Source organism: Martes martes (assembly GCF_963455335.1).
Source record: "Martes martes genome assembly, chromosome: 6".
NCBI classification, from domain to species: domain Eukaryota; kingdom Metazoa; phylum Chordata; class Mammalia; order Carnivora; family Mustelidae; genus Martes; species Martes martes.
Window position 1 is genome coordinate 88,973,034 of NC_137893.1, and position 246,211 is coordinate 89,219,244.

At 52.3% G+C, this 246,211-nt stretch overlaps 15 protein-coding genes and 1 long non-coding RNA gene across 33 annotated transcripts; 10 read left to right on the forward strand and 6 right to left on the reverse strand.

The window, feature by feature from the left end:
* Window positions 1–444: 444 nt before the first annotated feature.
* On the forward strand, window positions 445–6,895 carry PTCRA (pre T cell antigen receptor alpha). 4 transcript variants are annotated; one of them, XM_080806011.1, is made up of 6 exons: window positions 575–787; window positions 2,368–2,457; window positions 3,489–3,548; window positions 4,118–4,438; window positions 5,341–5,385; window positions 6,021–6,895. In XM_080806011.1, exons 1-6 carry the CDS (start codon window positions 730–732, stop codon window positions 6,431–6,433), a joined length of 987 nt encoding a protein of 328 aa, XP_080662137.1. In that variant the 5' UTR covers window positions 575–729; the 3' UTR covers window positions 6,434–6,895. The 4 variants fall into 4 exon arrangements, with proteins under 4 accessions (XP_080662139.1, XP_080662138.1, XP_080662140.1 ...); XM_080806013.1 differs by lacking the exon at window positions 2,368–2,457 and having other exon boundaries at window positions 445–787; window positions 3,516–3,548; XM_080806012.1 differs by lacking the exon at window positions 2,368–2,457 and having other exon boundaries at window positions 455–787.
* A 1,106-nt stretch (window positions 6,896–8,001) lies between these two features.
* CNPY3 (canopy FGF signaling regulator 3) lies at window positions 8,002–17,799 on the forward strand. Of its 2 annotated transcripts, XM_080806017.1 has the most exons (7): window positions 8,079–8,810; window positions 13,108–13,231; window positions 13,750–13,807; window positions 13,885–14,007; window positions 16,309–16,431; window positions 16,693–16,810; window positions 17,159–17,799. In XM_080806017.1, the coding sequence occupies exons 1-7, from the start codon at window positions 8,648–8,650 to the stop codon at window positions 17,371–17,373; spliced, it is 924 nt and encodes a 307-aa protein (XP_080662143.1). In that variant the 5' UTR covers window positions 8,079–8,647; the 3' UTR covers window positions 17,374–17,799. The 2 variants fall into 2 exon arrangements, with proteins under 2 accessions (XP_080662142.1, XP_080662143.1); XM_080806016.1 differs by lacking the exon at window positions 13,750–13,807 and having other exon boundaries at window positions 8,002–8,810; window positions 13,911–14,007.
* Window positions 17,800–24,485: 6,686 nt separating this feature from the next.
* Window positions 24,486–26,696, reverse strand: LOC308344471. The gene is made up of 2 exons (XR_013966982.1): window positions 26,562–26,696; window positions 24,486–24,727 (listed from the first exon to the last, which is right to left on the reverse strand). It is a non-coding gene; the product is annotated as an uncharacterized lncRNA (long non-coding RNA).
* A 52-nt stretch (window positions 26,697–26,748) lies between these two features.
* On the forward strand, window positions 26,749–29,766 carry GNMT (glycine N-methyltransferase). The gene is made up of 6 exons (XM_080806018.1): window positions 26,749–27,156; window positions 28,031–28,158; window positions 28,605–28,721; window positions 28,937–29,079; window positions 29,183–29,304; window positions 29,389–29,766. Exons 1-6 carry the CDS (start codon window positions 26,951–26,953, stop codon window positions 29,558–29,560), a joined length of 888 nt encoding a protein of 295 aa, XP_080662144.1. The 5' UTR covers window positions 26,749–26,950; the 3' UTR covers window positions 29,561–29,766.
* Window positions 29,767–29,877: 111 nt separating this feature from the next.
* Window positions 29,878–41,780, reverse strand: PEX6 (peroxisomal biogenesis factor 6). The gene is made up of 17 exons (XM_080806015.1): window positions 40,884–41,780; window positions 39,229–39,392; window positions 38,687–38,770; window positions 34,920–35,022; window positions 34,702–34,835; window positions 33,950–34,061; window positions 33,392–33,600; window positions 32,756–32,951; window positions 32,522–32,598; window positions 32,252–32,384; window positions 31,965–32,170; window positions 31,775–31,836; window positions 31,430–31,538; window positions 31,011–31,127; window positions 30,809–30,886; window positions 30,532–30,671; window positions 29,878–30,350 (listed from the first exon to the last, which is right to left on the reverse strand). Exons 1-17 carry the CDS (start codon window positions 41,763–41,765, stop codon window positions 30,214–30,216), a joined length of 2,943 nt encoding a protein of 980 aa, XP_080662141.1. The 5' UTR covers window positions 41,766–41,780; the 3' UTR covers window positions 29,878–30,213.
* Window positions 41,781–46,809: 5,029 nt separating this feature from the next.
* Window positions 46,810–67,472, forward strand: PPP2R5D (protein phosphatase 2 regulatory subunit B'delta). Its single transcript, XM_080806700.1, has 16 exons — window positions 46,810–46,962; window positions 51,583–51,660; window positions 61,953–62,163; window positions 62,401–62,600; window positions 62,688–62,798; window positions 62,924–63,016; window positions 63,430–63,560; window positions 63,693–63,752; window positions 63,858–63,966; window positions 64,180–64,233; window positions 64,539–64,709; window positions 64,815–64,942; window positions 65,587–65,688; window positions 65,792–65,864; window positions 66,011–66,127; window positions 66,279–67,472. Exons 1-16 carry the CDS (start codon window positions 46,936–46,938, stop codon window positions 66,414–66,416), a joined length of 1,803 nt encoding a protein of 600 aa, XP_080662826.1. The 5' UTR covers window positions 46,810–46,935; the 3' UTR covers window positions 66,417–67,472.
* Window positions 67,351–71,305, reverse strand: MEA1 (male-enhanced antigen 1). 5 transcript variants are annotated; one of them, XM_080806706.1, is made up of 4 exons: window positions 69,006–69,034; window positions 68,249–68,529; window positions 68,061–68,163; window positions 67,351–67,753 (listed from the first exon to the last, which is right to left on the reverse strand). In XM_080806706.1, exons 2-4 carry the CDS (start codon window positions 68,516–68,518, stop codon window positions 67,602–67,604), a joined length of 525 nt encoding a protein of 174 aa, XP_080662832.1. In that variant the 5' UTR covers window positions 68,519–68,529; window positions 69,006–69,034; the 3' UTR covers window positions 67,351–67,601. The 5 variants fall into 5 exon arrangements, with proteins under 5 accessions (XP_080662832.1, XP_080662830.1, XP_080662831.1 ...); XM_080806704.1 differs by lacking the exon at window positions 69,006–69,034 and adding an exon at window positions 71,093–71,305 and having other exon boundaries at window positions 67,360–67,753; XM_080806705.1 differs by lacking the exon at window positions 69,006–69,034 and adding an exon at window positions 69,035–69,085 and having other exon boundaries at window positions 67,360–67,753.
* KLHDC3 (kelch domain containing 3) lies at window positions 69,304–75,754 on the forward strand. Of its 2 annotated transcripts, XM_080806703.1 has the most exons (12): window positions 69,304–69,453; window positions 71,844–72,056; window positions 72,235–72,411; window positions 72,566–72,681; window positions 72,862–72,933; window positions 73,063–73,118; window positions 73,209–73,276; window positions 73,355–73,441; window positions 73,574–73,682; window positions 73,800–73,873; window positions 73,992–74,070; window positions 75,120–75,750. In XM_080806703.1, the coding sequence occupies exons 2-12, from the start codon at window positions 71,903–71,905 to the stop codon at window positions 75,184–75,186; spliced, it is 1,059 nt and encodes a 352-aa protein (XP_080662829.1). In that variant the 5' UTR covers window positions 69,304–69,453; window positions 71,844–71,902; the 3' UTR covers window positions 75,187–75,750. The 2 variants fall into 2 exon arrangements, with proteins under 2 accessions (XP_080662829.1, XP_080662828.1); XM_080806702.1 differs by having other exon boundaries at window positions 73,063–73,276; window positions 75,120–75,754.
* Window positions 75,755–76,020: 266 nt separating this feature from the next.
* RRP36 (ribosomal RNA processing 36) lies at window positions 76,021–81,623 on the forward strand. 2 transcript variants are annotated; one of them, XM_080806340.1, is made up of 7 exons: window positions 76,021–76,165; window positions 77,865–78,012; window positions 78,915–78,981; window positions 79,054–79,158; window positions 79,522–79,596; window positions 79,707–79,824; window positions 80,268–81,623. In XM_080806340.1, the coding sequence occupies exons 1-7, from the start codon at window positions 76,075–76,077 to the stop codon at window positions 80,402–80,404; spliced, it is 741 nt and encodes a 246-aa protein (XP_080662466.1). In that variant the 5' UTR covers window positions 76,021–76,074; the 3' UTR covers window positions 80,405–81,623. The 2 variants fall into 2 exon arrangements, with proteins under 2 accessions (XP_080662466.1, XP_080662467.1); XM_080806341.1 differs by lacking the exon at window positions 76,021–76,165 and adding an exon at window positions 77,594–77,664.
* Window positions 81,624–85,199: 3,576 nt separating this feature from the next.
* Window positions 85,200–100,794, reverse strand: CUL7 (cullin 7). Of its 2 annotated transcripts, none has more exons than XM_080805368.1 (26): window positions 100,443–100,794; window positions 99,031–99,618; window positions 97,924–98,075; window positions 97,281–97,781; window positions 96,616–96,754; window positions 96,320–96,516; window positions 95,796–96,006; window positions 95,059–95,296; window positions 94,863–94,968; window positions 93,455–93,682; window positions 93,078–93,168; window positions 92,803–92,974; window positions 92,530–92,635; window positions 92,140–92,235; window positions 91,775–91,950; window positions 91,319–91,452; window positions 90,821–91,003; window positions 90,446–90,552; window positions 90,180–90,362; window positions 87,939–88,099; window positions 87,610–87,826; window positions 87,253–87,526; window positions 86,355–86,500; window positions 86,084–86,210; window positions 85,801–86,006; window positions 85,200–85,579 (listed from the first exon to the last, which is right to left on the reverse strand). In XM_080805368.1, exons 2-26 carry the CDS (start codon window positions 99,608–99,610, stop codon window positions 85,256–85,258), a joined length of 5,055 nt encoding a protein of 1,684 aa, XP_080661494.1. In that variant the 5' UTR covers window positions 99,611–99,618; window positions 100,443–100,794; the 3' UTR covers window positions 85,200–85,255. The 2 variants fall into 2 exon arrangements, with proteins under 2 accessions (XP_080661494.1, XP_080661493.1); XM_080805367.1 differs by having other exon boundaries at window positions 95,778–96,006.
* Window positions 100,795–101,166: 372 nt separating this feature from the next.
* Window positions 101,167–106,419, reverse strand: MRPL2 (mitochondrial ribosomal protein L2). Its single transcript, XM_080806436.1, has 7 exons — window positions 106,143–106,419; window positions 103,255–103,423; window positions 102,564–102,705; window positions 102,336–102,451; window positions 102,149–102,259; window positions 101,773–101,846; window positions 101,167–101,420 (listed from the first exon to the last, which is right to left on the reverse strand). Exons 1-7 carry the CDS (start codon window positions 106,239–106,241, stop codon window positions 101,208–101,210), a joined length of 924 nt encoding a protein of 307 aa, XP_080662562.1. The 5' UTR covers window positions 106,242–106,419; the 3' UTR covers window positions 101,167–101,207.
* Window positions 106,420–106,513: 94 nt separating this feature from the next.
* On the forward strand, window positions 106,514–120,060 carry KLC4 (kinesin light chain 4). Its single transcript, XM_080806493.1, has 16 exons — window positions 106,514–106,569; window positions 108,191–108,473; window positions 109,656–109,886; window positions 111,344–111,425; window positions 112,024–112,234; window positions 112,712–112,799; window positions 114,015–114,116; window positions 114,319–114,492; window positions 114,784–114,883; window positions 115,218–115,270; window positions 115,470–115,540; window positions 115,703–115,811; window positions 116,821–116,961; window positions 117,844–117,959; window positions 118,315–118,378; window positions 119,480–120,060. Exons 2-16 carry the CDS (start codon window positions 108,216–108,218, stop codon window positions 119,528–119,530), a joined length of 1,851 nt encoding a protein of 616 aa, XP_080662619.1. The 5' UTR covers window positions 106,514–106,569; window positions 108,191–108,215; the 3' UTR covers window positions 119,531–120,060.
* Window positions 120,061–121,394: 1,334 nt separating this feature from the next.
* PTK7 (protein tyrosine kinase 7 (inactive)) lies at window positions 121,395–184,698 on the forward strand (the record flags this gene model as incomplete). 4 transcript variants are annotated; one of them, XM_080806145.1, is made up of 20 exons in its annotated part: window positions 121,395–121,473; window positions 160,293–160,580; window positions 161,054–161,156; window positions 161,575–161,765; window positions 161,859–162,009; window positions 162,951–163,099; window positions 163,332–163,598; window positions 165,343–165,476; window positions 165,619–165,754; window positions 165,897–166,016; window positions 167,701–167,850; window positions 167,950–168,100; window positions 168,200–168,327; window positions 169,573–169,776; window positions 170,509–170,664; window positions 171,258–171,490; window positions 172,472–172,552; window positions 181,822–181,973; window positions 183,028–183,206; window positions 183,707–184,698. In XM_080806145.1, the coding sequence occupies 20 exons, from the start codon at window positions 121,395–121,397 to the stop codon at window positions 183,865–183,867; spliced, it is 3,213 nt and encodes a 1,070-aa protein (XP_080662271.1). In that variant the 3' UTR covers window positions 183,868–184,698. The 4 variants fall into 4 exon arrangements, with proteins under 4 accessions (XP_080662271.1, XP_080662273.1, XP_080662272.1 ...); XM_080806147.1 differs by lacking the exon at window positions 168,200–168,327 and having other exon boundaries at window positions 167,950–168,060; XM_080806146.1 differs by lacking the exon at window positions 165,897–166,016.
* A 5,960-nt stretch (window positions 184,699–190,658) lies between these two features.
* On the forward strand, window positions 190,659–198,923 carry SRF (serum response factor). Of its 2 annotated transcripts, none has more exons than XM_080807214.1 (7): window positions 190,659–191,307; window positions 192,943–193,209; window positions 194,785–195,046; window positions 195,595–195,714; window positions 197,185–197,376; window positions 197,758–197,834; window positions 198,061–198,923. In XM_080807214.1, the coding sequence occupies exons 1-7, from the start codon at window positions 190,795–190,797 to the stop codon at window positions 198,154–198,156; spliced, it is 1,527 nt and encodes a 508-aa protein (XP_080663340.1). In that variant the 5' UTR covers window positions 190,659–190,794; the 3' UTR covers window positions 198,157–198,923. The 2 variants fall into 2 exon arrangements, with proteins under 2 accessions (XP_080663340.1, XP_080663341.1); XM_080807215.1 differs by having other exon boundaries at window positions 193,039–193,209.
* A 3,940-nt stretch (window positions 198,924–202,863) lies between these two features.
* CUL9 (cullin 9) lies at window positions 202,864–239,489 on the forward strand. Of its 2 annotated transcripts, none has more exons than XM_080805141.1 (40): window positions 202,864–203,467; window positions 204,021–204,175; window positions 204,507–205,016; window positions 205,502–205,637; window positions 205,785–205,978; window positions 206,236–206,641; window positions 207,063–207,255; window positions 209,654–209,861; window positions 212,149–212,345; window positions 212,728–212,945; window positions 213,839–214,085; window positions 214,175–214,280; window positions 214,828–215,055; window positions 215,324–215,414; window positions 215,535–215,706; window positions 217,491–217,596; window positions 217,938–218,033; window positions 218,298–218,473; window positions 218,957–219,090; window positions 219,438–219,617; window positions 219,802–219,911; window positions 219,992–220,174; window positions 220,314–220,474; window positions 220,758–220,986; window positions 221,081–221,270; window positions 228,235–228,380; window positions 228,522–228,651; window positions 228,799–228,998; window positions 229,455–229,705; window positions 230,728–231,073; window positions 235,211–235,351; window positions 235,512–235,676; window positions 235,954–236,117; window positions 236,694–236,787; window positions 237,247–237,321; window positions 237,475–237,585; window positions 237,692–237,809; window positions 238,200–238,333; window positions 238,986–239,059; window positions 239,143–239,489. In XM_080805141.1, exons 1-40 carry the CDS (start codon window positions 202,873–202,875, stop codon window positions 239,342–239,344), a joined length of 7,572 nt encoding a protein of 2,523 aa, XP_080661267.1. In that variant the 5' UTR covers window positions 202,864–202,872; the 3' UTR covers window positions 239,345–239,489. The 2 variants fall into 2 exon arrangements, with proteins under 2 accessions (XP_080661267.1, XP_080661268.1); XM_080805142.1 differs by having other exon boundaries at window positions 202,870–203,467; window positions 213,836–214,085.
* A 449-nt stretch (window positions 239,490–239,938) lies between these two features.
* Window positions 239,939–243,149, reverse strand: DNPH1 (2'-deoxynucleoside 5'-phosphate N-hydrolase 1). 2 transcript variants are annotated; one of them, XM_080806670.1, is made up of 4 exons: window positions 242,928–243,137; window positions 240,617–240,685; window positions 240,338–240,448; window positions 239,939–240,176 (listed from the first exon to the last, which is right to left on the reverse strand). In XM_080806670.1, the coding sequence occupies exons 1-4, from the start codon at window positions 243,124–243,126 to the stop codon at window positions 240,061–240,063; spliced, it is 495 nt and encodes a 164-aa protein (XP_080662796.1). In that variant the 5' UTR covers window positions 243,127–243,137; the 3' UTR covers window positions 239,939–240,060. The 2 variants fall into 2 exon arrangements, with proteins under 2 accessions (XP_080662796.1, XP_080662795.1); XM_080806669.1 differs by having other exon boundaries at window positions 239,939–240,448; window positions 242,928–243,149.
* Window positions 243,150–246,211: the final 3,062 nt, after the last annotated feature.

Below are 246,211 nucleotides of genomic sequence, written 5' to 3' on the forward strand. Positions count from 1 at the left end.
AGAGAGAGCATAAGCAGGGGGAGGCACAGACAGAGGGAGAAGGAGGGAGCCTGATGTAGGACCCTGGGATCATGACCTGAGCTGAAGGCAGAGGCTTAACCGACTGAGCCATGCAGGCCTCCCAAGAATTTATTTTTTAAAAGGGGTTCAAGGGAAGGGGCATGGAATATATGGGAGATCTCCAAAACTTCCCCTAAATTTCTATGTGAACCTAAAACTGCTCTGAGAAATAAATTCTGTTTTTAAATGTGTGGGTAGGAATGTGTTGGGCTTTGGGGCTATAGTAAGGCCAGTCTGCCCCCTGCCATCTGTGTGGCCTCGAGCAGGTCACTCCATGTCTCTGAGCCCCAGTTGCCCCATGTGCGACGGAGCTCACAGCAGCTGGGTGGGTGGAGTGACGAGCTGCATGGAAGGCTCGGGGTGCTGCCTGGTGCTCAGTGTCCCATAGGTGGCTGAGCCAGTGACTGGGAAAGGGCTTTGCAGACCATGCTGTGCTCTTCAACCAGGAAGGAGTAGGGTGTGGGAGGGGCACCCTGAGTTGCTGGGCCCCTGAGAGAGGACCTGGTTTGAGGGCCAGGGTGGAGGCAGGAGGGGCTCCTCACTGGGAAACGGCTCTGGCTCGCGGTGGAGCAGCTGGGCCTGCCGCCTGGGAGACAGTCTTGTGGGCGCCTCCTCCCACAGCCCACACCTCAAGTCTGCAGCTGGGTCCTGCCTCTTCTCAGGAGGGCCATGGCTGGGACCTGGCTGCTGCTTCTCCTGGCCCTCGGGTGTCCGGCCCTGCCCACAGGTGAGCTCCCTCCCTGCCTCCCTCTCTGTGCCCCATTAGTTGGCCCAAGCCCCCCCTAGCTCTGGTACTCCCTGGGTAGGGGAGGGTCTCATCATAAGCCCACCATTTCCTTCCCCATCGTCTTCTGCCTTCCAGCTGCCTCACTCTGGGGCCCCGAGTCCGCTCCCTGGAGTCTGCTGTGTTGGAGTCCCTGGTTGGGCAGTCACCTCTTGGAGGTGTAGAGAAATGACAGCAAGCTGGATAGACATCCAGGGAGGGTGGAGATAGGGTAGCCTGGGCTGAGACAGGGCAACATTGTAAGGTCCTCTCCTGTCCTTCCTGTCCTGGGCTCCTGCCCTCAGATTGCCCTATTCCCATAGGGCTCAAAATGTCTCATGTTCACTCCCTGCTCCCCCTTCTCAGTAGGCTCTCAGGGGAGGTCGCAAGGCCCCAGTGACTTCTTAAGGGTATTACCCTCAGTCCCTCAAAGATCGAGGATGGGGTCAAAGGACGTGTGTTTAGAGGAGAGAATTCCAGCTTCACTAGAAGCATTTGCATGTTTGCATGTATGTGGTGGGGGAAGGTCATCTTTGATCTAAAGCTGGCCCCCAGTATTTTCAAAAGCTCTCCCTTGCTAGGGAGATAAACCACATCCATGTGGAGCAGGAAGAGCCCATGGCAAGAGGTCCGAGCTCCGGGAAGGAGGCAGCTAGGGTGAAGAGAAGCAATCCCGGGCAGCTTCGTGGAGGAGGCACATGCTAAACTCAACCTGGGGAGAGTGTCTGTATAAGTGAAGAGGCTCAGGAGCTCGAGGGTCCTGGAGCTCACTCTTAGCTTTCTCTATCCTCTTTGTTTACCATGTCTTATTATATCAGCATTGATTTTTTTTTTAAAGATTTTATTTATTTGACAGACAGAGATCACAGGTAGACAGAGAGGCAGGCAGGAGAGAGGAAGGGAAGCAGGCCTGCCGCCGAGCAGAGAGCCCGATGCGGGACTCGATCCCAGGACCCTGAGATCACGACCCGAGCCGAAGGCAGAGGCTCCAACCCACTGAGCCACCCAGGCGCCCAGCATTGATTTTTTTTTAAAAGAGTTTATCTGGTTGACAGACAGAGATCACAAGCAGGCAGAGAGGCAGGCAGAGAGAGAGAAAGGGAAGCAGGCTCCCTACTGAGCAGAAAGCCCGATGCGGGGCTCGATCCCAGGACCCTGGGATCACGACCGGAGCTGAAGGCAGAAGCTTTAACCCCCTGAGCCACCCAGGCACCCCATCAGCATTGATAATAATACTAATACTTCTTTGCCAAGGTGTTTGACATTCATGATCTTTTTTCTTCCCAACAATTTTACTGGGTTGGTATTATTAACCTCATTATATTGATGCAGCAATTAAATTAAATTAAATTAGTAAATCAGTAAATTAAGCAGACAAGTCGGGAGTCCAACCAACTCTGCTTGAGGCCATGTCCCAGGCTTGATGCACTGTGTCATGTAGCAAAATCTTAGTCATCCTTCCAAGTGGGGTGGTCTATGGGAGTGGGAGTCAGAGACCTGAGTTTGAATCCTGAATAGGCTGCTTACTGTCCACATGCTTCTAGATCTGTTCTTTGACCTTCAAGAAACCTTTCCTGAGCACCCTTCTCTGACCTCCCCACAAGATTCTCCGGTGTCCTTTCCTGCATCCTGGGGTATTTCTTTTTTCTTTTATTCTTTTCTTTTTTAAAAAGATTTTATTTATTTATTTGAGAGAGAGGAACAGAGCTAGCAAGAGAGAGCACAAGCAGAGAAGAGAGGGAGAAGCAGACTCCTTGCCGAGCAGGGAGTCCCATGTGGGGCTCGATCCCAGGACCCTGGGATCATGACCCAAGTCAAAGGCAGACACCTAACGACTGAGCCACCCAGGCACCCCACCCTTTAAAAAAATTTTTTTTAAACTATGAAATAATACAGACATACACTTGAAATGGGTGAATTGTAGGTGCCTGGGTGGCTCAGTTGGTTGGGCATCTGCCATTGGCTCAGGTCATGATCCCAGAGTCCTGGGATAGAGGCCCACATCAGGCTCCCTGCTCAGTGGAGAGCCTGTGTCTGTCTCTCCCTCTGCCTGTCCCCTCCAACTTGTGCTCTCTCTCTCACTCTCACTCTCTATCTCAAATAAATAAATAAAATCTTCAAAAAAAAAAAAGAAATGGGTGAATTGTATAGTACATAAAGTATATCTGAACAAAGGTCTTTAAAAAATACTTTAGGGGCGCCTGGCTGGCTCAGTCAGTATAGCATGGGACTCTTGGTCTCTGGGTTGTGAGTTGGAGCCCCACGCTGAGTGTAGAGATTACATAAAAATAAAATCTTATTTTTTTAAAGATTTTATTTATTTATTTGACAGACAGAGATCACAAGTAGGCAGAGAGGCAGGCAGAGAGGAGGAAGCAGGCTCCCTGCCAAGCAGAGAGCCTGATGCAGGGCTGGATCCCAGGACCCTGGGATCATGACCTGAGCTGAAGGCAGAGGCTTTAACCCACTGAGCCACCCAGGCACCCCAAAAAATAAAATCTTAAAAAAAAAAAACAACCAGACCTACAGAAAAGAACTGACAATGATTAAATAAACACCTATGCGTATTCCACTCAGATTAACAAATGGTTTACATTTTGTCATATTTGAATCAGATAAAAGAAACAAAAAGTTACATTCAAAACCCTCTTTAATCTCATTCCAGATCTTGTTTCCTTCCCTTCCCCCCCAGTGGTAACCACCCTCCTGAGGCTGGCACGATCAGGTATTGTAAGAATTTGTTGCTGCATCTGCTATCTTTCCCCTGGGACTGTGTTCCTCGAGGGCAGGGGCAATGTCTTCATCAGTGTTTCATCCCCAGTTCCGGGCACAGATAGGTTGAGATAGGATAGATGGGTGAGGGATGGATGGATGCCTGGAAGCATGGACAGACACACGGATGGAAGGTAGAAAGAGTAGATGTGGAGCGCCTGGGTGGCTCAGTGGGTTAAGCCTCTTGCCTTCGGCTCAGGTCATGATCCCAGAGTCCTGGGATGGGGGAGCCGACTCTCCCCTTCCCCTCTGCCTGTCTCTCTGCCTACTTGTGATCTCTCTCTGTGTCAAATAAATAAATACAACCTCAAAAAAGAAAAGAAAAGAAATAGTAGATGTAGGAAAGCTGGTTGCTGGGGAAAGGATGGATGAACAGATAGGCAAATGCAAGGAGAGAGGGATGGATGAGTGCATGGAAGGAGAGATGGATGATGGAAGCAAACCCAGATGGAAGAATAGAAGCCCGTAATGGGAGGCTGGCAGGGACAGACCGGCCCCCCACAGGTGCATGCTCTCTTGCAGGTGTGGGGGGCACACCGTTCCCCTCGCTGGCCCCGCCGATCACGCTGCTGGTGGACGGGAAGCAGCAGACACTGGTGGTCTGCCTGGTCCTCGATGTTGCACCCCCAGGCTTTGGGGGCCCCATCTGGTTCTCCGCTGGCAATGGCAGCTCCCTGGACGCTTTCACCTACGGCCCTTCCCCAGAGGCTGATGGCACCTGGACTAGCTTGGCTCAGCTCTCTCTGCCCTCTGAGGAGCTGGAAGCCTGGGAAAACTTGGTCTGCCACACAGGGCCTGAGGCTGGCGATAGCAGCCAGAGCACACGGCCCCTACAGCTGTCAGGTGGGGACGGAGCCGGGGCCCCTGTGGATGCTCCCTGCCCCTCCCACACACGCTGGAAACAGGATATGCTGGGAGACAGGGCAGGATCCCATGGGGGCATGGTGGGTGTCCCTGTGCCAACCCTCGGAATGAGGCAATGCCTGGGTTCAGAGCAGGGTGGCCTCAGGGCCCTGAGTCCTGGGTTTGCAACTCCTTCAAATATCCAGCCCCCAAATATCTCCTTCAAATCCAGGTTCTGAGGCATGACCTCCAAGAGTTAATTACACCGCCTACCTCCTATTACCTCGGGTTGATATCTAGATTTATGTAGCTAAGGTTAATATCTATATCACCCTATCTATGACACCTGACCTAGCAGAACCAAATGACAATCAAATAACACGATGCTACCATCTACTTATTGTCTACACTGTGGCAGGCACTGTTGGAAACACCTCATATTCATGAAGAAAATCACATTATTTTCCCAATTTTACAGGCCAGAGATGTTTAAGGGATGTGTCCAAAGCCAGTTGTTATTATTACTAGATGACTGGCTTCCTGGTTTTGGATTATGGTAGTTTTGACAACTTCCAAATGGGAATGTTTGTTGAATAAATGCCCTGCCTTTCAAAGGAGGCTGCTAAGAATCCAAGTCCTCATCTAAAAGTGCTGAGAGACCTCAGCTTCCCTGGGGAGGGGGTGGGGGAGGGGACACAGAATAATGGACAGTGGGGACAGAGAAAGATCTGAGTCCCTGAGAGACATTGTAGCAAATGGGCTCAGCTTTCCTGGTGCTTGTTCATTTGTCCATTTATGCAACTTGCCATGCGTGGCTGCCCCCTGCCAGGCCTGGGGCACAGAGCTTGGGTGGACGGCAGAGCCCATCCCAAAAGACTTATTCTCTTCCTCTTGGCTGCCAGGAGAGGCTTCCTCAGCCAGGACCTGCCTCTGGGAGCGTCTCAGGGGTGAGTACTGGGGACCAGGATCTTCAGCCTGTTTGGGTCTGGGATGATGGTCCCACTGGTGTTGGGGTGTGGTGGGGGAGGGCTTGGTGGGTGGTTCCTGAAGAGGGTGCCTTGCTGGGTTGGGGCATCGACAAGCCTGGGCTTCAGTCTATCTAAGGTAGATGGGGGTGGATCCTCTGACCCCAGACTAATTCCTGGCCACCAGTTGAAAAGTGTAGGCGACAGCCAACAGGGGGCTCTGTGAAGCTCTCCCCGGGCAGCCCAGATAGATGGTATCAGCGTCAGAGCCCTGGGAGACCAGACCACCCACCAGACAGAGTCCTGAGTCCAGTTCTACTTCCGCACATAGAGAATAGGGGTCCGGTTACTCTCTGCGTCAGATGCTAATCCCTGCTTGGCCTGCATCCCCCTGGTTTTGGGAGAATAAAATAAAATGAAGGCTAGGAAGGAATGTGTTACTATTTCCAATTAGAGCTGAGGCTAGACACCAGGGAGGACTTTCCCAGGCTTTGGGGAACGGCGGGGAGGAGGAATGACAGGGGCGGAGGACAAGGCCCCTGCTCCCCGGAGAACTTTCTCCAGTGGGTGGGGCTGAAGCCGGCCTCTGGCCCTAACCGCTCGTCTCCGTCCCGCAGGGACGCGGGGCCAGGCCCTGAGGCTGGGGGCGCTGCGGCTGCTGCTCTTCAAGCTGCTGCTGTTGGACGTGCTCCTGACCTGCAGCCGCCTCCGCGCCCCGCCTTCCGCACTGGGGGACCCCGGTCTCCCCGCGCCCCCCACCTGCCCGCAGGCGCCGGGCGGTCTCCCGCAGCCTCCGCCCGCGGGCGGGACCTCAGCCCCCGCCGTCTGGATTGGCTGCGGTGCTGGAGGGGCCACCGGCCCAGGGCTCACCGTGCCCGCCCCGCTGGTGCCACAGCCCCGCGGTTCTGGCCAGGAGTCCCCCGGAGCCCAGGCTGGAAGGAAGGGACGCTCTCTACCCACCGAGCTTGGGCCCGGTGCTCATGAGCCTCCCCGAAATTCCTTCCTTAAGGCTTGCAGTATTTGTATGTGACCTGCCTTCTGCAGATGGAAGTTTCCGGGGCAGAGCTCTGTCTCCTGTCCCATACTGAGGCCTTCTCAGGGAGGAGGGTGGTGTGCCACAGGTATTGAGACATTTGAGGGGCAGAGAACTGGGAACAATTAAAGGAGAACGTAAATGACACAAACGAAACATTTGAATTCATGTCTGCTCTGGGAGGAGGGAATCTGGGAAATTTTGAAAAGCCAGAAATCTGGGAAGGCTCCCTTGAGGAAGAGGGCTTCCTGAGGGTGAGACTCTAGAACTGCAGAGTGATGCCGGGGTTTGGGGAGGACGCTGTCCTACCTCTGTCTCCTCCCACAGCCAGGCATGAGAAGAGGCCTCCACTCTGCCTCCTCAACCTGGCCCAGCCTCTGTGAGAGGTCAGGGCGAGGAGCCCAGGAAGCCAGAAAGGTGGGGTGCTGGGCCCCACATGAAGTTTTGTACAGACTTGACAGAAAAGAACAGGGCCAGGATCCCAGGGTAGCAGGATCATGTACAATGCCAAGAGCATGGATGTTAACTCCAAACTTATACCTTATTAATCAATTAAGGGTCATTATTCATTTAACAAATATTCATTGAGCATCAGGCCTGAGTCAGGCACTAAAGAAATTTTTTTGTTTTGTTTCTTTGTTTCTTTTTTTTTTTTTTAAAGATTTTATTTATTTATTTGAGAGAGAGAGCAAGTAAGAGAGCAGGAGAGGGGAGAAGGTCAGAGGGAGAAGCAGACTCCTCGAGGAGCTGGGAGCCTGATATAGGACTCCATCCCAGGACTCAAGGAACATGACCTGACCCAAAGGCAGTTGCTTAACCAACTGAGTCACCCAGGCGCTGTTTCTTTCTTCCTTTTTAAAAAGATTTTGTTTATTTATTTGACAGAGAGATAGAGAGACAGCAAGAGAGGGAACACAAGCAGGGGGAGTGGGAGAGGGACAAGCAAGCTCTCCACTGAGCAGGGAGCCTGATGCAGGGCTCCATCCCAGGATTCCCAGATCATGACCTGAGTGGAAGGCAGATGCTTAAAGACTGAGCCACACAAACGCCCTTGTTTTGTTTCGTGAAAAGGGCTCTTGTGCTGAGAATATATAAGGCCCCCACAGTAGAGTGTGTGGCCTGTTTCTCCAGCACTGGCAGGAGATCCAGGCTTTCCAGGGGTTTCTCTCTCCAGTAATAACCCCCAGGAATCTTGGGAGCGTTCATCTGAACCTAGGTGTCCCCTGGGCAGCACAGGACAGTTGGCTGGACCAGTGGTTCTACCTTAGTCTTCTTTCCCCCAAGGTGGTGATAGCAAACTATGCTCTAACAGCTCAGGGGCAGTCTAAGCAGCCCCAAAGACCCGGAAAGTCCTCCTCTTGATGATACAGCAGATGGGGCCCCACCGAGCATCTCTTCGTGTCAAGCACCCTGTTATTGCTGGGGAAATGGAAGGGAAATACAATCGTTCATTAGCCAAATCCTTGCTTTGCGGAGGAAGGGAGAAAGGCAGGAAGGAGGGAAGAAGAAAAGAAACTGAGGCTCAGAAAGGAGGCGACTTGTTTTAGCTCTCAGGGGACCAATCTAGGATTACTTGGCACTAAGACAGTTTGAAGACTGGGGACTGTTTGCGTAGCCAAGGTCTCACCCGCATCTCCTACTAGTGATTAGCAATTACAACAATAACAACAACGATAATAATAACAAAATTTAAAAGCAGGGCTTAATAAGTATTTGCTGAATACTTATTAAGTATTGTGAAGTGACATGCAAGGAGGCGGAGAAGGCCGAGAAGATGCCTTCTGCACCTCTACCAGGATCCAAGGATCCGACCTCCCATTCAAGGGCCAGACCACTGCTTCCCGCCTCCACGTCCTAGTCCTCCAGGCCCTCCCAGAACATCCGTTAGTGGGTGGGGAAAGATGCTGCCATAGGTCACTGAGGACACCATGAGCTCTCTCATTGGTCGAGACTGAAAAAAGATCGCCCTCCCATTCGCTGTAGGGCAAGCCCCGGAAAGCCCATTGGCTGAGTAGTCCGCGGGCCTTCCTGGGCTCTGGGGGCGGTCCGAGGTGGCCGGAGGCAGCAGCTGGTGGGGGCGGGGGGGGCTCCCTGTTGCCCTGGTTACGCCGAGGCACGTGTGCAGTCCCGGAAGCGGCTGCGGGAAGCTGCCCAGCGCGCGCGGCGGGAGGAAGCGCTGCCGGGTCCGCTGGGGTCTGGTCCGGCTGGACCATGGAGCCGTTGCTTGAGCTCGCGCCCCGGCCCGGGCCCCGCTGTCTTCTGCTTCTCTCCCTGCTACTGTTGCTGCTGCTGCTACTGCCGGCCCCGGAGCTGGGCCCCGGCTCGGCGCACGCCGAGGAGACCGACTGGGTTCGACTTCCCAGCAAATGCGAAGGTGAGGGGGCGGGGCCCGCGGGGAGTGCGGGTTGGGGGATGGAAGGGCCTTGGCTCCCTGAGGAGGAGGATCTTCTTCATTCCCTGAAGCTACTGTGTGCCTGGCACTGTGCTGGACGCGGGGGACGCGGGGGGCGGGGCAAGAGATCAGGTCTCGGGTCACCTGGAGCTCTCAAGCCGGTGCAGAAGAAGCAGTTAAGATCCAGGCATCTAATCTAGCCTAGAGGGCGGGGGCGGGGGGGGAGCGGATAGGCTGTGTGGAGAGGGAAGTCAGGAATTCGTACAGGAGGACCAAACAGTAATTAGGAGTTAGCTGGGCGAAGAGACAGGAAAAGAGGGAGTCTCTCAGGAAACCGCAGATGTAGAGGCCTACAGGCTAAGAAGCAAAGGACAAGTTTGAGGAACTGAAAAGGTCCGTATGACTGTCCTTAGGAAGGGCCCTCACCACAAGCTATCTGTGTAATTGATAGACTCCACCACTAGCGTTAAGCTCCTCGAGGACAGGGACCTTGTCTCAGATATTTATTCACACAGTGCCTGGTGGGCATCCAGGGAATATTTTTGAAATAAAGACAAACAAGTGTGGGCTGTGGGTGGGTGTGGAGGAAGGAGAAGGGTCTGAGGCCTATGGGGAGAAAAATAGGGCCACTTTGGGATAAGAGTAGATCTAGCCTGGGAGAATTTGGTGAGGGAGGAGGATTTTAGGAATCAGGAGAAAGTGTATCCCAAAGATACAGGGATGGAGGCATAGAACTTCAGAGAGAGAAAAAGACCACCAGCACCCAAGCCAGTGATGCAGGACTATGAATGGGCTACCTTCCCCCCCCCCCCGCCCCCACTTCCCCGCACCTCCCCTACCGGCACACCGTTTCTTTTTTCTACCCAAACCTTCACAGTCACTCCTTCCTTGCCATCTCCATAACCCCAGACCCCTCCGAAAGTTGGCTATATATCCGTTTCATCCCAATTCAGAGCGTACAGCAGGCCAGATGTTCCCTAAGCACTGGGAAGTGGGGATGGGGTGGAGTGGGACACATAATCCTTTCATTTGAGAGATGAAAGATGAAATGAACCGACTTCACTGGGAGGGCTCACAGTGTGGGTTCTAGCCTGTACCTTGTCTCTTTCTTCCATAAATAGGAAGGCAGAGAGTTGGGATGCTTTCCTTTCACTCTTGCTCTAGTCCTAACCTATATGGTATGGTTTGGGGGTTTCACTTCCTCTCTTTGTTTTCTATTCTCATAGCCTGAGAACCTCACATTTCTTTCCCTTAGGAGGCATTCACAGACTCAGAAGCATAGAGCTGGCAAACATCTTAGAGATCATTCTAATCCAGCCTCACCTTGTAGGTAATAGATAAAAATAATTTATTTTTTAAAAGATTTTATTTATTTATTTGTCAGAGAGAGAGGTCACAAGCAGGTTGCAGGGGAAAGGGAGAGAGGCAGAGGTAGAAGCAGGCTCCCCGCTGAGCAGGGAGCTGGCTGGGGACTCGATCACAGGATGCTGGGATCATGACCTGAGCTGAAGACAGATGCTTAACTGACTGAGCCACCCAGACATCCCAATAAAGATTAATTTTAAAGGGATTTTCAGTTACAGGATGGCTTGGCAAACTCTTAGGCTCTTCTTAATAGTGTATTTGCTCTTATTTATCATTGTTGCACCTTTATTATTAAATGCTGACTGTGTCTGGTCCACAAAGCCTGCCTTCTGGCTCCAAAACCTAAGTAAAATAAGCCTTGGCATAGAGGAAGGAGGACCTGCCTGGAAAAAGAGTAGGTGGGTATCCATGAGAGTCTGGGGTCTGTGCCATGAGTCTCCTCCAAGTCTAGTTCTGGGTGGGATCCCCAGGGGAGTCTTGAAGAGGTAAGGTTTGGAAGAGTTGAGAAGCAGGGTTGTGGTTGATGGGCACAAGAGAGAAAGGAGGTTCCAGCTCCCCAGGGCCTGGAATCCTACACATTGAGGGCGTGGGAGAAAGGGGCAAAAGCCAGAAAAATGATGAGCTTACCCAGAGTGCAGAACAGAGAGGGGGAGGGGGACAGGTGTTCCTGGCTAGAGAGCCAGGGAGGTGAGCCGCCTCAATTCATGGCAGACTCTGAGATCACATGGAATTTTCATGTGTTCAGGTTCTCCAAGCCATCTATTAAATGTGTATGTTATAAAATTTTACCAAGCAAGCCTTCAGGGGATGGTTTTGTTTTTGTTTTTTGTTTTTTTGGGGGGGTTTTGATGGTAGATTGGTCTTCTGCCAAATTCTGCTGTCAGCATTATAACAATACTAATGGCATTTAGCCTACAGATCATATTTGTTCGGAGGCATCAGAAGCTGCTCCACCACAAACACAGTCTCTCGGCAATATTTAAGTATCCAACACAGAGTCCCAGATTAGAGGAATACAGAAAAAGTCCAATATGTGATACTCACTTTGTGTACCCTTATAGTTGGGGAGACACAAAGTGACCAAGGGCTCTTAGAACATGGATCCTGTAGAGACCCAGATGAAATCAGAGCAGGTGGGGGGGTCCAGAAGAGCTTTGCAGAAGGAAGAGGCTTTATTTATTTTTTTAAAAGATTTTATTTATTTATTTGAGAGAGAGAGCCATTGAGAGAACGAGTAGGGGGAGGGGCAGAGGGAGAACCATGGCCCCAGGAGGAGGTTTTTATTTTATTTATTTATGTTAAAGATTTTATTTATTTATTTGAGAGAATGAGAGAGCATGGGGAGGGAAAAGGTCAGAGGGAGAAGCAGACTCCTGCAGAGCAAGAAGCCTGATGCAGGACTCGATCCTGGGACTTCAGGATCATGACCTGAGCCAAAGGCAGTCACTTAACCAACTGAGCCACCTAGGTGCCCCAGGAGGATGTTTTTTAAAGTGAGGTTGTGGGACGCCTGGGTGGCTCAGTCAGTTGAGTGTCTGCCTTTGGGTCAGGTCCTGATCTTAGGATCCTGGGATTATCCCCTGTGTCAGCCTCCCCACTGAGCGGGGAGTCTGCTTCTCCTCTCTCCCGCCCCCCACCTCGTGCTCTGTTTCTCTCTCTCTCTCAAATAAATAAATAAAATCTTTTTCAAAAAATAAAGTGAGGTTGTAGGGCACTGGGTGGCTCAGTCGGTTAAGCAGCCAGCTCTTGGTTTCAGCTCAGGTCCTGATCTCAGGGTCATGAGATTGAGCCCTGAGCTCCAAGTTTGAGCCCCACATCAGGCTCTGGGCTCAGTCTACTTGAGATTCTCCGCCCCTCCCTCCCTCTCTCCCCCTGCTCATGCTTTTTCTCTCTGTCTTTTGCTCTCTCTCAAATAAATAAAATCTTTAAAAAATATAATAATAAAAGTGAGGCTGGAAGAATGGGTAGAAAAGCCCATAGAAGGCATGAAGCACTCTCCCACGGCCTCGGGCAAATCTCACTTTCAGTGGTAACACTCCTTAACGCACAGCGATCACTCCATTGGACTGTATGTAGCAGGGAGGAACCTGTTTTCAAATGCGAATCCCCAGACAGTGCCTGGCACACAGGGGTTGCTTAGTAACCGAGGAAGAGTAAGAGGAAATGAGAGGATGAATGTAACAGAGCTGGTGGGAACAAGGCCTTTGGAAGGGATGGAGCAGATGACCTTGGTAGGCGTAGAGCGGTGGTGCCAGAACAGCATATGAAATCAAGTCATAAAACAGGCAGACCACACATTTGGGGACAATGAGGGAAATTTGAATACGGACTGAGTATTAGGCGATATTGGAATTATTGTTCATTTTCTGAGGATCAGTATGTTTTTATGGTTGGTAGAAGAAAATCCGTGTTCTCCAGAGATGCGTGAGGACATTTTGAGGGGTGAAAGGTCATGTTGTCTGCAACTTACTTTCAGAATAGTTTAGCAAAAACAGTGCATATGCTGTTGAGCTATATTACTGTATTATCCTCTTATTTTATATCTTATACTGGAGAGAGAGTGTGGCAGATCACGAACAAACTGTTGAAATGAGTGGAAGGTGTATAATTACTCGTACTCATTCAGCTTTTTTATATGTTTGAAAATTTAAAATTACAGGGGGTGGGGGGGCAGGAAGCAGCTGGGAGAAATGGAGTCAGTAGGATAAGGGCCGGGACTGGACAGGGAGCAGTGAATCTTGGAGCCGAGTTTCACCCAGTGACCTCCATGTGGTGGTTTGGGGCTAACTCCTTCCCTGCCCTGTGTTGACCCCGTCTGGAGAGGCACCCATCGTGGCATATCTGGCTGGGAGCTGGCTCCTTCCTGTCAGACTCACATAGGCTCAGTGGGCTGTCCTGTGTCTCCCGCCCCCAGTGTGTAAATATGTCGCCGTGGAGCTGAAGTCCGCTTTTGAGGAGACAGGCAAGACCAAGGAGGTAATCGACACAGGCTATGGCATCCTGGATCGGAAGGCTTCCGGTGTCAAATACACCAAGTCGTAAGTGAAGGGGGTGTACCCACTGGCCTGGACTACTTTGTTCCTAGAGGTTTTGGTGGCGTGGAGTTCCCTCTCCCTCCCAGCCAGGCAAACCCACCAAAGGGAGGCAGTTCTCACCAACACCTGAGTTTGCCCGCTGGTTTTACCCCAACTAATTGTGGGATCTTCATAAATCCCTTCCTTCCACTGAGCCTCAGACTTGTCAAAGACTCCGTCAAAGCAAGATGGTTTGACCTTATCTCATCCCAGACTCTTGGATTTCATGGGCCAATGCAATTAAAAAAAAAAAATTGATAACATAGGATTACCCACTTTTAATTTTACCAGGAATAAATATTAAAAATAAGCCCCCAAAAACCCTTCATCAGCCATGATCGTCCTTTCAAAATAAAATATTTTGACATCAAAATTTAATACATTTTGCCTTAGAAAAACATCTAAATATTGAATCATTTTGCTTTATAAAGGATGCCTTCCCATAGAGCTGTTACATTTTGTCTCTCTGGTCTGTGTTCCAGCATTTCAGAGCCCCCAGACCAGATGACCTATCTTCCTTCCAGCTCTGACTTCCCTTTGGTGAGATGCGCAGGTGTTGGGGTAGCAGGGCTGGAGGGACGGACTGCTAACCCACTGGGGCTGGGAGAGGAGCTCAGTCCCTCTTGTGCTCCTGTCTCTGCAGGGACTTACGCCTAATCGAAGTCACTGAGACCATCTGCAAGAGGCTCTTGGACTACAGCCTGCACAAGGAGAGGACCGGCAGCAACCGGTTTGCCAAGGTTGGATTTGTGCTTGTCCTTCCCCACGGGGCAAGGCCTGCATGTATCTAAGTGGTCTGTTGGTGTGGCTGTGACTTGAAGATCCTTGTTAGGGAGCTTCCATCCTTGGCCTTGTCCCGATCTTTATCGACTGCTGTTTGCATTTCTCGCCTCCTGAGTGCCCTGACTTTCCAGTGGCAATAGGTACCTTTTTTTTTTTTTTTTAAGATTTTATTTATTTATTTGACAGAAACATAGCGAGAGAGGGAACACAAGCAGGGGGGACCAGGAGAGGGAGAAGCAGGCCTCCTGCCAGGCAGAGAGCCCAACGCGGGGCTCGTTCTCAAGGTCCCGGGATCATGACCTGAGCTGAAGGCAGATGCCCAGTGACTGAGCCACCCAGGTGCCAGTGAGCTGGGCCATCCAGGCCCTTCCTCACCCTCCCCATCCGAAATGCCCCTCCCTCCCCCACCCCGTGGAGGCCTGACCACTGACTCAGGGAGAGCTCAGAGTGCAGTGCTATGGGGTTTAGAGGAGATGTCAGAAGACACAGCAGGGTTGGGGGTGGCAGTGATCACCTTATCCCTTTAGGCCCACAGGGCACTCACCTGGACCTCTGTCAGGGTTCCTGTGTGACATTTAATGCACTTACTCTGTGCACAAATGCTTCTGTCCCTGAAGAATGAGCTTCTTACCACAAGGTCCACAGTTCTTTGCTTCAACATTTTCAGTGCCAGGCCCGTATGGTAAGAGACTTGCCTCACATAGTTCTCCACCTAAGTACCCTTCTCCTGGAGTCTTTTAGTTAGAAATCCCTGGGGAACCTAGAGGGATAGTCTTAAGCAGCAGAAATCTTAGACTTTATCTTTAAGATTTAGGGGCACCTGGGTGGCTCAGCTGGTTAAGTGGCTGACTCCTTTTTTTGATTTTTGAATTTTTTTTTTTTAAGATTTATTCATTTGAGAGAGAGAAAGCACAAGTGCATGTGTGCACTGGAAGGAGGGAGAAGGAGAAAGTCTCAAGCAGACTCTGCTGAGTACAGAGCCTGATGCAGGGGTCCATGCCAAGCTCGATCTCACAACCCTGATATGACCCAAGCCAAGACCAAGAGGCGGATGCCAAACTGACTGCCACCTAAGCATCTGACTCTTGATCTCAGCTCAGGTCTTGATCTCAGGGTTGTGAGCTCAAGCCCTGCAGTGGGCTCCATGCTGGGAGTGGAGCCTCTTTAAAAGATAAAAAAATAAAATAAAGGGGCACCTGGGTGGCTCAGTCAGTTAAGTATCTGCCTTAGGCCCAGGTCTTGATCCCAGAGTCCTGGGATTGAGTCCACATCAGGCTTCTTGCTCAGCTGGGAGTGTGCTTCTCCCTCTGCCTCTGCCTGCCACTCCCCTTGCTCATTCTGTCTGTCTCTGACAAGTAAATAAATAAAATATTTTAAAAATAAAATAAAATTTGTACAAATTTTTTACTCTGTTTAGTAATAAATCCGTGTTTTGTTTTGATATAAAAATGTTTAAAACTGTTGTCTATAGCAATAAAGTTAGAAACACCCTACTCATTCACCAGTGGCTAAATAAATTGATATGGCCATTCAGTGGACAAAACAAAGAATGAGGTCGTCTCTTTATGAGTTGAATTCATATTGTCTCCAAGGTCTGTTAGTCAGTAAAAAAGGCAAAGGACAGAATAGTGTGGCTGACACCTACTGCCACTTGTATAAGAGGTGGGGGCAAGAGAGGATGATATATTTGTGGATTTGCTTGTATTTGCATGCATCGCCTCTGGAAAGAAAGAGGAAATGGACAGTGTACAGATGGAGTCTCTGGGGAGAAGACCTAGGTAGCTGGCAGAAATATTTTTGTAGAACCAGGCGTCCTCACTGCCTCACCTGCCCCCTTCTGACCCAGGAAAGACACAAGCCCCAGGAAGAAGCCGGAGTAGGCAGTGGATCTAGACATGAGGGAGTGTTCCTGGGCACAGTGAGGGGAAAGAGCCAGGACACACTTAATTCCTGGAAAAGGAGTATCCATTCAAAGGGCCTGAAGGCAAACAGCAGTCCTTTTTGGAAGGTTGAGGAGTGGGGAGCCATGGTGTGTGTGTGTGTGTGTGTGTGTGTGTGTGTGTGTGTGTGTGTGTGTGTAGGTGTGCAGGGGTTGTGGGGGACAGGCCTGAAAGAGGGGAGAGGAAGGTAAAGTCACGTATGAGAAGCCTTGGAGGGCCCTGACTCAGAGCTGGCTGGTCCGGCTTCCAGCACTACCCAGAGAGGAGGGTGGGGGGTGGAGAACGCTCTAAGCCACTCAGACCTACTGCCTCTTCCAGGGCATGTCTGAGACCTTTGAGACACTGCACAACCTGGTCCACAAAGGGGTCAAGGTGGTGATGGATATCCCCTATGAGCTGTGGAACGAGACCTCTGCAGAGGTGGCTGACCTCAAGAAGCAGGTACGGGCCTCTCAGCCCTCAGAGGCTGCCCTGCCTCACAGGAGAGAGTGGGGACTAAGTCTGTGGCTGAGGAAGGCCACCAAGAGTTGAGGGCGTGGGGTGGGGGGCTTTGGTCAAGTCGTCTCATCTCTCTGGCTTCAGTTTTCTCAGGGGAATCACAGCCACCTGCCTGGCCTGCGGTGGGTTGTGAGACTCAGCTGAGCTCCCCCGGGAGCGAGTCAGTGCTGGGGCTTTGCCAATGCGCCGTGTTGTGATTCGTAGTGCGACGTGCTGGTGGAAGAGTTTGAGGAGGTGATCGAGGACTGGTACAGGAACCACCAGGAGGAAGACCTGACTCAGTTCCTCTGCGCCAATCACGTGCTGAAGGGCAAGGACACCAGTGAGTGTGACGGCGGGAGAGGGCAGGGCGCTGGGCCCTCCATTTTACTGCTCGCTCCCCCTCAGGGGAGGTGGATATGAGGACGGAAGAGAAATAAGAAATAGAAGGTGTCCTTGCAGCTCTGCCCTTGGGGAGCTTGGGGGGACAGGGTGGAGTAAGGTACTGAAAACAGGTGCAGAACCACAGGAAGGGGACGCAGATGCCCCTCCAGGGTCTCAGTGAGGCAGGTGGCAGGGACTCGCCACGGGGTGCCAGTTCCGTGTCCCCACCCCCACCCTCATCCCCCCTGTCCGTCCGTGCTCTGCTCCCAGCAAACCAATCTGTTGCGGGTGTCTCTGTTCACCCCAGGTTGCCTGGCAGAGCAGTGGTCCGGCAAGAAGGGGGACACAGCCGCCCTGGGAGGGAAGAAGTCTAAAAAGAAGAGCAGCAGGGTCAAGGCATCGGGCGGCGGCAGCAAACAGAGGAAGGAGCTAGGTGGCCTGGAGGAAGACCCCAGCCCCGATGAGGATGAGGGCATCCAGAAGGCGTCCCCTCTCACACACAGCCCCCCGGATGAGCTTTGAGCCTAACCCAGTGCCCCCTGAACCGAGACCCCTGACCTGGAACCTGAGGAATCCGGGACCCCGCTCTGGCTGGCAGACAGCTGTCCTGCTCCAGGTCCTCCCTGCCGGGCGGCTTGCCACCAGGAAAGACACGGGGCCAGGGAAGAACTCGCCTCCTCCCTCTGCCAAGCGGCTCTCCTGACCCCAGCTTCGGGCAGGCCCTTTGATTTCCCGCTTGCGGGGGACTCCGGTGTGAACTCAGGAGGGGCAGGTGTGGGGCCCATGGGGAGGGCACCCCGGCCTTCACCTCCCCTTCCTCCTCCCCGATGGGGAAGCACGACTACAGGCCACCCCACCCCTGCTGACCCCTCCTGTGGACACCTGGCACTCTGCCCGGCCCTCCCCAGGGCTCACAGAGTAAAAACCTTTTGGCCTTTTTTGTTCCAATTTTTGAGTCCCCTCCAGCTCCTCAGAGGGGCCTGGAGCCCTTGTTGCTCTTTCTTGCCCCTTACCTTCCAGCCTTGGGGGGCCAAGGACGAAGAGACAGCTTCCATCCTCCCATTACTGAGGCTGGCCTGTCTGCTCTGGGGAACGGCAAGTGCAGGGAGGGCCCGGGTTGTTTTGAGACGTAGCTCAGCGCAGGGCTTTGGACTGCCCCTCAGCTGCCCACTCAGCTGCCTTGGACTCCCTGAGCTCCCCAGGCCAGGAGAGGCCTCACTTGTGCCCTGGGCACCTGGCTGCCTTCCATCCTCTCCTCTCTCCTGGAAGGCCTTCCCATTTGTTGTGTAAACTGTTTACTGATGACCCCACCAGATCCCGCCCTCCTTCCCATCTCCATCTGCTCTACTTGTTGGTCTTGAACCTTGTTCCCTGATGACCACAACTTAGCACTCCGCTCTTTCTAATTGTTGTGCCCGGAGGGGAGGACACTCCAGTCCCCCAATGCAGGTTCCAGCATGTTCTCTAGGAGCAGGGAGGAACAGGAAGGCTGGCCTCAGGGAGAAGTTGCAGTGGGCCAAGGCTCCTCCCCATTCTGCCCCGAGGGCAGGGATCAGGGCACTCGATAACAGTGGTAATGACAACTGTACACGCTCCCAGGCTTTAATGTGAACCCGTACAACTCCTGTGGGGTGGGTGCCATTAGCCTCATTTGGTAGAAGGCAAAACGGAGGCTCAAATGAAGTGACATGCCCGAAGTCCTGCTGTTAAGTGTACCCGGGGCACTCAGACTCAGGATTCAGCCTCTGGGTCAGTTGTGTTTCCACTACCCCATGGCTGCCAGCTCCTTCCCCTAGCACCTGGTACTGGCAATGTGACCCACATTAAACTGGTTTGGCTTCTTAGCCACAACTCCACCCCTACCGGTAAACCTCTTCCGAAAGTAAAGGAGGAAGGAGCTATGGCTTCTTAGAAGGAGACAGTGGCAGGAGGTCCTGCCAGCACCGTGCCCCCACCTGGCCCCCAGGGATCACCCCTGCAGACCCCTTCATGCTTCTGGCCTGGGCCTAGTGGAGCGCCCCAGACCCCGACTCCAGGGAAATGCTCCAGGGTCTGAACTAACTGGGGGCGAGGGGCGCTCTTGTAGCCTGGGCTCAGGCCTTCTTCTCCCATGAGGTGGGACAGCCAGGGCCAGAGAGGGTGGAGCAAACTGGGAGCTGTTTTCCTCTGGTTGGTGAGGCTTCGAAAGGTCCCTGGAGGATGATTCCTCTTGAGTTTAGCCCCCCTGCCCCCACCCATCTGTAGGATGGGTGCTGTCCCTGTTGAAGTCTCTGTGGGCAGTGAGATTCCAGTCAGAGACTCAGGTCCTGCCCTGGACTCTGGGGGCTGGAGCTCAGGGCTGGGGAACTGTTTGCAGCCCCCTGGACTGTAGAATTTCATGGCTAGTCTCTGATACCCCTGTTCTGTCTCTAAAACACCGTACTTGAGTGCCTGGCTTATGTCTCTACCCAGAGCTTCGCTGGTCCCTAAAGTAAGATAGGACAAAGACCTATCCCTTTGCTGGGGTGTAGGCCCAGTGGCCCAATCCAGGCCCAGTCCCAGACCAGAGGGCAGACAGTGCTGTGACTGCTTTGCTCTTTGACCTGTGGCTGCTGTGGATAGCACCTTCCTCTCCCTACCACCCAAAGGGCCGGGCGTATTGCACACACACTAGCTTTCCACCCACCTACCCCAGCAGGCAGCCGCCTCCCTGGCCCAGCCTCGAAGAGCCAGAGGCGAGATCCAGCTCCCCAGGTTTTTCTTTTCCTCTCCCCACCGCACATCCAGACCTTTCCAAACCTGCCTACTGCCTCCCGCTCTCCCACACCCTGTCTCTCCATGAGGTGAGGGAGGGGTCTGGCTGAGCTCAGGTTAACCAGATTTTAGTCCCCTTATTGGAAATCCTGTTAGAACAGGGTTTCTTAAACTCACTTGAACATGAGTGTCACATGGAATAACTGTTAAACAGACAGATGTCTGGGCCCATCTCAGATTTGGTGGCTTAGCGACCTGCTTGTCTAACAAAGCTGTTAAGATGAGGTCAGCTGGAGCCCACTCCAGCAGGAGGAGCACAGGGTGTTGTGCAAAGAGGGGGCAGCAGGACCTCCATGAAGTCAATGTCAGGGTCTTGTTCTCAGAGGCACAGCCGGTCAGAACTCCAGAGAGGATCAGTCTGTGCCAGAAACTTCCATCATCCAGAACCGCAAAGGCTGATGAACCAACTAGAAAGCCAGTTTCTGGGAGTGAAGTCTCAGGGGCAGCTGCCCAGGGACTTTGTGTTCATTTTATTTATTTTTTAGTTTATTTTTAGAGAGGGAAAGAGAGAGTCTTGAGCAGGCTCCTCTCCCGGTGCAGAGCCCAACAAGGGGCTCAATCCTGCAGCCCTGAGATCATGATCTGAGTAGAAAGCTTAACCGACTGAGCCACCTCTGTATTCATTTTAAAGGGCAATTTCTAGAAAGCGGTTTCCTTATTTCCCAGTTTCTGGATGTGATTCCCACGCGGTATCTTTTTTGTGAGTTAGAAGACAGTGCTCTTCACACCTTTGACTTCCATCTGTTAGAAAGTCATGTATTTAATATAAATCTTATGAGGATAAGACACTTGGCCGCCAGAACATAATAATAAATTGGCAAACCCATGCTATTTGCAATAGGAATGGCAGCCCCTCAGATCCAGAATCTTTGTGCAGCACATAGCTGGCCACGTGTCCCCATCGGCCCGGCAGCCCCTGAGTTCACAAGTAAGAGCAAAATGCCTCTTCTATTTTTTTTAAAGATTTTATTTATTTGACAGACAACAAGAGAGGAAACACAAGCAGGGGGAGTGGGAGAGGGAGAGGCAGACTCCCCACCAAGCAGGGAGCCCGATGTCAGGCTTGATCCCAGGACTCGGATCATGACCTCAGCCGAAGGCAGCTGCTTAACCAACTGAGCTACTCAGGTACCCCCCCCCCCTTTTTTGTTGTCTTAAAGCCTATTTTTTGTGACAAATGCACAGTCTTCTAACTGGTTGAGAGGAAGGCTCCGTGGGCTTCGCCTAGCAGCAGAGGCTGCCGAATCCCTCTTGAGCGTCCCCTGATGGCCCATTTTGTTCTAAGGAGTTTTGTGGCAAGAATAGCAGGTGGTTTTTGAGTGTGGACCCTGCGACGAGCCCAGCTCTCTGTGCTTTACATACTGATTTACCACAGCTATGGCCTGAAGCCCGAGGATTCCTAAAAACTACTGAGGTAAAGCACATACAGGAAAATGTACCTAAGTATACAGCTCAGTGGTTTTTTACAAACTGAACGCCCGAGTCACCAGCACCCAGCTCCTGAAAAACATGATTACCAGTGCCCCCTCCCCACAGACATCTCTCCCACCACAGAAAGAACAGGGACTTTTGTCTGTTTTGTTCACTGTTCTATCCCCAGCACTTAGTCTAGTACCTGGCACAGAGTAGCTTCTTAGTAAGTAGCTGCTGAATGAATGAAGCACAGAAAGGTTAAGTAACTTCCCTAAGGTCACATTCTATAAGTGGCCCAAGCAGGTTATGAGCCCCTGGTGGACTGGCTTCGGTGTCCTGGGAGAGAGCCACAGTGCCATAGCACCCTACAGCTATGGGCCGGCTTGGGCACTAAACCCCCTTACATGGCTCTCTTCTAGAAGGCAGGCAGCTACAGTCTTAAGAGTTCAATGTGGAGAATACAATTAGGAGGGAGATAACTTTCTTTTTTTTTCTTTTTTTAAGATTTTATTTATTTGACAGAGAGACATAGTGAGAGAGGGAACACGGCAGGGGGAGTGAGAGGGAAAAGCAAGCTTCCTGCTGAACGGGGAGCCCAAAGTGGGGCTCGATCCCAGAACCCTGGGATCATGACCTGAGCCAAAGGCAGACGCTTAACGACTATACCACCCAGGTGCCCCGAGGAAGGTAACTTTCAAACCTTTCTCCCTTTTCAGAGTTTACAGTTGTGTATAACTGAAAGCCAGCTTGACCCTCATGCTGCTCTCAAGGGCTGGCTTTTTTTTTTTTTTTTTTTTTTTAAGTAATCTCTGCACCCAATGTGGAGCTTGAACTTACAACCCCAAGGTCAAGAGTCACCTGCTCTGCTGACTGAGCCCGCCAGGGACCCCTCAAGGGCTGGCTCCTGTTTACAGTTTTTTGAAGAGAAACCCTAATTTATTCATTCTTTAAGCTTGTATTCTCCATCTACTAAGGTTGTCCCAGCCAACAGAACTTAAACTTCTGTGAAAATGATTGTGATTCTTTATAAGGAGGTGTTGTTGCACATCGAGAAGGGAGAGAAGCAGGCTGAGCCCATTACCAATTCCTGGGATGGCAACATCTATTACCACCACCACCCCTAAATATATATAAATATGTAAAAGGTTCTCTGTTCAAAAAGGAGAAAAACAAAAAAGACAAGGGGCACCCAGGTGGCTCAGTTGGTTAAGCCTCTGACTCTTGATCTCAGCTCAGGTCTTGATCTCGGGGTCATGAGTTCAAGCCCCATGTTGGGCTCCGTGCTGGGCAGGGAGCCAACTTTAAAAACAAATAAACAAAACACTCAAAAAGCCAAATTTTTATTTTGTTATGAATTACTCACCGAAGTGGTCTTGGTGTTTTACCATTCATCACATCAAGACAGGATGGCATGTGCTAAGTCAGCTGTTTCAATAAGCAATGCTTACTTAGCCTGTTACCAGGGCTCAAATAGTGTGTCATTTTTATGTGGAAGAAGAGCTCAGTGAGCAGACTGGTTTACCCTGAAGAGGTTTTATTGGACTTTAGCACACCTTAAAATTGCTTATAACAAAGCATGAAATGGTCAAAGAAAACCTCTCTTAAACATTGGTGGAATCCTTGCAGGTGCACTAAGTTTAATGGTAAAGGAGCGACCTTTCATTAGTGTGGCAATCCACCAATGTAGGGACCAATTTTACACTCATTTAACAGGATTTTATTAAAGTAAATTAGGTCTTATATGGTATATTAAAAAGTCCAAAGAGGAATCCATCGTGATCTATCTGTTAGCAGAGTCCATGTGGGTAGGTGGCTTCCCTCCCCTTCCCCAGCATCCCAGTGTGCAGTCTGGGGAGACATCGCAGACAAGAGGTTCCTTCCAGCAGCTTTGGACTGGAGTTTAGAAACTGGCATCCATTCTCTGAAAAATTTCTACCTCGTCTGAATCTAAACAAAAACAGAATGTCCTTCGCTTGTAGTTACCGTACGTACATACTTCACGATTCTAGGATTTTAATGTGTCCTCAAGTTGGAATAGCCTGGGAGTTGGTCCAGCTCCAGCCATAGTCCCAAGCTAAGGTTTTTTGGAAAACATCACACATTTGGGGATGAAGAATTTACTCTTCTCAACTAATCCAGGGAATCACTGCATTTTAAAAATACCCTCTATTCTTGGGGCACCTGGGTGGCTCAGTGGGTTAAAGCCTCTGCCTTTGGCTCAGGTCATGATCCCAGGGTCCTGGGATCGAGCCCTGCATTGGGCTCTCTGCTCGGTGGGGAGCCTGCTTTCTTCTCTGCCTGCCTCTCTGCTACTTGTGATCTCTGTCTGTCAAATAAATAAATTAATTAATTAATTAAAAAAATACCCTCTATTCTTATTTTCAGTTAAGTCAGACTATAAATTGATTTAGAGTCTGTGATTGGCTCTTCCACAGCCCAATGCCTCACATTTAGTTTCTCTAAAATTCGCTGAACTAATAGGTAGAACAAGAGGCAGTTGCAGTATGCATCAGTGCACAGGGGGCATGACAGTTTAGGGGTGCAGGACTGCAATTATTTGATCTGTTTTGGTGGCAATTAAAGATTACAACACTTAGGGGTGCCTGGGTGGCTCAGTGGGTTAAAGCCTCTGCCTTCGGCTCAGGTCACGATCTCAGGGTCCTGCCGGCTCTCTGCTCAGCAGGGAGCTTGCTTCCCCCTCCCTCTCTCTCTGCCTGCCTCTCTGCCTGCTTGTGATCTCTGTCTGTCAAATAAATAAAATCTTTAAACAACAACAAAAAAATTACAACACTTAGATAAAATTTTCTACCTTGTAAAATATCAAGGAATAACTTCTTCATGCAGAGAAGAGTGGAAACAAACATTTGTTTTGGATAACAGTATCGATTAATAGAAAAATTCCATTTGGAAAATGATTTGATTGTAATTATCCAAGTGTTCACTCTCTTGAAAAATTTTAAATGTTCAGGATTTGGGGAACGATTAAACAAGTCACATCTACTCAATGTAGTCATTGAAAGCATGATTAAGGCCCGATAATTTAAGGTCAGGAGAAGAAAACATGCTTTTGATGGTTAAAAGTTAAGAAAGAAAAAAGGTACATGAAATGTCATGTGTCTTATGATGTTGACATATTTTTTAATGCCTCTGGATGGGAAAGAAAGCAAATAATTATTAACTTTAGAACAAAAATCTTTTCTTTCAAATGGATGGGGTGCCTGCGTGGCTCAGTCATTGTTAAGCGTCTGCCTTCAGCTCAGGTCATGATCCCAGGGTCCTGGGATTGAGCCCCACCCACATCGGGCTCCCTGCTCCATAGGAAGCCTGCTTCTCCCTCTCCCACTCCCCCTGCTTATGTTTTCTGTCTCTGTGTGTCTCTCTGTCAAATAAATAAAATCTTAAAAAAACAAACAAAAAAAGTTGGAAAGTATACTTACAAGCTACTCAAAACCTTTATTTTTTTTTAATCCAAATTTACCATTAGTATTCATATTGTTTTAAAAAATCATACTATAGGGCGCCTGGGTGGCTCAGTCGTTAAGTGCCTGTCTTCAGTTCAGATCATGATCCCAGCGTCCCGGGGTCTACACTGGGCTCTCTGCTCGGTGGGAAGCCTGCTTCTCCCTCTCTCTCACTCCCCCTGCCGTGTTCCCTCTCTCGCTGTGTCTCTCTGTCAAAAAAAAAAAAAAAAATTCTTTATAAAAAATCATATTATGGCTGTATGGGTAAAATTATATGTTTCTTAAAAATTGTAAGCATCAATATTTAAATAAAAGATGACTTTAAATACAATTCCTTATCAGAATGGAGAGTATGGTCTTTAGCCTCTAAAGGCTGCAAACCAATCACAAAAAAATGTTATACAGGGGCGCCTGGGTGGCTCAGTGGGTTGAAGCCTCTGCCTTCAGAACAGGTCATGATCCCAGGGTCCTGGGATGGAGCCTGCATCTGGCTCTCTGCTCAGCAGGGAGCCTGCTTCTCCCCTCTCTCTCTGCCTGCTTCTCTGCCTACTTGTGATCTCTCTCTCTCTCTCTCTCTGTCAAATAAATAAATAAAATCTTTTTTTTTAAAAGAATGATTATATAATCTTTGGGGTTCCTCTAGCTCACAGATTCTAAGGATAATGAAAGGGTGAGCATAGGGGAGCCTCCTTCATTCTAAATTCCATACCTAGCTCTTTCTGAAGCCCAACAAAGATAGTGGGGAAGGCTGTTCTTGCTGTCTTGGGCTTCACTGGGGGGCATCATATTGCTGAATCCACCTGAGTTTAGGGTCTTGTCCTAGAAAGAGATCTGCTTAGGGGAGAAGGGTAGATGTGCACCAACCAAGCCAAATGGCCAATTTATGAAGTGACAGCGAGCACTGTAACAGCAAGGGCACCAAGCTTTTCCACCCCTAACCCTGGACTTGCCACCCTGTGGGTACCTCTATCGAAAGCAGATAGTGTTTACAAAATTAAAACTTCTAGGGGCGCCCGCCTGGCTCAGTTGGTGGCGAACTCTTTTTTTTTTTTTTTTTTAAGATTTTATTTTATTATTTGTCAGAGAGAGAGAGAGCTCGCACAAGCAGGCAGAGGCAGAGAGAAGCAGTCTCCCTGCCTGAGCTGAAGGCAGCAGCTTAACGGACTGAGCCACCCAGGCGTCCCTCAGCAGCCAACTCTTGATCTCAGGGTCAGGACAAGCCAAACCGCAGGTGGGGCTTTGTGCTCAGTGCTCAGCCCTCCGCCTTCTCTTGTTCTCCACCCACCTCCCCCTCCCTGCACTCTGGCAGGCTCTCTCCCTCTAAAATAAGTGAATAGATAAAACCTTAAAACAAACCAAAAAAATCAAAACTTTTAGGGGTGCTTGGGTGGCTCAGTCGGTTAAGTGCCAGACTCATGATTTTGGCTGGGGACATGATCTCAGGGGTTGTAAGATGGAGCCAGTGTCTAGATTTGCACTGGGCATGGAATGTCCTAGAGATTCTCCCTCTCCCTCTGCCCCTCCCCCCATCTAAAATTTTTTAAAAATAACAGACTTGTAGGGGCATCTGGCTGGCTCAGTCACAGTAAAGCATGCTACTCTTGATCTCAGGGTTGTGACTTTCACCCCCATGTTTGGTGCAGAGATTACTTAAAAATAAAATCTTTAAGAAAAAATTAAGATTTTTATTTTTATGTTTATTTATTATTATTTAATTTTTTTTTTTTTTTTTTTGTGGTGATGCTGGGTTTCAAACAGGGGCCTCAAACAGCAAATTGTGCTTAGAAGCGTGCCAGTCAGTGAAGAATTGGGAGGAAAGGGCTGACCCCGCCTTAGCCGCCGACTCAGGGGAAAGCTTAAGCGTTACCTCCACCGCAGAGGAGCACCTGCCTCCAGGTGGGCCATGACCCGCTGGGCCAGAACTGCTCCTGGACCTAGGTGGCCGGACTAGCATTATCTCCAGATAACTCCCTATTCCTCCTCCCCTTCCTGGCTGACCCGGGCCTCCTTCAGCTGACAGTCCTTCTTTAGATATGCTAATACCTTCCTTCGCCGGGGACGGTCCAGTCCGAGGCGCTGAACTCCGTGTGGACTGGCAAGTTTTCTTTCTTCTCTACCCATTTTGGTGGCGGTGGAGCGGGCGATCTCACCGCTGCCCCCTCTGCTGGCCCCTCCCGAGTGCTCCAGAGGCCCGGCTTAAAGCGGGTGGGGCTGGGCGGGCCCTTTCCCGCCAAGGGGTCGCCGGGGGGACGGGATCTTCCCGCAGGCGAGAAGGGCTGGTTCGCCTCGCCGGGTGGTGCCCTCCCCGTGGCTGCAAGCCCAGCAGGGGCGTGTCCCCGCGCTCACCTGCCATTGGGCAGGTGGGGCGGCCGGCCTCGGGCAGGGCCGGACTATATAAACGCGGAGCGGCGCCGGGCCAGGCGCGCGGCAGGATGGTGGACAGCGTGTACCGCACACGGTCCCTGGGGGTGGCGGCCGAAGGGCTCCCGGACCAGTACGCGGACGGAGAGGCGGCGCGCGTGTGGCAGCTCTACATCGGGGACACCCGCAGCCGCACGGCCGAGTACAAGGCCTGGCTGCTCGGGCTGCTGCGCCAGCACGGCTGCCAGCGGGTGCTCGACGTGGCCTGCGGCACCGGGTGAGCCGGGGCGGGGGGCGGCGGGGGGCGGCGGGGGGCGGCGGGGGGACCTCGGTAGGCTCGTCCGGCAGCCTCCTTCGGCGACCCGCAGCCGGCCAGGGACGGGCGGCGGAGTAGAGAGGGCGGGAGGCGGGGCGGAGGGCACCCAGGGTGCGAGGGGGGTGTGGGCGCCGCAGGGTGGGGACTCAGGGTGGGGACTGCCGGGCGCCTCGGGGCGACGCGGCGGCCGGGCTTTGGAGCTAGACCGGCGGAAGCTCTCACGGGTACTGGCTCTGGCATGGCTCCCCAGGGATGGCCTTGGGCAGTGTTAACAGTTAACATTCGTTCAGTATTTGCCCGTGCCACGCGCTGTGCCAGGAGCTGTCCACACGTCCACGTTTAAGGTCCTCACAAAACCTCATGAGCTAGGGAATGCTGTCCCGTTTACAATGGTCAGAAACCTGCCTCAGAGGAGTGAAGGCCCTCTATCCAGTAGAGAAGAGACTCAGACCTGGGTGGGTCGGGGTCTGGCCTATGCTCCAAACCCCCAGGCTATATATACTACCTCCCCAGGCACGGGTCCTCAGTTTGCCCCATCTCTGGAGTGGGGCTAACACCAGCTACCTCACAGGGTTGCCAGGAGGATTAGTGCACACCGATAGGGTGCCTGGCTCTGAATGGGTGCTAAAAAAACAAAACCGGAAAGTTGCTACCTGGTGATAAGGCACGGATGTGAGGAACCTCATTTGAGGTAGGTGGAGAGGGCCTGGAGAGACAAAGAAGAATGGAAGACGAGTGGAGGAGATGGAAGTGTCCAGCATAGGGTCTCCTCCTTGCCTTCCCAGGCCCCCTGACTGCCTGCCCCTCTCTGCCTCTCCCCTCCCGCCCTGCCCAGGGTGGACTCCATCATGCTGGTGGAAGAGGGCTTCAGCGTGACCAGTGTAGACGCCAGTGACAAGATGCTGAAGTACGCGCTTAAAGAACGCTGGAACCGGAGGCATGAGCCAGCCTTTGACAAGTGGGGTACGCAGGTCCAGTCGGGCCCTCCCTGCCCAGCACCCCAGGGTACAGTACTTTCTGCCCTGGGCTCCTTTAGCTCCTGTAGCTGGAGTGCTCTATTTCCTTAAGGGGACAGCAAAATTACTTTTCATTTCCCGGGAAAGGGAGGCTCAGGCACTGGAATGAGGTATCTGGTAACGAGGGGCTAGTTTTAATGATGTTTGTAGGGTCTTCTCCCTTCTCCCAGATAAAAACCGCGAAGCGCAGAGCCATTCTTCCCAATCACAGCTTCCTCCCCCTTTGAATCCTCCCCTTCACCCTCCATTTCCATAATGACCCCCTCCCCCTAACAGGATAGGGAATCCCCGTGTGTCTTGAAGGGGAAACTGAGGCAGGGCTGCACTTGGTGGAGGTGGGTACTGCTGGGGCCATGGGGCCACCCTGATCCCTCTTCCCCTTCCTGGTGCCAGTCATTGAAGAAGCCAACTGGATGACCTTGGACAAAGATGTGCCCCAGCCACCAGGGGGTGGCTTCGATGCAGTCATCTGCCTTGGAAACAGTTTTGCCCACCTGCCAGACTGCAAAGGTGAGACGGGGTGTGGCCTGGATCCTGGCCTCTGCTTTGAGCTCTGCCTCTTTCCACAGACCCTCTGGGTGCCTGCTCTCCTGTCAAAGCAGACTGTTTTCTGCTCCGCTCTGCCTTGGCATCGGTATCCCCAGGGAGGAGGAGGAAGATGGGAGGGAGACTGGACCCCAGGGCTCTCGGCAGACGCAGCCTCTCTGCCCCCGCCCTGAGCTCAGGAGACCAGAGCGAGCACCGGCTGGCACTGAAGAACATCGCAAGCATGGTGCGTTCTGGGGGCCTGCTGGTCATTGACCATCGTAACTACGACCACATCCTCAGCACAGGCTGTGCACCACCAGGAAAGAACATCTACTATAAGGTGGGGGTCCCCGAGGGTGGGAGGCCCAGGAGGGGATGGCATCCCGGGGTCCAGGTCCCCCAGTGGTTGCAGAGGCTAATGTAGCCTGTCCCGCCACCTACAGAGTGACCTGACCAAGGACATCACGACGTCCGTGCTGACTGTGAACAACAAGGCCCACATGGTGACCCTGGACTATACTGTGCAGGTGCCAGGGGCTGGCCAGGATGGTTCCCCTGGCTTGAGGTAGCCCGTGGGCTCGCTAGGGGGTGGAGGTGGGGTGGTGCTGAGGCTGTCAGTCCTCACGGCTGCCTGGGGGCTCTGTTGCAGTAAGTTCCGGCTCTCCTACTACCCACACTGTTTGGCTTCCTTCACGGAGTTGCTCCGAGCAGCCTTCGGGGGCAAGTGCCAGCACAGCGTCCTGGGTGACTTCAAGCCTTACAAGCCGGGCCAGGCCTACATTCCTTGCTATTTCATCCACGTGCTCAAGAGGACGGACTGAGCGCTGAGTGTGGCCTCAGCTCCTACAACCCTCTGCCCGGGCCCTGCCCAATCTGGCTGGGGAGGTGGGGACCAGGGGTCCCATACCGAGGGCAGCCCCCAGCACAGATCCTGGGGTGTGGGGAGGAGCAGACTGCTGCTGTAGTGTAGGGATTTGGGCAAATGGAAGCGTGAGCAATACAGTCTGTGCCTTTTTCGTTTTCTGCACGCCTTGTGTTTGGGTCAGAAGGCTCCAGCTCCCGGAGGTGCCCTCCCTTGGCCTTACTCCTTCCACAAGCTTGCTCTTCCGCGCGCCAGCCGTTCAGAACACAACCAGCAGGGGGCAGCATAGACTTTATTTTCAGCCAAGACTGGGCTCCCTCTGGGGACCAACGCCCAGCGCTCCATCCAGGCCCAAGCTCCTCCTCCTAAGCAGGGGGTCTTTAGTCCTGGAGCTGGAGCTGGCCTGGAAGGACATACCAGTAGGCGGGGGTGATGCCCTTTGAGCGCTTGTGGGGCTGCTCGGCTCCGGCTCCGAGGGCGTCTACCTGGGGGTAGGCAGCCTTTGGGTGCGACAGCAGCAGGCGGAGAAGGAGCCCTTTGCTCTCTCGGGTGTCTGCGGGGTTATCTAGCACCTTCGGCCCTCGCGGGCGGGGGCCGGACGGCAGGAGGCTACTAGCAGGCCGCAAACTTGCGCTGGCTGCGCTTGTACCTGAGCAGTTCCTGCTCGCTGACCGACGGCTGCAGCCGGGTGGCGGCCTGCAGCAGGTCCTCCATGGTGAGGAGCAGTGCCGAGCTCCCGGCCTCCAGCCCTGGTGGGGGGAGGTGAGGGGGAAACAGCCTGTGGTCTGGGTCCGAGGAGGGCAGAGCCTTGGGGTGGGCCCCTTCTTGCCCAGAGCCCCCAGATGTCAGTAGTCCCTCCTCTGAAATCCAGGAGCAGGCCTGGATCCCATTAGCTTTTTGGTCGGCCTCTGGGGCTGGCAAACGGCTCACCTTCTTCCAGGTCCCGGACCCTGCGTTTGAGGGCAGCTGTCATGGCATCAGAGCAGAGGGAGTAGAGGTCTGCCCCCGTCAGCTGGGGAGGGCAGCGATCCAGCACATTCACCAAGCTCACGGAAGGTTCTAGCTTGAATCTGTTGTGCCGACAGAGGAAAGAAATGGTTGAGTCTGTCAGAAGGCATCCCGGACCAGCTTATTCTGCACATTGCCTTTATCCCCTAACCATCCCAAGGCCCAAGACCCCTCAGAGTCTCCCGCTAACGGGGCATACTTGCGTGTGATGGCACTTAGAACACGGAGCTGGGAGGCACGGTCCTCGCTCACTCCCACGAACACCAGCTTGTCAAATCTGTAGGGAAACGGGCAGGCATGGGTGTCAGGGAGCCCAGCGCCAGGGTGGAGGGGGCACAGGCTGGGGCTCAGGGGCCAGGCCCAGGTGGGCGTGGTTGAGGTGAGCGGTTCAGGGTGTGCACCTGCCGGGCCGCAGAAGGGCGGGGTCCAGGAGGTCTGGTCTGTTGGTGGCTCCGATCACAAACACATCCTGAGTGCTGTGAAGCCCATCCAGCTCGGCCAGGAGCTGAGATACCACCCTACAAGTGAGGACATGGAGCCAGAGTGTCCTTGGCCCTTCCCCAGCCTCTGCCCTGCCTGTGGGGCCCCTCCTTGCCAGGCCTTCCCCGAAGGGCCACCGGCATGGCTGGGTCCTGTGTACCCCTCCATGCAGGCCCCCTGTTCTCAGTGTCCCCCACCCGACTCCACGGCCCCCTTTTCTCTGTTACACTATTTCAGAACTGGAATGGCCGGCAAGCTCTGGGCTCTATAAAGACTGCCGCAACCTGTCTCCCGTCCCTCCGCCTTAGACCCCAGACTCCAGTCTGGCTGAGACTCCCACCTGTCCATCACACCTCCAGAGTCTCCACTTCGCCCCCGGCTTGGGGCCAGGGAGTCCAGCTCATCGAAGAAGATAATGCATGGAGCTGCGGCCCTGGCCCTGGCAAACACTGAGGAGAGAAAGGGACCCAAAGGAGGGGAAGCTCAGGGGGGTCTGAAGTCAGGCGATGGAGGAGGGGAGCCAGGAGTGACAATTCGTCACTCCAGGTGCTAGGCCACCCTGGGCAGGTCCTCTTGTAGAAAGGACCATGAGGCGGTGCAAAGACCAGGAGCCGCCGGAGGGTCAGGGGGCACAAGGGCCATTAGGGTTTGGGAAAAGCTAGAAGCCTGGCCCCTCCTCGCTCACCTTCTCGCACATTCTCCTCACTCTGACCCACATACATGTTGATGAGCTCAGGCCCCTTCACGCTGAGGGAGAGGATGAGACTCGTCAGATGCGTAAGCACACAACTGACCTCCCAGCCAGCCCCCCTCTGGCTCCCCAACCTCCGGAAGCTCCCAGTCCACCCACCACCCCTTCCACACCCCCCAGCCACCTGAGGAAGGTAAGGCAGCATTCGGTGGCTACTGCCTTGGCCAGGAGGGTCTTGCCCGTGCCAGGGGGACCATGGAGCAGAAGGCCCGAGCGCCTGAGGCCCAGGCTCAGCAGCTCGGGGTGCTCTAGAGGGAGCTGAATGGTCTCCAGAATCTCCTTTTTCACCTCCTGCAGCCCGCCCACATCATGCCAGGACACTGAGGGGATCTAGGAAATGGAAAATGTGTGGTTGGGGGCAGGGTAGTGGAGAGAACTCCTGTCCTACCTCCGAGGACCTGGAGTCTCTACCTTGGGGGCTCCAATGGCCTGGGAATGAGCTGTCTGCAGCTGCTCCAGTGCCTGCCCGAAATCCTCAGCCAGGAGAGGAAAGCCAGCAGCACACAGCTCCCCCTCATCCTCCTCAGTCAAGCCACCTGCCGAGCTGCAAAGAGAAACCCAGGACCTCTGGAGGAGCTCACCAGAAGCATCCTCCCCAACACAGTCCTCCTCCCCCTTCCCCAACTCCCACCCTCCTCCTCCATATTTCCTCTTGCCTCCTTTCCCTCCCAGTTTCCTCACCCCGAGTTCTTGATCCTGGCGCAGGCTGCCCGGCTGCTGTGGGTCAAAAGGGCATAGAGATCCCCTACCACGAAACCCTGGGGAAGCACAGGAGAGGGCACGTGAGCTGGGCACAGCAGGGAGGAACCCTCAGAAGCCGGCCCCCCAGCAGGAACAGACACTCAGGGCTGAAGTCCGCAGGGGCAGGGCAGCGGGACTGGGGGGCGGGGGTGTGTGCCTCTTCAGGGCACTCACCGCACACCGCCGTGCCAGCTGCGTCAGGTTCACCTCTTGGCCCAGGGGAAGGTGGGCAGTGAGGGCCCGCAGGACACTGAGCCGCTGCCCCTCTGACAACACGGGCACCTCCAGCTCGTGAGGAAACGCCGTCTGCACATCGGCGGGCAGGTCCTGGGCCTGGCTCGTGGTGGCCACGACCAGCAGGGGCGGGCGGCTGCAGACACAGAGCCAGCGCTGAGGGCCAGAGTGTGGCTGGTGGCCCCTGAGAGCTGTCTTGTCGTGAGGCTGGTGCAGTGGGGCAGGGAGGTGGGTGGGTGCTGGGGTGGGAGAGGGAGCTGAGCACCCCAAAGCTTCCTGCAGGGGCTCCATGGGCACACCCTGAGAGGGAGACCTGTGACACCCCCCCCCCCCCCACAGGGAGCTCACTGAGGGGAGACACTGTGCTTTTTCTCTAACATGATGCTCCCCACGAAATACTAGGGACCGCATCATTCCCCTCCCTCTGGATACCCCAAGCCCCTCAGCTCAGGACTGTCAGGAGGACAGCCAAATGGGTGAGAGGTCTGAGAAGCTACTGAGGAAGAGAGGACAACAGGCTGAAGAGAGGTGGGAGGGCTGGGCCCCGCCCTTTACAGACCCAGCTCTGCACAATACCTGGTGAGGGGATCCTCATCGAGGAGGAGGCGACGCAGCGTGGCCACCACACGGGTGTCCTCCCCTAGCCCATCACGGTCCCGGCCCAGGAGTTCCACGGCTGTCAGCAACAGAACCGCAGGCCGGCAGCGCCGGGCCCGGGAGAAGGCAGCTTGCAGCTTCGTCTCCACAGCCCCACTGCTGTCTGCGCAGAGGCTAGAGCAGGGCACCTGGGGACGAGGTGGCCTGTGAGCAAAGGGCAGGCGTGATGGAGGCAGAAAGGGCAGGGACAGGAGCCACAAGAAGAGGCGGAAGGTCTTTTTGTAGAGGGCGGAGACGGGGGAGCAGTAACACTGGCCAAGTGGTACCTCTTCTTTACCCTGACCTCAGTCCCTGGACCTCCCGTCACAATCTTCAAACCCCTTCCTTTTTGAAAGTATCTTTCAGTAGCGGAGAATCATGGGAATATGTCTGACCTGCTCAGGTCCTGGGGTCAGGCTGGTGGCCAGAAGGGGGAGGGGAGAGAGAAACTCCGGGCCGGGAGGTGTACTTGGGGTTCAACTCTCCAGGTATCCTCACCTTCAGCAGGTGGAGCCCGAGGCGGCTACAGGCTGCGGTGACAGCTGTGGTTTTCCCACTGCCCGGGGGGCCCCGGAGAAGGACACTGCTGGTTCCTGTCAACAGAGCACCTCTGCAACCAAAGAACAGACGCTTGTCTTTTCTATTCTGCTCAAACTGAGAACCCTCAGTTACAGAGGGACCCTTGGATCGAGAAAGCTGGCACTCTCTCTCCTTGTAGGCCCCTTCCTCCTCCAGGGCTGCTGCCCCGTGGTGAGGCTGTAGTTCTCATGCCACCTGTGGGGCTCTGGCAGGGGCAGGGAGCGTACCCAGCAGCCAGGACCGTTCCCTTTTGTCATCGCTGCCTTCAGTAAAGCCTTGACTACTATGAGGGTCTGGACTATATTGAGAGGAGGGAGGGCAGGGTCTGTGTCTACACGTAGGCCAGTGGTATGAGGAGCTGTGTCCTTTGGTGAAGGCCAGCGTGGCTAGTGGGCTCCCCGTGGGGAAGGGCGATCTCCAAGACAGCTGTCCCTGGTGGAGATTCTGCTTCCACAGCCAACCCTGGAGGGTGGAGGTTACCCCCAGGAAAGAGCCTAGGAATTTGCCTACAAAAAAAGGACGTGGGCTAGCAGCCTGGGCATACTGGTCTGAGGGAGGACCACCGACCCTATGCTGGCCAGCGCATTAGGGACTGCTTGTCCAGTCCACTGCCCCTCCAGAGATGTCCCGAGCAGGCTTCTCTCATACCCTGGGGCTGCAGCCTCACTCACCCCGGCTGGAGGCGAGGCTTCAGGGCAGCACAGAGCTCAGTCACCAAGGTCTCCAGGCCCGGAGGTGACAGGCTGTTCCAGGGAGTGGATTCTCCTGAAGTGAGACTGGGAACAGGGCTCAGGGTAGAACCCACCTGTGCAAGGTGGAAGGAAGCTTTAGTGTCTGAAAGCTGTTTCTGTCCCTTTTCCCAGGCCTAGTCCCATCCCCAGGGCCTCACCAGGTACAAGGAGGTATGAGCTGTGTCCGCCAAGTAGGCCCCGGTTGGCCCATCTGGAGCTTCGCCAACGGTTTTCTTCACTTTAAAAAACATTTCCCGCCACCTGCAGAAAAGAAGCCTAATGAACCACAGATCCAGAGCCCACATACGTCCCTCCCAAAAGGACAAGGTGGCTGTCTCCAGCACAGAGGTGGACCGCAGGGACAAACTCAAGAGCAGCACAAACAACTGCCCTCAGACACAGCAGGGGGTGGGAGGGGAGGGTAAGGGAGAGCAAGCTGCGGTCCTTCTTATCTCCCCGGCAGGCTCCTGCGCGCAGGAGAAAGAGCTGTCCCCCATATCCCTCATGACAACCATCAGAGAGCCTTGGGGTGTTTCTCCAGGTAAATGGCACACCCTACAGTTCCAGTGGGAGAAGCCACAGCTGCACTGAGCAAATGATCATTTGACCATTTTCAAAGGCTTCAGAACAGTCCCCCCGCTCCCCCCCACCCCGCGCCAATTCATACAAAGCCTTCCAAAATCTCAGCAGGAAGGGGCCCTTGGATCTTATCCAGTAATCCACAAAATCGAATTGCAGATTCCTTATTAAAGACATCTAGGGGGTGCCTGGGTGGCTCAGTGGGTTAAGGCCTCTGCCTTCGGCTCGGGTCATGATCCCAGGGTCCTGGGATCGAGCCCCACATCGGGCTCTCTGCTCAGCAGGGAGCCTGCTTCCTCCCCTCTCTCTGCCTGCCTCTCTGCCTATTTGTGATGGCTCTCTGTCGAATAGATAAATAAAATCTTAAAAAAAAAAAAAAAAGACATCTAATGATTTTCCATTTTGGCTGCACATTAGAATTATCTGTGAAACTTGAGAACATCAACATCTACGTATTGTATGATTCCATTCGACAGACTGGTATTTGCTGGGGCTGCGGGAAGGAGGGAGTAGGTAGGGTCTGCTAATGGGAAGGGGTTTGGGGGGGATGAAAATGTTCTGGAATTAGATACTGGTGTTGGTTGCAAAACCTTACGAATATAGTAAAAGCTACTGAGCGGTACACTTTAAACGAATGAGATCACAATTTTTAAAAAAGTAATCTTTTTTTTTTTTTTAAAGATTTTATTTTATTTATTTGACAGACAGAGATCACAAGTAGTCAGAGAGGTAGGCAGGGAGAGAGGAGGAAGCAGGCTCCCTGCTGAGCAGAGAGCCCGATTCGGGGCTCGATCCCAGGACCCTGAGACCATGACCTGAGCCAAAGGCAGAGGCTTTAACCCACTGAGCCACCCAGGCGCCCCTTAAAAAAGTAATCTTAATGCCCAGTGTGGGGCTTGAACTTATGACCCTGAACTCAAGAGTTGCATGTTCTACTGACTGAGCCAGCCAGACAGGCCCCAGCCTCACCTTGACTTTGCGCCAATAGGTCTGGGGCAGGGCTCAGTCATCTGTAATTTTGAAAGCTCCCCTCAGCCATAACCAGGGCTGTGCATTCACTGGCTAGTCTCAGAGTGAGTTGGGGCCACTCAGCCTAAGAAGGGTGCAGTGGGGAGCAGATAGTAGTTACTAGCCCAATCTGCCAGAAAAGAAACGATGAACGACTCCCCTCTTTAATCCTAGGGGGAAAGGCAATGACTTGGCCCAGACTCTAACTTGGGCCTCTTTAAGCTCCAGTCCGTGCAAATTCTTTTGTTCACATTGTCTCATTCATAAAGCTGCTTACTCTGGCAGCAAAGTGGGGTAGTGTGGGAATAACTCCAGGTGGAGGGGAGAAGCATACTAGATTGGTACTATGAACTCTGGCAGTTATTAGGGTAGGCAGATATCGTGATAAAAAGTGGAACATAGGGAAGCCTGTGTCTTCCTGTTATTCAGTATAAATGAACAGTAGGTAGTTCTAGAACCTGGCATCTCAATCCTGAGTCACAGTGCACATGGTGAGCAGTGGAATCCAAGGAGGAACAACACTGTGGGAGGCTAGGGGGAAGTCTCCCATTCCATGGACAGCAGTAGGACCATCTCGGTAAGTACAAGGATCAGATCTCTTGAACATATCTGGGTATTGGGGAACGCTGGGTTGTGTTCTCAAGAGACAGAGGGGAGACAGTGGAGCTGGATCCTGCTGGCTGGGGAGCTCTGGGGGAGCAGAACCATGGAAGAGCCTGCAGAGGCCACAGATCCCTGGAATTCCAGTCCAGGGATCACAGGACTCCCCAGCAAAGGCTTCCCTTACCAGGTTTGGGGGAGGAGGGCTAAAGCACCCATCTCTGTCTGTCCTTGGACCCACCTGCCCACCCCAATCCTGCTTCCCAGGACTTGCTCAGTGGGAAGAACTGTGGGCTCAGCACCCAGAGGAGGGAGGCAGGTCTCTACAGGGCTGGAACAGCAGAGACCCGGGAACAGAACAGCCTTGCTGGTCTGTCTCAGAAGGGCCCAGTGCCTGCTTTCCTTTGAAGTACAAAGGGTGGGCCTTCTGTAGTTTTCCTACAGAAAGCTAGCTCATAGATATTGGCTATATTTAAGATGGGAGACACAAACGGGAAGTAACTAATACACATCAGTCTGGCATTTTCTACCAGGCTCCAGTTGTAGATTAGATTTGGGAAACCTCAAAGAGGCGCCATGAGCATTAAATGGAGTTACAAAGGGCACTACCAGGCTCTTGAGTGGGTACCACAGCTCTGAATAAGCCGAGCTCTGAATTTTGACCAAGAATGAATCAGGCACTCCACATAAGGCATCTCTTCTGGCAGAGGACCCAGGCTGCTAGGCCAGAGACCTTGGGCATGCCAACTCGTACACCTCGGTTCCTTCTGGCTGGCTGGCACCACCTCATTGAAATCCCCTGTGAACGTTGGATTAGCATGTCTATCAGTTGTGTTCTCCTTCTAGTACATGGCTACAGAAAATCAGTCTTGGGGTATCAGGCTACGCATTCTTCTGCTTCACAGAAAGCCAAAGCAGTCTCTGAATTCTTTGCCTCCCATTTTACATGGAACCTCTGTGATCAGTATCTACAGGGGGAGAAAGGTTGGACTCCTTGTTTTGGGTGCTTGGGTCACTTATACTTAATTTCTCGCTCTTTACTGAGAATAAGGAAAAAGAGGCAGCCTTTCAATGACAGCAGCAATCTGTCTCTCCCTTATTTTGGGAGATGGGATTGAAAAGCTGCACATGCACACATCATTAATTAGGGCAGAAATCAAAGCCCAGGTCTTCTTATGTTGAGTATATGGGAGGTGCGGCCCGAAACCTGGCCCAAATGACCCTGTGGTTGTGAATGAAAAGCAAGGAATCTCATGTTGGTCTAGGCCCTTAAACTTCTTAATGCTTTCCTTTACTTATGACCACCCAATTATTTGAGGCTAAACACCTCCCGAAGGCAGCAGGCAGTGATTCTTAATCTTTTTTCAGTCCCGTGTCTATTTGAGAACCTGAAAAAAGCATGTACCTTTTCTCTAGAAAAATGTACATGACAGGGGCACCTGGGGGTGCTCAGTGAGTTAAGTGTCTGCCTTCAGCTCAGGTCATGATCCCAGAGTCCTGGGGTAGAGCCCCAAATCAGGCTCCTTGCTCAGTGGGGAAGTCTGCTTCTCCCTCTCCCTCGGCTCCTCCCCTGTGCTCGTGCTCTCTCTCTCAAATAAATGAATAAAATCGTTTTAAAAATGTACATGACAACAAAGGCTTCTTATATACAAAATTATTCCACTAGTGGGGAGGTGATCATAGAACTCTTGCACCCAGGTTAGGAATCCCAGCTGTAGGATAAGAGGCAGGTGCGTACCTGGGCAGTTTCTCTGGGCTTCCTTCCAGGATCTCTACTTGCCCAACTGTTGGCACACACAGAACATCCCCTTCCTGGACTGCCCTGCAACACAGCAGTGGCCCTGGTCAGCTCACAGTGAGAGTCAAGAACATGGGCCGACGCATCCGCACATGTCTACTCCCAACCCGCAGACTATAGGGGCCTACCGCCCACCCAGAGATCCCAAGCAGTTGTCTGGACACCAGGTCTGACCTAGAATGAGCTGGGGGGAATGGCAGAGAGGCTAGAAAGGGGGATTCAGCAGTGAGGGGCAGAGCAGGATCCTGGCTCTTTGCAGGCCCTCTCAAATCAAAGAGGTTTCTCAGTTTAGAATGTCCAGATTAACCTTCTGGTACCAATTTCTCTTCTACTGACCACCTGCCACACGAAGAGGCATCTAGCACAGTATTGCCAAAAATGTGGCTTTGTAAAGTCAGGGACTCTGTGGGACCTGATTCTAAGGCATGGGATAAAAGAGCAAGGGTGAGATGCTATCCTCCTGAAAGGGGTAAGCAGCTAACCTGGGTGTCTGAAAGTGCCGGTAAAGAACACGGTCATAATTTCCATTGGTGCTGTAGTGTGGAGAGGACACAATTTCGATGTGTAACTCTTTGGCAAACAGAGGCCCAGGCAGCACTGAACAGCTTCCTTTGTCTTCAGGGGTGCTGGAGCCTTCCAAGTACCTCTATCAGAGAAATAACCACCACCTTACAACCTTCTTCCAAGGAGTGAGGCTCTGCCCCACCTTAACTGTAGCAGCCAATATTTCTCTTTGCATTCCCCAGCCACAGGGCCTGTGGGAGGGGAGGCCTATGGTAGCCAAACTGAATTTCTTTATCTTTCCTAGAAACAGAAACCTCTCCTTCTCATGGGCACCACCAGGAAGAGTTCTGACTCTAGTTCCAAAAAGTTCCCCAGTACGAATAACCTTTCTGCAATACCTTTAAGTTGACCCTGAGCCAGGAAAGTGGTAAAGACATTTAATTTCCACAAGTTCTTTTGAGTGACACCAGGCAGCAAATGGATTTGATATTAATTGGACATTAGTGGGGCCACTGAATTCAGGCTGTGGGAAAAGTATATGATCTCACTGAAGCTGAAAGGATTAGATCAGCTGAATGAGCTGAACCTCAGTGAGCTGTCCTCAGTCTGAGGACTCCAGTTTTTCCACCATTCAAAGGGAAACCCACACCTGACTCCCATTCATGCATATCTTATATCCTTCTTGACATCTTAGAGCACTAATTGGCTATACCAGCATTATCTAACAGAAGTTTCTACAGTGATAGAAATGTTACCTACATGTGCTATTGAGCATTTGACATGTAACTGAAGCAACCGAAGAACCGAGTTTTAAATTTTATTTAGTTTTAATTAATTTAAAAAGCCACACTGTGGCTAGCGGCTTTCATATTGGACAGTATAGGTTTAAACCATACATCTAGGTGCCTAATTAAACAGTAGACTATATTTGTCCCCCCAAATACAATGATCTTCTTGAAGTAATCTCCTTCAATTTCTCTTGGGTATATATACTAAAATATTAAAACCAAATACCAGGCACTAAAGAGAATATCGAGCCCTCCCCTTCGAGGAATTTACAATATATAACTGAGTATTAGACAGAGTACATAATCATAAAGGGACAGAAAATAAATGCCCTAAGAAAGGTACAAAACGCTATAGGAGAAAGAAGTCATGTTAAATATACGGTAAGATCATGTACGGCTTTGAGAAGAAAGTGGTCTTTCAATGGGCTTTGAAGGAAAGGATGGTAGGACTTTAACAGATGAGGCTAGCAGAAAAGGAAGGAATTTGAAGACAAGGATAAGCATGAGCAAAAGAAATGAGGTCTCATCCTCTATATTACTCAGTACAATCCTGGATACACTGTAACCAATTCAACAAACAACTGATTAAGCAGATTAATATACTGTATATACCTGGTAACTTGAGGATGACTCTTTCCTTTCACCTGAATAGATGAAAGCCCTTCCCATGTGTCACTACACCATGGAGGATTATATTTTGATTACAGAGATAAATAAGACTAAGAGACATTAAAATCTAAGAAGTAAGTGATCCAAACTCTACAGCTCTCTTCTTCCAATTCATTTGAGATAAGGAAGAGGGAATAAGGAGTGGAAGCATTCCTGACCTCAGTCCTGTATCCTACCTGAATTCTGAGCTCTCCCACTTCCAGGAGATCACAGCCGAGATTAAAAGCCAGAGTGGCAGGCACGAGGGCCAGTCCGTCTGCGAGGGGCTCTCCCAGCTGTCCAGAGCCGGGTCCCAGCCTTTCAGAGAGGTCCCAGCGAGGCTCTAGGACCTGAACCCTGGCCAAATGTGGCTGGGAAGTGTTCGAAGAGTCTCCCGCCTGGGTCACCCATACCCATTCGCCCTGGAAGAGGCCCAGGCTACGGAGACAGCTCCGGCTTACTCCGAGAGAATCTCCAGTCCCTCCCAGAACTCCCCGGAGTCGCCGGACTGTGCGGTTAACCGCGAAGGAGGACACCACGGGTGGGGGTGGGGGCCGGCTGCTGTCCCCAGCCTCCTGACCCAGTTTGGCTCGCCCACGGAACTCAGTCACAGCTAGCCGCGTCCCTGGGCCCAGCAGCCCTTGCAACGCCGGCCGCGTCTCCAGCACCCGCGGTCCGGGCACTGGCAGGGCCTCTCCGCGCCGCACCAGCAGCGGCCCGACTCGCGGTCCCAGCCCGGGCCCCGGCGAGGTGCCAAGCAGCGCCCAGCCTAGGGCCGGAGGCCGCCGCACAGGCCGCGCCCGCACCCACGCCCCGGAGCCCAGAGCCAGGAGCCGCAGCAGGGCGCGGCTAACCAGTAGCTGCGGGGGCCCTGGACCCTGCTCCTCGCTCTCCGCGCCCGGTCCCTCCAGGGCCGCCACTAACAGCGCCGGCCCTGCGGGGCTCTCCTCTGCGGGCCGCAGGGCTAGCACCAGGCCCAGCCCCGCCTCAGGCCACGGGCCCCCGGGGGGCAGCAGCACCGCCAACGGGGGTGCCTCGGTCGGGAAGGGCTCCAGGACCCGCAAGACCGCCAGCGCCATGGTGACAGGAGACCAACGAGGAAGGGGAAGGAGAGCGGCTTCCGGAGCCAGACCGCCGCCCGCCGTTTCCGCTTCCGTCGAGGGCGGTGCGAGGACAGTGGGCGGGGCGGCGGGTTCCTGGCTGGCTTGCTCTTGGAGGGTGAGCGGCCGCTTGAATTGAAGGGTGGGTTTCTCGGTGGCGGTAACGCGTTTACTGCCGCGGAGTAGTCAACATTTTGAGACGGTGTTTGCAGGGATCTGCCTTCCGCGCCTGCTAAGGGAGTAACGTCCTCCCCACTGCCGTGCCTTGCACTTAACAGTTAATTGAATGATCAACGAACCGTCGGCGTGCCCAGGACCAGCTTGGCCCAGGGCTGGGAGCTACGGGTGGAGTGTTTAGGAAGGAGTCCAGTCCTCCGTGGAACTCCTACAGTTTCCACGGTGGAACTGTAGGCACTGAGGCTTGGGGGTTGTGGGGAAGGTTGCAGGAGGGAGTTTTAGGATGAAACTGCCTCAGCCGTGCTTACGGCTATGTAGTGGCTGCAGGCTGGATTACTACCTGTGATTCATGGAGCCCTGGAGTATTTGGTACTGCCTCACCTGTTCCAGCACATGCTACACAAAACCCACGTCCTGGTGTTTCTTGTCCTGTTTCTTGTCCTGTTCGTTCTACTCCCACCAAGCTTGAAGTGAAGACAAAGCAGCTTCGCATTTTCATCCTCCAAAACCAGTTGCTCTCCCCGCCCCATCAATCCTTGCAGACTGGAGACCCACGTCCTGTTTCTATCCTGCGGGGTGAGGAGCGATGTGGTGGTGGGGGCAGTAGAGCAGGCAGAAGAAAGGGATCCAAGGCTTCAGTCATGAGAGGGAACCAACAGCTTGCTTCCCAGCTTTGCTGTTACTTAGATTCCATCCTTGTCTCCAGTTCCACTGCTCTGGACAAGGCACTTGGACACCGACAGACCACACCTCCAGTAATTAACAATTTTTTTTTTCTCTTCTAATCAGTCCATTGGTTGGTGGTAATCTATTCTTCCTGGACCTTGCATTCTCCAACCACTGCCTAACTTTCTCCTTTCCTTCACAGCTGAACAACTTGAGGCAGTCTTCTACTTTGTACATCATGAATTCCTGAAAATTTCCTGAAAATCTGAGAGTTGAATATTAGATTTACATGTTAGAAGGTATTTCTATTCCTAGTGAGACAAGAAGGTAATTTTATGTATTTTTTTTAAAGGTTGTGTTTATTTGACGGAGGGAGTGAGAGAGCAAGTGAGCACAAGCAGGGGTGTGGCAGAGGTAGAGGGAGAAGCAGGCTCTCTGCTGAGCAGGGAGCACAATATGAGGCTCAATCCCAGGACCCTGGGATCATGACCTGAGCCTAAGGCAGACCTTTAACTGGCTGAGCCACCCAGGTATCCCTATTTTTTATTTATTATTTTTTAAAAAAATATTTTATTTATTTATTTGACAGAGATCACAAGTAGGCAGAGAGGCAGGCAGAGAGAGAAGAGGAAGCAGGCTCCCCGCTGAGCAGAGAGCCCAATGCAGGGTCTGATTCCAGGACCCCGGGATCATGACCTGAGCTGAAGGCAGAGGCTTTAACCCACTGAGCCATCCAGGCGCCCCTATTTTTTATTTGTTAAGTGGGCTTCACACTAGGGCTTGAACTCATGACCCAGAGATCAAGACCTGAGTTGAGATCAAGAGTCAGATGCCGCGACCCAGCCCTCCAAGAAAATATTTTTTAAAAGTCTGATTATAGTTCCTGGAGGTGCTTCTAGTCTTAAACTTGAAATTGCCTAATTCCACTTTTGTCTTATTTTTTTGTTTGTTTTGTTTGAGAGAGAGCAGGCATTCTTGAGGTGGGGACAGAAGCAGAGGGAGACAATCTTACGCAGACTCCATACTGAGCTTGGATCCCAGTGTGTGGCTCCATCTTACAACCCTGAGATTATGACCTGAACTGAGCCAAAATCAAGAGCTGGACATTTAACCAACTGAGCAACCCAGGCAGCCCTCCACTTTTTCTCTTTTTTTAAAGTAATCTCTATGCTCAACATGGGCCTGGAACTCACAACCCAAGATCAAGAGTCACATGTTCCACTGACTGAGTCAGCCACGCTCCTCCTCTAGTTCCACATCTTTAAAAGAGCATGTAAGAATGTACTAGAGACCTGAATTCATATGGATGAAAGTTCCCATTTGGTAGTTCTGAACTGTATAATGTGGCTCTGTCCCTTGCTTCCCACAGGGACCAAGGACTGGGAGGATGGAGGGATGGGTCCAAAAAGGATATGCCTGCTTTACATAGGCAAGCTCTGGGCCTCAGGACTACAGTGCTCCTTAAGGGCTTAGGAATGGATAAATAATTCTGGTCTCCTGTCTGGTTCAGCAGCCATATAGGCACAAATATCCATCCACAAATATCCTTTCTTTCTTCTTCTTCTTTTTTTTTTTTTTTAAGATTTTTTGTTTGTTTGTTTATTTGAGAGAGAGAGTGAAAGAGAGCATGAGAGGGGAGAAGGTCCGAGGGAGAAGCAGACTCCCTGCAGAGCTGCCCCAAGGCGGGATCCGACTCCAGGACTCTGGGATCGTGACCTGAGCTGAAGGCACTGGCTTAAGCAACTGAGCCACCCAGGCGCCCCCACAAATATCCTTTCTTCTCAGGCTTTTCCCCCAGCAAATAATGGTTGGTATGCAGTCTGCTTTGTTACTTTGAAATTGTCATTAATCAGTAGGAACCAAATACTATTTCCATAAGATAGGAACCTACATTTGTTGCCTTTACTTCCTTACCTCTCACTCACTCTTCAACTCATTATAACCTTCCTTCCACTTCTATAAAACTTTCCCTCAAAGATCATCTACAACTACAGAATCAAGGTAGTGTTGTTTGATCATTATCTTACTCAGTCATTCCTTGGAATGTGTCACTATTGACCAATCCTCTTTTACTTCCTTTGCCATTGCAACACCGGTTTTCCACCTACACCTCTGATGGCTCCAGAAGTCATCTTCAGCTCCTCCCTTTCCCTTGCCATCTTCTGCACAGCCCAGTGAATCACCAGATCCTGTTGATTCTACATATTTCCCAATTCTGTCTTGTCTTCTCCCTGCCATGGCCTTTGTCTTATAACACTGCTGTACTGGTCAAGGGCCACAGGCTTTTTCTTGAGCCTTCTCCAGTTTCTTCATATAGTCAGTAGTCTAATGGAGTCGACTTTTTGCATGAGCAGGGGGAGAGGCAAAGGGAGAGGGAGAAGCAGACTCCCTGCTGAGCCGGGAGTCTGATGTGGGACTTGATCCCAGGACCTGGACAGCATGGACTGCAGAGCTGAAGGCAGATGCTTAACCATCTGAGCCACCAAGGTGCCCCTTTATTTTATTTTATTTTATTTATTTTATTTTCTAAAGGATTTTATTTATTTATTTGACACAGAGAGACACAGCGAGAGAGGGGACACAAGCAGGGGGAATGGGACAGAGAGAAGTGGGCTTCCCGCCCAGCAGGGAGCCGGATACGGGCTCAATCTCAGGACCCCAGGATCATGACCTGAGCCGAAGTTAGATGCTCAATGACCAAGCTACCCAGGTGCCCCTGATTTATTTATTTTAGAGAAACAGAATGAGAGAGCAAAAGCGAGAGTGAGAGAGAGAGAGAAAAAAAAAAGAACAGGGGAAGAGGGAGAGATTCTTAAGCAGAGGCCATGCTGAGCATGGACCCCGGCCCGGGACTCCCATCTCCTGACCCTGAGATCATGACCTGAGCTGAAACCAAGTGTCAGACGCTCAACTGAGCCACCCAAATGCTGCCCCACCCACCCCCCCAGCGTTAGATTTTTTTTTTTTTTAAGATTTTATTTATTTGTCAGAGAGAGAGAGTGCAAGCAGGGGGAACAGCAGGCAGAGGGAGAGCCAGGCTCCCCACTGAGCACGGAGCCCAGCTAGGACCCTGGGATCATGACCTGAGCCAAAGGCAGACTGAGCCACCGAGGCACCTCTTGACTTTTTTTTTTTTTTAAGATTTTAATTATTTATTTGACAGCACGTGTTGCCCTTGAGCACCAGTTAGGGGAGGGGCAGAGGCAGAGGGAGAAGCAGGCTCCCCGCTGAGCAGGGAGCCAGCCAGAAGCTGGGCTCCATCCCAGGACACTGGGATCTTGACCTGAACCAAAGGCAGAAGCTTAACTGACTGAACTACCCAGGTGACCCTGGAGTTGACTTTCTGAAACATATTCCTCCAGCCACTTCTAGATTTGTGTAATTTATTACATTGTATCTTAAGCATCTGTTCATACAAGTCTGTGAACTTCACCAGTCAGTAAACCCCCTGAAGGCAGGAAGTACTCATTCATTAGGACACTGGCTTGGGCGACGTGGAAGTAAGGGATGTCTATCCTAAGACACTCAACAACGAGATAGCTTTTCCACTGTATTCCCAAGTGTTCCAATCTAGTTGGTTCCCCAATCACAGGACACTTGGCAATAGGAATGGGAACCCGCTTTCCAAAATTGTAACAAACCCAGAATTTTCATTTAATTTCACCAAGGTCCCCGCGAGCCGGCCTTCTCCTTTCATTCTCTGCAAGTCCCGTCTAGGAAACGGATTCCCTAGGAATCGGACAATCGGGAGCTCACTCCACCAATTTTGTATATGCAATTAGTGCTAAGTAACCCTGATGAAGAAAGGTATCCTTCATTTTACGGCTTCTTTCCTTCCATTCGGACTGAGCGAAGGAGCAGAACAGGGAAAGAGTAAAAGCCACTTTGGAAGGGACCGGGCTGCGAAGAATGGCCGAGGCCGACACACACCAAACGCCAGAGTGCGGCAATAGGTGCTATGCTAGGGCTTCCCTTTATCCCCGCCTCCTTTGTTAAACTCGACCCACTTTAGGGCGGGACCTCCCGCTTCAACCAATTCTGGGAGACGAACCCTGGCGGTTTGTACTCTTCCTTTCCAATGAGAAAAAAAGGAAGCTGCTTGGCCCCAGTAACCAATCCGAGGAGGCGGCGCCTGGTTGTCAGGCAGGTTTGTAAGAGTTCGGGCCAATTGGAGGCGCAATCACCGCTCGACCCGGGCGCAGCGCGCAGGCGGTGGCGAAGAGACGCCGAGCGGGCCGAGTGCGGCCGAGCAAAGCCGGAGCCGGAGCGGGGCCGCAGGAGCCGGGCTGGGTCCGGACGGGCCGAGATGCCCTATAAACTGAAGAAGGAGAAGGTGAGTGTGGCCCTTTTCCTCGTGCCTCCGCCTCGGGGCCTGCGCGGAGCTCTGGGAGAGGCCGAGCCAGGCCCGGGACAGCCCCAGACTGACCCTCCCGTCCGGCCCCCGCAGGACTCCCGGGGCCAGCCCTCCACCCGCGCTGCTGGCCGCACCCCCAGCCTGTGCCGCAGCTGGGAAGCCTCCCTCACCTTGCCTGGGATGGAGTCCCCCGCGTACACCTCCATCCATTCCTCCCTTCCCCTACCCCCGGCCCTGGGTAACCACCTCCCTCCAGATCTGCCCCACTCCCAGGTCACTCCCCTGCTTTTTCTCCACCAGCCCCCCACTTCCTACCCGTTTACCCGTTTGGGACAGCCCCTTATCTGAGACTGCACCTCCCTCCAGCCCACCTCCCCCCGCCCCCCATTGCGCGCAGCCCCTTCTCTCCTTACATGCCTGGGCCTGGGCCTGGGCCGGCCTTCTCCACCGTCCCCTACAGCCCCTTCTCCCTCCCCGCGAAGCTCCTTGACCTAGAACTGCTCTGCTTTCTCTCTCCTCCACCAAATCTGGCCTAGGCCCCTCCCTCTAGTTCTTCCTTCACACATAAACTTGTAAGCCAGGACTGAGCCCTTCCTTCTGTTGATGGAACCTCAGAACGCCAATGCTGGAAGGGACCTCTGAGTGCATTCAGTGCAATCCTTAGTGATACAGATGAGGAGACTGAGGCCCCGATAGGGGAAGGGACTTGGCCAAGGTCACACAGCCTGCTTGGAGGCCCAGCTGCAATACGAGGTCTCTTGATTTAAAGGCCTCCTTTGTACCAAAGCCTCCCTATCAGGCATCAACCGACTTGCAGGTTCATCCTAAATCAGTTACCCTTCCTACTCTGAGCAAGCTCCTCCTTTTATTCCTAATCTTAGGATAACCTTTGCATTTTTCCAATTTTGCACCAGTGGTGGATTCCTGCCTTCCTGGGCTACAGTACCCTCAAATCGGGAATCTGACCTTACTATCGGATTAGTTTTCCTTCTTACCCCAAAGGCCAGACAGCCGCCCCTGGACACCCTTGACTTTCTCATGGTGTCTTGATACAGACTGTTTCTTGATGTTGCCTTCTTTACCTTCCTCTTCTACCTCCATACTGCCTTCCCCTGTTCTTCATCCCTGCCTTTCTCTACCTTCTATTTCCTGCTGTTGCTGAGGTCTGACTCAGAGGTGTGGTTCCTTTGAGGTACAGACTCACACAGAGGATGCTAGGATACCAGTTCCAGCCTCCCCCAGCTTCTCTCCTGGGGTTGGCCCCTCGTAGTGGGGGCTGGCTCTGGTCTGGTGCTCTGCTCAGCCACTTTATGACCCCAGAGGTGTCTTGCTTTCATTTGCCCTCCAGTGGGCTGGGTTGTTGGGTTGCCGTCCCTGACCTTATCAGTTCAACTCTTTATCTTGGGACTTTCAGAGATTTGCAGGCAAGTGTGGTTCTGGGTTGTCTCCATAACCTCACAGGGACAGAGGTTCTGAGTGGAGGGCTGGTGATGGTGTACTAGGCACTGAAGCTTCTGGGGTCCTGGGCTTGGCAAGTTGGTGTGCTGCACCCAGGCCCTGTGTCCTTGGGGAGTGGGCCTGCTAAGGTGGTTTGGGCAGTGGAGCTGTGAATGACACACAGCCGCACCCGAGGCTGAGGGGCTCCGTCAAGGAGTGTAGAGAGGTGTGGAATTCAGAGGAAGCTGGTACTGTCCCATCTACAAAAAGCCTTCTACTAGATGATTGAGAAGATTCTTAGACTTGCTAGGACCATAGATATTTGACCATAGTACTTGGCTGGGAAAGAGTATTGATGGAATTGGGGTGCACAGAGCCAGGCATCTTTGATTCCCTTTAAGGTTTAACTTTCTGCTCTTGATTTCCAGTTGCATTTGGCCTCCTTCAGTGGTTAACAAGTCCGGAGGGGGTGGAGGGACAGTGTGACTGAGGTTTGCCTGCATGGGGTGGAAACAGAGAGGAGGGGTGGGCGGGGGATCTTTAGTTTGGGTCCATCCCCTTTCCTCGTTCTTCATCTCTGCTGGGCCCAGTCTTTGTCATCCTTCACGGCCTCCTCCCTGAAGCCTTTCCTGAGCCCTCAGTTAGGAGGGAGCTCTCCCTCCTCCCCTGGGTTTGCAGAACGCTTGATAGGTCCCTTGTGGTCTTTCTGTGTTCCTGTGGACTGGAATTAATTGTGAACAAATCTTTTCTTCCCCTTGAGATAATAACTAAACTCCATTTTGGCTGGCCATTTTCCTTGCACACAGTAGGCACTCAGTAGGTGGGTACCGAGTCAATCCCTCGAGGCGATTTACTTCCCTCCTCTTCCCTCAGCTTCTGATCTGGGAACATACCTCTTAGGTTCCTAGGCCGTGTGCCCCTGCTCCTTTCTACCTTCTTGCTTTTGATAATAGTCATACCATTGGCTAACATTGGGATATTCAGGTGCTGCATGGACACTGCTACAGGGGATTAGATAATTTGATTGCTGTCACTTAAAAGCTGAGGACTGAGGCTCAGAGAGCCTGGTTCACCTGCCTACGATTATGGAGCTAGTAAGAGTTGGGCCCGAAACAGAGTGTGGGGTCCGAACCACCGTGCGGGCGGCACTTGACGCTGGACTGCTCTAGGGTGCTCTGGGGTGCGCTGGGGTGCTCCGCTGTGTGCACACTCCCCCTGTTCTGCAGGAGCCAGGGAGCAAGGGTGGTGGGCGTGGCTTCCCCATGCCCCCACACTCGCCCACGCAGGCAGGCAGCTGGGATCTCTCTTAGGAGCACTCCCTTATAGGTTTGAGCAGTCGGCTGGTGGAGGGGTGCTAAAAGGAGAAGGAGCTTGCGGTGGAGCAGAGAGATGAAACACATGCAAAGATGGGTCAGCTTTGTCCACGCGGCCCATGTTTGGGGAACATGTGGGCACCTCAGTGACTGGTTCCTGCACCTCCTTGTCCTGTTGCGCCACACCCCATGCTCTGAGCCATATTCCCTGGCCCCTTGGCAAGGGGTCAGTGTGCCCAGCCTGGTCGGTGGGCAGTGGAGAGGGTGCTTAGCCCCAAGGAGGAGCGCCCTGTGACACGTAGAGCTGCTCCACACCTGGGAAGGACTCTCTTCCTCCCTGCCCACTCCTCCAGCCCACACACAGCTCTGTTCTCACAGAAATCCCTGTGCCCCCATAGTCCCTATGACTTAACATTTGTCACCGAAGGGGCTCAGGTGCCTTCGAGTGGCAGAATCTGGGAGCTGGAAGTGACTTCCAAGGTCCTCCGACCGAGTCTTCATTTAGGGCTCCCATCCCTTCTGCCCATGGTTTAGAGGAGTCAGGAATGCTCCTTTGCTGGAGGGCTCTCGGGACCCGGTAGCTTGCATCCCCACGAGGCATTCAGTTTCTGTTCTGCTACTCTAGGAGAAAATTCTTTCTCGTTCGGAACCTCAGCCTGTCTTCCTGCCACTTCATCCCATGGCTCTTGGGCCCCTGGGCCCACATAGAACAAGTCGCAGCTTTAGTTCGCATGCAGCTCTTCATTTATTCGTAAAACCCCCTCTTTGCTCACCCACCACCCGGGACTCCTCCCATTGTTAGCCATCCCAGCCTTGCAGCTGTTGCTCTCAGGACAGGCTTTTGAACCCACTCCCAGTATGGGTTGTATTTCGCCAGAAAAAAACCTAGGATTTGTCGTTGTCCCTCCCAAAGTCTGATGCTCACGAGTGAACCAGATCTTGCCAAACAGTCCCGTGAAGTGCCAAGGACAGGGGCACTTTCCCGCTCTCCCCCTCCCCCATGCCAAGCACTCCACACTCCATCTGTTAATTGGATGGAAGGTCAGAGGGTACAGCCCTGGCACTTGGATGGTTTGTGTTGAGCTTGCAATCAGACCTAAATCCCCAAGTCTTTTTCACATTTTCCCCGTCCTGTCCCTGTGCAGTTGCTTTTTTTGGCCTGAAGCATAGGAAGAGACGCCGGGCAGGCCAGAGCTCTGAGCCAGCGGCCCAGTTCCCGAGGGAGACTTCAGACTAGCGCTCGTCTTTGTGGCAGGTCAGGGTTTTACCCCGGTCCCCGTCTCTGTGCTTGTCCACCGGGGAGTTCTTGGGATGGTTCCTATACCTGATTAGGCCAGTGGCACCCTCTAGTCTGGGTGTGATTTGTAATTTCCCAAAAAAAGGCTTCCAGGTCTTTGCAGATGGCCTTGGGTCGGGGGGAGTGGTGATTCCCTCCCCTCCAGCTTGAGAGCCTAGGCGGCTCCTTCCCGATATAGCCAGAAGCTGGGCTGAGTATCTTGTTCTATGGTGCTTCTCCTTCAAGCCCCTCACCCTGGTTCTTCCTAGATGGAGGCCCTCCCAGGCCCCAACTCCTACACCAGCCATGCAAGGTGACAGAACACTATTTTGCTTAATTATCCTGTCTTCACAGTGTCTTCCTGACCAGATTCCAGACTGTGTGGAGGGACTGACTCTCCCTCTGTGTACCCCCAGCCCTCCTTCCCTGGGCTGGGTACAGGGTACATGCTCCGTGATTCTGATTGATTGATTCGGTTGGGCAGAGGATAATTACAGCACAGACTTAAGGGGTCCAGATGAGGCCACTCTCTCCCCCTTGCACCCGCTGACTACCTCCATCTTCCCCCTTCAGGAGCCCCCCAAGCTTGCCAAAGGCACGGCCAAGCCCAGCAGCTCAAGCAAGGATGGTGGAGGCGAGAGCACGGACGAGGTAATGATCACAGACAGAGCCCTAGTTATGGGGTGGGCACCAGCTCCATGTGCTTGATGCCCAGCGTGTGAGGGATCCCAGGGGGCCGGGAGTTATCCCGGCAGAAGGGACAGGATTTCCGAAGCCTGGGAGGGGCTTGGACAGCCCAGCCAGGTAGCTGCCCTCGGGGAGCCTTCCCCTGTGGCTGGTGTAGAGCAGAGAGAGTCTGCAGGACTTCAGACTCCCCATCAGCTCCCGTGCAAGTCATTTCTCTGTCTACCAACTGTGAGTGATGAGAATTCCTTTCTCCTTAGGCAGCAAGCTAAGGGTATCAGGGGCTGGGGAGAAGGGGAAAAAGTACATGGGTGCTCAGTGGGGGACGAGTGGCTTCAGCAAGGCTCAGGGTAGGGCAGGGGGGTGGGGAGAGGCTGGTGTCCCCACACTGCAGACAGGGCTGGGCCCACTGCCCTTGGTTCTGATTGTAGAGGAGCTGCTAAAGGATTGTCATGAGCAGAGGTCAGCACAGCTTGGCAATCTAGGGCCGTAAAGCTATAAATGGCAGGCCGAAAGAGCACTGCAGGGTGGAGAGACTTAAGTCCAGAGTATGTCCAGGAAAGTTCAGGAGTGTGCTCAGTGAGATGCTCAAGATGGTGGCCAGGCCCGGGGACACGTTGAGCAAGCACCTGTGTTACTCAGAAATTGGTGATCCTTGCTTTCTCTGCTTCTTCTGTCCTGTTCTGAACTGTTCAGAGGGATGGAGGACAACAGGAAATAGCTCTCCAGTTATGGGCACACCTTGTGGGTTTTTTGGGAAGAAGACATCGATTAACAAGTGTTTGGGTTAACCCTGGTTTTAGCTTTTTCTGGGTACTTCTGGTCCCTGTCACCTCTAAAGAGATCCAAGCACTTTTTACGCCTCTGACCGTCGTTTTAGGCCTCACTTAAGTCATCAGAAGAAGCAGGGTAGGTTTTCCCCATTTTACAAACAAGGGAGGTGGGGACCACAAAATATGAACTCGTCCTTCCTCTGCACTTATGCAGTAATCTGAGCGTGTCTCTAGGAAAGGCCTTATCACTTGGTGTTGTAACTGTTTGTTCAACATGTGTTTCTCTCCACCAGACTGTGGACTCTGAGGGGAGGAGCTGGGCGTGCTGGAGCTGGTGCATTGCTTTTTCCACGTACCTCTATGCTCATGCATTGGTTCTTTTTTTGGAGGTTGGGGGTGTTTTTATTTATATTTATTAACTTTTTTTTAAAGTAACCTCTAGAGATGCCTGGGTGGCTCAGTCAGTAAAGCATCTGCCTTTGGCTCATGTCATGATCTCAGGGTCCTGGGATTGAGTCCGACATCGGGCTCCTTGCTCAGCAGGGTGCCTGCTTCTTCCTCTGCCTGCCACTCCCTCTGCATGTGCACGCCCGCCTGCTCTCTCTCTCTCTCTCTGTCAAATAAATAAATAAAATCTTTAAAAAAAAGAAAAAAGAAAAAGAAGAAGTAATCTCTACACCTAATGTGGGGCTTGAACTCACGACCTCGAGATCAGGCATCACATGCTTCTACTGACTGACCCAGCCAGGTGTCCTCATGCACTTGGTTCTTAATAAATAATCAGTCAGCGCTCCTGGGCAACACTCCTCTGGGCTCAGTCTCCCCTTTAGGAATGGTGACATCTGTGGGACCCACAGGGAAGGTGGCTGGGAACTGGCAACCGACATTCAAAGCAGCAAGGGGGACTTAGAGACAGGATTTAAAGGGACAGAAAGGAATAGTTAGAGGGCCGTTCTCATCTCTTGTCTAACTAACTCCCACTTGTTTGGTTACTAGGTAGACTGGATGTCTTGTCCTATCCTCCCTATCCCTCCCCGCCAGGACTTGGTCGGGGCAGCGATGAACCACAGCTGTAGTTAAACAATTTGATGTAAATTCGTTGTTCATCAGTTTGAACCCTTGTGTCAGCAGTGAGCTCTGTGAGGCTCCCCTCCCATGCCGAAGGGCCTGGCACAGCAGAAGTACCAGTATTTGAATGCATTAGTGACCAATAAGCAAACCAGTCAACTTCAGAAAAGTGCTGGAGGTGACCTTAGAGTCTAACCGTCTCCTTTCATAGGTAGGAAAATGAAAGCTCAAACAGGCTAAGAAAGATGCTGAGACCAACTGTGGGGATTTCTCTCCACTGCCTTTCTGGAAACATGGGTTAAAGGCAGTGGGTCGATACGAGCGAGGCCTTTTTGAAAGAGGAGAGTGCTGAGTTCGCCTTGGGCTCTGTTCTGTGAAACGTTGCCCAGGGCTCCCCTTTAGGAGGCAGCGGCGGGAACTGCATGATTTTCCAGGACAACCCCGTGGAGCCCCGGGCAGAGGGATGGTGGAAAAGTTGGGGGCCAGGCTACCAGGCTCAGGTCCTCCAAAGCCGTTTGGCACAGTCCTTCCCTTGCTTTTTCTAGTGCAGAGTTTGGGGCTCTTTTACCCTGGGTCATGCATTTGCTGGAGCCTTTTCAATTGATCCTAATAATGATAGCAGCCACCATTTATTTTATTGAGCAGTTACTTATGTGTCAGGGTCCCAGGGCAGCCATGACACATGCCCATAGACGAGGTGGCTTAAAATAACAGAGACTGGGGTGCCTGGGTGGTTCAGTGGGTTAAGCCTCTGCCTTTGGCTCAGGTTACGATCCCAGGGTTCTGGGATCGAGCCCTGCATCGGGCTCTCCGCTCGGCGGGGAGCCTGCTTCCCCAACTCTCTCTCTGCCTGCCTCTCTGCCTACTTGTGATCTCTGTCTGTTAAATAAATAAATAAAATCTTAAAAAAAAATGACAGAGATTGATCCTCTCATGGTTCTGGAGGCCAGAAATCTGAAATTGACATGTCAGCAGGCCGTGTCCCTCTGAGGTTCCAGGGAAGAGTCTGTCCCATGCCTCTTTCCCTAGCTTCTGGTGGTTTTCAACAATCCTTGGTGTTCCTTGGCTTATGGATAGATCATTCCAGTCTCCTCCTCAGTCTTCACATAGGGTTCTTCCCTGTTTTTCTATGTCTCTCTGTTCACCTTTCCTTCTTCTTCTTCTTCTTTTTTTTTTTTTTTAAGATTTATTTATTCATTTGTGAGGGCGAGAACATGCAGTCAGGGGGAGTGGCAGAGGGAGAGGGAGATGAGCAGACTCGCCTCTGAACGGGAAGTCCAACGCCAGGCTTGATCCCAGGACCCTGAGAGCATGACCTGAGCCGAAATCAAGAGTTGGAGGCTCAACCGATTGAGCCACCCAGGCGCCCCTGCATTGCCCTCTTCTTATGAGGACACTAGCCGTATGGGATTTAAGGCCCACCCCAACTTGATTATGTCTGTGAAGACCCTGTTTCCAAATAAGGTCGTGTTCACAGGTGTTGGGTTGACTTGAATTTGAGGACACACACTGTTCAATTTCCCAGGCTCTGTCCTCAGACCTTTGCTTGCATTTAATCTTTTAATCTCATTTAATCTAGACAACACTCCCCTGAGGTCGTTCCATTATCGTCATCATCCCATTTCACAGATGGAACTGAGGCTTAGTGAGGTTAAATAGTTTCTACTCAGCCAGTAAACAGTTGAGCCAGAATGCACCTAGTGTGGTGTGGCCCAGGCCCAATTCTCCCGGGTTCTTACTGACATGACACGCTGGCTCTGAGGTTACTGAAGAGTCTTAGAGCGGAAAGGAGCTTGAGAGATGGGGTCAGGCTCCCTTTTGACCCAATGCTGCAGGCAGCAGTCCTTCCTGGTCTGTCTATGGAGAGAACAGCTCACTGCCCTGGACCCTTTTATATCCTCTGCCCCGTCCTGAGTTCTGGGAGCGGGGACAGAGGGAGGAAGACACTATCCCAATCTCACCCACTTCAGCCTGTCCTCCCAGTAGCTAGAGTTGTTACCCTAAAAACATTTTTTTGTCTTATCAGTCCTGAATTTAAAAGGCTCTGTTGGGGCGCCTGCGTGGTTCCATCGGTTAAATGTCTGCCTTAGGCTCAGGTCATGGTCCCAGGACCCTGGAGTTGAGTCCTGAATCAGGCTCCCTGCTTAGCAGGGAGCCTGCTTCTCCCTCTCCCTCTGCTGCCGCTCCCCCTGCTTGTGCACATGCACTCTCTGTCAAATAAATAAATAAAATCTTTAAAAAAAAAAAAAAAAGCTCTGTTGGCATCTCACTGCTTGCAGGTTACAGTTCAGACTCACACTCTGGACTCCTGTGAGCTGGCCCCACCCCATTCTTCCAGCTCCCCTCCTGGTTTCTCAGCCCCACTGGACTTCCCATCCTCCAATACAAGCCCCTTTATGACTCTGGGCCCTTACTGATGAGATTCCGCTGGTGTGGACAACTTTATCTTCCTGTGCTGTTTCTTTGCCTGCTGAACTCATGTGTGTCCTTTGAGAGCCAAGTCAGAAGTCACTCCTGCAGGAGTGCCTTCGCTAATTGTTCAGCCAGAGCCTGTGTTCCCAGATCCGTGGTGGCCCTTTCTGCTTTTTCATTCCCCTGAGAGCTGCCGGCGTGTTGGTCTCGCCCACTGGACTGTGAGCTCTCTGAGGACAGGGGCCACCTTTTAATCTCTAAGGCTTAGCATGACTTTAGTCAATAAATGAAGGGAGAAAATAATGAAGCGCAGCTAGATAGAGCTCTGGAGAGGAGAGAATGCCCCTGCGGTCTTGGGGCTTTTACACGAAAATGATCTTTATTTGACTAGTTAATTCATTAAGCAAAAGCAATGATGTTAATCTTTGTGTTTTTCTTTCTTTCTTTCTTTTTTTTTTTGAAGATTTTATTTACTTATTTGACAGAGAGAGGGAGAAGCAGACTTCCTGTGGAGCAGGGAGCCCGAACTGGGGCTTAATCCCAGAACCCTGGGATCATGACCTGAGCAGAAGGCAGACGCTTAACAATGACTGAGCCACCCAGACGCCCCATGCCATAATACTTTCTGTAGTGCTTAATTTGTATTTCTGTCTCCTGCTTCAGGTTTAAATATTTGGGTTTGGTTATTAATGGTAGCTGTGTTAGGATCAGTTTGGACTAGGACTGGTTCAGAGTGGGCAAGTTTAGTTGCAGTCTCTTATTAAAAGTGAGCTTGGTGCCTAAATTTGAAGTCCCACTTGACTGCTGGAGGCCTGAATCTGGGAATGCTTCTTGGAGGTGGGAGGAGAGGGAGCTCAGGCAGAGGAGCTGGCCATGACAGAGTCTCAGAAGTGGGACCAGGCAGAACCAGTAAGGGGTGGGGAGCGGGTTGGCTGGCTTGCCTCTGGTCAGTGTCCCCCCATGCTGGGAGGGTTGCAGAAGGTTCTCCAGGGGACTCACCTGCTTCCCACCTCCAGCCCGGGTCAGTAGAGGAGTCAAAAGCTGAAGCTTTGGGGCACCTGGGTGTCTCAGCCAGTTAGGTGTCTGACTCCTGATTTGGCTCAGGGCGTGATCTCAGGGTCATGGGATCGAGCCCCACCTCAGGCTCTGAGCTCAGCACAGAGTCTGCTTGTCCCTGTCCCTCTGCTTCTCCCCCTCTAGTGTGCGCGCTCTCTCTCTCTCTCTCTCTCTCTCAAATAAATAAAATCTTAAAAAAAACAAACTGAAGCTTTTATTAGGCGCCTGGCTGGCTCCGTCAGCAGAGCCTGCTGCTCTTAATCTTGGGGTTGTAAGTTCAAGCTCCATGGTTGGGTATAGAGATTACTAAAAAATAAAGTCTTTAGAAAACATGTTTTTAAAAAAAGGCTGAAGCTTTTAGGAGAAAGAGTTGAACATGAAGTGGGTCGCTGGCACAGCCCCATACATCCCTTCTGACAAGCATGTTTCCCAGGGAAGAGTGAAGAGACTAGGGAATGCCTCACTGGCGCTTGGCAGCCCGGCGCTGCTGGCTGGACCAGCTGTCTGTCAGATGCTTCTTGTGTCTGGGGCCTGGGAGCCAAGGGTCCTTATAAAACTAGGGTGGCCCGGTGGGATGGGCTATGGAGGGGCAGGCTGAGCTCAGCCGCTCTCCGGCCTCCCCCACCTTCAGTGATGCAATCCTAGTAGGGAAGAGACCTTGGGCATCAACCTGTTTTTTTTAAACTTTGATTTTTAGCCATGGAGCCCTCTGTTCTCTTAACCTTACTTGGAGATTAGTTCATTTCTCTGTTAACAGAGAAAATTGAGGCTTTGCTTCTCCCTTTCTGGGTCCAGAGCCTCCTTTCCCTGGACCTCTCCTCTGTGTGAGGCTTATGGAGGAGCAGGAGGTCTGTCTTAATCTGGGAGGACAGAGAGAGATATGTTCTTCCTTAGAATTTTGTTCTTCTGAGCCCTTGGCCCTGGTATCACTAATGTTCTTCCCTCCTCCTCTGCTCCTGACACCGTGCAGTGTTATGTTCTGATAGGTCCCAACTTGGGACAGGAAAGGCCTGGGCTTGGCCCCCTGTCAGTCAACCGTCCAGACCTTCATGGAATGACTGTTAGGTGCCAGTGCTGAGGGGACCCAGAGGAGTGCAAACCAGGGTCCTGGCTTTCAGGGAACTTACCTAGTTGGACATGTGAACAGACCAAGCAAGAGACATCACCGGGGATGATCCCAGAACCAGTGAAACAGACAAGTAGTGTTAAGAGGTCAAGGGCGGGGACTGAACACTGCAAGGTTGAAGTTGAGAAGGTTTTTTGGAAGAGGGTGGGACTTAAATGTGTCTTGAAAGATGAAATGCTTTCTTGGGTGCCCCCATGGTATTTATTTTTTTTAGAGAGGGAGAGAAAAGGCAGGGAGGGGCAGAGGGAGAGGGAGAGAGAGAATCTTAAGCAGGTTCCAAGCCCAGCATGGAGCCCAACACAGGGCTCAGTCTCACAACCCTGAGATCATGAGCTGAAATCAAGAGTCAGATGCTTAACTGACTGAACCACCCAGGTGCGCTTGATTTCCCCCATTTTAGACCAGGGAAGACAGTGGACCCATAGGAACTTTTGAGGTGTGCTAGTTTGAGGAATTTCCAGGTTGCGTTCCTAAAATCCAGGGATGGGAAATAATTAATTGTGATAATAGTAGAAGACACTTCTTATAAAAACTGTGAGTTGTATAATGTTCCCTTAAATCCTTATTACAACCTTATGAGGTAGGTACTATTGTCATCCCCACTTTACAGACAAGGAGACTGAGGCAGGCAGACTGTATGACTTTCTGGAGGTTACTGGGCTAATAAATGACAGAGCAGGAGTCAAACCCAGGCAGTCTTAGCATGAGTCTGTATTCTCGACCACTAAGCTCCACAGATAATGGTTTGGTTGTTCCTACAACAGGGAAATTAAGGCCAGAAGCAGGGACGGGTCTGACGCACACCAGGCTCTGGTCTCCCACCCTTCTGCCTCTCTCCCCTATCCCTCACCGAGGTATGAACCATCTGCCATATACCAGAAGAGAGACCCCAGATGCCAGGGTGCCTTGCACAATCTGCCCCAAATCACGCTGGCCGCACGCTGGTCTCAGCAGAAGACAAGTATGGCAGCTGCTCTTGCCCCACTTCCTTGCACTCCCCTCGTCAGGTTAGTGTCTGGAGCGGTCGTTTCAGGTGGAGGAGAAGGCCAGATGGCCAAAAAGGTAATGAGCTACCCTGGACCCACAGGCCTGCCCCAGGCTGGATCCAGTGCGTCTCTCTTCTCCTCTGATCCCCAGATAGGTCACGAGCTTGACATAATTGTTTCTATAAAAAAATTCAGAGCCTGCAAAGCATAGCATTTCTGTCCTCCTCCCCTTCCCCCTACCCCAGAGGATTTCGCATTCTCCCATTCCTGTGGTAGGAAGTCAGAGTTTGGGGAGGAGACTGGAGGGCCGGTGGGGATGGCAGGTATGAGGATAGAAGGTCAGCTTCTCCTGTGGGCACCCAGCTGGGCATGGCCTCAGTCCTCTAGTCCTGCTGCAGTCTCTGGGGGCAAGTTGTCCTGTGGCTTCGCCTCTGCCCTCTCCCCGCAGGTGGTTACCTGGCAGGACCTGGGGGCGGACAGCCACACACCTGTGTGGAGCCGTCTGAAGATGGGCTTTGTGGGGCTCCCACACCTGCGTCTGGGAGGAAGTAGAGAGACAGCTTTAAAAAATCAGCAGTTTTTCTCCAATTATATAAAAGGGTCAGCTGGCAGAACATTTAGAAAAGACGAAAAAGTCCTGTATCATTGTGCTACAACAGGAGATAGTCATGAACACCGTGGTGGACTTGCGCTTGTTTTTTCTTTCTGCACTGGGTGTTCGTTTTGTGCATGTGGTACAATGTGGGTGAACTCATTCGGCTTGTACAGTTTTGCATTATCCTTATTTACCTTAGCATAGGAAGCAATTTTCTGTCATTACATAGTTTTCAGCTTCTTTTTATCTTAAAATTTTTATCAACATGACAACGTGTACATTGTCAGGAAAGTCAGGTAGTACCCTCGGCCTTGTAATGAACAGAGCAGTGCCTGCCTAGCCCCCCCCGCTCTCCTGTTGCTCTCTGGAGACCCCTTTCAACTCCCCTTTCCTTGGAAATTGACTTCTGTGCTTCCAAATAAGATTCTTTTACAGCTTTTTGTTCTTTAATTTTTCTTTTCTTTCTTTCTTTCTTTTTTTTTTTTTTAAGATTTTACTTATTTATTTGACAGAGAGAGAGATCACAAGTCAGCAGAGCAGCAGGCAGAGAGAGAGGGGGAAGCAGTCTCCCTGCTGAGCAAGGAGCCTGATACAGGGCTTGATCCCAGGACCCTGAGATCATGACCTGAGCTGAAGGCAGAGGCTTAACCCACCGAGCCACCCAAGTGCCCCTCTTTAATTTTTGAGTGTTAGATATTATCTCTTGACTTTCTACTATGGAAAATTAAGGCCTCAGCATCTTATATCTCCAACACAGACATTTCCCTAGCTCCCAAAATACTTATCACCAATTTTGGGCAAATTACTATGACTATGTAAATGTTTTCCACAGCTGAACCATGTATGATTACATTTAGTACATAGTTTTTATAAACATAATTTTAACTCCATGATTTTCCTTCCATCCATCCATCCATTTATTTATTTGCTTTTATAAAAAGCGCTGTAAAGAAAATACACAAAAGCCTTCTTTTGTATGTAAGATTTTTCTTTTTCTTTTTCTTTTTTTTTTTTTTTTAAAGATTTTATTTATTTATTTGACAGACAGAGATCGCAAGTAGGCAGAGAGGCAGGCAGAGAGAGAGAGAGAGGAGGAAGCAGGCTCTCTGCTGAGCAGAGAGCCCGATGCGGGGCTCGATCCCAGGACCCTGGGATCATGACCCGAGCCGAAGGCAGAGGCTTTAACCCACTGAGCCACCCAGGCGCCCCTCTTTTTTTTTTTTTTTTTTAAAGATTTTGTTATTGTCAGAGAGATAGAGGCTAAGAAGGGGAGCATCAGGCAGAGGGAGAAACAGGCTTCCCACTGAGGAGGGAGCCTGGTGCAGGACTTAATCCCAGGGCCCTGCAATCATGACCTGAACCAAAGACAGATGCTTAACTGACTGAGCCACCCAGGCACCCCTCTTTTTTTTTTTTTTAAGATTTACTTATTTATTTGCGAGAGAGAGTACGCATATGTGCTTGTGGGATGGGGGAGCAGAGGGAGAGAATCTCAAGCAGACTCCCCACTGAGTGCTCCATCCCAGGACCCTGAGACAGTGACCTGAGCCGGAACCAAAAGCCAGACACTCAACCAGCTGAGCCACCCAGGCACCCCTGTAGGATTTTTCTTAAGCTATATTTTTCATAGTTAAAACTACTGAGACATAAGAATAAATTTCTTTGAACTTTTTTATTGGGGGCAGTGTTTCTTTTAACCTTGAACCGAAGAATGTGACTCAGTCAGTGAAGCGATAAAGTACACTAATCTCACATGTGCTGCTTAATGACTTTTCACCTGTGTTTCCGCTAGGACCCACCCCCCAGATCCAGTTAAGAGAGAGAATATTTCCATTATTCAGAATGTTCCTCAGGGCCCTTCTCAGTTAAGCCCACACCCCTGCCAGCCCTCCTCTGGAGAGACAGCCACTTTTCTGCCTTCTGGTACCATCAGTCCATCAATTAGATTTGCCTGTTCGTGAACCAGAATAAGCATTTTGAAGGCTCTTGATGCCCAGGCAGTGGGCATCATTTTGGAAGACATGGCTTCTCGACCCCTCTCTTCTAGGGATAATAGACCTTAGCTATCTCTGATGCTGACTGGAGCTGCTCCAGGGCAGGAGACAGCTGCGTGGCTGCCCAGGCCTGCACAGGCAAAGATGGATGGTGGTGGTGGGGGTGTTGCGGGGGGTGGAATGGGCAGCGGCCCAGGGTGGGAGGCATACCTTGGGAAGCCGACTCCAACCAGCCACTTGTTTGACTAGGCCCAGTCCCAGCCGCAGCCACAGCCGCCGCCCCAGCCCCAGCCCCCATCATCCAACAAGCGTCCCAGCAACAGCACGCCACCCCCGACGCAGCTCAGCAAAATCAAGTACTCTGGAGGGCCCCAGATTGTCAAGAAGGAGCGACGACAAAGCTCATCCCGCTTCAATCTCAGCAAGAACAGGGAGTTGCAGAAGCTTCCTGCCCTGAAAGGTACTTGGAAAAGGTCAAGGGCACTGGTACACCAGGCCTAGGAGGTCCCGGGGGCACTGGCAGATGGAGGCTTTTGGGGTATTTTGGAGGGATGGAAGTTCTAGAGAATATGAGAGGGAGATCCACTGGGACTGGGTTGGGGGGGCAGGTTGGGGTAGGGGAAAACCCTGTAAGGCGAGTAGCACAGGCAGTGAAGGGCTGGGGACGAGAGTGTGACTGTTGCCTCCCCGCCCCCAGATTCGCCCACCCAGGAGCGGGAGGAGCTCTTTATCCAGAAGCTGCGCCAGTGCTGCGTCCTCTTTGACTTTGTGTCAGATCCGCTCAGTGACCTCAAATTCAAGGAGGTGAAGCGGGCAGGACTCAATGAGATGGTGGAGTACATCACCCATAGCCGCGATGTTGTCACTGAGGCCATCTACCCTGAGGCAGTCACCATGGTGGGCACCGGGCAATGGGGCAAGTGGGGAGGGACCGTGGCTGTGGAGAAGCCCGACAGGAGCGCTCACCTGGGTCCTACTGCTCAGTTTTCAGTGAACCTCTTTCGGACGCTGCCACCTTCATCAAATCCCACCGGGGCTGAGTTTGACCCGGAAGAGGATGAGCCCACCCTGGAAGCCGCCTGGCCGCACCTGCAGGTATCGGAGGGAGGGGGCAGTCTGGCCTGGCTACAGGGGATGGGGCTCTCGGGGACCTGCAGCTGGGGGGGATCTCCCAGCCCTTGGGGAACTCCCCCTAAACGGATGCTCATTGCCCCCGACAGCTCGTGTATGAGTTCTTCTTACGTTTCCTTGAGTCTCCTGATTTCCAGCCAAACATAGCAAAGAAGTATATCGACCAGAAGTTTGTCCTTGCTGTGAGTCCCTGAAGTCCCTGTCCTGCCCTCCTTCTAGTCCATGGACTCTAGCCCTGCGCCCCCTCGAGGCAGCCCTGCTCCTTCTCCATCTGTTGAATAGATGGGCTTTCAGCTGGGTCTGGTACAAAGGGACAGGTGGTGGTGGGAGGGATAAACAAACCTCTCTGCTCTCGGGAAGCTTCCAGCATAACTGAAGGAAACAAGGAACACTTACCTCTTCCCTGGCAGTGGGGCACGTAAACGTGCGTATCCAGACATTGCCCTGGGGAGAGCTGTGTCTCTGCTTGCCAGAGACTTGTCCCCACGCCCCCCATCCAGAGAATCTCTAGCTGTCCCCTGGCTAGGACCCCTTGTCACCCTAGCCCTCCCTGGCTCCTGCTCACTCAACTGCCTTTCCCCTTGCCGGCTCCCAGCTCTTGGACCTGTTTGACAGTGAGGATCCTCGAGAGCGGGACTTCCTCAAGACCATCTTGCATCGCATCTATGGCAAGTTTTTGGGGCTCCGGGCTTATATCCGTCGGCAGATCAACCACATCTTCTATAGGTGAGGCCAGAAGCCAGGCTTAGGAGCAGAGCAAGCCCTGCTAAGTGGGGGTGGGAGCAGAGAGGTAGGAGGACTCTGCAGAGTGCTGGAGGGACATCAGATTATCAGGAGAGCCTTTCTTTCTTCCCTCAGGTTCATCTATGAGACAGAACATCACAACGGGATTGCTGAGCTCCTAGAGATTCTTGGCAGGTGAGAGGTGGGGTTGGGGGACGCATGCCTATGGAAGGCTGGAGGGATTGGAGCACTGAACTTGACCCGGTCCTTTGGTCCTAACAAGCCTCCCATAACTCCTAGCATCATCAACGGCTTTGCCTTGCCCCTTAAGGAAGAGCACAAGATGTTCCTCATCCGTGTCCTGCTTCCTCTTCACAAGGTCAAGTCCCTGAGTGTCTACCACCCTCAGGTGAGCTGCTTTCCTCCTGATGATTCCTGACTCTGGCAGCAGAGAGAAGAGAGGGAGGGAAAGATATTCCAGCTGGGATGGGGGTGGCAGAAGGAGTGGGTGGGTAATTCCTCTTTACACCTCTTCTTCCATTCTGGGCTCTTGCTTCTGTCCCTGACCTCTCTGAGACCTGGGCCCTGCACCTCACCTCCTTCCTGCTTCAACCTTTTGCAGCTGGCTTACTGCGTGGTACAGTTCCTGGAGAAGGAAAGCAGTCTCACAGAGCCGGTAATTCCCCTTCCCAGCCCCAGGACACCTCTTCTTGTCAGTTCGACTTGCCAGTCTGCCTATCAAGTAATGCCATAAGCAGGGTCTCAGGAGGGAAGTGACCCAAGAGATGACACGCTTTCCTCTCTGAAGGAAGAGTAGAGCCTATATATATGTAGGAAACAGATACCGGTCAGAGAAACGTGAGCAGTTAAGGGGAGGCCACCCAAGCAGTGCCCACCCGGGTCAGGGGAGGGGGCTGGAAGACTTCTGGCAGAGGCAGGCAGGTGTTGAGGGAGAATTTTATCCCTGTGCCCTCCTCACAGGTGATTGTAGGACTTCTCAAGTTCTGGCCCAAGACCCACAGCCCCAAGGAAGTCATGTTCCTGAATGAGCTAGAGGAGATTCTGGATGTCATTGAACCTTCGGAGTTCAGCAAAGTGATGGAACCACTCTTCCGCCAGCTTGCCAAGTGTGTCTCCAGCCCCCATTTCCAGGTGAGACTCTGACCAGCACATCCCCTTCCCCTGCCTCCCAGAAATTGGGGAGGGTTTTAAGCAGAGCTACCCGTGTCCCTGCTGAGTCCCACCTGTCCCCACCAGGTGGCAGAGCGCGCCCTCTATTACTGGAACAATGAGTACATCATGAGCCTGATAAGTGACAATGCTGCCCGAGTCCTCCCCATCATGTTCCCTGCCCTGTACAGGAACTCCAAGAGCCACTGGAACAAGTACGGGGCTGGGGCAGGGCTGGGTGGTGGGGCTCTGGTTTGGGACCCCGTAAGGGTAGGGAAGAACCAAAGAGCCAGCGGGCCTCATCTGGCCACTGAGCAGGGGGGCTGGTGCCCACCACACGCTGATAGGCCCTTGAGGACCTGTCCAAGGAGGGGACAGCTCTGTGAGAGGGCTGTGATACCATACAGCAGAGCAGGGCTTGTGTCCTTTCTATGGCCAGATAGTGGGCGGCTTTGGAGATCTCATGGCGTGCTCTGAGAAGCCCATGTGATCTTTGTAGCCTGTGCTGAATCCCAGCATTGTAGAGGCTTTCCTGCTGAACACAAGTGCACTGTGGTGCCGATACCGTCCACCCTGCTGCGGGGAGACCATTAGTGTAGGCCAGAGGGTAGGAGCGTTGGGAAGAAGGTAGGTCTTGGAGCATGGGGTGAGGTGAAGGACAGACAGGCGGACCGATAGCTATAAAGACCCTGAAATGCCAGTCCAGTCACATGATTTGGCTAGAGAAAGCAGCTTACGCTGCAGAGGTCTCCAAAAACTCTTAGCAGAGACTCCTCCTGGGAGAGAGCAGACTGGGGTCCTGGCACTGCCCTCAACGTTGGTAAGACCTCCTATACCCCATCCTTCTTCCTGGCGGCAGGACAATCCACGGACTGATCTACAACGCCCTGAAGCTGTTTATGGAGATGAACCAGAAGCTGTTTGATGACTGCACGCAACAGTACAAGGCAGAGAAACAGAAGTGAGTGTCTCTCTACCTGGGGGCTTCCATCTTCACCCCTGGGGTCCCTCTGGTTCTCTCTCAAGCCCACTCCCCTCCTCCAATCCTGTCCTTGCTCCCTTAGGGGCCGGTTCCGAATGAAGGAAAGAGAAGAGATGTGGCAAAAGATTGAGGAGCTGGCCCGACTTAATCCCCAGGTGAGGTTTTGCTGCCACTGCCCTGAACTCCAGGGCCCAGTTTGGCCGAGGGAGGGTTGGTTTGAGGAGGAACACGAAGCAGACAGGTCCACCAACTTCTGCAGTGGCTCTCACCACCTGCCCTTGCCTCTCCTTTCCTTACTCAGTATCCCATGTTTCGAGCACCTCCACCACTGCCTCCTGTGTACTCGATGGAGACAGAGACCCCCACGGCAGAGGACATCCAGCTTCTGAAGAGGACAGTAGAGACAGAGGCCGTGCAGGTGGGAAAGCACAGAGGGAGTGGGGAGCAGAAATAAAGGCTCTGGAAGGGAGAGGAGATGGGAGCAGCAGAGCCCAGGAGTAAGGGGAGGAAACCACAGAATCTGTTGGGAATTGACCAGCATCCCTCACCATCTCGGTACCCACATGCAGATGCTCAAGGACATCAAGAAGGAGAAGGTGCTGCTTCGGCGGAAGTCAGAGCTGCCCCAGGACGTGTACACCATCAAGGCGCTGGAGGCACACAAGCGGGCGGAAGAATTCCTAACTGCCAGCCAGGAGGCTCTCTGACCCCCTCACCATCCTTCCGCAGGGCCACAGCCCACTCAGCCTTGGGACGCTGCCCTAGCCCTTCACCCTCTGCTCCCCACTGGCTGACTTGGGGCAAGGCAGTGCCTCTCTAGCTACTCTAGGGAGGGGATGCAGCACTTGAAGCGGGGATCCTTACACAGTGGTCCCTCTTCTCCCCCAGATGTGTTCATGCCTCCCTGTGGCTAATACAGACAGGCTGAGCACTGAGATCCTCAGCGCTCAGACAACTTGGGGATGCCTGTCCCCCTCCCGCTCCTAACCCCACAGCTACCTGAGGTTGCTCTGAGAAATACACACAGGAATACATAACTCTCCTCTCCCCTTCCCTTCATCCTCTTTTGAACTCCAGGTGTCTTTCCTTCGCTCCCTCCCCTGAAGCACATAGGGAGCAGCAGGAGATTACTCTCACCAAAGTTAGGTCAGGCCCCATTGGCCCCTGGAGTAGCTGGAGGGGAGCCAACCCCCAACAGGCACAAATAGGCCCCCAGTCCCAGCAGTGTGCAGGCTGATGGGGCTGAATTATTTTCTTTAACCCCCTGCCTGACCAAGACCACATGGGAGGTCAAAAGGAGAAAAGCATAGGCTATGGACCACAGGTGATGAATATAGGGCCCAGACGGACCAAGAGAAGGGGGTGAACAAACACCCTACCCTGTGCCCCCTCTTTGATGAGCAGCAGCCCTGGGATCACAGACATGGAAGGGACCACCCTGGGGCTGACTGCTTTCCCTGGCTGTCGGCTCCCAAAGCCAGGAGGCAGCAGGGCACAGTGCCCTGAGCATGGCTCCCTCAGCATCTGTTTATTTCCTGGTTGGTGCTGATGTTGGGCAGGCCCCCACTTGTCCCTGCTGGACACCTTGGAGGGGTGAGGGGCTGAGGAGGGCCAGACCCAGGTCCCAGGGGCACAGGCAGTGCAGCTTTTGGCTGTGTACATAGGGTGCTTTATTCTCCACAGAGTGATACATGCTAAGATGGGTTGGGCTTGGGCCAATGTCCCCATATGTACAGAACTGAATAAAGTGGGTCTCTGAGAAGAAGTCTGATTTGCCTTGATGTGGAAAGGGAGATGGGAAAGATGGAGATGGACGTTACAACCAGGGATGTGTTCAGTCCTGTGCTGGTTCTGGCCTGGAATGCAGGGGGATAAGGCAGCTCTCAGGCTAGTCACTTCCAGGCTGGGGCCCCCTGCCGGGCTTGGAGGGCCTTCTGTACCACATCTTCCCACTGGGCATCTGATATCTCCCGAGCCCAGGCCGGAACCCCTGGCGCAGGCAGGCTTACTCCAGCCATCGTCCTTTTCACCAGCTCCACATGTTCTGAAATCACAGACAGAACAGTCAGGGGATAGAAACTATGGGACCAGCTCTGCTCCCCATTCCTTGAATTAACCCATAACCCTTGGGCTCGGAGGGCAACCAAATCTATCTTGTTATTCCTAGGCGAGCCTGCCCACCACCCAAGTCTAGCACAATAGCGTTTCACCTGGATTCCAAAGTCTGTAAAAATCTTAGATTACAAACTATCATTTCAGCATCAGGGTGTGCCTCTGTGACTTCCCTTTACTGGGTCTGACCAGTCCTTTTCCTCCATCATTATTATAGAATGAAAGAATGTTCTCTTTACCCGGGTCCATGGGAATAGAGCTGTGGTTGCTCAATCCTGTAGCTCCCTCCTCCTCTTCATCCTCGCTTTCTAATGGTGGGTCTGGCAAATGAAGCCCCAGGGCCTGCAGAGCCAGAGAAGACAGCTCAGGGCCAGCTCTTCAGGGATCCCAGCTTCACCTGGCCAGAACAGGGCCTCCTCCACCATACCTGGATCCGATCCTGAATATCAGCAACTACATCTTCTCCATCTCCCACCGGTGCCAGCTCCACCTCCTCTTGTTCAGGATCTTGGTTCAGGGGCTGATAGGAGTAGCCAGCTGGGCCTGCCCCCGTTTCCTCCTGCTCTTCCTCAGGCTCCTCGCTGCTCCAATCCCCAGTGCCTTCCGTTGGGCCCTGATGCGGCCCTAGTTCCTCACTCTGGTTGGGGAAGATACGCTCGGGGCCCATGGTGTCTCCCCCTAGAACTACTGCTGCCATCCGGGCAGGGGCTGCAAGAACAGGGAGGCAGGAGGATAGGGATCGGATGAAATTAGGTCCACATTCGGCCCCTCATCCAGTTCCTTGAGGTCTCCTGGGCCCGCAAAACATTCAAACGCTCCCAAGGTTCCTGCATCCCACCCTCTCCTGGGCCCTCCACCTTCTATATCGACTCGTATCTTGAACCGAGGCCCACCCCACTTGCTCTGCCAATTCTTAAATAACAGCCCGAACACGCCACCTCCCAAAAGACACTCGTCCAGAACCCCGCCCTCCCCTACCCCTTCGACTTGGGAACTCCGGGTCGCCAAACATGCTCCCCTAGACAGGGCGTACCCGCCCCCTTCTCCCCTCTCCAACGGGTTCCCTTCTGTACCGCCTGACAAACGCCCTTCAGGCCCCAGGGGCTCCCCTCAAATGGCCCCAGCTGCGGCGTCCGCCACCCGCCCCCACCGATTCTCGGCGCCGGTGTTTCCGCGCGCCTCACCCGCTCCGAGCCCACGGCTGAACCCGCACCTTCACTTCCGGCGGGGCAGGACGTGCTCGGGCGCTTGGTCCTCCCGCCCCGCCCCGTGCTCATGATTGACGCGATCGAGGACGAGGAGTACGCCCCTTGCTCCGCCTTCGCCATCCCCAGCCCAGACAACAAAGGACTACATTACCCAGTGACCCTCCAATACGTACATCCGCGCAATCTCCTTCGGCTCCGCCCACTCTTCGGCCCCTCACAACCCTCCGGAAACCCGTGGACTACAAGTCCCGGTAGGCTTCAGGCACTTAGCTCTGACTGCACGTGCGCACACGACCGCCCGCCGGAAGGACCGAGCCTGGCTGTGTTTATCTCGTTGGGGACCGAGGTGTCGGTTGGCGCGCAACGGGTTCTAGACTGCAGGCAGCGCGAGGACCCGCGGCCCCGCCCCGGCCCGGCCTGGCAGGTAGCCCGGGATGGGTTAAGGGACAAGGAAAATTGGAGGGGCTGGGGTCGCCCATTTCCTTAAGCTGGAGTCGTGGGGGAGGGGCCTGAGAGTAATGAGGTGGGGGTGGGGAGGGACCTAGGGGGATGATGGGAAAGGAGAGTGTTAATGGGGAAAGAAGGGCTGGGGGAGGATGGTGAGGAAACCGATGGAGGAGACCTGGTGGCTGGCGGAGGCACTGAAGGGAATTGGAAGAAAGACTGGGCTATGAGGAGAAGGGGAAGCTGAGGATAATGGAAGAAAAGTGGGGGGAGGGCCTAGTATTCTGGGGGATGGGAGGTTGGGATGACTGGAAGAAGACAGGGATAGCATCACGTAGAGTGAGGAATATCCCTGGCCGAAAGGGGTCAGTGAATATTAGCTTTTTCTCTCTTGGTGGGTCAGGGAAAATGGAGGGCTGTCGGGGTGGAGCTTGGTGCGGTGAGAGGAAGAAAAAGGAGAAAACTGCAGAGCTCTCAGGAGATTAAGAAGGGCCAGAAACGGGAGTGAACATGGCAAGAGACCAGAGAAGGGGGTATGTACGTGAAGAGAATGGAAGAAGCTGGAGAATGCAGCAGTGATGAAGGATCCAGGAGACCCAGAGATAAGCGGGGCCCCTGAGATAGTGGGGGCTTTTCTCCATGAGTTTGAGTTTTCCTTGTGAAGAAGCTACGATTCTGTCCACCTTTGGATGGAATTGCTTCTCTCTTCTGTGAATTCTTTACTTTACCTTGACGTAGTTGAAGGGGAAGTAGAAGCTATGAGGGAAAATGAAAGACTCGAATTCCTAAAACCTTCAACCTTCTATCTCCCCGAAAGCCCAGATCCAAGATCTGTTGGATTGAGGACAGGAATAATGAAGTGAGAGTGGTTTCCTGCTGGGGCTATTTCAGGTTTGGCAGGCTGGCTATTTAAGGCAAGGGATGGGGGGTTGAGGGAGGTTGAAGGGGGAGGGGGCAGGCAAGCCAGCTGAAAGCTGGGTCTCTTTCAGGGGGCCTCCCTTACTTGCTTTCTCTGTGTCTAAGGTTCTGTCAGGCTCTTTCCTCTGCCAGGGCTTCCTGAACAGGGAGCAGATGATCCACTCAAACACAGCAGGTGCCTGCCAGCGAAGGCAATGCCAGTTGGAGGAGCATTTGTTTGACAGAGCCTTCAAATGTACCCATTATCACTAGGTTGGCAGGTCTTGCCTGGGTCGATTTATTGTCCTGCCCAAGGGCATTTTTTGTTTTATCCTTTCTGTCTCTGTCTCTCTTTTTTAAAGATTTTATTTATTTATGAGAGAGTGTGTGTGAGCATGAGCTGGGAGAGGGGCAGAGGGAGAGGAAGAAGCAGACTCCCTGCTGAGTAGGTATTAGGGAACCGGCTGTGGGACTCTATCTCAGGACTTTGACCTGAGCCAAGACCTGAGCCAAAGGCAGACACTTAACTGACTAAGCCATCCAGGCAACCCTCCTTTCTCTTTTCTAATGCAACCCTACCCCATCCCCATTTCAGGGATCCAAGTGGGAAAAGAGCTGCTAAAATAGCTTGTTTATCCTTACAATAGCAGGGTTGGGGAAGAGCAGGAGAGGAAAACACCTTCTCTTCTCCCCCACCCCCTCAGTCCCCAGCAGACACATACCTTTCTGGCTTAAGTTCCTAGTCTTGGCAGGATACCAGGCACAGCTGTCAAAGGAACTTGGAGTGCCTGTGAGGGGCCCTGGATGACCCTGATGACAACAGCTCAGCTTGGCAGGAGTTCCCTTTGAGGGACTAACCATCCCTGGAGGTCCCTGCCCTGGATCAATCCCACCCTGTCCTGGATAGGGGGACTATTTTCACTCTAAAGGCCTAAAAGCTTTTCTGCTTTGAAGCACCAATGCCAGCTTTCAGTGGACCGTTTGGGGTTGGCTGGGCTATTAATAGTCCTGAGTATTTTGAGATCCCTTTCCCCACCTTAAAGAGCAGAGATTCTTAGAGAGGTGGCAGTAAGCAGAGCAGAGCCAGAGAGACAAGAGAATGCACTGCCTTGGGAAGGAGGGTGGGGGGGTGGGGGAGTTGGGGGGCACTTGGAGCTTGTGCCAGGCCAGGGACGTGATGGGGCCTCCATGAGTAAATGAGGATGACCGTGCCGAGCCCTTGATCAGCAGATTCTGAGCTGTCAGTCAGGTCGGGAGTGGCCCCATCCTTCCCTGTTGGAGAACACAGGGCCAGGGCAAACTCCCTGACCTCTGCCGCTCCCCTGGGCCAGGGCCAGCGACCTGAGCTTCGGACGGGTGGTGTGGGAGGGCCATCAGGGTGACACTTGGAGTGAAGGGCTGGTCCTGGGCAGAGTCACGGTGAGCCAGACAAAGGCCCTGCCTGAGGAACCTGTGGCCCTAACTTGTGTGCAGGTAGCAGAGGCAGCAGGCCGTGCCGGGGGGGCATGTTGCTGTAACCAGTGACCCAGGGGATGTTACGGTGGACAGTGCACCTGGAGGGCGGGCCCCGCAGGGTGAACCATGCTGCAGTGGCTGTTGGGCACCGGGTATACTCCTTCGGGGGTTACTGCTCTGGTGAAGACTATGAAACACTGCGTCAGATTGATGTGCACATTTTCAATGCAGGTAAGCTGATGCTGGGACCATCCCTGGGTACCCACATCAGGGAGGGGAATGGGTCGCTGAATCAGGTTTGGTGGTGGTACCCATGGCCAAAGGGGACAGGGGGATGAATATCTGGTTTGGGAAAAGGTGAACAGCCTGGGAGGGAGCTTTCCAGGGCTGAGCAGAACTGTGCCCACAGTGTCCTTGCGTTGGACAAAGCTGCCCCCAGTGAGGCCTGCCATCCGTGGGCAGGCTCCTGTGGTACCCTACATGCGGTATGGACACTCAACCGTCCTCATCGACGACATGGTCTTCCTTTGGGGCGGGCGGAATGACACCGAAGGAGCCTGCAATGTGCTTTATGCCTTTGATGTCAGTGAGTATAGGTCTCAGAGAGGCTGTGTTTTGCCAAATGATGCCTCAGGGAATTGGGTGGGGACAGGTGTGGGCTGGGGCGGCTGGGAATAGGGCACCCCAGAGTCTAGGAGGAGGTGTCAGGTTGCTTACCTGGCCCTTCTCCTCTCTTTCAGATACTCACAAGTGGTCCACACCCCGAGTGTCGGGAACAGTTCCTGGAGCCCGGGATGGACATTCAGCTTGTGTCCTGGGCAAGACCATGTACATTTTTGGGGGCTATGAGCAGCTGGTACGTCTGGCAGGAAAGTAGAGGTTTAGGGTGGGAATGAGAAGGAGAAAGGGAAATTGAGGGTGGCGGGATAGGAGGCTTTGACTTGTTCGTAGGTTTTAAGGGGGACAAGTGGAGGGTCAGAGAGTGACCAGTGATTCCATCTTTTATTCCTTCCACTTCCTTTCTCTTCCCACTCAGGCGGACTGCTTTTCCAATGACATTCACAAGCTGGATACCAGCACCATGACATGGACCCTTATCTGTACAAAGGTCTGCCCTTTCTTTTTTCTCCCAGATCCTTACCCTCAGTTGAAGAAATCATAGGAAGCTCAGTGAGAGCAGATCCCCTCCTAGGCTCCATGTTGACTCCCTCACTCTCATCTCTCTGCTCCTACCCAGGGCAACCCTGCACGCTGGAGGGATTTCCACTCGGCCACAATGCTGGGCAGTCACATGTATGTCTTTGGGGGACGTGCCGACCGTTTTGGGCCATTCCATTCCAACAATGAGATTTACTGCAACCGCATCCGTGTCTTTGACACCAGGACTGAGGCCTGGCTGGACTGTCCCCCAACTCCGGTGCTGCCCGAGGGCCGCCGGAGCCACTCAGCCTGTGAGTGTCTGTTGCTCTCTGTGGGGTTCCCCCTTCCCACCCTCTGTCCTCACACTCCACATTCCTTTCTCCTTCCAGTTGGCTACAATGGGGAGCTGTACATCTTTGGTGGCTATAATGCGAGGCTGAACCGGCACTTCCATGACCTCTGGAAGTTTAACCCTGGTACAGAGCACTGCTTTTAGGGGGAGAATGAGGAGCAGTTGATGGGGGAGGGGGGAAAATCCTGCGAGAGTCGGGGTGGAGAGGATATCTGGACTGGGTAGGTATTCAACCTCCATATCAACTTCTCTTCAGTGTCCTTTACCTGGAAGAAGATTGAACCGAAGGGGAAGGGGCCATGTCCCCGCCGGCGCCAGTGCTGTTGTATCGTTGGTGACAAGATTGTTCTCTTTGGGGGTACCAGGTTAGGAGGAAAGCAGGGAGGGCTCAGGGAAGGGCCCAAGTCTGTGACTGCATGGGAGGCATTTGAGCGACAGGGTCTCATAGATAGTCTTTCTTCCTTTCTTTTTGATTCCCGCAGTCCATCTCCTGAGGAAGGTCTGGGAGATGAATTTGACCTCATAGATCATTCTGACTTACACATTTTGGACTTTAGTAAGTACACATACTCCCAGAGTGCTGCTGCTTCAGGTCCCTGGCTTTGGGTGGTGACATTAAGGAATGAACCTCTTCCTTGGCTCTGACCATCTCCTTCTCCCTGACTTCTTTAAAGGCCCTAGTCTGAAGACTCTTTGTAAACTGGCCGTGATTCAGTATAACCTGGACCAGTCCTGTTTGCCCCATGACATCAGGTACAGTGAGTAGTTGGGGAGGAGGGCTTGGTTGAGGGTGAGCAGGCAGCACAGGTATGATGTGGTGAGCTTGGCCTCAGTGTGGAGGGTGAGAGGTTTCTGTTCTGCTGGAGATGTAGTGTACTTGTGGAGAGTGAGAGGGAAGGAGATTGAAAATTATCAGGCGGGTAAATAATAGGGGGAAAAAAAAATCAGGTGTTTCAAACCAAGCTCAGCAGCATCACTTCTTGAGTCCAGAGCCTATTTGGTTGTTTTTTTTAACATGCTGAGAAAATTTGATTCAGTCTTCAAAGTTAGCTGCAAAGTACCAACAAGTTTAGGAATCTCTGGATCACATTAGTTCCAGAGTTAAGGGCGGTCTTTCCTAGGTACTTCCCTTTGAAGCCCATTCTTAGGTCCAAATCAAGCACCAAAAGTTATTTGGTGTATATTGTGTTTTTTCTGGGTCATTCTGGACACTTCCCTCCTTGTATCAGTTAAGTTTAAGCTGAGAAGGTGTGTGTTCAGCATTTAGTGACATAGTGTGCAAGGCATAAGGAGGTACTTGGTAAATCTTTGTAGAGTGATAGAATTGTCAAAAAAGGGGGAAGAAGGGATTTGATTTTTCTGTGGTGAGAGGGGCGGGGAAGGCTTCTGGAAGCCCAGGAGAGCTGAGTCAGGCCCTTAAAAGGGATAGGAGTGGAGAGCAAAAGCAGGCATTCCTGGTTGGGTCTGAGCAGAGGATGAAAGGTAGGTTGGGAAATTTGCTGAGCTGTGTACACAGATGGTTTTTTCCAGGTGTTGGGCACAAACACACGTATATAAACGTAGATAGGAAGTCTACATGAACTTGCAGGTGGAGGAGTGGGTGATACTGGATTTGGTGGTGGGTGGGGCCCGATTGTTGAACTTATTAGTAAGGTCCTAAGAAGGGAGGTGGCTGTGGGTGGTTGAGCTTTAGGATGTTGAAGGGACTGATGATGTGTTCATAGATTTGTTTGAGCAATTCTGGCCTTGGGGGTGGAGGCTCTCCCAGCTGTCCTTTCTGCCTGTCATTGTTGGCCTTCCAGGTGGGAGCTGAATGCCATGACCACCAACAGCAATATCAGTCGCCCCATCGTCTCCTCCCATGGGTAGGAGAAAGTTGCTGCCGCCTCCCTTCCTGAGCCTGCTATTGTCTTCATTGCCCCTTCCCATCCCTCACCTGCCTGCCCCTTTGGACCCTGGACTCGGTATACCTCTGCGTGGAGTTGTTGGACTAGAGGTGTTTCCTGTGCTGTGAACTCAGTGGGGAGCTGTAGGGGGGAGGGCGAGATCCCTACCCCCTTGGGCCGAGGGCCCCTTCCCCTTGGTGCTCTGTCCCATACACCTCCTTCCAACTGCTCCTGGGCCTCTGCTCTGCCCCAGGCCAGCCAGGCTCTGCTGGGAAGCGAAGGAAATGGGGATAAGGGAGAAGCAAGCAGTGTCTGAGCCTCAGGAGCTTCCCCTCCACCCTTGTTTCCGCCCCCTCCCCCGCTTGAGCCATGAGCATCCATTGGGAGCTGAGAGGAGTTGCAACTGTTGCCATGAAACCTCCTTCTCCCTGACCTGGGGAGGCGAGGACCAGCAGATAATCCCACCCTTCCCTGAGCTGTTGCTGTTCCCTGACGCTCCCAGCCAGCTCAGATTTTATAAAAATGAATTAAAAATCTCCAAACGTGTGATCAGTTTTTGTGAATTGCCATGGGTGGGGGGTGGATGACAGAAGCTTGCAAAAGGGCAGGGTCCTGAGGTTCTAGCTTCTCCGCCAGGAGCAAAAGGAAACCAAAAACTACGAAGACCTAGTGCCTCTTAAGCGCAGAATCCAGCGCCACGCGACAAAGAGGCGGCAACATTATCGCGAGCGGGCGCCCACCCGCCCGTAGGCCCGCCCCTTTCAACGAACGAGTTGCGCAGACGCGGCCTCCGGGTGAGGCCGGAAGAGGCGGGGCGGGAGCCGCTAGGGCGGAAGTAGTCCTGTTCGGAGCTGGAGTGACCTGCGAGCCAATGGCGAGGGAGCGTGCCAGCGTCGAGGCGGCCGCTGGGCCTCCTCGTGGTGGCCGGGGCGGCGGGGAGGACGCCGGGGGCCTGCGGAAGGGTGAGGGCCCGGTGCCGGGCCGACGGACAGCGGGGCGTCGGGGGCGGGGAGAAGGCCAGGAGGCGGTGCAGTCACCGTGAGACTGCGAAGTTCTCTGAAGGAGCCATTGTAGGGAGCGCCGCCGACGCATTGGGCAGTGAGGGGGCGCTTCCTGGGTTAGCAGATCCCGGGCAGTATCCGAAAAGGAGGATGCGGGTTTTCCGCAGGGAGAAGACGCATGTGTAAAAGTACAATCAGGAGACGCATGGGTTGCTGGGGAGGGGTCAGTAGGTCAGGGTTCACCAATTTCAAAAACATTTGGTGAACATCCACCCTATGCACCTGTTCCAAATGCCGTTCTTGCTGCTGTCGTTACATCGGTGAATAAAGCAAACAAACTGTTCTGGGGCGCCTGGCTGGCTCAATGGGTAGAGCAAGATCTTGGAGTTGTCAGTTCAAGCTCCGCATTGGGTATAGAAATTACTTAAAATTTTAAAAAGAAATCCCGTTCTCATGGAACTTACCTTTTAGAAAGGGTGACAAAAAAAAAAGTAAATAACATTAAAAGCAACAGAGCATGGGACTGTGTTTTTAAGGGTGAATTCTATGATATGTGAATATATCTCAGTTTTTTTTTTTTTTTTTTTTTTTTTTTTTTTTTTTTTTATATGTAGGGTCTTTTTTTTTTTTTTTTTTAAAGATTTATTTATTTATTTGACAGATAGAGATCACAAGTAGGCAGAGAGGAAGGCAGAGAGAGAGGAGGAAGCAGGCTCCCTGTGGAGCAGAGAGCCCGACGCGGGGCTCGATCCCAGGACCCTGGGATCATGACCCGAGCCGAAGGCAGAGGCTTTAACCCACTGAGCCACTCAGGCGCCCCTATATCTCAGTTTTTAAAAAACGTTTATAAGGGTTTTGGAGATAGAGAAGGTCTCACTGAGTAGGGGACGTTTGAGCAACAGTTTGAAGGAGCTAAGGGAGCAAACACTATATTTGGAGAATCCCAAGCAGAGGCAATATCAAATGCAGAGGAACTGAGGCAGGAACGTAGACCTTTTTGCTCAGGAGCTGCTAGACCAGTGACTGGAGAGGAGTGGCAAAGAGATTACTAGGAAATGAGATTAGAGATCACAGGGGGGCTTTCAACCCATTATAAGGCCTATAGCTTTTACTCTGATCAAGAGGAACCTGTTAAGGAGTTTTGAGTTCTGGAGTGGTGTGATCCAAAGGGTATATGTGTGGAAAAGAGGTGGGAGTGATGAGATCAGCTTTGCATTTTAGATGCCCCTGTCAAACCTGATATGGAAAACCTAGCTTTGGGAGGAGACAGAGGTTGGGAGACCAATTAGAAGATGAGAGCACTAGCTAAGGTAAGAGGTGCTGAGAATATGAAGCCAAGCGCTGGCAGTGGTCACTGAGCAAGGGAGACACGCCCTGCGGGGAAGCCTGTGGAGGCATGATTCAAAAGAGATGAAGGGACTGTGGCTTGACCCACCTCATGCCTTACAGTTCTTAGCCAGGTGAGGCCCCAGGTGGTTGGAGTGTTTGGGAAGTTAGGTGTTGAGGTAGCACCATTACGACCTGTGCTGCTTGGGGCCTGTAGTGATTGGTCTGATGGGGATATTGGAAAGGGTTAATTACCCAAGGAAAGAGGGTGGGATGAGGTCTCTGCAGCTGGGAGAAGCTGTGCTGAGTCATGTCCTCACCCCTCCTTCCACAGACACATCTAACATGTCATTTGAAGAGCTGTTGGAATTGCAGAGCCAAGTGGGGACTGAGGCATACAAACAGTTAGCAGCTGGAAACAGTTCTAAGAAGCAAGGTTCTAGACCACGTGTCCAAAATGTGTGTGTTGCAGATAAGCACAGGTGAGGAGCAAGGCCTGCTCCAGGAACTGGAGGATACCTGGGACCTTGAGTAGGTGTCTGAATTCTTAGGTGGGAGGCCTTTGATCACGATTGGAAATGCTGGGGAGCCATGTGACTCTTGATCTCAGGGTTGTGAGTTCGAGCCCCACATTGGGTGTGGAGATTACTTAAAAATAAAATCTAGGGTTGGGTGCCTGGGTGGCTCAGTCAGTTAAGTGTCTGCCTTCGGCTCAGGTCATGATCCCATCGCCTTGGGATCTAGCCTCACATTGGGCTCTCTGCTTGGTGGGGAGCCTCCTTCTCCCTCTCCCCTGCTTGTGCTCTCTCACTCACTCTCTCTCTCTCAAATACTTAAATAAAATCTAAACAAAAAAATAAAATCTGGGGCACCTGAGTGGCTCAGTCAGTTAAGGAGTTTTGAGTTCTGGAGCGGTGTGATCCAAGTTAAGTGCCCAACTCTTTTTTTTTTTTTTTTTTAAGATTTTATTTATTTATTTGACAGAGATCACAAATAGGCAGAGAGGCAGGCAGAGAGAGAGGGGGAAGCAGGCTCCCTGCTGAGCAGAGAGCCCGATGCGGGGCTTGATCCCAGGACCCTGAGATCATGACCTGAGCCGAAGGCAGAGGCTTTAACCCACTGAGCCACCCAGGCGCCCCGTTAAGTGCCCAACTCTTGATTTTGGCCCAGGTCATGATCTCAGGGTCATGAGATTGAGCCCTGCATCAGGCTCTCACACTGGTCATAGAGCCTGCTTAAGATCCTCTTCCTCTCCCTCTGCCCCCTCCTCACGCACATTCTCTCTCTGTTTCTTTCTCAAAAAATAAAAAAATAAGAAAATAAAATCTTAAAAAAAAGAAAAAAAGACTGGAGACCCTAGACATGTCCTTTAATTTCTCCGTAGGCCTCTGGAAATGTCAGCCAAGGTCCGGGTGCCATTTTTGCGTCAAGTTGTCCCCATCAGTAAGAAGGTGAGGAAGAGGCAGGAAGAAGTGTCTCAGGGGAGAGGGAACAGTTCTTTTATACTCTTGTTTTCTTCAAAGGTAGCCCGGGATCCCCGCTTTGACGATCTTTCAGGGGAATATAATCCTGAGGTGTTTGACAAAACCTATGAATTCCTGAATGACATCCGAGCCAAAGAGAAAGAGGTTTGGAACATGAGACTGGCTCATGGGGATTCCGAAGGGTAGGAAACTAAGGGACAGGTTAGAGAGTCAGGCAGAGGGGAACAGGGAGCATAGGGGTGGGAAGATTTATTTCTTCTTAACTGATTAACTTTCCCTAATTTTCTTCCTGTTTGCAAATCCTGGCTCATTAGTTGACTAGCTGTGTGACTATTGGCAGGTTCCTTAACTTCACAGTTTTCTAATCATAAGAAGAGGTAATAATAATGCATATCTCAGTGTGTTATTTGCATTAGCATATGTGAACCTCTCAGAATAATGCTTGGCACAGAATTTCAGTTGACACGTACAGACTGCTAACCGTCGTGTTCCTTTTGCCCTGTGGAGCTGGTGAAAAAGCAGTTGAAGAAGCACCGTTCTGGGCAGGAGCAGGAGAAACTGCAGCAGCTGCTTCAGAGGATGGTGAGTGGCTCAGAACTGCAGGTGGGCGGCGAGAGCAGCTCGAGGCAGTGGGGGGTGGCTCCCAGGCCCTCCTGCCCACCCATCTCACCCACCTCCTCTTCGCTTCTCAGGAGCAGCAAGAACGGGCACAGCAGGAACGCAAGCGGCAACAGGAGCTGTGCCTGGCCCTGAAGCAGGAGCAGAGGGCTCGGGCCCAGCAGGGCCAGCGGCCATACTTCCTGAAGAAATGTGAGTGGAGCACAGCTATCTCAGGCTGGTTGCAAGGATGGGCTTGGGCGGCCATAGAGGCAGCATGCTGTGTTGGAGGTCTGTGAGCTCCCTGAGGGAGGCCAGAAGGCAGGATGCCATGGGAAGTTGGAGGAAAGTAGAGATGGTAGGCAGGAGTTATTTGTAACTATTCTCGTATACCTAAGTATAGATTACGAGCAAGGAGAGTTGCTTTTATCTCTCTCCTGCCTCCCCTCCATATGCTGGGCCGGGCACAGAGAAGGAACTCAGAGTTGGTGTAATAGATAAAGCAGAGGATCCTAGAACAAGTCCACGTGCTGCACATGCCAGTGAACTCTAAGCAAGTCATGCATGCCAGCATAGTGGTTGAGAGGTACAGACCTGGGGAAGGGGAAGGGTGCCTCCTCCTTTGCTTACCAGCCTTCTTTCTCCCTGTCCTCTAGCTGAGCAGCGCCAGTTGGTCCTAGCTGAGAAGTTCAAGGAGCTGAAACGCAGCAAGAAGCTAGAGAGTTTTTTAAGTCGAAAGAGGCGCCGAAACGCAGGCAAGGACCGGAGACATCTCCCCTTGAGCAAAGAATAATAAGGAACTGTCCTGAGCTCTGCCACTGTGAGCCCAGTGAGAAATGGATCTGTGGGAACAGACTTGGGCTTGGCCTGTTCTGGTTCTTTTCCATCCAAGGGCAAGAATCTTAGCCCTTGAGCTAGGTTGGCTCAAAGACGACTAGAGGGCTCTTGGACTGCCTCAGGGTTGGACAAGAAGAAGAGCAACTCAGCCTTGTGCTATGCCACACTTCCTCTGCTTGGATCTGAGTCCTCATGTCCTCATGTCCTCGTGTCCTCCCATCCTTGATTTAGACCAGTGATTATAGTATAGAAGAAAACGGGCCAGTGAGTGATCTTAAGGCTGGTGAAGGCTATGAAGTCTGTGGATGGCTCCTAGAGCTGGAACTTTATTTAAGAGACAATTCATAAACATTCCTGTCACTCTTCTTTTTTTTCTGCTTTTTTGATGGGGTCTGTGAGTAGCCTAGAACAATTGTTTCAGTGGGCCACTAGTGCGGCTGGCAGCGAACATAAGGCTCCCACAAAGAAGGAAGTCAGACTAGAGACCCCTCCTACTTAAACCTCAAAAAACATAGTCATTGAAAGAGCGAACCACTCCCACAACTCACCTTCTTAGCTTTGGTTTTGGATACAAGGAGAGGTAGGGGGTGAGCACAAAGTTTCCCCAGTAATGCGTAACCACAGCCGGCTCTCAGTACTGCTTGGGTCTGGAGTTCAGACTACCTGTGTAGACTGGAAAATCCTCAAGCTAATAGTTCAGTTTGAAGTGGTCTCAGGTTGGTAGTGCTTCTAGGCACCTGGCAGAAGCAAGTATAATCTTCTCTTGAGGTTTGTACTTTAAACCCAAACCTCAGGGAATTCCTTCAGATAAAATTTGAAGAAATGTGTGCTTTCAGGGAAAATACAAAGCCACACAAGGAAAGAAATCACCATGACTAAGAGTCATTAGAAAAAATACACAACAGAATCAGACCAGCAAAAACATGTTAGAAATATGAAATACAAAACAGGAGCTCTTGGCTCAGGATGTTAAACGTCCAACTCTTGCTTTTGGCTCAGGTCATGATCTCAGGGTCGTGGGATTGAACCCTGTGTCCTGCTCCTCGTTCAGCAGGGAGTCTGCTGGAGAATCTCTCCCTCTCCCTCTGCCCCTTCTCTTTCTCTATAAAATAAGTAAATTTTTAAAAGTACAAAATATAAAATATCTTGCTCATATTTAAATAAAAAGTATGACTAAAGAAAAGAACATTTAAAAGGACCAAATTGGTTTGATAAAAAAGTAAAGCTTTTAAAAACTAACAGTATACCATTTGCAGTTAGAAACCTTATGGTTGAACAACAGATGAGACATACCTAAAAGAAGAATGAACTGGAAGTAGATCTGAAGGTACACAGATGGAACACAGGGATGTAGAGAAATGGAAACTGAGGAAAAGAGGTAAAAAAACATGGAGAAAACAAAACATGGGAGATAGATTGATGTGATCCATACAGTCAGAATTCCACAGGAGAGAATATTTTAAAGACGCTGGGAATTTTGTAGGATTGAAATTCATAAACCCTAAGCCTCAGAAAGCCCAGTTAATTCTAACTGGGCTTGATGGCGGGCTCAGTCGGTAGAGCGTGTGACTCTTGATCTCAGGGTCATGAAGTTGAGCCCCACATTGGGCACAGAGATTTTTTTTAATTGATAAATCATAAGAAATTAAAGGATGTTTGAAAGACATCTCAAAAGCAGCTATCAGGAAAAGGAAGAGAGAATTAGAAGCTAGGACATCTAAGGTTTGATGCTTCTCGAATGGGGGAAAAGATGTAACTGATGACTGAAATGTGAGATGAACATACGGTGTTTGTCTCCTGGTGACTGTAAGCTGAGGAGTGAAGCTACCAGGATAGTTTGCCCTGCCCAGAGGGATCCAGTGCTACAGGGTCCCTGACGTCACATGTGCCAATCCTCCGTTAGAGCCAAAGAGCAGATTCTGGCTGATAAAAGCAGAAAAAGACTATTGAACTCTTGGGCTCACAGAAACACTAAGGCTTGAAAAAAGTTAGAAAACAAGAGGAACGGTGGTTGGCGATAAGTCTGAGCGGTTAAGAGCACCTTAAATCCTACCTGGGAACCAGAGTGTGCTGAAGCTGTCCCGGCTGCCACCAGAGGTAGTTCACTTTCCTTCCTGCTTTGCTGTTGAGAAATTGCTGGCAGAGGCATTTGATTAGCTAAGCCTTGGTTATAGGACTACAAGGAGATAGCTGGGAAAACCAAGTATCTGGCCTTCTATGTGGTGGGAGGTGTGCTCTGTCTCCTTTCGTGATTTGTGTGGAGTTTCCAAGCATAAGAAGGGGCTTCCGATGAACAGTGGTCAAACCACACTGCACGTCCAGCCGGGGCCGGATTGCTGCCCCCGCTGTCAGACCTTCAGATGCTGCTTTTCCCTTTCATCAGGGACCCACAGGAGACATCAGAGCTTGGAGCTTCAGCTTCTGGTTAGTTGGTCTGTTTGTTTTTTTATTTTTTGTTGGCAACATTTTGAGACAATTCAGTTTACCCATTTAAATTGTACAATTCAGTGGTTTTTAGTTTATTCACAGTTGTGCAACCATCACAATTTTGTAACATTTTTGACACCCTGAGAAGAAACCCCAATACCTTCTAGCAGATACCCCCTTCCTTTTTTTCTTTTTTAAAGATATTTATTTGATGGAGAGAGACAGCAAGAGAGGGAACACGAGGGGGAGAGGAAGAGGGAGAAGCAGGCTTCCCTGCTGATGTGGGGGTCTCAATCCCAGGACCCTGGGACCATGACCTGAGCCGAAGGCAAATGCTTAACAACTGAGCCACCCAGGCGCCCCTCCCCATTTCTTCCCAATCTCCCCAGCTCTAGGCAGCCACTAAACCACTTTGTCTCTAGATTTGCCTATTTTGAAATATCTCGTGTGAGTGGGATCAATATTGCTTGTGTATAGCCAGCTGTCTGGGGTATAAGGAACTGGGGCTCTGAGGAGGGTCTTACAAGGGGGGCAGGGGAGCAAACTTCTGTGTCAGACAGGAAGCCTGTGCCCTGTATGGATGGCAAGTCCTAAGGGCAGGGGAAGAGGCTCGTCTTCACTGGTGCTGGTGGGGGGCAGTCAGGACTGTTCACCCCAGTGGACTGGGTTTTGACAAATCGGGCCACAGTGGAAGTGTGTGCTGAAGACAGTGGGCAGCACAGGAGCTGGACTGCAGGCAGAAACATGCAGGCTGTTGGGCCCAAGCCTTCCCATACAAATTTGCAAGAGACTTATCATTGCAGATAAACAGGTAGGCACTCTGTAAGCCTGAGGGCCAGGGAGGCTGAATGGGATGAATGAAGGGCTGAGCCTACAGCTTGGCCCATGTGGCCCATGCTGGAGAAAGTCCCATCCTGTCCCCTGGATGTGGTGCATTTTGATCTGGTTACTGGAGCCTGGAGCCTCTCTGGGTTTCTGATGGAGAAGGATGGCTCAGAAAGAGCATGAGAACCCAGAAAAGGGCAAAAAGTTCTGGCTTCTGAGAGCTAGCTCAAGAAGAAGGACATGGCCTGGGCCAATAAAAGAGCTAGGCCATGATGTCTGGCACAAAGGTTGGAGAGGCACCCAAGTGACAGCTATAACAAGCCCCATGTGCCCTGGGGCCCAGTGCTGCCCTGGCCTGCTGCCAGTCTTCAGTATCATGGACTAGCATGGGCAGACAAGATGGTTCTGCTCTGAGAACCGCCCTCAGCACCAGGGGCCACCAAACTGCAAAGTAAAGCAAGCATGGGCCCTCTGTGGCTACCCTGTTTGCCCTCTGTTTTGTTGTCTTGCCCTGGGTGTCATGACTCTCCCAAGCCCTGGCCTTTCTCCCTTACATACTCTATTCCAAATCTCAGTCTTGGGTGGCACCCAGTTCCCTCTGTCTGGCCTCTGGGCCCTCTCTTACCACATGGCTCCCTCTCTCCTCCCCTGCGCTTTTCCTTTGTAGCCTTCTCCTCGTCATCTCTTGGCTACAAGAATCTTGGGATTCGTGATGCCTGGGTCACTCCTTCCTGACTCCTGTAATGGGCCCTGCCAAGATGCAGAGCTCCACCCCTGGCACCAGGTCCCCTCGCCCACCCTGCCCTGCCTCCATATGGGCAGAGCCAGAGGAGTCCATCAGCAGCACACAGGAAGCCTCCGGGACAGTGGCCCGCCTCTGGTGCTAGTGGAGGTCTGGCTTTGGCAAGTGCTGCTCTTCATGACCAGAAGATGGGGCAGCAAGGAGGGGCTTAAGGGAGCTGCAGTTCCTTCTAGGTCTGCTTCCAACCCAGATCCTAAAGCTTTCAGATGGAACATACCTTCAGGCTCCTTAGGCCTGCAGTGGCCCAAGGGTCCTTTATCTTACCATGCATTACCCTCACTGCTGGGTATGGTGGCTGAAAGAGGAATTCAGGGCATGTCAAATGCTCCCATACCTGGTGCTCGTCAGAACCCACAGGGATTCTGGCCCATTCCACAAATGAAAACAATGGAGCCCTGCTTAACAATCTGCCCAAGTCAGGAGCCTTGGGTCTCCAGCCTACCAGATGAAAGCACTTCAGAGCACAAATTCTGAGAAGGGCTGGAGGTCCGTCCCTGTCCACTTACTCCCCCTCCCAAGAGGGGGACACCAAGTTACCCCACCCCCTCCACCGCTCTCCCCAGGCTGCCATCTTCACCCTAGCAGTGACGCCTGGCGTGGGATGACACAACCTCAGAGCCAGAGGGCTCCTCTCCCTCTTCAGCCAGGAGAGTCTCCACTGCCCCTGTCAGATCCTTAGCAGTCACCACACAGGCCATGTAATCAAACTCCCGCATTTTATTTCCATGGAAAGCCCTGGTCCCATCTCCAGGGCTACCGGAAGGTAGAGAAGCTGTGGGTGCCGGTGCAGGAGGCGTAGGGCACGCCCCGAGAGCGGATCTGCAGGGTGTGGAAGGTGAGGGGCGGGTTGGGGCCCGAGGAGCCTGGGTTCAGGGACTCGGTGTGAGGCTCCATCACTGTCACAGGGACCGCATAGGACAGTGTGTGGGGCCGATCATCATGGCGCCTCACGGTGCCCTTGCCCAGGAGGTGCAGGATGCAGGAGAGGACATCAGTACTGCCACAGGCAGACCCCTTACCAAGGCTGCTGACCAAACCTCTGGGAGGGCACGGGCCCTTCTGCCAGGCGTCCAGGACCTGGGAAGGAGAGGCAAGGGAACACAGCAGGTGGGAGACGCCCAGCTGACTCCACCTCGAGCCCCCACTCTAGGCACAGGCTGCGGGCCAGTGAGCCCCAGCCTTCCCTCCAGACACCTACAGGCTCCACGGCGAACCAGATGCTTCAAGTGTTGACAAGCCACCTCCTGCAGGCTGCACCCCACCCGAACCTCCCTCACCCACAGCCCACCCCCGCCTACCCGACAGACAAGCTGGTCAATGTGCAGCCCCTCGTCCCCGTGCGCCTTGAGGATCCGGACAATGAGGCAGTTCAGAAGGTTCCGTCTCTTCTCCAGGTTCCGACCCTCTTCATCCTCAGCTTTCAGGTACGTCTGAGGTGGGATGAGCCACACGTTGCCCCTCCTTGGCCTGAGCTCCTCGCTGGCATCCCGAATCTTGAGCACCCCTAAAATGAGCGCTAGTCATCAGCAGAAGGCCCACGTGGAGGCTGAGAGCAGAGGCCCCTCTGCCCCAAGTACATACCTCCTGGGACATCCTTTTGCTCTTCAAGGTCCAGGGGACCTCTCGAAGAGGTAAGAGGCCCAATCGCCTGATCAAGCATGTCTGGAGAGAGCCCAGAGAGCGCCAGCAGACTCTCCACGGAGACAGCCTTAGAGAAGATGAAGGAGATATTCAGGGCTTCCCTGAACAGTGGAGCAGAGAAGGGAGGAGGGAGAACAGGGAGTCGAGGTTTAGGGAACAGGGGTGAGGGACAAGGTGCAGCAAGCCAGGCTGCCTAGCTGGGCCAGGCCACCTTCAGTTCGTTGAGATACAACAGCAGCCACATCTGCACAGTGGACACATGCAGGGTCTGGTCCCCAAACTGCAGCTCAGCCCGGCCCAGCCATGTCCACTGCAGCCGCCTCTGCGGGCCCCGCTCCAGGGCCGGGTAGCTCTGACCTGAGACGGAGCAGGGAGAGGAGGGAGTCAGGGGTGGTGAGGGGGGACTCCTGGTTGAGCCCTGCCCCTGCTAACATCTGCCAAGCATGTGCCCCAGTGTTTATGGATACTAGGCTTCCTGGTCTGAACTTCCGGAGCTCAGCCTGTGCTGTGCCTGCCTCTTGAGTAAGCCTCATGTATCTGGGAGCCCACCCTGTGCCTTGCTTTGTACCAGGGGCTTTGATCAGTGCCTTCCAGAAGTTCCCCATTTTTTTTTTTTATTTTTTTTAGGGAGACAAAGCCATGAAGTGAGGAAGGCCTGGGGCTCTCATCAAACTGGAATATCCATGAGAGAGGGAATGAGGTCTCCCTGCTTAGTCTGGGAAACCCCTCTCCCCCAAGGTGGGGGGTCTGAGTCTCTTCACCTTTCTGTGTTGCTGCCCAGCCCAGGACCAGACTCCAGCAGGGAACTCAGGCAATGATGACTGACCAGGAGCCAGACCCCTGCCACTGAGGGGGAAGTCCTTTCTGGTGGCCTCAGGTGCCCCTGCCCCATCCTCCCCAGCTCCCACTCTCTAAAGAGAGTCCTGTGTTTGTTTTAAGGACAGAAAAGGTGACAGCCTGGGGACCTGGTGCTTGACAGCCCCACCCCTCACTCCACACCTGAGCTCCTGCCCTTTGTTCTCAAATCCACTCCACTGAGGCTCCTGCCCTGGGGCCCACCCCCACCCCAGACTCCTTTCCCAAATCCCATCCTCCTCCTGGCTCCTCACTCTTGCTGTAGAAGTTGGAGTACTGGTTCACGGTGCCCCTGAGGTAGGAGGGCAGGCAAGTTCTGGGGTTGAGCGTGTGGTGGATGGAGGCAATGGGCCAGCAGCGAGGTGACAGGACCAGCACAGACACTTCCGGCATTGCCCCCTCATAGTAGAGATCCTCATCTTCCTCTTCTTCCTCGTCCTCCTCCCCCGTGGTCACTGCAACCCCAGCTCCCTCTGCTTCCTCTGCCTTCTCTCCCTTGTGCTCCTTGTCGCTGGCCTCGTGGCCTCCCTGAAGGAGAAACGCTGGGTTCCCAACAGCTGCCAGGCCTCCTCTGCTCGGTTCCCTGCCTCCCTCCCTAGGCCAGTGCCTACCTGTATCTTCTTCTCAGTGTCGTCCAGCTTCAGGAGCTGCTGATCGAGCCGCTGGAGCTGGTAGACGTGGAACTGGCGCTGCAGCTCCTCGGACGTGCTCAGGCTGCGCAGCATCTGCTGGGGGAGGCGGTTGGGGAAGCAGGGACCGATCTGCTCCAGCACGGCCCCCTCCAGCCAGCTCGAGCCCACGCTCAGGAGACGGTCGGCCATGTAGTGCCTGCAGCACACGCAGAGCAGGCTGAGCCTCAGGGCGGCCCCACGGCCTGCTCTGGGACTCCGGCCACCCGACACCCCCGCCATCTACTCCCCCCGTCCTGCTCCACGCTCACTGGTAGTAATGCTCGAAGGTGGTGGCTATCTCTAGGCCAGAGAAAATGAGGACCGTCTCCAGGCAGCGCTGCAGCTGTGCCAGCATCTCCATCCCTCGGGCTCCGCCAATCCGGCTGCCCTGGATCCGCTGGTCGATGTGCCGGGCGAACTGCTCACTCACCTGCGCAGGGAGAAGGGTGCAGGGAAACCATGGACCAGCAGCCAGAGGAGGCAAACAGGGGCACAGGGGAAGGTCTAAGAAGTGGATAGGAGCAGCTGAACTGCTTCCTAAGGTGGGTAACGCTTTTACAAAACTCTTTTTAAATTTTTTTAAAAGACTTTATTTATTTATTTGACAGAGAGAGATCATAAGAAGGCAGAGAGGGACGCCTGGGTGGCTCAGTTGGTTAAGCGGCTGCCTTTGGCTCGGGTCGTGATCCCAGCGTCCTGGGATCGAGTCCCGCATCGGGCTCCTTGCTCAGCAGGGAGCCTGCTTCTCCCTCTGCCTCTGCCTGCCTCTCTGTCTGCCTGTGCTCACTCTCTCTGACAAATAAATAAATAAATAAATCTTAAAAAAAAAAATAAGGAGGCAGAGAGAGGGGGGAAGCAGGCTCCCTGCTGAGCAGAGAGCCCCATGCGGGGCTCGATCCCAGGATCCTGAGACCATGACCTGAGCCGAAGACAGAGGCTTAACCCTCTGAGCCACCCAGGCACCCCTACAAAACTCTTTTATAAAATTGTCACCAGTTGTGCAAACTGACAACAAGGAGGTGTTTGGTTTTTTTTTCCCACATGGAATGTGTCTAAAAATTAAAATAACCCCAATAATTTAACGTGAGGAAATGACTTACACACACAGGGATGGTCACTCTGCAGTGTCACTGATCAGACAGAAGGGCTGGAAGCAGCTCGAGCAGCTACTGTTCAGCCTGCAGTGATTAGCCCGGCTGACTTCATCACCTGCCCAACCTTATGCCTTAAAAACTGTGAGAAGAGGGACTTTGTCTATCTTCAGTTCTTACCACAGCACCAGACACAGCTGAAGCACTTATTACATATTTATAGAATGCGGGAAGGGCAGAGGAAATTCTAGTACATCCTTTAGATGGAATTTATACAAAAATTAAAAATAAGGGGGTGCCTGGGTGGCTCAGTGGGTTAAAGCCTCTGCCTTCGGCTCAGGTCATGATCTGAGTCCTGGGATCGAGCCCCGCATCGGGCTCTCTGCTTGGTGGAGAGCCTGCTTCCCCCTCTCTCTCTGCCTCTCTCTCTGCCTGCTTGTGATCTCTCTCTGTCAAATAAATAAATAAAATCTTTTAAAAAAATTAAAAATAAGGACAAAGAGCAACACTGAAAAAGGCTTTTAATATAATGGTCAAGGGCACCTGGGTGGCTCAGTCGGTTGAGTGTCTGCCTTCAGCTCAGGTCATGATCCCAGGGTCCTAGTATGGAAACCCACGTTGGGCTCCCTGCTCAGTGGGGAGCCTGCCTCTCCCTCTGCCTGCTGTTCCCCCTACTTGTGCACGCACTCTCTCTCTCTCTCTGACAAATAAATAAATAAAATCTTAAAAAAAAATCTAACGGGGAGGGGGGGCGGGTATTTGGGTGGCTCAGTTGAGTGTCTGACACTTGGTTTCAGCTCAGGTCATGATCTCAAGGTCAGGAGATGGAGTCCCAGGCTGGCATCCATGCTCAGCATGGCCTCTGCTTAAGATTCTCTCCCTCTCCCCCTGTTCTCTTTCTCTCTCTCTCACTCTTGCTCTCGCTGTTGCTCTCTCATTCTGTCTCTCTAAAATAAATCAATCAGGGGCACCTGGGTAGCTCAGCCATTGAGCGTCTGCCTTCAGCTCAGGTCATGATCTCAGGGTCTTGGGATCGAGCCCTGCATCAGGCTCCTTGCTCAGTGGGGAGTCTGCTTCTCCCTCTCCAGCTCCCCTTCCCCCAACTTACATGAGCATGCTCTCTTTCTCAAATAAATAAATAAAATCTTAAAAATATCTTTATATAATGGTCAAAAGACAACAGGATAAAGCATTTTAGCTACTTGTGAGTAAACTGTTAAACCATGCACATGAACAGAAACAAAAAGCTATCAAGGTAATATTAGGACGGCACGTCGCAGGTCACTATGTGTTTCTTTTGCATTTGAATTTTCAGACACAGGGCTCTGTGAACAGGAACAACTGAGGCTGCTGTGAGGAGGGGGGACAGGGACATTTGCAGGGAGGGGCCTGGGGCGGAGGGGAGGACAAGAGGCTCACGTGGGCCGCTTTGAGGAACGGGAGCTTCAGTAAGCCGCCAGCACAGCCATTGTGCAGGGCCAGCAGGAAGGCCGCCCTGGGCCCAAACAGCTCGGAGCTCGACTTCTGCAGGTTGTGAAAGTGTTCGCAGTAGCGCGGCACGAAGTCGTCATCCCGCCAGTGCGAAGTCAGGAAGTTGTTCACCTGCAGGGAAGCGGCCCTGGGTGAGGGGATGGCTGGGCAGGCCAGCCTCTGGTCCAGCCCCCCCCGAACTCCCCTCCCTATACCTGCTCCTCCACCACCGCCCCCCAGCAGCGGGTCAGGTTTCTCACGATGCTGCTAGGGAGCCCCCGGGTAGCCAGGGAGCTCCAGTCATGGCTTCGGTTTCTGCCCTCTGTGGAGACAGGGGAAGGGGCAGGAGACAGGGACAGCCCCTCAGCTCAGGTGTCCCCAGACCAGGGTGAGCCCTGGGGCCTTTCCTGACATGCTGCCCCCTCCCCATGATGCTCCTGGCTGAGGGTGACGGAAACTGGGACGATGAACAGTCTGAGTACGGTGGGGAGGGAAAGCGGGAGGAGGGACAGAAGGCTCTAGGGTGCGAGTGCATGAGGGCACAGAGAAACGCTTCTCACTGAGCTCCCACCTGAATCCCAGGTACTCACTGGGGCGGGGAGTAGCCACGGCTGGAGGCAGCGCCTCATAGGGCTCCACGTGCACCAGGAGGTGGGTGAGGCGGCGCACCCTCGAGGAAAAAGCAGCCGCACGGCTCTGGGGATTGTGGGCAGCCTCCCGACACTCCAGGTACTGGTCCAGCAGCCAGCCCAGGGGGCTGATGCCATCCTCGTCTGGAGGTGGGGAAAAACAAGCCAAGGCAGGCCGTCTCTCCAGGGCAAAGGGAGAGGCTGGGCTGGACAGAAGCACCAAGAAGGAGGGATTGGACAGAAGGTACTGGGTAGTGGGGATGGGGGCAGGTAGCATCTTTATGGTATCAGCTGACACCTGGGAAACATGGGAAAGGAGATGGGCCCTGGCCTGGTAGAAGAGGGGCACTGGGGTACCAAACCAACACAGGTACCAAAAGGGCCAAGAAGATAAGGCAGGTGGCTCTAGGGCAGAGCAAGAAGGGGCTGGTTAGTGGGGCCAGGGGTCAGAGTGGTTACCAGGGGAGGTGATGTTCTGCACCAGGGGGCTGACCAGGGCCTCCCAGCAGGTCTTGCCCAGTGCTTGGGCGGCCTCGTCATCAGGGAGGAAGCGATCGGCAAAATTCTGCTCCTGCCGCAGAGCCCCATTGAGTCTAAGGGTGGGGATGAGGGAGGCAGGTGTCAGGGGCTTGAGGCATAAGTTACCCCAGCATCCGCCCGGCCTAGGACTGCCTGGCTAGCCCCTAGCAACCAGACCCAACTCTACCCAGTACTTTGAAGCTCCCCTGTGTTAACTGGCACACCCCACCCCCAGCCCACCAGAAAAATCTCTTCTCTTCATTCTTTCTTTCCTTCCCAAAAGTGGAGAACCTTCCAGATGCCTCCCCAAGCATGTTAGCCCTCCAAAGAGCCCTACCCAGGGTACCGCTCTTACCTTTCATGCACACTCAGCCACACACACATGCTAGCACACACCTAGAACTCAGGTGCAGGAGGCTCCTGCGGTCCTCTGCTATGTCCTGACTCCAGGCCTGTGCCCGAACCATGTAGAAGAGGCGTGTGTGACGGCACAGCTGCTCCCGGAACACCGGCCAGAAGGTGGGCTTTGGGCCCAGGACCTCTAAGCCCCGGATGCGTGTGTCGATGCCGCCCTGCAAGGGACACAGGCCTGTCTTCAGCCGACCCACGTCCCCCTCGGAGTGCGCTGGGATCAGGCACACCTTCGTGCCTTCCTCCTGGAGCTGCCCTCGCCAGGGGTTGGAGCTCTGGCTCAAGATCTGGAACAGCTACAGGACCCGAAGCGTCGGAGCCCCAGACCACAGCCTGGGCCCCCACCAAACCTGCTGGCAGCGCTTTATGCGGATCTGGATGACAGGCCAGAAGCGGTTCAGGTTCTCCAGGAGGATGACCCGGCTGGCGGACGGCATCACGTTGACCTGGCATGGGGTGTGCAGGGGGCTGTCACCTCCCTGCGTGTAGATGGCAGTGCTGACAGCACCCATGCCTGCTCCTACTCCCTCTTCCTCCCCTCAGCCCAGCAGGTGTGGCGTCCTGACCAAGGGGTCCCAACGCTGCCCTCACAGCTCGGGGCCTGATGCCATCATAATGGCACAGGGAGAAAGGACTCTACTTTCTCTGGGGCTCCGGACAGGGAAGAACTTAGGAGTTCATGAGTCTGGGCAGGAGGGTGGACCCTGCGAAGGGTGATCTGCCGGCATGATGGTACCTACCGAGTTGAGTTCTGTGTTAAGAGAGTTGGGGCTGTCACCCCCAAACACCACCACCCTCGCCGGCATGTAGCTCGAGTCTTCACCAGCCACCAGCAGAGTCAGCTGCCTGGGAGCAGGGACGAGGAAACCATCAGAAGCGGAACAAGGCATGGCCTCATAAACACAGCCAAGGGGCCTCTGTGGTCATGTTTGGGCTCGAGGGGGCGGTGGTGCATCCCCCAAGACAAACACAAGGCAGTCACCACAAAGCGCATATGTTGTGGGGCGAGTTACCGGATAAGAACGCCCTGGTGCATGTGCAAGGTGATGTAGTGGGAGCCCGCACTGCCGTTGGACTCCCAGTAGGTCTTGGGGTTGCGGTCCGTCAGCTTGCTGGCCCGGTGGGGGTTGGAGGACACCTCTACCTTCTCCCAGCACTTGTCCTCCTTCACCTCCACACTGGAGCCTGGGGGTGGGGGGCAGGGGTGGCCGTCACAGCCTGGTAAGTATGGAGGGAAAACAGACACAGGCGTGGTGGGGGGTGGTGGAAGCTGGGGACAGGCACAGACCCTGGCACAGGTATCTGAGGAACACGTCAAAGAACGGGATGTTGATGGGTCGGTGGGTCCGTCTGTGGTCTTCGATCTGGCCCAGCACCATCTGCAGCCAGAAGAGCAGAAAGAAGGGGTGGGGGGAGGAGAGAGGAGCACACGTGGAGAGCACGAGCAAACGTGTGTGGAGGAAAGACCTGGCAGCAGTGGGACTTCCTCCAGAACCCTGGTACAGCAGGACCAGGCGGGGGAGGGGTTGCAGGGAATAAATGCCCTTGGGTTCACTGGCCTTGCCTGCCCTTCCCAGCTGCAGGAACACTGCCTCCTCTCCCGCCAGGGTTCATGTTCTCACCCAGTGGTGAACCCACAAGCCTCTGCCTGCCCTCCCTCCTGACCTGGATACAGCCTCCCAGGATGTTGGTGGTGAGTTTCCGGTAGAGGTGGGCATGCTTCTCACACTTGAACACCATGTCCCGCAGCTCCTGAGCCAGCTCCAGCTTTCCCAGGTGCTTTTCCAGGGCCTTGGAGATGGCATCTCGGGCTCCCAGCTGATTCAGCACCACGGCATAGTCCCTGCTCACGGAGGCCAGGCGGTGCAGGAAGAAGATCAGCTCCTGGAGCACCTGTGGTGGGGACAGGGCTGGAGACTAAAGGGCATAAGGCCCGGGGCATCTTCAGGAGTATTTCCTATGCACCCACTGTGGTATGTAGGTGCTGGAGCTATCGCAGTGAACAGACAGCAGAAAGCAGGGAGACACAAGGGCTGGGTGGAGTTGGAGAACCCAAGGCAAACAGACACGGAAAAAGCTAAGAGGTGCTCTCCATCTTGGGGTGCTTGATGACTGAGGACATTGGCAACAGGTGTAGAGAGCACCTGTGGTTCCCAGGTGGTTCCTTTTTAGGCCCTGTCCCAAGAACCAGGTGTGGGGCTGCATTTTGAGATGCTCAGGCCCTAAGCACGATACCTGATGGTAGGGAGGGGGTGGGGAGGGACGCTCAGTGAGTCTAGCTCCGAAATGAAAATCTGGGTAACCGCCAAAGGTGTGTACTGCAGACACCCACTGCCAAGCTTTCCAAGCCCAGGACCTCTCTGTGGCGGGGGACCCTGAGATGTGAGGTCCCCTCTGCCTCCTTCATCCGCATCCCCCAACAGGCCTAGCCAAGCAGGAGCCACTGAGGCTTCTCATATAACACAGATGTAACCTTCTGTGTAAGAAAGGAGACGGCAAATAAGATCATATGCTTGGGGGGCGCCTGGGTGGCTCAGTGGGTTAAAGCCTCTGCCTTCGGCTCAGGTCATGATCTCGGGGTCCTGGGATCGAGCCCCGCATCGGGCTCTCTGCTCAGCAGGGAGCCTACTTCCTCCTCTTTCTCTGCCTGCCTCTCTGCCTACTTGTGATCTCTGTCTGTCAAGAAAATAAATAAATAATTTAAAAAAAAAAGATCATATGCTTGGGCTTATTTATATTTGCATAAGGACACACAGGAAGGACACGTAAGTTAAAATGAGTGATGACCAACAAGGGACATGGGGAGAGGAGGCACTGGTAAAACTGGATGGAAGTGAGAACAGGTGGAAATGAGAATTCTCAGTGTAGACCTTGTTCTACCATTTTGATTTATAATCTGTATGAATGTACTACCTATTTGAAAAAAAAAATCAGTTTTTAAAACAAATCCCAGACCAGGAGCACAGAGGCTCCACTGTGCCCTCTGGAGCCTCGCCCAGGGGGCTTGCCCTGTCAGAGGCTGCCTTGTGGCCTCTCCCTCCAGCATCATCTCCCCAGAGCAGGGTGAGGGTACCTCTCGGTCAGTGTCTGGTGACCGCAGGCAGGCCATGCAGGCGTCCATGGCCTCGTGCCAGGGGAGCAGCGGCGCCTCGGGGAAGTCCACCAGCTGCATCAGGATTCTGGGGAGTGGGGGTGGGGAGGCAGGAGGAGAGAGATGTGCAGCTAGCCTCAGGGACCCCTTGGTCCCATGCCCCGCCCCACCCCCTCACCTCAGGACGGTCAAGTGCAGGGGCTTGTTGGCTGCCGGGGTGGCAAGGCTCCGCATCAGGGTAAGGAAGGGCTGGGGCTGCCGCTGCAGCTGGAGCAGGAAAGGCTTCATCTCTGTCTCCTGGGGCCCCCCTGAGCTGAGGGCGTGCTCCAGGTCCAGGAAGGTCCTCCCAGGCGGACCGCAGCCCTCCATCAGTCGCCGCAGAGGAGTGTCGGGATACTGCGTTGGGGGTTCTTTTCCTACAGGAAGGTGGACGTCACAAGAATTGGCCGTGGTCGGTGAGGTTAGCATCAGAAAAGGACAGACACATACATAATTCCTAATTTCTCCTAAAAATGGTTTTTTGGGGGTCCCCTGAAAATTAGTTTGGGGATCTTAGGGCATCTCTAAATGTATTTATAAGACCGCTCTGTGGCAAATCTTATGTTTCATACTCTTAAAATAGCAAAGGAGCCTCCTGTCTGCAAATTGCAGAGCGTTTCCCTGTATCTAAAAGCATGCAATAATTTGGCTTCCTCTACACCAGAAAAAGTTCAGTGTGGGGGTTTATGAGGCCTCAGATCTCTTTCAATGTTCTGACTTTACATCCTCCCCGGCTCACTGGAGGGAGCTGCTCTACTCTGGTGCCAACTCTTCCAGACTGGAGGACACCTGTCCTGGGAGGAAGGCCCCCTAGAGGCCAGCCTGCAGAGCTGCTGCAAAATCATCCCGGTGCCCCACCTTCCTCTCTGGCTGCACCTGCTGATTCCTGAGGCTGAGCCTGGGCTTCCAGCAGGGTTGGGTAAGCTGGCTGCCCTGCCAGAGCCTCGGGCCCATATTTCCTGTAGACACGGCAGTTGAGCAGGTCCCTGAGAGCACTGTCATCGAGTCGCTGTGGCAGAGCCAGCAGCAGGTCCTGGGCCAACTCTATAGGCACGGCCAGCTCAGCCAGGATCTCGTCATCCAGAACCTGTCGTCAGGGAGAAGGTTTCACTGTGGTGGAAAAGGTTTCACTGTGGTAGCCCCGACCGGCACATAGGCTCCGGGGACACTTGATAGGGGTGGGGGATCTCAACATACACCTTCTCCGCCCTGTACCTCTCCTGGCTGGCAGCTGCCTCCTCCCACAAAATGGCCAATGCCTCTGAACATTCTAGATATCCTCCACTGCAGCCCCCGACACTGCGGACCTATGCTCCCCGTCCTAAGCCTCCCAAATGCTCTATCAGCCCAGCCCCTGCAATGAGCCCTCCGACTGCTGGGTGTCTCCAGGCTGGCTCTACCTCCCCATCCAGGTTCTCCTGGAGAATCTGGAGAACCTCCTGATGGTCGGGGCCGTCCAGCTTCTTGATGAAGAAGAGGAGCTCCCACCACTCCGCCTGGGACAGGTGTTCACTCTCCTCAGCATCCTCATCCTCAGGCAGCACGTAGGGCACCGCGTAGAGCTCTGTCATGGGCTTCCACCGCCAGGAGGGCACAGCTGTGGAAACGAGTCCAAGGGCCCAGGGATGTTGTTGCCTACCCAGCCAGACTACCACTCCTGGGCTCAGTGCTGACCCTGCTTCCTCTCGGGGCTCACCTACACCCAGGGCTCCGCTGACCACTGCCCTATGGTAGTTCTCAGCCTCAACCACATCCTCAATGTCTTCCTCAAAGCCCAGAATTTCCAGCATGTGCCAGTGTACCCAGTAGGTGCGACCCGTCGACTCCCACAACACCTGGAGGATGGGGAGAAAAGAGAGGGAAGGGGAAGAGACGGCTCACTTACTCGCTGGTGGTGGCCCAGTGATGAGGACACACAGCTCTCTGGCTGACCACCTGGCCAGGTTTGTAACAACCTCCAAACAACACAATGCTGGCATATGGAGGACACGAACATGTACATAAAGGCCACCTTCTTGTAGGAATAGGCTCTGTTTCTCCTCCCACCCATCCTAGATGCCTTATGCCCCCCACCCCAAGGAGCTTCCTGGCCTCAGCTACTCTCTCCCTGACCCTGACCTTTGGGAAAATCTTGCTGTATCCATTTCTTCCTGGGAGTTATCTTCCTGACCTCATGGCCTCCCCAACCCCGATTTTCTTAGCCTTCCAAATGGCACACCTCTCACTTGCTGACCCCCTTTAACCATTCCAATCCCCACAGGGTTTTCTCTGGAGGTGGCCTGCCAGAGCCCCTGCACGGAAGCCCCAGTTATGCTCCCCCAGCTAGATCCCCAACAGCGTCCCCCATGCACCCTCGCTCACCTGCACGGGGGGCACGCCGTTGTTGCTCTGGCGGAACTCGCCCTCGTCCCCAGCGCTGACCTCCTCATAGTCATCTAGCATGCGCACTCGCATCCCGGGCTGCAGTGTCTCTCGCACGTACAAGGCATAAGTGTTGCCACTTGCAAACTCAGAGCGAGGGCGGAACCTCCTTGACCTCCTAATGGAGGGCTGGGCCCGGGTGGGTGGCAGCCCCGGGCCAACCTCTGCCAGCTGGGGCTGGAAGATGGAGCAGGAGGACCGGGCCAAGGGCCCCTGTCTGTTCGAGGCCCAGTCCCAGCGCATGGCCTGCACCAGCTCTGAGATCAACGTGCCCATGGCCATGCTGAACTCCAGCTCCAGTCGATCCCTTTCCCCACTCAGCTCCTCAGGAGAAGAGTTGTTCTGGGCCCCTGGTTCTGCAGTGCTGTCATTCAGCTGGTCCAGAAGGGAAGTGACATGCAAATAGCGCTTTACCAGGGAGAAGAGCAGCCTTCCCGGGACCTGTGGGATGAAACCTTTGGCCTATATCCACCTTGTCCCAGCTTCAGCTCCTCTTTCCACTCCATCCTTTAAGGACCTGTACAAAGGCCTGGTCCCTTGATCCTGTTTATAGCCCCCACCCCAGTACCTCCCCACAGAATACCTGTGGCAGCTGAATGCCCTCAAAAGACATGGGGTGTTCAGAGAGCGTGGCCTGTGCGAACAGAGCCAGCAGAGCACAGCGGCTGTCAAAATCCAGGTGTTTCTCAATGGCCTCTTGCTGGCTCAGCGATAGAAGAATCTGGGTCCGGGTCCCTGAAACCCACACCCCAGTCAGGAACTGCTCCCTCACATTGCCCTTCCCAGGCATCCCTCCTAGACCCTCTTCTCTCTCAGTCCAGTCCCTTTGTCATCACACATTAGGGATGACCTGATCTGCTTTGCTTCAAAAGCAACAACTTGGGGCGCCTGGGTGGCTCAGTTGGTTAGCTATCTGCCTTCGGCTCAGGTCATGATCCCAGGGTCCTGGGATCGAGCCCCACCTCAGGCTTCCTGATCAGCGGGGAGTCTGCTTTTCTCTCCCACTCCCCCTGCTTGGGTTCCCTCTCTCGCTGTCTCTCTCTGTCAAATAAATAAATAAAATCTTAAAAAAAAAAAACAATCACTGGGGCGCCTGGGTGGCTCAGTCAGTTAAGCATCTGCCTTCGGCTCAGGTCATGATCCCAGGGTCCTGGGATCGAGCCCCAGGTCAGGCTCCTTGCTCAGCAGGGAGCCTGTTTCTCCCTCTCCCTTTGCTTGCCTGCCTGCCACTCCCCCTGCTTGTGCTCTGTCTCTCACTATCTCTCTCTCTCTGTGTCAAATAAATAAATAAAACATTAAAAAAATAACTTCCTCTTTTCTATATACATATTTTGTATAGATATTTATCTTACAATAGTCTAATATCGTAACTTTTCCTTTGCATAGAAATCCAATTAATATGAGGTTCTTGAGGATTCAGCCCTTCCTCTTTCTTTTAGTATTATTTTTTTAAAGTAAACTCTGTGCCCAAAATGGGGCTTGAACTCAGGACCCTGAGATGAAGAGTTGCACTCCTGCCTGACCAAGCCAGCTTTCCTCTTCCTAGGGAGATGTCCCCACCTCCCTTCCTACCTCCTTTCTTCCACCTCAGCAGAATCACTCAGGCACTGATGAGGCAGGGGCTCCCACCACAGTGGCCTGTGAGGCCCCGAGCTGACCTAGCTTCCTTTCCCCCCACACCGTTCCTCACCAGCATCATGGGAGGCCAGGGCTTGGATCATTCGGCCCGCACTCCAGCGGATCTGATAATCAGGACTACTCAACATGTGCATGAGCAGGTCCAGGACCCTTGGGTCTTTGAACACCCCAGTCAGAGGCTCGATGCTGGCGTAGGCGCTGAGTACGTGCACCGTATGAAGCAGAGGAGCAGGAGGGATGGTGTCCACACACTCCTCCAGCTGCCGGAGGGCCCTCTGAATCAAAGCCTTCACATCGGTTTCCATTTCCCCCAGCACAGACTTGTCCAGGGCCCCAGCCTCCCCTGCAATCTCCTGAGAGGGCCCGATGACCTGGCCATCCTCGCCCAGCATCTTGTGGCAGTTGGCGTAGATCTCGTCATTGGACATCCACAGCAGGATGTGCTCAGCCTTGCAGTCCACTTGGCTAGAGCCCCCGTCCCCATCATCCCCGCGCCGGAGGATGAGCCAGCGGATCTGGTACTCAGGATGCCCATCGTGGCCCACCCGCTGGCGGATCAGCTCATCTGGATAGGCGTGCAAGCCCGGCCCCAGAGGCACTCTGAATTCCCTGTAGCGGAGCTCTCCCACCATGCCGGCACCTGAGACACACAAGCAGGAGAGAACAGCAAGCTAAAATGAGAGTGGGAGTTGAGAAAATCAAGGACGTCCAGGAGTTGGAGAAGCAAATGTGGTAACAGCTGTCCAGTTGTCTGGGGTAAAAGCAGGGCCCAGGAGCTGCCTGCTACGGGCTGGGTGGGGCCAGGCCTCACAGGGAACACTGGGGTGTTTGTTCTAAGAGCACAGAATTTGGTTGCAAGGAGGGTCCAAGACCCTGCAGCCTGGAGTGGGTTGGTTTGGAGCAGTGGGAAGGGGACAGCGGGGGCAGGGCAGCCTTGGTGTTACAAGTGAATTCCAAGGCCCTGGGACAGGCAGCACCCCTGAGGAGATACATGTCGCCCCAGAGGGGTGTGTGTGGGGTGTGGGTGTTGGGGGGGGGTTGTTGGGGAATGTGTCTGGAAGGGATACCGCGTCCAATGGCTGAAGCGCAGGAGTGTGTAACAGGCACAAGAGATCCGGAGAATTGCTGGTGGAGTGGGGTGGGGGGAGGGCAAGGCACGATGGGCTGGGAGGAGAGGATGGAGGACTGGAGACCCGGGAGCAGCAAGGCCGGTGGGGGCTACGCAAGACCCAGGACAGTGTCGCGGGAGACCCGGTGGGTGAGCAGCGGGAGGCAGGTGGACCCGAGGGGCCGGGGGTGCGCGGCAAGGTACGGGGGAGGGGGCTCGGCCAGATAAACGAGAATCCCAAGGCACTGTGGAACTGGGGTGGGGGAGCGCGAGATCGGGTGGGCGCGCGGCCGCTGGGAGAGTGTGTGGAGGAAAACCCAGGGTAGGGGCAGGGGCCGCGGCGGGGCTCTGGCCACCTCAGAAGTCGATGGGGGTCCCGGCGCGAGGCCTGTCCTTCGCTGAGCTAGGGACGCGGCGAAGACGATGGCGGCGATGCTGGCGGAGATTTGGGCCCCGCCTGGGCCCCCGAGGGGGTCGAAGCGGAGAGGCGGGAGGGGGCGTGCCTCTGAAGGACAGGCGGGCGGGCAGGGGGCGTGGCGCGCAGGGACGGAGCACCTTGGGGCGGCCACTGTCACTACCCGCGCGCACAGGTCAGCAGCCGCCGGGGCGGGGCGGGGCAGGGCGAGGTGGGACCGGGCCCAGACAGCGGCACCACCCGCCCAGCTGCGGGAACTCCGACACCCGCCCGGAGCTGCCGCTCGTTTCCGCCGGGCCTAGCGGAAAGCTGGGGGCCCTGGGAGAGCGCCGGGGCGGAGTCGCCGGTGCCACCTCGGCGAAGCGCGGCACCTCCTCCTCCACGCCGCCCTTTCCTCTTCCTTTTCGTCTTCCCTCCTCCCACCGGAAGTGCTCTCCCCAATTCATGAAGTCAGAGCTGGATTAGATCTTGGAGGTCATTTCTTCCCCCTCCTCCAAACAAGGGAGGGGGGACGGCTTGAAATGCGGGGGGTAGGGGGGGCGCGCAGCTCCAGTCTTTGCCGCATATCGTCCTTTCCTTTCCTTTCTCCTCTCCCACCCTTTTTGCGCCTGTGTTTCTTCCCCGGTCTAGTATGTACCATCCTCCCTCCCAAAAAAAACCAGTAATAGATAAAAATGGGGGGCGATTTTATTAGAATCCAGGGATATCAGCTTTGGGCAGCTGCGGAGGGCAGCTTCACATAACTCTTCATGGGGGGCAGTGGCCGAATCTTGCGGCCAGCCCAGCCCCCCTTGCGGTGCCATAGTCCACTGGAAGGCCTCTTGCCCAGCCACCGGTTCCGCCCAGCCTTGCCGATGACACGTTTGTTGTGATCGACGTTGGATACCCGGCCTACTGTTGCCATGCACGTTTCCAGAACCTGACCGAAAAAGCAGATGGAAGAGAATGCACCACGGGGGAAAGAACCTGTTTTTGTTGCCTTCCTGACTCTTGGCAGGCTTCTTACCCTCACTGAGAGAAGGGAGAGGACAGGGGAAAACCATAGCATAACTGAACCTGAGTGCAGGTGCTATGGTGGTAGAAAACAAAAGGCACTGTTCCCTCTCCCATTACAGTGTCAGCCTGACAGGGCATGCCTAACAGGGCAGAAAGGGACACACCTAACTCATGGTGGTTTCTCACATGAAACACCTGGGAACTATCCCAGGCCAGAAAGGTACATTCCAAAAATTCCTCCTTTGCTGATCCCTCCCACCTGTATCCACGCACACCTGCATCTGCCTCTTGGAGGGCAGCTGGATGATGGCCGTCCCATTCACTTTCCGTAGCAGCACACCACATGTCCCTGGGGAAGGCAGAAACAGCTTTGCCACCCTCCACAGGAAGGAGGTGGGGGCAAATTTATAAGGGGACATACTGCATACCCCGCCCTTTCTTTGCCCTTAGGAGCAGATATTCTGCAGCAGGAAGCGTGCAATGTTTGAGGTAAAAACACCAGCACCTTTCCACCCTCGTTTTCCGTGGATTTTTCCCTCCTTTTCTCTGCCTGCGGACCACATGTGGCCCCACAGGTTCAGAGAATTGGGACCTCAGGTACCCTTTAGCCTCAGGTATCCTAAGACCCCCAAGTAGCTCCTTTCCTCATACCTGCGGCACGGATATACTGGGCCCCCCGGCCTGGCTCACTCTCCACGTTGTTGACAAGGGTCCCCACAGGCAAGGCCCCAAGAGGATGTGCGTCCCCTTCCCGAGCAGCAACTAAAAGACAGAATTTCATAAGCCCCAGACCCCTTGCAGCCTCCAAGCCCATACACATCTGGCAGCCATCTCTCACCTGCCATTCGGCCTATGTGGTCAGAGTTCAGGATGACATCTCCAGCCTGCATGTTTTCTGTGGCAATGATCCAGCGTTTCCGGCTGCCCCCAGCAACCAGAGCTATGTCTGCTGATCTGTTTGGGGTGAGGGACATATGAGCAGACCATCTAGGCAGCCCTACATCTTCTGAAAACTCATAGAACAGTCATACAGCCACACCACCATCATCTCACATCCCAAACTTGCCTGCAGGGATCATAGCGGACCACGATGACCTTCTCCTCAAACGGTCCTGGCTTCATTTCCAACTCAGGCCGGAAGCGCAGAAAGTCAATCATGCGATAACGCTGCTTGTGGCCTCCGCCAATACCATGCACTTGGATTCGGCCTGTGGTCAGGAAAGTGCAGAAACATGACTCAAGTCAGATGAATCAGCTCCCAGCAGTGGGAATAGGCCCATCCTGTGCAGAAAGCAGTACGTCCTAACATTATGACACAAGCGGAAAATAATAAAGTTGCACAGCACACTTGGGTAAATGGGGGTGGGGAAATACCTACACAGAGTTTGGTAAAAACTTAATTACAGGATATTGAAGTTATATAAAACCTCCAGACAAAATCTCTACAAATTACTGAATTCAGTGAGTTTACTGAGAATGATGGAAATAGTGCTCAGCTGTTGAAATTTCTGAAGGACATGAAGAATGTACACTTAATGTGTATATCTGGTTTTCTTCAACCACCTAAATGGTCTTTAGGAGCACAGAACACCTTTGTTACTTTGTATTCTACTCTCTGGTTCTTAAACACACACTACATGCAGAAGGAGTCCAATAAATGCTTTTTAAGTACATTCCTCTGCCTGTCAAGAAATGGACCTGGGATCCTAACATGTTTTTCCCCTTTAATGCGTAAATCCTCTTGCTCTTGCTCTCACCTGTGTGGTTTCGGCCCCCAGACTTCCTCATCTTCACTGGTGTAATGGTGTACTTGGTACGACTCTTCCAGGACACAATATTTGCACTAAGGGCCACGGAGGTAAGCAGTGGGCGGCAGGCGAGCAACACTGAGGAAGAGGGCAGCTGGAGAAGGGTAGACCTTGTCACCTAGAGATAAACAGAAATCTCTATGACTTGAAAGGTAACCGAAGGACAAGCACCAGAGAACCAAGGGTGAAGGTAGAGACCCAGCAGCCTACTTCCTTCTAGGAATGTCCCAAACCCCGCTATCCAAAAACTCCACCCTTCACTGCTTGCACACATACAAGGTTGGAATGTTTATCTAGGTGTATGTGTATTGATTACCTCTCCTCATTTGATCCTCTAACCCCTGAAGTATTTCTTCAGTGGCATGTCCTTTCCTTGGGGCATCTTCCAAATTTCACTCAAACTCTCCTTCTCTGGTAACTCTTCCTTCTTTAAACAACTTCCTTTTCCAAAGCTGCTAACTTTCACACATTCATATGCCATCAGCACCAATGCCTGTGCCCCTCTGCATTGTTTCTGGGAGTTTTCCAGGTGTGAATGGAGGGGAGGAATCATTTCTGTCTTGTTCCGTGCTGTATTCACAGCATTTTAGAGGAGGTTGCTTTCGTTTTGAATTTTAAGTATGCATCTGCCAAACTCTACCATCATCCAGAAAGGTCCAGAGGAATAAGACTTACACTTTTTTTCTCTGTGACTCACCAATCACCCACTAGGGACACTGAAGGATACCTTTACCTTAGGCTACTAATTTTGTTATTTTGGGCTGCATTCTCTAATCTCAGCAATGACTCATCTTCAGTAGTTAATTAAGAGCCCAGGCTTTTTTTTTTTTTAAGATTTTATTTATTTATTAGAGAGAGAAAGAGCACAAGCAGGGGGAGCGGCAGGCAGAGGGATGGGATGATGAGAGCTGAAGGCAGACACTTAACCAACTGAGCCACCCAAGCACCCCAAGAGCTCAGGTTTTGAAGCCAGACTGTTTATAGCTTCAGTACCTGGTATATGGGGCACCTGGGTGGCTCAGTTGGTTGAGTGTCTGCCTTTGGCTTCAGTCATGATCCCAGGGTCCTGGGATTCAGCCCCATGTTGGGCTCTCTGCCGAGCAAGAAGCCAGCTTCTCCCTCTTTCTCTGATCCTCCTTCCCACTTGTGCTGCCTTAAAATAAAAAATCTTAAAACAAAACAAGAAATTATTTATTTTTTTAATAATTTTTAAAAAAGATTTTTATTTATTTATTTGACAGACAGAGATCACAAGTAGGCAGAGAGGCAGGCAGAGAGGGGTTGTGGGGGAAGCAGGCTCCCCGCTGAGCAGAGAGCTGGATGTGGGGCTTGATCCCAGGACCCTGGGATCATGACCTGAGCGGAAGGCAAAGGCTTTAACCCACTGAGCCACCCAGGAGCCCCAAAACAAGAAATTATTAAAAAAAAAAATACTTGGGTGTATGACCTTGGACTGCTGATGAGTTTTCTCATGTAAAATGGTAATGATAACCTTATATAGGGGTTGAAAGGACACTGAAAGGGGTTAAGTTGACATTTAAAAAAAAAGATTTTATTTATTTATATGACAGACAGAGATCACAAGTAGGCAGAGAGGCAGACAGAGAGGAGGAAGCAGGCTCCTTGCTGAGCAGAGGGGGCTCGATCCCAGGACCCTGGGATTATGACCTGAGCGGAAGGCAAAGGCTTTAACCCACTGAGCCACCCAGGCGCTCCTAAATTGACATTTAAAATATCAATTACTTATGCTTGGCTTCAGGGCTAATCCTTATAACTCAGCTGCTGCCTGTAGTGTCTTCTGGAAAACTACTTCAAGGGTGATTTTCTGTTACATTTTAACAAAAATTTTTAATCACCTTTTGCTACACCTATTCTTTCCATGTGCAGCCAACTTTCAAAAATTACCAGTTTGGTGAAAGGCAAATTAGGTCATCAGGAACCAGAATACTAGTGATTTCTCATCTTGACTTTTTAAAAAATCCTAACATGAAGTGAATTTGACTGGAAAGGCAAATAGCTATTAGGGAAGCAATTTGCTATTGCTACAGAGTTATCTGTACTTTCTTTGTTTAATCTAAAAAACTGTAGAAATGTATGTAAAGAAATTAAGACAAGAGTACTGGACGATTTGTCACAGGTTTTCCCCTTCATTTCTCTTGGAGCAGCAGGAAAACAGTTTCTCTATATTCCCTCCGCTTTACCTGTAACAATTTTGTTTTCTACTGTTAATTATATTGTGTATTTATAGTTCTATGCTTACTGTTGTGCATATACTGGCAATGAAACTGTACATAACATTACCTGAAAAAAGTGAAAAAAAAAAGGGGGGGGGCGCCTGGAGGGCTCAGTTGGTTAAATGTCTGCCTTCAGCCCAGGTCATGATCTCGGCCCTGGAACTGAGCCCCGCATTGGGCTCTCCGCGCAGTGGTGAGTCTGCATCTCCCTCTGCCTCTGTGATCCCTCTTCCTCTGTGATTGCTTTCGCTCTCTCTAAAATAAATAAAACCTTAAAAAATAAATAAAATGTCATGATAGTTGTCTTAAAAAAAGGAGTTATTTACAATGTCAATTACTTATGATTGGCGTATGACTGGGACTCAATGTCGGTTATTACTGAAACCTGTACAGTAACCTGTAAAATACTTTCACTTCCAGTATCTCGTCTGAGGAAACCAGCGACCCTGTGGGACAGCAACACTTGCAGAAGAGAAAGCTGAGGCTGAGAGACCCAGGCCGGCGTGATTCCTGATCAGACTCACTTCCTCCGCCTCCCATCCCAGGGTGCCCTCTCCGGCGGCGCGAACAGAAACAGCCTCGTTTCCAGATAGGGTGCATTACCTGCGCGGCCGGGAGCAGGCTGGGCCTGAGGGCAGTGACGGCTGGGGGCGGCGTCAGGCTCAAGGAGCCCAGAGCGCGAGTCAGTGCCCTCAGAGCCATGAGGGCACCCAAGCTCCGCCGGAGTCAGCACACCACCATTACTCTTAGCCAGGCCGCCGGGCGTCTCTAGATGACGCTAACAAATCCCAGTGCCGTCGCTTTCTCCTGACGTAAGGAGGTGGGCAGAGAACCCGAGACCAAGGTGGATGCACACCTCCTTTCCTCCTTGCGCGTGGTCAAAGCCAATCCTCCGGCGGCCCTTAGGTCGCGTGACTGGGGAGCAGGCCCCGCCCCTCGGAGCCGTCAAAACAATTGCCTCGAGCGGCAGCCATGATGGATTTAAAGGGGCAGTACCGGCAAGGGAGGCAACCAGAGCGACAGACTGCGGGTGAGTCTTTGAGGGTACTTTGGGGCTTAGCGTTGAGGTCCCACTACCTCTTTTCCGCATTCCGGGACAGATGGACAAAGCCCCACTAGCCGACCTCACACAACTCCAGACAAGCTGAAAAACCCCGCCCCCCGCGAGTCTTCCCGCCCCTCGGCATCCAGAAGGACAGACAGACGGCCTGCCCCGCCCCCTGCGCTACCGACAGACTCATTGACCTCGGCGTTCTCTGACTCCTGGGTACTCGCCCGAGACGCAGAGGTCGGCGGTGCCCCCACACCTCCCCCCATCGCTCCCGCCCGTCTCACTCTGTCCCCACCCTGGGCCCCAGGGTAGGTCGACAGCCGGGAACAGTCCTCGATCGCATGCCCAGGCTGGGAGACCGACTCCCAGCACCGCGTTTCCCTGTGACCCTACAGCCGCTCAGAAGACGTGCTATTCTTTCCTGCATCATCAGGCGTCTGAGAGGCACCCTAAGGTGACTCCTCTCAGAGCCTGTTAGTAGGTGGTTATGACAGAGACAAAGCCATGAAAGTGAATGGGTCAGGAGTGACCAGGTCTGCCTCCTCACCCTTTCCCAGACACGCCCCTTGCCGCAGATCTCAGATCAAGTCTCATTCCCTTCTTGGGGAGAAAAGAGCTCCCTGTGGCCTGGGATGGGAGGTTGGCTTCGGGAAGGAAGAGGGACACTGGTCGCCTTTGAAGGCCTGAGGTAGAGAGAGGGAGGGTGTTTGCCCTGAGTAGGGCTCTGTGCCAGGTCCTCTGGGTGGCTGTGAAGTGGTGAGAGAAGGGGTGGGAAGGCTGGACTTCTGGACTTTGGGCAGGGCAGTTCCTTGTGAGTACCTGGCTACTGAAAGAGTTTCTTCCGGGCTTTGGCCTGAGTGCCACAGGCGAGGGTTGTGCTCCGTGTACCGGTAAGAATACTGGAAATGTGGGAAACAAGGCTCTTTTGAGGAAGTAGGAAGAGAGCCTGACATCTGGGGAAGTAAGGGTTGAAGGCCTAGTGGGGAAAGAAGCAGAGTTTCCTAGGTTTGGAGATGCTGGCCTTGGCTCCGAGGCTGACACATTCTGAACACCCTGAGCGTTCTGGGGCCCTCTCATCTGGGTCCTGCAATGAAGGTTCCTTTCTTCTTCTTGCCCTCTTCCCTGTAACTTTGAATCCTGTACCTTTCCTATTTTCTGAAACCTCTGCACCGTTTTCTTTATATCTCCTGTCTGCTTTAACCCTGTTTCTTTTCAGTGTTTTCCAAACACCCTCTATGTTCCCTGTAGTGCTGTCTCTCCTCTGATTGCTTTTCCTATTCCTGACCCACGCTCTCTTTCCAACAACTTTTCTGTTCTCTTCCTGAGTTCTAAATCCGATTGCTAGATCTCAGCACTTTTGTTCCTTCAATAATCTTTCTTTGTTCAAGTCAGTTCCTCTCCCTCTCTCTTTCCCACAACCTTAGCTTTGCGTTTAGTGTCGTAGGTTCCCTCCCCACTGGTCACTCTCTCTCCAATTAAACCAGAAGGTCACCCATACTCTCTCTTGTCCCTTCCCTTGGGTCCTTACCACCGTTTAACCAAGGTGCTGAGCCTCTCTTTCTTGTCTTTACCCCCGCTGGACTCTGTTGTTTCTCCTCAGCCCAGGCAAGGTCCCCCTGGCCAAGATGTCAGGCCTGGTGTTGGGGCAGCGGGATGAGCCTGCAGGGCACCGGCTCAGCCAGGAGGAGATCCTGGGAAGCACTCGGCTGGTGAGCCAAGGGCTGGAGGCCCTACACAGTGAACATCAGGCTGTCCTGCAGAGTCTATCCCATACCATTGAGTGTCTGCAGCAGGGAGGCCATGAAGAAGGACTGGTGCATGAGAAGGCCCGGCAGCTGCGACGTTCCATGGAAAACATCGAGCTGGGGCTGAGTGAGGCCCAGGTGAGAGGAAGGAAGTGATACCAAGTGGCCCTTCGAGGAGCATTTGTCTGATTGGAGTTTTGGGGTCATTTAGGATTGCCTGATCCTAGATGCTTGCATTCGTTCGTGTAGTAAATATGTATTAGGCCCCTGCTTTGTGCCAGGCACAAGTCTTCTGGGCACTGCAGAAACATCACTGAATGCAATAATCAAAAATCTTTGCCATCTCAGAGCTTACATTCTAGCTGCAGGAGGCAGACAATACACAAATGAGGAAAGGAGTCAAAGAGTGATACTTGCGAAGGAAAAGGGATAAAAATAAAACAGAGAAGGTGACTAGTGGGTACAGAAAGAGGTTACAACTTTAGATATGATGGTCAAAAAAAGTCTTACTGAAAGGTGGCATTTGAGCCACGATTTGAAGATGAGGGAGTGAGTCCTACAATAAATGGGGATGAGCATCTACAGCAGAGTGGGTAGTACCTACAAAGGTCTGGAACTGGAGCATTCCTGGTGAGGCCAGTGAGGGACCAGTATGGCTGCAGTAAGAACAGGTGAGGTGAAGCAAAATAGGAAATGAAGTGCAGGGGCGCCAGGCAGGCTCTGTCATGGAGCGTGAGACTCTCGGTCTCGGGGTCATGAGTTCGAGCCCCACATCGGGTAGAGGGATTACTTAAAAATAAAAAATCTTAAAAGAAAGGAAGAGAAAGAATGAAGGAAAAGAAAAAAGAAGGAGAGAGAAAGAGAGAAAATGAAGTGTAAGGTGTAGCAGGGTTAAGAGCCAAGGGGACAGATCATGTGGAACTCGTGGTTCATCACAAGGACATTGCTTTTACTTTGAATGAAATGAAAGCTATTGGAATACATGTAGCAGAGGCGTGATGTAGTCTGACTTAACATGTTACAAGGACTAGCTGGCTGCTGGGTTGAGCACAGACTCTAAGGAAAAAGGACCGAAACAGAGGCCAGTGAGGAGGCAGTGGTAGTAACCCAGGTGGGAAGTGATGGTGACCTGGCCCAGGGTGGTGGCTCTGAAGGTGGTGAAAAATTGGATTCAGGGTGTATTTTGAAGGTAGCACTCTTGCTGCCCAACCCCGCCTCCTGGCACCTGCCAGTCTTGCTGCCTCCCCGTAGGCTCCCCTCCCACTAAATCCCGGAACACTCTAGTCCAGAGTCGGGCGCTCATGGGATGTGCCCACCTAGGTGATGCTGGCTTTGGCCAGCCACCTGAGCACGGTGGAGTCAGAGAAACAGAAGCTGCGGGCTCAGGTACGGAGGCTGTGTCAGGAGAACCAGTGGCTCCGGGATGAGCTGGCAGGCACCCAGCAGCGGCTCCAGCGCAGCGAACAGGCTGTGGCCCAGCTGGAGGAGGAAAAGAAGCACCTGGAGTTCCTGGGCCAGCTGCGCCAGTATGACGAGGATGGGCACACTGCGGTAAGCGCGCGTCAGCAAGGCTGGCTACTGGGGTAGCTGGGAGTTGCCAGTAGTGGGGGGACAGCTAGGAGTCGCCAGAGACATGGGGGCAACTGGTCATGAGCTGCAGGGACCGGCTGTGCTGCACGACCTGCCCCTACCTGGCCAAATGCCGGTCCTGACACCAACTCCAGAGAGGAGCACGGCTGAAATAGTCTTAACTCATTCGGTCTGCATGTAGTTCCGTGACAGCTGTGTATGCTGGGCACTGCGCACTCTGCTGGGGGTGCAACAGTGACCGAGGCAGACAGAGTTCCTGCTCCCCCAGTTAGAGGTTTTGGGGTTGGGGGAGACACATTAGCACCCGGGCAGTTCCAGCCCAGAATCCTACATGCTCCAACGCGGGAAAGCATAGCACAGTTGAGCAAGACCCTCCTAAAATTTGCTCTCAAAATGTATGAAGTGTAAACCTCACTCAACAGTCAGGTGTTTATCTCTCTGCTGTAGGCAGTGCAAGAGGCTGTGTGGGGGGGAAATGTAAAGAACTATAAGAGAGAATTCCTGTCCTCTCAAGCTCCTAATGAAGCTGCAGGGCCACGGCTTACACATGAGGACACGTGTGTGATGACACAATGTCGTCGACACAATGTGACACTTCGGATGCTCAGTGCTGGATGAGTGGTTCAGTAATGGGAGGAATTCCAAGATTGGTTTGTGGGGACTGGAATGGCCTGAGAAGGATTTGCGGATGAGGTTGTGCACAGGGGTGGGGTAAGATTTGGGTTGGATTTTTTTCATTGTACAGGTTAGGAGTTGGGCTGGATTTCGATGGATGATGAGGGGGAAAGGAGGAGCTTTCTAGACTGGGGAAGGCAATGCGTCAATAGATAAGGCTCCAGGGCTGGAGAGCTGATCTCTCCCAGGAAAAGTGGGATGATTTGCACTGGACACATTGACAAGGGTGGGTGGGAGGCTCGGAGGTGTTTCTGCAAGGCTGATGTGCTCATGGCACAAAGCAAATTTCCCCGTGTGGAAGTGGGTGAGACAGTGAGGGCTGGGCACTGAGTCCAGAGGGAGTGGTGGCAGATCATGGGGAGGAGGCTGAGCTAGACGCTTTGGGTACTCTTTGGGTACGTGTCAATAAGATCAGACACACTCCCTGCCCTCAGGAAAGATAAGACAGACATATAATCAGTGTAAACACACAGGGATCAGCACTGGGCTATAATTATAAGAACTGAGGGGGGGTGGGGAGGTGTGGAGGCTAGAGAATGAGGGTGCTTAGGAAGCTCTCAATGTGAAAGAAGGATATTTACAAACAAGAGCGGGCTGAGATTGGCGGACAGATGCTGGCCTTCCCAGTGGCAGGGACACAAACAAGAGTCTTCTCCACCTGTCAGTGATTTCATGCTTTAGAGGGGCCCTGAAGAGGCTACTGGGGATATCTATGCCTAGCTATGCTGCTTCTTGCCTTCCAGGAGGAGAAGGAGGGTGATGCCACCAAGGATTCCCTGGATGATCTCTTCCCCAATGAGGAGGAAGAAGACTCCAGCAATGGCTGTGAGTCTGCCTTTGGAGTTGGAGGGTAAAGAGGGGCAGCAGAGGGCTGGTCCCAATGTGGCCCCCCCTTGCATACGGGATGCTCACCATCCAGAAATATGTTCTTCAGTTCCCCTGGAGATAGGGTAGAGTCTGGGCTACTGGTTCCATTTCCACAGCCTCCCCATTATTCACCAATATTTATTACACAGTTAATGTGTCTTGAGCCCTATGGTAGGCACTAGGGAGACTGAGTTGAGAATGACAGAGTTCTTGCCTGTAACGAGCTCAAAGTCGAATGGGATGATGACCCTGGAATGAAAGAACATGAGGTCCTCGAGGGAAAGAAGCAGGTCTTTCTTATTATCATATCCCTGACACAGCCCCTGGCTCACTGAGTAAAGTTTGTTGAATGAATGAGTGATTGGGTGAACAAGTGGGGTTGTGAGGGGCACAGGTACCAGGGAGCGGGTGAAGAAATAGCAGTAGAGGTGGGTCTGGGGAGTGGGAGGGCGTGGCAGGGGGTGTGCACAGGCAGGGTTGGGGTGGGGAGGGCAGACCGCAAAGGGGAGAGGAAGTGCCCTGAGGAAGTCTCCTGTTCATTTTCCTGGATGGGTAGTGTCCCGTGGCCAGGGCGCCCAGCACAGTGGATATGAGATCCCAGCGAGGCTGAGGACCCTGCACAACTTGGTGATCCAGTACGCGGCCCAGGGTCGCTATGAGGTGGCCGTGCCACTCTGTAAGCAGGCACTGGAGGACCTGGAGCGCACGTCTGGCCGTGGCCACCCTGATGTTGCAACCATGCTCAACATCCTTGCTCTGGTGTATCGGTGAGTCCTGGCCTCCTCGTCTCCCAGCTCTGCCTCCAGGTTCCCATCTTGATCCACCTTTGGCTCCCATTCCTCCTCTCCAGAGGGCACCTCTTCTCCCTGCTGGGCCTCCCAAGTGAACCCACTCGGGGCCTTCCTCTGTACCAGCACTCTCGTTCTTTCCATACCTTACCCCTTGACCTCAGAGCCGCTCACCTCTCAGATTCTTCGCTTCTCCATTCCCTCCTTTGGGAGGGTCTCTTTCCCTCTCTGTTTCCATCTCTTGCATCCTATAACTGGTCTCCTCTTTGCATGGCAGTGTTCTGGATCCACGTAGAGCTGTGTTGGTGAACTCTCACTGCTCCTCCCTAGGCTTCCTGTCTCCTCGCGGGGGCCCCAACCCTTAAATGTACCTCAGTCATACTGACGGTAAGGAAGGAAAGAGATGACTTGGGGGCAGAGTTCAGGGTAACCCCTGTCACTTCTCTCCTCTTCCAGGGACCAGAATAAGTATAAGGAAGCTGCCCACCTGTTGAATGATGCCCTCAGCATCCGGGAGAGCACCCTGGGCCGGGACCACCCTGCTGTCAGTACTCCTTGTCCTCCTCACCTCCTGCTCTTTTGGCTTCTCTTAGTTTGTTTATCCACTGCCCTCAGCCCACTCACTGTTCAGGGAGTAGCTGTGAGGGCTTCTTTCTTCCAGGCCCTGTCTGCTAAGCCCAGGGGTTCTCAACTCTCTGAGGCACAATGTGTCTTTCTTATAATGAGTATTTTCCTGAAGTGTGATTCATAGACACTGTAACTGACCTACACATACAATTCCAAAAAATGTTGAATGGCACCTTATCATATAAAAATGAGGAAAGTAACAGAATAAAATAATACATAGGATGCATTATAATGAAATGAAAACATGACGTGCTAACAGTTCTATTAAGTCCAACTACAGTAGAAGACATAATACAGCATATAACTTACATATAATATGATATAATACAACTTTAGGTTTAGAACATTGAGAGCAGTAAGACCCTGGATATAAGAAGTACTAAGAAAAAATGACAGGGCAGGGGCACATATCTGACTTAGTCAGAAGAGCGTGCAACTCTTGATTTCGGGGTCTACGCCCCACATTGGAGATTACTAAAAAAATAAATCGGAGATTACTAAAAAAATAAATAAGTAAACTTAAAAAAAAATGACAGAGCAGAAGTATTGGTGGATACAAGATTAAAAACCCATGTCAGACTCAGTAATAACAGGCCAGATTTATTCGTATATGATGAGAAAATGAGCAATGATAGATTGTCACAGTGGAGAAAATGAGAAAAAAGGTATTTTTGCAAACAAGGTATTTTGCAAAATTATGAACATAATTTCTTATGTTGCAACATGTGGTAGGCAAGGGTGATGTAGCTGAGAAAACAGCTCCCCTCTTGCTATCCCGCTAAGGGTCAAGGCTCACGGTGCTCAGACGTCCGGCCGGACACTCCAAAGTTAACAGAGCTATCCCACACACGCAGAACATCTGTACCATCCTTACCTTTCCAAAGGTGATAGTGCCCCCAGTCTTCATGGCCACCAAAAACCACACCAAATCCTGCCTCCAGAAATATCTACAAATCCCCCTAGAGGGCGGTACCACCCCCAGAGAGAATCTTCAGAACCTCCCCCGCCCTCTGGTTAGGCTGGCCCTGGTCCTCTTCCCTTGGGAGTCCTGCAGTGTGGGGCCCTGTTGTGCAGGGGGAGAACCCCCGGATCTCAAGGCATCGATGCTGAGGGGACGGGCCTTTCTTCCCAGGTGGCTGCCACACTCAACAATCTGGCTGTGCTTTATGGCAAAAGGGGCAAATACAAGGAGGCCGAACCACTGTGCCAGCGTGCACTGGAGATTCGAGAAAAGGTGCCCATGTTCTCTCGTTCTTCTCTGATGCTGTGACCCTTCCTCCACCATCTCTCTTCCAGTCTACCCTCCTCCCTCATGTTTTTACTCAACGCTCTTTCTTTGCCTTGTTTCCTCTCATGTCATTCCCTTCCCCTGCTCCCCAGGTGGGTTACACACACATACGGCCGTAGCCATCTGTCACTCCTTTACTCCCTTCCAGGTCCTGGGCACTGACCACCCAGATGTGGCAAAGCAGCTGAACAACCTGGCCCTGTTGTGCCAAAACCAGGGCAAGTATGAGGCCGTGGAGCGCTATTACAGGCGGGCCCTGGCTATCTATGAGGGGCAGCTGGGACCGGACAACCCTAACGTATCCCGGACCAAGAACAACCTGGTAAGGGCATGGAGGGAGGGGAAGGGAAAGCACCCTACTCTGGTATGCTGACCTCGTCACCTTTGTGCCTCTGGGGGGCTGCCTTTGGGGCTGAGGGCTCTGCCTCATTCCAGTGGCAAGGCGAAGTCCCATAGCCTCCTGGGAGCAGAGTGAAGACCCTTGACCCTGCAGCTAGAAAAGAAAGTCTGAGGAGGATCTCTGGGGAAAGTCACAAAGAGACCAAGAGGTGGAAGTCCCTGAGCCCTGCTGAGACGTTGTCTCTGTCCCCTGTTTTTGCCTTTCTGCCCTCAGGCTTCCTGTTACCTGAAACAGGGCAAATATGCTGAGGCTGAGACGCTCTACAAAGAGATTCTGACCCGTGCGCATGTGCAGGAGTTTGGGTCTGTGGATGGTGAGTGGGATGGGCCTGGGGAGGGAGCTACAGGGTGGTGAAGAGATGTAGACCCAGGGCGCCTGGGTGGTGGCTCAGTCAGTTGAGTGTCAGACTCTTGATCTCGGCTCCAGTCTTGATCTCAGGGTCATGAGTTCAAGCCCTACGTTGGGCTCTAGCTGTAGAGCCTACTTAAAAAAAATGCAGACCAAAGGTGAGGGGTTACGCCCTAATGGTTCCCAGGCAGAGCCAGACCCCTTTAGTTCAGCCCCATTGCCCTCTGGCTCCTGGCTCCCCTCTGTACTGTCTAGCTCTGTTATCTAACCTTACCACCCCATGCGTTTATCACTCCTAGATGACCACAAGCCCATCTGGATGCATGCAGAGGAGCGGGAGGAAATGAGCAAAGTGAGTGTGGGGTCCAGCCTGGGGAGCCCCAGGCCACCAGGGTCTCTGGCTTCCTCCTTGCATGAGCCCAGCTCCTTAACTGTTTCCCACCTGACCACCAGCCCCAGATGCCCAGTGCCTTCCCTAGCCCAGCCCACACCATAGCCCCTAGCCATCTCTGTATTTTCAGCTCTGGCTTACCCTCCCCTCTGTTCTGCAGAGCCGGCACCGAGAGGGTGGCACGCCCTACACTGAGTACGGAGGCTGGTACAAGGCCTGCAAAGTGAGCAGGTGAGTGGCCAGTGAGATGCTGGCTTGGCCTCCCACGCCCTCCATCCAAACTCTGAGCCTGGCCTCTGGGACCTTTTCCCCTCATCCCTTTGACCTTCCCTTGGCTCTGCTTCCTTTCTCTCCTGTTTCTCTTCTGAACCCATCCTCACTTTCTTCCCACAGCCCCACAGTGAACACTACTCTGAGAAACCTCGGAGCTCTGTACAGGCGCCAGGGAAAGCTGGAGGCAGCCGAGACCCTAGAAGAATGTGCCCTTCGCTCCCAGAAACAGGTCAGTGACCAGGAGGGGAAGGAGGTCTGGAAGGTAGGTTCTGGGGTTGGGGGATCACCGAGGCTTCTTTAGAGTCTCAGAAGAATGAGAGGCCGAGGAGAAAGCGGGGGAAAGGGAGGTGAGAGTCTCTTGTAGTCGTGGTTGTTTTTAAGTGTGGGTTTTTTTTTTTTTTAAAGATTTATTTATTTATTTATTTGACAGACAGAGATTACAAGTAGGCAGAGAGGCAGGCAGAGAGAGAGGAGGAAGCAGGCTCCCTGCTGAGCAGAGAGCCCGATGCGGGGCTCGATCCCAGGACCCTGGGATCATGACCTGAGCCGAAGGCAGAGGCTTTAACCCACTAAGCCACCCAGGCGCCCCTTTAAGTGTGTTTTTACCCACGCCCTTTATGGTCAGGACTCCAAGTTCAAGGTTCACATCACTAAACGGGACTATTGAAAGGAAATCCATGTCCTTTCACAGTTTGAAGAAGTTACTGAGGAGGGTCATGGGTGGTGTGGGTGAGGGGGTTGAGGTTGAGGGGGCCTGAAGTCAGTCTCTCAAATTGTGGGTCATGACTCATTAGTCGTTCTTTTTTTTTTTTTTTTTAAGATTTTAAAAATTTATTTGACAGAGAGAGAGACAGTGAGAGAGGCAACACAAGCAGGGGGAGTGGGAGAGGGAGAAACAGGCTCCCCGCTGAGCAGGAAGCGTGATGCGGGGCTCGATCCTAGAACCCTGGAATCATGACTGAGCCAAAGGCAGATGCTTAACGACTGAGCCACCCATGTGCCCCTCATTAGTGGGTCTTGAAATCAATTCAGTGTGGCCATAGTGAAAATGGATATCTGTTTGCAAGTAGGAATGCATTGCAAAGAGAAGAGGCGACTATTTTCCAGTATGTGCGTACTAGGATATCACAAGGAAAAATGTCTCCCCTGTTGGGGCTGATGGTAAAAAAAAAAGTTTGAAAGCTCCAGCCTGGGGAGTTAAGGAGTGCAGATTCCCAGCACCTACCTTTTCCTTCCAGGGCACTGACCCTATCAGCCAAACCAAGGTGGCCCAGCTGCTTGGGGAAGGTGACAGTGGAAGGACCTCTCAGGAGGGCCCTGGGGGCAGCGTGAAGTTTGAGGGAGGTGAAGACGCTTCTGTGGCCGTGGAATGGTCAGGGGTAAGTCTCATTATTGCCCCTTGATCTCTCAGGCTCCCTCCTGCTGGTGTGATGGGGAGAGGCTCTGGGCCTGCCCAGGTGTGACATGAGAGCATGTAGTCCACATTCCAGTTCAGTTTGTCCCACCCTCGCAAGGGGGTAGTCAAGCCATTATTGATAAGGCTTTTTTTTAACTTTTTCTTTTTTTAAATTTTATTTATTTATTTTTTAGAGAGAGAGCATGAGCAGGGGGAGTGGCAGGCAGAGGGAGAGGCAAGTTCCCTGACGAGCAAGGAGCCTGGTGCCGGACTTGATCCCAGGATGCTGGGATCATGACCTGATCCAAAAGCAGACGTTTAACCATCTGAGACACCCAGGAGTCCCTATGGTTCTTGATTTCTTAATTTCTTTTTTTTTTTAAGATTTTATTTATTTATTTGACAGAGATCACAAGTAGGCAGAGAGGCAGGCAGAGAGAGAGAGGAAGGGAAGCAGGCTCCCTGCTGAGCAGAGCCCCATGCGGGCTCCATCCCAGGATCCTGGGATCATGACCTGAGCCAAAGGCAGAGGCTTTTTTTTTTTTTTTTTAAAGATTTTATTTATTTACTTGACAGACAGAGATCACAAGTAGGCGGAGAGGCAGGCAGAGAGAGAGGAGAAAACAGGCTCTCCACGGAGCAGAGAGCCCGACGCGGGGCTCGATCCCAGGATTCTGGGATCACGACCCGAGCTAAAGGCAAAGGCCTTAACCCACTGAGCCACCCAGGTGCCCCTGGGTTCTTGATTTCAATCATGAGGCTTTTGGGGGAGGTGGGATGTGTGCAGGATAAATGGGAACAGTAGACTTGGAAGCCTGTCTGCATGGGCTCCCCTTAGCTTCTGTGCCCCATCCCTCTCTGCCAGGATGGCAGTGGGACCCTGCAGAGGAGTGGTTCTCTGGGCAAGATCCGGGACGTGCTTCGTAGAAGCAGCGAACTCCTGGTGCGGAAACTCCAGGGGACTGAGCCTCGGCCCTCCAGGTACACAGTGAGACTGAGAGATGGTAAAGCAGATCAGTAAGCCCTTGCCTCCGACTCCTCTTGGCCCCCCATCTCTGGAGAAGTGTCTTGGAGAGAACCCTGGAGGAGGTTGATGGGATGGCCCTGGGGAAAGAGTTTGGGAAAGATGGGTGCCCCTGGGGTTGGGAGAGGTGCTGAGGAGATGCCGGTTACTGATGAAGTTAAGAGAATGTGCATGTGTGTGCGTTGGGTGGGGGGTTGTCAGATGGTGAGGAGGCTGTGATTTGATGCGTACAGCAATGCATGAGGGGCCCACAGTGTTAGGACCTCTAACAGGAAAGAGAGGGGGCCTCAGTTCTTTCTTTTTGCACTGCAGCAGCAACATGAAGCGGGCAGCCTCCTTAAACTATCTGAATCAGCCCAGTGCAGCACCCTTCCAGGTGAGAGAAGAGCACATGGGTGGGTGAGCAAAAAAGGGGAGCCATGGGGCCAGTGCCGCAGGAGCTAGGGAAGAGGAGAGAGTCTTCTGGGGTGAAGACTAAGCCAGGGAACTGGAGTTGGGTAGAAGAGAATCACGCAGACACCTTGTTGGGGTGGTGACCACTACGGGACATTGTGGGCCAGAGATGGAAGTGAGTAAATTAATCAGGAAGGAAACAGGAGTTGATATTCTCTAAACTGGTACTTTGGAATTACAGATAATTCAAGAATCATTGGGGATACCAACTGCTCTTCCTCCTGCAGCCACTGTATTCTCCACCTTGGGGACTCAGTGGCAGATGAGAAGGGAAAAAGAAAAAAAAAGTATTAAGTCATCTATATCTGAGACAGCAGTAACGACATGTTAATGGCAACTGGCCATTTGTATCAACACATTCAGAGTATAGGATATAGGCTGATATTCATGTTGCTCTTTCAAGCACTCTCTCCACCAGATCATGGCTTTCTTCTTCTTCTTTTTTAAATTTAAATTTTTATTATTATTTTTTAAAGAATTTATTTATTTGTTAGAGAGAGAGAGAGCGCACACACAAGCAGGCAGAGTGGCAGGCAGAGATGGAGAGAGAAGCAGGCTCCCTATTGAGCAAGGAGCCTGATTCAGGACTCAATCCCAGGACCCTGGGATCATGGCCTGAGCTGAAGGCAGCGGCTTAACCGATTGAGCCACCCAGGCATCCCTTCTTTTCTTTTTTTTTTTAAGATTTTATTTATTTATTTCACGGGGGGAGATGGAGAAGCAGGCTTCCCGCTGAGCAGGGGGCCCACTGTGGGGCTGGATCTCAGGACGCTGGGATCATGACCCAAGCCAAGGCAGACGCTTAAGGACTGAGCCACCCAGGCGCCCTTAGATAATGGCCTTCTTGAACATCCTAGCAAAGGCCAAAACTACACAGAGCCCCAGAGCTTGAGATTGAAGTTCCAGGCTCCATCCTAGCTCTAGAGACAGACTTCAGTCACAGTCACGTAATGGGTAGACTCCAGGGGACAGTCTTTGGGAAGCCGAGGTCCCTGGTCTGATGGCATGGTGTTGTCTGTTTCAGGTCTCCCGGGGCCTCAGTGCCAGCACTACGGATCTCTCTTCAAGCAGCTGACATTCAACCCACCCCCCGAGGTCTGCTGGGTCTCCCCCCACAGCCCTCTCAGCATTCCCTATTGCTCCTGGCTCTTCCAGTCCCAAGGTGGGACAGGGAAGGGAGAGCAGTTAACCAGAAGATTGCTGCTGCCCTTAGGGTCTTGGCTCCCTCCTCAGGAATTCCCCTCAGGAAGGACCCTCAGGACACCCTCTCCTCATAGTCCTCTAGAGTAGCTAGCTCTGAGGCCCCCAAGATGCTTAAGGAGCGGGCATGCATCTCAGAGATGGAGCCTGCTGCTGGCTTTTCAGTCAGAGGGTTTGGAGCTGGCCAGCCAAGCTGCCTTGCTCTGGCCTCTCTTGTTCCCTCTGCTGCCTCACTTCAGGTCCGTGTATTTCACTTTTCTTAAATAAAAGAATCAGGTAACCGTTTTGCCACTTGAGTCCTGACCGAAGAGGGTAGGGAGCAAGGGTTGTGTTGGGGCCCTTCACAGAAGGGCAAGGGACAGTGATGGATGGGGCAACAAGAGAAGTGTTGATTCTTGGATCTCTCCTCTCTTCCTTCCTCTGTTTGTATCCTCTGCGGCAGGGCCTGCAGGAAGGCATCTGGGGGATGGGGGAGGAGGCCCACAACCCCAAGGAGAAGGTGCTATGGACTGGGTTGTCAGGGACATGTGGTGGCCATGTGGCAGGACCCTGGAGTCCTGGCGCCACTGCTCCCGGCCTGTGAGGCCCTCTGTGGCTGCCCCTCCTCCTCCCAGCTGCTTGGGGGAAGGGAGGTCTAAGCGGGCCTGGGGGGCCCTCCGGAGCCAGAGGGGGATGAGGCACTCACTATCCATCCCCTCTCAGCATATCCTGGAGGCCTGAGCAGCAGCTGGGGCCCATCTTCTAAAGCTTGACTCCTCCTGACCCGCCTCCTACACCCCTTGCTGCTTTCACAACAAAGAAAGAATGTGGGGGTGGTGGCGCTGGGGGTGGGGGGGTGCCTGGAACAAGGGCTGTGCAGGGCCTCCCCACAGCTGGAGACTTGGCCATGCCCTGCAGCCCAGACTGCCTGGAGATGGACTTGGGATAAATTTGTCAGTTTAACAGCCTTCAGCCAGGCATTCAGAGCCCAGTCTGTTTCTACCTTTGGGTTCAGATTGGTCCAGCCAAACCAGACCCCAGCCGTGCACCAGTCCCTCACTTCTCCAGGCTGTATCTCTCCTGGGGTTCTTCAGTAACTCCAGGTTACCTTGCTTGGGGGACATCAAGGACACCCTTCTGTTCTAGGTCTCCCTCAGGATTTTAGGTCGTTGAGAAGTGAGCCAGAGCCCACCTTTTCCCCTTTCTACCCAGAGAATTTGGAGGGAACAGTTGCCCAGAGCCCCCGGGAAGGCGCAGAACCATCCTCCGCAGGGGCCACTAAAGTCACTTTGGTTCCCCAAGTCCCTGCAGAATGGACGGTAGGCACAGCCTATGCTGCCCTACCTCGCTCAGGTCCCCGCACTCCCCAGGGCCTCCCTCCCTCTGTCCCCTATCCATCTCCAGACCCCTCCCCCTACTGCGAGCTCCTCCCCGCCACGACGGGGAGGGGGCGTCGAAGGGGCGGGACGCCGCGCGGCGGCCGGCGGGGAGGGGGCGTCGCGGGGCGGGGGCGTCGCGGGGCGGGGCCTGGCGGCGGCGGCGGCGACGACGGCAGCGGCGACGGTGGCGGCGGCGCGCGAGGGCTCGGAGGTACCAGCGGCGCGCGCGGGTCCGGCTCGGGACGCCTCGGGCTCGGGCTTTGGCTGCGGCTGCTGCAGCGGCGCCCGCCCTCCGGTGCGCTCGGCCTCCCGGGCCCGCCGCGGAGCGCAGTTCGAACGCCCGCCGAGCGCCGGCCGGGTCCTCCTCCTGAGCCTGCCGCGATGGCAGCTGCGCCGGGAACCCCAAGCAGTCTCCGCCGGCTGCCCCTGCTCAGCGTCCTGCTGTTGCCGCTGCTGGGCGGTGAGTCGCGGCGAGCTGCGGGGACGGGGCTCGGGGAGCGCGGGAGCCCCGCGGGCAAAAGGGGGCACGAGGAGGCGGCTTTGGGCAGCTGGGCCGGGCGAGACACCCTGGAGTGGTGGAGAGGCTGGTGGCAGGCGCGAAGTCCCGGCGCCCGGGGTGGCGAAGCCCCGGCGGACTCGCCCCCTTGGATTCGCCCGGGCCCCTCTCCCTTGGCGCTAGCGAGGACGCGTTTCCACCCGCCACGGAGTTTTCTCTGTCTGAGCGGAGAGTTTGCTCGGGAACTGCCGGGAGTTGCTGGCTCCCGGGCTCCGCTGGGGAGTTTCTCTTCGGGAGGGAAACGACTCTGTCCCTACTTTAGGGGGGCGCGATGCGGTGGCTGGTGGGGGGATGGAGTCCCCCCAGCAGTCTCAGCCTAGGTGAAGGAGGCCGGCCTGGGGCCGGATGCGGGACCGACCTGCGCCGCGCGGAGCGCGGAGCTTTGTTACCTACGCCGGCCAGGCGCTCCCGGCTTCCCTTCTCCAAGTTCCCGGAGCCAGGCTGGGACCCTGATGACCCTGCTAGTGCGGGCAGGAGAAAGGGAAAAATAGGGCCCGCCCCGTCTCCTCCAGCTCTTGGGCCTGAGCCCGGAGCCCCGAGCCCGGAGCCCACTCCCAGTCGGGTCGAATCTGGGGAGCAGGGAGTCCGAGGCTGTCGTGGTGAGTAATGTGTGAAGGCCGCTGCCAAAATCGGGCATGGCCGGCCTGCAAAGGTGCGGACGGGGTTGGTTCCGCTCCTTCCTGGGTTTCCATCCCGTCTCTCCTCACGGAGGAAGGAAAATCTCTCATTCTGCGGGCAGAAAGGCAAAAAGAGTTCATTTTGCGCTTTATTGGAGGGCCTTGGCGTTTTGATGAGGGTGTGGCTTGTATCTACGGGGCAGACAGGACCCGAACCCCCCCCCCCCCCCCGCCATCCCCCACCTTTATTTCCTGGCTTGGTCACACCTGAGAGTCACCACTGAGGTGTTGAAGTGCTTTACAGGAAAGCACCAAGCTACCTGCACACCACAAACGGCCTGGACTGGAAATATGCAACCCCCCCCCCCAAAAAAAAAGAAAAAGAAACCCATAACACAAAATCTTTGGTGATGATCCTGGCAGCAGCCCTTTTTGTAGGAATCTGCCCAGGACACCTGGTCCTAGCTTATCACTTTTCCTCTTTCTTGGAAGAGTGTCTATAGGGCGGGTGGGGGTAGAGAATTGCCTTTTCTGACATCTCCCTGGCTGCCAGCTGTTGAGGGATTTTGGTGGTGATGGAATCAACATCTCCCCCAGCCCTAGTTTAAAAGGAGAGGTAAGAACAAGTTCCCAGGATTCATAGGAGGTGTTTCTGGAGCTGCCCTGTGTTCCTTGTGATGTGTAGGGTGGTTATTGCTCATGGCAGGACCCACATCTGCTCCCAGAGGAAGTCTGAAAGTTTTTTTGTGCAGCCAGGATGGGGTGGGGGCAGCCATATGGACGAGCACCCCCAGCTCACAGGCTTCCTGGATTGGTGGCTGTTGGGCTTTGGGTGAGTGGGTCGCCTGATACGGCTATCTTCATTGCTGATGTTTAGAGCTCTGGAGTCAAGGGGAAATTCTGGTGGAGACTGGGTCCTTGTTAGTCAACAAATACAAAATTCCTAAATTCCTTCCGTGAGAAGACAACTCTGATGTTAATTGATGTTAATCCGATGACGGGTGTTTAAGTGGAGAGAGAGGGGGCGTCCTGTGTGTGAGGGGGGGTGGTTAGGGCAGGCTGGCGGCTTGGGACTGGAAGTCTGCAATCTCTTCTGGGGGTAGGGAGGTGTCTTGTGTTCAACAAAGGAACATTTGAATGAGAGCCTTAAATCAGTTCCACCAAGTGTGTCCTGGTGTGGAACCTGTCCGTGTGCTGTAAGCAATTTCAGCCAAGGCCGAGGCGCCTGCTGTCTTCTAGTGAAATCCGGGACTCAACCCACCCCCGGACGGCATGACTTCAGGGGGCAACGATTTTTTAATAGATTACAGTAGATTTTTCCATCTCATTGTTTAACTGTGTAATTAACTGGCGTTTTAGTGAGACCCTGCTGTTAATAAGGCCAGAGTGAGGGACCGAGGCTAGCTTGGTTTGTGGATTAGACCATTTTGAAGTTTGGATAATTATGCTGTAAATGGCTGAGTAGCTTTCCAAACTTTGAGATTCCTGTCGACATAAATACCGTGGAGGCGGGAGGAGAGGGCTTGACTTTGGAAATCTGGGATTCTTAGCCCCAGCTGTTTGCATGGTTGGTTGTGGTCACTACCCATTCCTCTTCCCATCCCCCCACTCTCTGGGTTCTTCCTTCCAGGTTCTTGTGTCTCTGGGGAGATTGAGTTGTCACAGTAAGAGCTAGGCTGCCCTGCAGATTCCTTGAGGCTCTGCAGCCTGTCATTCAGACCTGGGTGTTGCTTTTTATCAGTGATGGGTTTCCTCAGTCCGTTGGGACCAGGAAGGACACGGGTAATCTCTGTACTTGGCTTGCTGAAGGATCTAGTCACACTCCTGGAGTTCAGAGCAGGGCTGAGTGGTGGAAAGAGCTCAGGCTGTGGAGAAGAGCAACTCAAACTTTGACAGGCCCCATGGCCCTGGGCAAATTTCTTGACCTCCCAGTTTGCCTATTCTGAAGAGACTTCCCAGAGTTGTGCGAAGGATTAAATGTAATGAAGTCTATACAGGGCCCTTTTCTTGTTCTTCCGTCTCCTGGGATAGGCTTCCCACATATGTTTCCAGCCTTACAGTTACCTCCAACAGGAAACATTTTCCACCTACTGGAGCCTTCCATTGCTACCCGAGTCAATTTCCCTTCCCCTGAGATAGGCGTGGTTTCTCAGCCCTTTCTTTCCTCTCCAGCCAGTCCTTGGTATGTGTTGCCTGGCCCATCTCTGGCTCAGCCCCACTTCCTCCCCAAAGCTGTCCCGTTCTCCTGCCAGAAAGATGCCTGTAGGACTTTCGGACTTTGTCATTCTTAGGACACTAACCTATTTTTGTCCCATTTGAGTTTTAACTAAAGCGCTCCCCCCTTGCGGAATTCCTTACAGTATCACTTATGATGGGTCCTTCTCAAGGTTTATTGAAAAGGTGAGTGAACTTTTTGGGCACAGGGCAGAGTAATCAAGGGCAAAGGTAAACATTCCCTTTGCCTTCTAGCTGTCAGGGGTCTTTTGTGTCCCTTTTAGCTCCTCTAGGTTGGGGCTGCCTGTTGTTCCTCCTTGTGCCTGCTCTACCGTGACTGTATCAAGGGACCAGACCTTCCTTCCCTGTTTCTGGGCTGCCTGTTCACTGTGGTGGTTTTCTGAGTTTGATGTGGCAGGGCTTCCGGCCTTCTCCAAGAGTTCTGGGCCTGGCAAGCCCATGTACATAGGAAGCTGACCTGTCTTGGAGGGCCACACTTCGAAAATGGTGAGCTGTGTAGGGGCCACTCAAAATAAGGTCCACAGAAAAGTGGCATCAACATTCCCTGGGCGCACAAGGAGAAACCTAGTCTGCATTGAATAAGCTACCCAGGTGACTACACCCCAAAGTTCCAGGAGTCCTGGGCGCCTGTGCTCTCCCTCTCTCGTTCTCTCTCTCTCTCTTTTTAAAAGACTTTATTTATTTATTTGAAAAAGAATGAGCAGTAGGGAGGGGCAGAGGAAGCAGGCTCTCCCACTGAGCAGGAAGCCTGATTCAGGGCTCCTTCCCAGGACCCGGAGAGCATGACCTGAGCCAAAGGAAGATACTTAACCATCTGAGTCACCCAGGTGCCCGAAATCCTGGTCTCCTTATACAGAAACTTGAGGGGTAGAGCTTTCAAATTAGGGGCCCTAGATCTTGCACAGTATTTGAAGATTTACCTTAACTAACTTTTAATTCATGTATACACTCTTTCGTGTGATGTCTGCATGTAAAAATTGCCTCACCGTGTCAAAAAAAAAAATCACCTCCCTTTGGGTTGAACTTGATTTAGATTTTGTCAGGAAGCTTGTCCATTAAACGTGGGACTCTAGAAGGTACGCAGCATTTGGTGACTTGTTCACTTCCTCTTGGAGCCTCTGGTTTTCCTCGAGGCGCCTATGCTCGTTTTATAATGAAGGGCAGTGGAGAAATTGGACTTGTGAGGCAGAAATTTGGTCGGCAGAGGACTTTTCAGGAATACATTTGACTCATAATGTCTCTGCTGGGCTCTGGCGGCTGTACCGTTGTTAAATCTTTGGAAGACTTTATATTTCGGAGCGAGGGGGTGTATGTGAGTTTGTGTTTAAGTTGGAGGAGCTTCCGTGAGACTCATCTGGGATGGATGTTGGCCGGTTCAGACTCTAATATTTGAGCCAAGAGCGGTTTGGGGCCAGGGATTCGGTCTTTGGTGTTCTCTTGATGGAAGAAAGGGTCATTGAGCATGGTTGGGTGCCCTAGCCTCTGTTCCCTGAGCCTCTCTCTGCTGTCCCTAACCTCAGTAGCACGTGCCCCTGGTGCTGCCCTTGGCAGAGACATACTGTGGGGTTATAGGCTCAGGGCCACGCTTGCTGGCGCTCGCCTTGCCTTCGAGCTCCCTGCCTGCCTCCCTCCTGGATTCCTGCTCAGCCCACCCCTCCTCCAATCTCCTGGTCCTCTAGTCCCTGACACTGCTGCGGAAGTTTTGCCGTAGTGACCGGCTGAGAGTGCCGTCTTGGGGTTCTCCGAGTTCACCACAGAGTGCACACAGGGCCCTGCCGAGCCCCCGGCGCTTCGTGGGGAGCTGGCATGGGAGTGGCTACAGCTAATCCGTGGTTTGAGGAAGCCCTCTGTAGTATGTCACTTTTTCCATCCTCTTCTCTGTGTTTAGGCCATTTCCCTCCCAGTAACGCCGCCCAAGTAGCAATGGGGCAGGGAGGAAGCTTTGTTGGAAGGCCAGATACACACAGGCGCCTTTCCCCTCTTGCAGCTGAGGTTGGGGTCACCAGACTCCGGGAAAAGGATACACAGGTGAGTGGAACACAGTCGACCGGGTGTCCTGCCAATTCCAAGCTCCTGCCACACAGAAGCTTAGACCCTGATGAGCAAGGATATGCATTTGCTGGTTTGGGTGGGTCTTTAATGTGGGGTAGGGATTTCGAGTTACGTGTTAGGAAGATGTGAATCTATGGTCCAAAGACCATCAGGTAATACTGTGGAAAGGCTGGTAACCGGAGGACCCATTTAAAATTGGAGTTGTCTGGGCCTGGCTGCAGACCTGCCCATCAGAATCTTCGGGGAAGGAGGCAGAAAAGGTATTTCACTGTCTCGTTTATTAGATTCTGTCTCAGATTTTGAATAGTCAGTCCCGTCACAGTTCAAGCTCAGAAGGAAACTGAGTTTTAAAATTGTTTCCCAGGAAAAGTAGAACAAAACAAAATTGCTTCCCGGGAGAGTCTTACTGATGTTCAGGTTTGAGAACCATTGGGTTTCCATAAGAGCTGTGTCCGTTAAAGTGGAGGTGTGGTGTTGAGAAAGGTTGGTGTTGGTCTGGAGGGGCTTAGGATGGGATCAGTCCAAAGCGTCCTCGAGGGTCGTCTGTAGGGGAAGTGTCTCAGTTGGGGCAGGAGGCAGGAAGGAGACATGACAGAGAGATGGGAATCACATGAAGTGTAGTAAAAGACGGCACTTGGTAAAATGCTAAATAGGCCATTCTAGAATGTGTAGGACAGTAAGTCCATGACACAGGAGCAAACAGGGAGGGGAAGGGCTTCAGAGGGAAGAGAGAATTGAATTGCTCATAGATGTAGGCTGCGGTGATGGATCAGAATGACATAAAGGCGTTGGACCAGGAGTCTGAAAACGTGGCTGGCTCTTGTCTAACATCACACCCACCAGTGCATGATAGAGGAGGAGAAGACATTTGTGGTCCCATGACACCTGCTTTTCTGTATCCTGGACCTGGCTTAATTGCTGCTTAGCCCTATGACCCTGAGCTGGTTAGTTAACCTTTTGAACCTCAGTTTCCTCATCTGCAAGGTACAAGTGCCGCTGATTGCTCCCTTGTCCACCTCCAGAAAGTTCAAGGTCGTGTTCCCCCTGGAGATGGTTGACCCAGGGGTGTAGCCTCTCTGGCCAGCCCTCATGTCTCTTCCCAGAGGCTACCCGGACCCTTTGTCTCCTTTTAGGGCATCAGCCTTTCTTTCCAGTCCTCAATCTCTAGAATGGTTTGCAAGAGCTTGCCAGAGTTATTTTGGACCGGCAGCTTTAGAAATGGTTTCCTCATTTGGGAGCACAGTATTCCAACAGCATCTCGGAAAGGTGGGCACAAGCTCTTTGCATTTCCTGGTGAGACCTCTTCTCCCTCTGTCCTAGCAGATTCTCCCAGAGTGATCACTGCTGGTTCGGGGCCACCGTCTCCCTGGGCGTGCGGATGTTCTTCTAGGGAGTGGGTGGTAAGCTGTGTTTCGTGCAGCCTTGGCTGACTTAGAATATCCAGGGGAGGGGATTCTGTGATCATGGGATGGCTGTGGGGTTTCCCCGGTCACTCTGGATAGTTTGTGCGACCTTCTGTCAATACTGTAGGGAGGTTCCCGAGGTGTGGCATGGTCAGGGATGGACGGCTCTCTCCCTGGGTGGTTAAGGAGGCCCGAGTGGGCAGTAGCATGCACTGCCTCCGCTCCAGGAGATACACTGGCTCCTTTTGCCCCTTCTGGGGTGCCGTTGGTGAGGCAGTGAGGAGAATGATGGGTCTGTTTGGGGGATGGCTGAGATGTCCCAGCAGCTAGCTCATAGAATGCCTTTGTGCAAATTAGAAATAGGTGCCCTTCCTCCAAGTGAATGCAACCCTGCATTCACTTGGGCAGTATTTCAGTATTCACAGTATTCACAGGGCAGTATTTCAGTATTAACACCTTGGCTGGGTATCTTGAGTAGTGCACAACCTATACAATCATATATGGCCATCCCATTGGAATGAGTGGCTCTTTGCTTCTCTGCTGATGGGCCAAGATGATTTTGGTGAACTCTAGTCTAATATTATGTTTTAGATGAGTTATTTTCTCTACTATTCACCTGCCTCCTGTGGTGGTCGGCTGGAGCATTGCTGTTCATCCTATACTGTAGGAGAAACCTGAGAGGCTGAGGCCCCAGTGCTGTACCTGCTTGGCATATATGTCTGTAGCTGCTGGGATCTTGGTCTGTTTCTGGTCTCCTCCCCCCACTGGAGGATTTTACTGCCTTGCACATGCAGGCTTCTAAAGCCTTATGTAATAATAAGGAAGCCTGGCTGAGACTTCAGGGAAGCGGGGCTGCTCAGAGTTTCTTCCACATCTCATTAAGAAGTACCAGGCTTGCCTCTCTCCCTGGACACCTGGGCCCTCCAGTGGCCCCAGGTAAAGTGTGTAGGCTTTCCTGTTTTAGAGAAAATGCTGCGGTGATGGTAGAGTCTCTTCAGTGGCAAAGATGGGTTTTGGTGGGCTCTAGTTCTGGGTACCCTGGGGGTGTGTGTCCCTCATCTGGAGGCACTGGGAAGGAGGCACGGGCCCTGCTCCCACATTTGCCCCAGACTGCTCATATGACATTGGACAAGTCCCACCTGCCACTTGGGCCTCAACCTGAGGACTCAAGACCTTGGAAGACCTTGAATGTGGTGACCTTTGGGGACTGACCCAGTATTGCCATTCACAACCTCCAGCTTTGTTTCTGTCACATCTAATAGGCCCTTTTCCTCACCCATAGTTTTGGGGAGAGGACTTTAAGGGCCGTGTTTTGTTCTGGAGTGTCTAGTGCGTGGGCATAGATGTGTTTAGACTCGATCAACTGGTGATGTGGGTATTAGGGTTTTATTTCTTAGGTGCAAGGGGGAATGGAGAATTTTGAGTAAATTCTAGAAAGGTTTGGGAGAGAATTCTTATGAGGGGGATAAAGTTTGTGTGTGTGTGTTTTTTAGATTTTATTTATTCATTTGAGAGAGTAGAGTGAGCATGAGGGAGCTTGAGTGCAGGAGCTGGGGGAGGGGCAGAGGGAGAGGGAGAAACAAACTCCCCACTGAGCACGGAGCCCTACTCAGGACTTGATCCCAGGACCCTGGGACCATGACCTGAGCCAAAGGCAGACGGTTAACTGACTGAGCCACCCAAGTGCCCTCCAAAAAGAAGAGTTTTTATCTGAGTCAAAGAAGGCAGATGGGGCCCCTGGGTGGCTCAGTCCTAAGCATCTGCCTTTGGCTCAGGTCATATCCTAGGGTCCTGAGATAGACCCCCGAGTAGGGCTCCCGGCTCAGTGGGGAGTTTGCTTCTCCCTCTGCCGCTCCCCGGCTTATGCTGCTGCTCGCTCTCTCTCTGACAAATGAATAAATAAAATCTTAAAAAAAAAAAAAAAAGAAACTTACCTGGTTAGTCCTCAAGTACTCGAGGAATTAGTGCTTTGGCGAGGATCACCTCTTCTTTGCACAGAAGCAGGAACAACTGAAGAGAGGCTTCAAGCGGGGAGAAGGGGCTGGGGGGTGCTTTGGGAGGGCCTCCTCTGTAACCCCAACAAGTGTACCCCCAGTGGCAGTTGACAGAACGCTTTCACTCACACTGACGTTTGATCCTGTAGTGTGGCTCAGAGGCAGGCAGGAGGAAGATGGCTGGTTTCAGGGTAGGGGGAAGGTGAAGAGATGGGAGACATTTGACAAGTAGAGCACCTGAGGTATGGAGTAAGATCCTGTCAGGACTGTAGGGCTGGTCGGTGGGAGAGCTGATTCTGTGTTCTGGTCTGTCTAGGGGCTGTGAAGTGCCACACACACGGGCCCCGGAGTGCGGTGCATGCCTCCGGGAAGTGGGCTTGGCAGACAGGACCACTGCCTGTGTGGGTTTAGGGGCAGTCCTGTTAGAGGTTGGAGGAGCCTTCGCTCTTTCTACCTAAGGAGCGCGCAGATCAGTAACTTCGCATGGAGATACCTTTTGCCCCACCGCGTTCAAGATTGCCAGATTTTCTCCCTCTTTTTTAAGAATTTGTCGTTACAAAACAGCACGGTTAAGGTTTTCGGTGGCCTATTCAGAGGTCTGTGTCCATCCTAGAGCTTTTAGAGTCATGGTCAAACTGTGTAATCTAGAAGTCAGAACACGATTTGAGCTGAGGCCTCTCCCACCTGGTGCTTCTGGAAGAAGGTTGAGGGCAGTTGCAGGCCCTGGCTTGCAGGGGTGCTGCCTCATACCAGACCCGTGTGCCGGCAGGGAGGTGTACATCCGGCGATGCTGTGCTGGAGACCACGTAGGTGGTAAAGAGAGTTGTTGCTGCTGTGGTTAACAGACGTGCTGCCTCTAACCGCTGTTGTGGCGATGGGTATGCCCACACTCGGTAGGGACACGGTGGACATAGGTTTCCCTTCCATTTCTGATTTTGGAGGCACGTCTTTTAATTCCCAAGAGGTTTCAGAATTGCTCGGACAGTGACCCCTGACCTTCTGGGACACGTCCGTGTTTGGGTGCCGGCTAGATCTCCCTTTGGCCGGAGCTGCTAACCCCTCTTGGCTGTCCTGCTGAGTTTTGTTCTTCTGCTTCTAAAGCTCTCAGGTTCCTGTCTGGGAACCTGAGTCCCATTGCTGAAGGGTACAAAGTGATACTTTGGTGTTCTGATTTTCTTATAGCTCATCTGTTTAAAAGGAAAAAAAAGAGAGAGAGAGAGAGAAGGATCCTTCAGGTCAGCAGGTCCTTAGAGAGGAGATGTGCAAGGATTGAGTTTGAGATCCCAAGTTCATTTCCAGCTACCCGAAAAACAAAACAAATCAGAAACAAAGAAAATGGTTGTCTTGCAGCCCTGGGAAAGGGGGGTGGGTGGGCGGAGAAGATTTGCTGTTGGTCTTATAGCTCCAGCTACAAAGACCAAACCATTCTATCTGTTTGGTTAATTTAGCAGATTACCCAGTTGTTAAACTGACCAATTTAAAAAATGCCCAGCTTGCTAGCAGCTTTGTGCCTGTGGTCGGCCTGTGATCTGGCCTCTGATCCGGGCTCCTCCTCCACCGCAGGGGTCCGGGCCTCCTGCAGGAGGAGCTTTCCGGGGAGGAGGGGTGGCTGAGCCCAGGAACAGCCCCAGGGGGCCTGGAGGAGGATCTCCGTCTTCTCTTTACCACCACCTCCCACCACTACCCCCCCTTCTGAAGACTCCTTGAAACAAAGGGCTTTTATTTAGTAAACATCTCACCCTGCTTGGAAGTAGTGTCCTGAGTTTGTTGGTGGGGTGCAGGGAAAGGAGGTGGCGAGTCGGCCCCCCTTTGTTTCTGGGTAAGGGGCTGGGGTGCTTCTCTGGCCTTGTGTGTCTTTTTCAACTCTTAACTTTCCCTTTGTTTCCAGGGCCTCTTGAACCTGGTCTGAGAGGTCCTGCTGAGCTGGCCTGCCGTGTCTCTCCTTGAGCCTCCCGGTGAGACGGTGAGACTCACTTTCCCAGGCCCCCCAAGGCTGCTGCAGGCAGATCCAGAAAGGAGTCCAGCAAGCGTGGGCCAGCGGGGCCTGAGCCTGGGTGGCACCTCTCTCTGTCCCCTTCCCACCCAGCCCAGATCAAAGGAACCTCCTCGGGGAGCAGGGAAATACTTCTCCCAACATCCCCACCAGTGAGTAAACAGCCCGGGCCCCTTGCAGCTTTTGAAGCGCGGTGCTTCAGGCCCGGAGGAATGCAGAACATTTCATTTTAGGAGTGGACTTAGGTTTCCACTGCTTTCGGTATTTGCAAATTTGAAACAAATGCCCTCATTTAGCAGCAGGCAGGCTGGGCAGTAAACGGGGGCTGTTTAAGGGCGTTTATGGCCGTCACAGGTATTTGTGGGTAGAGGGACCCCAGCAGGTTTGGGAAAGGACAGAGGGTTTATGGTTAGGTGGGTTGTACAAAGACCCCAGCCAGGTCTCTGGTAGAGGGTTGTTGTTAGGTGGGCTTTGTCATAAAAAGCTTTGCTGCCTCCTGCCCCCCCAGGAAGTATCTCCTTCTGGCAGACAAAGAGTTTTGAGATGGTGTTTATCCCCCTGGGGCTGATGCTAAGGGCCTTGTCCCTCTCGTTTGGCTGCCAAAGTATCAGATTTCCAGTGAACCCTGCCTTTCCCACCCCCGCAGCTTGAAAGGCTCATTAAATGTGCTTTATATATAACAAGTTGGCTGCGAGGTCCCCCCTCACTTCCAGCCAGTTTTGTGAGGAAGGAGCTAGGAAAACCTGTTTTCCTTTTGTTGTTGTTTCTGGAAGTAGATCTGTAAGGAGCAATTGCAAAAAGACCCTGATTTTAGCAATCAGCCAAGCAAGGGTTATTTGCCTTTGATGGGGCAGCTTAGCTGGGGTTGATCTGCCCGAGGCCTGCGAGGCCTGGGGGTGCCACCCGCCCGGGCCAGGGAAATTCAGAAATTTGTTTAGCATGGGGCGCCTGGGTGGCTCAGTCCTTGAGCATCTGCCTTTGGCTCAGGTCATGATCCCGGGGTCCTGGGAGTGAGCCCCGCTCAGCGGGGCGCCTGCTTCTCCCTCTCCCACTCCCCCTGCCTCCTCCTGCTCTCGCTGTGTCTCTGTCAAATAAAAAAAAAAAAAAAAGGAAAGAAAGAAAGAAATCTGTTTAGGAATGGAGTTCTGGCTTCACAGCTTGTTCCCCGAGAGACCCTAGACAGCTCACCTCACTGAGCCTCAGTTTCCCTTTTGTAAGATGAGGGTCATAATACCAACCCCATTAGGTGCTTGTAAGGATTCCGTGAGACAGTACTGTCTGTCTTTCATCATCTCTAAGGTGTTCTTTTTTTTTTTTTTCCCCCAGTTTCATACCTTTGAAGCCTGGTGGCAACATAATCAATTATGTCCTAGTGTGTCTTAGTTTAACCAGGACCATCTCCTTTTAGCGGAACACAGATAACAGTGCATCTTAAAATTGGTGACGCCTTTGAAATTCAGTGTATGAGAAGGACTTAGACTATAAAAGATAGTTATCATACAATGAGGGTGATTTATTTACAGGTCTGCTTTTCTTTGCCATCCACCAGTAACTTTCAGTAGAAACTGTTTATGTCTGGCACATAAATAACAAATGATGCTTAAGGCACCAGGCATCATGCTAGGTTGAGTATGTGAGAGGGTGGGGGGAGGCACTGTAAGTCTTCAGAAGGCAAGAGATGTCTAGAAAAGGAGGCGGATGTCCCTAGGAGGGCAGACAGACAATTATGGAAAGAAAATCCCTTTCTGATGGTAGAGTCTCCACTTTGAAAAGCTGGGCTATTCCTGGGGGAGGCTAGAGACTCATTCCAGGAATGGATCGTCTGGGAGGCACATCAAGACAGAACCAGAAGAGAGTAATTAACAAGGCAAGGATGCAGAGACGCACCAAAGAAGGGGGACCCAGAAAATGCCAGGCACTCAGAGGATGGAGCTGTGAGTGGGGGCAGGCAGGAGACAGACAGGAGCTGGTAGCATTTCCTTCCCCTCCCAGGCTGTGCAGTGGTGTGGGTTTGAGCCAAGCTTCGTGGAGACAACTGGTGCCATTCATTCTGCTTTGTGCTATCTAGGTGTTTGCTTGAGAGTACCTTCCTCCCCCACCCCCAGGACTGGAGTGGCCCAAAGGCTAGGGAGTTCATCATTTGCTTGAGTTCTGGTTTATCTGATGGTAGGATAGATTAACTGCGGAGTTGGGGTTTAGATGGTAGACAGAGAAAGAGATCTCTTTCATATGCATTAGTGAAAGTGAAGAGCAAAACTTTTTGATTTCCTTTTTTAAAAAATGGATTGCTGTGTAAGCCTTCTAGATGTTTACTCCTACCTTATAGGGGTTTCAAAATACATTCTGTGTTGTTGTCCAGAATTTTAACCCTCGGTAGGTGTGCCCAGCTAGGAAAGGGTCTGATTAATGGATCACTTTTGGAAGGCAAGAACTTAGAAGTCCCAGGGTCTAGGAGACGCAGCTCCTGTATGAAGTGAATGCCCTTTTTTGCTTCCCTTGGCTTCCTTTGGCTTCCTTGGCAGTGTCTTGAAGAAGAATAAGGTATTGTGGCAGATGTGTCTTGAACAATCAGGAAGAATGGTTTTGAGGTTAAGGAAATTCCAGTGCTCTTCTCCTAAAAGCCTTTGATGTAGTGGTATTTAAATCCTCAAAAAAGGGCATTTTTGAGAATATAGAAATTACTTGGGAGGCCTTCTAAAACTCAGTGTGAGTGTTCTTCTGGGGAAGCCAGTCTCGCCAGCTTTTCTGTCCTGTGAGGATTGAAAAGAGGGAGTGGTGCTTTTCAAACCAGGTCAGCAAAGACTTTGAAGGCCTTTTTATATCTCAGGCACCCAGAGAGATACCTGTGGGCCCTCAGTGCTCCTGATTTTGGTCAGTTTGGTCCTAACATCCCCTATTCCTTATTTACATCCACGACCAGAACAACCTAGAGAGGACTTGGATGGACCTCTGGGGGTCTCTTGCCAGCTGCTGGCCTCAGGGGTGATGGCTGTGGCGTTAACAGCTGCTTGTTCTGGTCCAGGCTGCTGCCGGAGCCCCAGGGAGGTGTTGATGGGGCATATGATCAGGCCGATGCGAATGGCAAATTCCCCTGAGCCCATGTTGGAAGTGAATTAGCGGAAGGTTGCTCTTAGACTCCTGACAAATTGCTTTCAGTTCCTGCGGCCAAAAAGAGAACTCTGGAAACAGGGTATAAATTGGGTTATTTACACTCCCTCTGTTTTTGTTGCTGCCATGAAGTTGGTGAAGGAGGGCATGGGTCCAAGTGAGCTTTTCAGGTTCTTGGTTGCTCTGTTCCTCGGGTACCTGGCATCAGGTGAGGAGGCAGTGGGGGTGGGCGTGTCAGGGTGTAATGGCCTTGAATGCAGGATGTGTGCTGACCGGACAGGCCTTTGAGGTGCCCGGGACCAACCCCTTTGATTAGATCAAAGAAATACCTTTTGTTTTTCCGCTCACACTTTCCTCTGCCCTGCAGCCAGAGTTGTAAAGAGGTGGAGTTGTGAGGGTCTGCATATGGTGGCCAGGGTGGTGAGTGGAGGGGGGCGGCGAGGGAGGGGTCTTCCCTCCTGCTGAGCACTTCCTGCCTTCGGCGCCTGCTGCCCGAGGTGTGCGGGGGTCTGCCTGGACTAGCCTGGGCACCTCAGGTTCTGCTGGGCCGCTGCCCGGTAGGGCCCTGCCTGAGCCGGGCTGTAAGCCGGTGAAACCAGCCACACAAAGACGGATTTCACTCCAGGCTAAGTGTTTTGTTGCTGAATCATTTGCATTCATTAAAAGTAGTGAAGGGCCAGTGATATTTAAGGCAACACCACCGGTTTGCTGGAGGCCGCTGCTTTAGAACCTCATTAAGAATTCTTGGGGCGGGGGAAAGGATAGGCGCAGCTCATTCAAAGCTTACTTAACTTCTGACTGTTTTGGGCATAGGCCAGCTACTAAAATATGAAAAATGTTTGCCCAGCAGCCCCCAGTGCTTGGCCAGACTGCCCTGGCCAAAGAAAACACACACTTACAATTCATTATTTAGCCTCCTCCTGTGAGCAAGCTCGTGTCTCTTCCTCCCCTGGGACCTTGCTGAGTTGGGGGCACGGGGCTGGGGAGTCAGGGGGCCCACGGAGGAGGCGCAGGAAGATTCCTACCTATTTTAAGAGGAATCTTGGTGCAGGGGTGCCTGGGTAGCTCAGTGGGTTAAGCCTCTGCCTTCGGCTCAGGTCATTATCTTGGGGTCCTGGGATCGAGCCCACATCGGGCTCTCTGCTCGGCGGGGAGCGCCCCCCCCCCCCCCCCCGCCTCCCGCCTCTCTGCCTACTTGTGATCTCTCGGTCAAATAAATAAATAAAATCTTTAAAAAAAAAAAAAAAAAGAGGAAGATGGCCCAAAGCAAGTGCTATCTGTCCTCGCCCTCCCCACCCCACCCCTACCTCCCTTCCCCAGTTTATTTGACTCATTCCCTACTGATGGATTTTAGGGTGTTTCTGAGGATTTGTTATTTAAAACAATGCCATCAGAAATGTCCTTGTACCTACCTTTGCCCTTGTGCTTGCATGTCTGTAGGATAATTCCCAGAGATGGAGCTGCTCTGTCAAAAGGAATGAACATAATCAAACTTGTGTCCAACGTTCTACACTTATGTAATTTTTCTGAAGTGGGAGTTTTAGCTTTCATCAAATTTCTTTTCTTTTTAAAAAAGATTTATTTATTTTTAAAGATTTTATTCATTATTCATTTGAGAGAGAGAGAGAGAGAGTGTGGGAGGGGGTAGGAGGAAGAGGCAGAGGAAGAAGCAGACTCCCCACTGAGCAGGGAGCCCAGTGGGGGCCATCCCACGATCTGAAGATCATGACCCAAGCTGAAGGGAGATAGATGCTTAACCATCTGAGCCACCCAGGCGCCCCTTTAAAGATTTTATTTATTTGAGAGAGAGCGCACACAGGAGCAAGGGGAGGGGCAGAGGGAGAAGCAGACTTCCCGCTGACCAGGCAGCCCCATGCGGCACCGATCCCAGGACCCTGAGATCGTAACCTGAGTGGAAGGCAGCTGCTTAACCGAGGGAGCCACCCAGGTGCCCCTTTCATCAAATTTCTGAAACACCGCTCTACAGTAGGCCTGTGGGAAATCACATGGAATAACGTGTGAAAACAGGTGAGCATGGTTCACATGTGGAGCTTTGCTAGGGGGACCAGAGAATTTATTGTCCAGACGGGGACATTATTAATAATTATGCAAGATAGCCAGCACCTGTCAGGGATGTTCCGGGAAACTTGGGAGTGTGATAGCCCAGTGCCCACCAAGGTTCTCATTCCCTCATTTTTGAGGCCATGTGTGTTCTCTTCTACACCATGTAGCTTTAAATGACCTGCTCCTCTTCATTTTCCATTCTGTCAGATGTATTCTTGTTGTCGCCCCCAACTTGATGATGGACATAGCATTGTGGCTTGAGTTCCTGTCACCTGTCTTCTCACAGGTTGGGTAACCCTGTCCTCAGTGTTCCATGGTTGCTCCAGAAGCTGGATTCCACAGACCTAGAATTCCACAGAACTAGAATTCTAGTTCTGGAAGCAGTTTAACTTTTCTGAACTCCGTGCTTTATCTGTAGGATGAACATGATAATGGCCAGTTCAGAGGCTCTGGTGAGGGTCTTTGCAGGAAGGTATGTGTGTGGAGTGAGGGATGGGGGCTGTTGTGTTGCGCTTGTTTTGTGGCAGGTGAGCTCCAGGGACACTTACAACTCCTCGTGGACATATGCTTGGAGCCTGTACGCTCTGCTGGCTGTCTGGATTTGTTTTTCTCTGCTTCTTCATGTATTGCTGTCCCTTAATCACTCTCCTAGCTTTCCCCTTCCCTTCCATCCCATTGCCCGTGGCTTAGTTCAGTTCTTGTCATTTCTTCCTTGGAATACTGCTGGAAAAAAGAAGTGATTTTTTTTTTTTTTGAGGGCAGCATCCCCCCCCGCCCCAAAATCAAGAAGATACGTACTTTATGAAACCTGAGATGAAAAGAAAAAATCAGATGAGAAGCAACAGACCGAGATCAAAAGGAAGCTGTCCAGGAAGGGGAGGAGATAAATATGGGACTGGCTGAGGTAACAAATAGGTATAAGGAAACAAATGCAATAGCAGAATTAAGTTTCCAGCATAATCTTTAAAGGGCCTAATGGTCTCTACGATTAACCTAATCAATGCCATGTAGTAGTAGAGCTCTCTGAATCCAGAGGAAAATGTACAGTGAGATGAAAATGATGAAAAAAATGTGATAATTAGAGAAATAGATTCAAGAGTTTAAAAAGCAATGAACAGGGGCATCTGGGTGACTCAGTCGGTTACGTGTCGGACTCTTGGTTTCAGCTCAGGTTGTGATCTCGAGATCATGAGATCCAGCCCCACTATGGGCTCTGCCCTCAGGGGTTTAGTCTGCTGGAGATTCTCTCTCCTCCTCCCCCACCTCCCCATTCTTTCTCTCTGTCTCTCTCAAATAAATATTTCTTTTTTTAAAGATTTTATTTATTTATGTGACAGACAGAGATCACAAGTAGGCAGAGAGGCAGGCAGAAAGAGAGGAGGAAGCAGGTTCCCTGCTGAGCAGAGAGCCCGATGTGGGGCTCGATCCCAGGACCCTGAGATCATGACCTGAGCTGAAGGCAGAGGCTTTATCCCACTGAGCCATCCAGGTGCCCCTCAAATAATTTTTTTTTTTTTAAAGAAAGCAATGAACAAAGGGTGTACTAGTCAAATTAAAAAGCAAGAAGTGTATCTTGTAGATCCTAGGAGGCAGTGAAGGCAAACAAAACACAATATGTACAACAAAGGAAGAAGCATTGCAGTATTAGAATGTAAAATAGATAAAAGCAGAAAGAAATATGTCAGCTGTGATGGTAAATTTCAGTGGAATAAGTTTCCCACTGAATCAAGACAAAATGAAGATTGAATAAAGAAGTTTAGGGATGCTCATTCATTAGGCATCTGCCTTTGGCTCAGGTCGTGACCCCAGGGTTCTGGGATAGAGCCCCAAATCAGGCTCCTTGCTCAGTGGGGAGCCTGCTTCTCCCTCTCCTACTCCCCGTGCTTGTGTTCCCTCTCTTGCTGTGTCTCCTCTCTCTGTCAAATAAATAAATAAAATCTTTAAAAAAAAAAGTTTCATGCTCTTTACCTGGGACAAACCCAAGATAGCGACAAAGTTTGTTTTATTGTTCTTTTTCTACCTTTAGTCAAATAGCTTAATTTATTTCATTATCTAGGAAATGATTTCAGATTATTAATTTTCTTCCAAATACAGCTTTGAAATTAATTTGAAATGAAAACATGTAGAATTGGTAACTTGAGATCCTTGCTGAAAGAGAGTAATAAAAGAAATGAAACTTTGGCAAGTCCAATCAAGAAAAAGAAAAGGTCAATATTAGGCAAAACAGGAAAGGAAAAAGAGGCTTTACTTGTTTAAATTTTTTTTTAAAGATTTTATTTATTTATTTGACAGACAGAGATCACAAGTAGGCAGAGAGGCAGGCAGAGAGAGAGAGAGAGAGAGAGAGGAGGAAGCAGGCTCCCTGCTGAGCAGAGAGCCCGATGCGGGGCTCGATCCCAGGACCCTGGGATCATGACCTCAGCCGAAGGCAGAGGCTTTAACCCACTGAGCCACCCAGGTGCCCCTAAATTTTTTTTTTTTTTTAAGATTTTTAAATTCATTTGACAGAGATCACAAGTGGGCAGAGAGGCAGGCAGAGAGAGAGAGAGAGAGGAAAGCAGGCTCCCTGCTGAGCAGAGGGCTCGATCCCAGGACCCTGGGATCATGACCTGAGCCGAAGGCAGAGGCTTAACCCACTGAGCCACCCAGGTGCCCCTATTTGTTTAAATTTTATTTACTTATTTGTCAGGGCCCAAGCAGGGGGAGCAGCAAGCAGAGGGAGAGGGAGAAGCAGGCTCCCCCGCAGAACAGGACCCAGATTTGGGGCTCAGTCCCAGAACCCTGGGATCACGACCTGAGTCAGAGGCAGTCACTTAACTGACTGAGCCACCCAGGCATCTGGGAAAAAGAGGCTTTAACCTCATTCTTGACTTTACCACAATTTCTTGAGCACATACGGGGCACCTGGGAGATACTGGGGACATGTAGTAGGGAGTGAGACAGAGCTCACTGTTCAATGAGGAGGGCATTCAGAACTATCTACTAATAATCAGAGCTGTTATTGCAATAGAAAGATTTAAAAAGTTTATTGCAGGTTATCGTGTTCAGTGCCATGCTAAGCAGTCTATGCAAGGAAAACATAAATTACCAAAGTTTATTCAGGAACCATTAGAATGACTAAGTGAGTGACCAGTGTCTATTGGAAACAATTGGAAGAAAGTAAAAACAACTAAATAAAACCCAGAGCTGTTACATCTGAAGGCATTGACAGGAAATTTCAAAATGCTGAGGAAATAGAGCTTTCTGATGCAAAAAGACTGTCTCTGAGCCCAAGAACAGATGGATGGCCACCTCACGCCTGTCGCAACGTTGTTACAGCCTTGTTTCTGAATGCTGACTGACAGTGCAGAAGAGAGAAGCACACTGCTTAGAGAGCGGTGTCAAAGTCTAATATAAAATACTGTCCAGTTCCATTTAATAATATGTTAAAGGGTAATATACCATAAACAACTAAAGGATTTATTCCAAAGATGCACAGGTAGTTTAATCAAATAGAATTCATTAGTATAGGAAGACACAGTCACTGTGTCAAATGAACATCCGTTCTTGATTTTTTTTTTTTTTTAAGAAAAAAAAATTTAGGGACACCTGGGTGGCTTAGTGGGTTAAAGCCTCTGCCTTCGGCTCAGGTCATGATCTCAGGGACCTGGGATTGAGCCCCGCATCGGGCTCTCTGCTCTGCAGGGAGCCTGCTTCCTCCTCTCTCTCTGCCTGCCTCTCTGCCTAGTTGTGATTTCTCTCTGTCAAATAAATAAAATATTAAAAAAAAAAAGAAAAAAGAAAAAAAATTTAAACCGGGGCGCCTGGGTGGCTCAGTGGGTTGAGCCGCTACCTTTGGCTTGGGTCTTGATCCCAGGGTCCTGGGATCGAGTCCCGCATCGGGCTCTCTGCTTTGGCGGGGAGTCTGCTTCCACTACCCCCCCGCCCCGCCCCACCGCCTGTCTGCCTGCTTGTGCTCTCTGTCAAATAAATAAAATCTTACCAAAAAAAAATTTTTTTTAAACCACAGCCCACCTTAAACTTAAAATGAAATTATAGGGGCACCTGGGTGGCTCAGTCAGTTGAGCATCCAACTCTTGATTTTGGCTCAGGTTATGATCTCAGGGTGGTGGGATTGAGGCCCATGTGGGTTTCCTCCCTCAGTGAGGAGTCTGCTTGAGATCCTCTCTCTCCCTCCCTTTCTAATTCTCCCCCTGCACTCTTGCTCGCTCTCTCTCAAGTAAATAAATAAATCTAAAAAAAAAAAAGAAAAGAAACTAGAATGCTATTCTCTTTAAAGTAAAGAAGGCATTATTACACTAACGTAATATCACTACTATTTTAACATTCTCCTGGGAATTCTAGTTGAAATAATATTGTAAGAAAAATGAAAGTAAAAATAAAGTTAGTGTTTTTTGTAGATGGCATCCTTTTTTTTTTTTTTTCTAAAGTTGGCTCTGCACCCAACATGAGGCTCAGACGTATAACCCAGAGACCCAAGAGTCACATGCTGTACCCACTGAGCCAGTCAGGCTTCCTGATTTTCACATGTGAAACTCAAGTAGCAACTGAAAAACCACTAGAGTCAATGAGATAGTTGACTCCTTTGGCCAAATACAAAACTACTTAACAGTGGTTTGCTACTTAACAGTAAGTAACCTTTCAGAAAATACAAAGAAAACATTTATCACATTCACAAAATCAAAGATCAAAATACTCAGGCATCAAGCAGTTATGGAAACGTTATATTCAGGAGTCAGTAAATATCATCCTTCTCTCTGAATTTGGAACCAGTGGAGGGCAGGGGGGAGGAAGGACAGACAGACACAGGAATTGGACAGATGGACATCATTGTATCATCTTTATTATTGATGAAGACTAGGTTGAAGAACAAGGTTTAAATCTGAAGAGGATAAACTTGTCTGATTCATCCCTGAATATGGGTGGCTCTGTGTGTGTGTGTGTGTGTAGGCTACCTATGCAAGGGGGTGGATGCCATAAGTGGGTTGGGGAGGAAGGGTCAGAGCCCAATCCGACATCATCCCTCCCTGGGGTTCATAAGAATGGGGATCCATTGGCACCCTCTCTGCTGTGATGGAGAGGAGTTATTCCTTTTTCAGACTTCTCCCTTTGCTCTCAGAACTCACTGGGGCTTAAAGGCCCTGTCCCTAGATGCCTGGGATGGGGTGGGCACCTGGCGGTGTGGCTTTTCTTCCAGGGAGGGGGCAAAGCTATCCCTTAGCTATTCTTGCTTCCACTTCACTCTCCGCCCTGCTTCTTGGTGAATCCTTCTAGTACCCCTGGAGAACAGGGGTAGATTTCTCTCCAGAAGGCTCTCAAGCGGATGGACACAGGATAATATTTAAATGGATCAAAGGAACTCTGCACCCAGGGGTGAAAATTCACTTCCTGTCTATTTCCCAGCCCAAATCATGTGCAAACACCTTTTCTTATGAGAAGTGTAACAATTGAGAACAAGACCCTCCATTGCTTTGTTCATTACCGTATCCCCAGCACTTAGAGCAAGGCCTGACACGTGGGAGGCATTCAGTGACTTAATGACCATTCTCAGGAGGGAGAAGTATAACATGTAATGCAGAAGAGGCCTTATAGTCTTGATCTTATTAATTACAAGCTAATAAAGAAAAAAGACATGGGGCACCAGGCTGGCTCAGTTGGTAGAGCGTGTAACTCTTGATCTCAGGGTTGTGAGTTTAAGCCCCACACTGGGTGTAGAGATTACTTAAAAGTTAAAAAAAATCTAAAAAAAAAAAAATAGGGGCTCCTGGGTGGCTCAGCCAATTAAGTATCTGCCTTCGGCTCAGGTCATGATCTTGGGGTCTTGGGATGGAGCCCCCCATCTGGCTTTCTGCTCAGCAGGGAGCCTGCTTCTCCCTCTCCCTCTGCCTGCCGCTCCCCCTACTTGTGCTCTCTCCCTTTCTTCAAATAAATAAATAAAATCTTAAAAATAAAATAAAATTAAAAATTGAAAAAAGTAAGCAACAAAGTTGAATAGGAAATGGACAATAAGGGTTGATGGAGGGAGGTGGGTGGGGGATGGGCTTGATGGGTGATGGGCACTTGTTATGATGAGCACTGTTGTTATGATGTTATATGTAAGTGATGAATCACTAAATTCTACTCCTGAGACCCATATTGCACTACATGTTAACTAATAAGAGTTTAAATAAAAATTTTAAAAAATGGACAATAAGAAATTCAGCTAACTGATGCATATGTGAAAGATTGCTTTATCTTGTTAAGGAGAAACTAAATGTGTTGAATGAATTGTAAATTGCAACAAAGCATTATTTCAGTAAGTGTTGGTGTGGTAAGGATGCACAAGTTGGCACAAACTTTAGAGCCATTAGTCATTTATCAAAAACTTGAACTTGTATTCTCTTCGGTCCAGGGGGCTTTCTGTTTCTAGGAAGTCATCCTACAGAAGCACTCTCATTATCAGTGTGCATGGGTGCCTGTACAGAGAGGTTTAGTTGAAGCATTGTTTGTAATGGCAAAATATTAAGGCATCCAAGTGTTCATAATTGGGCATGATTATCGTCCTAGTCTTTCCCTAGGATGCTAGACAAGTAGATTATGGGTCATTGACGCAGGGAAATAGTACACAGCAGTCGAAGTGAGTGAGCAAGAACCATGGGGACAGACATGGGAAGCTACCTGTAATTAACTGTACAGCGAGAAAAGCAAGTTGTAGAGTAGCAGGTGTTCAGGGTTGCACTGTGTTCTCCCAAAAGTTAATGGCCAAGTCCTAAGCTCCAGTATCTGTGAGTGTGACCTTACTTGGAAATAGGAACTTCGCAGATGTAATCAAGTTAAGGGAATGTCATTAAGGTAAGTTCTAATCCTCTATGACTAGAGGTATCCTTACAAGGAGAGAGGAGACCCAGAGAGACACACTCAGGGAGGAAAGATGGCCTCATGAAGGAGGCAGAGCTTGGAGTGATGCATCTCCAAGCCAAGGATTGTGGGCAACACCAGAAGCTGGGAGGGAGGCATGGGTTAGACTTTCCTTAGAGCCTCCAGAAGGAACCAATCTTCTTTTCTTTTTTTTTTTTAGATTTCATTTATTTATTTGACAGCGTGCGTGCACGCACAAGCTGGGGGAGCAGCAGGCAGAGGGAGAAGGAGAAGCAGATTCCCCGCTGAGCAGGGAGCCTGATTTGGGGCTTGATGCCAGGACCCTGGGATCATGACTTGAGCCTAAGGCAGATGCCCAACCGACTGAGCCCCTGCCACCCCAGAAGAAACTAATCTTGCTAACACCTTGAGTTCACACCTCAGCCTCCAAAATTGTGAAAGAATAAACCGTTGGTTTAAGCCACCCAGTTGGGGGAATGTCACAGCAGCCCTAGGAAACGAGTAGGACAGATAAGGTGTTATCCCATAATCATGCCTTCTGTGGGTACCCCTGCTGCTCTCCGCATGACGGAGCCACTTCAGTCCACCTTCCGCGCTAACAGCCACCTTGTCACAGTTAGGGACCCACTGGTGTGGTGATTTTTTTTTTTTTTTTGGTTGGGACAGCTTGAGCACAGTAAATTTCTATCTTCCCTCCTTTGCCTCCTTCTCCCACACTCCTGTCTGGTGGCCTCTTGCTGTGGTCCCCCTCATCGCCTCTTAAACTCTGAGCACCCCGAATTCCCTGACATGCTCTGACCATGCTTTGTCTTTGTGCTTCAGTCTTGTATTTGCCAAGCCCCATTCCTTGTGAAAAGCTTGTCTTGACGAGCCTTCCTCCAGGATTCTTTCTGCTCCCCCGTTCCCCCACTTTGAGTTGTCTCATGCATCCACCCCCCACCTTGTGTGATAACGAGATCGACCCTCCATGATGATCTGGTGGCCTCTGCAGCCAGATGACCCGAGATCTGAATCCTGCATTTGCCACTTACTAGCCGTGTGACCTTGAGCAAGCTGTTTACCTCTCCGTGCCTCAGTTTCCTCATCTGTACAATGGGGACCGCAGTATCCACTTTACCGTGTGGTTGTAAGCATTAACAAGGCAATATGGTTAAAATGCTTGGAACGGTGCCTGGCACATAGTAAGCGGTCAGTAAGTGTTAGCTATTATTGTAATTATATGTTTACTTGTCTGACTCCCCCACCAAACTGAGATACTTAAAGACAGTAATTGTGTGTTTTTCCCTCTCATCCCCAGTGTCTTGCAGAGTACTTGGCACATGGTAGGCTCTAGATAAATGTTTGTTGAATTAATAATGATAATTAACATAATTGCCTACGAGGATCCCATATTGGGCTTTGACCCTCTGCTTATTCCACACCATGCAGGGATAATGGAGCTAAATATGGCTCCGTCAGACCACCATAGATCAGCTGGCGTTTCTTGAGCACCTTGGGCGGGCCAGCCCCCTGCACGGGAGGGAATGGACAAGTGCGTGGCCAGTCCTTGTGCTCAGGGAGCTTAGAATCTGGTGGGGAATGCAGGTGGTGTGCACAGGAAATGTTTTGTTAACAGTGTGAGGCTTTAATAACCATTTGTGAGAGGGGTAGAAGACCCAGGAGGTACATTTATAGTTATTACTTTAGTGGGTGGCACATTGTTACCTAAGGTCTTCGTTGTTTTCCAAGTTCATTCTAGAAAGTTTCTTAAACTTTTTAATAAGGAAACTTGGGTCTGCAAGCTTCACCAGATTCGAGTCGATTTTTTTTTCAGGTGTGCTTCCCTCAGCAGACACATAACATCTGGTTGTGTCTCTGGAATTAGCAGCCATCAATAATCATTGCTAGAGGGGCGCCTGGGTGGCTCAGTGGGTTAAGCCTCTGCCTTTGGCTCTGGTCATGATCTCAGGATCTTGGGATCGAGCCCCATATCAGGCTCTTTGCTCAGCAGGGAGCCTGCTTCCCTCTCTGTCTCTGCCTGCCTCTCTGCCTACTTGTGATCTCTGTCTGCCAAATAATAAAATCTTAAAAAAAAAAAATCATTGCTAGAGCCATGATTTCATTGGGGGTTGTAAAGTGGTGATACGGTATTTATCATCTGGAGACTTCTGTAATGACAAACCCTGGCTGGTTATCCTGAGGTATAGCTATTCAGAAAGGGGATATATAAAGCTTGGGGCTTAACCAGTTTTTAACATAATGGGTTGGTTTTCTAGCATCCTTCAGTGGTGACCAGTGGAAGGCATTAGGCTTTTTACTTTTTTATTTTTTTTAAAGATTTTATTTATTTATTTGACAGAGAGACATAGTGAGAAAGGGAACATAAGCAGAGGGAGTGGGAGAGAGAGAAGCAGGCTTCCTGCTGAGCAGGGAGCCGGATGCAGGACTTGATCCCAGCACCCTGGGATCATGACCCGAGCCGAAGGCAGCAGCTTTTTTTTTTTTTTTAAGATTTTATTTGTTTATTTGACACAGAGAGAGAGATCACAAGTAGGCAGAGAGTTGGGCAGAGAGAGAGGGGGAAGCAGGCTCCCTGCTGAGCAGAGAGCCCAATGCGGGACTTGATTCCAGGACCCTGAGATCATGATCTGAGCCAAAGGCAGAGGGTTAACCCTCTGAGCCACCCAGGCTTCCCTGAAGGCAGCAGCTTAATGGACAGACCTATCCAGGTGCCCTGGCAGTAGGCTTTAAAAAAAAATTTTTTTTAAAGTAATCTCTACACCCAATCTCTACACTTTTTTTTTTTTAATTTTTAAAGATTTTATTTATTTATTTGACAGAGATCACAAGTAGGCAGAGAGGCAGGCAGAGAGAGAGAGGGAAGCAGGCTCCCTGCTGAGCAAAGAGCCTGATGTGGGGCTCGATCCCAGGATCCTGAGATCATGACCAGAGCCGAAGGCAGAGGCTTAACCCACTGAGCCACCCAGGTGCCCCTCTCTACACTTTTTAAAAAGTAAAATCTACACCAATGTTTGTGCTGGCGTGTAGTTCCTAATATCTAACATGGGACTCGAACTTAAAACCCTGAGATCAAGAGTTGCATACTCTACTGACTGAGCCAGCCATGTGCCCCGTTTGGGGCTTTTTAAGAACATCATTATGAAGTCATGGATTTTAACTTAGTGTGTGTAAGTCCATGTGGTTCTTATCCTTATGGATGCTTAGTCCATCTCTGGTCTGTGGGAGCCTCTTCAAGCTGGCCTGGAACCATTGGATGTGACCTTACTGGTCTTTGCTCATTCCCTTGTATGTGATGATGTTCTAGGCTTGTATTGTGCATTTCCTGCCCCAGACGTGGAATCAGGCACTTCTCCAATGAGGAAGGGCATGAATTTTTTAAGGTATTGGTCCAGTTTCTGAACCACTTTGCAGGAGGGAATTGTTATAATTTATACTCCCATCAGCAAAGCATGAAGACCATTTTCTCCATATACTCCATATACCAGTGTTGAGTGCTATCTTAAAAATCTTGATGTTCATTTGATGGGCAGAATAACTTATTCTAATTTGCATTTCTTAGATTCCTAGTGCTTTGGAATTTTTTTTTTTTTTAAGATTCTATTTATTTGAGAGAGAGACAGGATGAGCTGGGGTGTGGGGCAGAGGGAGAGGGAGAAACAGACTCCCCGCTGGACAGGAAGCCTGAGGACAATGCAGAGCTCCATCCCAAGACCCTGAGATCATGACCCGAGCTGAAATCAGACCCTTAACCACCTGAGCCACCTAGGCACCCCAAAATGTTTTCTTATATTAATATTTGCTTTGAGAACTCTGCGTATGTTTTGACCATGTTACTATGATAATTTTAGTACTTTTATTTCTATTTATTTAAAAATTTTATTTTATTTATTTGACAGAGGTCACAAGTAGGCAGAGAGAGAAAGGGGGGGAAGCAGGCTCCCTGCTGAGCAGAGAGCCCGATGTGGGGCTTGATCCCAGGCGCCCCAATTTTAGTACTTTTATGATTGATTTGTATCTATATACCAAGACCAGCAGCCCATCTTCTGTCCATTGCTGGAAATACTTTTCCTAATTTATTGTTTGCCTTTGGGAGTTGTTTACAACTCCTATTTTATGTTGTCTTTTCCTTTATAAAGCATAGAATTTTCTAGGCATCTCTTGTGAGGGCCTCATGGGGTCAGAAAGCTGCAGCCCAGTTATTACCGCCAGGAATTAGTTAGCACACAGACATTGACGGTGCTCGCCTCGCCTGCCAGCAGGTGTGTTCCTTGAGGCCAGAGACCTGCCTTGTCCCACCAGGGTCTGGATCCTTTCTCACCCTGACAGGTTTGCTCTGATTTCTCGTTCGTGTTGAGGTTGCCTCTTATTTGAGCATGTTTGGTGGCCAGTGAAGGACACTCCAAGCCACCTCTCGTCTGCACATGGCCTGCAGGCCCCTAGGGCAGCAGGCGGCAGAATGCCAGGCTACCAGCGATTGGCAGCTCCACTGTGGGGCTTCACCCACACGGGGCAACCCCCGCTCAAACTGCGGCGCCCCATGGGTGTGTGTCCTGTCATGAGGGGGCTCACAGGGTCTGTTCAGAGAAAACCGCCATGCTCAGGTGGCAGAAACTGGGCGAGTGACAGATCAAACGGGGCACTTTGCCGCTCCTATCGGTCTGCATGGGAGGGATGCCAGCAAAGGCCTACACCAGGTGAGGGATGTTTGTGCTGGCATGTAGTTCCTAAAAGATAAAAAATCTCGAGGGGCGCCTGAGTGGCCTTCGGTTCAGGTCATGATTAGGGTCCTGTGATCGAGCCCCACATTGGGCTCCCTGCTCAGTAGGGAGTCTGCTTCTCCCTCCCCCTCTGCCTGCTGCCCTGCTCCTTATGCTGGCGCTCTCTCTCTCCCCCCCATCAAATAAATAAAATATTTTTTAAAAAATCTTGAACATAATAAGGAGAATAAAGGACTCACATAATCTTTAACTGAATACATGCCAGGCACTATTCCAAACATGCTACATTTATTAACATGTGAATTTACTTTTCACAAGCCCGTGAGGCAGATAACGTTATTAGCACCATTTTGTGCAAAAGCGGGAGCTCCGTATGGGTAGACAGCTTACCTGAGGACATACACTTGGTGAGAGGGAGAGTGGGAATGGAGTATGGGCAGCTCTTGAACCCAGACTCTGGGCTCTTGCCCATCTCCATCCTGCCTGTATTTTGGAGTCTGGGGCCTTAACGGTGTGCAGCTCTTCAGCTTTCCCGGAGGGCACTGCGGCCTCGTGAGGGCCCTGCGTGGTAAAGTGCAGCCTGGTGACCTTACAAATGGGGATGCGAGGCCTGCAGGAGAATGACTTGCTCAGTGCCAAGGCTAGGGTGCTGGGTTTTGTGCACTTGGTAGCTGACACTACTCTGCCACCTAAGTCAAAAACCCTTTGAACGTCTAGGAACAGAATTACCCTTAGATACAAGCAAAGGGATTGCCTTTTCCCTTTGAGGAGAGCCAAAACCTTCAGGGTCTGGTGAACATGGGAGTTTTGGTCCACACTCTTTCTGGGCTTCCCTCTGACCTGGCAGTGGGCTCTTTTTTTTTTTTTTTAAGATTTTATTTATTTATTTGACAGAGAGAGACACGGTGACAGAGGGAACACAAGCAGAGGGAGTGGGAGAGGGAGAAGCGGATTCCCCACTGAGCATGGAGCCTGATGCGGGCCTCCATCCCAGGATCCTGGGATGATGACCTGAGCCGAAGGCAGATGCCTAGAGACTAAGCCACCCAGGTGCCCCTGGCAGCGGGCTCTTGAGGGTGGTGTGGAGGCCTGCTCTTGAGATCTCGTGGTCGGAAGCTGGGTTTGTCCTTTGTGGAAGTCGAATGGTTTGCCCTTGTATGAAGAGCCACAGACTGAGTTCCAGAAGCACCAGGACTGCTGGGTCAAGGGTTCTGGAAGGGTGGGGTGGAAATTGCCCCGCTGTCATCTTGCCCCTGGCCTAATGGCTCAGACCATTTTTAGATGTCAGGAAGTATAACAATATGGTACATTTATCTTGGTGAATAATGGATGAGCCCCGGGAAGGTACTGTACTTTTCCTGGTGAATTATTTACCAGGAGCCTCTAATTTGAGGGCTCTCCATTATAAATGGTCTGAATCTGGTATCTAGAGAGCCCCTCCCCTTCGCTACCTCCCCCAGGTCTCCTGTGCACAGGCGAGCTGTAACCTTTCATGTCTAGTGATAGAGTAAGTAGCCCTGTGGCCCAAGCTGGGGACTGAGTTTAGAGTCTCTGAGGCTGTTGGGTGGGGGGAGAGGACCTGGAGACCCAAGGATAGACCTGCCAGGGGAACTTGAACTTGGGGTCAGTGTGGGGCTGGGCCCTGCTCTACAGACATGAGGAGCCCTATGCACGCCTACATGTGTGTGAATTAGTCTGCTATGAGTCTTTGTTTCTTGCCCCTTTTTCTGGGTCTCCATGACTCTGTCTCTCCGTCTGGCTCTGCCCATGTCTCTTTACCTGTTCACCTCTCACCTCTTCTGTCAGGACCTGGGTCCCTCTCTCTCCTCTCTGCCTGTGTCTCTTCCTCTCTAAGTCAGCTCATCTCCCTCTGTCTCCTCTTTATCTGTCTCTTTTAGTCTCCCTCCAGCTCCCTTCATCTCATTTCCCTGACTCTTTCCATCAGTGTCTGCTAGCCGCCCCCTTCCCTCTCTCCCTGCCACCCGCCTCCCTCTCCCCCCTCTCTCCCTCCGTGACTTTAGAGGTCTGTAAGAAAAACCTCCTGGAATGGAGGGACAGTCAGTTCCAGACTTAAGTGAAGCCAGATCTTGGTGCCTTCCAGACCCTGGCTCAAAGATCGACAGAGTAGGCATGAAATAAACTTTAGGTCTTTGTCATTTTTTTGGCTATTCAATTAGGTTATTGCATCAGCCACTCTTATGGGCTTTAAAAATTTTTTTTTCCTTCAGCTGTTTGTGTGTGTTTTATGTTTTATAATGTTTTTCCCCAAAGTCATTTATCCCTAGGCTTGAAGCATCTGGTGATGGAGTTGCAAGTTTTGGCTGTTTTTAAAAATAACTTATAAGGAATTGTTTCTATTATTCATCCGCTTGTATTTTTTTCATCTGTTGTTATTGATTTGAGGATTGAAATACTCATTTTGCCATCTTTAGCCAGAATGCTTTCTCTAAACAGCTGATTTTAAACAAATGACTCTTCTTTGGTTATTTTCCTTAAAAAACAAAGGAGCAAATCACTAGTAGTGATTTGCAGCTAAGAGGTTAAATAAAAGAATATGATTGCCCTGTTAGAAAGTTTATATTTTAAGCAAGAAAATGAGGTTATAAGGAGCCTAGCGAGTATCTGTGGTTTGGTTTAACTCAGCAACTGGCCTGCCTTCCACATCCCCCTCTGCCCGTGGCTCCCCCTCACCTTGTCACACCAGGCCAGACCCCATCACATCTGAGTCATATTTGAGCAATATGTTCGCGGCTGCAGGATTGGGTCTCCACTCCAAGATAGTCCTCCCCTCCAACGTTGTTTCCAGCAATGCATGCTAACAGAGGTGGCTAAGAGAACTTTTGATGGCAGGAGCAGATCTGTCTTCACAAGGAGACAGTGGGCACTCTGGACAGCCCTGCCCGACACCTGTCCCCAGCCTGTCCAGCAGCCTGGAGTCCAGGAGGGCGCTCTTGTCAACTCCAGCTGGTGGTGGTTCCAACCCTCCTCCCTCAGTCCGGATCCTTTGTGTCCCTGGTTGAGGCCCAAAGCTGGCAGCATCCCTTTCTAAGACTATCCCCTCCCTGGAGAGAAGGGTTGCTTTCCAGAAACAGCTGTTGGGTCAGACAGGTGGAGAAGGAAAGGAAAGAAAAGAAGGCTGGGGGAGGGGCACTTTGTGGATGGTGGTCCCCTTCTGACTCCTGGGCCCTGCCTTGTGCCCTGGCCCGGAGGGCACAGCCAGTCTGCGGTGCGTGTTGTCCGACGGGGTCTCCTGCCAGCCGCCCAGGGGCACATTCGTCTCCTGCCCATGTGTGAGACATCGCTGCGTGTCACGGGCTGTGTGGCAAATGCAGCCCGCTGCCGCAAGCCTGGAGTGGCTCGTGCTTTCCACATCCCACATAGCGAAGTGATTTCCTCACATTCCCCACTCCTGTCTGCCCCGGGAAGTGGTTTGCAGAGCGCTTCTAAATATAAAAGTCTGAGACCGGCTCTTCCTCTTATCCCTTTGAAACCAGCTGAAGTCCAGCCTCTTCAGGGACTTTCTGGGTTTACCAGGGAGAAAGGGAGGGAGGCAGGAGAAACAGGCTCCAAGGATACCCAGCAGGCAGTGGGGACCACTGGGGGCACCCAGGGAGGCAGGTGCGGTCTTAAAAACCAGTCTTCAAATTGTGGACAGCTTTTTTCGGCCACTTACTTGTTGGAAAAAAAAAATCCACTTGCGTCTTCCCTCCCCAAACCTAGCAGCTCGGTTCATCTTCTGGGAGAACAGCAGGAGGTAGGACATGGCCACAGGGAAAGATCTTCAAACACAGCACTAAGTGGAACAAAGTAAGGCGTGGAGTGAGCAAGGATGGAGACCACTCACAGAAGTTAAAAGGACCCGCCCTGGGACCCGCAGTCCCATTTCCCCAGGGCGCACAGAGAAAAGGATTTACATTAAACAAGGCAGAAGGGTTGGGGGAGGGTGTGGATCAAAGGAAATAAGTGAAAGGAGAGAAGCAGCCAGCGCGGCATCATGGAAGGAACGCAGACCCAACCCAGACAGATAGACACCAGGGCAGGACAGAGCCAGAGGGTACTTGCAGACAGACTGCCATTTCCTGGCAGCCTGGACTCCACTTTCCTCCTCAGGAAAATGAGGCTGACCCCCGTGTTGAGGGTTCTTTAGGTTAGAAATAATGTGCCTGTGCTTGGGGCCGTGCAAGAAGCCACAGTCAGAGGGACAAAGGCAGTGCCATCTAATGGAGCTTTTTGTGGGGACAGATCTGCACTGTGGGATACGGTGGCCTCAAGCTAGGTGTAGCTCCTGAGCACTTAAAATGTGCCTCACACTAAGGAGGAAGATTAATTTTCAATTTTGTTTCATTTTAATTCAGTTACATTTCAGGAGTGCCTTGTGGCTAGTGGCTACCATATTGGAAAGAGCAGGTCTAAGGGACAGGTCAATTTCTTTATGAGTCAGGAAGGATTTTCTTTTTCTTTTTTAAAGATTTTATTATTTATTTATTTGAGATAGAGAGAGAGAGAGTGCATAAGCCGGGGGAGCTGCAGAGAGAGAAGCAAGCTCCCTGCAGAGTAAGAAGCCCACTGTGCAGGTGGATCCCAGGACCCTGGGATCAGGACCTGACCCAAAGACAGGCGCTTAACAGACTGAGCCCCCCAAGCACCCCAGGATTTTCTTCACTGAAGTACAGTCTGCTCCAGCTTAAAGGCAGGGAATCGTGTCCCCTTCCATAGGGAATTTGGGCTGAATTGTGGTGGCCACTCTGGTTAGAGCTGAGATCTGTGCTCACTGCCTTATCAGCCTCCCAGGGAGGAGGCAGAGATGGGTAGAAAGAGCTCAGAAAGTTTTCTGAGCCTGCCTTGAAAATTAATAAACCCAGGTTAGGTCTCCCCAGTTGCAAGGTGGTGGTCCCCAGGCTGTCATTTAGTCTGCTCCCCTCCTCCCCAGGAAAGACCACAGGATGCACCCCAGGCTCACCTGGGGCCGTTTTCACTGTGGTTCCCGGGAGCCCTCACGTCTGCACCTGGGAGTCTAATGAGTGGTTGTGGATCCTGCAGCCAGGCGCTGGGGTCTCTGTCCCCTCTGGAGCCCCGAGGACACTGACTGAGCAGCCCTGAGGTCTTCCTGGGACTGAGCCCTGGCTCATTTCTCAGCACCCTGGTCCAGCAGCTCTGTCGCCTTGCTCACAGGTGTGTATTATTTCCGCAGGCCTCTGACCGGTGTCTTTAGGAGACAGCTCGTGCTCTCTGTTCTCTCCTTGCTACTGAGAATGGATCTGTCCCCAGGCACAGAGGTGGAACGAACTCCTGGTTCTTCCTGGCAGTTCTGGTCCAGCAACCCCCCTCCCGGTCCCATCCACCAAGCCTTTGGACTCCCCAGGGATCACCTTACCCAAGGATATTTTAATCTGGGGTCCATGGTTCCCTACCTAGCCTTTATTTTTTTTTTTTAAACTTTCCTGAAAAATACGCAGATTTTGTGGGTCTGTACCTAATGTGAATTTCCTTTGAATATTGCTGACTCCCCTAGGAATCCAAAGGAAAATCACTAAAATTGGTTCCAAGGCTGCCATTTTCCAGAAGAGGAAACTGAGGACCCAGAGAAGGAAATTAAATTGGCCAAGATGGGATAAAGGTAGCCCTAGGACAAGATTTCAGGTCAGGCAGACTCAGTGACTTCATTCCCCCCAAACGCTGGTGGGGTATTTACGGTGCCCTGGCTCTCTTGAGGGCACAGCCGTATCCTCTTGGGCTTGAAAGTCTGCCCTCTTCTCAGGCTTGCAGCCTAGCTTGGGGTGCAGCTCTCAGTCATAGCACAGATGGGACTATCAGGGGTGTCACAGGCAGTGAGCTCTCACTGCAAGTGTGTGGCTAAGGCAGAGGCGAGATCTGGCGAGGCAGGATATGAGCTCAGCCATTGGAATGGGAGCAGCTTGTCAGAAAGTGGTGCCAGGTCCCTGTTTGCAACCCCCAGCTACCTCCGACCTGCACACCTGCCATTTACAGCATCTCCTGAATCATCCTGGGCCCTGCCCTTCCTTTCCCTTTGGGCTTTGGGGGCTGGGGGCAGGGGTGGGTTTGGGAGAGGTCTCTGGGGCCTGAGCCCTTTGTTCCTGTAGCTGCCTTTGAAGCGCTTTGCAGCTCAAGTGCTGGGTCTTGGGGACGGTCCCATTCTATTCTCTCGTTGATGTAATTTTATAGTTAGTAAGTCTGCCTGGGAAGGGGTGGTGATTGGCTCGGGTCACTCTGCTTGTTAGCGGTTGTGTGGAGACTAGAACCTGGGTCTCCCCGTGCCGTGTTCCTTCGGCCTGATCACACCACCTCACGTAGCTGGGTGTTTAATTCATTGCTGCTTCCTTGAAGACATCACAGCCATGTAAGGGTTACCAGGGGTGAGAGATGCGTCCCAGATACGGCCCTCCCAGCCCCAGCAGAAGATGGGCTGGTTCCAGGGACCAGCAGTGTGGCCACTGGCTGGGGAGCATCTTAAGCCTCATTTGCGGGCGTATTTGTCCTTCTGGCTTGGATGCCACGTGATGCTGGACACAGGGACTTGCTCCTGCCATCAGAGGTTGATCTTCCCCCTCTGAGCCTCCCAGGAGCGGACAGGACAGGTTTGAGTTGTGGTTTTCATCTAAGGTAGACGAGCTGGCCTGCTAGGTTTTGTTTCTGCCCTAATCTCTGGTTATTTTGTTCTGCTCCTCTAATCCGGATGTGGGAGCCTCTCCAGACATTTGCAGCTAGATCCCAGGATGGGAAGACTGTCCCGTCTTTCCCTGGCTCTGGCTCTGCTTCCTCCCGTGCAGCTCAGAACAAGGACTGTGACGGCTTACAGAGGGCTGTGGCGCTCCTGTCCGTGAACCTGGGGCCTTTCGTAGACCCTGGAGAGGCAGGGGGGGTAGAAACTTTGTGTTCTGCCTCTGGGTCTCACAGTTTGCTGCGGTCGATTTTCCGGGACCCCCTGCATCCTTATGGTCTGGGCTTATCGTCAGAGGGTCTGGGTTGCTGGTGCCAAAACCGCATACGGTATCTTGCTGGTACATGCTGGTGGTAGAGAGGGACATTGCAGTTCCCAGATTCACAGACACCACTGGGGCGTTAGTGTTTCTGACCTGGGTGGGTCGGTGAGGGGTGGGCTAGCTCAGCCTGCTGTTCATCCACTTGACTTATTCCTACAGCGGTTGACATTTGTTCCTCAACCAAATGACATATGTGTGTGAGCCCTGGACCTTTGGGGTGGTTCAAGGGCAGAAGAAAGTTATGCCAGTTGAATCCCAGAAGGCTGAGGGTCTGTATGTACAGTGTGTGACCCCTTGGGGAGGACTTGTGGTGCAGGGACCCTGGTACCCCTGGGGTCTCTTGCTCGGCGCCCTTAGAGTTTTTGGGTGGAGAGTACTTGTGAGGAGGGCTGTCCTTGTGTGGGTGGGGGCCCGGGGGCTGCTGTGTTTCCTGGACGGCACACATTAGTGTGCCGCTTGGGTTGAGGGCTGCCCCTCCTGGCCTTTGTCCTGATGCCATTGCCCAGACAAGGCACAGGGTGTTGGCAAACCTCTCCCTCGGGGGTTTGTGTGCCTTGATGGGAGCCACCTCAGCCTGGGCCTTGGGGACCACCTGGGAGTCAGGATGTCCCCCACGGGGACCCAGGCTCTGGAGCCAGAGATGGAGTCTTAGGTGTGGAGGAGTTGGCTACTTCTGTGTGGTTGGTTGGCCTTGGGCGTGGTCCCTTTCATGGTCATACACTGCTGTGTGAAATGCCCCCGTCAGGGCCAGGAGGCCAGCGTCTTGGTAGCTCAGCCTAGTCCTGAGGCATGTGTCCCAAAGATGGCATTTTCTTTAGGAAAAGGGAGAGCATGTAGATACAATCAGCTGGTCAGGTTTGGCAGGTTCTGGGCCTGCACAGGTCCTGGGGTGTTTTTCCTCAAGCAGGAGGACCAGCCCCCACCGTGAGACGGGTAGTTAAGTGGCCCAGATGGATGCTTGGACCAGAGTAGCTGAAATTACTTCAGAGCAGAAAAACTTCCTGCTGCTTTCTGCTCTCCATAAAATCATGTTTACACGTGTGTGCGTACACATGCACACGTAGACACACATGGGTCTGCTGGGCCCGGAGCCCAGAGAGCAGCAAGGAGGGCGGGCGGCGGACCAGCCACTTGCGGGGGGGCGGGGAGTGGAGTTGGTCCACTGCCCGCACAGCACAGCCTTGCTCTGGGCGCTGGGGCCAAGGCACAGGCAGAGTGTCTGCATATAGATGGCTGTTGGGGGAGCCGAGGAAATGGCTCGGAAAATGCCCTTATTGGGTATTCGCAGCTCCAGCTTTGCTAGGGTTGGCGCCCGGTGTGGGGGCAGATGGCTCTGGCTGCCTGCTGTTATGGGGGTACTGCTTGAACCCTCTGTGCCCTGCATGGCAGCCCCGGACCCTCCGGGTCCTCCGTGTTGTGCTGGGGGCTCCGTCTCTGGGAACCGACTCAGCCTCAGGGCGAGGGGCAGGGTCCTCATTGCATGGCGAGGGCAGGGATACAGAGAGGCCAGGCCAGCCTCCTGTTCTGGAGGGGCCTGGGTGTAGGAGGCACCATGCACCATGCACCTCGGTGCCCAAAAGCCTTCCGTCTCTCTGTCATTGCTGTCTTCCACATCTTGTCATTGGGGCCGGCCGAAGCTTCTGAGGAGGTCCTCACTGCTCAGCTCCTCCTTTCCTGGAATCTGGGATTTCTGTGAGGGACTCCTCCATCTGCCCCTGAACCTTCTGCCTGTTCCCTGCCACGCTACACAACAGAGCAAGCTCCCTGGCAAGCCCTGCACACCAGAAAGGCCTCTGGTCACCTTCTTGGCCAATGTGGGGCCACGGCCCTGGGCCAGCCTCCGGACGGTGGCTCAGAGCAGGGGCTGGGGGCTTGGAGAAGGCCTGGTGGCTGTTCTCCCTGCCTTTTATAACATCTGAAGTCTGCCCCAGCCAAGCACTAACCAGGACCTGCTGTGAGCTGACGTCAGGACAGAGGGCCCCGCAGGGCCAGCTTTGATGTTTCCCAGGCCCTGTCGTGGGGGCGCAGGAGGCTCTGAGCGGCAGTCTGGGAATGCAGCATCTCTCACCACACAGCTCCAGAGCAGCGCTCGCCCCAGGAGGGGATGCCGGAGGCTGAGCTGGGGTCCCTCTGAGTCATGCCATCTCTTCTTCCAGCTCCGATTTCTGTGGCCCGTGGTCTGCGGTTCCTGCGAGCCCATGGCCCCTTTCCCTGCATCCCACCCCCACCTGATCATTCCCCTCAGACTTCTCTGTTGCAGAGGCTCCTCCCCATCTGGGTCTGGGAGTGGTCCTCCGCCTCTGGAGGGGGAGCTTCCTAACGTTCTTAAAACGAGAGTCACTGGGCAAGACCGGTGCCAGTGGAGATAGGAACGGTAGCCGCCGTTCACTGGGTCAGCTTTGTCTGAGTGTCTTGACACGAGTTTCTGTGTTTGTGACTCATGACAAGCTCATGAGAGAGGCCGAGGGAGCCAAGGCAGAGACCGTCTGCATGCCTTGCCCAAGGTCACACAACAGGCACGGGGGCAGGGGTTGAGCCCGAGCTGTGATTCCACATGCCTAAGGTTTCTCTGCACAGGCGAGCCTCTGGGCTCCCTGGGTCTGGAGAAGCTGAGCGGGGAAATGGGGTGGTTCACCTACACTCTGACGGCAGATGATCTCTCTGGCCTTTCAGAAGCGTCCTGGAGTTCAGGGTCGAGGGCCCTGAGAATTCGGTGAGTCCCATTTGCAGGGGACCACTGGGGCATCAGCCTGAGTCTGCCCATGTGCCTTGTGAGAGGTAGTCGGGCGGTGTGCCAGACGCCTCCACATTCTCCAGCTCTTGCCCCACACTCCCTTAAGGTGACCTCAGTCAGACAGTGAGCTGAGCGCCTTTGTGTGTCTGGCGTTGTCTGTAGGAGGTCTGCCTCTCTCCCTGGCCACGGGGACTGAGCCCCATTGTGGGATCAGCCATTTCCAGGTTGGTTTTGAGTTCGTGGGCGGAGCTGGGAAGAGCATGGGGCTAGGAGTTGGCTTCCTTGGGTCACGGTCAGATGAGCTGTTTGATTTTGGGCAGATCCCTTCATTTTCCGAGGACCTTAGTTTACCTATCTGCTCGACAAAGGGGTTGTGCTGAGTTGCTCCGCGGGGACAGGGGCAGGGTCCCATTCCTGTGTGGTGATTGGAAGTGAGTGGGGTGTTTGAGATGTCACGGTGACTGGGGGTGTGCTTGGCAGTGCCCTGAGGACAGGTTTGTTAACTTGCACAGTGGGTGGGATAGCCCAGCAATGCTCCCACCCAAAGAGCAGTGCCCCGCTGAGCAGTAATGGAGGTGGCTCTGGACCCCTTTTGGCTCCATGACTGTCTTGTGGGCTAGCACCTCTGAGAATGTTGGGAGATGGACCGACACCAGGGGCAGCCCCTCATCTGGACCTCACTCTGACAGAGCCTACACTTGTCTTGCTGCTGACTTTATGGAGAGACTGGTTCTTAGGCCCTAAAGAACCAAACCCCACTGTCAGGGGCTTGGAACAGCCGGGATTAGCCTCTGTGGGTTTGGAAGGGCATGGCAAGACCTCCTCAGCCTCCTCTTGCCCTTACCGTCCCGCTTGGGTCAGAGGCAGAGCCTGCTTCTTCACGTAGCAGCCCCAGGAGGCCTGTTTCTCCTTCCCGGAGGGGCTGCAAGTCCTCCTCTGTGTCGTCACCCACCCCTAGCAGGCAGGCTGGTGTTCCTGGCCCAGCAGCTCAGGGCCTCTGCAGGACGCCCACGTGGGCCCGGAACAATGCCCGGTGTGTTACTTCTGCTGTCACCATGCCACCTGCCCAGCCCTGCCCTCCGCCTCCTCAACCCATCTGCCGCTCAGTACAGGTTTCTCACTTCCCCTTTGTTCCCACTGACTATGGTTCCACCCCTGGTTGCAGGCCCCCCCCCTTTCTCTGTAGGTGCCCCTCTGGCCCCAGCCAGAGCCAAACTGTTGTGGTGCAGGAGAGGGGAATGCTAACCTCTCAACTTCACCCAGAAAAGCCATATCTTGGCCAGACATATTCTTAGGGATAGAGGGCTAGGACGCGGAGGGCAGCGTTGGCCTGCTTTTGGAAATAGCCCCAGATCTAGAGAATACTGGCTTCTCCTGTGATGGGGTGGCTTTCCCCAGAGAAGTCCCTGGGGGATGCTGGGCTGCAGGGCATCTGTGGGTAGACCCTTAGCGGGGCTGTGAGTGTGAATAATCCTTCCAAGATGCTCTGTGCTCGGCATCCTGGTTTCTGAAGATTGATGGGGGAGGGTCGCCTGCTAGTCCTCTGCTCCTCAGCCCAGCATCAGGATCCGCAGGTCAGAAACTTCCTTTGGGGAGGCTCCCCGGTGTCCCCCCCGCCCCCGCTTGGAACACCCTCTCTTTTCTGTGCACTGCCTGCCAGCACTGTTCAATGGGCACATGCCCACTGTGTTCTGTGTAACTGCTCTGTGCCCCCTGCCAACTTGTGTGCACTGTGTCTTTGTGTCCTCCAGGGCGCCCAGCACAGTTTCAGAGTTTCTCAACGGACACTTGGCACTTGTGGGCCCCAGATCCTTCTCTCCTGCACTTTCCGGACACCTCCTGTGTGCGGAGCCCCTTTCCTCCTGTGCGGCGTGGCGGTGACCTGCGCAAGGATGGTGGCTCTAGCTCTTCCTGACTGTGCCTCTCCCCTGTCCCCATCTCTGCAGGTGCCCAGGCGGCCCTTGTCTTCATCAAGGAGCCATCCTCCCAGGATGCACTGCAGGGGCGCCGGGCGCTGCTCCGCTGCGAGGTCGATGCTCCAGGCCCGGTGCATGTGTACTGGCTGCTGGATGGGGCCCCCGTCCGGGACACTGAGAGGCGTTTTGCCCAGGGCAGCAGCCTAAGCTTTGCCGCTGTGGATCGGCTGCAGGACTCTGGAGCCTTCCAGTGCGTGGCACGGGACAACGCCACGGGAGAGGAGGCCCGCAGTGCCAACGCCTCCTTCAACATCAAATGTGAGAGCTGGGAGGCTGTGCTTGCTCCCTGCAAGTCCTCGGTTACTGAACCCTTTGGGCCCCTCCTTTCCCTCAGCTTCTCTCATTTCCAGTTGAATGCACTTGCGGTCCGTTCTTTCTGTGTGTGGGGGGAAGAGAAGTTTGTTTTTTTTTTCCCATAAGATTTTTTTCCCCTTCAAGTAGAGGACCCTTGACCTGCTGCATGCTTTAGCAGATGGCAAGGACAATGTGGCAGCGTGGCCAGGTGTCAGGGTTGACCCACCACAGATGGAGGGGATGCTCTGTTTCTGGCCCCCCCACCCCACCCCCTGTGTGTAGTTCCGGCCTCAGCTCTGCAGGGCTTCCCTGTGCTGTCTCTTGGCTCCAGAACGGGCAGGCCGTGTCCTTTGCTGCTTTTCCTTCCCCTCTGCCCTCCCCTTCCTCCTCGCCCCCTGCTCTGCTCTGCCCCTCAGCAACTGTGGCCTCTGCTGCAGGGATTGAGACCGGCCCTGTGGTTCTGAAGCACCCAGCCTCAGAAGCCGAGATCCAGCCGCAGACCCAGGTCACACTGCGCTGTCACATTGACGGGCACCCTCGGTAAGGAGCTGACTTGGAGGGTGGGAATGGAGAGGGTCATTCTAGACAAGTAGGGACTAGAGAAGCCTCCAAACCCGGACTGTCTTCAGAGGCACCTTGCTTCATTCTGTAACCACCCCTGCCCAGAGGCTGCTCCAGGCTAGCCTTCAGTGACCGAAGGAGGGGCATCCTTGTGCTGTGGAATGATCCTAAATTCTGGATGCTGAGAGTTGTAGCAGCTCAGCCGGATGATGCCCCTGAATTGTGTGTTCCTGTGCAAGTTCACATCCCCTCCCAAGCCCCATTTGTAAACTGAGGGGTCTAGCCTGACCCATTTGTAAACCGAGGGGTCTAGCCCTGACCCGCTGATTCTGTACCCTGTCCGCTGGCCACCTGAGTACCCTGTGCCTCCCTGCTGCTGATGCCCTCGGCCTTGCAGGCCCACCTATCAATGGTTCCGAGATGGGAACCCCCTCTCCGATGGCCAGAGCAATCACACGGTCAGCAGCAAGGAGCGAAACCTGACCCTCCGGCCGGCCAGCCCGGAGCACAGTGGCCTCTACTCCTGCTGTGCCCAAAACGCCTTTGGGCAGACCTGCAGCAGCCAGAACTTCACCTTGAGCATTGCCGGTGAGACCGGGGTGGGGATGGAGAAGGTGCAGCAGGGATGGGAGGGGCCTCCCCACACTGCCTGCTCACATACCTGTGCTTCTCCCTCCCCAGATGAGAGCTTTGCCAGGGTAGTGCTGGCACCTCAGGACATCGTGGTGGCAAGGAATGAGGAGGCCATGTTCCACTGTCAGTTCTCAGCCCAGCCACCCCCAAGCCTACAGTGGGTCTTTGAAGATGAGACTCCCATCACTAACCGCAGCCGGTATGAGTCGGGTATTGCCCAGGAGCATTCTCTAAACGCATGGGATCAGTATTGCAGACATCCTAGGGCTATACAAGTATTACTTCAAGTTTCCAGCAGATGGCAGTAGAATGTCTTACTGTTACGGAATGAGTTCAACAAAGGGAAGCCTCCAGGAAGGGCATCTTTTTCCAGTTCATACAAAGGCACTGTATGAGCTAGTGGTGGCTCTTTTCTCTCCCCACTCCCCTTCTGCCTATGTGGGTCTTCTGGGATGGGGAGTAGCGATTCAGTCTGGAGGGACACAGGGGACCTGGTGACCGTAGTCTGGATGGATGGTAAGGTTACCTTACACACACGCATACATACACACATTCACACTTTTTGAAGGAAGCAAACACTTCCAGAAGGTTCTGGGTGGTGCCAGCTCCTTTATTGGGACTCTTGTCCTTCCCTGGGCCGTATGAGAGCAGAGGGCATGTTGGTGGCACCAAGCATGTCCTTGATCCTTGGGGGTGTGGCTGTGTAGGCGAGGGGCTTGGATCCCACTGGGCTTCAGCCCTGAAGATATCATCAGTAGTTCGTCTGGTGTGGCCAAGGGCTGCTGGGGCTGGGGCCTTACTGGCAGGCTGGCCTTAACCCTGTGGGAAGTGGCCCTCTGTCTCCACAGTTGCGTGCATTGCTGGCTCACTGACTCTCACTGACACTGTGGCTCTCCCCACTGTCCCAAAAGCTGAGTCTTCTGTAGGTGGAACACACCTGTGCGCACTCATGAATGAGTACACATGTGCATGTGTACATACACACACTAATGTGGCATGTGGACTTCCTTCTCTCTGTCCTGTTCCTGGCCAATTCCTTCCTGTACCTCTGACCTTTGCAGCATGGGGTTCCATCTCCTTCCCTTCCAGAAGGAGGCCTGTGGGCCTCTTCTTCCAAATAGCACTCTCTCCTTTTTGCAGCCCCCCACACCTCCGCAGAGCCACGGTGTTTGCCAATGGGTCCCTGCTGCTGACCCAGGTTCGGCCGCGCAACGCAGGAGTCTACCGCTGCATAGGCCACGGGCAGAGGGGCCCCCCCGTCGTCCTTGAGGCCACGCTTCACCTGGCAGGTGGGTCCCTGGGGCCGCCTTCAACACTGTGGGCACGTGGAGAGTTAGGCTTCTGATTCCACTCAGAAAGCAGCTCGGAGGACAAAGAGAGGAAGAGGATGTGGGGTCCAGGAAGAGGAGAGGCAGTGTTCCAGGGGTTTGTGTTCCAAGGGCCGGAGCTTGCTGTGGGAGAGTGTGAGGTACCGAGACCCACGGTAATCGGGCGGTTTTCCTCCTGCTCCCCTCCCCGCAGAGATCGAAGACATGCTGCCATTTGAGCCACGGGTGTTCACAGCTGGCCGCGAGGAGCGCGTGGCCTGCTTGCCCCCCCACGGCCTGCCGGAGCCCCGTGTGTGGTGGGAGCATGCGGGAGTCCGGCTGCCCACCCATGGCAGAGTCTTCCAGAAGGGCCATAACCTGGTGTTTGCTGGAACCGTCGAGAGTGACGCTGGCGTCTACACTTGCCATGCAGCCAACCTGGCTGGTCAGCGGCGACAAGATGTCAACATCACTGTAGCCAGTGAGCACCTTGGCCCTGTGGGATGAGGCGAGGTTGGGAGGGGAGCCCGGGTGCCATAACGAGGCCTTGGTCTCTGGGGGCCATGTGCAAAGGCTTCCTGGATGCTCACTTGAGGACCCCTTAGCTCTGCGTTCTGCACGCTTGGGACTCAGTCAGCTGTTGGGAGGTGATGCTGGGGTTGACCCCGAAAAGCCAGGCACAGAAGTTGGGGTGACAGCCCACACGGAGAAACAGTCCTCTGACGGCAGAGCAAGGGTGAGGGCCTGGGTTCTAGAGACCCAGGTCCCACTCTTTCCCCTGCGCATGGAGGGACAAGGTGTGGCAAGCCCCCTGTTTTGCCAGGGGTTGGTCTCCTCATCCATAAAATGGAGCTCCTGACCCAGTACTTAACCCTACAAGGTGGTCAGAAATATCAGATATGCTTGCAGTCAGCTGGGAGGTCAGCTGGTGGTTGGCCATTCCCTGGCAGCCTCATTCAGATGTCTTAAGGTTGATGGAGGTTGCATCTGCTGGGGTGCCTCAGGTGTCATCCCCCCGCCCCCTGCCATGGCTGCTACAGTGGGCCCGGGGCCTCCTCAGCCAGGACTGGGAGTCGCAAGGCTTCTCAAGGCAGCTGCTCAGCAGCTGCCCAGCACGACTTCCACTGGGTTCTGTGTTGGGCCAGGCCAGTCGCGGGCCCCCCAGACTTGAGGCACGAGAAAAGTAGACTGTCTCTTGATGGGGAAAGTGACAGCAACACCAGTGCAGAGGAACAAGGGACAGGAGAGCCGTTCACAACCATCTTTGCAAACAATCTGCCACCCCAGGTTAGACAGGAAGTCCTTATAGGGTTTTGAGTCGGAGAGTGACATTCTCTCTTTCTCACTCCCCGCAGTTCTGAGAAGACCAGAACGTTAGGGGCAGGAGTCCGGATGGGGAGCCCAGTTAGTAGATGGCTGTAATTCTCCGGGGCAGGTGTTGGAGGGCCTGGAACAGAGCGGTAGTAGTGGAAATGAGAGTGGTGGTCAGACTCAGGATTTTGGGGAGCGCAAGGAGATGGAGTTTGTGTAGAATGGATGTGATGGGAGGGGCTATAGAGAGAGAAGTCAAGGGTACGTTTGGGCTCCTGCCATTGGCTCTATAGGGGCGCTATTTACTGAGATGGGAAAAGCTGAGATGAGCAGGTTCCAGGGAAGTCACTTGTTCTCTTTCATACACATAAAGCTCAAGAGGCCTGTTGGATATCCAGTCGGAGATGCCGGTAGGCAGTTGGGCTTGCCAGTCTGAAGCTCATGGCGGGGAGGTCAGGAGTCAGGGTGTAGGTTTGGGAATCACGCACTCCTATGGCATGAAAGCCTGGCTGAGATCATTCAGGGAACGAGGATGGCTAAACCAGAGCAGGGATCTGAGGACCGAGCCTTGGGGTGTTTCAGTGTAATAAAAAGAGCAAGGGTTTGGGGGGCACATGACTGGGGATTGGAATCCTATCTATCAGGTATTAGCACATCACCACTACTATTTTAAACCTCTGTCTTCTCAGCTGTAAAATGGGTATAGGAATGTACACGTATGGGGTTTATTGTGACCGTTAACTAAGATCATATTCCAAAGGTTGTCCTCACTAAGGAGTCGTCGTTGCACCTTTCAGGGGAGCAGACAGGGGCTTCTGAACTCGGTCGGGTGTGGGGTTGGAATTTTGAGGGGTTGGATCCTTTGGTTTTGCAGATGTGTTCCTCCATCTTCTCTTCCCTCCCTGTCCCTCTAGCTGTGCCCACGTGGCTGAGGAAGCCCCAGGACAGCCAGCTGGAGGAGGGCAAGCCAGGCTACTTGCATTGCCTGACCCAGGCCACGCCCAAACCCACAGTCACCTGGTACAGAAACCAGATGCTCATCTCAGAGGTGAGAGTGAGGCTGGCTCTTGGCGGAGGGGGCCAGAATCCCCTTCTGGGGCTCTCCTCTGGGATCGGCTCCCCTTGCCCTCCTTCCCCTGAAGATGCTGGTGGGGCTGAGACCTCCCATGGTCCTGTAATGTGTGCCACAGGACTCGCGGTTCGAAGTCTCCAAGAACGGGACCTTGCGTATCAACAGTGTGGAAGTATATGATGGCACATGGTACCGTTGTGTGAGCAGCACCCCGGCTGGCAGCATCGAGGCCCAGGCCCGCGTCCAAGTGCTGGGTGAGTGCCCGAGCAAGCGTGGGGAGAGCAAAGGGGAAGGAGCAGCAGGGGGTCCCGATCTTCAGGCCTGCCCCAGCCGAGGCCGACTGAGCTGCCTCGCTTCCTCCTCTTGGCGCTCATCACCCTCCCTCTGCTAAAACAGAAAAGCTCAAGTTCACACCACCGCCCCGGCCGCAGCAGTGCATGGAGTTTGACAAGGAGGCCACAGTGCCCTGCTCAGCCACAGGCCGAGAAAAGCCCACTATTAAGTGGATTCGGGCAGGTGGGTACTGGGTGGGGCATGGAGTGGGGTCAGGTAGGACAATCCACTGGTCAGATGTGTGCATGTCTGAGAACCAGCAGAGGAGGGCCCAGCACCGTGCCAGAAACTGTGGGAAAGACAAAGAATGTGGGGCCGACCTATAGTTCAGGTAGGAAGAAAGGAGCCAGATACCAGGGAGGTCAGGTTATGGCATTAGAGGTCATGGACAATGACTGAGGCCACAAGTGACTGGCTTGATCCAGATGGTGCTGTGAAGTCCTCCCTCTCCCTTCAAAATAGTCATATTTAGACAGAAAGGTAACGCAGGCTCCTTTAGAAAGTTTGTGGGGCGGGAGCGCCTGGTGGGCTCAGTCGGTAGAGCATAGGACTCTTGATCTTGGGGTTGTGAGTTTGAGTCCTATGTTGGGGGAAGAATTGACTTAAAAATCAAACCTTCAGGGGCACCTGGGTGGCTCAGTTGGTCGGACGTCGAACTCTTGGTCTCAGCTTGTGTCATGATCTTGGGGTCGTGTTATTGGGCTCTGAGCTGGTTGTGGAGCCTGCTTGGGGTTCTCTCTCCCGCTTTCCCTCACCCCCCACTTGGCCTGTACGCTCTTTCACTCTCTTAAAAAAAAAAAGGAAGAAAAGGGAAAAAAAACCAACTAAAAAAAAACTAAGAAATTTTGGGGGGAGAATGCATAATCCTGCTATCCCATCATTTTTGGGTTTGTGCCCACTTCTTTTTCTATGTATATCTTTCTGTTTGCACATAGCAATTTTTTTTTTTTTTTGCACATAGCAATTTTATTGAACATGTAATTTTCACTTATTAAACTTACATGAGTAAGTCATACTTACTATAGAAAAAGAAGATACAGTTAATTATGTAATTTTATATCCTTTTTTACTTAACGTTATCAAGCATTTCCACATGCTTTTATACATAAACATTGGTTTTGATGATTGTAATAATACTCTGATGATTGGAGTCACTGTAATTTACTTAAATATTCCCTAAATGTTGGAGATTTGGGTTGTTAACCATCCTCCCTCTCTCCCTCTCTGCCTTTCTCTCTCTCTCTTTTTATTGCTGCAATAAACATCTTTAAGCCAAAGTTTTTTCTGAATTTGGGTTTATTTCCTTTGGGAGAGATTCCCAGAAATGGAATATTACGTATGAAAGGGTACACACGTTTTTGCAACCCTTGCTGTAAATTGCCAAGTTGTCTGTCAGGGGGCTAGACCAGTTTTTACATTTCCATGAGTAGTATGAGTGGGAGAGTAGGACTGCAGGTTTTGGGGAAGAGGTGGGTGCTCTCTGCTTGGGTGGTCGGAGTCAGCTTTCTGTTAAGAGCTGGAGCAACAAAGGGCTCTGAAGCCTGGACGGCTAAGAGTGGGAAGGGATTCTAGAAGTGAGATGTGACAGGCCGTGAGGATGAGGCCAAGGTGAAGTTGGGGCCCCAACTTCGGAAGTCCAGTTTTACAGGAGGGAGATGTTGTAAGGGCAGTGGAAGGAGATGAGACTAAGAAATTGGAAAAGGAACAAGTAATGGGGGGTTCCCAGTGCCTGGCTCAGGAGTTGGGACTTTGTCTGAGTCATCAGGAGCAACAGATGACACGCTTTTGAGTAGAGGTGGGTGACTGAGCGCACTGCGGTCCCGAGTGACTTGGGTCACCCCGTAATTTCCCTTTGTCGCCACCACAGATGGGAGCAGCCTCCCCGAGTGGGTGACAGACAACGCCGGGACCCTGCACTTCTCCAGGGTAACCCGTGATGACGCCGGCAACTACACTTGCATCGCCTCCAATGGGCTGCAGGGCCAGATCCGTGCCCATGTCCAGCTCACCGTGGCAGGTGCGACCGTGGCAGGGCCCCGGGACGGGAGGGTAGCCCACAGTCGGCCAGTCCCATGACTCACTGCTCCTCGCCCCTTGTTGGGCTCTTCCCATCCAGTTTTCATCACCTTCAAGGTGGAGCCAGAGCGCACGACCGTGTACCAGGGCCATACGGCCCTGCTGCGCTGTGAGGCCCAGGGAGACCCCAAGCCGCTCATTCAGTGGAAGGGCAAAGATCGCATCCTGGACCCCACCAAGCTGGGACCTAGGTAGGGCCATCTGCTTCCCTGGCCCATCGCACCTCTCCTGCAGCCGGTCTTCCCCAGGAGCTGGAGAGGTGGGCAGCACTGTGGCTTCTTTCCTGGCAGGATGCAGATCTTCCAGAATGGCTCCCTGGTGATCCATGACGTTGCCCCGGAGGACTCGGGCCGCTACACCTGCATCGCGGGCAACAGCTGTAACATCAAGCACACGGAGGCCCCCCTCTATGTTGTGGGTATGTGCTGGGGAGTGGTGTCCTGCAGAGGAAGTGCTGGGGCCACACTTCTTTCTCATCTTTGTTTTCATCGGCCCCCTGTATACGGAGAACCCTGAAATCCTTTTATATGTTGGGGGCTGGGATTGAGCTGGCTCGCTCCACCATGCTGTGGCATAATGTTGGGTTCCTTGCTGGGCTGTTGCTGATTTAACATTCCACAGCTGGTGTGTGTGTGTGTGTGTGTGTGTGTGTGTGTGTGTTGTTGTTGTTGGGAAGGGTGTAGGGGTGATCCTCTTGTCCTAAAATGCTTCTTCCCAGGTCTCCTACAGCGGCTGCACATATCTTGGGGGGAAGGGGGAGGCAGGGAGAGGAGCAGGCCAGGGTTCCGCAGGAAAGTGTTACTATGCCCCGGAGGCCCAGTGAAAAAGATCCATCCAGTAAAAGTCTCTGCCAAGAGTCAGGGACTCGGGGTTTAGGTCTGGTCTCTCTCCTCACCAGCTCTATGCCCTTGGGGGTGTTATTTCCGCTCCAGGGGCTTGGTTCTACATCTGTAAGATGAGAGTGGTTTCAATGAGAAGTTCTTAAACTTGTGGTTTAGCAGCAGAACTGTTTTTCTAGACAAAATATTCTGTGGAACGTTGAATGGATAATAGTGAAATGATAAGGCCTCTTGGTTGAAGTGTTAGGTGTGGGTGGGAGTTGGGAAGTCCTAGTGGTCTCCCCAGTGGGCCTCTCTCCCTCAGTTTCCCTGATGATTCCTGGCTCCTCTTTCACCATGGGACCCTAGGCCATTGAGAGCCCCTAGTTTAGAAGATCCTTTCCACAAACATGTTCTTGAAGAGCTTGCTCTGTGTCAAGCCATCTGGGATCCTAAATCAGAATTCCCAAATGCTGCTCTTCAGGGCCTGGTTCAAGATACCAAGTCCACTCAGGAAGCTTGTCAGCGATAGCGTGGGTTTGTGTTAGCGTCCTGACAGGTGTGTTTCTTTTTATGTGTGTCCCTGGCCTCACATCTCAGATGCACCCCAGCTTGGGAATCACTGGCCTCAGATCCTTCAGAATTTCTGTGACTTCGGTGGGGCCCAAGGACCCACCCCTTGTTAAAGCCAGTGATGGTGGTGACCCGCCCTGGTTCTCTGGTTTGGTCAGGCCATTGGGTGTCTAGGAGGTGGTCGTCTCTGTAGGGTGGGGAGGGGCTGGGAGCGAAGGAGGGCTGGGTTGGCCTCACTGGGCCCTGCCCAGACCCTTCTCTGTGTCTCTCAGACAAGCCGGTGCTGGAGGAGTCCGAGGGCCCAGGCAGCCCTCCCCCCTACAAGATGATCCAGACCATCGGGCTGTCTGTGGGTGCTGCTGTGGCCTACATCATTGCCGTGCTGGGCCTCATGTTCTACTGCAAGAAGCGCTGCAAGGCCAAGCGCCTGCAGAAGCAGCCGGACGGCGAGGAGCCTGAGATGGAGTGTCTCAACGGTGAGGGATGGCCTGTGGCGGCGCGGCGGTGTGCGGGCGCTGAGCGCCCCCTGGCGGTCACAGAGAGCGCTGTGGCGCCATCCGGCCCCAACCCCAGCTGGAAGCTTGGAGTTGGCCCATTCCCCAGCCTGGGGAGCTGAGCAGCCTGGTTAACGACCTCCTCATGGGAGGCTCGGGGCCGGCTTCTACCTTGCTGGGCCTGTTTCTCCCTGTACCGCTAAACCACAAGCACAATTATTACACGCCTTCGTGTTTCAGTGGCATACTTGTCTCCTGCCCATTCAGTTCCCCCAGGGGCATCCTGCTGGTTCCCCTGCTCCTGCCCTTCTCTCAGAGGCATTGCTGGGTTGCCCCTATCCATTTAGGCATTCCAAAGCAGGGCCTGGGTCTCCCTCATTGTGATTCCCCTTTGTGTCCGGTTAGGGCTTTGTTCAGTGGAGGCCCCACGAAAGCAAAGCCCCTTAGATTGATGCAGTGTTGAGGGGCCGGTGGGCCAGATGAGGCCTGTGTACCTGGTTCCATCTCAGAGGTAGTAGTCAGCTGTGTCCATCAGTGCTTGTACTCTAAGGGATGCCTGTACCCCTACCCCATCAGTTAACCAGTTGGACTGGCCTTTTTTGTGTGGAACACTTGATGGAAGAAGAGGTTTGGGGGAGAGAAGTGAGGTGCCTGTGGTGGCCAGAGTGTCTAGTCTTATGTTGCTGCCTCCCCAACCATGCCTCTTCTTTCCAGGTGGGCCTTTGCAGAATGGGCAGCCCTCCTCGGAGATCCAAGAGGAAGTGGCCCTGACCAGCTTGGGCTCCGGCCCTGCGGCCACCAACAAACGCCACAGCACGACTGATAAGATGCATTTCCCGAGGACCAGCCTGCAGCCCATCACCACACTGGGTATGTCGCCTTGGCTGCAGCGGTCACAGCTTAATGACAGGCCTGTCTGGAGGCTAGGTTAGGGCTGCTGGCTCCGAGGTCCCTAAAAACCAGAGCCTGGGAGCCAGGGGCAGGAAGCAGAGGGGAGATAATCCCATTGTGTTCCCACACCTGTGCATGGCTCACCTCCCACGCTGTAGTCACTCTGTGTGCCTTATTTACTTGGTGTTTCCTTCAGACTGGCTGCCTTTAAAAACAGAACAAAACAAAATTAATGAAGTTAGTGTTGTTCTAGGAAAAAATGTGAGAAATTACAGATTTGTGGCAATTAAACTTTTTCTGAGGATACATTAAAACATGGAGCTATTAACATGTTTATCAAGAGCCCCCTGAAATCCTTACACCAGCCATCCTTTGGAAAATGCTGGTACTGTTGGAGACCATGAAGCCCAGGGGGGTGCCGGGAGTGGTTTGCTCAGGGTCGCCCCGCAGGTGGATGGATGGGGTGCAGCCAAGACTCCCCTCTGGGTGACAGAGGGGCAAGGCACCCCCCCCGGGGAGGAGCTTCCCTGCTAGAGTGAGGGCAGCTGGCTGACCCAGCCCTGTACCCACAGGGAAAAGTGAGTTTGGGGAGGTGTTCCTGGCAAAGGCGCAGGGCGTGGAGGAGGGGGTGGCGGAGACCCTGGTGCTTGTGAAGAGCCTCCAGAGCCGAGACGAGCAACAGCAGCTGGACTTCCGGAGGGAGTTTGAGATGTTCGGGAAGCTGAATCATGCCAACGTGGTGCGGCTCCTGGGGCTGTGCCGAGAAGCCGAGCCCCACTACATGGTGCTGGAGTACGTGGACCTGGTATGCTGGGGGGGGCCCTGCCGGTCAAGGGTGGTGCCTACCACGGAGCCTCATCTTATGTTGTGTCAGCTTGCTGGGAGACGCTTGCCCCCTGGGGACACTCAGCCGCCTGACCCCACTAGCTCTCCGACACCTGCCGTTCCTTGACTGGTGCTCCCTTCTTCCTGTCTGCCGGCCCCCGTGTGTGGGGCTGGTCCCCACCTTCTCGCTGTGCATACCACCCAGATGTGTCCCAGGTCTCCTTTCTGGACTCGGGTTTTCTTCAGTTTGTCATTTTTCCTTTCTCTGCCGGGCTCATCACCCACCCTGAGAATAAAACTTAGCAGACCCGGCTTTCCTTCTCAGAAACCCTTCCTGGCATCCTCTCCCCTCTGGGGCACCAGTGTTAGCCCCGTTGCCAGCCTTCTCTTTCCACCTCACCGGTCACGCCTGGAGATGCCCCATACTCTGAATTCCCCAACCCAGCTAACCTTTACTGCCTTGGTCCTCAGGCTGCTGCTTGTTACATCCTCAGGTCGGCTGGAGAGAGGGGGAGCAGTCCTTCTTGCCACTGGCAAGCGCTTATGAGTAATTTATGTATGTTTCCGCCGCTACTGCTCCCTCAGTATATTTCTTAGGTGATAAACCCCCGGAGGACAGAGGTGTCCTCTCAGGGGTCTGTGATGGTTAGGAGCTGTGTTTTCCACTTGATTCCCTGAGGGCAGGAGTCTTGTCACCTGCCTGTCTGGGGGCTCTGCCGGGGGTAGGAATGGCAGTCCTGCTGTCTCTCTGACTGAGAGAGCTTCTAGAAGCCATCTCTTATATATTTTTAAAATTCCCACTGGACTTTCCCCAGTGGAGGGGGAGCTGGCCGGGGTGGGTGTACAGGGCCAGGGGTTCTCTCCTGCTCAGCTGGGCACTCTGAGAGCCCCTGCTGGGTTTGATGCTTTGGAGAGAACAGTTAGCCTCTGACCTGACAGAAGTGCTCGGCTTTTCCCTTAGGGAGACCTCAAACAGTTCCTGAGGATTTCCCAGAGCAAGGATGAAAAACTGAAGCCACAGCCTCTCAGCACCAAGCAGAAGGTGAGGACAGGGCGGGAGAGGTCCTCAAGGGTGGGTCAGGATCAAGGGCTGTCATCATGACAGAGGTGCCGCTGATGGAATGTTCCCTGCCAACAAGGCAGGACTTTACATATGTTATCTTAACCATCACAATAGTCCTCCAAAACAGATGTCATTAGCCCCATTTTGCAGATAAAGAAACCGAGGTTTTGAGAGGTTAAGGGACTTGTCCTAGATCACGTAACTCCGAAATGCCTTTGTGTTGCCGCACAGTGCCTTAGTTTGGAAGGGCTGCTCTTCACCCTTGCCGCTGGAGTAGGACATCGGCTCCTGTAGTGAGTGCTGAGCTGGGGGAGGCTGTGAGGGCCGGGCAGGGCGGGCTGTGGCCCCCAGAGTGTTTCGTAAGCCTCTGAGCGTGGATGACTTCCGCGAAAGGGCTGCTCATGTTTTGCCCGCTGTGGTTTTCACACTCTCACTCTCACTCGGGCTATGGGCTGCCCAGCGTTTCCTTCCAGTTCTCCCGCCTTCTGGGCCCAGATACCTGGCTGGGGGCCCCACAGTGAAGGAGACCTGACTTGAAACAGTGAGATAGGGAAAGCTTGCCTACTACCCTCTGCCCACCTCAGACGATACCTTCTGTGGCCCAGCTCGTTCTACCCACAGCCTCCTTCCCTCCCCTCTGAAATGGGGCTGCCTCCTTCTCTGGGACTGGGCATCCCACTACCAAGCTGACAGCAGAGTCACCTCAGAGACGAGTCACAGCTCAGGGCAGGGAGGCAGCGACAGCTAGGGCCCTCCCTCCCAGGTGATGGTTCCTTGCCTTGTAGGCCCACCAAGCTCACAGATTCTGGGGGCAGGGCAGACAGGCATGGCTGGTCGATAAGTCAGGGAAATGGGACCCTGGTCACCCCAGTCTCTCTGGGAAAGTCGCTCTGTACCCCCAGGCTGACTTCCTCATAGTTATAGGTGAATTTACTGAGGCCCACACAGGACAGGGGACCTGGCCCCACATCACCCACAGCTGGCCTCCTGACACCAGGCCCCAGCTGCATCCCCAAGAAGCGCCAGCGACTGTCTGCGGTGGCTGTAGACGGAAAGCCGGGGGACAGAGTGTGCCCCTCCCCCTAAGGAGTGTGTCAGGACATACAAGGAGTCAGTGAGTCTCTACTGAACCAGTCCCGGCCCCTAGCGGGGTTGCAGAACAGAAACTGCTAGGCATTCTTAGGGCGTCTAAGATCTAGTGGGGGAGCTTGGGAAAATGAATATGGCGAGTGCCTTATAGACTTCAGGGATGACACAGAAAGTGAGTGAGAGAAAGAAATTCAGAAACATTAAAGACCACCACGTCCTTTAGGTGGACACATGGTGTGGTTAACAAAGAGGGTTTCCTGGGCCGCCTGGGTGGCTCAGTTGTGAAGGGTCTGCCTTCAGCTCAAGTCATGATCCCGGGGTCCTGGAATCGAGCCCCGCATTGGGCTCCCTGCTCAACCAGGAGTCTGCTTCTCCCTCTCCAACTCCCCCTGCTTGTGTTCTCTCTCTCGCTGTCTCTCTCTCAAATAAATAAGTAAAATCTTAAAAAAAAAAAAAAAAAAAAAGGTTTCTCCTGGTCGAAAAAGCAGTTTGAGTTCAGTTCTCAAGAAGAGGAAGTAGTTGAATGGCAGGAAGGGGATGGCTTCAGGATAGAGGGGAGTCAGGTAGTTTTCTTTGGGACCGGGATGTAGGCAGGCAGAACAGGAAATCAGTTACCTCTGTCACATGACCTGAAGGACTCTCTTTGGCTGAAAGTCATTACCACCTGTGCTAAAGATCTGTCCTCTGTTTTTCTCCCCTAGCATCGTAAATCTGATGGGTGAGCTTCCATAAGTTGTGTTCTGCACAGTCTCAGGACAATATTCAGCATCAAATGGGAAGTGGGGTTTGCGTAAAATAAAAAATGCAGGTTCTAGACCGAGGGGATAGAAATGTCTTAGGGTGGGGTCTGAGGACCTACATTTTTCAAACAGGCTCTCCAGCTGATTCTTTTTTTTTAAAGATTAATTCATCGATTGATTGATTTGAGAGAGAGCAAAAAAACACAAGCAGGGGGAGCAGCAGAGGGAGAGGAAGAAGCAGGCTCCACACTCAGCAGGGAGCCCAATGCAGAGCTCTATCCCAGGGCCCTGGGACTATGACCTGAGCTGAAGGCAGACACTTAACCATCTGAGCCACCCAGGCGCCCCTAAAGTCACACTTTCAAAATACTGTATTTGATACACTTGGTATTTCCTATCTTATTTTTTTTTAACCTACTAAATTGATTCTGATACCCATGTGGATCTTCATTAGTAACTTGAAAAATACTTGAAAAATCCCCCCAAATGGGGATTCCATGAAAATGTAACTTAGTAGGAAAGATCTACTAAAATCATAGATACTTCCTTGTACTAATAATCTAGTGAGCTGTTACACCACTTTCTAGTCTTAGGATTCTAGGGGAATGGAAGGAGGAAGAGTTAGTTTGTAAGGGGTGGTGGGATGGTAGGCGGGGTGCCCCCCAGTTGCGTGGAATTGGAACGAGAGTGCCTAGCTGGCATGGGTGGGCTGCGGGAAGCCCCGGGAGAATTTTAGGACCGCAGTGGGATAGTGCTGGAAATCAGATACAGGCCCTGGGTGTTGGCATAATTAGAGATAATGCTGTTTGAGTCTCTAATGAGGTGATGGAGATTTTGAAGTCTGGGGGCCATAACCTGTGACTTGTCTGTGGGTCCTGGCAAGCTAAGGACAGAACCAGGAGCAGGCTCAGCTTAGCACGCCTCGAGGACAGCGGTATGTGCAGTCAGATGCCTTAGCGTGAGAACAGCAGCAGTGTCACAGGGGTTAGACAGAACGTGGGCAAGCCCTAAGGCTGGCATGTTGGTTGTGTAGATAGGTCCTGTGTGGGGGTGACTTGGGTCAGTGGTTCTGAAGAATTTCTGGCCATGATGGAAATAGTTTATAGCTGCCGCTGTCCAGTGTGGTCGTCACTAGCCTCATGGGGCTACTGAGCATTTAGAATGTGGCTAGAGCTACTGAGGAACTGAATTCTTAATTTCATTAAATTTTAATTCACTTAAGGAGCCACACAGGGCAATGGGCTACTGTTTTGGACAACAAGGGTTTAGACCATTGTTTCACTTTTTTTTTCCCCTGATGTTAACGAAGTATAGTTTTATGTAACTTTTTAACATGTTCTGCATTCAGTTTGCTTTTTCCTGAACCATTTCTCAAACTCACGAGCCTTGGTGTCAGGCTCCTGCTCAGCGGGGAGTCTGCTTCTCCCTCTCCCTCTGCTGCTCCCCGCTACCCTTGCCCTCCCCCCAAATAAAATACATAAAAAATATTTAAAAAAATAGTTTTAAAAGAGTCACACTCTCTACCAACTGAGCCAGCCAGGGGCCCCTATTTTCAGGTTTTTAAGGAGCCTCCATACTATTTTCCAGAATGGCTGCACCAATTTACATTCCCATCAACAGTGCACAAGAGTTCCTCTTTCTCCACACTCTTGCCAACATTTGTTATTTCCTGTCTTTTTGATACTAGCCATTCTGACAGGTGTAAGGTGGTATCTCACTGTGGTTTTGATTTGCGTTTCCCTGATGATGAGTGATGTTGAACACCTTCTTATGTGTCCGTTGGCCATCTGGATGTAGACCATTATTTTTATTCTATTTTTTAAAAGATTTTATTTGTTTGAGAGAGAGAGCATGAGAGGGGAGAAGGTCAGAGGGAGAAGCAGACTCCCCGCTGAGCAGGGAGCTCGATGCGGGACTCGATCCTGGGTCTCCAGGATCATGACCTGAGCGGAAGGCAGTTGCTTAACCAACTGAGCCACCCAGACACCCCTAGACCTATTTTTTTTTAATATGACTTTTTAAAAGATTTTATTTATTTATTTGACAGACAAAGATCACAAGTAGGCAGAGAGGCAGGCGGCGGGGGGCGGGAAGCAGGCTCCCTGCCGAGCAGAGAGCCTGATGCGGGGCTCGATCCCAGGACCCTGAGATCATGACCTGAGCCGAAGGCAGAGGCTTAACCCCCTGAGCCACCCAGGCGCCCCCCCAGACCTATTTTTAAAACTTTTCTTGACTGAGACCCAGTTGCCAAAAAAACCACATTTTGTATACCAAGCCATCACATGCGTGTGTATGTACATATTTTAATGAAAACAGTTTTATGAATGACATTTACCCTTACTATTAGGTACTCTGATATTTTCTATTCCATTTAAAAGCTTTATTGCTAGTTAAGATGGACTGAATTGGTTTCATGACATGCTAACAGGTTGTGACCAAAGTTCACAAGCCACCCGTGGAGGCAGGGGTGTCCACAGGGATGTCACTGGCCAGTGCACACAGATTGTGATCTGTCTTTGGAGTGACCCCCACCCTTGGTGTGCGGGTTTGGCTCTTCTGCCGGCTTTTCCGTGACCCTGGGAGCCAGGCCAGTGAAGCGGCTCAGAGGCAGTCAGTGATGCTGTAGGGTCTATAGGGTCTGTCTGTAGCCAGCACCCCACCCCGGGGCTTGCCGATGAGCAGACAGCCCTTCCTGTGCCCCCATCACCAGTGATATGATGCAGGAGAGGCAGCTGCGGTATTGAGGAAGGAGCTAGGCTCTGGCATTGGGTGGGGGGTACAAAGCCTGGCATGGGACTCTGGGTAAACTGAGGATGGCCCCCACCCTACAGAGTGCAAGCAGAAGAGGCAGCCAGCCTCGCTCAGGGCTCGGCACACAGTAGGGACTCAGCACATTCCTGTGCCCTTTTCTCTGATTGGGTGCTCTCCTCCTTGCAGCAGCCCATCTGCCACTCCCATGCACTAGTTTGCCCTTTCCAACATCAAGAGCATAGAAGCAGATTGCCCAGGATGCCTGGAGGGCTCAGTCAGCTAAGCGTCTTACCCTTGGCTCAGGTCATGATCCCAGGCTCTGGGATAGAGTTCTGCTTCGAGCTCCTTGCTCAGTGGGGAGTCTGCATCTCCCTCTGCCCGCCACTCCCCCTGCTTGTGCTCTGTCTCTGACAAATAAAGGAATAAAATCTTTAAAAAAAAAAGGCAGATTAACCATAATCTTTGTAGCTTTTTTCTTTTTTTAAGGTTTTCATTTATTTGAGAGAGAGAAAATGAGCAAGGTAGGGGGAGGTACGGGGGGAGAGAGAGAGAGAAGCACACTCCCCACCAAGCAGGGAGCCTGACTCGGGGCTCCATCCCCGGACCCTGAGATTATGACCGGAGCCAAAGGCAGATGCATAACCAACTGAACCACCCAGGCGTCCCTATGAGCTACTGTCATTATTGGCCCACACGTGAGCTGCTTTTACTTAGTGTTATTTTAAAATTTTTATTTACTTACTTATTTATTTAAAAGATTTTATTTATTTATTTAACAGAGAGAGACACAGTTTAAGAGAGAGAGAACACAAGAAGAGGGAGTCAGGGAGGGAGAAGCAGGCTTCCCGCTAAGCAGGGAGTCCAGTGCGGGTCTTGATCCTAGGACCCTGGGATCATGACCTGAGCCAAAGGCAGACGCTTAACGACTAAGCCACCCAGGCACCCACTTAGTGTTATTTTTTGTGTTTATTGACAATTTGTGTGTGTGTGTGTGTGTGTGTGTGTGTGTGTTTGGTAAGTTTCATTTTGATATTTCAAGCTTCAAAGAGTGTAGGATTAGTTCAAGGAACTTCTACAAACCATTTACCCAGAAACTGTCGTTTGCATTTTGCCTCATTGACTTTCTCTTTTTCTCTCCATGGGTACATGGATATTAGTTTCATGCATTTTTTTTTTTCCTGAACCACCTGAGATAAATTGGAGGCAACCTTTTCACCTTTCACAATCAGATATATGTAGAACGATATCACGGGACCTTGATTATTATTTCCGTGCTGACATCAGTTGCTGGCCACGTTTTCATCTTCACCTCTCTATGATGGCATTCCTCGGCGGCTGACTTCTCCCTTATGGATTCTGAGAGCGACCCTGTATGCCAGGAGAAATACAGCTGGCCAGTGACTTGTTGAATAATCTTTCCCAGGGACCGTTTTTCATTTGTTTGCTTTGGTTTTTTGTTTGTTTGTTTGTTTAATCTTATTTATTCATGAGAGAGAGAGAGAGAGAGGCAGAGGGAGAAGAAGGCTCCCCACTGAGCAGAGAGCCCAATGTGGGACTTGATCCCAGGACCCCAGGATCATGACCTGAGCTGAAGGCAGATGCTTAACCATGTGAGCCACCCAGGCACCCCAAGTTTGCTTTGTTTTTATATACAAGGAAATGCTTCAGATCACATGCATCCCCAGTGGTTGCTCCAGAGGTTTGGGTATGAGGCGATAGAGGGGCTGTGGATCTTTCAAGCACTCTTTTGGCCTTCTGCTTTTCCCTGTGGGCATGGACCACCTTCTTCCTGGTGGTGGCAACCCTCTGCAGATACAGTTCTCATCTCCCCTCCAGACTGCCCTCTTGCCGAGAACCCTGTCCTCCTGTGCCTACTATATTCCACCAGCGTCCAGTGGTGTGTGGTACACAGTAGATGCTCAATATTTGTTCAGTGCATTGATTGATACGTACTTTGAAAATGTTACTATAACTGAATTGTAATTCCATTTAATATGTTACATCATATATATGACATCATACACATGGCTTGACTTTTTTTTTTTTAAGATTTTATTTATTTATTTATTTGACAGACAGAGATCACAAGTAGGCAGAGAGACAGGTAGAGAGAGGGGGGAAGCAGGCTCCCTGCTGAGCAGAGAGCCCGATGTGGGGCTCGATCCCAGGACCCTGGGATCATGACGTGAGCCGAAGGCAGAGGCTTTAACCCACTGAGCCACCCAGGTGCCCCGACTTTTTTTTTTTTTAAGATTTTATTTATTTATTTGATGGGGAGAGACACAGTGAGAGAGGGAACACAAACAGGGGGAGTGGGAGAGGGAGAAGCAGGCCTCCCGCTGAGTGGAGAACCTGATGTGGGGCTTGATCCCAGGACCCGGGGATCATGACCTGAGCCAAAGGCAGACGCTTAACAACTGAGCCACCCAGGCGCCCCAATGGCTTGATGTTTTGAAAAGGATATCAGTGAAAAATATCCCCCACTGTCTTACACTTTGGAAAAGAATTTGGCACTATTTTGTAGAGCTAGAGATACTCTTAGTCCATGACACTTGCCTCAGCATCTTAAAAAACTTGTGCAAGTAGGGGTGCCTGGGTGGCTCAGTGGGTTAAAGCCTCTGCTTTTGGCTTGGGTCATGATCTCAGGGTCCTGGGATCGAGCCCCACATCAGGTTCTCTGCTCAGCAGGGAGCCTGCTTCCTTCTCTCTCTCTGCCTGCCTCTCTGCCTACTTGTGATCTCTCTCTCTGTCAAATAAAGTAAAAGCTAAAAAAAAAACAAAAACCCTCGTGCACGTGTACCCATCAGAACAGTCATAGCAGTCCTGTTCTTAGAAGAACTGGAAAAAAGAAAACAAACACAAATATCTGTTGGTATTGGAATAAATGAGTTGTGGCATATTCTTGCTGAAAAGGGACAGAGTACAGTGTTCCCTGCAAAAAAAGGCTGAATCTCACAGTGTTGTATGAAAGGATCAAGGCACAAAAATGTAGGCATTCTGTATGCTTCCAGCTTCGTCCGGTTCCAGAACAGCAATACTAAGTTCTGTTGTTTAGGAATGTATGTGTCAGTGGTAAAACTATTAAGAACGGCCAAGAAACGATTAAAGAAGTTGGGATAGTGATTACCTCTGAGCGGGAGAGTATATGATAAGGAAGGAGCCCTTGTGGCTTCGGGGATTCTGGTGTCGTTGGGTTGTGTTTCTATTTGTTTACTTAGTGACAGTTGCCTGGGTGTGAGCACTATAATTATTTCTGGAAGTGTATATATATTTTACGGATTCTACTATATGCAATTCAGAATTTAGGTAGTAATAAGGGGCACCTGGGTGGCTCAGTCAGTTGAGTGTCTACCTTTGACTCAGGTCATGATCTCAGGGTCCTAGGATCGAGTCCCACATCGGGCTCCCTGCTCAATGGGGAGCCTGCTTCTCTCTCTCCCTCTGTCTCCCCAACTTGTGTGTTCTCTCTCTTGCTTTATCTCAGATAAATAAATAAAATCTTTATTTAAAAAAATTTTTTAAAAAAGATTTTATTTACTTGACAGACAGCAAGAGAGGGAACACGACCAGGGCAAGTGGGAGAGAGAGAGAAGCAAGCTTCCTGCTGAACAGGAAGCCCCACGAGGGCCTTGATCCCAGGACCCTGGGATCATGACCTGAGCCGAAGGCAGATGCTTAGCCAACTGAGCCACCCAGGCATCCCGTTCCCTACTTTTTTCTACTCCATAGTCCCCAGTTCCTTTCCTTGGAGGCAACCAGTTATATATGTATGTACATTCACACACACACACACACACACACACACACACACACACACACACACATTTTGTTGTTGTTTTGTTTGTTCTAAATACCACTAGAGGAAAATTCATGATTTTGAAGTAAAAAGGAACAACCCATAAACATGTAAACTGTGATTACTGCCCAGTTCTTTTCCTTTCCTCCCCCCTCTTTTAAAAAGATTTATTTGGGGTGTCTGGCTGGCTCAGTCTGTTAAACCTCTGCTTTTGGCTGGGGTCGTGATCCCAGGGTCCTGGGATTGAGCCTTGCATTGGGCTCCCTCGGCGGGGAGCCTGCCTCTCCCTCTCCTCCCTGCTCATGCCTCTCTCTCACAATGTGTCTCTCTCAAATCAATAAAATCTTTTAAAAATGCCTTAAAAGGATTTATTTATTTCAGAGAGAGAGTGTGTGTGAGCATTGGGGAGAGAATTTCAAGCAGATTCCCCACTCAGCTGAGCCCAAAGCAGGGCTCGACTGGGGCTCGATCTCCCAGCCCTGAGATCTTAACCTGAGCTGAAACCAAGAGTCTGTCACTCGACCAACTGAGCCCCCCAGGCGCCACCTGCCCAGTTATTTTTCACCGAACAAGGGGTCACTGTTTGGTCTCCCTGCCCCATGTGCCATTTACCTCATCTAACACCTGATGTGTGCCAGAGTGGTTCCAAGAGCATAATTTCATTTAGCTCAGTTCTTCTAACAAGCCAGTGAGACAGGTGCTGTTAGTAGCCGCATTTTACAGAGAAGGAAAGCGAGGCTGTTGTATCTTTGCTTTGGGGCTTCCTGTGCATCACACTGATGGCATTGAGACCTCCACCAAGGGTTGTGTCAAAGACAGTCATCTTGATCTCTAGTCCTGGGCTGCTCTGACAGGCCCCTTTCTCGATGCAGGTGGCACTGTGCACCCAGGTGGCCCTGGGCATGGAGCACTTGTCCAACAATCGTTTTGTGCACAAGGACCTGGCCGCTCGGAACTGCCTGGTCAGCGCCCAGAGACAGGTGAAGGTGTCGGCCCTGGGGCTCAGCAAGGACGTGTACAACAGGTAGAAGGGCCCCAGTTGGGTATGGCGAGGGGCAGACGGCGGGTGGGGCTTGGGGGGTATGTGGGAAAGGGCTTAGCATCCACTTGGCCCAAATGCTGGAGGGTTGGGAGGGGACAGAGCCTCCCCATCCTTTCTTCAAAGGTGCTGCAGCCTTCCTAGCCAGTGGGCCCTGATGCTTAGACATTATCTCTGGGGGTAAAATGTTAACCTTTTTAAAAATAACTAATCAAACTTTATAACAGTTCATGTATAATTTAACTATTCATATGGTTCCCTCTGTAACTTCCTGAATTCGGTAATCACTGTATTGAAGCCCAGGGCTTCGAGCTCAGTAGCCGTGGCCAGGGACTGCCCTGGGGTGCCAGGAAACACCGCACAGCCTCTTGGGGACCTCCCTGCAGGTCACTCCGGCTCTGCACCACCGCAGCACGTATGGCTGTTGCTTGAGTCCTAATTGGTTTATCGCTAGTAAAGCTCTTGAAGTTTTCTCTCCATTTAACGTGTTCTTGTTTTTTTACATTTTGTTTTAAACAGAAAAATATATATGATTGTTAGTTTTTAAAACTACTAATGTTGAGGCAAATTTTGATTCTTTTTAAAAAAATTTTATTTGTTCATTAGAGAGGGAGGGAGAGTGGGAGAGAGAGAAGCAGGCTCCCCGCTGAGCAGGGAGCCTGATGCAGAGCTCGATCCTAGGACCCTGAGATCATGACCTGAGCTGAAGGCAGATGCTTAAGCGACCGAGCCACCCAGGCACACCACCTCCCCTCCGCCGGCTTTTTTTTTAAGCTTTAAATTTTGATTCTTAATGGAATTTTTAGCCACCAGACCCCACATGGATGCCTCTAAATTTTCCAGCATACCCCCATGCTCAGCCTAAATGCTACCAATTTCTCCGAATGCCTTGCTGGAGAAAAGCTGGGTTCTAGCCGGGGTATGAGAGCCAGGTGTGGGATGAGGTTGGGATCCCAGGCTGTGTGCCCCATTGTACCCCGTGGTACTCCAAGGGCCATGGAGGCTCTGCCCCATGCCTGTGCTTGTTTCTCTCCTGTAGCGAGTACTACCACTTCCGCCAGGCCTGGGTGCCGCTGCGCTGGATGTCCCCCGAGGCCATCCTGGAGGGTGATTTCTCCACCAAGTCGGATGTTTGGGCCTTTGGCGTGCTGATGTGGGAAGTGTTCACCCACGGAGAGATGCCCCACGGTGGGCAGGCGGACGATGAAGTGCTGGCCGGTAGGCAGTTTGTGTTTCTGAAGGATGATTCCAGATAATCTCTAGGTGCAGGGTCTGCTCAGGATCCCGGGCCCACCAAGCCTGCCTCACTTCCCAGGGCTGGTGTTAGCAGGTGTCCAGATATGGCCACCCCAACTGAAATACTGATTAATTAATACTTTGATACTGGTTGGTAAATAGTCCTTGACCCCAGTGCCCAGTCCAGTCACTCTGACGCCTGCCCGTTGACCCCACTTCGGTCCTCATGCATTGGCTGCCTCCTGTGGACCCTGTCCTCCAGCCAGAGAGAGCTGGGGCCAGGATCACTGGAGCTATCACCTTTGATTACAAGATACTTCCTGTATGCCCCTTGCTGGAGTCAGTGCCCATGCACCACTCACTGGCCAGTGCCCCTGACCCTGAGTTGCCCTCGTGTGGCTGGTTGGGGAACTACGGGCTCCACCAGGTGGGACAGGTGGTGAAATGTTTTGACTAATACTCCATCCACCATTTTCCTGCAGACTTGCAGGCTGGGAAGGCTAGACTCCCACAGCCTGAGGGCTGCCCTTCCAAGCTCTACCGCCTGATGCAACGCTGCTGGGCCCTCAGCCCCAAGGACCGGCCGTCCTTCAGCGAGATCGCCAACACCTTGGGAGACAACCCTGCAGACAGCAAGCCGTGAGGAAGGAGCCCAGGCAGGCTGTGCCTCAGGATGGCATGGGCAGGGGAGGATTTCTTCAGGGGTGCCCACAGCATGATGGGCAAGATCCCTGTCCTCCTTGGCCCCAGGAGCCCTGCCCTGGGACCACAGGCACTATTAAGGTCTGGGCAGGGCCTGGACTTTCCTCCTCCCCCTCATCCTCAACCTTGGGGCAGGCTGATTCAGACTCAGACTGAGTGACTAGGGCCTTGAGCTGGGCAGCCTTCTCTGCCACCCCTTCCCCCATCAGGGACAGTGTGGGTACCTCAGGTAACCCCAATTTCTGGCCTGGGTCTCCTCCCATTGACCAGGTCCAGTTCTGCCACTCACCTGCCAAGTTGGCCCAGGGAGGGCTAGGCTGGAGATGAGCCGGGTCTGAGGAGAGTTCCTTAATATACTCAAGTTTCTGGATAGTTCTGGTCCCTGGGGCCCACCCTGGGGTCTGCACCAGGATTACGGAGGATGTGCCAGTGAATCCTCCTCCCACCCCGTGGACTTGTGCACACTGACCCAGACCCATGCCTCCTCCCCACCCTTCTCTCCTTTCCTCATTCTAAGTGCCTGGCAGATGAAGGAGTTTTCAGGAGCTTTTCACACTATATAACCCGCCCTTTTTGTATGCACCGTGGGCGGCTTTTGTATGTACTTGCAGCGTGGGGTGGGGGGCATGGGAGGGAGGGGTGGGCCCTGGAGGAGGTGGGGAGGGTGGGCCACCCCTGCCTCACACCTTTATTGTTGTTGTTGTTGTTGTTTGTTTGTTTGTTTTTTTTTAAACACTCGCTGCTCTCAATAAAGAAGCCTTTTTTACAGCCTGCTTCTGATGCTCATTCCCTGCCCTTGTCCATGGATGGTGTCCCTTTGTCCCTCACTTACCAGAAGTGCCCATGTGCTGTCATGGAGTCTCACGGGGTTTGGACGGGAATGGCGAGTAGACACTCGCCTTTCTCTCTGGTTCACGGGGCATTGAGAATATGGGCCTAGAGGATGCAAGGCCACTTCTTGTCCCTGTGACCCTGTGTTGCTCTCTGACTGCCAACTACTTATTCTTTGCTGGTTGGCTTAATCCTCCCGCTCAGGTGGGGAGGGTAGAGGGTGGGGAGTCTGGGGGCAAGTTAGAGTTGGATTGGAGAAGGAGTTAGTGATGGATTCAGGTCTCTGAATCCTTGTACGACTCTTGGAGAGAGAGCGAGCAGGTAGAACAGAGCAGAGAGATCGTGCCTGATGCCTCATGGATGCCCCTGCTGAGGGCACTCAACTGGTTTGATTCCCAGCCCTTTGTTAGTTAATTAGTTAGTTAGACTTAGTGTCATCAGTCATACTCTGCCTTATTCCAGTAACTTCAGCCTGGTTCCCCATCTAAGAGAAAGTAGTCCATAACTCAATCTGAACTCTAAAATTTCTCTGATTCCTCATCACACTTCTCATTAATGAAAATAACATCTAATACGTATTGGATACCTGTTTTATACCAGTGACTTTGCTAAGCACTTCACATGCGTTATCCCATTTAATCTCTGCAACTAGTCTAGAGCCAGATATTTTTGTTCCCATTTCTCGGATTAGGAAACTGAAACTCAGAGTGGTTGGGTAGTTTCCCCAAGGTCGCACAGCCAGTAAGTGAGTCACTTACTCGTTGATATACAGTGTGTTCAAGAACAATTTTTCTAGAACATTGTTTTACAAAGTGTGGGTTGCAGCCGGCATTCAAAAAAGGATGAAACGGGGTACCTGGGTGGTTCAGTCAGTTAAGCGTCTGCCTTCAGTTCAGGTCATGAGCCTGGGGTCCTGGGATCGAGTCCCATGTTGGGCTCCCTGCTCAGCAGGGGTCTGCTTCTTCCTCTCCCTCTGTGCTCTCTCTCTCTCAAGGAAATACATATCTTAAAAAAGAAAATAAAATTAAAAAAAAAAGAATGAAATGATAGAAACTATCAGAGTACATTGGATACCTTAATGGTAAGTGTTCTTTTACAAAATGTGATATTGAATACGTTTGTGTATCTTGGATTATGTCAGCTCTTGGGGTGGTGATGCTGTATAATAAGCCCCTAAATTTCAGTTCTTACAACAACTTATTTTTGTCACGCATGAGTCTACAGGTTGGTGAGGTTCAGCTGATCTTGGCCGGACCCAGTGGAGTTGAGCTGGGCTTGGCTCCAGGCTATAGGTCTGGCCTAGGTCTCCTCTGCGGGCCCCAGAGCATGCTCTGCTGCAGGGCAGTAATGTAAGGGGTACCGCCGGAACCCACATGGACATATGTAACCATGAGTCTTTTAACGTTTTATCGGCCAAAACAGGTCACATGTTGAAACCCAATATCAAAACCAGGAGGAGATAATGCAGAGTCACATGGCAAAGATGTTGGATGTGTAATTCCACTCAGATTGTGAAGAATTGGGGGCAGCAATCTAATTCACCATAAGCCGTGATGTAAAATGAGTTCTTACTGTGGATTGTGCTCGGAAGTCCTAGGAAGATACAAGTACTCTAGAAGGCCAAGCACTAACCCTCCTCTCGCTCCTGGTCTTCCTTAACAGCTTGGCCACCGCTAACACTGCTCATCGCATCTGCCTTTTCAGACTCTCCTCTCTTGAGTTTGGCACTGGTACACCGTTTCCACCTTCTGCCTGCCTGCCCCAGAGCCAGCTGTTCTGGATTCTGTCCTTGGCTTTGCTCTCTCCATGTGCTCACCCGCAGGAATCTTGTCTCATCTCCTGGGGCTTTAATTGGCCCTTTGGTGTGCATAATTCCCAGAGCGTTAGCTCAGATTCTAGCTTCACCCTCAAGCTGCAGACACACATTCCCCATTTCCTGCAGGTCATTTCCCACTGCCTGCTTCCCGGGGCCCTCACTGAACTCTATCTCACAACCTTGCTTCTCCAGCCAGGGCCTCTTTTTCTGTCAATGGTACTGATTTGGGAGTGATGGTCACCCTTACTCCCATCCATTGTGAGTCCTCCTCTCTGTGCACCCCCTCCCCTGTGCAGCATGTCATCAGAATCCATTTATTCTACCCCTACCCTGTTTCTATCTTTGCTTAATTTTAAGAGAAAAAAAAACAAGGGCGCCTGGGTGGCTCAATGGGTTAACCCTCTGCCTTCGGCTCGGGTCATGATCTCAGGGTCTTGGGATGGAGCCCCGAATCAGGCTCTCTGCTCAGCAGGGAGCCTGCTTCCCCCTCTCTCTCTGCCTGCCTCTCTGCCTACTTGTGACCTCTCTCCTCTGTCATATAAATAAATAAAATATTTTTTAAAGAAGAGAAAAAAGCAACATAAAAGAACAATGATCATGGAAGAAGTCAAATGGTACAGACTTGTAGAAAGCAAAACACACACTCCTCTCTCTCCAACTCTCCTCTCCAGTGGGAAGTACTAGTAGTGTCTGAAGCATGGCTTTCCAGACTTTCCCTGGACTCACTGAGTCAACAACCTCTTTTCCTTTCTATTCTCTCTAAAGTTACCATCGCCACAAGATCTCTTCTCCACAAAGAGTCCTTGTGTAAAGCTTAATTCCAAATGCCAACACTTAGAGTGGTAGTTTTTGGTTTTCTTTGCTTTCTTTTTCTTCTTGTGTGTGTGATAGTCATTTTTTAAAGCAATCCTTAATTTTTGTTCTGGTATAACTTGGGTGATAAAAATCAGGAGAAAGAAAGGTCAAGGTGGGAATGGTGTAGTCTCGGGGGCATCTGGCTGGCATTCTGATGCCCCTCTGGAGGTCCTCCATGTCTGGGGTGGACATGAGCTCCCATCTTCCACGGGGGCTACTGTGATACAGGCCTTATCGGAGAAGTACCAAACTCACATTCCAGAGAGGCCAGGCCAGGCACTTATCTGAGCTCAGTGAGCTGTGTGGAGCCTATAGTGAACCTGAGAGCAGACGTGTCTGCTATGGCCCCTGCTCAGTTCAGGTCAAGGCTCTAGTGCTCTTGGGGGTGCCAGACCTGGAGTTAATCCAGACTTTTATGTACAAACTTCTGATTTCAAAATACTCTATGGCACCAACAAAACACATCTGTGAGCCACTTCTTGATTTCTGCCTTTATTCATAGCGACAGTTTTTGGCTCCTGAGCCTACAGTAATCCAGTCTGATGTGGCTGTGGTGCCCCGCCCACCCCTCCCCCCACCCCATGGTGACAAAGGATTGTGAAAATGAAGCCATCCCAGCCCAAAGAGTTGGGGCACTAACGCTGGTGGGCAGTGGCCCAGGGATTGGGTGAAGGGAAACTTAAGAGCTGTGCTCATTCCACACACCATGCCTGGTGCATGTGGCAGACAGTAGCTGTCTTCTGGGGGTACCACTGCTAAGGCTTGTCAACCCTGCATGGGTCTAAATTAGGGGAGGGTCTCAAAAAAGTCTTTAGAAGTGAGGAAGGAATCAGCCCAGGGCTGTGGTTTTAAGACTGCCCTGCTCAGACAGATCACAGTCCCAAGCACCATTTGTGGCCCCTTCTTGGGGCTCTTCTGGAACCTATTTATGTATTTGACCTGTTCTTCCTCTTGAGCTGACACATTCCATATGTTAAACTACCTGTGATGTAAAGTAAATTAGGAAAAGGGGGAAAAAAAACCCACCTCTTTGAAGTTATTGGGAATTGGGGAAGAGTAGGACTCTTAATTCCCATAGGTAAGGGTTTGATGATAATACTAAGACACACATTAGTTCTCACAAATCACTTGAACATATCTTGTTTCAGTATTTCTCAAAGTCCTTGGATATGACTTACAGTAGGAAATGCAATTGACAGTGTTATCTGGTTGGCACACTGAGCCATATGAAATTGACAATATGCTACCCTCTTGACCTATAAATTGGCCATTTTATATGGTTCAATGTAAAAATAATGCAAACAAAATTTCTAGGCAAAATTATTTGCCCTAGTGTTTTGTAATACTCATTAATTTATTATTTTAAATGCTCATTGCAGTACACTGAGGTCATTTCATTATCGTTACCACTAATGGGTCACAACAAACTGCTTTATTTAATCTTCACAACAACTTTTTTTTTTTTTTTTAAGATTTTATTTATTTATTTGACAGACAGATCGCAAGTAGGCAGAGAGGCAGGCAGAGAGGGGGTGGGGAGGAAGCAGGTTCCCTGATGAGCAGAGAGCCCGATGCGGGACTCAGTCCCAGGACCCTGGGATCATGACCTGAGCTGAAGGCAGAGGCTTAACCCACTGAGCCACCTAGGTGCCCCTTCACAACAACTTTTAAGGGCAGGAATCATCATTCCCCCATCCCCTTAAAGGCAACCAGATGTTTATCCCAGCGATGAGGTTATTATCCCAGGAGCTCCTGTTAACTATCCACTGACCACTTACTCTATGCTTTAGCCTTTATCTCATTTAATCTGCATTAAGATCCCAACATGGGATGGGTACCAACAATGAGGAATATGATGGAATTTGAAGAGGCCCAATACTTGTTTCCAGCCGCAGGGATACAAAGAGGCTGATGCCAGATTTGAAAAATTTCTGTAACAGCAAAGCCCAACCTATTTGCACGGCTTTGGAGCTGAGACCCCGACCCACACCTTGAACCTGGGCTTTGTCCCGCTCCTGTTGTAACTACCCCCACCCCCACCATGGGTTATCCACAGAAGGGCGTGTGTGTGTGTGTGTGTGTGTGTGTGTGTGCACGCACTGCGCTGGCTGGCTGGCTTGCTCAGTTGTTGAAACTTTCTGCCTGGCTCTGCTTTTTCCCAGGCTTTTGCACAGGCGGTGGGGTGGGCTTTATCCTCGGGACCATCCCATCCCCCAGCCCTGACCGCAGCTGGAAGTCTTCACTGATCTTCATCTCCTCTCCCTGCCCCCTTCGGGGACCGGGAAGCCGACTGTCTCCCTCGGTCTTTTCCAGATGTCCGTCTGCCAAAGATCCCTCCAGTATAGAGGATGATGAATGAGGACCGGGGAGCCGGCCTGGTGGGAAAGTATCGTCGCCTTGAAAAGAGAGGGAAAGGGAAAGGAAGTCGTGGGGGGAAGGGGAAGGGTTGGAGCCGAGCGGCGGGGAAGCGAGTCTGGACACCGGGGACCCAAATCTCCTCTGCGCAGCCCGTAAATTTGCCTCCCTCAGAAAGGCGTGGGGGAAGTGGTCCAATCCCTGCATTCCCTTGGAATTTGGGCTGTATTCTATCATTTACTGCAACCCGCCCAATCCGCTCAGGGACTACCCTAATGTTTGCTTCCAGCCCTTCCAGTGCCGGATTCCCAGTGCTGCTCCCATTCCGCCGCGGGACTGCGCTCGGGTCCCCTCCCAGGCTTCCTCTCCTCAGGTCCCTCCCAATTCTACCATTCTCTGGTCTGGGGGGCGGAGTCGTACCGCCTCTCCTGTTCCTTTAAGAGGCTTCGGCTCCTCCCCTTTCGGAGTCGCCGTCTGACGCGGGATGACAGCAGCGAGTTCGGTATGTCTATGCAAATAAGAGCTCCCTGTGGGCCAATGGAAAGCGGAGGTGCCGGAACCGCGGACCAATGCGGAGGGGGCGCAGGGGCTCACCATATAAGGAACGGCCTCGCCATAAAAGGAAACATTGTATCTCTTTATATGGGGGGAAGGGTCGGGGGATCCCTCCGCCGCCAGCGCGTGGTCCCGGCCCCCTCCACCCGCCGTCTCGGCCGCGGCCAGCAGCCCCTGCCCCCCGGGGGACGCTGACGGCCGCCGGGCGCGCCGCCCTAGCATACGGACAGGGGGCGCTCCGCGCGGCCTGGGGCAACCCGGGCCACAGGGGCAAGAAAGTGAGGGCCCAGGTCGGCCCGGGCGTGCAGGGGCCCCGGGTTCGTAGCGGCTACGGCGGCAGCGATAGCGGCTCTAGCAGCAGCGGGAGTGCCGGGTTGAGCCGGGAAGCCGATGGCGGCGGCGGCGGCTGCTCCGATTCCTCGCTGACTGCCCGTTCGCCCTCCTGCATTGAGCGCCATGTTACCGAGCCAAGCTGGGGCCGCCGCGGCGCTGGGCCGGGGCTCGGCCCTGGGAGGCAGCCTGAACCGGACCCCGACGGCGCGGCCGGGAGGTGGCGGCGGCGGCGGGACTCGCGGGGCTAACGGGGGCCGGGTTCCCGGGAACGGCGCGGGGCTCGGGCCGGGCCGCCTCGAGCGGGAGGCTGCAGCAGCAGCGACAACCACCCCGGCGCCCACCGCGGGGGCCCTAGTCTACAGCGGCAGCGAGGGCGACTCGGAGTCGGGCGAGGAGGAGGAGCTGGGCGCGGAGCGGCGCGGCCTCAAGCGGAGCCTGAGCGAGATGGAGCTCGTCGGTGGGCCCGAGGCGGCGGCGGCGGCCACCGGAGGCTATGGGCCGGTGAGTGGCGCGGTGAGCGGGGCCAAGCCGGGTAAGAAGACTCGGGGCCGCGTGAAGATCAAGATGGAGTTCATCGACAACAAACTGCGGCGCTACACGACCTTCAGCAAGAGGAAGACAGGCATCATGAAAAAGGTACCGGGCCCGGAGGCTGGCCGGCCACGGGGGACAGGGAGGGTGGGGACACGCAAGGGGAGCCTGAGAGGAAGGCAGAGCCGAGGCGGAGGTGAGAGGCGGCGAGTCCGCAGGAGGTGTGTGGGAGGGATGGCTGTTACCCCGGGAGGGCGAAAGGGGAGGGGCCGCCGGGGAAATGTGGGGAGAGGGGAGATGCCGGGAACGTCCAGAGAAGAGGGGAAAGGCGCCGAGGTGGGAGTGACGGGCGCGGGAGAAAAACAGGGCCCTTGTGGAATGAAGGGGTGAAGAGTGGTAATGGGAGGCTGCTCGGGAGGTGGTTAATGAGACGCGGGGGTCACTAGATCCAGTGCCTTCTGGTGTTCCGGGGAGGGTGCCGGAAAAGCCGGGAGCCGAGGGGAAGGTATGGAGTTCAAGAGGCTAGAGCTCTGTAAAAACAATGAGCCAGCATGTGTGGGAGGAAGGTGGGCACCACAAGAGTAGTGCTGGCTGGAAGGACAAGCAGGGCTGATGACCCAATGGGGCTCAAGAGCCCTAGGTGAGGGAGCAGGGCAGGACAACTGATGCTGCCTTGAGCAGCAGCGACTGAGTCCCACGATGGCCATGTGTCTTCCCTTGCATCCACTGGACACCGGTGCACTCCCTGCAGGACAACCTTCAGGACCATCTGCCTTTGGGACAAGTGGGATTTCTAGCCCTAGAGAGAATCTGTGCATGGAGTTTGGGGGAAGGCAGGGAGGTTTGCAGAGGTACCTAGAAATTGTTCCTTTTCTAGCCAGCTATCCAGTGAAAGGGGGTGAGGAAAGAGCCGTCTTGAGGTGTAGGAGATATGGGAAAGGATGGAAGCAGATGAACTGGGAAACAAGAAGCTAGAACCGTGGGGACATGGGCTGGTGTTTATTTCTGTCCCATATAAAAACCAGAGCTGCTTCCAAGGTGGGTTGTGGAACTTTTTTGGGAGTAAGGAGGCCATCTCTGAGGCCACTCTTGAAGGTCCCCTCCCTGGGCTCGTGGCAGGGTAGTAGCTGCTAATCTAGCCCCATCTCCCATCACTCCAAACCCTGTTACATCAAGGCAAAGAAAGAAAAAAGCTGGTAGCACAGTATTATAGGTTAATAATAGGTTAAGGTTAGGACCTGTGCAGTTTCTGGGAAGAAACATGGGACAGTTTAGAACTTATGTGACCCCCCCCCCCATCCCTAATGTCTTCTGGGACTTCCAGTGAGATAGCAGCTTTATTCTGTCTGTTTCCTATGACAGCGAAGAGTGGGTGGGTGGGAGCCCTCTCTGAGGCTCCTGGCACCAAGCTGTATTCAGGAGCGGCTACCTGGGGCCCTCTGTGTCCCCTGAGGTTATACATTCTGTCACTAGGGGGCTGTGACTGCTTGCTTGGGCTATCTGCAGGTCAGTGGCTACTCCTCAAAGGAGGAGCATGGGTAGTTTTTTGCTCTCCAGCTCTCTTTCAGATATTTTGATAGGACCCTCCCCCAGCCCCAGTCACTGGAGAGGAAGGTCATGGGGTGGGGTGGGATGGGGCAGGGGCTTGAGATCACTGTGTATTCCCTACTTCCCAAGGAAGGTAGAGAGAAAAAGTTTGGCTGACTTACCCATCTCCTCCCCACCCCCCCCCACCCCCAGGCCTATGAGCTGTCCACGCTGACAGGGACACAGGTGCTGTTGCTGGTGGCCAGTGAAACAGGCCATGTGTATACCTTTGCCACCCGCAAACTGCAGCCCATGATCACCAGTGAGACTGGCAAGGCACTGATTCAGACCTGCCTCAACTCGCCAGACTCTCCACCCCGCTCAGACCCCACCACAGACCAGAGAATGAGTGCCACGGGCTTTGAAGAAACAGACCTCACCTACCAGGTGTCGGAGTCCGACAGCAGTGGGGAGACCAAGGTGTGTTTGGGTCGCCTATCTGAGGGGAAAGAAAGGGAGGGACTTCACCGCCAGAGAGGGGTGGGGGTGGGTGCCTCTCTCTCCCCCTCACTCAGGATAGGTGCCCACTGATGTGGAACGGAGCCGGGTTAGTACCCCTCATCCTAGGGGACAGGTGTCCATCCTCGCCATCCTGACAGGAGGCCGGCCCCTTAGATAAGCGGGCGGCCTCCGTGCCCTTATAAGGCCGGCTCCGGCTCCAGGCCGGCCTCCCGCCTGCAGCCCGCCCGCCTGGCAGGGCCCTCGCATTCCTCCCGCCAGCTGTCTCCCTGCTGGGGGCGGGGGCGTAGCTTAGCCCTGCCCTCACGGCAGGCTGGGTTGCCAGGGAGTAGGAAGGAAGCACCCGTGGGCTCCAGGGTCCTGGGAACCCAGCACTGTCGGCAGGCGGGCTGGTTGACTGGGCTGGAGACTACCTAACTAGCCAGCCGCCTACCTCTTCAGGATGTCCGGGCCTGGACACGTTTAGGGAGTGTATTCGAGGCTGCTAGGGATGCCGGCCCTAGTTACGCCTCCCCCTTCCTTTTCCCGGTAAGGAGAGGGGGCAGGGCTTCCTCCGTTGCCTCTCTCGGGAGCTCCTCCTTCCGGGTGGCCCTTCGCTAACTGGCCAATCAGAAGAAGCGGCACTGTTTGCCTTAGCAACGCCTTCACCAATCAGGGGCTTTGAGCTCAGCTGCCTAGCAAACATCCCGCGTTGACCCACCCCCAGTATTTGAACCCCCTCAGTTCTCTGGGCTTGGTTCTCAGATCGTGGCTTCCTCCTCTCCCTTCTAAGAACAAAGGCTCGCGGAGGGGAGAGTCAGTGCTCCAGGTTCCCCCCCTTACAGGCGTGTCATCTGTAGTTGCAAACTCTTTAAGCAGTAGGGCTCATTTATTCCCAGGGAATTTTGCTGGAGGAATAAATTCCTGTGGTAGTCTAAATCTTAAGTATTTGGCATGAGTGCTTAATTGCCAGACACCCAAGATCTCTCTGAAACCCTAAGTTCCCTGAAAAACACTCGTCCCTATCTCAGAAGCCTGACAAATGAGAGCCGGAAGGACATTTTTAAAGAGGACATAGTAGCCCAGCCCCCTCGTGTTTACACACCAGGAGAACTGAGGCTCAGAAAGAAGAAATGATTTTCCCAGGATCACATAGATGGTCATTGCCAGAGCTGGGAATGGACCCCCGTGCTTGATTCTGCAGTCAGAGTGATTACCATAATCCATTGGGGCAGAGGATTCTGGGACTTATGATGATGACATCACCGTCATCATAAGCACAGCAAATACTTATTGTTCCTTTTAGGTGTTAGGAACTTTATTTATGTTCACTTATTAGTCTTCATGACGCCTATGGGCTAAGTGTTCTTTTATGGACAGGAAACTGAAGCTCAGCAGCTCAGTAACTTGCCCGGGGGTCAGACAGCAGGTAAATGGCAGAGCTGGGGTTTGAACCCAAGCACACTGATTCCAGTCTTGGGCCGGCACTCCACACAAAGCTTCTGCAGGGGCAGGGTCTGGCAGAGGCTCACTGCTGTATCTTTACTCTGGGTGTAGGACACACTGAAACAGGCGTTCACGGTCACCAACCTGCCGGGTACCACCTCCACCATCCAAACAGCACCCAGCACCTCTACTACCATGCAAGTCAGCAGCGGCCCCTCTTTCCCCATCACGAACTACCTGGCACCAGTGTCTGCTAGCGTCAGCCCCAGCGCTGTCAGCAGTGCCAACGGGACTGTGCTGAAGAGTACAGGCAGCGGCCCTGTCTCCTCTGGAGGCCTCATGCAGCTGCCTACCAGCTTCACCCTCATGCCTGGTGAGTCACAAGGGGCAAACTGAGCATGCCAAGAGTGGGCTGAGGGCTGGCACAAGGGGAACCTCTTTTCGTTGCTCAGAAGGAGGGTGGACAGCCAGAGCTCGAGGGAAGCCTCTTACCTCCCACTGGCAGGCATGCCCTTCCCCCTGGGACCCCTACTCTCCTTGTCAGTAAGTTTCAACCATACCCTCTGGCCTTGGCTAGCCAGCTCAGCTCTGTGCCTCCACTGCCAGAGGGACAGTAGACATTCCACTACCTCCCTACCTTGTGTGGGGCATGTTCTCGTTGGTTCAGTGCCAGCTCCTCTATCACCCAAGGAGGCAGAGGCAAGTCCCTGGGGTGAGAGGAGTGGGGAGGGGCAAGAGCAGAGTGCAGAAACCCCTGGGGACAAGATTCAGGACATGAAAGGCCTCATTAGCTCCCGGGAAAGATAGCTATGGGAGTCGGGGAGCGGTGTGCCAGACCCTCGGGCTGGGGGTGTTCATGGGTGCTTGGTGCAGATGGTGACCGGGTAGGACAGAGCATGAGTAAGTCTCTGTGTCTCCTAGGTGGGGCAGTGGCCCAGCAGGTCCCAGTGCAGGCCATTCAGGTGCACCAGGCCCCGCAGCAAGCGTCTCCCTCTCGCGACAGCAGCACAGACCTCACGCAGACCTCCTCCAGCGGGACAGGTATAGCTCAGAGCTCTCTCCTCCCTGCCCCACATCCTTCATAAGGTCTAGCCGCAGGGCCCAGCAGTACCCTTCCTATAACTAAGGTCAGACAGTTTCTTAAGGTGGACATGGAGGCTTTTGGCTCAACCGTTACCCTAATCCTTATGGTAAGGTCAGGTGAGGATGGCAGGGTTTGGAACCCTGTGCTGTGTAGGGCTGTGGATTTCAGGAAGAAATGAGGGACCATTGGAGCCACTCTTCTCATTCAGGTGAGAAGCCGGGGGCCCAGAAAGGAGAAGTTACTTGCCCAAGGACACGTGTTTGCTTAATTACCAGGAAAGATTTATAGAGCAGTTGTCTCCTTGTGGGAGGGCATCCTAAGTTTTGAGTAGCCATAATTCCCCTCGGTGTCTCTAGTCATTTCAGAAATGATGAAACGCTTGCAAAATAAAATCACCTTTTTTTTTTTAAAAGATTTTATTTATTTATTTGACAGACAGAGATCACAAGTAGGCAGAGAGGCAGGCAGAGAGAGGGGGGGAAGCAGGCTCCCCGCCGAGCAGAGAGCCCGATGTGGGACTCGATCCCAGGACCCTGAGATCATGACCTGAGCCAAAGGCAGAGGCTTAACCCACTGAGCCACCCAGGTGCCCCAAAATAAAATTACTTTTAAGTTTTTGCCCTTAACAACCTTGTTATATGCGATGTGGTCTATGGACAGAAGACCAGCATCACGTGGGAACTTGATAGAAACGTATACCATTTTTTTAAAAAGATTTTATTTATTTATTTGACAGAGATCACAAGTAGGCAGAGAGGCCTGCAGAGAGAGAGGAAGGGAAGCAGGCTCCCCGCTGAGCAGAGAGCCCAATACAGGGCTCGATCCCAGGACCCTGAGATGACCTGAGCCAAAGGCAGAGGCTTAACCCACTGAGCCACCCAGGTGCCCCAGAAATGTAAACTCTTAAGCCTTACCCCAAACCGACAGAATCAGAATCTGCATTTTAACAAGATCCCAAGTGACCTTATGCACATTAACCTTGGTTGTTTAAAAGATGAGTTTGTTAGCCACACATTTAGGAAGAGGGAGGAAAAATTAAAAAAAAATTGGGGTGATGGAGCCCCCTAAGAGGGGAGTATCTGAAAAAGATAAATAAAAGGGGAGTATCTGAGTTTGCCTAGAGTGGATCAGTCATTGCAGTCCTTGTTTCTCCCAGGGCCTTATGGTCTTGGAATGAAGAATTCAGCAGATAGACAATTGAATGGTATAACATGATGGGATATAATTAAAGGTTGGTGCTCCTGTGTTCAAGAAAAAATAAGGCTTTTCTTAGTCGATGACACAGGGACCAGAGGAACGAGTCTTGTCAAGCTGCTGACCTGGGCAATGGCATGAGGAGTCTGGAGACCTGGAACTCCTGGAGGTGGGATGGGGTCTATCAGCAGGGACCAGGGCCAACTTCCCTAACGTGTGTCTGTGTTTGCCAGTGACATTGCCTGCCACCATCATGACGTCATCTGTGCCCACAACTGTGGGTGGCCACATGATGTACCCTAGTCCCCATGCCGTGATGTACGCACCCACCTCGGGTTTGGCTGATGGCAGCCTCACCGTGCTCAATGCCTTCTCCCAGGCGCCATCCACCATGCAGGTGTCCCACAGCCAGGTCCAGGAGCAAGGTGAGTTGTGCGGTGGGGCTCAGGAAAGGAGGACCGTTTCCTCCCTTACACAGGCACACGCTCGAATGGGCCCCCACATGCACACCTAGATGGACACACTCACATATACGTACACAGACTAAGCTGCCCACACATATCCCTACACACGCACACACGGATGCTTGCACACGTATCCCAACACCCCTGGCTGTCTACTAGGGTACTCCCGCACACTTGAAAATCCACAGCCACATGCACACATGGACACATTTGGACATTCACCCTTGGGTACTTGCGTCTGAGACTCACCGGGTCACTTGTACAATTATCACCACTTCTTCAGTATCTGGAAGTTTCTCTTGAGCAAGCAGTTTGAGTGTCTCCTGTGGGTTCCCGATACAGGTGGCGTTCCCCAGGTGTTCCTCACAGCACCGTCTGGGACAGTGCAGATCCCTGTTTCTGCAGTTCAGCTTCACCAGGTAGGTGGGGTGGGGGGCACCCTTCACCTCCCCCCAGCCAGCCAGCCAGCCAGCTCTTTATCTTGACCCCGCGAGTTCCATTAACCCACTGTTCAAAGCCAAGACCCCCAGCCAGGAGGCCTGTTTTCCCAGTCAGGCCTGTGGTGGACAGGCAGGCAAGCAGGGGGGAGCTTGAGCTGTCTGGTCAGTTCCTGCTCCCTCTTCCTGACGTACCCCTTCCCTCCAGATGGCTGTGATAGGGCAGCAGGCTGGGAGCAGCAGCAACCTCACCGAGTTACAGGTGGTGAACCTGGACGCCGCCCACAGCACCAAGAGTGACTGATCCGCCCTGCCACCCTGGACAGATGGCCCATGGGATGGCACCACTTATTTATTGTTGCCTTTTCACGTTTTCTTTACACACACGTTGACGGGCCGCAGGAGGGAGGCAGGGAGGAGGAGTGGGCAGCCACAGGACTGAGCCCTCTCACTCCAGCCAAAGAAATGGGCCAGCCTGCCCTCCACCCCATCCTCCCTCACCCTCCTCTCCTTCTAGCTCCACCTCCCCTTTTCTGTTGACGGTGGGGCTGTCCTCCCTCCTCAGACTCCCCTCGCCAGCTTGGCTCCATGTTTGCCATGAGTATTAGCTTATTCAATGGGACCGTGCCCCACCTTCCCACACACAGGCCTCTGTGGGACTAGGCACCGTGTTCCCCCTGAGGAAGCAGTTGGGGTCCTTTCCCAGCCTCCCTGCTGACCCTATGTCAGCACTGTGTCTGTCACAGGCTGGGTAAGAAGAGCCCTACCCCTGCCCTCAGGGAGCCACCTGGGGAGATGGGGCTTCTTCCCTCACGCCACCGCCCCGTTGTCCCTGCAGCTTCTGAGAGCTGGGCCTGTGCACAGAGCAGGTTCCCAGGGCCAGCTGCCCTGCCCTGCCTTGCTGATCCCCTCGGAACTCCAGGGACTCCTAGGTTGGAGGGAACCATCAGAGTTCCCTCTCACCCTGTCTCCCGCCCCCTTCCTCCCAGCTGCTTTACTTAAAGTTGATTTTGAACTTTTTATTTGAGGAGACGAAGTGAAAACAAATCTATAAATATATATTTTTAAAATATTTAAACTTTTTTTTATGGCGTTTTTCTCGTCCCCCTCCCTGCCCAAGCTCCCCTTCCCTGGGGAGCCCTGGGGCTCCCCGGAACTGGCTGGGCCTCTGGGGACAGAGCCACCCCACGAGCTTGGGGCCCACCAGTGTGTAGGGGAGATTCTGGGATTGCCCGGTCCTGGGTTGTTTCCAGGAGAAAACCGGGGGAGGGGCCCTCAGGCCATGCCCCAACGGGGTGGGGAGGGTGACCCACAGCCCTGGGTCTCTTTTTGCCCTTTAAGGCTGTTGCAAGGGAGAGGGAAGAGGGAGACCAAATGTGGGGGTGGGGGTGGGAGGGTGTCAGGTAGAGGCAACTGACTTCATTTGTGCCACATGCATGGGCATTGCAGCCTTGTGCTCCCCCAGGCCTGCAGCTGCCTGGGGCCCAAGTTGCAGTGAGCAGGGTGGGGTCTGGGAGGGGGTAAGAGGCAGGAATGGGGGTCAGAAGAAACGGGAGCAGCTCTTGGGCTGAGTATAGGGATAGGGGAGCCAGAAAGGGGCAGCTCTCCCAGGGAGTGAGCAGCTACTGTAACTTTTTTAAATTAAGACAAAAAGCCTTGAAGAAAATGACTTTATTTTTCTAAGTGTAACCTCAGTATTTATGTAATTTGTACAGGGGCCGTGCCCTACCCCACTCTGCCCGCTTTGGGGTAGACCTTGAGGATGGGCCAGCATAGGGGGAGGGTCTTTTACCCTGTGTCAGAGCCTACCTTCACCCCCTTTATCCAGAAAGGGAGCTTTTTCAGAACAGGGCAGCAGTTGGGGTGGAGTTTTATTAACCCCTGTGACTGCCTTCAGGAGGAACAATCCTGCTTCTGTGATTAGGTGAAGGGGTGGGGGAAGTTTTTGCGCACAGCCTAGTTATCAAGGGGATGATTTGCCGACGCGTTTGAGAACCCTCCGTAACCTCTAACCCCCATTGCTGTCTTGCCCCGGTTTGGGGTGCCAAGATGGAAGTCACCATTCTGGGCTTTCTCCTGGAGATAGCTGGGGCTTATGGGTGGCTTACAAGGCTGGGGCATGGCAAATCAGGGGTCAGAGAGTGGGGGAGCTTGGGACTCAGGTCCATAACTGCCCAGCCCCCTTTCTCTGCTCTTGTTTCACTCCACGATCACTCACTCACTCCCCACTCCCCCACCCAGGGGAGGAGACTGATGAATTCCTCCTCTCTTTCCCACAAAAGACAGACCCAGTGAGTGAATCAGGCAAAGTGCTTATAATGTGTATTGTGTGAGCGTGGCCTTGGGAGAACATGTGTGCGTCAGGGATGAGGTGGCATTTATATGTGCAGCAACCCTTGGTGTTTCCCTTCCTTGGTGGCTCTGGAGTGTGTATGTGCGTGCATGAGTGTGTGCACGCGCGCGCATGAATGTGCTTGCGTGCGTGTGCCTGAGTGTGTGTGTGTGTGTGTGTGCGCGAATGTGGAGTATGTCAGTGGTTTCTACTTCCCCTGGGATGTTGACCCAGGAATAGTGGACATGGTCACAGTCCTATGTACAGAGCTTTCTTTTGTATTAAAAAAAATACTCTTTCAATAAATGTATCATTTTTGTGCACAGACTGTGGGGTCTTTGCCTCTGTTTTTCCGCATAGGGCGGGAGCGAAGTATGAACACGAATCAAACCCCAAAGGTTGCTCTGAGAAGCAAGCCTGGCTGCCTGATGAGAACAGCAACTAAGGGGTGCTTTGGGCTGTGGAACTCCGTCACTTAATTGAAGGAATATCCCGGGGAGCTGCAGCCTTTGTCTTTGTGCATGGCTTTGTTAGGTTTTTAGGCCAACACAGAGATGAGCAATTTTAATTAATAGGAAAAGTGACTCAACCAATCCAAAGCACTGCAGAGGGGTTTGGGAAACTCATGGCCAAATGACCTAGTGAAAACTCACAGGACAGCTCCAGGGTTGGGAGTGTAGCTTTCAGGGGGACCGGGAAGGCCAACCCACGGGATGCGACGGGGGCTTCCAAGGTGATGGAAAGGGCTGCGTACTTCTGCGGCGAGGAGCAACGTGACTGTGAGCGCGGGCTGTGACTGTGCGCGCGGGCTCCGCCTGTAGCGCGCCCTGCGTGCAGCGGCGCGGCCACTACGCATGCTCCACTCGCGCGCCCTTCCGCCACGCTCGGGTGTGGGCTGCTGGGGCCCCCGTAGAAGCCGGGCCGCGCCCGCCCTGGCCGTGTGACCCGGAAGGGAGCAGCTGAGGAGGCGGGGCTAGGACGGCGGGACCGGCCGCTGGCTCCCAGCGAGGGCCAAGCCGGGCAGTGGGAGGTGAGAGACGAGTCCTGCGGCGACCCGGTCCCTGACGCGTCCCCTTCCCGCTCCCTGACCCGCTCTCCTGGGGCTGATGACGAGAGCCAGGGCTTGCTTTCTGAGATTCGTCCGGTCCTGTCAGCCTCCTCGGACCGCGCCCCCCTCCTCACCCCGCCCCCCAAAGCCGTTCCGCTGCCCTAGTGGCCTCCCGCACCCCTGATGGTCTGCAAACTTGGGCCTGACCTTGCTACTTGCGTCTACCTGCTGTCTCATCTCCAGGTCCAGACCTCACGTCCACACCTCAGTTTACTGCTCCTATTCTGGGCCCATGATAATTTCCCTCTTCTCCCCTCCCTCCCCCAAATTTAGGCCTATCAGTTGTTTTACTTCACCCTGCTCATCATTTTTCTATCGCCCCATCACGGATTACTTTCCGGTCTTTACCCCCCTCCCCCTTACTACCCGGACCCCTGCCCCTATCGAGGTCCATATCCCATGTTTCCCTTCCGTTTCACACACCTTTCTTCTGTCATCTTTTATGCCCCGCATTCCTACTCTCACCACTCCCCAGTTAACCCCATACTGCTACATACCACATGTACCTTTTCCTGATCGCCAGCATAGCCGTCTTCCTATTCCCATTTATCAGCTTCCAGCTTAATAACAAATTTTCTGAGGCCTGCCCCTCCCTTCTCCAGCTAAGAATAATATTAGGTTGTGTTTAGGGAGCTCTCACTGTGTGCTAGCAGCTGTTCTAGGTGGTCTACCTACATGATCTTACTCAGTTTCTACAACTTTAGGATACCATCACGATGTTGCAGAGGAGGGAACCGAGGTTCAGAGGTGAAGGGACTTGTCCAAAAGTATTCACGGAATAAATGAAAGAGCCAGAATTCAGAGTCACACCTGAGTCTCACCTGTGCTATATTGCCTCTCTAACATCTTCACCATCTCCTGACCTCATTTCCTACCCTTCAGCTCCATGATTACCACCTCCATATCTATCTACCTTAGACCCCTGCCGGACATACAACTTACGTGCCAGGTGGAACCTGGTCTTTTTTCCCCATAATTTTATCTGGCCCCCTTGGCCCCTCTCCTGCTCACAATACCCTGATACACTTTCCCCATGAAGCCATCCGCATGTGGGGGCCCACCTCCCACCCTTCTTTTGTCTCTATTCTATCTGCCATGGCCCACTCCTTTATATTCATATTCCAGCTTTACACTGTCATTTTTACTCCCTGTCCTGCCTCTCCTCTACCCTCACTTTCCTCATTTGCTCTGGCTCCACTGCCTTCCATGCTGCTGTCCTGCCTGCTCAGCCCTGTTATCCTTCGAAGTCTTGATCTGTATCCCATGGCCACCCTGCTCTTTTGCCCAGACTGTCCTACTTAGCTGTCACTCTTTTTGTGACCTTTTTGTTCTTACCCTGTTTCATAGCCTCTTCCATTTCTTAAACCCCTTCATTTCATCCTCTTGCTATTTCCGAGTTACGTATTCCATCCCATTCTGGGGTTTTTCTCTTTGGTCTGTAAGTTCCACCACGAAGCTTACCAGTCACCCTGCACCTGATCTGTGTCTCAAGGTTCTGTCCCCTCCATGTAGTCTTTTTCCCTTGCCCTCATTGCTCTCATTGCCTTTATCTTTCTCCTTGTGTGTCCCAGGAGGTCAGGATGGTGGGGGAACGGCGCACTGGGGACCTCATGGTACCCTTGGGGCCCCGGCTGCAGGCATATCCTGAAGAGCTTATTCGACAGCGGCCTGGGCACGATGGGCATCCTGAATACCTGATCCGATGGAGTGTTCTGAAGTGTGGGGAAGTGGGCAGAGTGGGTGTGGAAGAGGGCAAGACAGAACACATCCTCATGTGGCTGTCAGCCCCTGAAGTCTACGCCAGCTGCCCCACGCTGTTAGGTGAGCGGGCACTATCTAAAGGACCTCAGCATGAACCAGCTGGGGGTTCAGGAAGCTTTCCCCGAGATCCAGGAGGTCTGGATGACACAGCAATGGGAGAGATGGAGGCTGATGTGCGGGCGCTGGTGCGCAGGGCTGCCAGGCAGCTGGCAGAAGGTGGGACCTCGAGCCTCACAGCCGCTGTGCTCCACACCATCCATGTGCTCAGTGCCTATGCCAGCATCGGGCCCCTCACTGGGGTCTTCAGGGAGACGGGAGCCCTGGACCTGCTCATGCACATGTTATGCAACCCTGAGCCTCAGATCCGTCGGAGTGCGGGCAAGATGCTACAGGCTCTGGCAGCCCACGATGCTGGTAAGAGACAGCCAGGGGAAGAAGGAAAGCACTGGAGAGAATGGGGCCACAAGGAGTAAGAACAGAAAGAAGAGGGATTTCCCAACTCTGGAAGAACACCTAATATTTGGTGAATACCAATTCATTGCCAAAAAAAAAAAATAGCTTAATAAGCTATTACAGGTATAGAAATAGAATAAAATAATAGTACCTTGTTTATCTGTCCATTCTCAGTGCAGTGGCAGAAAAGAGAATAAGTTAGGTTTATATTTTTAAACAGTCGGTTGAGACTTATTCATTGATTGAGACATCAGTTTGGTGGATTACAACCAACATGTTTTTTAATGTAAAATAACTAGCAGGTAGCACTTGGTAAGGTAAGTTTTGTGGCATAAAATATACGTTTTGGTCGTTTGCATGTATGTTTGTTTCGGGTTACCATGGAAATTATATGCCTTACCGTGAGCCTCAGTCACAGGTTTGGAAACCTCTAGGGTAGGGGTTAGATAGTCTAGGAAAGGCAGGGGAAAGTCTTGGGGATTGAGGAGAAGATAAGATTGGGTGTGGATTACAGGGAGTCGGGCTCACGTCCTTCTGTCACTGAGCCAGCAAGATGGCATCGAGCAGCACATGGATTTTGACAGCCGCTATACTTTGCTGGAGCTGTTTGCAGAGACCACCTCCTCTGAGGAGCACTGCATGGCCTTTGAGGGCATTCATCTGCCTCAGGTACTCCGGCAGCTGTGGGGGAAATGCCATGTACAAGGCCAAGGGCATCGCTTCTGAAAGCGTGGTTCGGGATCATGCATCTGCCCCAGGGCCACTTGGGGAGTTTGTTAAAATGAAGGGTCATGCTTGCTTCCCCACTCAGAATTTCTCAGATTAGAACCCAGGAATCTCTCTTTGAAGATGCTCCTTGTGCGTCCTATAAATCACATTTTGAGACCTTCTCAAAGTGTGGGGATAGGCGTTCGTATTTCTCTGTAGAGGATGATATGGGGAAAGGAGAGGGACTGAAGCTGGTAGAAGATGAACCTACACCACAGACTGTGTCCTACAGATCCCAGGAAAGCTGCTCTTCTCCCTGGTAAAACGCTACCTGTGTGTCACCTCCCTGCTGGATCAGCTGAATAACAGCCCAGAGCCCGGGGCTGGCGACCGAGGCTCCCTGTCCTCCAGGGAGTTCGGCCGGGAGAAAAGCCGGGGGCAGCGGGAGCTGGAGTTCAGTATGGCTGTGGGTAACCTCATCTCCGAGCTGGTGCGGAGCATGGGCTGGGCCCGGAACCTCAGCGAACAGAGCATGTTGCCACCGCGGCCCACCCGGTCCATCTTTCAGCCCTGCGTTTCAGGCCCTAGCCTTTTGCTCCCCACCATGGTTGCTGCCCCCAGAAGGCAAGAGCGGGTCTTCCGCCAACGCTCTGAATTCTCCAGCCGCTGTGGCTATGGTGAGTACGTGCGAGAGACGCTGCAGGCCGGGATGCGAGTGCGCATGCTGGATGACTATGAGGAGGTCAGCGCTGGGGACCAGGGCGAGTTCCGCCAGAGCAACAACGGCGTGCCCCCCGTGCAGGTAAGCGAGGGTGCATGGGAAACTAGCTGGGGGGATCATAACTGGGGCTTCCAAGCAGGGGCCCCTCGCAGGCCATCCCCCCAGAGAAAACCCCTGTGCAGATTGGAATGGTTAAAGGGGGTCAGCAATTGAGAAGGGCTTGGGATAATTTGGAAGGCTGAGAAAATGCAGTGGGCTGTGGGGCCAAGCAGAGACTCGCACCCAGGAAGCAGAGCTGGTGCCTGGAGACACTCCCTGCTCTGCCACCCAGGAGCTGGCTGGGAGGGAGTGTCAGAGCATTGGCCATCAGGGTTAGGAGATGAGTGGCAGGGCCCATCCCATAGCGGAAGGGAGCCTTTTGCTCTACGGAGGGTTTTTGAAGCTAGCCAGCTGTGCATCTGAGGACCATGTGTCCCCGCTCTGGGCCCAGACTTGTCCTCCCGAGCCTACACCACCCAGGGCTCAGAAGCCTCTTCTTTGCCTCTTTCTTGCTTCCTCCATACCAGGTCTTCTGGCAGTCAACCGGCCGCACCTACTGGGTGCACTGGCACATGCTAGAGATCCTGGGCCCTGAGGAAGCTGCCGAGGTTGCTGCTTCAGGAGCTGTGGAGAAGGGGGCAGGGGCTCCTCTTTTGGGCACAGGTGAGCCTTTGAGGGCAGTGGACAGCATGTCTCTGAACAGGGGAGTAGGAATGGGATGTAGCCACTCCTGACCAGGAGCTGCCCCAGAGATTCAGAAATGCCCTCTGTTCCTGCTGGATGATGACACCCCCGTTCCTGTATCTTCAGCACTTCCATCCTGGGACTGGAAACCTCTGGATGGGCTCTACTCTTTGCCATACCTCCAGCCTGAGCCTCAGAAGAATGAGCAGTTGGGATACCTGACCCAGGCCGAGTGGTGGGAGTTGCTCTTCTTCATCAAGAAGCTGGATGTATGTGAGCAGCAGCCAATTTTCCAGAATCTTCGGGAGAACCTGGATGAGGTATCATAGGCCTGAGATACTTGGGTTTGTAGTGGGTTTGGAGGTGGGATTCTCTAAGGGAGTTCTAGTTAAGGGGGTGCTCAGGGGGAGGCTGGAGCTAGAGATTAGAGAGTATGAGGGAGGTCTGTTGGGGAAGGAGACAAGTGCTGTGAGGTCTGGTATGCAAGGCATGGTGGGAACCAGCCACCCTCTCTGTTCCTGTCCCCAGGACCTTTGTGTCTGCTTGTCCCTGATGTGCGTACCTTCTCTGTTGACAGACCCTGGGTGACAAGGCCCTGGGTGACCTCTCTGTGCCCGTGGAGATGGCTGAGGGTCTGCTGCAGGTACTCAGCAGTCGGTTTGAGGGCAGCACCCTCAGGGACCTGCTCAGCTCCCAAATCTACACCAAGTATGGGCTGCTGCCCGATGAACTTAGCATCTCGTCTTCGTCACGAAGTCACTCCTGCACCTTAGATGCAGAAGAGGAGTCCAAGTCGGAGGCCACCTTCTCCGAGGAGGAGACCGAGTCACCCAAAGCAAAAGCTGAGCCCCCGAGGGCAGATGCAGAACCTGCCAAGGGAAAAACTGAGCCCCCCATGGCACAGAGTGACTCACAGCTGTTCAACCAGCTTCTGGTGACGGAGGGGATGGCTCTACCCCCTGAGGTGAAGGAGGCAGCCAGTGGTAAGTAGGTGCTGGGAGGGGAGGGCAAAGAAGTTGGAACGAGTCCTGGGTAGTCCCCACAGAAATAGTCCGGGTAGAGGAGAGCTGTGGACTGCGGTTGCTGTTGCATGGGAGAATGCTCTGGAAGCATGCCTCCCATCTTCCTTCCTTTGACCTTGAGTATATCTAACCAACCAATCACTGCTCCCCTCAATATCCATGGAAAAGGAGGCTCCATTTTCTAGAATATCTTCATCTTCAGTGTTCAGCTATGAAATCCCTCACGCAGCATTGGAAAAGCTCTGAATGCAAGCTACAGGAATGAATAATGTATTACAATATCAGTAGGATAACTGGGCTTGACTTTTAAAGATTTCCAACTTGGAGGAGTCTCAGTTTTTGTTTTTTTTTTAAGCCACTACCTTTCTCTCACCAATTTCAGAAATGGCTAGAGGCTTGCGAGGTTCTGGTCCACGCAGCTCCCTGGATCAGCACGTGGCAGCTGTCATGGCCACCGTGCAGATGTCCAGCTTGAACACAAACCTGCAGCTTTCAGGGCTCTGTGCCCTCTCTCAGGCCGTGGAGGAGGTCACTGAGCGGGACCACCCTCTGGTCCGTCCTGACAGATCCCTGAGGTTAGTTAGAATGTAGGGAGGGAAGGTGTTTTGGGTTAAGCTGCCATTGGGGGAGGATGGTGGTAGGGACAGAAGGGGCTCTAGGAGGAATTTGAAAGGCTGAGGGTGAAAGAAGGGTCAGCCCGAGAGCAGACGAGCAGAGGATGCGGGATATCCTTGGAGGACTTACTCTGTGCCAGGCTCTGTGCTTAAAGTTTCGTTTGCATTCTCTCATTAAATCCTCCTCTCTGTTGTCCTTCCTGAGGAAGAGTCGATGCTCTGCTTATGCCATTGGTGGGGAAACGGGACTTTAGAAAATTTAACTCGTAGAGTTTGATAGATAGCAGAGCCAGGATTCAAACCTAGCTCTTTTGGGCCCTGGAGCTCGAGTTCTTTCCTTCTTTCCTTCTTTCTTTCCTTCCTCTTCTTTCTTTCTTTCTCTCTCTCTCTCTCTCCCTTCCTCCCTCCCCCACCCTCCCTCCCTCCCTTTACTTTCTTTGTTTGTTTCTTTCTTTTTTCTTCTTTATTTAAGTAATCTCTACCCCCAATGTGGGGCTCAAACTCATAATTCCAAGATCAAGAGTCGCACACTTTTCCATCTGAGCCAGCCAGGTGCCCCTGAATTCTTTTCCTCTTTTCTTTTTTATCCCTTCCTATTTTCTATTTTCAAATGTTCTTTTGTTTTTAAGCTGCTTCTTAATTATACACAAATACGTTCTCATTTTAAAAGATCTGAAGAATGTAAAAGAGCATAGAAGGAAAAGACAGAGTCTCTTTCCACCACTGTTGTCAGTCTGCTGGGGATTCTTCAGACCTTCCTCAGGTTTACATCTGTCAGTATATTTGGAAATACAACATTTTCTGAGTTTGTGTTTAAATCTATGTAATCATGCTACATTTTTCTACAACTTTCCCCCCAACACTCAGTATGTCTGAGAGGGCTCTCCATGCCTGCCCACACAGAGCTGCCTCATTACTCTCACTGCTGCACGGGACTCTGAAATAGGATTATCTCCAAGTTCAAATACAGCGTTCTACTGGATCTGTTTTCCTCACGTCTGCCAGCACTGGATATTATCTTTTTGTTTGTTTGTTTGTTTATCAGATTGGCAGAATTTTAAATAATTGGTATCTTTATTTTAATTTCTTAGTTTTAGTGAAGTTGAGCATATTTGCATGTATTTGTTGGGTTTCTTCTTGTATAAATAATCTGTTCTCTTCCTTTGCCCATTTTCTTACTGGGTCTTTGTTTTCTTCTTACTGATTTGTAGGCAATCTGGATATTAATCTGTTATTTATATTTTGTATATATTGCTTCCCCCCCCAAATCTTACTTCTCTCTTCTGAATATGAAATAATATACGCCACCTATAAAAAAGTTAGAAAATTATGAAGGCAAAAACCATCTGAAAACCCTTTGGAGAGAGAGTCACCATTAACATTTTGGTAAACATCCTTATTTACATTTCTATATCCATTCATATATATGACTGATGGGTATTAACTTGTTTATAGTAAATCCTGGCTACAGAAGGGGATTTATATAGGAAGTATATTTGATTCATGTTGTTGTCATCATAAAGCTCTTGAGAAAAGACAAATAAAGACAGAACTTTCCCAGGCCACCTCCTCAAGATGCATCTCTCTCACTGTGAAGAAAGATAATTCCAGTTTTTTCCTTCTTGCAATGCACAGTGTAATCTAGGGACTCTGGAGCGCTTCTTCTTCCCCTAAGATCAGCATTTCCGAAGGACTGTCTCTCCCTCACATTGCTTCTCTCTTAACTTTGCAGACAGACTCTTCCATTGTGCTAAAGTTTTAGGATTTTAGGGCAGAATATTTTTAAACTTCTTAATGGCTTCTAGGTTTTAAATGGGTCTGTCCTACTCCAGGATTATAAAAAATATTTCCCTTTATTTTCTAAATATTTTAAAAGCTTTTTGCAGTGTCCTTGTGCTGACAGAGTGAGGCAGAGTCCCAGCTGTAACTGTTTTGGGTGTCCCCACCTTACGGGTTGCGTGGCTCTTGCAGTTCTCACTGGCTGGGATGCCTTCCTTATCTAGTTACCTGTATCTACCCTGCATCGTTTCTTAGAGTTTTAATTTTCACGAGTTCATATTTTGACAACTAGCCCACAGGTCTGCTGCTCTTTCTAAACATTTCTCGACTGTTCTTGCATATTTCCTATGGTATTGTGATTAGAATTCCATTGAATTTATGGATTTATGTGAACAGGTGAGCCAGAGTTTGGGATCACATTGCCCCACAGCCTCCTTCACACGGTGAGGAGTCAGGGGCAGTCAGTTAGCCTGGAGAGGAGAGGGCCCGAGGAGAAGAGCAGGCTGGAGAGGGGTGGAGAGGGCTGTGCAGGGAGTCAGATGTGACTTTTGGGATGGGGAACTCCAATGTCTCTTCTAAGAGAGAAGCTTGTGAAGACGCTGGTGGAGCTGCTGACCAACCAGGTGGGAGAGAAGATGGTGGTGGTGCTGGCCCTGCGCCTCCTCTACCTGCTCATGACCAAGCACGAGTGGCGCCCACTCTTTGCCAGGGAGGGTGGCATCTACGCTGTGCTGGTTTGCATGCAAGAATATAAGACTTCCGTCCTGGTGCAGCAGGCTGGGCTGGCGGTGAGTGGACTGGGCCTGGCGGGAGAGAGTGATGGGTGAGAGGGACAGGTTCAGGGGGGGCTTCTGGGTGGCTCAGTTGGTTGGGCGTCTGCTTTCAGCTCAGGTCCTGATCCCAGGGTCCTGGGATTGAGCTCTGCGTCGGGCTCCCTGCTCAGCGGGAAGTCTGCCTCTTTGCCTGCTTCTCCTTCTGCTTGTGCTCTTTCTGTCAAATAAATAAAAATCTTAAACAACAACAACAACAACAACAAAAAGAGGGGCAGGGAGATGCTGTGACGATTTAGACCAGGGAAGAGACCTTGGGATGAGAGATGCAGGGGGCTGTTGAAGGTTCTAGCCGGCCAGTCTTGGAGACTGAGTGCATGTTTGGAAGAAAGGGAGAAACATACTTTTAAGAACAACTCCCAGGTTTAAAACGGAGCAGCAGAGGGGAGGCGGAGGCCATTTACTCCATGCATGGGGAAATGTGGGAGGAGGAAGAAGTATGGAGAGAAGATCCCGAGTTGAGTTTTTCAGTTTGTTGAATTTCCCGTGTCTTTTTAGTTACAGTGAAGTGTTTGGTTAGAGACTGATTTTCTGCATGCAACAAAGTAATTTTTTACACTTTGATCCGAGTGGTACCCTTACGTAGAAAATGTCCCCTTGCCTGATGTGGTGCTTTGCCCCCACCCCCAGGGCCCAGAAGATGGGGAAGGGGGTGGCCCATTCGGGGAAGCTCACAGAAGAATTGGCTTCCTGACTACTCCAGACACAAGTGCTGGCTGGTAGGAGGTGTGGGCAGGGTGTGCTCTGTAAAGCCCGGCGTCCCTGAGGGGCGCGGGTAGGCTTCATCCAGATCGGTACTGATGGTGAGTTTCGACAGTATAATGGCAACAGTGCAGACAGGCGTGCAGGTCCCCTGAGAGCAGGCTAGTCCAGGGCGAGGTTGTGAGGCTCTTTCCTGTAAGGGGCCAGCTAGGTACTCCTCCTCTGAAGAGCAGCCAGGCATTCATGTCTAGGCCATGTTTGCTCAAAGACTTCCCTAACCCTTTCAGACTGCATGACCGAAATACAACATTTACCCCAAAATTCAAACTCTTACCCTGTAGCAGAATTGTATCATCCTGTTTATAACTTCAGGTTTACAGAATTCAGCTAATTGAGGAGTGGGGGGTAACGAAAGGGAGAAAGCCTCATTATGAGGTAGCATATGCATGGAGAGTTCAGGCCTTCTAAGGAAGAGTATCCTGAGAATTTGTTCTAATCTCCATCCCTGGTGGGTTTCTTCTCAAGGGTCAACACTTTCCCCAAGGAGGGTTGCCTCCACTCAGATGGCATGGCATTCATCTTATTTTAATTTTCTTTACAGTACCAGCAAGCAAGTTCACTGATTCCAAATATTTTCCCCTATAATTCCCCTATAATTCCTGTGAGACAACCCAGGTAGTCTTGTTGAGGAGGGTTGGCTACTGGCTTTGGTGGCCAAGCAATGTAGGTTTGGGAGTGTCAGCCTTTTGGTGGTAATTGAAGCTGTGGGAGCAGATGAGGTTGCCCAGGAAGGGAGTGCAGCATGAGAACGGGACAGGAGCTTCCATGGTCAAGGATTAAGAAGAGGAACTCCAGGGGCTCCTGGGTGGCTCAGTGGGTTAAAGCCTCTGCCTTCAGTACAGGTCATGATCTCAGGGTCCTGGGATCGAGCCCCACATCGCGCTCTCTGCTTGGCAGGGAGCCTGCTTCCCTTCCTCTCTCTCTGCCTGCCTCTCTGCCTCCTTGTGATCTCTGTCTGTTAAATAAATAAATCTTTAAAAAAAACCAAAAAAGCTTAAAAAAAAAAAAAAAAGAAGAGGAACTCCAGAGGCAGGCCAGCCAGGAGGCTATGGAGTCCTGGAACTCGAGAGAAGGGAGGTTTTGCAAGGGGAGAGGTGGTCCAGGGAGGTGGAAGACAATGTCAAGGAGAGCCTTCAAAGACAACTATATGCTGTGACATTCCCCTCCCTGCCCCCACTGCCCTGCCCAGGAAGCTTTGGGAGGGGGCGGCCATGCCACTTGGCATTGGTGCCAGCAGAGCCAATGGTGGGCTGATTTTACCATTGAGCCTCATTTTTTCCCCTTTGCTTTCTTTCCTTCTCTCTCTTTTTGTTTGTAGCATTTGATATCCCATCATGACCTCTTCCCTTTCTATCTCCTACTTGACCTATTTGCAAATAGCTCAGCCACCCCAAAGTCTGGAGTTGAGAATGAGGACCTGGCTCTCTTTCTCTGCGTGGTGGCCCTGCCCACAGCTAACTCTGCTTCCACATTCCCATTGCAGGCACTGAAGATGCTGGCCATTGCCAGCTCCTCGGAGATCCCCACTTTTGCTTCTGGCCGAGATTCTATCCATCCTTTGTTTGATGCCCAGATGACCAGAGAGATCTTCGCCAGCATTGACTCAGCCACCCGCCCAGGCTCTGAGAGCCTGCTCCTTACTGTCCCTGCAGCCGTGATCCTGATGCTGAACACAGAGGGGTCAGGGCATCACCCTCCAAACTCCCGCTAAGCCCCAAGCCCCACTGCCACCCCGCCCACATCTCACGGGCTTCACAGAAATTCCCTTTATGTTGTTACCTCTGGATGAAACAGTGGTGGCCCCCTCTGACTGTTGTTGGAAGAGGGACCAAGTGGAGGGGAGGAGGGAGAGCCCCAGAGAGAGCAGGGCATGCTGACCTTCCTTCCTGGGGTTGGGAGGAGTGACCTGAGGTCAGGGAACCGGATGTCCTGGCCTCAGAGGGAGCCCTGGAGCCCTTCTCCTCCCTCCCCAGCCACAGTCTCCTCCCCTTTGTGCTGGCTTTCTGCTTCCATTGCGTTCACTCCCTTTCCATTTCTCCCTGGGTTGCCTCCCTCCTCCCAGGTGCTCCTCTGCAGTGAGAAACGGTCTGCTCCTGCTCAACCTGCTTCTGTGCAACCACCACACTCTGGGGGACCAGATCATAACCCGAGAGCTGAGAGACACCTTGTTCAGGCACTCCGGGATAACACCAGGGGCCGAGCCCATGCCTACCACACGCACCATCCTCATGATGCTTCTCAATCGCTATTCAGAGCCACCAGGCAGTCCTGAGCACACAGGTACCATTGTGGGGGGTCAATTCTTCGAGGAACCAGGCAGTGCCGGCCTATGGCCAGGAGGGCTAAGGCTTTTATGTACTAGCACCTCCCTGGAAAGATGCGGTGAACCTCCAGGAAATGAGTAAGGGTTCTGGCGCTCAAGTTAAGTCTTAAGTAGAACTTCCTGGCCAAAAGGAGGAGATTCTAGAATAGGTAAGGAAAATTATATGTCTAAAGCCAGCATGCAGGGTACGTGGCTGGCGCAGTCAGTAGACCTGGTGACTCTTGATCTTGGAGTTGTTAAGTTCCAGCCCCATGTTGGGTGTAGAGATTTCTTAAAAATCAAATCTGTGAGGGGCGCCTGGGTGGCTCAGTGGGTGAAGGCCTCTGCCTTCGGCTCAGGTCATGATCCCGGGGTCCTGGGATCGAGCCCCGCATTGGGCTCTCTGCTCCGTGGAGAGCCTGCTTTCTCCTCTCTCTCTGCCTACTTGTGATCTCTGTCTGTCAAATAAATAAATAAATAAAATCTTAAAAAAAAAAAAATCAAATCTGTGATGCCACCATGCTAGATAGTAGGGGGATGTGATTATAATAGCTTATACTTATTGGCTGATGTAATGGCATAATTACTATTTAATAATAACAGGTTATTGTATGACTGTATGAGCTTAAAAATGTCTTGTGTTGAACGTGACAGTGTTTGCCATACTCAGCTTTTTCCCAGATGGCACCTAACTATAGATCTGGGGCCAGAGAAGAAAATCCCCCACAGTTTGGTACAAACTACATACAACCTCCCGACAGGAGGAAAACCTAAGGGTGATTTTCCGGACCTACCTAGTTCTCGGTTTGACCAATTTGCATGCCTCTTCTTCATACTTTTTTTTTTTCCCTCGCATGTGTCTGGGCAGCAGCACTGGAAACCCCTGGTGCCCAGGGCCAGGATGGGTCCCCTGAGCGCCTGATCCGATCCCTGGTGGGGGGCCCGTCCACAGAGCTCCTGCTGGGCTTGGAGCGGGTGCTGTGCCGCGAGGGCGGCCCAGGGGGCGCTGTGAAGCCCCTCCTCAAGCGCCTCCAGCAGGAGACCCAGCCCTTCCTCCTGTTGCTGAGGACTCTGGACGCCCCGGGGCCCAACAAAACTCTGCTGCTGACGGCACTGAGGTGAGGGGGCCTGTTGGGGCACCCATGCATCAGAGGCGGGGGGAGCCGACAGACCGCAGGGACTTTGCTTGTTTCTCTCCCCTCACCAGGATCATGACCCGGCTGCTAGATCACCCTGAGGCAATGGTCCTCCCCTGGCATGAGGTCTTGGAGCCCTGCCTCAACTGTCTCAGTGGCCCTAGCAGTGACTTTGAGGTACCAGAGCCCTGGTGAGGGTTAGGGAGGGAAAGGCAGCTTCTGGGGCACCAGCTACCTTGTGAGGCTTTGGGTGGCCAAGTGCAGCCTTTCTAGGTGGGTCTGAACAGGGAGAGGGGTGGAGAGGAAGGGCTGTTCTCTAAGAGTCCTCAGAACTGGAGCTTTTGAAGTATAAACCTTTTGCGTGCAGCTGGATTTTAGATTCTGGGTTTAGGAGAAGCCCACCCTCACCAGTCCAAACATTTCTCACTCTCCACACTTCCGGGTTTGTGCGTTGTGGACCGAGGCTCAGGCACCAAGGTGGCTTGTTGAGAGAGCTTCGGCCTGGCAGGAAGGAGCGTTGGAAGCTGTGCCCAGGCTCTGCCAGCTCGGGGGTCCCAGCACCCCACTGCTCTGTCCCAACCTTCTTGGGTACTCTCCTTTCCCTGTGCTTTCAACCTTCTCCCAAATCTCATCCACCGTGTTCTCTTTTCTAAAGCACCCCCTTGTCCCTTCTGGGGCCCACCCTTTGTTTCCCTTATGTTAATCCCTGTGGCTCTGGGCTCAGATCGTCCAGGAGCTGCTTTGCTTTCTGCATCGCCTGGCCTCAATGCATAAGGACTACGCTGTGGTTCTCTGCTGCCTGGGAGCCAAGGAGGCCCTCTCCAAAGTCCTGGACAAGCACTCGGCTCAGCTGCTGCTGGCCTGTGAGCTCCGGGACCTGGTGACAGAATGTGAGAAACATGCCCAGCTCTACAGCAACCTCACCTCCAGCATCCTGGCTGGCTGCATTCAGGTGAGGAGACTCGGGGGACCAGAGCTGCGGGAGAACATAAGCCAGAAGCAGGGGAAGGGGATTCAGTGTGGGTCCCTGTTTGGCACAAGTGGTGGCAAATCTGGGCACATGTTTCCCAGCTGTTACCCAACGATCGTCCTGCCCAAATGTGTGAAGAAAGGGGTTGAGTGTTTGTTGCCCCTTGGCTCGTTCTCCATACATGTTTCTCTGTGTTCTTCATACTCTTCCCTCCTCCCCATGCCCCTTCTCTCTGCTCTTCTGGCTGTAGATGGTGCTGGGCCAGATCGAAGACCACAGACGGACCCATCAGCCCATCAACATCCCATTCTTTGACGTGTTCCTCAGGCATCTCTGCCAGGGTCTGTGCCCCCATCTGCTTTCTCCTGGCCTGCACCCCAGTATTTGTTCTCCCTGTCCCTTGCCTATCTTCCCTCTCAACTAACCAAGCTGTGACGGCCACCCCTGTCCCCCACCCCCAGGCTCCAGTGTGGAGGTGAAGGAGGACAAGTGCTGGGAGAAGGTAGAGGTGTCCTCCAACCCCCACCGGGCCAGCAAGCTGACGGACCGCAACCCCAAGACCTACTGGGAGTCTAATGGCAGCACCGGCTCCCACTACATCACTTTGCACATGCACCGGGGTGTTCTTGTCAGGTAGGAACATGCCCACACACACATGGGCTTGCACACACACGCATGCGTGGATATTTTGGGACACCCCAGTATACCTTCTCCAAGTGCCCATATACATGACTCCTCCTGCCAGGGACAGATGTCGCTGCCCTGTGCATGGTGTTGAGGGATATTGAGAACTTTCCTATTTACTGTTTCCGTGGGTACTTGCTTAGCGTACACTCTGTGTCAGGCACTAGGCCAGTCTGGGGCTCTGAGCCCAAGATATGGTACCCATCTTCAGGGAACTTGTGGTCTTGTTGGGGAGCTAGCTGGAAAATCAGTAAGAATAAGAAAAAGTGACACAGACCCTGAGGTGAGAGAAGGCTTCCATAAGGAGAGGTTAAATGAACTGAGCTTTGAAATTAGCTATATAAAGATGTATAAAGAGAGGGCATTGGCTAGTCCAGGCAGAGGGACAGCGTATGTGCAAAATGGAAGTAAGAGGCACAACGACATGTTTGGGGGAAGTTTAAATGACTGTGTTTGGCTGGAATGTAGGGTGTATGTCATGAAATGGCAGGAGACAAAGCGAGAAAACTAGGCAGAGCCAGACCACAGAGAGTTTTGTGAGCTAAGAAGTTTGAGCTTTGTTCTGAAACTGGGGGAGCCACTGAAGGATTTAAAGAAGAGAAGACTCCCTGCCTGCCTCTCTGCCTACTTGTGATCTGTCTGTCAAATAAATAAATAAAATCTTAAAAAAAAAAAAAGATAAAGAAGAGAAGAGACAAAACTAGATTTTTTTTTAAGATTTATTTATTTATTTATTTGACAGACAGAGATCACAAGTAGGACAGAGAGGCAGGCAGAGAGAGAGGGGGAAGCAGGCTCCCTGCTGAGCAGAGAGCCCAATGTGGGGCTTGATCCCAGGACCCTGGGATCATGACCTGAGCTGAAGGCTTAGAGGCTTAACCCACTGAGCCACCCAGGTGCCCCTAGATTTTTTTATTAGTAGTATCTAGAAAAGTCACCCTTGGGGCACCTGGGTGACTCAGTTGGTTCAATGTCTGCCTTCAGCTCAGGTCATGGTCCCAGGGTCCTGGGATTAAGCCCTGCATCGGGCTTCCTGCCTAATGGGGAGCCTGCTTCTCCCTCTGCCTCTCCCCCTGCTTGTGCTCTCTCTGTCAAATAAGTAAGTAAAATCTTTAAAAAAAATAAAAAAAAAGAAGTCACCCTGGCAATTATGGGAGTTTGGGTTGGAGGCCAGAGAGCTGGAAGGTTTATGAGGTGGTCTCATTGAGAAATGAATGTCTTCAGTTAGGCAGAGGGAATGGGCATTTCGACAGGGTGGCAGACTGACAGATCTCAAGGGCCAGAGTCTCCTAGATGAGCCATTGACAGGAAAGCCATGAATGGGGCAAGTCACAGTGACAGAGCACTCTAGGGAGATGGCAGTTTTCTTCCTGAGAGGCATGTAGGAAGAGGGATAGGCTTCTGTGGATGGATGATGGTTCCATTTACGCGTGTTGACTTTGAGGGGCCTGTGGAGTCTGACATGGATGTGTGTGTTGGGTACATAGTGTGAGAGCTGAGAGGCGCTGTCTAGGGTAGAGATATGGATTTGGAGTCATAAGGATATTAGTTTTTGGTTGAAACTATGGTTTTAAATAGTCACATTAGGGAAAGGTAAGAGGAGAGCAGAGGCTTTGGGAAGACTGACACTTAAGCAGGCAGCAGAAGGACAGGAGTCTGAGGAGGAAGTGGTGGGTTGAAGTCATTTCAAGAGCAGGGCCCCAGCTTTAACTTACTGTTTTCTCCTCTCCCAGGCAGCTGACTTTGCTTGTGGCCAGTGAGGACTCAAGCTACATGCCGGCCAGGGTGGTGGTGTTTGGGGGCGATAGTGCCAGCTGCATCAGCACTGAGCTCAACACGGTGGGGACCCTTGTGCACCCCCCTTGATCTTGCTCCCCATCCTTCTGTCCCAGGACCTTCTTGGAAGGACCCAGTCCCTGGAGGATTCCCACGTTCTTTCTCCCAGGCAGGCTTTGCCTCCTAAGCAGTGAGAGCAGGGTTCACAGAGGGGAGGGGAACACAGGTGACAAGTGTGTGTGACAAGTACTTGTGCTTGGCAGCAAGCTGGTTAGAGGACCAAGCAGACTGGCACGGGTCTGTGGGCTCAGTGCATAAGTAAAGCGCACGCACCATCACAGTAGTCCCTCCAACCCCACTGCTGGAGGTGGACAGTCCTCTCTCCTTTTCCCCTCCCCCATCAGGTCAATGTGATGCCGTCTGCCAGCCGGGTGGTCCTCCTGGAGAACCTGAACCGCTTCTGGCCCATCATCCAGATCCGCATAAAGCGCTGCCAGCAGGTGGGGTGAGGGAGGAGGCTGGGCTGGGGACCATATTAGTACAGGGGTAGCACAGGGTGTTCACAGTGACTGCGTCCCCCCAGCATGCGGCGGCCAGGCTCAGGCCACGCATCTGCTGGGGGATGGCCCGGGAGCCTCTTGAGTTCCAGAGATGTGGGAATGTGTCATGGGCCTCCGGGGAACTCAGGGCGTGAGACCTGGCTTTCTTTTGGTAGCACTTGGTGGCTGGGTGGCTTAGGTGGTAGATGAGTCTGCATGTTACAGGGCGGCATCGACACCCGGGTTCGAGGCGTGGAGGTTCTGGGCCCCAAGCCCACTTTCTGGCCACTTTTCCGGGAGCACCTGTGTCGCCGGACATGTCTCTTCTATACCATTCGGGCACAAGCCTGGAGCCGGGACATAGCAGAGGACCGCAAGCGCCTCCTCCAGCTCTGTCCCCGGTGGGTGGCACAGGCAGGGGGCTGGGTTGGGGGGGAAGAGAGGGTAATACAGTGGGAGGACACTGTTAAGAAGGAGGTGGTGGGAGGGATGCCTGGGTGGCTCAGTCGCATTGGGCTCTTGGTTTTGCTTCAGGTCCTGATCTCACATGCATGGGATTGAGCCCCTCGTTGGGCTGTGCACTCAGAATGGAGTCTGCTTCAGATTCTTTCTCCCTCTCTCTCTCACTCACTGTTTCTCTCAAATAAATAAATAAATTCTTAAAAAAAAAAAAAAAGTAGGTGGTGGGAGACTTCTGCAGGAGTCTGAAAGGTAAAGCAGCAGCTAGGACATGAGGGAAAGGGAAACACAGGTGGCAAGTGTGTGCTGGTGGCAGCAAGCTGGTTAGGGGACCGAGCACAGCAAGAGTGGGAGCTGACCGCACTTGAGTAGAGGCCACAGAGAAACCTGTACCTTAAACCCTTGACCACACTCCTTATCCCCAGACTTAACAGGGTTCTGCGCCATGAGCAGAATTTTGCTGATCGCTTCCTGCCTGATGACGAGGCCGCCCAAGCACTGGGCAAGACCTGCTGGGAGGCCCTGGTCAGCCCCCTGGTGCAGAACATCACCTCCCCCGGTAACCACCCCGACCCCTGGCCCCACTAACCAGCCCCTCATAATGATTCCCAGGGATCACCTGAGTTAATGCTCTTGGTTCTCTTGGTCCCTGTCTTTATCCCTGAAGGCCTATCACCTCAGTGTTCTTCTCCTTCCTGCCCCAGGGACTGCTCCCTGAGACTCTGGTATTTGAATCTTCTCCTCCACCCCACCCCCACCTGCTTAGCACCCCCCCAGACTCCAGCTGAAGTAAGCCCGGGCCCGGCCACCTCTGACTTTTTTATGTAATTGGGCCTTCTCTCTCCTTTTCCTGGGCTCTCCATCCCCCTATTTCCCATCACCTGTTTCTGATCTGTCTTCTTTTAGATGCAGAGGGTGTGAGCTCCCTGGGCTGGCTGCTGGATCAGTACTTAGAGCAAAGGCAGAGCTCTCAGGACCCCCTGAGTCGAGCAGCACCGTTTGCCTCTCGAGTTCGTCGCCTTTGTCACTTGCTGGTACATGTGGAGCCCCCGCCCGAGCCTTCTCCTGAGCCATCCACTCGACCCAGTAAGTCCCAGCAATGGCCTTTCGAGCTAAGAAACTGGGCAGTGGTGGTGTCTGGCTCCTCCCCGTCTTGGATCTTGCTCTTCCCGAGTGCTCCGCTCTGGGCCTTTCCAGGGTCAGTACCCTAGACCCCTGATTCACTCCGGGGCTGAGACAGAGCTGCTTCCCTTGCCCTCTGTCTCCACAGTCAGCAAGAACAGTAAGGCCCGGGACCGGAGCCCCGGGCCCTCAGCAGCCCTTCCCAGCAGCAGCCTGAGGAACATAACGCAGTGCTGGCTGAGCGTGGTGCAGGGACAGGTGAGAGCAAGGAAGCTGCGGTCCGAGGCGGGGCCACAGCCAGCCTGCGGCATCTGCTGGTCCTTCTCCTCCCTTCTCAGGTCAGCAGGTTCCTGGCTGCAGCCTGGAGGGCCCCCGACTTCGTGCCTCGATACTGTAAGCTCTATGAGCATTTGCAGAGAGCAGGCTCAGAGCTCTTTGGGCCTCGGGCAGCCTTCACCGTGGCTCTGCGCAGTGGCTTCTCGGGCGCCTTGCTCCAGCAGTCCTTTCTCACCGCTGCCCACGTGAGTACCCTCAGCCTCCCAGTCACCAGGTCAGCTGGTGCACGCTCACCTCTTTCTCAGCCTCTCACTCCTCTCACCACCCCCTCTCCTGCTCCATGCCCTCTTTATGCTTGGCCGGTGCCCTTTCCATTGCCCCCAGATAAGTGAGCAGTTTGCCAGGCACATCGACCAGCAGATCCAGGGCAGCCTGGTTGGCGGAGCCCCCGGAGTGGAAATGCTGGGGCGGCTTCAGCGGCACCTGGAGCCCATCATGGTCCTTTCTGGCCTGGAGCTGGCTACTACTTTTGAGCACTTCTACCAGTGAGTGCAGGTCTAAGAGGTAGGGGAGGAGAGGGGTAGAGTCTGGAGAGGGTGAAGATTTGAGGCTTGGTGGGAAGAGGTGGGAGGAGGCAGTGGAGAGGAGAGATTAAGATACAGAGATAGGTGGGACAGGGGTGGAAAGGAAGCAGGGAGGGAGGGGGGAGGCAGGGTCTGTGACCCAGGCCTGCTGCAACAGAGGAACCCAGGTTCTGGATGGGGTGGCAGGACCCCTGGCCTAGTGAGCGGCTGCATTGAGGCTCAGCCCCCTTTGCATGTGCTGCAGGCACTACATGGCTGACCGTCTCCTGAGCGTGGGCTCGAGCTGGCTGGAGGGGGCCGTGCTGGAGCAGATCGGCCTCTGCTTCCCCAACCGCCTCCCCCAGCAGATGCTGCGCAGCCTGAGCACGTCCGAGGAGCTGCAGTGCCAGTTCCACCTCTTCCAGCTCCAGCGGCTCGATCAGCAGCTCTTGGAGCAGGAGAATGAGGAGGAACAGGGCCTGGAAGAAGAGGAGGTAAGAGCAAGGGAAACGAGTGGGAGAATAGGAGAGCAAAAGACTAGACCAAAGAAGGGAGCCCAAGAGCCCTTGAAATCCTTCTGTCTCTCAGGAGGAAGCAGAGGAAGAGGAGGCTGAGAAAGAACTATTTATCGAAGATTCAAGTCCAACAGTTTCCATATTGGTCCTGTCACCACGCTGCTGGCCGGTCTCCCCACTCTGCTACCTGTACCATCCCAGAAAGTGCCTTCCCACTGAATTCTGTGATGCCCTTGACCGCTTCTCCAATTTCTACAGCCAGAGTGAGGAGATAGGGACAGGCAATTGGGGTGAGATTTGGGGTGGCAGGAGAGAAAGAGGAGAGGAGCTGTGGACAGGAATATGTAGATATGAAGAAAAGTGGTCTCTTGAGACAGCAGTCTTCTAGGGAAGGGGAAAAGGTGGGTTAGATCTTTCTTAATGTCTCTCATCATTGCCTACACTTTTGTATGAATTTGTTCCATTTTTCTTTTCCTAACTTCAAGTTGCATGCTTACTTAATTTTTACCTTTTGAGTCTTTCAAAGTAAACATGTTTAAGGCTATTCATTTTCCTCTCAACATTGCTTTAGCTGCATTCAGTTTCAGTTTGTTTTGTTTTGTTTAGATCTGTTTTTCTTGTGGAATAGTTTTCAGTAAAGTACACAAGTCTTCATTATGAGTTAATGAATTTTATATACACATATACTCCCATAACCACCCCCAGAGCATTTCCAGAAGACTTCCTGCTTCATCTCCCTTTGTAGTTAGTATGTTCTTCCAAGAGAAACCATTTTTCTTCCTTTTATCACCAAGGATTCTTGCCTGTATTTGAACATCATATAAACAGAATAATAAGGTGTATATTCTGCTGTGTCTGGTTTCTTTCAGTGGGTGTAATGTCTGTGAGCGCTATCCAGGTTGTTGTATCATTACTCTGTTTTTTTGTACTGTAGATTCCTTTCCGTTGTATGCATATATTTACCCTTTCTGCTGTTGGTGGACGTTTGGGATGTTGCCTAAGTTTTTATTATGCTGTGTATGAGTATTTAGTATTTTTTTAGTTCTACTTTGATCTGTTACTTTTTTAGAAGTATATTTTAAAATTCCCAAACCAGTTTTTCTTCGTTTAGTTGTCTTTTTGTTTTAGATTTCAACCCTCGTTCCATTGTGGCTAAAGAACGTGGTTTCTTTGATTCTGAATCTTTGCAGTGTCTTGAGACTTCCTTTATGGCCTAGCAGATGGTCAGAGATTCTAAGTGTTCCATGTGTGATTAGGAAGAGTGTGTATTCTTCAGCTGCCAGTTAAAGGCTTTTACACATTCCACCATATTGACTTTGTTCATTGTATTCTTCAAATCTGCTGTAACCTTACTCATTTTTGTCTGCTTGATCTATTACTGGGAGAGGTGTATTAAGATCTGTCATTATGGTAGTGAATTTTTATTTTTTATTTTTTTTAAAGATTTTATTTATTAGTTCAGAGAGAGAGAGAGAGAGCATGGGGGAAGGGTCTGAGGGAGAAGCAGACTCCCTGCGGAGCAGGGAGCCTGATGCGGGACTCGATCCTAGGACTCCAGGATCATGACCTGAGCCAAAGGCAGTTGCTTAACCAACTGAGCCACTCAGGCGCCCCAATAGTGAATTTTTAAACTTTTTATCAGGTCAGCTTTGCGTTATATATTTTTTGACTATGTTATTAGATAAAGGTTTAGGAGTGCCTGGTGGGTGGTTCAGTTGGTTAAAGGTCCAAACTCTTGATTTTTGGCTTAGGTCATGTTCTCAGGGTCATGAGATCAAGCCACTCCTTGGGCTCTGTGCTGAGCACAGAGTCTGCTTAAGATTCTCTCTCTCCCTCTGCCCCTCATCCCCTGCACTCACTCACTCTCTCTTTCTAAAAATTAAAGTTTAGATAGAGGCGCCTGGATGGCTCAGTCAGTTAGGCATCCAGCTCGGTTTTGGCTTAAGTCATGATCTTGGGGTCATGGGATCAAGCCCTGTGTTGGGCTTCATGCTCATGGGGCAGTCTGCTTGTCCCTCTCCTTCTGCTCCTCCCTCCCACCCCACTCTCTCTCTCTCAAGTAAATAAATAAAATCTTCTTAAGAACTAAAATAAAGTTTAAAATCGTTTAACAGTGCTGTCCAGTAGAACTTTCTACAGTGATGGGAAAGATATTTTCTGCACTCTTCAGTTATGATGGCCATTTGTAGCTACTGAAATGTGACTAGTTTGACTGAGGAATTGAGTGTTTAATTTTATTTACTTTAACCCGTTTAAATAGCCACATGTGGCTACCATAATGGACTATGCAGGTTTACAATCTTTTTTTTTTTTTTTACGATTTTATTTATTTATTTGACAGAGATTACAAGTAGGCAGAGAGGTAGGCAGAGAGGGGTGGGGGCGGGGAGCAGGCTCCTCTCTGAGCAGAGAGCCCCATGCAGGGCTCCATCCCAGGACCCTGGGATCACATCCCAAGCTGAAGGCAGAGACTTTAACCCACTGAGCCACCCAGGTGCCCCTGCAGGTTTAAAATCTTAAGTTAATTAAACTTTATTATTATGAAATGACCTTCTTTCTTTCTAGTAAAGCTTCTTCTCTCAAAGTCTATTTTTATCTGGTGTTAATAATATACCAGCTTTCTTTGGTTAGGGTTTTTCCAGAATATCTTTCTATCCTTTTGCCGTGTCAGGGGAGAATGGTAATTATGTTTCTTTTATGCGGTGAAAGATGAATAACATAAAATTTGCCATTTGAACCAATTTTTAAAGGTTTTATTTTTAAGTAGTCTCTACACCTAGTGTGGGGCTTGAGTTCAAGAGTCATATGCTCCACTGGCTGAGCCTGCCAGGTGCCCCTCCATTTTAACCATTTTGGTGAACAATTCAGTTATCCTTTTACTTAAAATTTTTTAATTTGGCAATAATTTCAAATTTACAGAAAAATGGTAAGAATAATACAAAGAATACTCATTCTTTTTTAAAAAATAAGACTTTATTTGAGAGAGAGAGAGAAAGTGAGCATGAGATGGGTGGGGGCAGAGGGAGGGAGAGGGAGAGGGAGGAGCTGACTCCCCGCTGAGCAGGGAGCCTGAGATGGTGACCTGAGCCGAGGCAGACACTTAACTGACTGAGCCACCCATCACGTGAGAACACTCACATACTCTTTATCCAAGTTTACCTTTTGTTAACATTTTGCCCCATTTGCTTTTGTCATTTGCTCTTTGTGTGTATATACATTTATAAAATGTGTATTTACACACACACACACAAACACACATACATTTTCTCCCCCAAACCACTGACAGTGAATTGCGTATATACTGGCCCTTTGCCTCTAAATACTTGAATATAGATTTCCTAAGAATCATGGTGCTCTCTTACATAATAGTTAACTAATCAGTTTCAAAAATTTAAAATTTAACATTGGTGTAATACTTTATTTTCCACGTTCTGATTTTGTCAGAATTTTTAATTTAATTAGTTTTTAGTTCAGGACAGCGTCTAGTCTGGAACCGTCTATTATGTTTAGTTGTCATGACTTTAGTGTCTGTAACATGAAACAATACCTTAACCTTTTTTTTTTTTTTTTTTGTCTTTTACAACATTGATACCCTTGGAAGTGAAGCCATTTAAATTTTTCTAAATGTTTTTCATTTTAAATTTGTATATTTCCTCATAATTAGATTCAGGTGATGCATTCCGGTCCAGAATCCTAAGTAAGTGACATTATGTCCTCTGTGTGTTTCATTTGGAAGCACGCAATTTCTATCTGCTGCTTTTTGTAATGTGAATTTGACAACCTGATCAAGAGGTGGGTTGACTCCCCACTGTATAGTTAATATTTTCCCCTTGCCACTACTAATAAGCAATCTGTTGGCGAGATATTTCCAAAACTATGCCTATATTCTGCTCTCATCAGAATATCTCCCAGTATCATTTACTTTTAAGTTTGCCATAATCTTATTTTAGGCAGGTATCTTGTAAATACTTAGAATTTGTTTTTTATTCAACAATCTCTCCTTTGAGTTGTCAATTTTAGTCTGTTTATAATTTTTGTGAGTAATGATATATTTGGCTTCTGTTGCTAAGCTCGTACATTTTATTTATTTTTATTTTTTAAAAGATCTTATTTATTTATCTGACATAGAGAGAGATCACAAATAGGCAGAGAGACAGGCAGAGAGAGAGGGGGAAGCAGGCTCCCTGCCGAGGACCCTGGGACCATGACCTGAGCTGAAGGCAGAGGCCCAATCCACTGGGCCACCCAGGCGCCTCTAAGCTCTTACATTTTAGTTTACCTTTCTTATAATTTTAAATTTTAGATATTTTATATATACAAAGAATATAGTTAAAAAAAGAATAGTAAATTGAACACATTTTTTAAAAAAATATTTTTATTTATTTATTTATTTGACAGAGAGAGAGAGATCACAAGTAGGCAGAGAGGCAGGCAGAGAGAGAGGGGGAAGCAGGCTCCCTGCTGAGCAGAGAGCCCGATACGGGGCTCGATCCCAGGACCCTGGGATCATGACCTGAGCCGAAGGCAAAGGCTTTAACCCACTGAGCCACCCAGGCGCCCTGTAAATTGAACACATTTATAGATATATTTCTACCTTGGATTTTTGTGCATTTTTAAAAATTCCTTTTTTTTTTTTTTTTTTTTGGTCTCTACCAGTTTTGGAAGTCACACATTCTATTTCTGTAGGTGATTACCCTTATGTTTGTAACCTGTATGTTTGACTTGTTAATATCACTCCCCAAACTTCCCGAGCAATAAAAGGACCATAGAAAATCTTTTTTTTAAAGATTTAGTTATTTGTTTGAGAGAGAGAGAGGGAGAATACAGAGGGAGAGTGAGAGGAAGAAGCAGACCACCGCTGGGCAGAAAGCCAGATGTGGGATTTGATCCCAGCACCATGGGATCATGCCCTGAGCCGGAGGAAGATGCTTAACCAACTGAGCCACCCAGGTGCCCCAGGGCCATAGAAAATCTTAACTGCAACTCTCACTCCCATCTTAATTGTTACCGTTGTTTGATATTTTAGGGCAATCTTTTTTTTCCTACCTCCCAAAGAGTCATTATTATCACTGTCTTATTCGGTTGGTGTTTAGATTTGCTATTATACTAGTTGCTTCCATCACTAATCCTTTTGCATCTTTTTTTTTAATAGATACATCTTCATAATTTTTATTTTATTTTATTTTATTTTTTTTATTTTAATAAACATATAATCCTTTTGCATCTTGATCCTTCTTTCTGAGTTCCATCTCCATCCCTAAGTATATCCTTTTTTTTTAAATTTTCTTTTTATTTTTTAAAGATTTTATTTACTTATTTGTCAGAGAGAGAGTGTGCACAAGCAGGCAGAGTGGCAGGCAGAGGCAGAGGGAGAAGCAGGCTCCCCACTGAGCAAGGAGCCCGATGTGGACTCAATCCCAGGACCCTAGGATCATGACCTGAGCTGAAGGCAGATGCTTAGCCAACCGAGCCACCCAGGCATCCCCCCCTAAGTATATCCTTTAGAAGTCTCTTCATTGAGGGAGTATTGGTGAAAAACTATCAGTTTTTGAGAATGGCTTACCTTCACCCTCATTTAAAATTTTTTTTATTATGGTAAATTTCAGACATACACAGAAGTAGACAGAATGTGGGGCACTTGGGTAGCTCAGTCAACTGAGCATCTGTCTTCGGCTCAGATCATGATCCCTCGGTTCTGGTATTGAGCCCTGCATCGGGCTCCCTGCTCATTGGGAGTCTGTCTCTCCCTTTCCTTCTGTGTGTGCTCTCTCTCCCTCTCTCTCTCAAATAAATAAATAAATCCTTTTTTAAAAAGTAGACAGAATAAATTCCAGTGTACACGTGGATCAATTCATGGCCAATCTCATTTCTTCTGTACCCCCCACCCAACTTTCCCCAGTTCTCAAATTTAAAAGATTAAGGATTCTGTTTTTAAAAGCAAGGGCACTACAGTGATCAAACTCTGAGAAATTAATAATAGTTCCTAATATCAGACAGTAAAGTGTCCATATTCCTCCCCCTTTTCCTCACGTTTTCAAAATTAGTTTTTGTTAATTGGGGATCTACACCAAGCCTACACCTTCATTTGATCGAGCTCTGCCTTTCATCTCCAGTAATCTATGGATCCTGCCTTCCTTTTTTGCTCCCTTGCAATTGTCTATAGAGGAAACTAGATTGTTTGCCACACAGAGTCATCCACAGGGTGGATTTTGCTGACCGTATCCACGTGGTGTCCTCTGGCCTGTTCCTCTGTCTCTTTCATTTCTGGAAAACAGATATTTAGATAAAGATGTTGATTCCAATTTGGGTGTGATTTCTGGGGCAAGAGCGTTTCATAGGTGGTAGCGTGTCCTACCTGTCTCTGGGATGTTTTAAGATGGATCAGTGGGGTTCAGTGTTGCAAGTCTGATCTGCACATTATGTATAGTTTCCTGTCAACTTCTCACATGGCAGTCACTCGTTGCCATTGCTCAGCTGTCATTTCATTAGGGTGTGCGGATCGCACCATTCTGGTTTTGTTGTATTAGGTTAAACGTTTTCTCTCAACTTTCTGGTTACCCTGAAGTATGGTTTATATAGGAAAGGCTTGATTCTCTCCTCCTCCCCCTTACTCTGAACTGGTTTTCAAAATAATGTGTTGGTTCCTCTAGCATCCTCCAAAGAGATAGCCAGTGTGGTTTTTTAAAAGAAATATGTCATGATGAACTCATGAATTTTAAAATATTTCCTATGTTTCAACCCAGCACAGGTGTTATTTTCTTGATGCTCACACTGCCCCATCTTTGGCCAGAGAGCACCTCTCAGACTCGCTCCTCTTGATACTGTCCGGCTTTGACAACATCCTTGCTTTCTAGTAAGAGTGGATATCCAGGCTCATCTTGCCTGAGCTGTAACACAGCAGGAGGAAGAGACGCAGCCTAGTGGGTCTTTATAAACTGTCAGCTCCTTGAGGGCAAAACCCAGGTCTCTTCTCTCTGGTGTTTCTTTCGTGAAGCCTGCCTGGTGTGGGGCGAGGCACAGGGTGGGCTCCCAGATTACGTGTGGCTCGCCAGGGAGGCAAGCACAGAGGAGGCTGAGCTCTGGAAGCTTGACAGGGTACTTCTGTGGGGGCCCTCCTCCCCACAGAGATCAGCAGGAGCGAAGCTTGACTAATGGTACACCCTGGCCTCAGCCTCTAACCCCCTCGTTTCCCCTGCTCTTTGTCTCTACTCTTCTGTGCTTTCCCAGGTCAGAATCATCCAGTCCTGGACATGGGACCACATCGGCGGCTGCAGTGGACGTGGCTGGGGAGGGCCGAGCTGCAGTTTGGGAACCAGACCCTGCATGTGTCCACCGTGCAGATGTGGCTGCTGTTGTATTTCAATCAGACAGAGGTGCCTCAGCTTCTTGGCCTCTGTCTTCTCTTCCCCCTGTCTGCCACTGTTCTAAACTCTGCCCCTTCTTCCCGCCTTCCTTCTCTTATTTTCCTTTTCCCTGACTCTCTACTCCTGACTGCCCCTGTTTCTCCTCATCAGGAGGTGTCTGTAGAGACCCTGCTGAAGAATTCTGACCTCACCCCAGAGCTGCTGCTCCAGGCGCTTCTGCCGCTCACCTCAGACAATGGCCCTTTGACCCTGCACGAGGGTCAGGGCTTTCCACCCAGGGGTAGGTCAACAGGGCTGGGCTTTGCCGCTGCTCCTAGGGGATGGGGCACTCATGGTAGGCGTGTGGTAGGGAAAGAACCGGGGTCCCCTTTGCCTTCACTCACCTCTCCCTTCCCTGCCTCGGGTGCTGACTGGGAGTGAGTTCCAGGTATGCTGCGGCTTCGGACGCCTGAGCCCCAGCACTGTGGGGAAGCTCTGTGGTTGATACCGTCCCAGAAGTACTTGAACGTCGAGAAGGATGAGGGCCGAACTCTGGAACAGAAGAGGAACCTCTTGAGCTGTCTTCTTGTCCGTATTCTCAAAGCCCATGGGGAAAAGGGCCTCCATATTGATCAGCTGGTTTGTCTGGTAGGCAGAGGGGACCGTGAAGTTAGGGGAGGGAGAGAGTCAGGCTCAGGGTTGAGGCTTAGAGTCAGGGATCATCACAAGGGAAGGTAAACTCTCTCAGTATAAGAACTCTAGGGTGACATTTGCATCTGTGTTTTCTCTTCCTGACAGAGCACTTAGTAAGGCAAAAGGTAGAGATGAGATATGAGTGTTCATCATGTGCCAGGCCCTCTTCCAAGAGTTTGCGTGATTGAGTCATTTAATCTGCACAACAGTCTTACGGGATAGGTGATGGTGGCGGTATTAGTTTTATCATTTACTATTATTCCCATTTGACAGAGAAGAAAAGTGAGGCCTGAGAGTTAGTAACACATCTGTAGTCACACAGCTAGTAAGTGGAAGAGCCGAGCATCGAACCCAGGCAGGCTGGCTCCTCTAGGTAAAAGTAGCCTGCCTGTTTCCTCTTGTCCCATCCAGGTGCTGGAAGCCTGGCAGAAGGGTCCAAACCCCCCCGGAAGCCTGGGCCGCACTGTTGCAGGAGGCGTGGCCTGTACTAGTACAGATGTCCTCTCTTGCATCCTGCATCTCCTGGGCCAGGGCTACGTGGAACGGCGTGACGACCGGCCCCAGATCCTGACGTATGCCACGCCAGAGCCTACGGGGCCTTGCCGGGGCCAGGCAGAGGTCCCCTTCTGTGGCAACCAGACCACCAAGACCTGCAAGCCTAGGTAGCTGTTCTCAGTCCTGTTCCCCAGCTGCAAGGGCTCTAAGCCAGTAGGGAGGGATGGGCTCCCAGGACAGATGGCACTGCAGTGACACAGGAGGAGGTTTAGTGCCAAAGTCAGGCTCTTTGGTGGAAAGACGCTTGATTTCTTTCTTTGTCTTACCCCGTTTTTCTTGCCTCTGTTGTTTTTCCACTTTGCCAGTCCTCATTCCCTTGTCAGCACTGTCATCTCCTTTCTGATCAGGGGCCTTGCTGTTCCCATCCCCCAGGAGCCAGCCCTTAGGCAAGCGACCCAGACACAAGCTCCTGTATGGATGTCTCTCATTCTAAGCAAAAATGGAATATCATACAGATACGTATTGAGTGCTGATGACTCACTGAGCTCCGTGAAATGTACAAACTAGTTTTCAAGAAGCCCGTTCCAAGAGGAGTTTGCCGTCAGATCCCCCTAATTAGCTGGCACCCCTAAAGCTTGTCCCATCACATCCCGTTCACCACAGGTTGTTTCGGCACTGCTTTTATGCCTATCCTCTGCACCGTGTGTAAAGTGAGTTTTCTAGAGGAGTCACTTGCATACACACCACAGGGGATCCCATTAAAAGGCAGATCCCGATTCAGTAGAGCTCCCTGTGATATGCAGGCTGCTGGTCCTTGGCCCATACTTGGAGAAGTAAGGCTGTAGACACTGGTTTCTCACCAGATGGATTGCTGGTGTTTGGGGTGGAGTTTACAGTGGGATCATCCCATTCACTGTGGGGATCCCGTCCACACCTAGCATCCTGATGCCTGCCCACCAGATTCCTGGAGTGCCTGAATCACTGTGACAGCCAGCCTCAGCCCTCACTTACAGATGCTTCTGTGGAGAGCCGCGCTCTGACAGTGGGTTTGGGTGGTCGTCCTGAGGCTGGTTAAGCACGCACAAGCAGGGGCGCACAAGTGAGGAGCTGAGGGCTGGGGGAGGGTGGGTTTCATTTAGTAGATGAGCAGGGCAGGGAGACTGATGGCTGCCTCTTCTCTCCCCTCAAGCCCAGAAGCCGTAGCTGCACTGGCATCACTCCAGCTGCCTGCAGGCCGCACCATGAGCCCCCAGGAGGTCGAAGGGTTGATGGAGCAGACCGTACGGCAGGTGCAAGAGACACTGAACTTAGAGCCAGATGTGGCTCAGCACCTTTTGGCTCATTCCCACTGGGGTGCTGAACAGCTGCTGCAGAGCTACAGTGATAACCCCGAGCCCCTGTTGCTGGCGGCTGGGCTGTGCGTACCCCAGGCCCAGGCCGCCCCTGCACGCCCTGACCACTGCCCTGTGTGTGTCAGCCCACTGGAGCCTGATGACGACTTGCCCTCCCTGTGCTGCAGGCACTACTGCTGTAAGGTGAGGCCCCACCTGCTTCTTGGCAGCCCCTGGCTTTCCACCTCCCCCACAGTTCCTAGGCAGCTCCGGAGTTCTGGCCCAGCACTGCTATCTCCTAGCCGGGGCAATGTTGGACGGCCCGCTTAGTCCCTCTCAAACTAGTTTTGTCATCTGTAAGTGGTGCCGCCAGCCTCAACACTCGGAAGGGGAAGGGTGGTTGTCGGGGTCCAGCGATAGGGATCCATGGCTGTAAAGCTTTACTGCATATTAGAATCACTGGGAGATTTTAAAAATCCTCATGCTTGGGGCGCCTGGGTGACTCAGTCGGTTGAGCATCCAACTCTTGATTTTGGCTCAGATCATGATCTCAGGGTTGTGAGATCGAGCCCTGCATTGGGCTCCATGCTGGGCATGGAGCCTGCTTGGGATTCTCTCCCTGCCCTTTCCCCCTGACCCTTAAAAAAAAAAGAATCCTCATGCTCAGACTATAACCCAAACCAATTAAATCAGAATCTTGAGGTGAAACCCAAGCATCTGGAGTTCTATTTTTTTTACTTTTTTACATTTTTTAATTTTTAACTTTATTCTTTTAAAGAATTTATTTATTTATTTATTTATTTATTTATTTGAGACAGTGGGGGGCAGGGACCAAGCAGACTCTGTGCTGACCACAGAGCTCAACACAGGGCTCAATCCCATGACCCTGAGATCATGACCTGAGCTGACATCAAGAATTGGATGCTTAACCAACTGAACCACGCAGGTGTCCCTAGACATCTTGAGGTTTTTTTTTAATTTAAGATTTTATTTATTTATTTGACAGACAGGGATCAAAAGTAGGCAGAGAGGCAGGCAGAGAGAGAAGGGGAAGCAGGCTCCCTGAGCAGAGAGCCTGATGTGGGGCTCGATCCCAGGACCCTGGGATCATGACCTGAGCCAAAGGCAGAGGCTTAACCCGCTGATCCACCCAGGCACCCCACATCTGCATTTTAAAAAATGCAGGTGATTCCAGTGTTCAGCCGAGTTTGAGAACAATAGGTAGATAGATGATGCACACACATAAACTGTACATCAAGGTGCTTCATAAATGAGACGTGTTAGTAAATTGGTGATGACTGTAGGTTTATGGTTTCCTGATCACCAAGTCTGTTTATCACAGAATATCAGCACTTACCGTATATTCTCATTGAACATAAAAATGAAAGGAAATGGTGTAAACCAGAGAACAGCACGGAAGTAGAGGGAATTACGGGAAGCCAGGTATTGTCACTGTGAAGCAGAGCAGAGAAAGCTGTAGATGGGGAGTGAGTGGTGCTCGGTGCTGGGGAAGAGAGGCCGAGGTGCAGGGAGCCGGGGTGCTGAGTGTTGTATGTTCCCTGCCTCACAGCTCTTAGAACTGATGCTAAGCCCAAATACCTCAACTTAACAGGATGAGGATGCTTGTTGCCATGAATCTAGCTGCCTCTGCCACCAGCGTCCCCGCAGGGGTGGGTGATCCGGGACATGAGTGCTGGCAGGCGTGTATACGGGTACTTTTTCGTCCTCCCTTTTTCTCGGCTTCATTATTCTTCTCACACCTTTGCCTATGCTCCCTTTCTCCAGGTTCTTAATTATTTCCTTTCTGCTTTCACTTTATTGTTCAACTAATATTTGTCATGAACTCACTGTATGCACAGCATTCGGTGCTGTGTGAGGGGGTGGGGAAAATCCAAGCAAGAAATGACCCAAGAGCTAATAACACAAGCAGCTAATACTTACGGGGGACATGTTCTGGGCCATTCCAATGTGATACATGCATTATCTTGCTTAATTTCCATGGTAGTCGTGTGAGGTAGGTATTTTTGCTGGAGACAGATGGAGGCTCCCAGAAGAGAGGTCACCTGCCCAAGGTCAGGATTCGGACTTGGGTGGTCTTGCTCTAGGGCCCTCCCTCACACTTTCATGACAAGTGCAGGAAGGAAATACAACTGGGTCACGTCAAAGGAAGTGACTGAGGTGAGGAGTGGGGGAGGAGCCAGTCAGGGACTTCAGATTGCGGATGTCAGGGAAGGCCATCCTGAGGAGGGGACTATCTAAGGGAAGAGTATGGCAGACAGAGGGGCAGGAAACGTGAAGAAGCTGAGCCTGGTGGCTAAAGCACAGTGACGTGGTGGGACAGCCAAGGGAGAGAATTCAGAGGGAGACGGGGGCCCAGTTGGGTTGGGATCGGCAGACAGTGGGCTTGACTTTACAGAAGGCCACGGTGGGTTAAGCAGGAGAGTGAGAGGAAGGATGTGATTTATATTTTTGAAAAGATCACTGCATGTGGAAGAAAGGCTTGGGGAGATCAGATGTGGAAGCAGGGTACCCATCGGGAGACTGTTGTACCGAGAGCCAGGAGGTGGTGGGAGTTCGGCCCACGGTCAGCAGTGAAGAGAGAAGTGGATGGGTTGGTGTACATCAGGAGGCAGAGCCGACAGGACTCGGCTGAGCCAACGTGGGACTTAGGACAAGGGAATCAAGGGTGCTTCTTGGGTTCTGACCAGAGCATCTGGGTGGCTGAGATGTGTTCTCTACTGAGTTGAACAAGATGTTGGGGTGGGGCTTGGTGTGGAGGGCAGGTTTTTGAAGGGAAATTCAGTCTGTTCTGGCCATGTGAAATTTGAGCTTTTTGTTGGACACCTGTCTGGGCCTGGACAGGGGAATTTGGAATTAAGTGGAGTGGCCTGGCTAGCATCCCACAGGGAAACAGAAGCTGGCCCAGAGTGCCGGCTGCACAGAGCCCCTTACAGAGTTGTAGAGACAGGGAGCCTGAGGAAAACAGGCTCATTGGAGAAGTCCCAGTCAAGGAGGAGCGGGTGAATAAGTTATAGCTGAGCAGCACCTTGAAATGCAAGAGAACTCAAGAGAAGGGAAATCCTAGGGCTTGAGGCTGTCCGAGGAGGCTTTTGCGTGTGAGCCTTGAGTGACAGGCAGGGTTGGCCGAGGCAGGAGGGGAATATGGACTGGAGACTGCATTCCAGGTGGGCTGGACAGGGAGGACAGCAGAAACTAGAGCAAGCCTACAGCGGAGGCTCTTTAGGGAAGTGGGATGGGCTCCAAACTGAGAGGCCAGTCTTAGGCCTCTATGCCCTAAGGGACCTGTGTGCCTGCAAGTGTGTGGTCTGAACTTGGAGCATTTTCCTGTTTTATCTCAAAAATGCAGAAATTCTGCATTCAACTTCCTAGTTTATCTGGGTTTCTTTCACTATAAAAAGGGTTTTGTTTTATTCTATTTAGTACTTTGCTTTGAGTAGAAATAGTCCGGTAAGGCACTTTCCATTTACCCTGGAGCTTTGGTACCGGAGGTACCCCCGAGGTCTAGATGCACCATCTTGGAAAACTCTGCACACTCGGCAGTGTGAAGGAAAGGAGTCATTAATGGGGTATTTTAGGAGGTGCAGGCTGCTGATCACACCTGAACCAAGCGGGGATTGCATGGAGGAGGGATCGGGGTAGGAAGAGCATTTATGGGGATAAGCTCCTGCTGCAGTTTAGGGGTGAGGAGATAAGGGCCTGGTTTAGGGTGGTGCAGTGACGTGGGAGCTAGAAAAAGATCCGAGAGACTTGAGGCTTCTGACATGGGTGACTGGGACTTGGGGGACGCAGTGGGCGAGGCTATTTGTGAAGAGGCTGAGTCTGGGGAGATGGGAGCACCGAGGAGCCAGGCGAGCAGATGGAGCTGGGAGGAGAGGCCCTCTGAGGGGGGTCAGAGGGCATGGGACAAGGTGGCAACGTTCATAGTGTCCAAGGCTAGCCACCTGGTGGGGGAAAGGCACTCTGTGGCCCCTAGGCCTCCCTCCTCTCCAACCTTCTTGCTTTCTCCAAATCCTTCTTAGCACTTGAATCATCTCCTGTTTCTTGGTTCTCTTACCCTTTCCCTCCATGTGCATCCCAGCAATAATGAAAATGAGGCCACTATCTTGACCCATACATTCTCAAAGGCAGCTGAGATTTGGGCCAATCCCAGGAAAGCCCAAAGAAGCCAGAAAGGTTAGGGTCCATTGTGAGGTGGCTCTGGAGCAGGGTCGTCCCTGGTCTTCCGCATTGTCAGAGATGGGTGCTAGGTGATTTACCAGGACACCGGTGTCCTGTGCTGCTCCCCTGCTGTCCCTGAGCAGCCCCTCTCTCCCCCACCAGTCTTGCTGGAATGAGTATCTGACAACTCGGATTGAGCAGAACCTTGTGTTGAATTGCACCTGCCCCATTGCTGACTGCCCCGCGCAGCCCACCGGAGCCTTCATCCGGGCCATTGTCTCCTCACCGGATGTCATCTCCAAGGTAGCCCCTCTTCTGTGGGAGACTGCGCTGCACAGCCAGAGGGATGGGCCCCAGGGAGTCGACTGATGTGCTTGGGGTGGGATGGGGAGGGGCAGTGGTTATGGATGTATGGTGTCCTGGAGAGCCGGGCCCTCACTGGGTGGCGTCTGTGTCCTCACAGTACGAGAAGGCCCTCCTGCGCGGCTACGTGGAGAGCTGCTCCAACCTGACCTGGTGCACCAACCCTCAGGGCTGCGACCGCATCCTGTACCGCCAGGGCCTGGGCTGTGGGACCACCTGCTCCAAGTGTGGCTGGGCCTCCTGCTTCAACTGTAGTTTCCCTGAGGTGGGTGCCTGCCCAGCCATGCCCCTGAGCACGGCCTGCACCCCTCCCCTGCCAGCACCCCTCTCCATCACACACACACACACACACACACACAAACACACACACATACACACAGTCACAGGCTATGCCTTGTCCTCATGCTTTGCCACCAGCTCAAGCTCTCTTCCTCCCCCTGCAGGCCTCCCCCATGCAACCCCCCTCCCTTGCACACCTGCAGCACCACCCTGGGCCCAGGCTCAGGGCTCAGCCATGTCCTCCCTGCCCCCTCCTGCTCTAGGCACACTACCCTGCCAGCTGCAGCCACATGTCCCAGTGGGTCGACGATGGTGGCTACTATGATGGCATGAGTGTGGAGGCCCAGAGCAAGCACCTGGCCAAGCTCATCTCCAAGCGCTGTCCCAGCTGCCAGGCTCCCATTGAGAAGAACGAAGGGTGTCTGCAGTAAGAGGGGATACTGCGGGCATTGAGGGGGGTCAGAGGGCACGGGACAAGGTGGGAGGCCTGGTGGTATGGGGGCAGGGGGCCCATGGGGCTCACCAGAGAGCTGAGCAGAGGACAGCAGTTACTCAGCCTGGTCCTGGTGCCCTCCAGTGACTCTTGCTCCTTAACACTCCTTCCCCTATTTTTTTTTTTAAAGATTTTATTTATTTATTTGACAGACAGAGATCACAAATAGGCAGAGAGGCATGCAGAGAGGGAGGGAGGAAGCAGGCTCCCTGCTGAGCAGAGAGCCCGATGCGGGGCTCGATCCCAGGACCTGGGATCATGACCTGAGCCGGAGGCAGAGGCTTTAACCCACTGAGCCACCCAGGCGCCCCTCCTTCCCCTAATTTTAAGTCTGCACCGCATGGGGCTGGGGAGCTCGGGTGCACTCACTAGGGCTTGGTGAGGTTAGAGACTGTCAGGGCACAGAGGGGCCAGGGCAGAATCGATGGGGCCTCCAGGTCTCATCCGGGGGCTCCCGGTGTGGCCCTGACCTGGGGCAGAAGCCCTCTGACCAGCCAGCTTCCTCCATAGCATGACCTGTGCCAAATGCAACCATGGATTTTGCTGGCGCTGCCTCAAGTCCTGGAAGCCAAATCACAAAGACTACTACAATTGCTCTGCCATGGTAAGGGGCCGAGGCCAGGGCCAGGGGGCCCCAGCGCAGCCGGGATGGGATATGGCTGCAGGCCCTGGGCAGAGATGGCTCTGTGTTCTGGGCAGCCGAACAACTGTTGGGACAGAGGCTCCGTGTGAAGACTGAAGCCACCTGGGCCGACACGTGCTGGGAGTTCTGTCCTGGGAGGGCTGTGCATTCCCAGAGGCACCAGGCCAGAGCCAAGCAGAGCCCATGCCTCGTGTCAGAGCCCGGCACCCCTGCTTAGTAGGTGGCTTTGGGCTGGTTTCCTTGCCCACACCGTGGCATCCTCCCCTGCAGAGGGGGAGAATAATGTGACCTACTTCCCAGAGTTAGGATTAGATGGACAGGTCTGGGTGAAGTGTCTGAAGGTCTGTACACAGGGTGCCTTCGCCCTGCCCTGCCCATCAAAGCGCCCAAGAGTCCTCCCTCTCAACCCGTCCTTCCCAGGTAAGCAGAGCAGCTCGCCAGGAGAAGCGGTTTCAGGACTATAACGAGAGATGTACTTTCCATCACCAGGCCCGGGTGAGCAGGGAGGGAACAGTTGCGTGGGTGACAAGGTCAGAGGGCTGGGGTGGAGGGTGGGGCAGGAGCTCCAGATCGCAATCGCGTGGGTGCCGAGTTCTGAGCCGGCAGGGAGGGCTGCCTGCAGTGCTGATCCACCTCACCCCTGCACAGGAGTTCGCCCTGAGCCTGCGGAACCGCGTGTCTGCCATCCATGAGGTGCCGCCCCCCAGATCCTTCACCTTCCTCAGTGACGCCTGCCGGGGATTGGAGCAGGCCCGCAAGGTGGTGGGGACGGGGCCAGGGGCTCTGGCGGGGATGGAGGGAATGGGGTGGGGAGGGAGGCAGTGCTGAGGTTCAGCAAGGAAAGGGCTGGCTTGGGCTCCCACAGGTGCTGGCCTATGCCTGCGTGTACAGCTTCTACAACCAGGACACGGAGCACATGGACGTGGTGGAGCAGCAGACTGAGAACCTGGAGCTGCATACCAATGCCCTGCAGATACTCCTCGGTGCGCCGCACCCACCATGACTCTTTCCCCACCCCCGCCTCCCACCCCCACCCCAGCATCCCCTCCCAGCAAACAGTGGCAAAATAGCCTCCCAGCCCAGCTACCCCATTGGGCGGTCGTCCACCTCCTCATTCGTCCCAGCCTTATCACTACCAGCGATACTTCAGGTATGAAGGCATGGGGTGCTTGGCATGAGGTGCCTAAAGGCACAGGCCTTCACCTGCCCACTAGATTACCATCTGCTTCCCCCACTGGGTTGGAGGCCTTGCAGGAATGAGTGTCTACTCTAGAGCCCTGCCTGGTAGGTGCGGGTAGGACTTAGGTGGTAGAAGGAAGGAGTTGAAGGAAGCAAAGGAGGGAGGGAGCCCCTGTGGCTTGCCCCCTCTGCAGAGGAGACGCTGCTGCGGTGTGGAGACCTGGGCTCGTCCCTGCGCCTGCTGCGCATGGACTGCCTCAGCACGGGCCTGGAGCTGCTCCGGAGGATCCAGGAGAGGCTGCTGGCTATCCAGCAGCATTCTGCCCAGGTGCGCGGCCCAGCCTGGGGCCTCCTGGGCCTGGCACAGCCCCTGCCCTGGTGGGGAGGGGATCCAAAAGGAAAGGCAGCTGTTTGGAGACCTGGGCACGCACCCAGCTCCTAGGCCTGCCCACCGGATGCGGCTGGGGCTCCGTCCCGCCTAGCGAGTGCTACCCAATAGCTCACAGCAAGGGTATTTGTTGTGATGCTTGCTCATCAGAACCCCTGGGAACTTTTCAGTACTTCCAAAGTGGGATGTTGGAATGGGGATCCACTGAGGTTCTTCCTGGCTCTAATACACTGATGTTAGTCGAAACGAGGAGTCTTGCCCTCGGGGAGCTCACAGAGGAGTAAATAACTTGGGCAGACAGAACAGGAACAGACACTGTTAAGTCCTGAAGCATGGAGGTGGGGTGCCTCGCCGGCATGACCCGTGTCCCCCGCCGGCATGACCCGTGTCCCCAGAGACTGCCCAAGTTCTGTGACACACAGACTTGGGGCCGTGAAGTCTCAGGATGAGGGAGGGAGAAGAGGTGGGAGCACCTGTGCGAGGGACCTGCACCTGGGAGGCCGGCAGAGAACGGTGGGTGAAGGAATGCTGGGCAGAGGTCCAGGTCCTCCTCTACTCTCCGAATTCCCACATCTCCCCGGCTCCTCGCCAGGACTTCCGGGTCGGTCTGCAGAGCCCATCGTTAGAGGCCCGAGAGGCAAAAGGATCCAACGTGCCTGGCAGTCAGTGAGTAGGGTGGGCAGAGCGGCCACAGGGGCCTGGGAGAGGTGTGGCTTTGCGGGGCTGAGTGTGGCTTCCTCCCTCCCCAGGCCTCAGGGGTCCCCAGGGCTGGAGGTGGATGAGGAGGAGGAGGACGAAGATGACGAGGATGATGTCCCTGAGTGGCAGCAGGACGAGTTTGATGAGGAGCTGGACAACGACAGCTTTTCCTATGACGAAGAGTCTGAGAACCTGGACCGAGACACTTTCTTCTTTGGTGACGAGGAAGAGGAGGATGAGGCCTATGACTGAGGGGCAGGACACAGGGAACACCTGGAGCCACCCCAGAGTCCTGGGGGCTGAGGGATGAGGTCGCCCCTTCCTGCCATCGTTGGGGGAGGCGGTTCCCAGTGTCTGCAGTACCTTCTGTTTACTGAATAAACTTTTTTTCCATGTACTTCTCTGGAAGCAGGCTGCGCAGCTGCATCCCCAAAGGCTAGTGTCAGCTCCCCGCTCCCTCTACATACCTCCAACCCTCATTCTTCACTTTTCTTTTGGACCTCCAGATGTTTGTGTTCTCAGGAAGGCCCAAAGCAGACCCATTTGACCTAAGCTGACAAGGGGAAATGAAGGTTTCCATGGTCCAGGGCCAGGTGCAGGCCTGCCCACTTGCCCCAGACCCCGTCCAGCGGCAGAGGAGGCTGAGAAAGACCCCTCCCCATCCCACCCCAGGCCAGCCTTCCTCCAAACTCTTGAACGTTCCTGGCAGAAGTCTGAGGGCATTAGGAAGTACTCTCTCGGGGCCTACAGAATGTTAATGGATCTCTCTACATCTTGAAGTGAAGCAGGAAAGAAAAGGATAATCCTGAGGGCCTGTCCTACCCCATCACTCATATAGACAGAGATAGAATTTTAAACATAACTTTTAATTTGGTACTGGGGCTAAGAGGTAGGACGGATAGAGGGCAGAGAAGAATTAACAAAATGGGGTTAAGTCAAGCAGCTGGGTCAGGGGAGGCAGCCACCTGCTAGGGAGGGTCACCCTCAAAGTAGCGATCCAGCATGGCCTCCACCTGGCCCTCCTCGTAGTCCAACACCTGGAACCTCGAACCGTCTGCCGCTCCCCGGATCATGGCTGAAAGCACTGGGTAGGAAGGGCGGAGGGAGGTGAAGCTCCCTGTCTCTGCTCCCTTCCCTGTCCCTGTCCTGTTTCCAGGGTAGGCACTGTCCTCAGAGCCCCCCAGGGCTGGGTGTGCAGAAAGCTGGTGGGGGGAGGAGGGCCCACCCAGGGCTTGGAGCCCTCACCTCGGCCAGACTGCGGACGGAAGAGGCACAGGATCCGCTTGTTGAGGGCTACAGCCCGGCCCAGCTCGTAGCCCACACCCAACGACGGCTGGGTCACTTCGGCCACCACCACTGGGAAGAAACACAAGACTGGGGCTTGGTATCTGGGGCTTGTTAAGGGACGGATGACAGAGTCTGGGTGTGGTGAGGAGGGAACTCCCTTCCTGGTGTGGACCACAGGCCTGTCCAGGAGACCTAACATCCCAGAGGAGTTTGTGGGCAGGAGGGGGAGGTGCTCACCATCTGCCTGCTGCAGCCAGGCCAGGTCCCGCTCATGGATGAGCCTGTCACCCCCAGCAGCCTCTTCCCCTGTGGAGGAGGAAAAGCTGGTCAAGGTCAAGTCCCTGCCTGCCTGGTCCTCAGCACTCAGTACCTCTCCTCTACCCTTGCCGCCCCCATATCTGCCCTGCGCAAGCGGGGTGGGAGGAAGACATACTAGGTGACCTCCGAGGACCCACCCAAAACTAAGGCTCCAGGGAAAGGATGAAATGGAATAGCCACAAGAAAACTTCCGGAGGGATGTGATTAGGGCCGGATGAGGGATACGGAGACTACAGGAAGGACTGTACCTCACTGTGGATCAGGGATCAGAGATGGAGAGGAGGAGGACTAGCCTCCTGGGGTGCAGGGTGGAAATGGCAGGCAGAAGTAAGAGACTGGCTGTGCAAACAAAGGCTGAACAACCAGAGCCTAACTCTGGCTTCGGCAGGTGCCGGCATCGGCATCAGCATCGGCTAAGAGCTTGATAGGACTCCTGGCTGCTCTATCAGCTCTCCAGGCAATGGTGAGCCCCACCAAACTTTGACACAATGCACGACCAATAGGAGGGGTTGGGAAGGAGGGTAGAGGAGAGGTGTTCTTACTGGGGTCAGAGGTGCTCTCAGTCCTGGCTTGGCGAAATGTTACTGCCTGAATCAGAGGAAAGTCCCTGGAGAGCTTGTTAAAAATACACCCGAAGCCTTCACCCCAGACTGCTGTGAGCCAGCATTTTGAACAAGTTCCCTCAGACTACATTTGCGCACATTAAAGTTCCAGAAACACTGGGTGGGGGGTGTGTGGAAGGGACATGCCCTGAAACCAAAGAACCTTAAGCCTCAGGGCCCGGCACTCGCACAGGCCCTTTCCAGTGCCCTAGCAATTTTGTTCGATGATTTCACCCGATGAGGGAGCAGAAGGCAGGCAGGACAGAGCACAAGCTGACACGGGCAAACCCTGCGCGTCCCACTCCCGGATGGGATAGGTGTGGCCTTCCTCAGGCACTCCCAGCTGTCCTAAACTAAGGGAAGGAAACACAAATGGTGAACTAATAGGGACCCCAGTCCTGCAGGGCAGGAGTCTCCCCTCAGTTTACCAATGTCTTAGTAATTCACAAGAAAAAAGCATTCGAATCAATAACTTAACTTCCGGAGACCCGTAACTCAATTTTCTGGAGCCTGAGCAGCACCCTCCCCTCCACAGCCATGTGGGAGACAAAGGTAAAGGAAATGTAGGTAAAAAGTAAATGTCCTTATAACCTGCAGCCCACTGGCAAGTCCTTGAGGCAGGCAGAGTATAACGTTCCTCCAGGAAGCTCCCAACAGTCTTAATGCTCTGCTACAGGGGAAAACCATCTTAGCCTGACAACGGCTTCGGTATCTTCCTCAGCATGTCAAAGTCCTCTTGGACACCTTCCTTTTTCCTTACCTTCCCCAACTCTCAAGTCTATAATCGGCCATTCCTCACAACCCCAGGGCAGCAGCTCTTTCTGCCCACGGGTCCTGTCCCTGCGCTCTAATAAAATCACCTTTTTGCACCAGAGACATTTCAAGAATTCTTTCTTGGCCGCGGGCTCTGGACTCCAACCTCACCAACATTCCAAAAACTACATCACTCCTTTTAAAAGAGACTCCAAAATTGCATTAGATCCCACAAATCCTGGATCCGCTCCTGGGTCTGCCGAGGGGAAAGCACTTCCAAGGTTTTCCAAGCAGAAGCACTAGAGTTCTGGGCACAACTTTCCAAACTAGAAGAGTCGCGGAGATTCCAGACCAAAATTGATCAAAACCACGCTTTAGAAAGACCCAGCAGCCAGGAATTTAAACAGCCTGATGAGCGGGCGAGAGAGAGATGGTGGTCGGGTCCGTGGGGTCCAAGAGAGGGCGGATACCTTGACCGCCAAGGGGGAAGCAGGAGGATAAGCTTTGTTTTAGGTGGGGGAGCAGGTGCGGGCAGGTGAAGAGGGAACTGCCGCAGCCCGGTTCCTTCCCATTCTGCTCCGTCCCTGGAAAGAGGGGAAGAAAGTTCTCCAGAAATGACTCAAGTCAAGAGAACTGAATGCGGAAACCGGGCTCCCGTCCGCAAGCTCACTGGGACCCCCGCTGTCCGAGCCCCGGCTCCCTTTCCCGGCTGGGCGGGGGTTGGGGGGACGGGCTCCGGGCCAGGGGGACACGCGGCCGGGTATGTGACGGCCGCCGCCGAGGCGGGGGTAGAGGGGTAAGTGCAATCTCGGTAGCGGGGCGGGACCGCCCCGCCTCACCGCGCCACGCCGCCCGCACCCAGCCGCCCGCCTCACCGCGCGCTCCCAGTTCGGCGGCCGCCACGTGCTCCGTGAGCACCGCCCCGAAGCGCCGCAGCCGCGACACGATCCGCCCGTACAGCGCCCGGTCTTCGCGCCCGCCGCGGACGCTCCCGCAGAAGTACAGGGCCCGGCGGCCCGGCTGCCCCGGCTGCCCCGGCTCCCCGCTTTCCCGCGCTCCGGCCGCCGCCGCCATCCCGCAGCAGCCGCCGCTCCCCTCCTCGCGCCAGGGGGCGCCCGCTGGCGGCCACGTGACCCGCCCGGCTCCGGGACGCCGCTCTGGGTCCCCAGACGCTGCTCCAGCGAGTGGCGGGCGAGGTGGGACCACGGCGTTAGCCTGCGGACGCTGACGACCGCGTACGCTGACGACCGCGCGGCTGGAAACCCACCGGATCACCGGCTTCGTCCCTGCGGCTGGTCGCCCACAGCCCACCCGCTCCTGCGCCCCCGGCCCGGCGTCCCCCATCTCAGCTAGACGCGGGGACATCCTGTGGTGACTCCAGCTCCTCCTACTCTCCCTTTCCGCAGTCACGCTGGCTCTCCTTGAGCATGCTGGCCGTGCCCTTTGCCTTTGCTGTAGCCTGGAACCGTCTTTTCCAGGTAGCCCCCTGGAGCACTCCCTCACCTCTCCCGTCTTCACAGGTCACCTTCCCTGACCATCCTGTTCCACACGGCAGCCTCCTGTTCTCAGTCCTCCCTGTTGCCCTCCTCCGCCTTACCTTTTATCCTTCTCCCTGGCACGTTGATGAATTTTGTTGGTTGTCTTTCTATATCCAGTAGAATGTGAGTCCCCAGGAGGGCAGGAGCTTTTCTCCGTTTTGTTCACTGCTAGATCCGTAGCTTCTAGAACTGTGCTGGACACACTGGGACTAGTTATCAAATATTTGTTGAATGAATGAGTGAGCTCAGATGAGAAGTTCTCTTTGCCAGCACTTTGTCATCTGCTCAGCCCTGTAGTAGGCTGACAGAAACAGGATCTTCAGGGAGGTTGGCGGACACACCATTGTTCACTGGTTATAATGATGATTTCCCCCTCATTATGTGATGGAAAAACACAAACTTAGGACAAAAAATCAAATGGAGCAAGAGAGTACTGGGTGGAAACTGAGTCATAAGACCCCAATCCCGTTCTCTAGAAGAAAGCTCTGTCGTGCTGACTTCCGAATTCTTCCTGAATGATAACTATAAAATACCAAGGAATGGGGTTACAGGGCTGACACTGTAATTTTTAAAGATGCAGTGACAGGGCTCTTGATTTTGGCTCAGGTCATGATCTCCAGGTCGTGGGATCGGGCCTCGCTTGTTTGAGCACTCTCTCTCTCTCAAATAAATAAGTAAATCTTAAAATATAAAAATAAAAATAAATAAATAATGCAAAGGCACAGGGGGGCCTGGAGGACTCAGTTGGAAGAGCATTCGACTCTTGATCTCGGGTTGTGAGTTCGAGCCCCATGTTGGGTGTAGAGGTTACCTAAATAAATAAGTAAACCTAAAAAAAAAAAAAATGCAAGGACACAAAGAGAAAGCAGAAATTTTATGCTGTCTCTGTCCTCTGGTGGGCCCAGCCACAGGTACACAGACCGTGGGGCAAACATATGCAGAGCCATTGGCTGGTGCCCCAGGCACCCTCACCCCCTTGCTCACTCTTTCAAATAAATAAAAATCTTTAAGAAAAAGTAAAAAATAAAAGATTTATTTATTTATCTTAGGTGGGGGGGCGGGGAGGGGCAGAGGGAGAGGAAGAGAGAGAATCTTAAGCAGGTTCCATGCCCAGCACTTGGCCTAACTCGCAGCTCCATCTCACAACCCTGAGATCATGACCTGAGCCAAAATCAAACGCCCGTAGCTTAACCGACTGGGCCACCCAGGTGCCCTACCCACAATTCCATTTAAATGATCTGCTTTCTGTCCTCCAAATAGGACTTTTCTGGACATTTCATTTAAATGGAATCATTTAGGGGTGCCTGGGTGGCTCAGTGGGTTAAGGCCTCTGCCTTCAGCTCAGGTCATGATTTCAGGGTCCTGGGATCGAGCCCTGCATCAGGCTCTCTGCTCTGCGGGGAGCCTGCTTCCCTTCCTCTCTCTCTGCCTGTCTCTCTGCCTACTTGTGATCTCTGTCTGTCAAATAAATAAATAAAATCTTTTTTAAAAAATGGAATCATTTAACATCAATTTTCACAAAATATTATTAAATTTTACACGTACAATTGATAGAATGTATTAATATGTGTTATACTTCATAAAGCTGCTTTTTATTTTACTTTATTTTATTTTTTAAGATTTTGTTTATTTGACAGAGAATGTGAGAGGGAACACAAGGAAGGGGAGGGGCAGAGGGAGAGGGAGAAGCAGATTCCCTGCTGAGCAAACAGGACTTTGTAGGGCTCCAGCGCTCAAACCCAGGACCCTGGGATCATGACCTGAGCCAAAGGCAGACGCTTAACGACTGAGCCACCCAGGCGCCCCATAAAGCTGTTTTTTAAAAAGTAAAACTAAAGCAGAGGAAATAGGAGATAATGCAATGTAATGAGACTCAACAGTTATCTATTTATGACCAATCTAATTTCATCTATGTATCCATATCCAATTGCCTTGCTCTACTGTTTTGATACAAATTCAAGATTGAATTTTTTTGGTAAATATTTTAATATGTGCCTTTAAAAGATACTCTTATTTTTATTTTATTATTTTTTAAAGATTTTATTTATTTATTTGAGAGAGCAAGAGTGAGCATCTGGGAGAAGAAGAGAGAATGCAAAGCAAACTCTCCGCTGAGCCCGACAGGGGCTCCATCTCTGAACACTGAGATCATGACCTGAGCTGAAACCAAGGGTCACACACTTAACTGACTGAGCCACCCAGGTGCCCCAAGATACACTTAAAAAAAAAAAAAAAAAAGGTAGGGGCACCTGGGTGGCTCAGTGGGTTAAGGCCTCTGTCTTCAATCCCAGGGTCCTGGGATCAAGCCCCATGTCCGGTTCTCTGTTCGGTGGGGAGCCTGCTTCCTCCTCTCTCTCTCCGCCTGCTCTCTGCCTACTTGTGATCTCTGTCCGTCAAATAAATAAATAAAATCTTAAAAAAAAAAAAAAGTAACCAAAATACCATTATCCCAGCTAAAATACTTAATAAGATTTTTTAACATCAACATGTATTCAACTATGGCTCAAATCTCCTATTGTCTTAAAAATGCATTTGTTTACAGTTCATTTGTTTAAGAGCAGAAGCCATGGGGCGCCTGGGTGGCTCAGTCAATTAACTGTCTGCCTTGGGCTTGGGTCATG

Bases quoted from the DNA above. Each gene is read 5' to 3' on its own strand.
- CNPY3 (XM_080806017.1), top strand. From the start codon at position 8,648: ATGGAGCCGTTGCTTGAGCTCGCGCCCCGGCCCGGGCCCCGCTGTCTT. The intron at 8,811-13,107 runs GTGAGGGGGCGG...TCCCGCCCCCAG, and splicing joins ACTTCCCAGCAAATGCGAAG to TGTGTAAATATGTCGCCGTG. The intron at 16,432-16,692 runs GTACGGGCCTCT...TGTGATTCGTAG, and splicing joins TGGCTGACCTCAAGAAGCAG to TGCGACGTGCTGGTGGAAGA.
- CUL9 (XM_080805142.1), top strand. From the start codon at position 202,873: ATGGTGGGGGAACGGCGCACTGGGGACCTCATGGTACCCTTGGGGCCC. The intron at 218,034-218,297 runs GTGGGGTGAGGG...TGCATGTTACAG, and splicing joins GCATAAAGCGCTGCCAGCAG to GGCGGCATCGACACCCGGGT. The intron at 219,091-219,437 runs GTAACCACCCCG...GTCTTCTTTTAG, and splicing joins GCAGAACATCACCTCCCCCG to ATGCAGAGGGTGTGAGCTCC.
- PEX6 (XM_080806015.1), bottom strand. From the start codon at position 41,765: ATGGCGCTGGCGGTCTTGCGGGTCCTGGAGCCCTTCCCGACCGAGGCA. The intron at 35,023-38,686 runs GTACGCACCTGC...TCTTTTCTGCAG, and splicing joins AGCCCAGAGAAACTGCCCAG to GTGGCGGGAAATGTTTTTTA. The intron at 32,385-32,521 runs GTGAGGAAACTG...TTCTCTTTGCAG, and splicing joins GCCAGGATCAAGAACTCGGG to CTCGGCAGGTGGCTTGACTG.
- MRPL2 (XM_080806436.1), bottom strand. From the start codon at position 106,241: ATGGCTCTGAGGGCACTGACTCGCGCTCTGGGCTCCTTGAGCCTGACG. The intron at 103,424-106,142 runs GTAATGCACCCT...GTTTATCTCTAG, and splicing joins GCCTGCTCCCGGCCGCGCAG to GTGACAAGGTCTACCCTTCT. The intron at 102,706-103,254 runs GTGAGAGCAAGA...TCCTGACCACAG, and splicing joins TGGGGGCCGAAACCACACAG to GCCGAATCCAAGTGCATGGT.
- CUL7 (XM_080805367.1), bottom strand. From the start codon at position 99,610: ATGGTGGGAGAGCTCCGCTACAGGGAATTCAGAGTGCCTCTGGGGCCG. The intron at 96,755-97,280 runs GTGAGCGAGGGT...CCCATCCTCCAG, and splicing joins ACGGCGTGCCCCCCGTGCAG to GTGTTGTGGGAGTCGACGGG. The intron at 92,636-92,802 runs GTAACTCGCCCC...CCCTGCTCCCAG, and splicing joins CACCAGGGCGTTCTTATCCG to GCAGCTGACTCTGCTGGTGG.
- GNMT (XM_080806018.1), top strand. From the start codon at position 26,951: ATGGTGGACAGCGTGTACCGCACACGGTCCCTGGGGGTGGCGGCCGAA. The intron at 27,157-28,030 runs GTGAGCCGGGGC...CGCCCTGCCCAG, and splicing joins GACGTGGCCTGCGGCACCGG to GGTGGACTCCATCATGCTGG. The intron at 29,080-29,182 runs GTGGGGGTCCCC...CGCCACCTACAG, and splicing joins GAAAGAACATCTACTATAAG to AGTGACCTGACCAAGGACAT.
- DNPH1 (XM_080806669.1), bottom strand. From the start codon at position 243,126: ATGGCGGCGGCGGCCGGAGCGCGGGAAAGCGGGGAGCCGGGGCAGCCG. The intron at 240,686-242,927 runs GTGAGGCGGGCG...CCTCCTCCACAG, and splicing joins CGCCGAACTGGGAGCGCGCG to GGGAAGAGGCTGCTGGGGGT. The intron at 240,449-240,616 runs GTGAGCACCTCC...GTTTCTTCCCAG, and splicing joins CTGGCTGCAGCAGGCAGATG to TGGTGGTGGCCGAAGTGACC.
- SRF (XM_080807214.1), top strand. From the start codon at position 190,795: ATGTTACCGAGCCAAGCTGGGGCCGCCGCGGCGCTGGGCCGGGGCTCG. The intron at 191,308-192,942 runs GTACCGGGCCCG...CCCCACCCCCAG, and splicing joins AGACAGGCATCATGAAAAAG to GCCTATGAGCTGTCCACGCT. The intron at 195,047-195,594 runs GTGAGTCACAAG...TGTGTCTCCTAG, and splicing joins CAGCTTCACCCTCATGCCTG to GTGGGGCAGTGGCCCAGCAG.
- MEA1 (XM_080806704.1), bottom strand. From the start codon at position 71,231: ATGGTTAGTCCCTCAAAGGGAACTCCTGCCAAGCTGAGCTGTTGTCAT. The intron at 68,530-71,092 runs GTATGTGTCTGC...CTGTTCTTGCAG, and splicing joins TAGGAACTTAAGCCAGAAAG to CCCCTGCCCGGATGGCAGCA. The intron at 67,754-68,060 runs GTAAAGAGAACA...CTGTGATTTCAG, and splicing joins CTCTATTCCCATGGACCCGG to AACATGTGGAGCTGGTGAAA.
- RRP36 (XM_080806340.1), top strand. From the start codon at position 76,075: ATGGCGAGGGAGCGTGCCAGCGTCGAGGCGGCCGCTGGGCCTCCTCGT. The intron at 76,166-77,864 runs GTGAGGGCCCGG...CTCCTTCCACAG, and splicing joins CGCCGGGGGCCTGCGGAAGG to ACACATCTAACATGTCATTT. The intron at 79,825-80,267 runs GTGAGTGGAGCA...CCTGTCCTCTAG, and splicing joins GCCATACTTCCTGAAGAAAT to CTGAGCAGCGCCAGTTGGTC.
- PPP2R5D (XM_080806700.1), top strand. From the start codon at position 46,936: ATGCCCTATAAACTGAAGAAGGAGAAG. The intron at 63,967-64,179 runs GTGAGCTGCTTT...AACCTTTTGCAG, and splicing joins TGAGTGTCTACCACCCTCAG to CTGGCTTACTGCGTGGTACA. The intron at 64,710-64,814 runs GTGAGACTCTGA...TGTCCCCACCAG, and splicing joins TCTCCAGCCCCCATTTCCAG to GTGGCAGAGCGCGCCCTCTA.
- KLHDC3 (XM_080806702.1), top strand. From the start codon at position 71,903: ATGTTACGGTGGACAGTGCACCTGGAGGGCGGGCCCCGCAGGGTGAAC. The intron at 72,412-72,565 runs GTGAGTATAGGT...CCTCTCTTTCAG, and splicing joins GCTTTATGCCTTTGATGTCA to ATACTCACAAGTGGTCCACA. The intron at 73,683-73,799 runs GTTAGGAGGAAA...TGATTCCCGCAG, and splicing joins GTTCTCTTTGGGGGTACCAG to TCCATCTCCTGAGGAAGGTC.
- KLC4 (XM_080806493.1), top strand. From the start codon at position 108,216: ATGTCAGGCCTGGTGTTGGGGCAGCGGGATGAGCCTGCAGGGCACCGG. The intron at 115,271-115,469 runs GTGAGTGTGGGG...TCTGTTCTGCAG, and splicing joins AGCGGGAGGAAATGAGCAAA to AGCCGGCACCGAGAGGGTGG. The intron at 117,960-118,314 runs GTACACAGTGAG...TTTGCACTGCAG, and splicing joins ACTGAGCCTCGGCCCTCCAG to CAGCAACATGAAGCGGGCAG.
- PTCRA (XM_080806011.1), top strand. From the start codon at position 730: ATGGCTGGGACCTGGCTGCTGCTTCTCCTGGCCCTCGGGTGTCCGGCC. The intron at 3,549-4,117 runs GTATTGTAAGAA...GCTCTCTTGCAG, and splicing joins CCTGAGGCTGGCACGATCAG to GTGTGGGGGGCACACCGTTC. The intron at 4,439-5,340 runs GTGGGGACGGAG...CTTGGCTGCCAG, and splicing joins ACGGCCCCTACAGCTGTCAG to GAGAGGCTTCCTCAGCCAGG.